This window comes from Oncorhynchus clarkii, chromosome 27 (assembly GCF_045791955.1).
Source record: "Oncorhynchus clarkii lewisi isolate Uvic-CL-2024 chromosome 27, UVic_Ocla_1.0, whole genome shotgun sequence".
Taxonomy (NCBI): domain Eukaryota; kingdom Metazoa; phylum Chordata; class Actinopteri; order Salmoniformes; family Salmonidae; genus Oncorhynchus; species Oncorhynchus clarkii.
The window spans coordinates 12,916,315-13,170,886 of NC_092173.1; the positions used below are offsets into that span (position 1 = coordinate 12,916,315).

Here is a 254,572-nt window from a genome sequence, read left to right on the forward strand (position 1 = left end):
TGTACGTTTTTGAATTGTCCTCATTATAGGTAACTTCACTTATTTTGTATTTTTTTTTAGAACCATTAATGTTCTGAGGGACATGGAATTGGACATAACATAACTGAGATATACAGTATAATTTGGTGCTTTTTAAAAAACATTTTTTTTACACATGTACAAGTGTGTATTTATACGTGTGAATTGGAAATGTTTTTTTTTTTTGCATATCCCTACTCTTCCTGAGACCCTCATAGAGTAGGGTCACGGCCAGGGAGATGGCTAGGGGACAGGCGGAGAGGTGTCTTGAATGTCACCTCCAGAGGAATTTGTTTTCCTTTCCTACCCCAGCAGGGTGAGTCTAACCTCTTCCCTTACGAAATAAAGATTGCATTCAGAGTGCCGTGGAACTGCAGTACACTGTTGTATAAATAGTTCAAGTGCAGTATAACTGCAGTATGCTGCAAATACTGTACAAAATTTACTGCAGTAATTTAGCAGTTCTAGTGCAGTATAACTAGTTATTCTGCAATTACTGTGTCCAGAATACCACAGACTGCAGTTACTACACTTTTACTGCACTTTCAAAACGGCAATCTTTTTATTGTAAGGTTTGGGGAAGTGGGTAGTGAGGCTTTGGAGATACAGCAAATAAGCATTGGTTCCACTGCTGTGCTACAGTTTCACCTGTAGCACACACTCAATGCTGCCTTAAGTTCTGCATCATTTGTTGCATAATGGAATGAGTTAGAAATGTCTTTGCCAAGTGATATCACTAAATGGCCAATAAATGGATCCCACTGAATAAATGTTTTTTTTCTTTTCTCTACAGTCCAAGTGTCCTTTGCAGTCAACTACAAAGAGAATTATTCACGACTTAAATCAGACTTATATTTAGTCTGTCCTGGGGCACCATTGAAAGTCTAATGTGCCAATAAGTCCTCATTAGATAGCTTATTGATAGGGCCTTGTCAGTGAAGGGATTGCACCACCATGACGGGTCAGAATCCCAGTTATATTGAGTCATGTATGGTTACATACAATACTGCCAGAACCAGTAACTCCATAACCTTCTCTACCTTTTATATTTTTTAAAGCATGCAAGCAGATAAGTTGGCTACAGTACCTGGCTCTCTCTGTGAGATGAGTAAAGTGTTTGAGCTGACAGATTTACTGGCCTGTGCGAAGACTCATTATGGAAATAGAGAGTTGGGACTCAGCGGAGGGCTGACGTGCTTTTCACGACCACCATGCGTTATATCGACCACACCGCATGGTCACACGCATGGTCACAGTGAAGAGGCGATTCCGGGATGCTGCGGAGTGATGGTTGCTGATAATGGGCCTATGTAAATATTCCATAAAAAAGTCAGCCGTTTCCAGCTACAATAGTCAATTACAACATTACCACATTACCACATTACAGTGTATTTCTGATCAATTTGATGTTATTTTAATGGAAAAAAAAAATCAAATCTTTTAAAAACAAGGACATATCTAACTGACCCCAAACTTTTGAACGGTAGTGTAGGTAGTAGTAGGGTACCATTTGGGACATAATCTAAAACTCCTGAGCTTTTACAGTTATGACGTTATAAGATCCTGATTGAGAGAATGGTATTTCATCAAGGTATTTGAAGATCATTAAGAGACTCATAACCGTTCTTTTATATTTATCATGCAAAGTTATTTAATTAGATTCTTGCAACTTGCTAAGGTTTTATTTCACCTTGAAGGTGTTTAGAACCATTCATAGGCAGAGTTTGGTGTAAGAGCAGGGTGAGATGTAATTCACATCAGAGGCAGTTCATGGTTGGGTGGAGAATGAACTGACCTCTGGGCTCACCTCTGAAGGTGATGAAGAGAAATAATAAGAGTCGCTGACATTACAGCTATAATGCCTGTCAAGTGTACAGGTCCCCTCGGGATCGCCATGGAAACTGGTTGCTTAGCAATTGAGAGTATTTGAAGAGAGGGTGTATAGTTTTGATTATTGCTCTGATTCCTTTTTTTGTACGATTTAAAATGTATTTTTTTAAACAATACAGTCGTGGCCAAATGTTTTGAGAATGACACAAATATTAATTTCCACAAAGTTTGCTGTGTCAGTGTCTTTATATATTTTTGTCAGATGCTACTATGGAATACTGAAGTATAATTACAAGCACTTCATAAATGTCAAAGGCTTTTATTGACAATTACATGAAGTTGATGCAAAGAGTCAATATTTGCAGTGTTGACCCTTCTTTTTCAAGACCTCTGCAATCCACCCTGGCATGCTGTCAATTAACTTCTGGGCCACATCCTGACTGATGGCAGCCCATTCTTGCATAATCAATGCTTGGAGTTTGACAGAATTTGTGGGTTTTTAGTTTGTCCACCCGCCTCTTGAGGATTGACCACACGTTTTCAATGGGATTAAGGTCTGGGGAGTTTCCTGGCCATGGACCCAAAATATCGATGTTTTGTTCCCCGAGCCACTTAGTTATCACTTTTGTCTTATGGCAAGGTGCTCCATCATGCTGGAAAAGGCATTGTTCGTCACCAAACTGTTCCTGGATGGTTGGGAGAAGTTGCTCTCGGAGGATATGTTCGTACCATTCTTTATTCATGGCTGTGTTCTTAGGCAAAATTGTGAGTGAGCCCACTCCCTTGGCTGAGAAGCAACCCCACACATGAATGGTCTCAGGATGCTTTACTGTTGGCATGACACAGGACTGATGGTAGTGCTCACCTTGTCTTCTCCGGACAAACTTTTTTCCGGATGTTCCAAACAATCGGAAAGGGGATTCATCAGAGAAAATGACTTTACCCCAGTCCTCAGCAGTCCAATCCCTGTACCTTTTGCAGAATATCAGTCTGTCCCTGAGGATTTTCCTGGAGAGAAGTGGCTTCTTTGCTGCCGTTCTTGACACCAGGCCATCCTCCAAAAGTCTTTGCCTCACTGTGCGTGCAGATGCACTCACACCTGCCTGCTGCCATTCCTGAGCTAGCTCTGTACTGGTGGTGCCCCGATCCCGCAGCGGAATTAACTTTAGGAGACGGTCCTGGCGCTTGCTGGACTTTCTTGGGCGCCCTGAAGCCTTCTTCACAACAATTGAACCGCTCTCCTTGAAGTTCTTAATGATCCGATAAATGGTTGATTTAGGTGCAATCTTCCTGGCAGCTATATCCTTGCCTGTGAAGCCCTTTTTGTGCAACGCAATGATGACGACACGTGTTTCCTTGCAGGTAACCATGGTTGACAGAGGAAGAACAATGATTCCAAGCACCACCCTCCTTTTGAAGCTTCCAGTCTGTTATTGGAACTCAATCAACATGACAGAGTGATCTCCAGCCTTGTCCTCGTCAATACTCACACCTGTGTTAACAAGAGAATCATTGACATGATGTCAGCTGGTCCTGCAATTAATTGCAATTCATTTGATCACTCTTCGTAACATTCTGGAGTATATGTAAATCATACAAACTGAGGCAGCAGACTTTGTGAAAATTAATATTTGTGTCATTCTCAAAACTTTTGGCCACGATTGTACAAAACATACACATACAAAAGACAACATACAGACGAACACAAACATCAACAGCGTCACACCTGCCCAGACCCACCTACTCTCACCCCTATCTCCAGTGCCTGCACTACTCTCCACCACGTCCTCAATTGCGTTTATCTCTATCGCCCATGGTCTTTCAATATTTAGATATTGAAGCATATGATTTTTCCATTGTCTTAACGAGGATTGGTTGATTTCAAGTTTTAAGTATACTTAAATTTCAAAGTAATTGACAGGAAGAGTATCGTCCAAACCATCGGGTATCTCACTGCACCCTCATATGACATGTCTTGAAATATGCAAACGGATTAGAAGTACATTTTCATTGTAATACTTCTGACAGCCAAGTTTCTATCTCCGCCCGTAAGTTTTGGACTTAATAGCATTTTCAGAATGCATGGATTATTGAGTCATTGTACCAAGATTTGTTCTTCTTAAGTTTTGGTTTTCAAAGAGCTTGTCAGTTGGATTATTGCTCTGATTCCAGTGTGGCAGATCTGTTCCCAGTTCCACTGTGGAATGTCTCTTATGTGGTGCAGCAAATACTCTGCATCATTCCAAATGTGAATTGTGACCAGCTTTATTTAGCTGAAACTCTGTGGTAAAACTAGCAGAAATTGCCATCTGTTTTCTATGAATGTGATGTGGAATAGCCCCCCCTCCAGCTCCAAGGAGGTCATGAATGATGAGTTTCCAACTAAGGTGTGTTTGTGTGCGTGCGTCCATGTCAAAATCAAATCAAACTTTATTTGCCACATGCGCCGAATACAACAAGTGTAGACTTTATGTGCTTCTGCATATATGTGCGCTGCTCTGTGTGTTTGTATGTGCGCGTGTGTGAGATAGGGAGGGAGAGAGAGAGAGAGAGACCTAGTGTGTCATCACCTGTCGTCACTATGAATCAGAGCTGGGGCGGTAGCTAGCCCCCTTCCTCAGTCTCCTCATCAGCCAGTCAGCTCTCTCGCTCAGTAGCAGTGCACACAGCCAATCTACAGCATCCCTACCAGCCTGCTTCTTACATTCACACACTCTCCATTCAGCTCCCTCATCAACACACCAAGATAGCAGAGCGACCAGCAGCTTACTCACTAAGCCAGAGCTAAGAGGAACAGAGAGCAAGAGACAAATAAGGGATAAACATACATAAGAGAATATGAGGATGCCTGTGCCCACGCAGCGCCCCCTGTACCTCCTCCTGCTTCTGCTGAGTGCCGGGGTTGAGGGTCTCTCCTCCCCCCTTGATCTGGAGCCACCTGTTCCAGAGGCTGCTGCCCCGGTTGAGGCTGACCCCACCCAGGCCACTCCCCTGCCTGACCCCTGCGAGGGACTGCCCTGTCTCAACGGAGGCGCCTGCTCGGCCCAGCCCTCCGACCCAGAGACAGAGGACACTCTGCCCAACACCTGGGCTTACAGCTGCACCTGCACCTCCGGCTCCACCGGACGCAACTGTGAGGTGAGCCCGACCCACCTACCTGTGTCTGTCTGTCTGTCTGTCTGTCTGTCTGATATTATCCTGCTTGATTCTATTACATTTAGAATGTGTTGATACCGGTATAACATAATGTGCACCTCTCTTTCTCTCTTCTCCCTTGGAGATGGTTTTTAATGGGAGCATGTGATGTGAGCTAGACATGAAGAGGAGTGCTGTGTTGCTGTGGCAACAGGAGTAGAGAGGAGTAGCGAAGTAGGAGACGGGAGTGCGTATGATAGGAAAAAGAGATGGATCAGTACAGCAGTACTGTGATTCACAGATGTTTATGGCGGTTCACACCAACCAAGCCTCACAGGCTGAGCAGAAGCATCATGTCGTACTACCAGCTAATATTGAGTTGTTCATAGCTGGAGGCAAGTGGTTCATCAGCCTGAGAACTGACGGTGTCAATGAAACACATTGAAATACAATCTTCAGTGTATTTGTATATGTGTGTGTGTGTATTTTTATTTGGGGGGGGGGGGGGGGCTTTACTAACCTTGTGAGGACAAGTGGGGGGACATTTCACTGTTACACACAGGGAGAAAGGCTATTTTAGATTTAGGGGTTAAGTTTAGGGTTAGGGTTAAGGTTATTTTAAGGGTTAGGAAAATAGGATTTTGAATGGGAATCAATCGTTTGGTCCCCACAAGGATAGTAAAACAAACATGTGTGTCTTAGGGTTGTGTGTGGCTACTGTGAATAAGCACTGTTGTGAGCGGAGTAGAACTTACCTACAACTATTGGCATTAATCGGGCCATTGATTCTATTATAGAGAACTGATATTTTTTATTTATCCATTATTTTACCAGGTAAGTTGACTGAGAACACGTTCTCATTTGCAGCAATGAACTGGGGTATAGGTACAGGGGAGTGGAGGGGGATGAATGAGCCAATTGTAAACTGGGGATTATTAGGTGACCGTGATGGTTTGAGGGCCAGATTGGGAATTTAGCCAGGACACCGGGGTTAACACTCCTACTCATACAATAAGTGCCATGGGATTTTTAATGACCTCAGAGAGTCAGGACACCTGTTTAACATCCCATCCGAAAGACAGCACCCTACACAGGGCATTGGGATATATATATTTTTAGACCAGATGAAAGAGTGCCTCCTACTGGCCCTCCAACACCACTTCCAGCAGCATCTGGTCTCATATCCAGGAACTGACCAGGACCAACCCTGCTTAGCTTCAGAAGCAAGCCAGCAGTGGTATGCAGGGTGGTATGCTGCTGTTATCAATGAATGTGCTCTCCTACGATTGATATGGCTGTTATTCATTAATCATGACCTATTTCTATGAACCCATGGCGTTTTGACCCTCATTGAATTTTGTGACAATTTCTAATGATTCCTTACATCAGCAAGAAAATAACTTTTACCAGTGATAGAGGTGATGCGCTTGAATAACTGACGCGTGTGATGAAACATGTCTAACTGTATGACCTGAATGGGTGGGATTGTTTCCTAAGGAAAAGGCCAATGTCCTTGCTTCACATACCACTGGTCATAATGACCTCAATAGCAGAATGTGTTTCGCATTTCAATCTTACCTAACCCAGTTCTTTGTAGGATACCTCAAGGGGATTCAGAGTTGACTCAACTATTCACTGCATGTAGCAAATACTGCTTGTTGTTATGAGGTAGATAGCAATAGGATTCAGTCTGTAAGGCCCTTGTCTGATTTATTCAGGTGTAAGAGAGTGCATCCACAAACAGAAGCCAGCGTCATTGTATCTCATAACCAAACTTCCAAGATGACTCTTTGCTGAGAACGTTGACAGCTACAAACCCGCAGGTGGCAGGTAGGCCTCCCACAATCACAGCCTGGTCACAGGCCAATCTACCTGAAGAAAAGGGGCAGTGTGTGAAGGTGAGTGTGCTGTCTGACTGGCTGTGTAAATTGAACCAATGGGGATGGAACCCAGGTTTCCCCTTTTCCAACCCAATGTCTTAACTGTTACGCTGAGAGGACGTCTTCAAGGTCCGTGGATGACAGTTGGGGTCTCAGGCCTGATTCCAAATGACTTCTACTACATTCAGGATAGACTTTGCACCACCACCAGCAGTGACAGAACAGCAGCGGCCTTCTTAATTGGACATTCAGCCAGGGACCTTATCACGGTCTCCTTGGCTGGCCTTGTTTCCTTCTCCTGGAATAGAAATGGTGAGGGCAGCAGCGGTAGTTTGGTACTGTCGCAACCACTCCGCTCCTCAGCACCACAGGTCCGCCACTGCCAGCCTATGAGAGAAACACTTTGGGGAGTAACTGATTCTTCTCTCCCCATCCCACTCAACCCCTCTTTCGCCATGGCAACTGGAGCAGCAGTCAATAGGGATTTGGTAAATGACCTGTTTTGTCGGACGGACAGCGGGACACACTGGCACACTGGCATTGTTCGATAGGGTTAGAGTCAGTTAACCATCATGTTTCATCCTGAGCTGGTTCAGATGGGAGCTGAGAGAAACCAGGAATATAATGAATCAGTGACATGCCTGGTTATCTAATCTAATGTGGGGAGGCAGGTTAGCCTAGTGGTTAGAGTGTTGGACTAGTAACCAAAAGGTTGCAAGATCAAGTCCCGAGCTAACAGGTAAAAATATGTTGTTCTGTCCCTGAACAAGGCAGTTAACCCACTGTTCCTAGGCCGTCATTGAAAATAAGAATTTGTTCTTAACTGACTTGCCTAGTTAAATAAAAGTTTTAAAAAGATATATACTTAGGCAGCCTTTTTCCAAACACCCACATAGTTATTTTCTGTTTAGTGTCTGTTACCTGGCAGAGCTGTTCACTTTCGGTTTGTTACTTTGTACGAGTGTTTTTTGATATCATGAACACTTTTCACACTGCGCTTTGGTCCACTCCTTCCGAAGACAGACGTTACATGCCAAGTTAAATGAAAAATATAATCGAATTAAACAAGTACCATTTTCACAAATCAAGCACAGAGGAGCTGTGCTGGGCTGGACAGGATATGCTGGAACCGTGCTGTAAAGGACAATGTGAAAAGAAGATATCCAAGCCATTATAGTACTGTTCAGGACTGCCATATAGTGTGAATCAAGCTTAGTTGTTTGTTTAGCTGAACATCTACCCATTCTAGTCTGATAGATGTGCTCTGCAATAAGTATGTGTGTCAGTGCCAGGGAGTCTGTAGAGTGTATCACCCTTTAAAGACAAGCCCACAAGCCCTTATTGGATTGTTCAGCCTTTCAGCATTATGAGACGGTGAATAGTGGATTGTTGAGCTGGGTTCACTTAATCTCATTTCTCTAGCATTTTGTGTTTACCATTACAAAGTATACCTCTCTATGAGGTCACTCACTTCCAATGATTCCTAGCGAGGATTTCGTTTGAGCTCTGCACTTTTCTGGAGATTGTGTGGAGGTTTATCATAATGGGTTTTCATTGTGGTGGAATGGAATGGAAACAGTTTGAACTGTTTCAAGTGGCAGGTGGCTCTATGTATTCAGAACCACTAGTTAAGGGAGCTGCGGATCACAGCTTTAAAGGAAAAATATTTTTCTGAATCTCGAGGTTGAGAGCAGTTTGTACACCCCTACACTCTTAGAAAAAAATTGTTCCAAAAGGGATCTTCGGCTGTCCCAATAGGGGAAACCTTTTTTGGTTCCTTTCCTCTGTAGAAAGGGTTTTGCATGAAAACAAAAAAGGGTTCTACCTGGAACCAAAAGGGTTATACATGGAACCCAAAAGGGTTCTTCAAAGGGTTTTCCTATGGGGACAGCCGAAGAACCCTTTTAGGTGGGGGTGGGGGGGGTCCCCCTCAGTACCCTCTGCTATGCACAGGCGGGGGCCCTGCAGAATACTAACATGTGGTATGCTAGGAGAAGGGACTGGCCCGTGGTGAGTGGTGGTGGTGATCTGCTTGTGTCTCTCAGAGTCTCTGGGTTGCTACAGAGCTACAGCTTTTGTTCCAGCATTTCAGTGCCATCCAGTTAAGGCTAGCTCAAGGCACAACGCCACACAGCCCTTTAGTCTCAGTCTGAGCTGCTTTCATATCCCCTGCTTGTTAGGGGAGCAGAAAGATAGAGGCCACAAGGAATATGGTAATACCCACACAGCTTTTTATCCGAACACTGCAGATTGAGTACTCATTACAGTATTTACATGATCATTACAATACCATAGAGAGACTGTGGCGCAGGGAGTTTACGGTGGTCTTTACCATCAGATCATAATGTTTGGATTAGAATTCATGTTGTTTTATTCCATTGCTGATAAGGCAGATAAGACTGCTTCCAGTCTGAGAGAGAATCAGCAGGTTGAACAGGAGATGGTCATGCTCACTCTCTCCCCCTGCTGGTCAACTGTGGTTTGTACGTGTGTGTGTGTGTGTTTCTGTGTGAGTGCATGTGTGTGTGTTTATTTGTGGTTGTCTGGTCTATGTGTGTGTCTGTGTGAGTGCATGTGTGTGTGTGTTTATTTGATGTTGTCTGGTGCGTGTATGTGTGCGTGTGTGTGCTTGTGTGTGCTTGTGTGTGCTTGTGTGTGTGTTTATTTGTGGTTGTGTGTGTGTGTGTGCTTGTGCTTGTGTGTAAAGGTTGGATGTGTGGAGAGTGCAAACAGTCTCTAAAGGTGTCAGTTCGGCTGGCACCTAGCCGAAGTCGGTTAAGCGAACCGAACAAGTGTGCTTGCAGAAAAAGCGGCAATAGTACTCTTTGTCCATTCTGAGACGCCATAGCCAGTATACACTTCCTCAAAATAGTCAGAATGAATCTAAGATAATTCAAGAAATGTGTCATTACTTTTGACGTTTTTGCCAAGGAGAACTTAGTCACACAATTTTAGATCTAACTAAGGTGTTTGGTGCAGTATTTCTCAATGAAAAAAAATGTGCATCATCTCTCATTGAATCACAACAAAGACTTTATTGAATAATCTCTACTGTTGATCAATCCCTGACGAAAGAGCGTAGACTTTGGCTGCTGACTTCAGCTATTGACTTCAGCTGGCCTGTAGAAAACAATGTGTATGCCCGAAGCCCTTACATAAGTCCAAAACAAACAAAAATGTCACAGTGTCGTCATAATATATGCACAAACTCTTCCAACCTGTTTCTGTTGGGAAGCATGCAGACACTTTAGGGGGATGAGCATGCATCTGTGGGGGGCCCCTCACCACTTGGAGTCTGCCCGTCAGGAAGTCCAGGATCTCGTTGTTGAGGGAGGGGTTCAGACCCAGGGCACTGAGCATAATGATGGTATTCCTCTTGTCTAGGATGGGGCAGAGTGCAGCGAAATTGCGATTGTGTTGTCCGTGGAACTCTTTAGGCGGTATGCAAATTGCAGTGCGTTCAGTATGTTAGGTAAGGTTGATGTATATAGTCGTAGTATCCCACCTTAACATTAGCAGCAGGGTGCATAAGTCCTACTGTCTGTAAGGCAGACTGACAGTTCTGGACTGAAACATCTCATTCTGCAGCCCTGCAGCACTGCAGACCATCTCACCCTGTCACTCACCCATTTGTCTTACAAGAAATAGAACAGCAACATGGACTATTCTAGACTACAGCACCCCTTGGGTATTCTACTCTCGTTGTCTCGTTCTTTAAGTTTTCTTCCTTGCATTTCTCCCTCTTGCCTTCTTTATCTGAGTTGTATCTCACGCTGAAGTATTGTATCCCCTCTTTTTTTCACTCAACCGGGTTTGTTTAGTTTGGCATATAGAAGCTCATATTTTAGTGAGTCATTTTCTATATACATCCTGGTAGCCTAGCGTATGGGCAGAACAGAATCAAATCAAATGTATTTATATAGCCCTTCGTACATCAGCTGATATCTCAAAGTGCTGTACAGAAACCCAGCCTAAAACCCCAAACAGCAAGCAATGCAGATGTAGAAGCACCGTGGCTAGGAAAAACTCCCTAGAAAGGCCAAAACCTAGGAAGAAACCTAGAGAGGAACCAGGCTATGAGGGGTGGCCTTTTGAACAGGTCAGGATTCCATAGGCAGAACAGTTGAAACTGGAGCAGCAGCACGGCCAGGTGGACTGGGGACAGCAAGGAGTCATCATGCCAGGTAGTCCTGAGGCATGGTCCTAGGGCTCAGGTCCTCTGAGAGAGAGAGAGAAAGAGAGAATTAGAGAGAGCATACTTAAATTCACACAGGACACCAGATAAGACAGGAGAAGTACTCCAGATATAACAAACTGACCCTAGCCCCCCGACACATAAAACTACTGCAGCATAAATACTGGAGGCTGAGACAGGAGGGGTCAGGAGACACTGTGGCCCCATCCGATGATACCCCCGGACAGGGCCAAACAGTAAGGATATAACCCCACCCACTTTGCCAAAGCACAGCCCCCACACCACTAGAGGGATATCTTCAACCACCAACTTACCATCCTGAGACAAGGCCGAGTATAGCCCACAAAGATCTCCGCCACGGTACAACCCAAGGGGGGGCGCCAACCTAGACAGGAAGATCACATCAGTGACTCAACACACTCAAGTGACGCACCCCTCCTAGGGACGGCATGAAAGAGCACCAGTAAGCTAGTGACTCAGCCCCTGTAATAGGGTTAGAGGCAGAGAATCCCAGTGGAAAGAGGGGAACCGGCCAGGCAGAGACAGCAAGGGCGGTTCGTTGCTCCAGAGCCTTTCCGTTCACCTTCACACTCCTGGGCCAGACTACACTCAATCATATGACTCACTGAAGAGATGAGTCTTCAGTAAAGACTTAAAGGTTGAGACCGAGTCTACGTCTCTCACATGGGTAGGCAGACCATTCCATCAAAATTGAGCTCTATAGGAGAAAGCCCTGCCTCCACCTGTTTGCTTAGAAATTCTAGGGACAATTAAGAGGCCTGCGTCTTGAGACCATAGCGTACGTGTAGGTATGTACGGCAGGACAAAATCAGAGAGATAGGTAGGAGCAAGCCCATGTAATGCTTTGTAGGTTAGCAGTAAAAGGAGGAGGCTACCACTGGAGTAATATGATCAAATCAGGGTCCAGAGTAACACCGAGGTCCTTCACAGTTTTATTTGAGACGACTGTACAACCATTAAGATTAATTTTCAGATTCAACAGAAGATCTCTTTGTTTCTTGGGACCTAGAACAAGCATCTCTGTTGTGTCCGAGTTTAAAAGTAGAAAGTTTGCAGCCATCCACTTCCTTATGTCTAAAACACAGGCTTCTAGCGAGGGCAATTTTGGGGCTTCAACATGTTTCATTGAAATGTACAGCTGTGTGTCATCCGCATAGCAGTGAAAGTTAACATTATGTTTTCGAATGACATCCCCAAGAGGTAAAATATATAGTGAAAACAATAGTGGTCCTAAAAAGGAACCTTGAGGAACACCAAAATTTACAGTTGATTTGTCAGAGGACAAACCATTCACAGAGACAAACTGATATCTTTCCGACAAATAAGATCTAAACCAGGCCAGAACTTGTCCGTGTAGACCAATTTGGGTTTCCAATCTCTCCAAAAGAATGTGGTGATCGATGGTATCAAAAGCAGCACTAAGGTCTAGGAGCACGAGGACAGATGCAGAGCCTCGGTCTGAAGACATTAAAAGGTAATTTACCACCTTCACAAGTGCAGTCTCAGTGCTATGATGGGGTCTAAAACCAGACTGAAGCATTTCGTATACATTGTTTGTCTTCAGGAAGGCAGTGAGTTGCTGCGCAACAGCTTTTTCGAACATTTTTGAGAGGAATGGAAGATTCAATATAGTTTTTTATATTTTCTGGGTCAAGGTTTGGCTTTTTCAAGAGAGGCTTTGTTACTGCCACTTTTAGTGAGTTTGGTACACATCCGGTGGATAGAGAGCCGTTTATTATGTTCAACATAGGAGGGCCAAGCACAGGAAGCAGCTCTTTCAGTAGTTTAGCTGGAATAGGGTCCAGTATGCAGCTTGAATAATACACATAAAAGGCCTATATCTACTAGTGGAAGGGTAGTCAAGAAGATATTTCAAGGATTTTTCACACTTGAGTACAAGTTCATAGATCGAGGAAAGCATAAACATTCAGATTTAGAAGAATTGTTATGTTATTAATGCTGGTTTCGAAGAACCTGAAAATATACAATATCATCAATGCAGTATCTGTCAGCGAATACGATGGATTAATTTTTTTAACCATCACCAATCATCAATAATCTCATATTCAGGGTGGTGTCCTCTTGATGTGATGTTTCCCATATTTCTCTGAAGAGAAGAGCACTCACTCGGCCAAATGCTAATTTCCACATCACACATCACCTTCCCTTTTGATCTTGATCTTTGATCTTGTGGCTGAGAGAGGTCTGTGCATATGGATGGGGTGATTATGGCCAAAATGGCCTTCATTGCCAACCTTAATAGGCTCTGTGGTGTTGAGCTACAATAAGCCGAATCCAACCTGGCAACCTCACAACCCATCCCAATATGACCTGGTTGCCAGACTATTATTCAATGACAAACGTTCGGAGAGTTGGCTAAAAGCTCCAGCTGATCTGGAACTCAAACACCAGCCTATCCTTTCTGATCTCATCCTCTATTGGTGCTGTTGTCAGGTCAATGTCAGTTCGGGTGAGGGATGGAGGAGGACTGAAGAGAAGATTACTCTTTTGTCTGTTGTCATAGGACACAGACATTTGTATTTTTGCTCTGTCCTAGATTGAGAAAGGCTCTTTTGCCAGTGTGTTTATGTTTCTGCTGTTTGTCTGTCCTAAGTTCTATTTATATCCTCTATGGCCCTAGGCTTTGCGTCACAAGGCTGGGGGTAAAAAACATACTGCTCTTACTCAGCAAGTATCCACCCTCCATCCACCATGGTCATTAGTATACATGCCTCCTAATAATCAGCAGTCATATTGTGGTTACCTATGTGTGTGTGTGTGCGTGTGTGCGTGTGCGTGTGCATGTGTGTGTGTGTGTGTGTATATGTATGTTTGAAGGATAAGGATGGAGATGTGGAAAGACTGATACCACCAGCGAGTGTGTGTCTTCATCATCTGTACTTTTGCCCTTCGTTCTTCCAGGGGAGGGTGTCTCTTAGCAACAGTGCAGCCAAATCCGCCTGCCGTCTCCACTGAGTTATAGTTTACACACACAGACACATAGACGGGCATCCAGACACACATACTGATCTAAGCCACAGACACAGTTTATTAGCGTAACAGCATTTAATGAGGCGGTGTGGGATGATACCCAGTATGTTCTGTGTGTTGGAGTAGTCTTGAACAGCTTGCTGGGTCCCTGAGACACTAAACGGGGGCTTAATCTAAAGGAGGCCTGTTGTTTTACCTCAGATAGCATGACTCCATCTGCAATGTCGATGGCAGACGATGACAGAGGCCCCCTGAGGAGACAGACAGACAGAAAGGCAGGCACGCAGACACACACTATATATATGCCATTTAGCAGACGCTTTAATCCAAAGTGACTTACTGTCGTGTGTGCATAAATTTTACATATGGGTGGCCCGGGGAATTGAATCCACAATCCTGACGTTGCTAATGCCATGCGTTATCAACTGAACCATACAGGACCACAAGGGCAAGCGGGTAGACAGATACCTTATAACAAGTGGAACGGCATTGTTGTTCAGTTGAAGTTATTTTTCTGATTGGTATGATCTAAAACTACACTTTGGTTCGTTTAACATATTTTCGATACATTTAGTAGAGAATCAAATAATGAATTTGACAGATGAACGTAATCTCTCTCAGAATAGTTGGAGGGGTGGCCTATTGTTTGTTCGTTTTGGCCACCAGTGACAGTGAATGTCATTCCAGGCAATTTGTTCTGCATTTTTTTTATTTTGTATGATTATATGTTCCTTGCCAGCACTGAATCTTAAATGATATCCGCGTAAGTACTGTGCTACTAAAGAACCTGGGAAGGTTTCCATTGTTGGGATAGTCACCATTTGGTTACAATTTTGTAACCAGTTAATATGAAAGTCTTATGTAAAGAAAGTGCAGTCATTACTTCATGTTATGGAACAAACTTAATATCTTGATTTACAGGAAATGTGTTTAATTGCTTGTAACCCAACTAAAGATATGTGTATAGATCACTTCCAAAGTGACACATCTACTTAGGTTGTGTGTATATACACTCTGGACAAAACATTAGGAACACCTGCTCTTTTCATGACATAGACTGACCAGGTGAATCCAGGTGAAACCTAAGATCCCTTCTTGATGTCACTTGTTAAATCCACTTCAATCAGTGTAGATGAAGGGGAGGAGACAGGTTAAAGAAGGATGTTCAAGCCTTGAGACAATTGAGACATGGATTGTTTATGTGTGCCATTCAGAGGGTGAATGGGCAAGACAAAAGGGGGGGGGGGGGGTGCAATGTTTTGTACACTCAGTTATGTCCCAAATGGAAGTCTATTCCCTTTATAGTGTGCACTTCTTTTGGCCAGAGCCCTATGGTCCTTGGTCAAAAGTAGTGCACTATATAGGGACTAGGGTGCCATTTGAGATGTATCCCGTCTCTAACTCAGCAACCTTGCATAGGCCACAAACTCCACTTCCACTCTCCTCTGTAAAGTAAATTAAGCATAGAAATGGCTTGAGGATGTTGGAAACCAAGCTTAGATAATCAGATAATAGAATCAGAGCCGCCTGCAGATCAATGTGATCTCCCACCTGGTTTTTAGCTTTTTATCAGGACTGGGAGAAGTAGTTGGCATTGAATCATACAGTATATTTGGTTTTAATTTTTTTAATTAAATGCAGGCAGACAGAGAGAGAGAGAAGTAGACAGACAGACAGACAGACAGACAGACAGACAGACAGACAGACAGACAGACAGACAGACAGACAGACAGACAGAGCCCCTAAGATAGACAAGAATACAGACAGGCAGGGCCCCTAAGACTGACAAGAATAGGAAGAGAAGTGTCTGTGTTCCCCTCCCAGTGGGTGTGTTGTTAGCCCAGGGCGCTAACCAGAGTGATTAGATAGCTTTAGCAGCTGGGTCTCTGTGCTGACTGGGGAGGGGGGCTAAAGAGCCCTGGGGAGGGTAGGGGATCTCTGTCTGAGTCCAGCGTCCCCTGCTGTATAGGAAGCCATCACTTTACACAAATTATGTATATAAAATGTATAAACATATATAAACCATATATAATACTGTATATACATTGCTCTACATACAGTGCCTTGCAAAAGTATTCATCCCCTTGGCGATTTTCATATTTTGTTGCATTACAACCTGTCATTTAAATGGATTTGGATTTGGATTTCATGTAATGGACATACACAAAATAGTCCAAGTTGGTGAAGTGAAATGAAAAAAATAACTAAAAAATAAAAACCTAAAAAGTGGTGTGTGCATATGTATTCCCCCCTTTGCTATGAAGCCCCTAAATGAGATCTGGTGCAACCAATTACCTTCAGAAGTCACATTATTAGTTAAATAAAGTCCACTTGTGTGCAATCTAGTGTCACATGATCTGTCACATGATCACAGTATATATACACCTGTTCTGAAATGCCCCAGAGTCTGCAACACCACTAAGCAAGGGGCACCACCAAGCAAGCGGCACCATGAAGACCAAGGAGCTCTCCAAACAGGTCAGGGACAAAGTTGTGGAGAAGTACAGATCAGGGTTGGGTTATAAAAAAATATCCGAAACTTTGAAAATCCCACGGAGCACCATTAAATCCATTATTAAAAATGGAAAGAATATGGCATCACAACAAACCTGCCAAGAGAGGGCCGCCCACCAAAACTCACGGACCAGGCAAGGAGGGCATTAATCAGAGAGGCAACAAAGAGACCCAAGATAACCCTGAAAGAGCTGCAAATCTCCACAGCGGAGATTGGAGTATCTTTCCATAGGACCACATTAAGCCACTCCACAGAGCTGGGCTTTACGGAAGAGTGGCCAGAAAAAAGCCATTGCTTAAAGAAAAAAACAAGCAAACACGTTTGGTGTTGGTCAAAAGGCATGTGGGAGACTTCCCAAACATATGGAAAAAGGTACTCTGGTCAGATGAGACTAAAATTGAGGTTTTTGGCCATCAAGGAAAACGCTATGTCTGGCGCAAACCCAACATCTCTCATCACCCCGAGAACACCATCCCCACAGTGAAGCATGGTGGTGGCAGCATCATGCTGTGGGGATGTTTTTCATCGGCAGGGACTGTGAAACTGGTCAGAATTGAAGGAATGATGGATGGAGCTGAAGAGATTTGAGACTGGGACGGAGGTTCACCTTCCAGCAGGACAATGATCTTAAGCATACTGCTAAAGCAACACTTGAGTGGTTTAAGGGGAAACATTTAAATGTCTTGGAATGGCCTAGTCAAAGCCCAGACCTCAATCCAATTGAGAATCTGTGGTATGACTTAAAGATTGCTGTACACCAGTGGAACCCATCCAACTTGAAGGAGCTGGAGCAGTTTTGCCTTGATGAATGGGCAAATATCCCATTGGCTAGATGTGCCAAGCTTATAGAGACATACCCCAAGAGACTTGCAGCTGTAATTGCTGTGAAAGGTGGATCTACAAAGTATTGACTTTTGGGGGGGGGGGGGGGGGGATGAATAGTTATGCACACTCAAGTTTACTGTGTTTCTTTTTTTTATTTTTCTTAATAAGTTTTCTTATTTCTTGTTTGTTTCACAGTAAAAAATATTTTGCATCTTCAAAGTGGAAGGCATGTTGTGTAAATTAAATGATACAACCCCCCCCCCCCCACCCCCCAAAAATATATATTTTAATTCCAGGTTGTAAGGCAACAAAATTTGAAAAATACCAAGGGGGTGATTACTTTCGCAAGCCACTGTACAGTACAGGGCTATCACAACATTCCTCACCAGGTGACATGAACAAGTAAAAACTCCAAGCCTTAAGTTTGAGATGTGTGGAGCATTCTTCCTTCCTTCCTGCATATCTCCACAGGATGGACAAAGCAATCATGATACTTTCCTATTATGAAGGAACTCATCAAACTCACCTAATGAATCTTACATCTTACATCACCAGTCACTTCCAGCCAGAAGGGGTATTTACATAGTCATCATCATTTCTAGAACCTACTATTTCCTTTTATTGTTGCCTGGCAACATGGTCATGACTTATAGTTGATGATTATTGTTAACAAAAACAGCTACAAAGCTATTGGATGTCATTTGAAGCTTTCAATGTCTAAAACCATCAAATACAGTGGTATATGAGACACCTTTTCTCCCTTAGGAGTCTGAAAAGATTTGGCAGGGGTACCCAGATCCTCAAAAAGATCCTCAAAAGGTTCTACAGCTGCACCATAGAGAGCATCCTGACCGGTTGCATCACCTCCTGATATGGAAACTGCCCTGCATCTGACCGTAAGGCACTACAGAGGGTAGTGCGTACGGCCCATCACTGGGGCCAAGCTTCCTGACATCCAGGACATACAGTTGAAGTCAGAAGTTTACATATACCTTAGCCAAATACATTTAAACTCAGTTTTTCACAATTCCTGACATTTAATCCTAGTAAAAATTCCCTGTCTTAGGTCAGTTAAGATCACAATTTTATTTTAAGAATGTGAAATGTCAGAATAATAGTAGAGAGAATGATTTATTTCAGCTTTTATTTCTTTCATCACATTCCCAGTGGGTCAGAAGTTTACGTACACTGTCATGACTCCAACCTAAGTGTATGTAAACTTCCGACTTCCACTGTATATACTAGGCGTTGTCAGAGGAAAGCCCAAAATATTTTCAAAACTCATAGACCGATGTCTCTGCTACCGCACGGCAAGTGGTACCGGAGCGCCAAGTCTAGGACCAAAAGTTTCCTTAACAGCTTCTACCCCCCCCCCCCCCCCCCCCCCCCCCCCTTTGTTTTTACACTGCTGCTCGCTGTTTATTATCTAGGCATAGTCACTTTACAAATTACCTTGACTATCCTGTACCCCCGCACATTGAGCTCCCTCAATATCTAACCGCTGCGTTCTTCTTACTGTAAGGGCTGCAAAGAAAAGAGAAACAATCATAATTTGCAGCACAAATTTGGTTTGACACAGGGAACAGAATGTTCGGGTTCTATGTTTCCATGACATCAAGCTGAGGCTTAACAGGGCTCTTTAGGGGTCTTTTTACTGACTGTCAGGCAGCAGGGAGGTGTAGGTATATAGGTCAGAGTGAACAGGCATCTCATATATCAATCACTATGGTGCATGAAATAGATCTTCACTCAGGCCAGCTGTGTTTGGCTCTCCTCCATGTGGCAGGGGAGCTCTGGGAGGGAGTGACTGGGCATGACTGTGTGTTGACTGTGTGTGGATGCTACATACTGATTAACTGTAATGAACAGGATACTGTTCCCATTCTCCCTCTCCCCCTCTCTCTCTATCTCTCTCTCTCTCTCTCTCTCTCTCTTTCTCACACACACACACAGTCGTGTACAGCTAACCTTGTGGCGACACACAATTCAGTCCCATTCAAAATCCTATTTTCCCTAACTCATACGCTTACCCTAACCTTAACCCAAAAACCTAACCTTTACCCTAACTCTAAACCTAACCCTAGCTCCTAACACTAACTCTAAAACTAACCCAGCTCCTAACCGTAATTCTAACACTAAAACAGCCAGGTAGATACCCGTGACGTCACGGTGCTATGCAATCCCCTGAGAAACACACCAGCCTCCTCCGCCTGGTATAAATAGAGCACTGCTGACAGCCCACCCCTAAACTCCTCCTCTCATATTTCTCTTCGTCTGCTCTCTCCCTCACTCCTCGCTTTCCCTTTGTCTCTCTCTTACACTGTTACCTCTCTCTCTCTCTCTCTCTCTCTCTCTCTCTCTCTCTCTCTCTCTCTCTCTCTCTCTCTCTCAATTCAATTCAAGGGCTTTATTGGCATGGGAAATATATGTTAACATTGCCAATGCAAGTGAAATAGATAATAGTGAAATAAATAATACAAATGAACAGTAAACACTCTCTCTATACTCTCTCTCGTTCTCTCTCTGTACTCTTACTTGCTGTCTACCTCTTTCATCCTGTCCAATCTCTCTTTCTCCTCTTTCATCATCTACCATCTCTCTTTCTCCTCTTTCATCCTCTTCCATCTCTCCTTCTCTCTTTCATCCTCTCCCGTCTCTCCTTCTCTCTTTCATCCTCTACCATCTATCTTTCTCCTCTTTCATCCTCTCCCGTCTCTCCCGTCTCTCTTTCATCCTCTCCCATCTCTCTTTCTCCTCTTTCATCCTCTCCCATCTCTCTTTCTCCTCTCCCGTCTCTCTTTCTCCTCTCCCGTCTCTCTTTCATCCTCTCCCATCTCTCTTTCTCCTCTCCCGTCTCTCTTTCTCCTCTTTCTCCTCTCCCGTCTCTCTTTCATCCTCTCCCATCTCTCTTTCTCCTCTTTCATCCTCTCCCATCTCTCTTTCTCCTCTCCCGTCTCTCTTTCTCCTCTTTCTCCTCTTTCATCCTCTCCCGTCTCTCTTTCTCCTCTTTCATCCTCTCCCATCTCTCTTTCTCCTCTTTCTCCTCCCCCTTCTCTCTTTCTCCTCTTTCTCCTTTCCCTTCTCTCTTTCTCCTATTTCTTCTCTTCCGTCTCTCTTTCTCCTCTTTCTCCTTTCCCTTCTCTCTTTCTCCTCTTTCTTCTCTTCCGTCTCTCTTTCTCCTCTTTCATCCTCTCCCGTCTCTCTTTCATCCTCTCCCTTCTCTCTTTCTCCTCTTTCACCTTTCCCTTCTCTCTTTCTCCTCTCCCGTCTCTCTTTCTCCTCTTTCATATTTAGGCAGCCATATTCTGTGGGTACTTTGTGGGTGATTGTTTCCGTGTCTGTTTCACCACACGTACTGTTTTGGTTTTTCACGTTTCGTTTATTGTTTTGTACTGTTTCGGTTTATTCATTAAAATCTACTATGGACACTTACCGCGCTGCATTTTGGTCCGATCCCTGCTACACCTCCTCTTCAGACGAAGAGGAGGAAATCAGCCGTGACACTTTCTCTCTTTCATCCTCTCCTGTCTCTCTTTCTCTCTTTCTTTCTTGCACTACCTTGCTCCCTTTCGCTCTCCTTCCCCATAGTTATACCTCTTGATCCTCTCTGTTGTCTGGTAATCTACATGTGGGTTGATTTGGAGGGATTGTGGCCTAATTTGTGGTGATCTATTGGAGGAGTAAGGGATCCTTACATAAGAATGTTTTACAGCATATGTGTGTTATTTATAATGGGGGTTGATTTATCATGCTCATGTCTTTCGGGTTGTGATGATGAAACTCTAGAGAGCGACAAATGAGGAAAGAGGGGAAGAGATAAAGTGAGGGGGGAAAAGAGGAGGGAAGAAGGGAGACAGGACACAAGGGCTGGTATTGATACAACAAGACAGGTGTGAGTTTCCCCCTGTGTTTGAAGGTGTTTGTGTGATTTCCATGGATCAGATTTTTAAGCGTGTCCTTTGATGCCACAGACCAGGGGGCTCTGGAGGAAGTGAGTGTGTGAGGGTGGGCCAACGCTTTCATGTGCAGAAATTACATTGATGGAACCTACAATCTATCTGGAATATTAAAGCTGATCTACCTCCCCTGAAGTTTTTCCTAATCGAGTCATGTGGCCGGGACAAACTCCTGGCCCTATGAATATTCAATATCCCCCCACTCTGATTGGGTCTGATGCAGCAGCCTTACAGTGTGGTAATTGGTCTTTGTCATCTCTCTGGGTGGGTTCTCTTTAGGATTTGAGATTCTATTTTGAAATGTTATTTTCTACTTGATCTCAGCTAAGTTCTCATAGTATATGACAGGTGTCAGTCTCTGTCAATCACCCGGACAAAGACAGACTCTGATGGAGTCTGAAATGATCATGCTTTGATCGCAGACGTCGAAAAGTCGTCTGCGATCGGAAGTCGACAGGAATCTTTGCCAAAAAGACTTGTTTCTCTTCTAGTTTGTTTGTTTTACCTTTATTTAACTAGGCAAGTCAGTTAAGAACAAATTCTTATTTTCAATGACGGCCTAGGAACAGTGGGTTAACTGCCTGTTCAGGGGCAGAACGACAGATTTGTACCTTGTCAGCTTGGGGGTTTGAACTTGCAACCTTCCGGTTACTCGTCCAACGCTCTAACCACTAGGCTACCCTGCTGCCCCGTAGTATTAACTCTGTCTATGTAAAGTGGAGCGGTTGTACATTACAATGATGATTGCTTTCACTAGAGAATGTATGTCTGAGATTCAGATGGGACATGATGTTGGCTGTGTCATGAAAGACATGAAAAGGGACTTGTGTGCCTGCTTGCGTGCATGTGTGCCTGCATGCATCATTAGTGGTATACTGACCTGTCGTATTTTACATCTATGCATCCTTTTGCTCCTTAAGGCTACGCTAATTATTTTGTTTACGTCCCCTTCAGGTATTTTGGGGTGTTGCATGCTATCAGATAATAGCTTCTCATGCTTTCGCCGAAAATCATTTTAAAAATCTGACTTGTTGGCTAGATTCACAACGAGTGTAGCTTTAATTCAATACCCTGCATGTGTGTTTTAATGAACGTTTGAGTTTTAATGAGTACATTTAGCATTTAGCGTAGCGCATTTGCATTTCCAGGTGTCTAGATGAGACGTCTGCGTCTCAAGTAGGAGCAAGAGGTTAAGAGTTACTGTCCATCGGAGACAAGACCCAGGTCTGTTGGTAGTGAGTGGTTTAACACTCCCTCCTCTATCTTCCACTTGACGTCTCTAATAACTCACATCTCCGGTCCTGTCTGGTCTGGTTTCGGGAACACTGAATCTAATAGAAGAAGCTGCTTGACCTCCAACTGGAATGTTCTGGAACGTTCTCCCAATGTTCCCTTCCAAAGTTCTCTATCACATTTGAGAATGTGTGACTAATGCGGTTCAAATCCAGGTCTCCTGCATGCCCACAAGAATGCTTTAGCCTGCTAAACCAAAGCCTAGGCCAAAAAAGACAAGCTGCAGAGGATATTATGTTGAACTGCATGATGGAAAACACTGAGGCTAACATACTGTACCCTATGAGGAAAGACATGTTGTTCTTCTGTTGTCCTACATATAGCTGTTGTGCACAGTGTACTGTAGCCTGTAGCCTGTACTGTAGCCTATACTGTACCCTGTACTGTAGCCTGTAGCCTGTAGTCTGTACTGTAGCCTGTAGCCTGTACAGTAGCCTGTATCCTGTACTGTAGCCTGTAGCCTGTACAGTAGTCTGTAGCCTGTAGCCTGCAGCCTGTACTGTAGCCTATGCTGTAGCCTGTACTGTAGCTTGTACTGTAGTCTGTACTCTAGCCTATACCGTAGCCTATACTGTAGCCTGTTCGGCTTTTTTTACCTGCGTCATGAGATGACACCATCCAGAAAGCATCTTTGTCCCCAGTGTGCTAGGTTTGCTTATGCTCCATCCCTTACAGTTTATTATTTATTTTTTCCCCTCTATATTTAATGGAATCCTGTTCATTCTCGGAGTCACTATCCCAATTCAAATCAAATCAAATTGTATTTGTCACATGCGCCTAATACAACAGGTGTTACAGTGAAATGCTTACTTACAAGCCCTTAACCAACAATGCAGTTTTAAGAAAATACCCCAAAAAAAGTAATAGATAAAAGTAACAAATAATTAAAGAGCAGCAATAAAATAACAATAGGAGGCTATATACAGGGGGTACCGGTACAGAGTCAATGTGCGGTGGCACCGGTGTTGAGGTAATTGAGGTAATATGTACATGTTAGAGGACTCTGGTGAATAGTACTGTAGATTGGTTCTATACAGTGGGATTTTTGTGATGAACGGCTGTGAGGGGGGTGCCCAACTGGAGACTCTCTCTAGCTTGGACTGTTACTCATTTATCCATGCCACACCATCACTCTTAGTTATATATTTAAGCAATAAGGTACAAGGGGGTGTGGTGTATGGGCAATATACCACGGCTAAGACGAGGAGTGCCTGGATACAGCCCTTAGCCGTGGAATATTGCCCATACACCACACCCACTTGTGCCTTATTGCTTAAATATATAACTCAGAGTGATGGTGTGGCATGGATAAATGAGTCCATATACCACAAACCCCTGAAGTGCCTTATTGCTTAAATATATAAGTCCTAATGATGGAGTGACATTTTTTGTAACCTTTATTTAACTGGGCAAGTCAGTTAAAAACAAATTCTTATTTTAAATGACGGCCTAGGAACAGTGGGTGAACTGCCTTGTTCAGGGGCAGAACGACAGTTTTTTACAGATTTTAATGCACAAGGACCTCTGCTCCGACAATTAATCCACACATAAAACGGCCAACCGAATCGTTTCTAGTCATCTCTCCGCCTTCCAGGCTTTGGTGATCGCATAGAAGAAGAATGACTTCTATTTTAGCCCTTGGAAACTAGGCGCTCGTTGGCGTGCGAATGCAGTGTGGGTACAATAATTGAATAACATAGATTCCTACATTTATTTTGCGAGCATGTTTAACTCTCATTACATGCTGACCAGACCGGACACGTCGCGTGCGCAAGCATCGCAAAATACATTTAGAAATCCATGTTATTCATGTCCATGTCTACGACGCCAAGGACTTAAATAGAACTCCTTTCTATTTCTGACACAGATCCCTCTGAATGTCCTACCTCTCCCATTTCCTCATTGGTTTATAGAAGCAGGTGCCAAACGTGCCATCTCCTCATTGGTTATACCCACGTGGGTGATTGAAAGACGAACTTTGTTGTCGGTTGTCGTGGTAATACAATGAAAGTTTAGATGCTAATCACTATATAAGTTCAAAGATGAAAAAGCCTGGAAGGAGGAGAGATGACTTGAAACGATTCAGCTGGCCGTTTTATGTGTAGATTAATTGTCAGAATAGAGGTCCTTGTGCATTTCAGGTAAAATAACAACTCAATGTTTATATCCCAGGACAAATTAGCTAGCAACAGCAAGCTAGCTAAATAGGACAAATTAGCTAGCAAGTGCAAGCTTTTCGACCTGTCCCCAAATTAATGTAATTGGTTCAGAGTTTGTTTTGATATTTTAACCTGCGTGTATGCACGATAGCGTACGATGGCGCACACGCGCAGTCGGTTTGGGTTCCTGATAATGGAATTTATATTTGATAATGGAATGTATATGTTTAAATTAATGATTAGAAAATTCCACCCTGAAACCAAATGAAATTGATTCGAATCATAAAACTATTCTTAATGATGTGTGTAGTTTTAGTCAGAATTAGGGTAAAACAATATATCTGTACAATATATCTTTATAGTATCTTAAACACAGACTGTCTGAGCAGAATTCGGTGCCGACCTGGCTATGAGAGATTTGGAGGAGGGCAGGGAGTGCTTCTCACGGTCTCCCTAATCTTTGTCGGCTGGGTAGTGATACAGTATGTGTGTAGGATACCTGCTGTTTGTGTGTGAAGGTATGTGCGTAAGGAGCCAGTATAAAATGGAAGGTTTTGTACAACGGACTGGGACGTCCTCGTGAATAAACATTTTGTCTATTGTAGCTGTGACTGTCTGTTTCATTCAACTATAATCTTACAAATTCTGGGTTGCAGACTGAGCAGTTTGATTGAAGTTCAGTTTATGAACATTGATAACATAATTCATGTAAAAGTTCCGAAAGACATGTCTGCGTGTCTGCATACAATCATGGATGTGTACATGCATATTCACATTAGATAAAGCCAAATATACAAAAAAATGTTATTTCAGTGCCTGTGATGTGTGGTTGTCCCACCTAGCTATCTTAAGATAAATGCACTAACTGTAAGTCGCTCTGGATAAGAGCGTCTGCTAAATAACTAACATGTAAATGTAATGCCTTGTCTTTTTCTGAAGAAACAACTATAACAATGTAACACTAGCTGTAACACAATGTAACACCACCTCATGTGAATATTCAGCCTACCCACATTTACATTTCTCATTTTCGTCATTTAGCAGAGCGACCAGGGTTGGGGAGTAACGTTACATGTTAAGGATGACAAAAAACTGTAACTGTAATCTGTTACTTTACCATCAACAATATTGTAATCAGGTTACAGATACTTTTGAAAAATTAGATGATTACTTCGAGGATTACTTTTAAATTCAGAAAGGATGTTTTTTAAAAACAATATTTGACAGTTCTCTGTTTTCTGAATGACATTCAAATCAGCATTGAAAAAAGGAGCAAGTTTATATTTGTTCAACGTCAGCGAGTCTGACCATAAATTAGAGACCCCTATCATGACACACCAAATGTGTTTGATGGATCGCGGGAAAAGAGCTGAAATAGGCTTTTGAGTCCAAGCTATGTGTTCCAATGGTGCGACAGCTGTCTGCCTCCAAAGACTATCGAACTTGAATAAACACTTGGAGGTAAGGATGACATTAGTGGTGATACGGATATCACTTATTATTAATATCTACATAGCGCATAGATGTGAATCACACTGCTGCTCTCTCATCTAGCTATTTGCGCCGTACGGATTGTGGTGGTTGTGGATGGCTGTTCACAAATCTAAATGTGTATTTGAACCCAATAATGGTTGAATCCAAGAAGTTTAAGCTGCCTATCAATCACTGTTTTTGAAACCAGTGGACAGCCAGTGAAAAATGCGCTCTTGTGACAGCTGCATAGTGCGGATCCCAGCCTGTGGAATACAATCAAATCAAATCAAATTTTATTTGTCACATCACATGGTTAGCAGATGTTAATGTGAGTGCAGCGAAATGCTTGTGCTTCTAGTTCCGACAATGCAGTAATATCCAACGAGTAATCTAACCTAACAATTTCACAACAGCTACCTTATACACACAAGTGTAAAGGGATGAAGAATATGTACATAAAGATATATGAATGAGTGATGGTACAGAACGGCATAGGCAAGATGCAGTGGATGGTATAGAGTACAGTATATACATATGAGATGAGTAATGTAGGGTATGTAAACATATAAAAGTGGCTTTGTTTAAAGTGGCTAGGGATACATTACATCAAGATGGCAAGATGCAGTAGATGGTGTAGAGTACAGTATATACATATGAGATGAGTAATGTAGGATATGTGAACATTATATGAAGTGGCATTGTTTAAAGTGGCTAGTGATACATTTATTACATACATTTTTCCATTATTAAAGTGGCTGGAGTTGAGTCAGTATGTTGGCAGCAGCCACTCAATGTTAGTGATGGCTGTTTAACAGTCTGATGGCCTCGAGATAGAAGCTGTTTTTCAGTCTCTCGGTCCCTGCTTTGATGCACCTGTACTGACCTTGCCTTCTGGCGTTGTGCAGACCTCACTACCCTCTGGAGAGCCTTACGATTATGGGCGGAGCAGTTGCCGTACCAGGCGGTGATACAGCCCGACAGGATGCTCTCGATTGTGGATCTGTAAAAGATTGTGAGTGTTTTTGGTGACAAGCCGAATTTCTTCAGCCTCCTGAGGTTGAAGAGGCGCTGCTGCGCCTTCTTCACCACGCTGTTTGTGTGTTTGGAACATTTCAGTTTGTCCGTGATGTGTACGCAGAGGAACTTAAAACTTTCTACCCTCTCCACTACTGTCCCGTCGATGTGGATAGGGGGGTGCTCCCTCTGCTGTTTCCTGAAGTCCATGATCATCTCCTTTGTTTTGTTGACTTGAGTGATTTTGAGGTTATTTTCCTGACATCACACTCCGAGGGCCCTCACCTCACCCTGTAGGCCGTCTCTTCGTTGTTGGTAATCAAGCCTACCACTTTAGTGTCGTCTGCAAACTTGATGATTGAGTTGGAGGCGTGCATGGCCACCCAGTCGTGGGTGAACAGGGAATACAGGAGAGGGCTGAGAACGCAACCTTGTGGGGCCCCAGTGTTGAGGATCAGCGGGGTGGAGATGTTGTTACCTACCCTCACCACCTGGGGGCGGCCCGTCAGGAAGTCCAGGACCCAGTTGCACAGGGCGGGGTCGAGACCCAGGGTCTTGAGCTTGATGACGAGTTTGGAGGGTACTATAGTCTTAAATGCTGAGCTGTAGTCGATGAACAGCATTCTCACATAGGTATTCCTCTTGTCCAGATAGGTTAGGGCAGTGTGATTGCGATTGCGTCGTCTGTGGACCTGTTGGGGCGGTAAGCAAATTGGAGTGGGTCTAGGGTGTCAGGTAGGGTGGAGGTGATATGGTCCTTGACGAGTCTCTCAAAGCACTTCATGATGACGGAAGTGAGTGCTAAGGGGGGTTGTCTTTTAGCTCAGTTACCTTAGCTTTCTTGGGAACAGGAATGTGGTGAGGCTTTTGGTGCTCAATTTAATTAATGCTCATAAAAATAAAAAAATCCATAGGCCTAATGGACACATGCTCAAATTCGCACACTGTTGATAGACTTAAATGAGCAATCTGTAGTTGCTGAACGCTAGAGGACTCTGGTGAATAGTACTGTAGATTGGTTCTATACAGTGGGATTTTTGTGATGAACGGCTGTGAGGGGGGTGCCCAACTGGAGACTCTCTCTAGCTTGGACTGTTACTCATTTATCCATGCCACACCATCACTCTTAGTTATATATTTAAGCAATAAGGTACAAGGGGGTGTGGTGTATGGGCAATATACCACGGCTAAGACGAGGAGTGCCTGGATACAGCCCTTAGCCGTGTAATATTGCCCATACACCACACCCACTTGTGCCTTATTGCTTAAATATATAACTCAGAGTGATGGTGTGGCATGGATAAATGAGTCCATATACCACAAACCCCTGAAGTGCCTTATTGCTTAAATATATAAGTCCTAATGATGGAGTGACATTTTTTGTAACCTTTATTTAACTGGGCAAGTCAGTTAAAAACAAATTCTTATTTTAAATGACGGCCTAGGAACAGTGGGTGAACTGCCTTGTTCAGGGGCAGAACGACAGTTTTTTACAGATTTTAATGCACAAGGACCTCTGCTCCGACAATTAATCCACACATAAAACGGCCAACCGAATCGTTTCTAGTCATCTCTCCGCCTTCCAGGCTTTGGTGATCGCATAGAAGAAGAATGACTTCTATTTTAGCCCTTGGAAACTAGGCGCTCGTTGGCGTGCGAATGCAGTGTGGGTACAATAATTGAATAACATAGATTCCTACATTTATTTTGCGAGCATGTTTAACTCTCATTACATGCTGACCAGACCGGACACGTCGCGTGCGCAAGCATCGCAAAATACATTTAGAAATCCATGTTATTCATGTCCATGTCTACGACGCCAAGGACTTAAATAGAACTCCTTTCTATTTCTGACACAGATCCCTCTGAATGTCCTACCTCTCCCATTTCCTCATTGGTTTATAGAAGCAGGTGCCAAACGTGCCATCTCCTCATTGGTTATACCCACGTGGGTGATTGAAAGACGAACTTTGTTGTCGGTTGTCGTGGTAATACAATGAAAGTTTAGATGCTAATCACTATATAAGTTCAAAGATGAAAAAGCCTGGAAGGAGGAGAGATGACTTGAAACGATTCAGCTGGCCGTTTTATGTGTAGATTAATTGTCAGAATAGAGGTCCTTGTGCATTTCAGGTAAAATAACAACTCAATGTTTATATCCCAGGACAAATTAGCTAGCAACAGCAAGCTAGCTAAATAGGACAAATTAGCTAGCAAGTGCAAGCTTTTCGACCTGTCCCCAAATTAATGTAATTGGTTCAGAGTTTGTTTTGATATTTTAACCTGCGTGTATGCACGATAGCGTACGATGGCGCACACGCGCAGTCGGTTTGGGTTCCTGATAATGGAATTTATATTTGATAATGGAATGTATATGTTTAAATTAATGATTAGAAAATTCCACCCTGAAACCAAATGAAATTGATTCGAATCATAAAACTATTCTTAATGATGTGTGTAGTTTTAGTCAGAATTAGGGTAAAACAATATATCTGTACAATATATCTTTATAGTATCTTAAACACAGACTGTCTGAGCAGAATTCGGTGCCGACCTGGCTATGAGAGATTTGGAGGAGGGCAGGGAGTGCTTCTCACGGTCTCCCTAATCTTTGTCGGCTGGGTAGTGATACAGTATGTGTGTAGGATACCTGCTGTTTGTGTGTGAAGGTATGTGCGTAAGGAGCCAGTATAAAATGGAAGGTTTTGTACAACGGACTGGGACGTCCTCGTGAATAAACATTTTGTCTATTGTAGCTGTGACTGTCTGTTTCATTCAACTATAATCTTACAAATTCTGGGTTGCAGACTGAGCAGTTTGATTGAAGTTCAGTTTATGAACATTGATAACATAATTCATGTAAAAGTTCCGAAAGACATGTCTGCGTGTCTGCATACAATCATGGATGTGTACATGCATATTCACATTAGATAAAGCCAAATATACAAAAAAATGTTATTTCAGTGCCTGTGATGTGTGGTTGTCCCACCTAGCTATCTTAAGATAAATGCACTAACTGTAAGTCGCTCTGGATAAGAGCGTCTGCTAAATAACTAACATGTAAATGTAATGCCTTGTCTTTTTCTGAAGAAACAACTATAACAATGTAACACTAGCTGTAACACAATGTAACACCACCTCATGTGAATATTCAGCCTACCCACATTTACATTTCTCATTTTCGTCATTTAGCAGAGCGACCAGGGTTGGGGAGTAACGTTACATGTTAAGGATGACAAAAAACTGTAACTGTAATCTGTTACTTTACCATCAACAATATTGTAATCAGGTTACAGATACTTTTGAAAAATTAGATGATTACTTCGAGGATTACTTTTAAATTCAGAAAGGATGTTTTTTAAAAACAATATTTGACAGTTCTCTGTTTTCTGAATGACATTCAAATCAGCATTGAAAAAAGGAGCAAGTTTATATTTGTTCAACGTCAGCGAGTCTGACCATAAATTAGAGACCCCTATCATGACACACCAAATGTGTTTGATGGATCGCGGGAAAAGAGCTGAAATAGGCTTTTGAGTCCAAGCTATGTGTTCCAATGGTGCGACAGCTGTCTGCCTCCAAAGACTATCGAACTTGAATAAACACTTGGAGGTAAGGATGACATTAGTGGTGATACGGATATCACTTATTATTAATATCTACATAGCGCATAGATGTGAATCACACTGCTGCTCTCTCATCTAGCTATTTGCGCCGTACGGATTGTGGTGGTTGTGGATGGCTGTTCACAAATCTAAATGTGTATTTGAACCCAATAATGGTTGAATCCAAGAAGTTTAAGCTGCCTATCAATCACTGTTTTTGAAACCAGTGGACAGCCAGTGAAAAATGCGCTCTTGTGACAGCTGCATAGTGCGGATCCCAGCCTGTGGAATACAATCAAATCAAATCAAATTTTATTTGTCACATCACATGGTTAGCAGATGTTAATGTGAGTGCAGCGAAATGCTTGTGCTTCTAGTTCCGACAATGCAGTAATATCCAACGAGTAATCTAACCTAACAATTTCACAACAGCTACCTTATACACACAAGTGTAAAGGGATGAAGAATATGTACATAAAGATATATGAATGAGTGATGGTACAGAACGGCATAGGCAAGATGCAGTGGATGGTATAGAGTACAGTATATACATATGAGATGAGTAATGTAGGGTATGTAAACATATAAAAGTGGCTTTGTTTAAAGTGGCTAGGGATACATTACATCAAGATGGCAAGATGCAGTAGATGGTGTAGAGTACAGTATATACATATGAGATGAGTAATGTAGGATATGTGAACATTATATGAAGTGGCATTGTTTAAAGTGGCTAGTGATACATTTATTACATACATTTTTCCATTATTAAAGTGGCTGGAGTTGAGTCAGTATGTTGGCAGCAGCCACTCAATGTTAGTGATGGCTGTTTAACAGTCTGATGGCCTCGAGATAGAAGCTGTTTTTCAGTCTCTCGGTCCCTGCTTTGATGCACCTGTACTGACCTTGCCTTCTGGCGTTGTGCAGACCTCACTACCCTCTGGAGAGCCTTACGATTATGGGCGGAGCAGTTGCCGTACCAGGCGGTGATACAGCCCGACAGGATGCTCTCGATTGTGGATCTGTAAAAGATTGTGAGTGTTTTTGGTGACAAGCCGAATTTCTTCAGCCTCCTGAGGTTGAAGAGGCGCTGCTGCGCCTTCTTCACCACGCTGTTTGTGTGTTTGGAACATTTCAGTTTGTCCGTGATGTGTACGCAGAGGAACTTAAAACTTTCTACCCTCTCCACTACTGTCCCGTCGATGTGGATAGGGGGGTGCTCCCTCTGCTGTTTCCTGAAGTCCATGATCATCTCCTTTGTTTTGTTGACTTGAGTGATTTTGAGGTTATTTTCCTGACATCACACTCCGAGGGCCCTCACCTCACCCTGTAGGCCGTCTCTTCGTTGTTGGTAATCAAGCCTACCACTTTAGTGTCGTCTGCAAACTTGATGATTGAGTTGGAGGCGTGCATGGCCACCCAGTCGTGGGTGAACAGGGAATACAGGAGAGGGCTGAGAACGCAACCTTGTGGGGCCCCAGTGTTGAGGATCAGCGGGGTGGAGATGTTGTTACCTACCCTCACCACCTGGGGGCGGCCCGTCAGGAAGTCCAGGACCCAGTTGCACAGGGCGGGGTCGAGACCCAGGGTCTTGAGCTTGATGACGAGTTTGGAGGGTACTATAGTCTTAAATGCTGAGCTGTAGTCGATGAACAGCATTCTCACATAGGTATTCCTCTTGTCCAGATAGGTTAGGGCAGTGTGATTGCGATTGCGTCGTCTGTGGACCTGTTGGGGCGGTAAGCAAATTGGAGTGGGTCTAGGGTGTCAGGTAGGGTGGAGGTGATATGGTCCTTGACGAGTCTCTCAAAGCACTTCATGATGACGGAAGTGAGTGCTAAGGGGGGTTGTCTTTTAGCTCAGTTACCTTAGCTTTCTTGGGAACAGGAATGTGGTGAGGCTTTTGGTGCTCAATTTAATTAATGCTCATAAAAATAAAAAAATCCATAGGCCTAATGGACACATGCTCAAATTCGCACACTGTTGATAGACTTAAATGAGCAATCTGTAGTTGCTATATCCATTTTTGGATTAAATTCTATGATAATTTATAAATGCCTCATGAGCTTAGTTCAACCATCACACCCATTGAGAACCCAAAATATAAGCTTTTTTTCTCCAATGTTTGTAAACATTATAAATGAAAACAAACACCTTATAGCCTCATTACATGGTTAAAACTATAATTTTGATATCATGGATGGTCAGTCTCGCATCCATAGCTCTGTCTATTAATCTGGTTGTGTGGTTACATGTCTCCAGACCCATCCCTCCGTTTTTTTACCAAAACAGAGGTGGGGCGGCCGTTTTGTTGTTGTTTCATCTGTGGATTTGCCATTTAAACAGCTGCATATGATGAAGTTATCAAAGTGTCACCAACAAAAAGGTAAACAATAGGCCTATAGCAAATGCAGCACATGGTATACCTTTTCTCGTAAATAGCACTTTTCAGCAGTGCTCAAAGCATGTCATTCCATGAGTGCAGAATTTATTTTTCAACTCGATCAACGTGCACAATTTATTTATTTATTTAACTAGACAAGTCAGTTAAGAACTTAAGAACAAATTCTTATTTACAATGAAAGCCTACCCCGGCCAAACCCTAATCCGGACGATGCTGGGCCAATTGTGTGCCGCCCTATGGGACTCCCAATCACGGCCGGTTGTGATACACCCTGGAGTCAAACCAAGGTCTGTAGTGACACCTCTAGCACTGAGATGCAGTGCCTTAGACCGCTGCACCACTTGGGAGGCGATCAGTCCTCCATGACAACAAAATCATAAACAACAGAGTTGGGCTGGCTAATAAGGCCTTATAGTTTTGGGGTTGTGCTCAGGTAAAACAATTTGGCTAATCTATACTTCCATATTTCCAAGTCCTATTCTTGAAGATCAAGGGGTATAACATTTATTGGAATGACTGGAATTCTGAAAGACTTTGGTTATTAATGTAAAGATATAATTTAATTGTATTATTATATGTAGTAGAAAGTGATGGGTTAGAAGAAGCCTACATAACCAACCCATAAAGTAAAAGTTAACATCCCATATATGGCCAGCTTATTAAACTTTAACATTGATTTATCCTGCAATAGATGTTGTTCAATTGGTAACATACATTTTTGTATTTTTCTAATGCCTCTTAAGGGGGAAGTAATCTAAAAGAAACAGAATGTAATCAGATTACATTACTGAGTTTGGGTAATCCAAAAGTTAAGTCACTGATTACAATTTTGGACAGGTAACTAGTAACTTTAATAGATTACATTTAGAAAGTAACCTACCCAACCCTGAGAGCCACTTACAGTAAATGTGAAGTATGGCAGCAGGAGGAAGCAAGATAGGGAAAATACTGGCATTACTTGGCATTTACTTCAAACTATTGTATAAGTAAGAGTTTTGACAAGTTATACTCTCCCAAGGAGTAAGATACCAACATTCAAAAGCAGTGATTGAGCATGTTTCAAAGTGGAACCAGGAGATCCATTTGGGGGAGAAAAACTCTCATTCTCAACAGCTGTTTGGAGACATTATAATTGCGTTTTTCCGACCGACCGCTTTACGGCTGATTGAACTATCAGAGAGACAGCCAACTAACTCTCGCTATCAGTGCCTCTGCAGGTGCACAGAAACAATAACATCTTCTCTGGCGTGGAAAATGTGTCTGTGTCCCTGAGGCGCTGTCTGATGAAACTTTTATGTGACAGTCTCATGTCTTTCTGGGTGTTTCTGAGTTATGCTAATAGATGCTAATGTCCTGGGCGCCCCCTCAACAGGAAGGTTGTCAGCAGTACCGGGAGCCATTCAGGAAAATCAAGCAGCGGTGCCTCAGAGATCAGACAATTTATCTGGGATTTGACGAGTAATTCCAGCGTGGCGTGATGGAGCCTGCAGTCTATCAAGGGTTGTCGTTCTTCGTGTCTTTGTCGTGTAGCTTAGTTGGTAGAGCATGGTGCATGCAATGCCAGAGTTGTGGGTTTGATTCACACAGGGGGCCAGTACGAAATAAAATGTATGCACTCACTACTATAAGTTGCTCTGGATAAGAGTGTCTACTATATGACAAAACATGAAATATGATCCTCAGATGTGTCTATGTACTCTTACTACTTTATTGTCTGTTTCTGTCTCATGTACTTTACACACACAGACACAATGTTTTTTTCATCAAGGCATATTGCTGTCAGGCTACCTAGATACTGTAGCTACGGCAACGCGGATATGTCGTTATAAAATGGATACAAAATCATTTGAGACATGAGAGACCATATTGGCTTCACAGATTGTCAGGTAATAACCATGTTCAAGACAGAATGCTCTTTGTATGAGAAAAACACAACTTTGCCGGTCCATGGTTGGGACATTGAGTTGTGTTTGTGTGTTTGCAAGCATGTCGTATTTGTCACTAAGGCATAGGCTTGCCTTACATCTTCCTAAACATCTTCCATCTTCCTTAGTGTGGTTCGTGTGCGGTTGAACCAGCTTGCCATTAAACCGCCCCCGCCGGCTGTCCCGCAGCCTCACCCACGGTACAGATGACTCAGCCATAAATATTGACTGCCTGATAAACTGGATGAATTGACCAGGCCCAATTATCAATCATTACAGGCCTGCTGATCCCACTGGCCAGTCCCACTGTTACACCTCTGTCCAATGAGGTGGCCCCATGGCAGTGGTGTAAAGTACTTAAGTGAAAAATACTTTAAAGTACTACTTAAATGTTTTTTTATGTATCTGTACTTTACTATTCATATTTTTGACTACTTTTACTTTTACTTTACTACATTCCTAAAGAAAATAATGTACTTTTTACTCCATACATTTTCCCTGACACCCAAAAGTACTTGTTACATTTTCAGTGCTTAACACTGGGCAGGACAGGAAAGTGGTCCAATTCACTCACTTATCAAGAGAATATCCTTGGTCATACCTACTGCCTCTGATTTGGAGGACTCACTAAACACAAATGCTTTGTTTGTAAATGTTGTCTGCGTGTTGAAGTGTGCCCCTAGCTATCCGTAAATTTAAAAAACAAGAAAATTGTGCCATCTGATTTTCATATTATAAGCAATTTGAAATAATTTATACTTTTACTTTTGATATTTAAGTATACTTTTAAAATTAGATTTACTTTTGATACTTAAGTATATTTAAAACCAAATACTTTTAGACTTTTACTCAAGTAGTATTTTTCTGAGTGACATTTACCTTTACTTTAGTCATTTTACTCAAGTATGACAATTGGGTACTTTTTCCACAACTGCCCCGTGGTGCTAGTCTCAGACCTGAAAAGATTTGGCCAGGTGTAGCATCAGGACTACCTGGGAGTTTTACCAATCCTGACTCCATCCATATATTGTACATTAAAACTTTATTATCGTTATACCCTACACACCATCACTTTCATTTATCTCTATGCCATCTATAATTCAGTATGCTTTACTGAATTAATAAATCCTCAGCCTGCGGTGAGAGTTGATATTGAGCTTGTTCATTTTGTTTGCCGTGGTAGTTCTGCTCGGAGACAGCTCTGTCTCATCTACTCCTAAGCAATTCCATAATAAATGGTGTGTACAGTGCCTTGCGAAAGTATTCGGCCCCCTTGAACTTTGCGACCTTTTGCCACATTTCAGGCTTCAAACATAAAGATATAAAACTGTATTTTTTTGTGAAGAATCAACAACAAGTGGGACACAATCATGAAGTGGAACGACATTTATTGGATATTTCAAACTTTTTTAACAAATCAAAAACTGAAAAATTGGACGTGCAAAATTATTCCACTTCATGATATGAAAATACAGTTTTATATCTTTATGTTTGAAGCCTGAACTGTGGCAAAAGGTCGCAAAGTTCAAGTGGGCTGAATACTTTCGCAAGGCACTGTATGTGTGTGTGTGTGAGGGGCTGAAGAATGGCCAGCAGCTCATCCCACTTCTTCCACCACCACTTCCCCCACCGCCTCAAATCTCTCTCTCTGTCTCTCTCTTTCTTTCTTTGTATCTCTCTCTCTGTCTCTCTGTCTCTCATGTACACAAGAATCTTCTTTCAATATTATTGATCCTTATTCGCTTCAGGACAATTAGCAAGTTGATCATTTTAACTTGTGAAGCAATACATTTTTGCTCTAAAATATCTTTAGATCTTTTTTGTTCGTGGCCCATGTGGGAATATAGTTACAGTGCTTGTTGCGTATGTTGGTTGTTATTGTTCTGTGCCTCTGTGAGCTAATAGACGTGCTAAATCACACCGTTAGCAGTAGTTGCCTATCAAGAGAAGTAGGCGAGCCAATTGCACCAACAGCTTTACCATTCATACACCCAGAGGAACTGATTCTATTATGTTGGGTGTTATATGATCATGTATGCTATATGTTGTCAGTTACGTAGGTGACAGAGTTTGTGACAGGTTTCACATGCTATGTTGGTATTGTGTTACGTGTGTGGAACCTTTAGCGATGTTAGCCTACAGTATATACTGTATCCAGAGTAGAGGTCGACCTATTATGATTTTTCAACGCCGATACCGATTACAATGAACACTTTTATTTTAACTTAATATAATACATAAATAAAATAAATTTAGTCTCAAATAAATAATGAAACATGTTCAATTTGGTTTAAATAATGCAAAAACACAGTGTTGGAGAAGAAAGTGAAAGTGCAATATGTGCCATGTAAAAAAGCTAACGTTAAAGTTCCTTGCTCAGAACATGAGAACTTATGAAAGCTGGTGGTTCAATATTCTCAGTTAAGAAGTTTTAGGTTGTAGTTATTATAGGAATTATAAGACTATTTCTCTCTATACGATTTGTATTTCATATACCTTTGACTATTGGATGTTCTAATAGGCACTTTAGTATTGCCAGCCTAATCTCGGGAGTTGATAGGCTTGAAGTCATAAACAGTGCTGTGCTTCAAGCATTGCTAAGAGCTGCTGGCAAACGCAGTAAAGTGCTGTTTGAATGAATGCTTACATGCCTGCTGCTGCCTACCACCACTCAGTCAGACTGCTCTATCAAATATCAAATCATATACTTAATTATAATATAATAAACACATAGAAATACGAGCCTTTGGTCATTAATATGGTCAAATCCGGAAAATGTATTTTCGCGCTAGCTGTGCCACCAGAGACTCTGGGTTCGCGCCCAGGCTCTGTCGCAGCCGGCCGCAACCGGGAGGTCCGTGGGGCGACGCACAATTGGCCTAGCGTCGTCCGGGTTAGGGAGGGTTTGGCTGGTAGGGTTATCCTTGTTTCATCGCGCACCAGCGACTCCTGTGGTGGGTCGGGCACAGTGCACGCTAACCAAGGTCGCCAGGTGCACGGTGTTTCCTCCGACACGTTGGTGTGGCTGGCTTCCGGGTTGGATGTGCGCTGTGTTAAGAAGCAGTGCGGCTTGGTTGGGTTGTGTATCGGAGGACGCATGACTTTCAACCTTCGTCTCTCCCGAGCCCGTACGGGAGTTGTAGCGATGAGACAAGATAGTAACTCATAATTGGATACCACGAAAAAGGGGGTAAAATTTATATTGTTAATATGTTTGTGTATTGATTTTAAGAAAGGCATTGATGTTTATGGTCAGGTACATTATTACAACGAATGCGCTTTTGTTAAATCATCACCCGTTTGGCAAAGTGTAAGTAGGCTGTGATTCAATGATAAATTAACAGGCACCGCATTGATTATATGCAATGCAGAACAAGCTAGTTACCCTAGTAATATCATCAACCATGTGTAGTTAACTAGTGATTATGTGAAGATTGATTGTTTTTTTATAAGATAAGTTTAATGCTAGCTAGCAACTTGGTCCTTTTGATGTTGCACTCACGTAGCAGGTGGTCAGCCTGGTCTCCTCGTGGATTGCAATGTAATCGTCCATAATCGGCATCCAAAAAGGCTGATTACCGATTGTTATGAAAACCTGAAATCAGACCTAATTAATTGGCTATGCCGATTAATTGGTCGACCTGTAATCCAGAGGGAGTGTGGTGCTAGCCGTCAGAGGCAGTTTTCCTAGTGTGTCTTGGTTGCGGTGGCTGGGTCTGTTGGCCGTGCTACAGCTGTGTGACCAGGTCAGCAGTCTCTCTGAGGGGTTGTGGAGTGGGCTGTTGGGCCACTGTGCGCCTCCAGTGTAGTGCTCTAAGTAGTTCTGATAGAGACTCATGAGAAAACACTTGAGAGAGTTTAGTGCTAATAAGATGTGAGTCAGTCTTAGGGAAAGCAGGGCTGTTAATAACGCTCTCACACAGTCTCACAAACAATCTCACACAATCACACACACACACACACTTGGGGATTCTACATGAGTATCATCAGCATGCTGTTCACACACTCTCAGACTTTTGTTCTGTTTCTTTTGCTAATGGGAACTGAGTCACACACACGTTTGAATGGTGTGGCTGCCTGAGGTGGCAGATATCTGGTGCTTCTGGAATTCTGTGGTGGGAAGAAAGATTTTAGACTCCTGTAAGAACCTGTCACGCCCTGGCCATAGAGAGGCTTTTTATTCTCTAATTTGGTTGGCCAGGGTGTGACTAGGGTGGGTGTTCTATGTTATTTTTTCTATGTTTTTGTTCTGTGTTTTGTATTTCTGGTTTTGGCCTGGTATGGTTCCCAATCAGAGGCAGCTGTCAATCGTTGTCTCTGATTGAGAACCATACTTAGGCAGCCTGTTTTCCCACTATGGGTTGTGGGTAGTTATTTTCTGTTTAGTGAGTTTTGCACGGAGCTGTTTCGATTGTCTTGTTTGTTCCTTGTTGTATTTAGTGTTCAGTTTATTAAAATAATGATGAACAATTACCACGCTGCATCTTGGTCCTCAACTTCCACCAACGGTGGTTACAGAACCATTCCTCAAACATAACAAAAGCAAGGGTCGTATTCATTGAAGGCACACTCAATGACAACTTTTTGCAACGGAAAACAAGAAGTGTTTATTTTTAGTTCAGATGTCTCTTCTTGTTTCAGTCCGTTTTCCATTAGGTGTATAATGAATATTACCAATGAGTCCTGGACTGGAGTCAACATGGCTTTTACATTTTTTTTAATTTCACCTTTATTTAACCAGGTAGGCCAGTTAAGAATACGTTCTTATTTACAACTGTGACCTGGCCAAGATAAAGCAAAGCAGTGCGACAAAAACAACACCACAGAGTTACACATAAACAAACGTACAGTCAATAACACAATAGAAACATTTAAACTCAGCAAAAAAAGAAACGTCCTCTCACTGTCAACTGCGTTTATTTTCAGCAAACTTACCATGTGTAAATACTTGTATGAACATAAGATTCAACAACTGAGACATAAACTGAACAAGTTCCACAGACATGTGACTAACATAAATGGAATAATGTGTCCCTGAACAAAGGGGGGGGGGGGGGGTCAAAATCAAAAGTATCTGGTGTGGCCACCAGCTGCATTAAGTACTGCAGTGCATCTCCTTATGGACTGCACCAGATTTGCCCGTTCTTGCTGTGAGATGTTACCCCAGTCTTCCACCAAGGCACCTGCAAGTTCCCAGACATTTCTGGGGGGAATGGCCCTAGCCCTCACCCTCCTATCCAACAGGTCCCAGACGTGCTCAATGGGATTGAGATCCGGGCTCTTCCCTGGCCATGACAGAACACTGACGTTCCTGTCTTGCAGCAAATCACGCACAGAACGAGCAGTATGGCTGGTGGCATTGTCATGCTGGAGGGTCATGTCAGGATGAGCCTGCAGGAAGGGTACCACATGAGGGAGGAGGATGTCTTCAATGACAACAAGCTCAGTCCCATGAGTCTGTGACACACCGCCCAAGACCATAACTGACCCTCCACCTCAATATCGATCCCGCTCCAGAGTACAGGCCTCGATCCTGCTCATTCCTTTTGACGATAAACGACAATACGACCATCACCCCCGGTGAGACAAAACTGTGACTTGTCAGTGAAGAGCACTTTTTGCCAGTCCTGTCTGGTCCAGCAACAGTGGGTTTGTGCCCATAGGTGATGTTGTTGCCGGTGATGTCTGGTGAGGACCTGCCTTACAACAGGCCTACAAGCCCTCAGCCCAGCCTCTTTCAGCCTATTGTGGACAGCCTGAGCACTGATGGAGGGATTGTGCGTTCCTGGTGTAACTCGGCAGTTGTTTCCATCCTGTACCTGTCCCGCAGGTGTGATGTTCGGATGTACCGATCCTGTGCAGGTGTTGTTACATGTGGTCTGCCACTGCGAGGACGATCAGCTGTCCGTTCTGTTTCCCTGTAGAGCTGTCTTAGGCGTCTCACAGTACGGACATTGCAATTTATGCCCTGGCCACATCTGCAGTCCTCATGCCTCCTTGCAGCATGCCTAAGGCACGTTCACACAGATGGGCAGGGACCCTGGGCATCTTTCTTTTGGTGTTTTTCAGAGTCAGTAGAAAGGCCTCTTTGGTGTCCTAAGTTTTTATAACTGTGACCTTAATTGCCTACCGTCTGTAAGCTGTTAGTGTCTTAACGACCGTTCCACAGGTGCATGTTCAGTCATTGTTTGTAGTTCATTGAACAAGCATGGGAAACAGTGTTTAAACCCTTTACAATGAACAGCTGTGAAGTTATTTGGATTTTTACTAATTATCTTTGAAAGACAGGGTCCTGAAAACGGGATGTTTCTTTTTGTGCTGAGTTTATGTACATTTATGTGCAAATGTAGAAGATTAGGGAAGTAAGGCAATAAATAGACCATAGAGGCGAAATAATTACAATTTAGCGTTAACACTGGCGTGATAGATGTGCAGATGATGATGTGCAAGTAGAGATATTGGGGTTCAAAAGAGCAAGAACAAAGATAACAGGATGCAAATTTCTGTTTGAAAAAGATAGCCTTCCAGGATACCCAGGCCAGGTAGATTTGAAAGGCCTGCTCACTGAAGTGTTTTAGGGAGCGTTTGACAGTGGTGAGGGGTGGTCGTTTGACCGCGGATCCATTACGGTTGCAGGCAATTAGGCAGTGATATCTGAGATCCTGGTTGAAGACAGCAGAGGTGTATTTGGTGGGCAAGTTTGTCAGGATGATATTTAAGAGGGTGCCCATGGTTACCGATTTAAGGGTTGTACCTGGTAGGCTCCTTGATAATTTGTGTGAGATTGAGGGCATCTAGCTTAGATTGTAGGATGGCCGGGGTGTTAAGCATATCCCAGTTTAGGTCACCTAACAGTATGAACTCTGAAGATATCAATTCACATTTGGTGTCCAGGGCACAGCTGGGGGTTGAGGGGGGTCTATAACAAGCTGCAACGTTGAGAGACTTGTTTCTGGAAAGGTGGATTTTTAGAAGTAGAAGGTCGAATTGTTTGTGCACAGACCTGGATAGTATAACAGAACTCTGCAGGATATCTCTGTGGTAGATTGCAACTCCGACCCCCTTTGGCAGATCTATCTTGTCAGGAAAAGGTTGTGGTTGGGGATGGACATTTCAGGATTTTGGTGGCCTTCCTAAGCCAGGATTCAGACACGGCTAGGACATCCAGGTTGACGGAGTGCGCTAAAGCAGTGAATAAAACAAACTTAGGGAGGAGGCTTCTGATGTTAACATGCATGAAATCAAGGCTTTTACGGTTACAGAAGTCAACAAATGAGAGCGCCTGGGGAATGGGAGTGGTGCTGGGGGCTGCAGGGCCTGCGTTAACCTCTACATCACCAGAGGAACAGAGGAGGAGTAGGATAAGAGTACGGCTAAAGGCTATAAGAACGGGTCCTTTAGTTTGTTCGGAACAGAGAGGAAAAGGAGCAGATTTCTGGGCGTGGAAGAATAGATTCAAGGCATAATGTACAGACAAGGGTATGGTAGGATTTGTGTACAGTGGAGGTAAACCTAGGCATTGAGAGACGATGAGAGAGGTTTTGTCTCTAGAGGCATCAGTTAAGCCAGGTGAGGTCACCACGTGTGTGGGGGTGGGACAAAAGGGCTATCTAAGGCATGTTGGGCAGGGCTGGGGGCTCTACAGTGAAATAAGACAATAATCCCTAACCGAAACAGCAATAGACAAGGCATATTAACATTAGGGAGAGGCATGTGTAGCCGAGTGATCATAGGGTCCAATGAGTAGCAATAGGTGAGCCAGGGAGCCGTTTCAGTCGTCGCTACTACACTAGGCGAGCTGGAGACATGGCGATTCAGGCGTCACAATGGAAGAGCTTGTTGAAATCACCTCGGACGATTACATCGGCAGACCAGTCACGATCGATTGGCGGGGCTCCGTGTTGGCAGTAAAGGGTCCAGGCCAATTCGCAAAAGAGGTATTGTAGCCCAAGAATTAGCTGGTGGACCATCTCGTGTAGCCGGGAGATGAGCCTAGCTCAAGGCTAACTGGTCCTTGCTTCGGGACAGAGACGTTAGCCAGGTGTAGCCACTCAGATTGCAGCTAGCTAGCTGCGATGATCCGGTGTAAAGGTTCAGAGCTTGCAATAGGAATCCGGAGATGTGGTAGAGAAAAAGCAGTCCGATATGCTCTGGGTTGATATTGCGCTGTGCAGACTGGCAGGTATTGAGCTGAGGCTGGCTGCTGGCCGGTGAAGACCGCTAGCAGTAGCTAACTGACTAGTAGCTAGATAGCTGGCTAGCTGCTGATGGGGGTTCCGCTTCTATATAAAAACAGCAGATCCGTACCACATTGGGTGAGGCGGGTTGCAGGAGAGTATATTCAGTCCGTAGATGGAAAGTGAGATGGATATATGTATGAAATATATACGAAAAAACCCCCAGAGGAAAACAATATTTACACGGGACAGGACAAGACAAAACACACATCCGACTGCTACGCCATCTTGGAACCTACTTAGCTTCACCTTCAAACACTTTTGTCAGAGTTTTTTTCTCTCTCTAAATATGGTGAATTATTAATGGGAGAAAGCAGCATGAAAGAGACTGCCAGGGTCCATTAAAGTAATGTGTGCGTGATAGTGACAAACCTTGTGCCTCTGGTTGCACATATGAGTTCAAACCCTAGGTTTGTTCGCAGAACATTTCTGATTACTTATGGATATAACCGGGAAGCCTGTTACCGGGAAGCCTGTTTATAACTGTGCATTAATGTATCATTTGTTGTGGCCTTTACAAGAACAATACAGCTAGCATGTGACGAGTGGACATATTTGCAACAGGCTTTCGCAAGTAGAGAGAGTGAAAAGCAAAGAAGACAAGAAAGAGGGAAAATAACATGAAGGAAGAAAGGAGAGACATGATAGGAGGGATGAAAATGAGTTTTGAGAGTTTGGGCTGGTAAACTGAGCTCTCTTATCTTAGACGCGGTGCAAATATAAAACTGCCATAGAACATTGCACTCTCTGCCACTCTTGGTTTTGCAGCCTAAGCAGGAAAAGTTGTAATAAACATCCAGGTGTTAATAATGGACAAGGGGAGAATCCTCTGAGCCAATGGTGATGGCCGTTACAGAATAGACACGAATAGACCCTTTAGCCTACGTTTCGATTGACACCCTATTCCCTATGTAGTGTACTACTTTTGACCAGAGTCCTGTGAAGTAGTGGTTGTAAAAGGTTGTCATTTCAGATGCAACCATAATATACAGTGGTTTATATACAACAAATATTGAGTCTGAAATGGACGTTTCGTTTCCCATGTCATCTATAGTCATTTTCCCTTTCCTCTTTGTGTTGTCAGTTTTTCACAGACCCCTGTGCCAACAGCCCATGTTTCCATGGCAACTGTAGCCGCAGTGGTGAGAGCGAGGAGTACACCTGCGAGTGCAGCGAGGGGTACGAGGGGGAGAAGTGTGAGCAGGGCACCTTGGACCTGCTGCCTGTCTCCAACTGGGATCCTGCCACACCCCCTGCCCCCGAACAGGCCACACCCGCCACACCCACAACCGCCACTCAGCCCTCCCAGCCAACAACAGTGTCCAGCACCACGCAGGCACCTCCGACGTTGCAACCGTGGCAACCTAAGGCTGGACAGAGACTCTTGGTGGTGCAGTGGGAGAAGGAACAGGTCAGAGATGAATGCTACCTGTACTCGATTAGTCCCAACAGTCCAGCTGACCAGCTAGCTAGGTTCAGAGTTCGTAGAACTTCTTTATTTGTCTTATAAAATAATGACATTTATCCACTTGCTGCCTCATGTGTGTATCTTTGTGTATTTCCATGTATGTGAGTGCCTGTGTGTATGTGTGTCTCTGTGTGTCCATGCATGCATATGTGTGTATGTGTGTGTGTTCCTGTTGCAGGTGACGGAGGGACTGCACTGTGTGAGTCCTGAGCTGTGTGAGCTGACCTCTGGAACTCTGACTCTCTCTCTAGAGGTGCCTGAGGAGACTGCCATCAAGTAAGAGCCCTGTATTGCATGTACTGGTACCTTCCTGTGTGTATGTGTATATGTGTGTGAGTGTGTGTTTGCATAGTGCTCTCCCTCCCTCCCCTATTTACCCTAACCTCTCCCTCTCTCCCCTGTTTATCCTAACCTCTCTCTCTCTCCCCTGTTATCCTATACTCTCCCCTCTCCCTATCTCCCCTGTTATCCTATACTCTCCCCTCTCCCTCCCTCCCTCCCCTATTTATTCTAACCTCTCCCCTCGCCCTCTCTCCCCTGTTTATCCTAACCTCTCCCCCTCTCCATCCCTCCCCTGTTTATCCTATCCCCTCTCCATCCCTCCCCTGTTTATCCTATCCTCTCCCTCTCCCCTGTTTATCCTATCCTCTCCCTCTCCCCTGTTTATCCTATCCTCTCTCCCTCTCCCCTCTTTATCCTAACCTCTCCTGTCCTAAATCCCCTGTTTATCCTATCCTCCCCCTCTTTCCCCTGTTTATTCCCTCCCTCCCCTGTTTAACCTAGCCTCTCCCTATCTCCCCTGTTTATCCTATCCTCTCTCCCTCTCCCCTGTTTATCCTATCCTCTCTCTCTCCCCTCTTTATCCTAACCTCTCCTGTCCTGAATCCCCTGTTTATCCTATCCTCTCCCTCTTTCCCCTGTTTATTCCCTCCCTCCCCTGTTTAACCTAGCCTCTCCCTATCTCCCCTGTTTATCCTATCCTCTCCATCTCCCCTGTTTATCCTGTCCTCTCTGTCTCTCCCCCATGTTTATTCTAACCTCTCCTGTCCTCCCTCCTTCGCTCCCCTGTTTATCCTAACCTCTCCCTCTCTCCCCTGTTTATCCTAACCTCTCCCTCTCTCCCAAGTGAACTATAGTTCTGCTTAAAATCCCACTGGAGACTGCACTACATCTGTCTTCCCTTGAGATCATTGTCTTATGATTATCGTCCTGTGTCATTTACATGGAACTTGCAGTCTTTCATTATTCAGTCACAACCCCGATGGTAGCAAATTACCTCCATTGTGTTGCCCAAGTATAGTGTCTGACTGCAATGTGTTCTGATTTAAGCAAGCATCATAAATGCCCTTTATTGGTCATTCAAAGTGGTCAATGCATAGTGTCTCTTTATAAATGAGAGTGGAGTGGAAACATAAGAGGTCTTTATCAGCATAACAGTCTCCACTCTTAGCTGTAGGCAAATATCGTTTTTGAATTGTGTTGGTGTGCTAATTACTGATAGTGCCTGCATGCATGCAAGCTCACACGCACACACACGCACACACACACACACACACACACACACACACACACACACACACACACACACACACACACACACACACACACACACACACACACACACACACACACACACACACACACACACACACACAGAAGGTGACATCCCTTTAGGAATACCAATGAGAAAGAGGCTGAATGGAAGATGGTAGAGAGATAGAGAGAGATTGTTTGTTAACTTATTTAAAATCTAATTGTATTCGTCACATACACCGTTTACAGCAGGTATAAAATGTGCTGTGAAATGCTTGTGTGCTCCCTCAACATTGCAGTACATTAATAAAAAAGTCCAATAAAAAATAACAAGTAGTGGGCCTCCCGAGTGGCGCAGCAGTCTAAAGCACTGCATCGCTTTAGACTGAGGCGTCACTACAGAACCGGGTTTGATCCCAGGCTGTGTCACATCCGGCTGTGACCGGGGAGTCCCATAGGGCGGCGCACAATAAGTCCAGCGTTGTCCGGGTTAGGGGAGGGTTTGGCTAGGGGGACTATAGTTGGCTCATCGCGCTCTAGCGACTCCTTGTGGTGGGCCAGATGCCTGCAGGCTGACTTCGGCCTATGCAGCCTGCCTTTGAAGCATCTCTTTGAGTAGCCTATTCCTTTTCAGTTCTTCCTGTGCCATCCACATTTCTGCATAGCCTAGTCAGTCGTCAAGTTAACATGACTAGCTAGCTAAACAATGTTGTTCGTTATCAAAACCCCAAATTGCAGCTCGCGTGTATTTAAAAAACGGCCCGCGACATGGGCACAAATCCGTGCCGGAAAAAAAATATATAGCTCTGGTAATATTGGGCATAGCTTTTACATGATTTTGGCTACAGACACATGGCCTTCAGCAATGTTAATGCGCAAGCATTGACTGTAGCTGTGTTTCGTGTTGTGTCCTGTGCTTAAAAGGGTCTGTTACGGAAACACATGCTCTTAAAAGTTTCCGTGTGGTGCAGAAATGGTGACGCGATTAACGGTGTAAAAAAAGTACGCCGATAAACATGTAGCGCATAAATGCATTATTAACTCGCTAACGTTGACGGCCCTAATTTAAAGACAGCTTAATTGCTTTAAACCAGTCGTCCAATTTTTTTTTATTACGAATTAATTTTAACGATCAATTTCTGACCATCTTTATCAGACAGAAAGATGTTGGTGTCATCAGCAAACAATATAAAATGTACACAATCAAAATTGTCATTAACATCAATAAAAAAGAAGAAGAAGCTATGGGCCAAGGATCAAACCTTGAGGAATCTCAACAGGGCACGTTGTTTGAGCTCCAAAACTGTGCTGTTCCACAAAACAGTTTCCTATTAACTAAGTAACTCCTAAACCAGTCCAGGTCTCTATTTCGAAAGCCATAAGTTTGTAATTTATGCAACAACAAAAAATGGTGCTCAATGCTATCAAATGCTTTTGAAAGGTCAATACTTACTTACTTACCTGTTTGTGTTTATTTATCTGTGAGTGACTCAGCCAGTGGGAGGAGTCTGGGAGTGTAGCTGGTCTTGTGTTGAGTTGGAGCGCGTCTGCTTTGCTGACACTGTCTGTCTGTGCAGAGAGACTCTCTTCCAGTAATTGGCCAAAAGTCAGACGAGTAATGGCCCTTGACCACAGCAGTCATAACTCTACTCCCTCGCCTTCAGAGCTGTACAGTCACCACAGTAAGCAGTATAGTACCCCCCACTGAGACAGACAGGACCAGGCATTACTCATGTCTACCATTCCATCCTATTAGCATGGTGGTTGTGTGTCTTATAAAATGTATACCGTGCCTTCAGAAGGTATTCATATCCCTTGACTTATTTGACATTTTGTTGTGTTCTCACGCATCTACACACAATACCCCATAATGAAAAAGTGAAAACAAAATGAAAACAAATGTATTGAAAATAAAATACAGAAATATCTAATTTACATTTAGTACCAGTCAAAAGTTTGGACAAACCTACTCATTCCAGGATCTCTTTATTTTTACTATTTTCTACAATATAGAATAATCAAAACTACCTACATCAAAACTATGAAATAACACATATGGAATCATGTAGTAACCTAAAAAGTGTTAAACAAATCAAAATATATTTTATATTTGAGATTCTTCAAAGTAGCCCAACTTTGCCTTGATTACAGCTTTGCACACTCTTGGCATTCTCTCAACCAGCTTCATGAGGTAGTCTCCTGGAATGCATTTCAATTAGCAGGTGTGCGTTGTTAAAAATGTGTGGAATTGATTTCCTTCTTAATGCGTTTGAGCCAATCAGTTGTGTCAAGAACAGCTCAAATAAGCAAAGAGAAACGACAGTCCACCATTACTTTAAGACATGAAAGTCAGTCAATCCAGAAATGTTCATAAACTTTGAAAGTTTCTTCAAGTGCAGTCGCAAAAACCATCAAGCACTATGAGGACCGCCACAGGAAAGGAAGACCCAGAGTTACCTCTGCTGTAGAGGATAAGTTCATTAGAGTTACCAGCCTCAGAAATTACAGCCCAAAGTTCAACAGACACATCTTAACATCAACTGTTCAGAGGAGACTGCGTGAATCAGGCCTTCATGGTCAGATTTCTGTAAAGAAACCACTACTAAAGGACACCATTTAGAAGAAGAGACTTGCTTGGGCCAAGAAACACGAGCAGTGGACATTCGACCGGTGGAAATATGTCCTTTGGTCTGATGAGTCCAAATTTGAGATTTTTGGTTCCAACCGCCGTGTCTTTGTGAGACGCAGATTAGGTGAACGGATGATCTCCGCATGTGTGGTTCCCACCAAGAAGCATGGTCAGAGGAGGTGTGATGGTGTGGGTGTGCTTTGCTGGTGACACTGTCTGTGATTTATTTAGAATTCAAGGCACACTTAACCAGCACGGATACCACAGCATTCTGCAGCGATAAGCCGTCCCATCTGGTTTGCACTTAGTGGGAATATCATTTATTTTTCAACAGGACAATGACCCAACACACCCCCAAGCTGCATCAGATAAGCTGGCCTCCACAATCACCCAACCTCAACCTAATTGAAATGGTTTGGGATGAGTTGGACCTCAGAGTGAATGAAAAGCAGCCAACAAGTGCTCAGCATATGTGGGAACTTCTTCAAGACTGTTGGAAAAGCATTCCAGGTGAAGCTGGTTGAGAGAATGCCAAGAGTGTGCAAAGCTGTCATCAAGGCAAAGGGTGCTCAATTTGGAGTGTCAAAGCAAAGGTTGTGAATACTTATATAAATCAGATATTTCTGTATTTAATTTGTAATACATTTAAAAAAAAACATGTTTTCACTTTGTCATTATGGTGAATTATGTGTGTTTTAATCAATTTGGAATTCTGTCTGTAACACAACTAAATGTGGAATAAATGAAGGGATATGAATACTTTCTGAATGCACTGTAGCAGGCTGGTAACTAAAGTGTCTGGTTTTGAGGACTCTCTCTCTCTCTCTCTCTCTCTCTCTCTCACTCCCTCCCCTCTCCCTTTCCCTTTAGGATCGTAGTGAATGTGAGTGGAGCGCCCGTCCTTTGGCGTGTTGGAGAGGATGGCTTCCAGCGTTCCTCCTTGGTGGAGGGGACCATCATGTGGTTCCAGCAGGCCTCAGATGGACTGGTGGTCCCTGACCACTCCCTCCCCCTTGGACACAACTACTTTCTCAGTAAGGCCCCTCCTCCATCTCAATTTACTTACTTGCGTAATCCTGTCTGTTCCTATGTGGAATTTCCCGCCACCTCAATACAACTGTTAAAAAGCATATGTAGGAATATAGATTACTTTATTCTGTCTGTCCATTTGGTGGTAAATGTGCAGGTGCTATAGTGCTATCACTTCCATTCTGCCAACCTGTCATTGGTGCCAACTGTATTTTGCGTTAGAGATGGCTATCTTCAACTCCAAGGGAATGAATCTTTGCATAGCACATATAGTGATAAAAGTGCATATTATACATATTCCTATTTAGAAGATACTTGTAGTTTATTGGTATAAGGTACCTTAAAGTCAGAGATATACGCCCCTGATCAAACAAGCCCATTGGGTAATTAGGATGGAATGGTATTCCATCATGTTTTCAATACTAACATTCACATTCTCTGCAGTGTTCTGAGTTGTCTGGATCAGTAATTTGCATGGAATGTCAATCAAGAGCACAATATCCATACAATCCATAAACAGTATGATAATGGCTCATTTGTATGGGGCTGGCGCACATAAACACTTGGCTCTGCAATTCAGGTTTGTTGTTTTTCTGCATATTTTATCGTTAAGCCTATTTTCAATGAGGAATGTTACAGTAACGTACGTCTGAAGGTTCGGTGGATTCCAGCAGGTGTGGCGTCGTAATTGGTGTCCTTCCCTTTAGTGAATCGTCTACTTGACCCCTGTGCGTGGTCTCCATACCAACACTGCTGTATTAGGTCTCATCCTGTCTGTCCACTGACCTTGAGCTGGCTGGAGACACTCCGCCTGAGATCCTGCGGCTCTGTCTGGGGAGTGAGGGAGGAGAGAGAGAATTAAAGAGAGAGAGAGAGAAAAGGAGAGAGAAAGAGTGAGAGTCGTTTTTCTGTCATCGTGTTTGGTTGTTTACCAGTCAAAGACCCTGGATAGTAAATTAGTCATGTCCTTGAGAGCAAGGCTGCTGTGGAGATATGTGTGTGTGCTTGTGTGCATCTCACATAATCTGTCTCACATGCGAAAACATGCAGTCAACACGAACAAATGCACACACACTCCCACTCGTGCACGCATGTACCACATGTTCGTACATCTGAGACAGCTAGTGTGAATGAAATAATGATGGTGGCAGAGTGGATTGTAAAAAAAAAAATATATATATATATGATTCAACTCACAATTGTAAGGCAACCAGCTGCAATAGGATTGTGAATTTGCTCACTCACAACAAAAAGTTTGTGTATGAGCATTTTGTTGAGCAAACTTAGTCATATTGCAGTTGGTTGCCTTACAATTGTGAGTTTAATCTTTTTTTACAGTGTGCGTGCATTTAGGCATTCTAATCTTTTTCCCCCATTAATTAGTCTTTTGACCAATCAGTTAAGCTCTGAAAAAGATCTGATGTGATTGGTCAAAAGACCAATTAGTGAAAAAAATATCTGCCTGTCTAAATGCAGTGTAAGTGTGTGTGTGCATGTAAGTGCTGCATCAGAGAGTAGTGACTTTGCATTTGTGAGTTTGTGTTGTGAGGAACAGATGTTATTGGGCTGACCTAACCAGAAAATGGTGAGGTGTTAGGGGACCAACTTTTATAGACGCCTGATTGGCTGCAGGGCTTTGCTGTGGCAATGACTCGTCCTGGCTTTGCTCACGCCTCATTGGCTCATAGCAGGCCCCTAATAACAGCTGTTAATCTTCACTTTGAGGCTATTTTAAAATAGAGGCTTCTGGTAGCAGTCTGCTGTGTGTCACATGACACATAAATAACAAAACAATAACTAATCTATTTTGGTTTTGATTCATATTTGCTAGCATGGCCTTTTCCTCTCCATTTCTCTAATAGTTAGTTGCCAGGAAATACATTTCTCTTTTTCAATGGAAGCTAGAGGTGTCTTATCTAGGCAATGATCCATAAGCAACCCCTCCTAGAACATTTGTCAAACACAAGGTGTTCTGGTCAATGTTACGTACGATGGTGTTAAGATAGCAAACTTGTGTAGAACCGGACACGTTTGACCAAAATCTTCTTTGCAAGGAACCATTACTTCTCTCTACACCTTATCTAAACACAATGCCTCTGTCCCTACATCCATGTTGACCTCCCCTACCTTTCTCTCTAGTTACATTGGCAATATTCAATATTGCTCACATTTAATCCGTCTTTTCATATTTATCAAGGTGAACCAGCTAGGACCTTAGGATAGAATAAATGTTTTTTGATTGATCTTGTTTTCTTCTCTCTCCCGTTGTAGGTGTGCTGCGCGTGGGCACCCCCCGTGGCTCGGAAGTCACCCTGCGTCTCAATCTGACAGTGAAGGCCAGCAGCTGTGTGGAGCCCGGCAGCCGCTTCAGCGACCCACAATGCTCTGGGAAGGGGAAGTGCATCACCCAGCCCTCTGTGGTAAGAGGTCAGGGGTCAAATATGTGATGTCACCTGTCCTTGGGTCGGTGATTCAATCCCTTGTCCTTGGGCTTGATCCTGTGAACACTATTTTAAAGCTTAACATGTCACTTTCAATATTCAGAAAACAGATTTCCCCCCTCATTATACTGGTAATTCAGCAGAATATTGTAATTCAGCAGTAATTCAGCAGAATATTGAAAGATTGCGACACTCTTGTCTCGATGATACACTATGCGGTAACATAGCAACAGGAGACTGGGTGGAGAAAAAGGATAAGCAAGACAGAATAAAGACCATACCTTATTGCCATGGGAACAGAGAAATATATAAATGTATTGTGGGATGGAGACAGAGTTCTTAATAATAAAGTCCTGCATCCCTACTGCTCCCTGGGGCTCCCCCGCTCCCTGGGTCCCTAGAGGCATTGCAGTTAGTAGAATAATCACTGCTGCAGAGAGGAGTAGACTGCAGCAGAGAGGAGTAGAGAGAGGAAATGGAGAGAAGAGAGGGAGAAAAAATAAGAAAGGGAGAAGAGAGGGGAGAGAGGAGACGTGTGTTAGACTGAGGGCCTGCTAGCTCTTTCCCTCCCGCCTACAGGTGCAGTGTTAGAGGGTGATTTAGCACACCACACTTTGGGGAGCTGGGAGGAAAAGGGCATCGGTGGGGTTTAGAGGACTAACAATAGAGAATCCCAGGGTTGTACATCTCAATTGAGCCGCATGGAGCCCCAGTAACCAGAACCATCCCAGTGATAGACAAAGTGTTGAGCATTATGTTCCACAATGTTATCTGACCACTCAGTCTCATCAGTTTTTCTTCTCATCACATGAACCCCTATACTAGTCACATATAGAGCCATGAGTTTATCCTGGTCAGGTCATGTGGTTGGGAGAAACTGGCACTAGTTTTGGTACCTTTAGTCAGTCAGTGTGTGACAGTGACCCCTCTGACCTCCAGAGCACCTTCTTCTGTGAGTGTGAGAATGGTTACTCTGGAATCTTCTGTGAGGAGTTTGATGCCTGCCACCTCAAGCCCTGCCAGAACTACGCCATCTGTAGTGACCTGAGGCAGGGGGACGAGGGCCGCAACTTCACTTGTATCTGCCCTCCAGGTAACTACTGTGTGTTTGTGTGTGTGTCTGTGTGTACATGCGTATGTGCGTGCATCGCAGGAGGCTGCTGAGGGGAGAACAGCTCATAGTAATGGCCAGAATGGAGCAAAGAGAATGGCATCAAACACCTGCAAGCCATGTGTTTGGTGTATTTGATGCCATTCCACCTATTCTGCTCCAGTCATTACCACAAGTCTGTTTTCCTCAATTAAGGCGCCACCAATCTCCTGAGGCCTGCGTGTGTGAGTGTCTCCAAATGAAATAGGGGACGCAGAGAAGAGTGCACCCTTTCAACTTGTCAATTAGATATATTTGGGGCCCGGACCAGTGAGGGCAGCTTTGAGCCACCTGAGAGGATAATTGCCTTGTTATAGAAGCAGAGGCTGGAGCTGTTGTTGATGGCCAGCCACATCTTATTAGAGAAGAGTGATTACAGGACTGTGGTGGTATGCCTGCCTGACAGACAGACTGAGGGCAGTGGGTTCTCACAGGCTCATCTAGAGCAATGTGGAGGCCGCACTACATGATTGATGGGTAGTAAGGTTGGGGGTAATTGGCTAGATGCAGGACTTGACTTGTTCTTGGAAGAGTGAGTGTTCTGTTTTGAATTGACCTGATGAGCTAATGAAGATGGACAGTCATGGGGAAGTGTGAGACATAGGGTGGCCTGTGTGTGTGTTGCGTACATTTGTTTTTCTGTGTGTGTTCTTGTTATAGCGATAGTTGGATGGTTTGCATGTCAGTGCGTAAGAGTTGCAGGTGTATGTTTGGCTCCTTCTGTGTGTGTTCAGGTTTAATGCTATGTGACACTGTGTTTCGTCTGTGTGCTCCAGGGTTCGAGGGTGGTCTTTGCCAGTTGCAGGTGGACCACTGCCTGTCTCAGCCCTGCAGGAACGGAGCTACCTGCTCCAGCAGCCTGGCTGGACCCAGGTGCTACTGCCCTGAGGGTAGGTACTTTATCATAACTCTGCCCTGAGGGTAGTAGGTACCACAGTACCAATAGCACAGCAATGCTCTGAGTGCAGACCATATATTGCCATAACATGTACAGATCCACAGCAATGAACAATAGCAAGGATGTACTGCACAACACCACATTGTTAAAAAAATAAAATAAATTCAGAGCCTCATTAGCTGGTTGTATATGTGTGTGTTGGACTGTCCTGTGTGTGTGTCTGAATATGTGTGTGAGGATATCCTAGTTCCGCTGCCGTTAGTTTCTGTGCCTACTCTGTGTTTATCTGTGCCAGACCGTTGCTTAATTTAAACCTTCCTCCACTAGTCTAATTAGTCCTCCTAGCCCTAACGACCGGCTCTCTGCCCCACATGGGAAATCTACGCCCGCTAAAACTAAATTCTGACAAACACAGTACTCCTAAATAAGGGCATGCCAATCCACGCTTTTTATAAATACGCACACACACACAGACACTGTCATGCGAAACCATTCCGGAATAATCCTCTTCAAACACATTAATAAAACAACAGAGGTATGAATGTAAAACCTGGTCCAAAAAATATGGTACACTTCAGGTACAATTCCCTGCGGTCACTGAGTTCTGATCCACAGTCTTGCTAACAACGCAACTCGGATTAAATTATTAATCTTACACTGTTGGACGAACTCCAACGCTGACCAGAATTTTTTTTATCCATCCACAGCAGTTTTTTTCCTTTGGTTGTTTTCACAGAAAGATCATGGTTGTGGTGCAACAATGGGGGTGGAAACTGCTTCAGCACTTGGTAATTAGTGCGACAAGGAGATGTGTGAGAGAGAGAGACTAAATATTGAACAGGCTCGTTAGGTAATCCTGCCATTTGAAGCCTTTCTACTGGGTTTCATGGCAATTAGCCCATCACATTCTCGAATGAACATGTGACTGCAGGTGACCGCAATCAGCCAGTGGAGGGTGAAGAGGAGGCACCTTGCCTCACCTCTACCTCTGTATATACACAAACACACTAGGAGTGGGAGCGGACAACTCCAGAATCCAAGCTGCAGACTCCTGTCCATCTGATTCCCATCCAGTCGTGAGAGACTGAGCAGGAGAGACGTCAAGAATGTGTTAGGGTTCACAGTTGTTTTCTGGCAGGTGGATGTGAGGGCAGCAGTATAGCGGAGTTGTATTCTACAAAGCAGGATTATGGAGTTAGCCAACTAACTTGTCTACATATTCTGATAACTTTTTATTTTGTAGAAAGATAAGCTTTAAATGGGCATGGTCTAATTGCATTGACAGACAAATAGACATATCTGTTATGTCAAGTTTAGCTTTTTAAATGAGCTATAAAATCAATAGTTTTTTCTGGTTGCTTATCAAGGTTAGCTGACTAACTAATTGATCCTGCTTTGTAGCATACCTCTTAGTACAGAGACGTTGTGAAGTGCTAAAGAGATGACCGACCTGGAATTATGGTGTGTTCATGAGGAAAACACACTCTTGTACTGTTGTTAATTTACCTCGACTGTCTCTCTTATTTATTTGGAGAAGAAATTACAAGTATCTTTACTCTAGATCCTCTCTTTAACTATCACTGTCTCCGGAGACGCATGCAGTGAAGAGCTTTAATGATCATTTGGTTTCGTTTGGCTGTGCATAAAGTGATGGATGACGACAATAGCAGAGGCAAGCATAGCAGAATCACGGCTTATGATCATCAAATTCCACTGCTGAAGGCAAACGGCAGGTGAGCAGGCCTGTAGTTTGTACTAGTAGTAGTTTGATAGCAGAGCAGTATCATAAACATGACAAGTTGGGTTATTAGGTGTCATGTCCATTCATGACCAATCATGTCAGATGACAGAGCGGCTTTGAGCCCTGGCCAAAAGTAGTGCACTTTATTAGGAAAGCAACAATATCTCATGGTTTTACCAATTTGACTTCAGATTGACTTTTATCCACGTTTCTCCAAATGTCACATCTTGAAAATAAGGGTTGGGGTAGGGTTAACACATTAACTTTAGGCATCCATTCTGAATGGTTGAGTTAAGGGTTAAGGTTTGGGATAGGGCTAAAACCAGACTGTAGAAAATGAGTGTCTACCACTGGGATCGACCGCGCAATCGGATTCAGAGTCATGGGATTGACGTCCTCAGGACATGGACAGACGTCCAATTTCAAAGTCAATCTTGAGCGATCTGCTCGATGATATATGGGTACCATTTCAGATACAGCCAGAGCCTCTTGAGGAGGTTGCTCCCAGCAGTCCTCCTAGCTCTTGGTCTGTCCTCTGAGGTCTCTCTCTCTCAGCTCTGGGACTGGCAATGTCTCCTGTGAGGAACAGGGCTGGAGGTGCTATATTTAGACTCCTAACTCTATTGGAGTACAGCTGCTCTGCTAAAGCTGCTCTCCTTTCATATCAGAGCTCCCCTGGGAATCTGGTTTAGTGAGCAGGCTTGGTAAAGTGTGTGTGTGTGGTGGAGAGGGGGGGTTCCTCTGTGTTTGTGTGTGCATGCATATGTGTGAATGCGTGCACTGTTGTGTGTGTCTTTATCATGCCTTCGGACCCATACCCCCTGTGTCATAGCGAATTATGAGCTTCGTCTTGGGGAGAGTTGTCAGCATGATCAGAGGTGGGGGGGGATTCTGCCATACCTGGGCCATGACAGTACATCTCAGTAAGACCAAAATAATTGTGTTCCGAAAAGGTCCAGTCGCCAGGACTCCAAATTCCAATGCATTTAAACTAAATTTTACAATTCCTGACATTTAATCCTAGTAAAAATTCCCTGTCTTGGGTCAATTAGGATCACCACTATATTTTAAATGGGAAATGTCAGAAAAATATGATTTATTTCAGCTTTTATTTCTTTCATCACATTCCCAGTGGGTCAGAAGTTTACATACACTCAATTAGTATTTGGTAGCATTGCCTTTAAATTGTTTAACTTGGGTCAAACGTTTTGGGTAGCCTTCCACAAGCTTCCCACAATAAGTTGGGTGAATTTTGGCTCATTGCTCCTGACAGAGCTGGTGTGGTCCCATGGTGTTTATATTTGCGTACCTTGTTTGTACAGATGAACGTGGTATTTTCAGGCGTTTAGAAATTGCTCCCAAGGATGAACCAGACTTGTGGAGGTCTACAATTATTTTTCAGAGGGCTTTCCTTTGATTTTCCCATGATGTCAAGCAAAGAGGCACTGAGTTTGAAGGTAGGCCTTGAAATACATCCACAGGTACACCTCCAATTGACTCAAATTGTGTCAATTAGCCTATCAGAAGCTTCTAAAGCCATGGCATAATTTTCTGGAATTTTCCAAGCTGTTTAAAGGCACAGTCAACTTAGTGTATGTAAACTTCTGACCCACTGGAATTGTGATACAGTGAAATAATCTGTCTGTAAACAATTGTTGGAAAAATGACTTGTGTCATGCACAAAGTAGATGTCCTGACCGACTTGCCAAAACTAGAGTTTGTTAAAGAAATTTGTGGAGTAGTTGAAAAACTAGTTTTAATGACTCCATCCTAAGTGTATGTAAACCTGCGACTTCAACTGTACACCTTGGCCTAAACATCAGCGCCACAGGCAACTTCCACAAAGATGTGAACGATCTGAGAGACAAGGCAAGAAGAGCCTTCTATGCCATCGAAAGGAGCATAAAAGTTGACATGCCAATTAGGATCTGGCTAAAAATACTTGAATCAGTTATAGAACCCATTGCCCTTTATGGTTGTGAGGTCTGGGGTCTGCTCACCAACCAAGAATTCACAAAATGGAACAAACACCAAATTGAGACTCTGCATGCAGAATTCTGCAAAAAAAATCCTCTGTGTACAACGTAAAACACCAAATAATGCATGCAGAGCAGAATTAGGCCGAACCTGCAGAAGAGTCTCCTAATCAAGCTGGTCCTGGGGCTCTGTTCACAAACAGAGCCCCAGGACATCAACACAATTAGACCCAACTATTATTGGAAAGAATTAACAAAAAAACTGAGCAAACTAGAATGCTATTTGGCCCTACATAGAGAGTACACAGTGGCATAATACCTGACCATTGTGACTGACCCAAACTTAAGGAAAGCTTTGACTATGTACAGACTCAGTGAGCGTAGCCTTGCTATTGAGAAAGGCTGCTGTAGGCTGACCTGGCTCTCAAGAGAAGACAGGCTATGTGCACACTGCCCACAAAATGAGGTGGAAACTGAGCTGTACTTCCTAACCTCCTGTCAAATGTATGACCATATTAGAGACACATATTTCCCTCAGATGACACGGATCCACAAAGAATTTGAAAACAAAACTGATTTAGATAAACTCCCATATCTACTAGGTGAAATAAGTGTGCCATCGCAAGATTTGTGACCTGTTGCCACAAGAAAAGGGCAACCAGTAAAGAACAAACAACATTGTAAATACAACCCATATTTATGTTTATTTTCCCATTTGTACTTTAACCATTTGCACATCGTAACAACACTGTATATATTCATAATATGACATTTGTAATGTCTATTCTTTTGGAACTTCTGTGAGTGTAATGTTTACTGTTCATTTGTATTGTTTATTTCACTTTTGTATATTCTCTACTTCACTTGCTTTGGCAATGTTAATATATGTCTCCCATGCCAATTAAGCCCCTTGAATAGAATTTAATTGAGAGATGGGATCCTGATGCTCAGACACTGAGCCAATCTCCCTGACAACAAGGCCCAAGGCAAATGCCACCATGCAGCAGGGTGTGAAAACTGTGCAGTGCAGACTTATCTTGCTACAGAGATAAAGGAATCGAGCTGTGATTTCCCTCCTTCCTATCTTCACATCCTCCTTTTTGGCACGTTTACCTCCATCTTTTCTATACCTCTTGTCATGTCACCTTTTCTACTACACCTGAGATGATGTGCAGTTGGGTGTCTATATGTCTGTGTGTAAACATATAGGGGTAGTGATCAAAGTCAAAACTCGACAATAACGTTTAATCATTAATTCCGACGGGCTACGGTTGAGGTTTGGGATAGGGTTAAAGTAGGAAAACATAACAATGAGTGCCTAGCAATGTGATTGAACCCACAATCCTCTGAGTTGTAGAACGCAGTTTAAAAGCCATGAACATTCAAAATCATGTTTTTCATGAAATTGGATGATATTTGAATAAAACCCAAATCAAAGTATGAAAAATGACTGTTTCTTCTACGTTGATGAGTTTTGATCATAATGTTACTGATCCCCTCCCCCATGTCAAACACTTGGATTCAGGTGACCCTAACTCTCATGTTAATACACCAATGGTAACATAATACTCTCTTACCTAGTTTAGATAAGTACTGCCTTGTACAACATTTGACTGTAGCGTGTCAGCAAATACAGTATAATTACATTTTTACACTTCATCCATGGTGAAGATACTTACAGTATATGTCTCCCCTTTCATCTGTGTCTGGTGTTAGCTAGTTACTGGCTAGCTAGGTCTTCATCTGTGTCTGGTGTTAGCTAGTTACTGGCTAGCTAGGACTTCATCTGTGTCTGGTGTTAGCTAGGTCTTCATCTGTGTCTGGTGTTAGCTAGTTACTGGCTAGCTAGGACTTCAGCCAGCACGGAACAAAAGAGCGGGAAGGGTCGTTCAAAACTCATGTTTCCATCCACAGTTTTTATACAAGTAAAGTCATACCATATGAAAGAAAATCATGACAGCTGTGATGGAAACAGGAAGTTTTGGTACAATTCTATAAATGGAGACAGATAATTTGTTTGGTTGACATGGTGGGATCTCTTTGTGTCTGTAAAATGAACTATGTGAGAAATGGTGGTGGAAATGCCTTTATGCGCAAATATAGATATAATAACCATCATATCGAAGCAGTGGTGATTTTAGCATGTAAATCTTGGTGGGGCAAAATGCATGCCAGCAAAGCCACAACACAACATGAATTGCACTATAATGGTGACAAGTGGTGCCCACAAACTGTTAGGTCCTACATAAAGCTGTCCCAACAACATAGCTTTCTTTCCAGCACCATATAGTGAATCCTTACCACTGCTGGCTATCAGCGGAGCCTTGTCTGGCAGCGAAACAGTTCATTCAGCCTTGTTTACTGCCTTTAAAAAAAAACAGCTTATATGGCTGACCATATCTCCCTGGCATATTACGTCATTTATGCAGCAGCATACAATACATTTTTGGACTCGCCTTGTTGTGCGAGGCAGTCCTTCGTTGGAAAATTGTCATCAAAGATTTACAGTTCCGAGTTGGATGACTGTTCAAAACGTATTTTCCCAGTCTGACTTCCCAGTTGATATGCTTGCGGTTAGCCACTGTCACCAATTCCTTCCAAACAACTCACTTTGCGATTTCCAACTTGTGTAATGTTTATGGTCGATGAGCACCGATACGTTTTATCTATAATTTCTCTTCATTTTTTCTCTTCATATGACAAAGATTAAAAAGGATTTTCCAGTTGATTGTCGTCTTGATTTATGATGATGACTGCTAGCTAAGATTTTGAAAGTAAGATGTTGACTTGATCAGTCCAATCAAAGCTACTGTAGATTTGATGTAATTTTATCTGTGGCCAATGGCCTTGAGCCTTCTTGGAAGGGCACTTCTAATGTAACTCGATGGCAGCACACAAAGGGCTCACATTCTTGATGTCTACCCTTATTAAAGGCGGGTGATGTATGAGTGACAGAACACTGAGCCAATCACGGTTCAATGCTGAGCCAATCACGGTACAATGCTCCTATTTTCTGCTGATCTGCCCCACCACCACAGAAAGCACTGAGCTAGGCTGTAACACCTGCATTTTGGAGCTGCTTGTTTGTACACGGCTTTATTAACTCAATTATGTGTGTGTGTGTGTAATATATATTTTTACATTGTTTGCAAACATTGTTTTCTTCAGCATGATAATGCGTTCTTTGTAATCCTCCGTGCATGCAATCTCTGCCTCCAATCCGTCCAATGGCGTTAACTCTCTGTGTCAAGTTTCTAACAGTTTGTCCTCTTGTAGGGAGGTCAGCTGGATTCGTTTTCCAATTGTTCCAACATGTATTAATGGCAAAATAACAGGCAAGCTCCCTCCCCCCCCAAAAAAAGACATAAAGACAAGCTCTTTCATGTGTTAAAAACAAATGAAAAAAATAAACATTATTATATATATATATATATATATAAAAACATTATATAATGTTTTTATTTTTTTCGCCGCTGTATTGAAGTAAACTTAGAGTCACGTGATGATATGGTCTGTGGTCCTCCCACTAAGACTCGGAATCCATGCAGTTTATTAGTCTACAGATGTTATTAGTTATGATGACAGGGTGGTGAAAGTGCATGGTGATCTTGATGCTCCTTTCCAATAAATATCGAGGATCTTATTCTGGTGACATGATGATCGCTGCTTGACTGCCATTTGACAAATACAAATATTTTCCTTCTTATCCATAATAATCTCATCATGTAGACTAGCCTACTGTACTCACACAGTCTACCTGCACTGTATCTGCGAGCTGTTGGCTAGAGCGCAGGTGCCCAGACCAGAGTAGGCACATTTGCTATTTAAAGCAACAGTTTTTCTGACAAAACTATCGGTAGAGTGGAAAACATATTGAACTGTAGATTTTGATCCGGTACATGAAAACCCAAGTGAAACATGTCTTTGTGTGTTCACTATGTCATCATACTGATTATTCTCTGCAACAAGTCTGTTGTGTGGAAGCACACCACTGGTAATTTTTACAAATATTCTCATGATAATTTGTCGCCAATTGGATGGAAACCTAGCTAGTGATGCAATTTTAGTTTGCCAAATGTAGTTTGAGTTAATTGCGTATCACCAAATTAGCTTGAGATGATTTTACTGCTCACTGCGTCCAAGTTTCTTGACATAGGCATTTCAAAGAGCTGTAAGTCAAGTCAAGGCAAGCTCATGAATATAAGCTCCCTGCCCACTCAGGGTGTCTTTTCAAACGTCCTGGTAGTTGGCCATGAGAGAGTCATTTTTCTAAAATTGTGAGCATTTCTATCCCCCAAAATATTGTGTGATATTTTAGTCACTCTAAAGTTTTTTTTTTACATGGGACCTTTTTCTTCGGGACCTTTAAGTCCTCTATCTCCATCCACAACGCGCTAGCAAGCCGTGAACCTGCTCGATTGTAACAGGCGCTCACGTTGCCCCTAGTGACTGGTATTGAATGTATCTCCCGACGTCCCGGGGACCTGGGCAAACGTCTAATTCTGCAGTCTACCTGGTTTGGCCTGGCTTTTCTACTCCCACTAGCCTTCTACACCCTGATGCTCTTATGAGAAAGACTGATCAGAAATTGAGGTCACCCTCAATCAAACCTCCACTTTGTCACACCTTCTGTAATTGCTGCCACAATCTCTGCCACTCTCAAGGTGCCCTCCTTGCCGCTTCCCTCCTCCCCTCTCTCCACCCTCCCCTCTGTCCTCCCTCCCTCCTCAGGAGAATGGTGTTTTTATCAGGATCATCACCATGGTAGCGCAGAGAGGAGACTGCATTATTGTGAAGAGACTGTGTGAGTGTGTGTGAGCATTTATGAGGGTGTTTGTGTCAGCCTATGTATGTGTGTTGGCCTGTGTGTGTTACACAGTCAATATAACCCAGGAGCATGTTGATTGTGTAAGTGTGTGTAGTTCATTGGGCTGATGAAGATATGGTCTGCTGATTCATTTACCTGATGCAGGGAGGACTCAGGATCACCCAGACTGATGGACATTATCTCACTGTCACCTTAGAGAGGGAGGAATAATCTGCTGGAGTCGCTGGGTTTCTGTGTGTGTCTCAGACAGATTATTTTCTTTCTTTCTCATAGATTATGCATGTATGAACTACACATGGACACATCCAGCCCAAAGCAGGAGGTTTAAAAAATACTAGTCGCCAAAGTACCGGAGCATGTCATTAAGTATGTGCTTGCTGGCTTGTGTTGAACAGTGCCTGTTTGTTTGTGGGTGGGAGACTGGGGACGGGTTTGTGTATGTGTGAAGACAAAACTACATCCCAGTGAGTCCACAGAGCCACCTCAACACCCACAATGGGGTCCTTCACACTCCCAGAACCCCACAGCATTCCTGCCACCAGACTAGATGCCACCCCCCCCTCCTCTCTCTCTCTCGCTCACTCTTTTTCTCCCTTCATCTCTCTCAGGGTATCAGGGCAGTATGTGTGAACAGAGGGTGGACCCATGTGCCTCCAGCCCCTGCCACAACAACGGGAGCTGCTTTCCCCAGGGTCCCGGCCTGGGCTTTGGCTGCAGCTGTGCCGCCGGCTTTACCGGCCCGACCTGTGCCCAGTTGGTGGACTTCTGTGCCCTCAACCCCTGTGCCCACGGGATTTGCCGCAGTGTGGGCACTAGCTTCAGGTGTCTGTGTGTCCCAGGTGAGCCATTCTGTGTCTGCGTGCGAGCGAGCGTGTGTTAGTATGGGGGGTAATCTGATCCACCTCCCATTACCCAAACTATAGATGAGCTGTAAAACTAGCTAACAGATTGATTCTCCCACAATACATATGATATTACAGTGAACCTGTCACATGTAACATACAGCATCTTAAATTAGCATTGTTGCTACTCGCTATTCCACAACCCATTCCCCAACCCACCCAGTGGTATCATTGATGCAGACACAGTGCCACTGGTTTTTATGGCTCCATGCTCAGATTAATGGTGTGGAATGATGACAAATCATTATCCCTTATTCAGCAATTACCCAGCTGTGTGACCAGACCTGGGTTCAAATACTATTTGAAATCATTTCAATTACTTTAGCTGGGCTTGATTGAGCGTGCCTGGTACAAGGGAACCAATAGAATAGTCGCAAAATTGCAAACCCCGCCCATTTGGCACTCCAGGCAGGCTTAAACAAATGGTAGTAATATTGGAAATATTTCAAATAGTATTTAAGCCCAGGTCTGGGTGTGACTGCAGGAGAACGACCCTATCAGTAGAAGAATCAACACAGTGTGACAGACTGCTGCTGCTCCTCCCTATCAGTCTGTCCTAGAGTCTTCTTTATATATCTTTCTGCTTTTCAGTTTTCATTTTGATGTAATTTGCCATCTTAGGTTGGATGGAGAGCGGAGTGAGAGACACTCTAAATTAGTAATAGCTTTTTTTTTTTTTTACAGAAACAACCCAATTCCACCATTTTAGATCACTTCACTTAAAATAGTTCCTTTGGGGATCACACTATCCATTCAGACTGTCCTCTGTAGCCAGATACTTCTCACTGTGTTCATACTCTTAGTATATTATTGTCTCATACCATTGCGTTATGTTATTTGTTCTCTCATTGAAACAACCTCAGATCTTGCATTGGTACAGTATATTCATTCCCATATATACTGTACAGTGCATTCGGAAGGTATTCAGACCCCTTCACTTTTTCCACATTTTGTTATGTTACAGCCTTATTCTAAAATTGATTACATCGTTTTTCCCCCCTCTATACACAATACCTCATAATGACAAGGCAAAAACTGATTTTTATTTAGTAAAAATAAAAAACTATTACATTTACATAAGTATTCAGACCCTTTGTTGAAGCACCTTTGGCAGCGATTACAGCCTTGAGTCTTCTTGGGTATGAAGCAACAAGCTTGGCACACCTGTACTTGGGGAGTTTCTCCCATTCTTCTCTGCAGATCCTCTCAAGCTCTGTCAGGTTGGATGGGGAGCGTCATTGCACAGCTATTTTCAGGTCTCTCCAGAGATGTTCGTTCAGGTCCAAGCTCTGGCCGGGCCACTCAAGGACATTCAGAGACTCCTGTGTTGTCTTAGCTGTGTGCTTAGGGTTGTTGTCTTGTTGGAAGGTGAACCTCGCCCAAGTCTGAGGTCCTGACCACTCTGGAGCAGATTTTCATCAAGGATCTCTTTGTACTTTGCTCCGTTCATCTTTGTCTCGATCCTGACTAGTCTCCCAGTCCCTGCCGCTGAAAAACATCCCCACAGCATGATACTGCCACCACCATGCTTTACCGTAGGGATGGTTCTACGTTTCCTCCAGATGTGAGGCTTGGCATTCAAACCAATGAGTTCAAGCTTGGTTTCATCAGACCAGAGAATCTTGTTTTTCATGGTCTGAAAGTCCTTAGGTGCCTTTTGGCAAACTCCAAGCGAGCTGTCATGTGCCTTTTGCAGAGGAGTGGCTTCTGTCTGGCATTCAGCCATAAAGGCCTGATTGGTGGAGTGCTGTGGAGATGGTTGGCCTTCTGGAAGGTTCTCCCATCTCCACAGAGGAACTCTGGAGCTCTGTCTGAGTGACCATCGGGTTCTTGGTCACATCCCTGACCAAGGCCCTTCTCCCCCGATTGCTCAGTTTGGCCGGGTAGCCAGCTCTAGGAAGAGTCTTGGTGGTTACATTTAAGAATGATGGACACTGTGTTCTTGGGGACCTTCAATGTGCCTTTCCAAATCATGTCCAATCAATTGAATTTACCACAGGTGGACTCCAATCAAGTTGTAGAAACATCTCAAGGATGATCAATGGAAACATACTGTTAGGGAGTGCGTAACTGGCGGCAGGGAAGTCAGGCGCAGGAGAGCAAAACTGGGTAATCAACGGAGCAGTTTTATTCATAAAATCACCGGAAACCAGAACAACAAACAAATGGGTACAAAACCCGTCGGGCACCAGAAAAAACGTGCACATGCACTTGGCTAGAAGTGATGGCTAGAAGACCGGAGATGCCGAGCACTGCCCGAACAAGGAGAGAAACCGACTTCGGTGGAAGTCGGGACAGATGCACCTGAGCTCAAGTCCCATAGCAAAGGTTCTGAATACTTATGTAAATAAGGTATTTTTGCTTTGCTAAAAATTCATTATCGGGTATTGTGTGTAGATTGGTGAAGATTTTGTAAAATTTAATACATTTTAGATTAAGACTGTAACGTTTCTAAATTTGGAAAAGGGAAGGGGTCTGAATACTTTCCAAATGCACAGACAGTATATTCACACAGTATATTCACACAGTATGTTCATACATAATATCACACAGTATGTTCATACATAATATCACACAGTATATTCACACAGTATTTTCACACAGTATGTTCACACATAATATCACACAGTATGTTCACACAGTATATTCCCACATGATATCACACAATACATTCCCACACGATATCACACAGCATATTCACACAGTATATTCACAGAGTATGTTCACACAGTATATTCACAGACAATATCACACAGTATATGTACACATAATATCACACAGTATGTTCCCAAATATCACACGGTATATTCACACATAATATCTCTTTTCACCTTTCACGCTAACCAATTCTCTGTTCTCCATTTCTCTTCATCTCTTTCTCTCTTTGGCTTTCTGTCCCTCTCTCTGTCCTCCTCTCTTCTCTCCATCTCTTCCTCACCTCATTTCCCTCTCCCTCTCCTCTGTCATCTGGTTGATTTTTATTAGGATCTCTTTTTATTAGGTGAGACAGTTGCTTTGCGCTTCCTTCCAGACCATTGTCTGTCTGCAACCATTGTTTGACTACACTAGTTGGGCAGATGCCATCCAATCACACATCTCCATTCAGACAGCCCCCCATCTAACGGGAATGATGTCATTGGTGATTTGCAATCAGACTCGTTTAAGGATATAATTGACCTTTTCTCCTGTTCATCAATATGCCAGCTGGTGTCTGTGTCCTCTATGAGGAGAGGAGGCTGTGAGGGATCTGATATATACTCTAGTGGATCCCAGGCTCCCTGTATCCCTATCAGGCAGAGCAGAGTCAGACTAGCCAGAGGATATGGGTCTGGGAGTCTGGGAAAGGCACTTGACATTTCACTGGATTTTTTATGAAAACCTCTGGCATTTATCAAGGCTTACTTTGTATGTAAATGTATCCTCTTATGGTGTACGACAAACACATGCACACACCAGCAGAAAGCCAGACACACACACACTCACGCATGCATTACACTTACTGACATGTCTATACTCAGTACGGTAGCTTCTGCTTGTAAGCTCTGAAGAATGTCCTACATCAACTTTGAGATTCTGTCAATCTCTGTGTTCTGACCTTGGGCTCATACTGCTTCTCTTTTATAGGGAAAAACACCAAGACCCACAGTTCTGTCCCAGTGCAAACCTGCCACCTAGTGGTAACTGGAGTGTACTGCATATAAGACATCACTAACAGTCACGGCTGAATCATGGCTATATCGACGTAACCATAGAATTGCATCTATAATTAATTTAATAAGATGTCTGTGGATGTAACATCCACAAGGTTTTGCTTGTTCCATCTAAGTGATCATCTCTATATATAAATAAAGGTACATTAAACCACTTTTAACTCCCCCTCATAAAAAAATGATGTGTGCTGAGGAGTCTATCACCCTGATCTTCTCGTTAGTGATATCTAAACATAATCATTACTTGAACTGTCATCTAATATTATGATCAAAGACAGTGTGACTTTATGTGTGTGTGTGGTGTGTCTCCCAGGGTACCATGGTCTGTACTGTGAGGAAGAATACAACGAGTGTTTGTCAGCCCCCTGCCAGAACTCTGCTACCTGCAGAGACCTCATCAACGCTTACGAATGTGCCTGCACTCCCCAGTATGAAGGTAGGGGTGTGTGTGTATTGATTTCAATCCAATGTGACTCAACGGGGACAGTTTTAAGTATGTTATCCTGGGGTGGGATTGTGTGATGATGCTGATGCTGCAATATGTATGCTAATTCGACGAGTTTATACAGCCTGTATTATGAATGTGCCCATATAAGTGATTATGTGTTGTCTACAGTATGTGTAGTAAATTGTGAGATAGTGTGGTGTTGGTGTAAACTGTCATGTTTAAAGCAGACCTGGATTCAAATACTATTTGTAATCATTTCAAATATTTATGCTGTCCTTTTAATGAGCTTGCCTGTTGCAATGAGCCAATACAAAAGTCCTAAAAGTGCAAACACAGCCCCCCTGGCACTCCAGACAGGCTAAAGCAAATGCTTAAAGTGTTTGAAATATTTCCAAAGGTATTTGAACCCAGGTCTGTAGAGAGTACTGTGTGTATGTGTGTCATTAATGGGTCATATGTGTGTGTCCCTGTGCAGGCAGACACTGTGAGATCTACAGGGATCCTTGTCTGAAGGCTCACTGTCAGAACGGAGGACACTGTGAGAGTGTGGGCCTCAACGCCACCTGTGTCTGCCCACCTGGTTACCTTGGTGAGCATTTCAACTCTGTGTGTGTGTTTTGTGTGCGTGTGAGTACACGTCTGTCACCCAGTCTATCATAGTAGGCCTTGGGGACACAGGTGGGAGTAGGCTGTTCTGACTAGGGAGCGCTCCACCTCTGAACCCTCTCAAAGTATACCTGTACCTGCTTTTCCAGTTAAACATAACTCCCCCCCGCCCACTATTGGTTATCTCAGGGGAGGACTGTGAGGTTGACATCAACGAGTGTGAGAGCAATCCCTGTCATCACGGAGGAACCTGCATCGACCAATCAAATGCATACACCTGCCACTGCCCCCAAGGCTGGGTAGGGGCCAGCTGTGAGATACGTAAGTACATTACCCAGAATCCCCTTGTTGTGGGAGTAAATGATGAAATATGATTACATGTACATGCCTTTCTTAGGTTATTCATAAGTCTGTCTGTTTCTCTCTCAGACTTGCAGTGGAAGACCACCCACCCCGAGGACACCCTGACCAACATGCCGCGTCACTCCCTCTACATCATCATCGGCGCCCTGTGCGTCGCCTTCGTCCTTATGCTCATCATCCTCATCGTGGGCATCTGCCGCATCAGCCGCATTGAGTACCAGGGCTCATCTCGCCATGCCTACCAGGAGTTCTACAACTGCCGCAGCATCGACAGCGAGTTCAGCAACGCCATCGCCTCCATCCGCCACGCCAGGTGAGACGGCACAAAGCTCTCTGAACAAGTCACACCTCAGGGTAGACTAGGCTTGCTTACTATGAGTATACAAGTGCCTCAACATTGTTAGTATTTAATGTATTAAATTGATTCAGCCATTAGAAACACCTCCTGTTTTAGCTTTGCTGTTAACCGGGAGATTAAGGCCCATTCAAGTTTTTAATGTCACATGCACAAGTACAGTGAAATGCCTTTCTTGAAAACTCAAAACCCAACAATGCAATACTCAATAACAATGTCATACATGAGACAAAGGCTCATTCCGGTAGATTTCAAGCTAATCTTGGAAGATTACCAGCACTAGGGTATAATCACCTGTAATACACTGTGGGTGAATGTGTAATGCCTCTCTTACAACACCATGTTTATATTACTCTGTTTGCAACATGCAACATCTCCTTTATAACCCTACAGTCACCTGTATTTAAGTCTTTACCCAGAAACTCTACACTTGAAACATTAGGAACTGTCTTGCATGTAGCTAGCTGTCCTACCTGAAGTGATGTTCCAAATATGTGTTTTCTTCCGCTCTCTCAGATTTGGGAAGAAGTCCCGGCCGGCAATGTACGACGCTGCACCCATCACCTACGAGGACTACAGCCCTGACGACAAGCCCCTGGTCACTCTGATCAAAACAAAAGATTTGTAGAAAACAAAGCGGCAACACACCCACCCACACACAGTATCACGCATCACCTGTTCACACACACAACTAACTACACATGTTCGGCCGTGCACCAATACACACAAATTCAGTTAATGCAAACCATTTAGTATTTCTTTAGATAAAAATGAACAAAATAAATGTAGTGGAGAAAAAACCCAAACAATAGTTATGTGGGAAATGTGTTGGAATATCCATAAAGCTACTGTAGCATAAGAGCGTACCTTTTTTAGTAGGTACTGGTAGATACTGCCATCTTGGTTGCTTCTTCTCTCCAGTAGAATGTGACTACATTACCCAGGATGCCATTTGGTTCCTAGAGGGGGTGGTTCCAGATGTCCCTCACCGACCCATGAGCTCAGTTTAAAGTGTAGATTCAGCAGAGGCTGTTGATAGGAGTTCTTACAGGTGTGGTAGAAATAGGTGCACTTGTCACAGTGCAGTACGATATATCTTTCTATATAAAACATCTACAGTAGGTTGCCTTACTTGGTGCATGGGTAGATTCAATGTTTTCTGCATAATTTTGAAACCCTCCGTATATTGTGGTTGATTTACTGTGTCTTTGCCAGGTTTATGGCAAAATCGTCACTTCCTTCAGGCAACAACGTCAGGGTAGAGGTAGAAGAGATGTACACTATGAAGGGAAGCTTTAGAACAGCATTTAAAAAAAACATTGGTTGTCATGTTTTTATTATTTACATGCAAGTTCTGTAAAAATAAAGGAAGAGTAATAATTGTGTTTTTTGCAGGAGTGGTCGGAGTAGCCAGTGGGCGGGTCTTGAGTGGATGACTGACAGGTGGGGTGAGCGGGTCTTGAGTGGATGATTGACAGGTGGGGGTCAGCTGGTGGGTCTGCTCCAGTAATATATGTGCTTCTGTGTCCCAGGTATAGGTGTCTCTCTCTCTCTCTCTCTCTCTCTCTCTCTCTCTCTGTCTGTGTGCGGTTGTGTTGTTCCACTCAGGGTCAACCCCTGGGTGCATTCGTTTGGGGCGCCGGATGGGCGGCACATTTTAGACCATTCCATTGGTTCTTTAGAAATCTCCGCCCACCCGGAGCACCGAGTGAGCTCTCCACTTGACTGATGTTTTGCCTACTAGGGTCGTCTTTTTTTTAAAGAGAAGAACCACATGAATATTATCTATGTTCAATGATGTAACAATAAAGGTTGAAGTGAACACAAACCCAGCTGGTGTCTCGTGTTTGTTCTTATTATGACACCAGAGGTCTATTTGTGTCTAGGAAAACAGTTGACTCACAGGGTTCTGTTGACTGAATGGAAATGTACTATGACAAGACTTGGTCATTGTAATACACGTGTATAAACATGAATTTAATATGTATAACCTCATTGACTCACTCATCCCGTCACGCCGGCTGGAGCATTTGGCAGCAACAAAGGATCTTCACTTCCTGTGGTCTTTGGCCGTCTTCTCCACTGTGCTCCAGCTCTACTGGTGTTGCTGGAGTTCAGCCTTCAGTCGTCATTGTTCTCCATGTTGTCACGGGCCTCCCTTTCTTCTGTCTGCCTTCTGGACTCTAATGGACAGCTAACCTTGGAATGGAATCAGTATTTCTTCTGTCCAACTCCAGCAGCATCTCTTGAGTATTGTGACCAAAACCTCAGCAATTAGATCTCAATACTCTTGAAATGGGAAAATAATACTGAAGTCGCAAAGGTGATTTATCACGACTTGACATGAGAAGTGGGTTTGGATAACCTCCAAAGCACAAGACTAAGTACTATTTTTGGACTAAACTAGTGCTTTGAAAACCAAATCAAATTTGTATCATATCAATATTGCGCATTTCACAACTCCTGAGAACCTAATCAATCTTAACAAATGAAGGAAAAACTCAAGTTTTGTAAGTACTGGTGTTATCTAGCATCAATCCACCAAAAGACATGCTAAATACAGGGACACTATAGGAACTCAACAACACTGGCCAGAATGAGGAGTGTCCATAAATGCAGTACCCACTACCATAGGAAAATGGGCAACATGTTTCCACCAATAGACAGTCCCTCCATGTCTCTCCATGCCCAGTTGCCCCAGACAACATGTCAGCAGTGGGAAATACCCATATAAGGAGTGTTGTTAGCCCTGTGTGCGGCCTTGGTGACCTCCTGCTTAATCCAGATGTTCCCAGAGTAAACATCTGTAAATACAGGCTGGCTGTGGCGTCATCTCGTCACTCACTGCGCCTACACACACACACACACACACACGTATTCACGCATGGACACACAAACACACAGAGCCACACGCATTCACACACAGACAGACAGACAGACAGACAGACAGACAGACAGACAGACAGACAGACAGACACAAACACACACACTTTGTGGAGCTGAGAGGAGCCAGTGGTTATTGATGAGGTTCACCCTACACTGAAGTCCGAGTGGGGAGCCTTTGTTGACCTCTACCCCTTTTCCCCTTTCCATGACCTCCAGGGTCACGGGGAACTGTTTGGCCTTCGTAGGGGTCCATTGGTAGGCACAACTCCTATAAACTGAGTCATGGCCAGTTCTGACGGAGCCACTTCACTGGAGCCAGAAGGCTGGAATGTGTCTGTTGTTAAAACAGGGTTTTTAGAAGTGCGCCATCAACCATCAAAACCATGACCATTTGGGCAAACAATAATGCCACACAGCAATTAGTAAACCAAGCAACACCGACCAAAATTGCTTGAAATAATGGCAATATTTTTTATGTGAGCCTTTCATATTCAGTCAATTTAATTATTTTGCGACATTCAAGCAGGAAAGTTTGTATGTCTGTAAAAAAGGGTTCTTTGGCCCCCTGTCCTGCCCTTCCTTGCGGCTGTCGCTACCGCCCCTTGCAGACCAGTCTCGGGAACTGCTCGCAGGCGAAAGCTTCATCAAGCTCCATTGGAATTCACTGTCTGTTTTCTCCAGATTGCAGAAGAGGAGAAGCAAGCGCCGAGAACAAGCAGATGTGAGCTGGACTACATAGAGAATAACCAGCAGCAGTAGTTACGGAAACCTTTGATTCTACTAAAATGTGGCAGCCAGCGACAGAGCGATTGCAGGTATGGTTGGATTAGTATTCCTGACCAGCGCATATTTATGGGATGTTTGTCTGTCTGATTTTTAACGGTATGAAAAACCATCGTGCATATTAACCTGGTGTCTGTGCTTTGATGTGTTTTTTTGTTTGTGTTTTTTTGCTCAGATGCAAAACACAAAGGCTTTCCTGGACGGTTTGTGTGTTTCAGTCTTCTCATTGCACACATTATTGTTTTATTACGCAGGTGGCCGCCTGCGCGATGGTGGGCTCGTTTTGCTTAATTCAAATACTCTCTCCCTTTCGTGTTGCCTTTTCCCTCTCCCGAGTAACCCCATTACCCAACTAGATCTAGGCTACGTTGTGTCGCGTTCATACATTCATACATGCCTAGGTTACAGTGTAAGATATATGTTTATCAGACACCTGGCCTTCTGTTTTTCATCATGATAAACCATTCCGAGAATTTGCTATATTGTGTAACATCTACTTGCTGCACCCAATGTCTGTCAAGCTGTTTTTTAGTTTGAGTAATGTTGCAGAGGTCATGGAACATCCTATAGCAGGGATCACCTTGAGCGGATGGTCAGGGTGCCAGAACATAATTACAAATCATTTGTAGACTGCAAATTGACTGCAAGAAGCCCAAACAGATCTAATATTTGACTGAAACATCATTTCAAAACTTGCTTACATTTGTATATACAATGACATATATCTCTATTATACAGGGGTGTAAAAAGTACCCAACTGTCATACTTGAGTAAAAGTAAATATACCTTCATAGAAAATGACTCAAGTGAGTCACCCAGCAAAATACTGCTTGAGTAAAAGTATAAAAGTATTTTGTTTTAAAGTAAATGGCACTGTTAAAATATACATAAGTATCAAAAGTAAAATTAAAAGTATGAATAATTTCAAATTCCTTACATAAAGTTATTGTTTTTTTAGCCAGGGGAACACTCCAACACTGAGACATAATTTACAGATAGCCAGAGGAACACTCCAACACTGAGACATCATTTACAGATAGCCAGGGTAACACTCCAACACTCAGACATAATTTACAGATAGCCAGCGGTACACTCCAACACTGAGACATAATTTACAGATAGCCAGGGGAACACTCCAACACTGAGACATCATTTACAGATAGCCAGGGGAACACTCCAACACTGAGACATCATTTGCAGACAGCCAGGGGAACACTCCAACACTGAGACATCATTTACAGATAGCCAGGGGTACACTCCAACACTGAGACATAATTTACAGATAGCCAGGGGAACACTCCAACACTGAGATATAATTTACAGATAGCCAGGGGTACACTCCAACACTGAGACATCATTTACAGACAGCCAGGAGTACACTCCAACACTGAGACATCATTTACAGACAGCCAGGGGAACACTCCAACACTGAGACATCATTTACAGATAGCCAGGGGTACACTCCAACACTGAGACATCATTTACAGATAGCCAGGGGAACACTCCAACACTGAGACATCATTTACAGATAGCCAGGGGTACACTCCAACACTGAGACATCATTTACAGATAGCCAGGGGAACACTCCAACACTCAGACATCATTTACAGATAGCCAGGGGTACACTCCAACACTCAGACATCATTTACAGATAGCCAGCGGTACACTCCAACACTGAGACATAATTTACAGATAGCCAGGGGAACACTCCAACACTGAGACATCATTTACAGACAGCCAGGGGTACACTCCAACACTCAAACATAATTTACAGATAGCCAGGGGAACACTCCAACACTGAGACATCATTTACAGACAGCCAGGAGTACACTCCAACACTCCAACATAATTTACAGATAGCCAGGGGTACACTCCAACACTCAGACATCATTTACAGATAGCCAGCAGTACACTCCAACACTGAGACATTTTTACAGATAGCGAGGGGAACACTCCAACACTGAGACATCATTTACAGATAGCCAGCAGTACACTCCAACACTGAGACATAATTTACAGATAGCCAGGGGAACACTCCAACACTGAGACATCATTTACAGACAGCCAGGGGTACACTCCAACACTGAGACATCCTTTACAGACAGACAGGGGTACACTCCAACACTGAGACATCATTTACAGATAGCCAGGAGAACACTCCAACACTCAGACATCATTTACAGATAGCCAGGGGTACACTCCAACACTCAGACATAATTTACAGATAGCCAGGGGAACAATCCAACACTGAGACATCATTTACAGATAGCCAGGGGTACACTCCAACACTGAGACATCATTTACAGACAGCCAGGAGTACACTCCAACACTGAGACATCATTTACAGACAGCCAGGGGAACACTCCAACACTGAGACATCATTTACAGATAGCCAGGGGTACACTCCAACACTGAGACATCATTTACAGATAGCCAGGGGAACACTCCAACACTGAGACATCATTTACAGATAGCCAGGGGTACACTCCAACACTGAGACATCATTTACAGATAGCCAGGGGAACACTCCAACACTCAGACATCATTTACAGATAGCCAGGGGTACACTCCAACACTCAGACATCATTTACAGATAGCCAGCGGTACACTCCAACACTGAGACATAATTTACAGATAGCCAGGGGAACACTCCAACACTGAGACATCATTTACAGACAGCCAGGGGTACACTCCAACACTCAAACATAATTTACAGATAGCCAGGTGGAACACTCCAACACTGAGACATCATTTACAGACAGCCAGGAGTACACTCCAACACTCAAACATAATTTACAGATAGCCAGGGGTACACTCCAACACTCAGACATCATTTACAGATAGCCAGCAGTACACTCCAACACTGAGACATTTTTACAGATAGCGAGGGGAACACTCCAACACTGAGACATCATTTACAGATAGCCAGCAGTACACTCCAACACTGAGACATAATTTACAGATAGCCAGGGGAACACTCCAACACTGAGACATCATTTACAGACAGCCAGGGGTACACTCCAACACTGAGACATCCTTTACAGACAGACAGGGGTACACTCCAACACTGAGACATCATTTACAGATAGCCTGGGGTACACTCCAACACTCAGACATCATTTACAGATAGCCAGGGGTACACTCCAAAACTCAGACATCATTTACAGATAGCCAGCGGTACACTCCAACACTGAGACATAATTTACAGACAGCCAGGGGAACACTCCAACACTGAGACATCATTTACAGATAGCCAGGGGTACACTCCAACACTGAGACATCATTTACAGATAGCCAGGGGAACACTCCAACACTGAGACATCATTTACAGATAGCCAGGGGTACACTCCAACACTGAGACATAATTTACAGATAGCCAGGGGAACACTCCAACACTCAGACATCATTTACAGATAGCCAGGGGTACACTCCAACACTCAGACATCATTTACAGATAGCCAGCGGTACACTCCAACACTGAGACATAATTTACAGATAGCCAGGGGAACACTCCAACACTGAGACATCATTTACAGACAGCCAGGGGTACACTCCAACACTGAGACATCATTTACAGACAGCCAGGAGTACACTCCAACACTCAAACATAATTTACAGATAGCCAGCAGTACACTCCAACACTGAGACATTTTTACAGATAGCGAGGGGAACACTCCAACACTGAGACATCATTTACAGATAGCCAGCAGTACACTCCAACACTGAGACATAATTTACAGATAGCCAGGGGAACACTCCAACACTGAGACATAATTTACAGACAGCCAGGGGTACACTCCAACACTGAGACATCCTTTACAGAGAGACAGGGGTACACTCCAACACTGAGACATCATTTACAGATAGCCTGGGGTACACTCCAACACTCAGACATAATTTACAGATAGCCAGGGGTACACTCCAAAACTCAGACATCATTTACAGATAGCCAGCGGTACACTCCAACACTCAGACATCATTTACACATAGCCAGGGACACACTCCAACACTCAGACATCATTTACAGATAGCCAGGGACACATTCCAACACTCAGACATAATTTACAGATAGCCAGGGACACAGTCCAACACTCAGACATCATTTACAGATAGCAGGGGTACAATTCCAAGTGAGTCCGCCAGATCAGAGGCAGTAGGGATGACCAGGGATGTTCTCTTGATAAGTCTGTGAATTGGACAATTTTCCTGTCCTGCTAAGCATTTAAAATGTAACAAGCACTTTTGGTTGTCAGGTAAAATGTATGGAGTAAAAAGTACATTATTTTCTTTAGGAATGTAGTAAAGTAAAAGTTGTCAAAAATATAAATAGTAAAGTAAAGTACAGATACCACCAAAAACTACTTAAGTAGTACTTTAAAGTATTTTTACTTAAGTATTTTACACCACTGTCTTTATGCGTGGGAATACTTTGGAACAGATTCCCCAAGTTAAAATCACTTGGACCTGATTTGGTGGTGTTTTTACAGGCTTTTATGTCCAACAATAAGAATACTAAATTAAAAACACTTTTTTGAGGGGGGGGGGGTTCAGAACTTGGGGGGCCAAATAAATAAATCACCCGCAGGCCATGTTCAGCCCGCAGGCTGCAAGTCGGGGGACTCTGCACCATAGTCTCACATAGCCACAATTAAATTACAGCAAACCGAGGTGTCATTAATCACTTAGCCTACAGTTCAAGTAATTAACACGGATTCTCTGACCTGTTTGGAAGTGGTGAAAAATTGTTAATGACACGTATTTTGATATCCAGGGGCGCGGGGCAAGCCGTTCATTGAGGCTGGCTTCACGTTTCCTGTAATGCTATCCAGATGTCGGGTCGACTACTTTGCCAAATGAACTTGCACAATCCCTCTCACAGTGCTTGCCCAGGCATCAAGATGATTGAATCTCATAGTAAACTTGGGTAAATAGTTTTAAGCGATGCTATCTACATATTTTACAACTGCACACCGTGAAATACTACTACACTAAGAGGTTTATTACATTGTAATTATTGAGTAATTACACCTTACACCAGCCACCAGACCAGAAAGGACCAATTTATTCCCATCACATGTTCTGATGTCCATAAGGACCTATACACATAACCTCTACTTCTGCACAATTATGTTTGTCTTCGTGAATGTACAGACTGTTAAAATCAATCATTCATTTTCATAGGGGCCTCCCAAGTGCTAACCCTCTTCATCTTTTGGTCACAGAATATTGGCGTAATGTGACCAAAGTGCCTATTTAAGCATGTCTCAAAAATATTTTTGGAGGCTTAGGTTGGTTTTCAGATTCAGTCTGGCATCCCCTGATCTGTTCATTAAAGCCTAGTGGTACTAACAACGTGGCCTGGCCTGCATGTGTTCTGGTGCTGATCTCCATACTCCATATGCTGGGTTGACTGATGGAGCCTGTCCCAGCTTACCGAGCATCGAGTGGCGGGCCTCAGCTTTCCATACCTCGGCCCTGTGATCAATCATGTCCCCAGGGAAAGTACTGAGATGACGTATGGTTCTGAGGGAGAGCCATTTATCACATGGTAATGGGGCTGTTCCAGCTCGCTGCCTAGCTGCATGCGCACTAATGCCCCTTGTCATGTGACCCTGTGCCCCTAACGATGCTTAGTTGTCGTTTAGTTCTGTATCTGAATGATATTAATAGACAGGGTAAGAATGAAGGTTCTGGTAAAAAAAGAGGCCCAGTTACAGAAGTTTCTCACCATTAAAGTGACAGACATTTCTGGTTCTCTCAGCGACTCACCACTGAACTGTTGCCATGGTGACGCTCAATGGCTCGCTGCTGCACTGATCAGTCGCTATAGCCCGTTTGTCATGTATCCTATACATCCGAGAATGTTGTATTTGGCTGTTTTGCTCATCATTACCATGGTATCCTCCTTCCTTTTCTTTCTTCTCACTTCTAATGCCATGGTAACGTGCAGTGTCTTGCTACAGGAAGAAGAGATATGGGCCAATGTTAGAGCAGACACCTTTTCAGGCTGGTATTAAGAATCTGCTGTATGTGTCAGATGGAGAGAGGGATGATGAAACATAAACAACATGACATTGTGTTTGTGTCAACAAAGTGGCCCCCGTGGTACCAACAGCTTTAAATGTCCCATATTAAGACATATTTTTGTCCAATGTCAGACTTCTGTGTTGCAACATAGGATGTATCATACATCATTGTCTACTTCCTCTTCTCTTCCCCCGTCCCCCCATTCCTCTCCTAACACATCCCCCTGAAGAATCAGTTTCAAGAGCCCCCTCTCTCCCTGGTATCGCTCAGCGATTTTCAACTGATTTCACAATGTGTGCTGTGCCGATCACACACACACACACACACACACACACACACGCACACACACACACACACACACACACACACACACACACACACACACACACACACACACACACACACACACACACACACACACACGCACACACACACTTTGCTCACAACCATCTCCCAATGTCTATACATACGTTCCTTTTACTCTGCACCTCTCACTGCCAACAGTGCTTTCATAGTTCTCATTTTGTACATTGACTACATTCCCATTTTATTTGACATGGGAAATTGGCTGAGCAGACATAATGTCTGGATCCTGACAGTGCAGAAATGTGTTCAGCTTCCGGGCCTGTTTGAGGTCACTCATGGTCAGAAGCACCACTAGGTCTGTCTGTTTGGGGCTCCTGTGGTCAGGGTTGGGTTGGTCAGGCCTTTGCTCTGCTGGAAGGAGGAAGTTGTGAGAAAAACAAGCTTCTCCATGTGGATTCAACAACAGTGCCTTCCGTAATTATTGGTACAGTGGCTCTATACTCCAAAACTTTGGATTTGAAGTGCAGACTGTCAGCTTTAATTTGAGGGTATAATCATCCATATCAGGTGAATTGTTTAGAAATTACAGAAGTTTTTGTACATACCAGGATCACGGATAATCCTGAAATTAATCATGAATAATGACGTAGTGAAAAAGTTGCAAACGCACAATAGTATACCCCCAAGACATGCTAACCTAATACAGAATTGGTGTGTCTGTAACTTTCTCACTCATAATTATTCACGATTCGTTCAGGATTATCCGTAATCATGGTAGCATCCACATTCATGTAGAAGTTTTTACAAACATATTCTATTCTTATTTACAATAAAGTGACTCCAAAATGACACAATACATTATTTACTATTCATTTCTATTGGGCACAAAATAATCTGAAACACAACCAAAACGAATAGCTATTGCATCCAACTAATTTATAGAGTCACAAGCTTGATGTAGTCATTTCTAAACAGTTCACACGATATGGACGAAAATACCCTCAAATTAAAACTGACAGTCTGTCTTTTAACTTCATAGTCATTGTTTGATTTCAAGTATAGAGCCAAAAGATGAACAAATAATTACAGAGGGCACTGTATCTATGGACAAAGGCTGACACTATTCCTGCCTTAAGGCCTTGGTCTCTTTTCTGAAGCCAAAAGCAAAGGCATCATCAGTTCACCACACTGCATTTGTGGAGAATACATTTAAGTTAAAGGGTCCAGTGGTTGTTACCCAAATTATACCACGACACTACCACAGCCCATTTCCAATCGACTGTTTAACTGTTGTTTTATAGGTGTCGTGGTTTATTTATTGTATTGAACACTGTGAATATAGCATGCGTATTGTGTCTCTCAGTCAGGGTAGTTAATGTGTTGTTTTTACTGTATCATTGTATATGCGGGGGCAGGTTAACTGTGGTTATTTACGTCAGAGAGTTGACAATGTTTTTACGGCCAGCCGGATGGGGTCTGTGGTTGGCTTCTGTCAATGTCCACCTCCCACAACACCATTGACCCACCAATTAGAGTGACGACAGCCCACCTCCCACAGAATCAAGCCACCAATCAGGGCGCAGGACCTCCCACAGTCCTCTCTGGATTTAGCCCTCTCAGATGCTTGTGAAACGTGGTGGTTCCACTCATAAACTGGTCCAGGATCAGAGGCGGAGGCCGTTGACACAGTCTGACAGGTCCAGGGTGATACGGCTGGCTCATACCATGCTAGGGGAGAGGGGTTCCACTTGTGGTTTGGGAGCTAACCACTGGATGGGCGTGGGTGGCTTCCTGACTACCTGTCCTCCGCTGCTCTAGCTGTGTTTTTAATGCCTTGGTCAGGCTGCAGATGGAGTAAATGTGTGTGTGTGTGTGTGTGTCGTAGTGAGTTGAGGGGCCAAGGCTGATGTTGGTTTATGTGAGTGTCTGGCCAGCCAGCCAGAATGAGAGAGAGAGAGATGGTCTGATAACAGTCTGAGACCAAGCTGAGATGGCCTACTGTCTCGCCCTAACGCCAACATACACCAGCCCAGCTCTCAAATATCTGTTTGTGTGCTCCACACTGCTCTTTCATCTTCAGACTGGGTGTGTGTCTATGTGTGCGTGTGTGCGTCTAGTGGAAAGTTTTGGGTTCAGTTCCATTAAATGCTACAGTGCATTCGGAAAGTATTCAGACCCCTTGACTTTTTCCACTTTTTGTTACGTTACAGCCTTCTTCTACAATGTATATTACAAAAAAATCCTTATCTACACACAATACCCCATAATATCAAAACAAAAACAGGTTATTAGAAATGTTTGCAAATTTATACATAAACTCTGCAAAAAAAGAAACGTCCCTTTTTCATGACCCTGTCTTTCAAAGATAATTAGTAAAAATCCAAATAACTTCACAGATCTTCATTGTAAAGGGTTTCAACACTGTTTCCAATGCTTGTTCAATGAACCAAAAACAATGAATGAACATGCACCTGTGGAACGGTCGTTAAGACACTAACAGCTTACACACGGTAGGCAATTAAGGTCACAGTTATGAAAACTTAGGATACTAAAGGGGCCTTTCTTTCTACTGACTCTGAAAAAAAAAAGATGCCCAGGGTCCCTGCTCATCTACGTGAACAAATGTGGCCAGGGCAATAAATTGTAATGTCCAGTACGGACATCCACCGTCGCTGGACAAGACAGGATTGGCAAAAAGTGCTCTTCACTGACGAGTCACGATTATGACAAGTTGCGGTTTTGTCTCACCAGAGATGGTCCGATTCACTTTTATCCATGAAAGGAATGAGCGTTACACCGAGGCCTGAACTCTGGAGTGGGATCGATTTGGAGGTGGAGGGTCCATCATGGTCTGGGGCGGTGTGTCCCAGCATCATCGGACTGGGCTTGTTGTCATTGCAGGAAATCTCAACGCTGTGCGTTACAGGGAAGGCATCCTCCTTCCTCATGTAGTACCCTTCCTGCAGGCTCATCCTGACATGACCCTCCAGCATGACAATGCCACCAGCCATACGGCTCGTTCTGTGCGTGATTTCCTGCAAGACAGGAATGTCAGTGTTCTGCCATTGCCAGCGAAGAGCCCGGATCTCAATCCCATTGAGCACGTCTGGGACCTGTTGGATCGGAGGGTGAGGGCTAGGGCCATTCCCCCCAAAATGTCCGGGAACCTGCAAGTGCCTTGGTGGGAGAGTGGTGTGACATCTCACAGCAAGAACTGGCAAATCTGGTGTGGTCCATGAGGAGGAGATGCACTGCAGTACTTAATGCAGCTGGTGGCCACACCAGATACAGACTGTTACTGTTGATTTTGACTCCCCCCTTTGTTCAGGGACACATTATTCTATTTCTGTTGGTCATATGTCTGTGGAACTTGTTCATTTGTTGAATCTTGTTATGGTCATACAAATATTTACACAATAAACACAGTTGACAGTGAGAGGATGTTACTTTTTCTTTAAAGTTTATATATATATATACAGTTGAAATCGGAAGTTTACATACACTTAGGTTGGAGTCATTTAAAACTCGTTTTTCAACCACTCCACAAATTTCTTGTTAACAAACTCTAGTTTGTTAACACAAAATCTACTTTGCGCATGACTGTCATGCCCTGACCTTAGTTATCTTTGTTTTCTTTATTATTTTGGTTAGATCAGGGTGTGACAAGGGTGGTTGGTTTAGTTTTTGTCCTGTCTAGGGTATTTGTATATCTATGGGGTTTTAGTATGTCTAGGTATATGTTGGTCTATGGTGGCCTGAATTGGTTCCCAATCAGAGACAGCTGTTTATCGTTGTCTCTGATTGGGGATCCTATTTAGGTTGCCATTTTCGATTTTGGTTTTGTGGGTTATTGTCTATGTGTAGTTGCCTGTCAGCACTCGTGTCGTATAGCAGTTAGTTTGTGTAATAAAAGAAGAATGCATTCTTATCACGCTGCACCTTGGTCTCCTCTTTATGACGAACGTGACAATGACACAAGTCATTTTTCAAACAATTGTTTACAGACAGATTAATTATATCACAATTCCAGTGGGTCAGAAGTTTACATACACTAAGCTGACTGTGCCAGCTTGGAAAATTCCAGAAAATGATGTCATGGCTTTAGAAGCTTCTGATAGGCTAATTGATATCATTTGAGTCAATTGGAGGTGTACCTGTGGATGTATTTCAAGGCCCTCTTCAAACTCAGTGCCTCTTTGCTTGACATCATGGGAAAATCAAAAGAAATCAGCCCAAAAAATTGTAGACCTCCACCAGTCTGTTTCATCCTTGGGAGCAATTTCCAAACGCCTGAAGGTACCACGTTCATCTGTACAAACAATAGTACGCAAGTATGAACACCATGGGACCACGCTGCCGTCATACCGCTCAGGAACGTGACATGTTCTGTCTCCTAGAGATGAATGTACTTTGGTGCGAAAAGTGCAAGTCAATCCCAGAACAACAGCAAAGGACCTTGTGAAGATGCTAGAGGAAACAGGTACAAAGGTATCTATATCCACAGTAAAACGAAAAGCCAGACTACGGTTTGCAACTACACATGGGGACAAAGATCGTACATTTTGGAGAAATATCCTCTGGTCTGATGAAACAAAAATATAACTGTTTGGCCATAATGACCATCGTTATGTTTGGAGGAAAAAGGGGGAGGCTTGCAAGCCGAAGAACACCATCCCAACCGTGAAGCACGGGTGTGGCAGCATCATATTGTAGGGGTGCTTTGCTGCAGGAGGGACTGATGCCCTTCACTAAATACATGGCATTATGAAGAAGGAAAATGATGTTGATATATTACAGCAACATCTCAAGACATTAGTCAGGAAGTGAAAGCTTGGTCACAAATGGGTCTTCCAAATGGACAATGACCCCAATCATACTTCCAAAGTTGTGGCAAAATGGTTTAAGGACAACAAAGTCAAGGTATTGGAGTGGTCATCACAAAGCCCTGACCTCAATCCTATAGAAAATTTGTTGGCAGAACTGAAAAAGCGTGTGCTAGCAAGGAGGCCTACAAACCTGACTCGGTTACACCAGCTGTCAGGAGGAATGGGCCAAAATTCACCCAGCTTATTGTGGGAAGCTTGTGGAAGGCTACCCGAGACTGTTGACCCAAGTTTAAACAATTTAAAGGCAATGCTACCAAATACCTATTGAGTGTATGTAAACTGCTGACCCGCTGCGAATGTGATAAAATAAATAAAAGCTGAAATAAATAATTCTCTCTACTATTATTCTGACATTTCACATTGTTAAAATAAAGTGTTGATCCTAACTGACCTAAGACAGGGAATATTTAATATGATTAAATGTCAGGAATTGTGACAAACTGAGTTTAAATGTATTTGGCTAAGGTGTATGTAAACTGACTTCAACTATATGTATATATATATATATATATATATATATATATATATATATATATAAATAGTAGAGTGCTTTTATATATATATATATAAATATATCTAAAAACATTTTACGTAAGTATTCAGACCCTTTACTCAGTACTCTGTTAAAGTACCAGAACAAAGTGATTACAGCCTTGTGTCCTTGGGTATAACGCTACAAGCTTGGCACACCTGTATTTGGGGAGTTTCTACCATTCTTCTCTGCAGATCCTCTCAAGCTCTGTCAGGTTGGAAGGGGAGCGTTGCTGCACAGCTATTTTCAGGTCTCTCCAGAGATGTTCAATCGGGTTCAAGTCCGGGCTCTGGATGGGCCACTCGAGGACATTCAGAGACCTGTCCCGAAGTCGCTCCTGCATTGTCTTGACTGTGTGCTTAGGGTCGTTGTCCTGTTGGAAGGTGAACCTTCGCCCCAATTTGAGGTCCTGAGCGCTCTGGAGCAGGTTTTCATCAAGGATCTCTCTGTACTTTGCTTCATTCATCTTTCCCTCAAACCTGACTAGTCTCCCAGTCCCTGCCACTGAATAACAGCCCCACAGCATGATACTGCCACCACCATGCTTCACCGTAGGGATGGTGCCAGGTTTCCTCCAGACGTGACAATTGGCATTCAGGCCAAAGAGTTCAATCTTGGTTTCATCAGACCAGAGAGTCTTTTTTTCTCATGGTCTGAGTTCTTTAGGTGGCTTTTGGCAAAAATCCAAGCGGGTTGTCATGTGCCTTTTACTGAGGAGTGGCTTCTGTCTGCCCGCTCTACCAGAAAGGCCTGATTGGTGGAGTGCTAAAGAGATTGTTGTCCTTCTGGAAGGTTCTCCCATCTCCACAGAGGAACTCTGGAGCTCGGGTTCTTGGTCACCTCCCTGACCACTGCCCTTCCACCCTGATTGCTCAGTTTGGCCGGGCGGCCATTTCTAGGAAGAGCCTTGGTTCGAAGCTTCTTCCATTTAAGGATGATGAAGGTCACTGTGTTCTTGGGGACCATCAATGCTTCAGACATTTTTTGGTACCCTTCCCCAGATCTGTACCTCTACATAATCCTGTCTCGGAGAACTACGGACAATTCCTTCAACCTCATGGCTTGAGATTTTCTCTGACATGCACTGTCAACTGTGGGACCTTATATAAACAGGTGTGTGCCTTTCCAAATCATGTCCAATCAATTGAATTTACCACAGGTGGACTCCAATCAAGTTGTAGAAACATCTCAAGGATGATCAATGTTAACAGGATGCACCTGCACTGTAAATAAGGTATTTCAGTTTTTAATTTGTAATACATTTACAAACATTTCTAATAACTTTTTTTTTTGCTTTGTCATTATCGGATATATCATGTAGATTGATGAGGAATAATAAGGCTGTAATGTAGCAAAATGTGGAAAATGTCAAGGGGTCTGAACACTTTCTGAATGCACTGTATATGTGGATCACAGGAGGTTGGTGGCACATTATTTGGGGAGGATGGGCTTGTGGTAATGGCTGGAGTGGAATAGGTGGAATGGTATCAAATACATCAAAGACATGGTTTGATACCATTCAATTTGCTCCATTCCAGCCATTATTATGAGCCGTCCTCCCCTCAGCAGCCTCCACTGATGTGGACGTTACAGACTAGTGTTTGCAATGGTATACATCAGTCAGTTTGTGTGTCGAATGAGGTGGTATGTGCAGTATGTATGTATGACTAGGCTTGGGCAGCATCCAGATTGACCTTCATACCGACCATATAACATCCTGGGATGTTCGGTAATACCGGCAAATATATATAGGTTCAGAACTTTTGTGAAATAGCACAGTTACAAATATAAATCAAACTGGATGGACATCAGAAATAGAGGAAGGACTAGAAACAAACAAAAAATAACTATTGTAAAATAGACTGTGTCTGTAAAATGTTAATAAGATGTATAAATTGAAGGTAAAAGCCGAAGTGTTAGTTTTCTCCAATTGGGGGATCGGCGGTAGGGTTTGCGGGGAATAATAATAAAGGTATATTCTTAAAAAAAGTGTGTATGTCTCTATAGGTATGTGTATGTATATATGTGTATATGTATGTATGCATGCGTGCGTGTATGGATATATATATTTACCCCCCCCCAAAAAAATTGGGTATTGGAAATTATGCAGACAATTACATTGATGGAAGCAACATTCTTTCCGCAATATTAAAGCTGATCCACCCCTTAAAAAAATAATAATACCGGCACTGAACAGAAGGGCCTCGATTTTAAAACCCCACTGAGCATCTGAGATCAGAAGCTTAGCAACGCTAACAAGTACATGTAAAATCTCAAAGAGAATGCTAACTAAATGCTAACGAGCGCATTGCGAACATTTTATACAGTCTCTGACCTAAACTATTTGCACGACAGACATCCCAGCTCATAAAGTTATAGAAGTTGTCTGCAAAAATGCTACTCACAGTTTGCTGCACGCACAAAACTAATTTTAAACAGCAAGGGTCTTGTTACCAAGCAAAGCTTGATTTAGCAAGAAGCTAAACAAACATTTAGTTGTGAATTCCATAATTTAACTCGATCACCTGGCACATGCTGCTCAACAGTGAGTGACTCACAAGGCTCCGGTCTCTCGTTTGTTGTGCGCTTGTAAACAAACACCATGTGACTGGGACTACCGGTAAACTTCATAATAAATAATTATGTGACAGGTGAAATGAAGAACGCAGTCTTCTTTATTTCCTAACGTATTGCACAAGTTGACTGCAGGTATTTACTTAAAAAGTAGCTACTACATTTCAAAGAAATAGTTTCAATAGTATTGACGACATTGGAAAACAATCCCGTGGCTGTTTCCAAATATCCCGGGAAGCGGTATATACGGTATTCCGCCCAAGCCTATGTATAACCCCTGGAATCAGTGTCTCTGCCGTGTCAGTGGGTTGTTGTACTGTGGCTTACGCTATGATTGACCTGAGAGCCTGCCGACTCCAGCAGAAAATCTCCCTGAGGGCTGGGAGTGTACCGTCCCATCTGTTACCTGTGAACTATAGACACATAATCACGCAGTCGACGCACACACACGGACGTGCACACACATGCTTGTGCATACAGACACATATCATAGTTGACACACGCACAAACACACACACACACACACACTCTCTAGAGGCAATCTAGGCCAATCTGAACACTGTTTAGTGTTTGTCAATTTACATTTTGTCAGTTTCTTTCTACATCAAAACATGTTTTGTTTTTTTACACTTAGGCAGCCCGGCCAAGGATTTCAATAGCAGAAAGATCCTGTACTGTGTCTCCTCTCATCTCCCACAGAGCTATAGAATCCTCCTCCTCTCACAGGCGAATGGTCACTTCTAAACGGTGTAAAATGTCTACTCCCCTCTATTTTCAAATGCTCTCTCCCAATCCATAACATTCAGCCAAAAGTTATTTGGGAAAAGTCACGTGCCTCGCTCACGCGTGAAATGTATACCAGTGTTTACAAGGAAAATGGGCTGTTACTGAGAATGTGGCGTACCTTTTAAAAACACATGTCTAAAGAAGCCAGTGAATGGGCTAGATGAGGACCAGACTGTACAGACAGAGCCTGCTGTGTCAGAGAGAGAGAGAGATAGATGGAGGGAGGGATGGGTAGAAAGAGAGAGAGAGAAGGAGAGAGAGTAGGGAGATGTAGAGAGAGAGGGAAATAGAGAGAGAGGGGGGAGAGAGAGAGTGGAGAGAGGTAGAAAAAGAGGGTAGGAGAGTGAGAGAGGGAGAGAGAGTAGAGACAGACAGACAGACAGACACAGAGAGAGAGAGAGAGAGAGATCAACCAGTATTTTGGATCAATGTCTATTCCTTGGTTCCAGAATCAGAAACTCCTCCTCCTCATCCCCAACCCAAATAGAATCAATAATATTTGTAACTCGATGCGGCTATTTTTTAATCCAGAGGAATAATAAAATAATGAAAATATTATGAATAGAAATCCAGTTTTATTCCGCACGGTGCCTTGAGAGACCCCCCCCCCCCCCCCCCCCCCCAATCCGGGCTGACCACAGGAATGTGGAGCACTGTCAGGAAGCCATAAAGTGCTGACGCGGAGGTCAGTGAGCGTTCACACACGTGGCTTTAGTTTCAAAACTGCTTCTCCTCTTCTTCTCTTTTAGTCTCTTCTTCTTTTCTCCTGTTTTTCTCTCCTCATCATCTTTCCTCCTTGTCTCGTCTCTGTCAGACCTCCTCTCCTCTCCTCTCCTCTCCTCTCCTCTCCTCTCCCACAAGTGGAGTTTGGGTTGTATGATGGAGATGTAGTGGGGTCTTTTAGGAGGATGAGCAGTAACTGTGGCACTTCCGGTGCTTGGTTTTAGATGGCCTGTCACAGTGGCTTTACTCTGGTTTGGGGTGACAGTCCCTCTTCTCCTGTTCTTCAGCTGAAATGTGGACAGCAGATGAGGGACCTTCTCGCTCTCTCTCTCTATATGTGAAGTGTCTGTCAGAACAGGAGATGAGAACCACGCCGCCTCGTCCCAAACTGGAATCTGGGGTTTTGTAAGGCCGACCAGAACCACATGTTTGCTCTGGTCTCCCACCTACAGAGCAGGGAATTGGATTGTGGAATTTCTGGGTTTCCTTGAAAAAGCCTAACAAAACCGAGCAGGCTAATTAAATCATGACTCGCGCAATTTCATCTGAATAGAAAGTACTAGGAATGTGAGAACTAAGAATGTTGTGGTTGGGTGGGTGGGTTGGATGGAAGGATGGATGGATGGGCATATTTAATTATTTTTTGATTGGTTGATTGATTGACCATGACTTTATGTCCCTCAGCACTTCCAGACGATGCTGAAGACCAAGCTGAACGTGCTGACACTGAGGAAGGAGCCGTTGCCCACGGTGATATTCCACGAACCGGAGGCCATCGAGTTGTGCTCTACCACCCCACTCATAAAGAAAAACACCCATAACGGCTACAAGGTACACACACACACACACACACACACACACACACACACACACACACACACACACACACACACACACACACACACACACACACACACACACACACACACACACACACACACACCACACGCACACACACACTGGTAAGAACAATGGGCTTGTGTTAGAACCGTAATCCTGGCACGTATCGTAGGTGTGTGTTATGGGCACGTGTCTTCTATCAGTGTTGTGTGTGTGTTTGCCTATCTGTGATAACTGTCTAATTTAGATCTTTATCCTGTGAGCTGCCTGCTTAAAGTCTATTCTCTGTGTTCAACCTAAAACAAACAGAAACAGGCCTGCAGGTTGAAAAAACACATTCTATTATTACAGACAATACTTCCCTGTGTGTGTGTGTGTGTGTGTGTGCGTGTGCGTGTGCGTGTGCGTGTGCGTGTGCGTGTGCATGCGTGCGTGCGTACGTGCCAGCAGGGGGAACCCAGGAGACTGGGGAAGGGGCGCAGGGTGTTATGTTGGTTGTAACTGAGGCAACTTCCAGTTCTGTGTGTATGCATTTGTGGGTGAGATGGTGGAAGATGTTTGGCAGGCTTGTTAAGGCTTTCACATCAGCTCATTTGGACAAGGCTTTGAATATAAATACACATCAATCCACTGGCTCACTTATGATCTAACTCATTCAATCACAACACACAGAACACAGACAGCCAAAAGACAACTTGACGTTTCACAATGGACAATGAAGCTCTATTCTATTTGAGTGACCAGCTATGCTATGTGCTAGTAGAAAGATTAAGAGGGGTGCAGATGGAGATCACATGACTGACTGATTAGAAGAGCAGACACTATTTAGTGCAGAGGTGCTGATCTCTGTCGGGACATAACTTGTTCCAGAACACCTGTGAAAATGTTCCGCTGAAACCCAACCAATCTCTGGCAGGACAGAAGAGAACAGTGGGGCTTTTGGTCTTTCGGTCTGGGGCTCAGCACAGCCAATGGGAAACTGACAGTCTCCATCCCAAATTGCACCCTGTTTATTATATATTGCACTGCTTTTGAGGCTTTGGTCAAAAGTAGTGCACTATAAAGGGAACAGGGTGCTATTTGGGACTCACATACTGACTGGGGTTTTGGTCTCTAGCTTGTGTTGCGGTGCCAGGCTAGCCTAGCCCTGGGTGTATGTGCATGCCTGTATTTTTTCCAGACATCTGTCCTCTGCTGAATTGTGAGGTTGAAGCTGATCAGTTGAAGCTCCTCAGTGGACCTCTCTATCCAGTGTGAACTAGTAACGTCTGAAATCTGCCTGTATACTACGTCTGTAGTATACACGCATGCATGCACACACACAGCCCCCCTTCCTTTTCCTCTCGCCTCAGACGTCGCTCCTTTCAAGGTAGCTGTGAGAGAGCTTGGTTTAGTTGCCATGGATACCACTACATCTATTTGTCGGAGAATGCCAGCTACAAAATATTTGTATTTTTTTTTTTACTTACTCACCCTGACTCTGTGCTTTTCCAAGGCTTTCAGTTTGAATAGGAAAGCAGAGGAGAGAAGAGGTGATTTCCACAGCTACAGAAGTAGGCTTTTTAGAGGGGCGGGGATTTTAATACTAACAGTTGCATTGGAGGTGTGTAAGTGTGTATGTGTATGCAGTCTGGTGCACGCTTGTCTGCTCACTATGTTTGTGCATATTTGGTTTCTTGTTTATTTCCAGATAGAGAGAAACAGTTAATAATATATCTTTTTTGAATCGATAGTTATATTTTTCAGTACTTTTATTTCCATGACTGATCAAAACTCATTTTCTCACGGCTCTCTCTTGTCCCTCTGCAGAAGACATATGGTGAGCAATTTGTTTGGAACATCAAAATAAAACCACAGTATCGAATTGCAATACATTTCGAATTGTGAGAATCGCAATACATATCATATTGACACCTAAGTATTGTGATAATATTGTATCGTGAGGTCCCTGGCAATTCCCAGCCCTAGCAACCACCCACCCATCTACCCACCCATCTACCCACCCACCCACCCACCCATCTACCCACCCACCCATCTACCCACCCACCCACCTACCCCAACCCAACCACTGCTGTCACCCTGCCAATGCTAACAGCTGCTGGGATGAAAAGCTATTTCTCACTGTTCCCCTCTCCTCCCCCAACCCACAGCTTCTTTCTAAAACCACAGTATCTTTCTAAAACCACAGTATCGAATTGCAATACATTTAGAATTGTGAGAATCGCAATACATATCATATTGACACCTAAGTATTGTGATAATATCGTATAGTGAGGTCCCTGGCAATTCCCAGCCCTAGCAACCACCCACCCACCCACCCACCCATCTACCCACCCACCTACCCCAACCCAACCACTGCTGTCACCCTGCCAATGCTAACGGCTGCTGGGATGAAAAGCTATTTCTCACTGTTCCCCTCTCCTCCCCCAACCCACAGCCTCTTTCTAACTGGAGACTCTCAGTGTGTTTGAAGGGATCAGTTTGAGCAAGATGAGGCACAAAATTGCTCATCTTGATCACATAGGCCTAGTTATTTTGGCCTGAGGTGATTTGTAGATCAGTCATTCTGCACAGACACTGCCCTGCTCTCTGCTCTCCCAACCCCAGAGCCTTGGATAGGAATAAACAATATGGAGAAACTTCATCCTAGCCTGTCATGGGCGCAAGGTGAAGTTAATACCATATTGCTCATACCTGTACAATCGTCTCAGATCTCAACAAGTGCCTAGGGTGGTACGGGGTTGATTTGGGATTGGGCCTCTCTTTGCCCTACCCTGCTCTCTCTACAACCCAGATCCCAATCTCTGCCATGGAGTCCATAGCTGTGGTCAACACGTTTTCCAACCACGTTCCAACCACTCCCTCGTCACTTAGTCAACACTGGTAGGAACCACCTTGACTCAGAGGAGCTGCAGAGGGGTATTAGTCTCTTACTTACCTTCAGAGAATCTAAGCTTTCACACTCTGTGTGTATGTGTGTGTGTGTGTGAGTGTGTGTATGTGTGTGTGCACTTTGTGGCTCTGAGATCTACTGCTCCTTCAGGTAATGAAGCAGGGAGAGGAAAAGGAAAGCTCCTTATTTCAGTGTGCTTCTGAAAAAAAGATGCTGCAGTTTGGGAGGGATCTGAGTTTTCCATTCGGTGTTCCCAGCTTTGAGACAGAACACTGACTAACCAAAGAACCATACAAGCACCCCCTGTGAGTGTGTGTGACTTGGATGTGATCCAGAAAGCGAGAGCTAATCGCCTGGCATATCCTTGATTATATAACGACATGGCTGCGGAGGGCAGCAGTGGCACAGTGTTTCCATGGAGACAAAGCTGAGGCCACGTGTGCTCTGAGGATCTGGGTACTCTGCTGCTCGCCATCTAAAAGCTTCAGCATCAGTGTTCACGCCACCGTTTCCGCTAGAATTATATTGCCCTCCCTCTCTCTACCTTGAGAACTTGTTTAAGTGGTGTTTTTGACGACTTTGGTTAAAGACGCCCTGGAAAACACTGGTTCCCAGTCGCAGTGTGGTCTCTCTGACAGGATGGCGTCTGTTACACCACCAGACCTTTCATCAGGCCCTCTTATCTACCCTCTACTTGTCTCAGCCTTACTGAACAGACAGTTGATCTTAAGACTTATTTTAAAAAACGACTTTTTCTAAACGTTTAGCATTCTCTCAGTGGCATATACTAATGGATGCCAAGGGAAGCCAAAAAAGTCATATATTTTGTTTGTGTTTCATCATTTTCCTTAAATTTGCAAGTGGCTGAATGTATCTCATGGGAGAAAGCATCCGAGCGAGCGAAACAGCACTCCTCTGTCTCTGTATGTGTAGCCCATGTATCTGATGCTGTCTGGCCAAAAAGAGTATGACATTGTTGCCGCCCGTAGCATTGAATTCAATAGCAACGGAAGCCAGCGAGCATTTGGCTAGCTACCTAGCTAAAATCTCCCCTTTCCTAAATAAGCCTTGGATATAGGGATTTGGACTTGTGGTTTTACTTAATTCTCCGTACTCACCAATGATTACAATGCTGATTCTGATCCAACCATGAATTAATACAGAGGATGGAAGTTCAATATGTAGCTAGATGTAGTAGGCTAATGTTAATTAGTTGGCTCGTTGCCAATGAAAGGAAGTCAGGTAGCATAGTCTTGGACAACAAAAACAAAACAAGTTTTCTCTATGGCGTTCCTCTACAAGTAGGTGAGGCAACATGTTTTTCTACTCGTGTGCGTGCGGGTGCACACACATACACCAATCAGTGCCACGGACAGCCACATGATATTTAGCTTACGTTGATTGGACTAGGCGTAAAATGGTTTGTTTTTGGTAAGTTGTCACTGTTTTAGACTAAGCGCAGGCAGCTCGTGTTTTCTTTCCGACATGGGGTAACTCACCGTGGTTCTAAATCAAATGTGGGAAACATTAACTTGCTTGGCTGTAGGTCATGCAACTGTTTGTCACATGTAATGTGCTTTGTGGACTTCACCGGACAGCTGTGCTTTCCGGTTATGTGATGAAACAAAGATGTGGTTAAATTTATTCTGCCATTGCGTGACTGTCGTCTTGTTGTCTCTGCCTTATATATCATTGTGGCGTATGAACGGGTTGTAGAGCAAACAACATAATTATCACAACACATAGGTTGTAATATGGCTTTTTTTCCCTCTGTGGTTTTACCCACGCACCACCACTACTGCATTCTCTTATTTGTTTTATGTTAACCTCCCTAGTTGGTCTTATTATGGTCTGTCAAGTGAAAGACGGATTACCCCTGCCCCTGTGAACTCATATCCCTTCAACCCAACAAACAACCAGATCTGCTTAGACCTCAAGGTTATACTTAGATGTATATATATACATTTGTAGAACGCTAAACAAAAATATAAACGCAACATGTAAAGTGTTGGTCCCATGTTTCATGAGCTGAAATAAAGATAAGAACCCAGGAATGTTCCATACGCACAAAAAGCTTATTTCTCTCCAATTTTGTGCACACATTGGTTTATGTCCCTGTTAGTGAGCCTTTCTCCTTTGCCAAGATAATCCATCCACCTGACACGTGTGGCATATCAAGAAACGGATTAAACAGCAGGATCATGACACAGGAGCACCTTGTGCTGGGCACCATAAAAGATCACTCTAAAATGTGCAGTTTTATCACACAACACTGCCACTGATGTATCAAGTTTTGCGGTACCGTAAAATTGGCATGCTGACAGCAGGAATGTCCATCAGAGCTGTTGCCAGATAATTTAATGTTTATTTCTCCACCATAAGCTGTCTCCATTGTCGTTTTAGAGAATTTGGCAGTACGTACAACCGGCCTCACAAACACACTATGTGTGTGGCGTTGTGTGGGCGAGCGGTTTGCTGACGTTAACGTTGTGGACAGGGTGCCCCATGGTGGTGGTGGGGTTATGGTATGGGCATAAGCTATGGAAAATGAACACAATTGCATTTTATCGATGGCAAATGGAGATACCGTGACGAGATCCTGAGGCCCATTGTCGTGCCATTCATCCGCCGCCATCACCTCATGTTTCAGCATGACAACGCTTGACAATGCACAACCCCATGTTGCAAGGATCTGTGCACACTCTATGGAAGCTGAAAATGTCCCAGTTCTTCCATGGCCTGCATACTCACCAGACATGTCACCCATTGAGCAAGTTTGGGATGCTCTGGATTGACGGGTACGACCGCGTGTTCCAGTTTGTGCCAATATCCAGGATCTTCGCACAGCCATTGAAGAGGAGTGGGAAAACATTTTACAGGCCACAATCAAGAGCCTGATGCAAAGGAGATGTGTCACGCTGCATGAGGCAAATGGTTATCACACCAGATACTGACTGGTTTTCTGTTCCACACCCCTACCCTTTTTTTAATGGTATCTGTGACCAGCATTTCTGTATTCTCAGTCATGTGAAATCCATATATTAGGGCCTAATGAATTTAATTAAATTGACTGATTTCCTTAAATGAACTGTAACTCGGTAAACTCTTTGAAAATGTTGCATGTTGTGTTTATATTTTTGTTCAGTGTACATTTGAATTGATTTAGTTTTGTGTAACGTTGGTCATTTTACTCTGACCAATTGGTTTCATGGACACAAGTTTGGAGTCTTTGGTTTGCTTGAGAGGATACTGGAATTCTGTTTGCAGACAGACCCAGGGAAGGGTAGGAGTATTATTGTCTGTTTTCAGTTGTTTTGGAGAACAGTGATTTCATAACCATCTGGGCCAGTCGGGAGCTGTGCACTATGTGTGACAGAATCCCTTGAGCTCTGGGAAATTCTTCTCTGGTCCCGGTCCTGTCCCGGTCCTGTCTCTGTATATTACATTAGCTTTATTTCACTGTGTGATTCTAAGAAAAAACACTCAAGCCAGATTTTCAAGCTTTGTAGTACATGTGGGTGTTTGACAGATAGGGAGAGAGTAAAAACAAGAGAGAAGCGAGTGTGAGAACATAGATCACGTGTCTGTCAGTGATGCTTTTGTCTCACTTTGTACTTTGTATTGTAATGTGTGTGAGATGATGTGTGTGTTACTGGTGTCTCTTTGTATTCTAATGTAAGTGTGTGAGATGGTGTGTGTGTGTGTGTGTGTGTGTGTGTTTGTGTGTGTGTGTGTGTGTGTGTGTGTTTGTGTAAGGCAGATGTCTGCTTTAAATTAACTACTTTCTCTTGACGCTGACAGTCTCAGCCAGGGCTTTCCTCAGATTGGTCCCTTTGATATCAAATTCACTCTGGTTTGCTTTGTGTGCCTGATTTAAAAGGATACTTATGGATTTTATCTACTTCCCCAGAGTCAGATGAACTTGTGGATACAATTTTCTTTTTATGTCTCAAGTATGAAGGAAGTTAGCATTGGCTGACGAAACTACTTCTATCTAGCATCAGTGCAATGATGAAGTCTATGGTATGCTAGCAGATACCATAGACTTCCAGCCATTGCGTTAACGCTAGTTAGAAACTTCCTTCAAACAAAGACATAAAAATGGTATCCACGAGTTCACCTGATTCTGTGGAATTAGATAAATGGCCTCATTGTCAAAATCCCAAAGTATCCCTTTAATAAACCAATAGAAAAGTCCCAAAACGTTCAAACCGGCCTATTTGGCACTCCAGGCAGACTCAAGCAAACGCTTAAAGTATCTGTGAACCCAAGTCTGTTTTTCCTCAACATCTCTCTTCCTGTCTCTGCTTTCATTTCACAACATCACTTAACTTAATTTTAGAGCAAAGCACTTCTGTATTTTCGTCTTCGAAAAGAACAATGAAAATATTGAATGGGAGAGTGGGGTATAAAAACAGGAGATGTTGAAGTGCGAGTACAGTACAACAAGCTGTCTTAGAGACAGATAGTGGATAGAATCTCACAGAAAACATCTGGTCTGGTGGCAGGAATGCTGTGGGGTTCTGGGAGTGTGAAGGACCCCATTGTGGGTGTTGAGGTGGCTCTGTGGTCTCACTGGGATGTAGCCTACAGCGTCTGTTTTGCCTACACACATACACAAACCCGTCCCCAGTCTCCCGCCCACAAACAAACACATACAAACAAACAGGTATTGTTCTTCAACACAAACCAGCAAGCACATTAAAGACATGCTCCGTTACTTTGGCGACTAGTAAGTATTTTTTAAACATCCTGCTTTGGGCTGGATGTGTCCATGTGTAGTTCATACATGCATAATCTATGAGCAGAATTACTGACCTCAATTAGCTAGCCACAAAATCCCTATTTTCAAAGCAATTGTTTTCTGAAAGCTGTGCGGCTCCATTTTCCCTACATTTATCACCCCCCTGTGGGCCAGCCCCCAGCAATTTGAGTTTCAGCCAATGAGCTTCAGCACCTCACCATTTGAGTGACAACTAGCAAGACGCACTCACAGTAGAGCGAGAGAGCAATGGTGTGGTGCACATTAGAGGTCGACCGATTAATCGGAATGGCCGATTAATTAGGGCCGATTTCAAGTTTTCATAACAATCGGAAATCTGTATTTTTGTGCGCCGATTTCCGATTTAAAAAAAAATATATATATATTTTTATACCTTTATTTAACTAGGCAAGTCAGTTAAGAACACATTCTTATTTTCAATGACGGCCTAGGAATGGTCGGTTAACTGCCTTGTTCAGGGGCAGAATGACAGATTTTCACTTTGTCAGCTCAGGGGATCCAATCTTGCAACCGTACAGTTAACTAGTCCAACGCTCTATCCATTCAACTCCACGAGTAGCCTGCCTGTTACGCGAATTCAGTAGAAGCCAAGGTAAATTGCTAGCTAGCATTAAACTTATCTTATAAAAAACAATCAATTGCGAACTAATTTCCCAGAATTTTACGTAATTATGACATAACATTGAAGGTTGTGCAATGTAACAAGAATATTTAGACATAGGGATGCCACCCGTTAGATAAAATACCGAACGGTTCCGTATTTCACTGAAATAATAAACGTTTTGTTTTCGAAATGATAGTTTCCAGACTCGACCATATTAATGACCAAAGGCTTGTATTTCTGTGTGTTATAATTAAGTCTGATTTGATAGAGCAGTCTGACTGAGCAGCAGCAGGCCCATAATCATTCATTCAAACAGCACTTTTGTGCGTTCTGCCAGCAGCTCTTCGCAAGCACAGCGTTGTTTATGACTTCAAGCCTATCAGCCTAATGGCTGGTGTAACCAATATGAAATGGCTATCTGGGTGTGCGCTAATACCGTTTCAAACGTCACTCGCTTTTAGATTTGGAGTAGTTATTCCCCTGTTGTCGATGTGTTCCTGGTTCGAGCCCAGGTAGGGAGGGGCGAGGAGGGGGACGGAAACTATACTGTTACACTGGCAATACCATAGTGCCTATAAGAACATCCAATAGTCAAAGGTATATGAAATACAAATGGTATAGAGAGAAATAGTCCTATAAATACTATATTAACTACAACCAAAAACCTCTTACCTTGGAATATTGAAGTCTCATGTTAAAAGGAACCACCAACTTTCATATGTTCTCATGTTCTGAGCAAGGAACTTAAACGTTAGATATTTTACATGGCCCATATTTTACATGGCACACATTTTTACATGGCACACATTTTACATGGCACACATTTTTACATGGCACACATTTTTATATGGCACACATTTTTACATGGCACACATTTTACATGGCACACATTTTTACATGGCACACATTTTTACATGGCACACATTTTTACATGGCACACATTTTACATGGCACACATTTTTACATGGCACACATTTTTACATGGCACATATTTTACATGGCACACATTTTTACATGGCACACATTTTTACATGTCACATATATTGCATATTGGCACATATTACTTTCTTCTCCAACACTTTGTTTTTGCATTATTTAAACCAAATTGAACATGTTTCATTATTTATTTGAGGCTAAATTGATTTTATTGATGTATTATATTAAGTTAAAAAAAAGTGTTAATTCAGTATTGTTGTAATTGTCATTATTACAAATAAAAAATAAAAAATTGTCCAATTAATCGGTATCGGCTTTTTTGGCCCACCAATAATCGGTATCGGAATCGGCATTGAAAAATCATAATCGGTCGACCTCTAGTGCACATATGTGCACATTTGTGATGCAAGTCCCAATTTTCAGGGACCACTTTTGGCTCGTGGAGCTACTTTCAGAACTACTGTCTAAAAAGTATACAAAAGCACCGGAGAATATCTTTAAACAAACTCCCACACTTTCACGTGCAGCTCTGTCCTCAGCCAGCTTTACTGGCCTGATTCAATAAGCAGAGAAGAATGTTAACAACTGCCTCAGGATTGCAGAATTCTCAAGGAGTTATTTGGTAGTAATGTTATGTTAGGGGAGGCCTACAGAGAGGGACCTCAGTAAAGACAATGGGCAAATACCAAATACCCTTCTATTCCTTAAATACAGTGCCTTCGGAAAGTATTCAGACTAGAAGTCGACCGATTATGAATTTTCAATACCGATACCAATTATTGGAGGACCAAAAATACAGATTAACCCTTTCACACGTACCATCACACGGGTGTGATCGTTTTACAGTGGTCCCTGAAGCGTAAGATCACACCCGTGTGATTAGAACAGTTTTGATGGCCAGTTTTGAATGACGCAATAATCAGCATTTGAGCTGGCCACACTTTTTTCAGAAACTATTTACACAAATACAGCCCTTACAAAGTTATGTCCAGAATGTGAGCAGTTTATTTTTGGATGCAATGTTTAGATATTCACAGAAGTATCTATAGCATAACACAATCATGCTAATCGGAAAACTGTAGGCTACATTTGTCCTAGCGCTAACTGAGGAAAGATTGACGCAACACAAGCGGTCATATTTTCTAACTCTCAGCTGACATAAACTACACTATGAATTAGCTAATAGCAATTACTATGTATAATTAATCACATCACGGGTGAGCTCACCATTGATCAAAATAATTGAGTAAAACACTCTGGAAATGGAAAGTAATCTGACGATTAGTTTCAGTGCACAGCCAACCTTTTTTTCCTCATAGAAACCAAAGATAATAAGAGAAGACAAGATTAGTTTGATCTGGTTATAGTATACATGTATGCTATACTACATAGTATACTATGTGCGCATTACATTCTATGAAAAAAATCAGAATGCATGATTTATCACCGGTAATTGAAAAACCTGAATAAAGTAGTAAATATATCAATAATACCACACAAAACATTTCCTGGTAGTGATTTATTGATACAAATGGCACGTGCCTGCAGTCAATAACGGTAGCCTCTCACTCCCACTCTGAGCCATTCAGTGTTGTTGTTTATGTATGTATGTCTTTCAAAAGGAGAAATTCTGGAGATTTAAAGAAATTCTGACACTGAGTCTGAAAGTCAGGAATCAGGTTCTGACAGTGACAGAGGACCCCTTGTCCACTGACAAAGTCCCAGTTCCATTTGAAGATGCTGGTGGTGATGGAGGCAGACCGACAGTGGATGAAGTACAGGAGTTCTGTGGTAGCTGGAAGGCTGCCAGCCATGCCACCCCTCCTGGCCCTGCTGTTTGTGTTGATGAGTCCCAGTCTGGAGTGCAACGCCCCTTGTCATTTCCATCTGAGGCAGAGTGCTTCAAGTTGTTTCTGACAGAGGAGCTGGTGGGAGACATAGTAGAGACCAATCGCTATGCCTTGGCGCTTACAGGAGAATATGAAATGCTAACAGCTGGCAGTAAAGTGCCATGACAAACGAGACGTCCATGTCCTCTCCACTGTCCATACAGCAACCATGTCGGGCCACAGGGAAGGTGGACCACCTGACGGGAGAGAGAAACAAACCAGACAGAGAAACATTGAACCAGACTGCGTGCTTGACTATAACCTCAAAATGGACATGGACGTCTCGTTTGTCATGGCCCTTTACTGCCAGCTGTTAGCATTTCATATTCTCCTGTAAGCGCCAAGGCATAGCGATTGGTCTGTGGATAAGGCTGACATGATAAACAGCTTTGTGGAATGCACTCAGAAAACGACCAAGTGGTATGAGATATTTTTCAAGGTAGCTTCAAAATACAGGGTAGCTTCAAAATACAACATGCCAATACTTCCGACGCATTTAGCATTTAGAAGAATGTAACTAACTACATTGAATATAACATCATAAAGGGTGAGTAACATGAGTAACGTTACCTCGCGTGTCCACGGTTATAAGGAATATACACAAATATATTATGCTCCATACACACAGTGAGCTACAGTAGAAACGGTATAACACGACACGCAAACTATTATTACGTAATAAGGCACTTACTTTGATAGAAACACAGTCTGGATTTGAAGATGGGTGTCTGTAGTGATGCCTCTAGCAGCGCTGTGTGTCAAACATTGCTAAGAGCTGCTGGCAAACGCAGTAACGTTTTAATGAATGCTTACAAGTCTGCTGCCGCCTACCACCTCTCAGTCAGACTGCTCTATCAAATATCAAGTCATATACTTAATTATAATATAATAAACACACAGAAATACGAGCCTTTGGTCATTAATATGGTTAAATCCGGAAACTATCATTTTGAAAACAAAATGTTTATTTTATATTTAACCAGGCAAGTCAGTTAAGAACAAATTTGTATTTTCAATGACGGCCTAGGAACAGTGGGTTAACTGCCTGTTCAAGGGCAGAACGACAGATTTGTACCTTGTCAGCTCAGGGATTTGAACTTGCAACCTTTCAGTTACAAGTCCACTGCTCTAACAACTACGCTACCCTGCCGCCCCAATTATTATTTCGGTGAAATACAGAACCGTTCTGTATTTTATTAAATGGGTTGCAACCTTAAATCTAAATATTGCTGTTACATTGTACAACCTTTAATGTTATGTCAAAACTATGTAAAATTCTGGCAAATTAGTTCACAACGAGCCAGGCGGCCCAAACTGTTGCATATACCCTGACTCTGCGTGCAATGAACGCAAGAGAAGTGACACAATTTTCCTAGTTAATATTGCCTGCTAACATTAATTTATTTTAACTAAATATGCAGGTTTTAAAAAATATACTTCTGTTGATTAATTTTAAGAAAGGCATTGATGTTTATGGTTAGGGACATTTGTGCAATGATTGTGCTTTTTTTGCGAATGCGGTTTTGTTAAATCATCCCCCGTTTGGCGAAGTAGGCTGTGATTCGATGATACATTAACAGGCAGCGCATTGATCATATGCAATGCAGGACAAGCTAGTTAACCTAGTAATATCATCAACCATGTGTAGTTAACTAGTGATTATGTGAAGATTGATAGTTTTCTATAAGATACATTTAATGCTAGCTAGCAACTTACCTTGGCTCCTTGCTGCACTCGTATAACAGGTGGTCAGCCTGCCACGTAGTTTCCTCGTGGAGTGCAATGTAACCGGCCATAATCAGCATCCAAAAATACCGATTACCGATTGTTATGAAAACTTGAAATCGGCCCTAATTAATCGGCCATTCCGATTAATCGGTCGACCTCTAATTCAGACCCCTTGACTTTTTCCACATTTTGTTAGGTTGCAGCCTTATACTAGAATATATATATTTTTTTTTACAAATATCATCAAATCTACTCACAATACCCACAATGACAAAGCAAAAACAGTTTTTAGAAATGTTTGCTAATTTATAAAAAAAAATGAAAAAAATGAAATATCACATGTACATAAGTATTCAGACCCTTTACTCAGTACTTTGTTGAAGCACCTTTGGCAGCAGCGATTACAGCCTTGAGTCTTCTTGGGTATGATGCTACAAGCTTTGCACACAGTATTAAGGGAGTTTCTCCCATTCTTCTCTGCAGATCCTCTCAAGGTCTGTCAGGTTGGATGGGGAGTGTCTCTGCACAGCTATTTTCAGGTCTCTCCAGAGATGTTCAATCGGGTTCAAGTCCAGGCTCTGGCTGGGCCACTGAAGGACATTCAGAGACTTTTCCCAAAGCCACTCCTGCATTGTCTTAGCTGTGTACTTATGGTTGTTGTCCTGTTGGAAGATGAACCTTCATCCCAGTCTGAGGTCCTGAGCACTCTGGAGTAGGTTTTCATCAAGGATCTCTTTGTACTTTGCTCTGTTCATCTTTGCCTCGATCCTGGATAGTCTCCCAGTCCCTGTCGCTGGAAAAACATCCCCACAGCATAATGCTGCCACCACCGTGCTTCATCGTTTCCTCTAGACGTGATGCTTGGCATTCAGGCCAAAGACTTGAATCTTGTTTCTCATGGTCTGGTCCCTCTACCATAAAGTCCTGATTGGTGGAGTGCTGCAGAGATGGTTGTCCTTCTGGAAGGTTCTCCCATCTCCACAGAGGAACCCTGGAGCTCTGTCAGAGTGGCTATCGGGTTCTTGGTCACCTCCCTTACCAAGACCCTTCTCCTCCATTGCTCAGTTTGGCCGGGCAGCCAGCTCTAGGAAGAGTCTTGGTGCTTTCAAACTTCTTTCATTTAAGAATGATGGAGGCCACTGTGTTTTTGGGGACCTTCAATGCAGCAGAAATGCTGTGCCTCGACACAATCCTGTCGCGTAGCTCTACTGACAATTCATTCGACCTCATGGCTTGGTTTTTGCTCTGACATGCTCTGTCAAATGTGGGACCTTATATAGACAGGTGTGTGCCTTTCCAAATATCCAATCAATTAAATTTACCACAGGTGGACTCCATTCAAGTTGTAGAAACATCTCAAGGCTGATCAATGGAAAAAGGATGCACCTGAGTTCAATTTCGAGTCTCATAGCAAAGGGTCTGAATACTTATGTGACTAAGGTATTTCAGTTTTTTATGTTTAATACATTTGCTAAAATTTCTAAAACCTTTTTCCACTTTGTCATTATGAGGTATTGTGAGTATATTGCTATCGTTTTAATATTTTGTTATCCATTTTAGAATAAGGTTGTAATGTAACAAAATGTGGAAAAAGTCAAGGGGTCTGAATACTTTCCGATGGCAATGTAACACATTGCTTTTGGCCATAGCTTCATGATTGTGTTCTGTAGGGAATTGGGAGACATTTTGGACACAGATACAACGCTAGTATCCCAAATAAGACCAGTACGACCCAGTACATTTTCAAAAACTACAATGCCAATACAGGTAAGGCTTTCTACTAGAGTAGCTAAACCAGGGCTGTCGTGGCGTGTTTTGATTTTATAGACATGGCTCCCTCTCTCTGTCAGTCACCGGAGGTTGGTCACACCTTAATTGGGGAGGACTGGCTCGTGATAATGGCTGGAGTGGAATAGGTGGAATGGTATCAAATACATCAAACACATGGTTTCCAGGTGTTTGAAGCCATTCCATTCGCTCCGTTCCAGTCATTATTATGAGCCGTCCTCCCCTCAGCAGCCTCCTGTGTTGTCAGTCCTCAGTATGGTATGTGAGTTAGCCTAGATTTGGAATGCATCCAGGGAAAAGTGCAGTGTGTTTATGAGAAGTGTTCCCAACACAAGTACCTGAACATCACAGACCGTTCCCAAAACTCCACTTCTCCAGCTGGACTTGTGTCCTTCACTCTTTCTCATCTTATCTCTTCTCATCTCCTCTGTTCTCCCCTCTGATACACACACCAGCTGTGCGTCTCCATTCAGTAAACAGTCTGGGAGAGAGAGGGAGAGCGGGAGATGCACAGAGGAGGGGGGAATGCAGCTGCTGGATGTGTCCCACACACACACACACACACACACACACACACACACACACACACACACACACACACACGGAGATAACCACCCCACCTCCATTCACTCGACCCACCTCCCTCTGACCCACCTCCTACCCCGCACCTACCCTCTGTCTGGGCCAGGAGGAGACTGGAAAGGAGAGGAGAGAAAGAGCCAGGATGTTCCTGTCAGTGTCTGTCTCCCTGTTGGGTTTAGGAAAGCTGATCTGCGGATGTTTGCTCTTGACCCCGTGGCCGCTCTCTCTCTCTCTCTCTTTCTCTCTCTCTCTCTCTCTCTCTCTCTCTCTCTCTCTCTCTCTCTCTCTCTCTCTCTCTCTCTCTCTCTCTCTCTCTCTCTCTCTCTCTCTCTCTCTCTCTTTCTCTCTCTCTCTCTCTCTCTCTCTCTCTCTATCTCTCTCTCTCTCTCTCTCTCTTTCTCCCTCTCTTTCTCTTTCTCCCTCTCTTTCTCTCTACCACCACCTCTTTTCTCCCTCTTTTGGTCCTTCTCACTTCTCGCTGGTCTCTACTATGTGTTGGTTACTCATAATGTGCTGTGTTCAGGTGATGAGTTAGGTCTTTTTCTGGTGATTCAACAGGAAGAAATGACAAAGATTATTTCACAGTCATGGTACAGCTTTGGCTTTTGTAAAGTGTGTGTGTGTGTGATCAACGTGCTTGTGTGTGTGTGTGTGTGTGTGCGTGTGTGTGGTGTGTGTGTGTGTGTGTGTGTGTGTGTGTGTGTGTGTGTGTGTGTGTGTGTGTGTGTGTGTGTGTGTGTGTGTGTGTGTGCATTCTTGTACGAGAGACCGGGTGAAAGATACTGAGTAAAAACAAGAAAAAAATGGATATGGAGAGAGGAAAAGAGAGTCTAGAGAGAGTGTGTAAGAGGGACAGAGAGAGAGAGTATCCTCCATAATCCCAGTGCTGGTAATTGTGGCCACATGTTTATCCACACAAGCTAATGTTTAACCATGTTCTCTCTCTCTCTCGCTCTGAATGTCTGTCTCACAGCACAACTCTCTGCAGGCCTAACCAACTACAGCAATGTCATGTGTCTTTAGCTAGCAGGAATCATATGTGTATTCAGTACCTATCAGGTCCTAACCTAACCACTGATACAGGGTCAGATATTATTTGAACCCCCTAAAGGTTAAGGTTAGGATTGGAGGTAGGGCAATGTGCTCTTAGATCTGAGCGCCTCTCCCCCTCTCCCCCAATCTGAGCACCTCTCGCCCTATCCCCCCATCTATTTCTTGTCCCACCTGACTCCCCTACCTTGTACAATGCAACCCCTGACTCTCCTACTCTACTATTCTGTACCCCTCCCTCGTCAGTCACCCACATGACTGCTGCCACACTATCGCTCCACATCTCCCTCCTCTCTTCACAGTCCCCTCTTCATATCCATGCTTTAACTCTGTTATAGGCACCAACCCACTGTTCCTGTGCCTCATAGCCTGCCTGTCTGCCTCTCTCTGTCTGTGAGTCTGCTCTGTCTGTATGCCTATCCTTGTGTCAGTCCGCCCGTCTGTATATGAGTGATCCTCTCTGGCTCTCTGGCATTCCTCTGCCTCGGGCCCTCAAGGCTTTGGCTTTCCCTGGTCTTTTTTCTGGTCCCTGTGTTCAGAATGTTCAGATGGAACCAATATGCTGCCTTCATCAGGATCAGTGCTTGGCACTGTTAGCAATTAGCTATGGAGGGAAGGCAGGAGGAGGGAGGGGAGGCTGGGCTGGGGGAAACACATGGGGAGAAATGAGAGGAATCTGTGCAGACTGTGAAGCTATGTAGAGCCCAGGCTGCATGATTTAGGCCCCCTGGCCACCAGTCAGACTGCGAGGCTGCAGCACACAAACGGGAACTGAGATGAGTTATCATCAGCTCGTCAAAGACGACACACACACACACACACACACAGAATCATGCAGACACTACAGTATACAACACACGCTATATGCATGCACGCACGCACGCACACACACACACATACACGCACACACGCACTCGCACACACACAAGTATGCACACACTATACGGCTCACGCTATATGCATGCACAAACACACACACACACACACACACACACACACACACACACAGACACACACACACACACACACAGATCATCATATCATTACACTTGAGGAGGTATCAATCCCTCTAGCAGACAGACTGACAAGCCCGGACCCCTTGTCTCTGACACCCCCGCTGGGTCGTCATTGAGACACACAGAGAGAGGATTGAGTTGTAAATCTGTGTGTGTATTAGTGTAAAAAGGTAGAGAATGCAGCCACTGTCTGTCTGTCCATCCGTTCGGCTTGGGCAGAATCCAGACTGTCATACCTTCACACAGACCTTGTACCATTCCGGGATATTCGGTAATAATGGCATTGAACACAAGGGCCACTATTTTCAAACCCCCCTAAGCCTCTGTAATCCAGAGGTTAGCAATGCTAACAAGAACTTGTAAAATCCCACAGAGAATGCTAACTAAATGCTAACAAGCGCATTGCGAACATTTTATACTGTCTCTGACTTAAACTATTTGCAGGACAGACATCCCAGCTCATAAAGTTATACAAGTAACTGAAAAATGCTGCTCAGAGTTTTCTGCGAGCACAAAACAAATATTAGCCAGCAAGGCTCTTGATCCAGGAGGGGATTATCTGCTGTTACTAAGCAAGGCTTGATTTTGGAAGAAGCTAACCACCTAGCTAGATATAGTAGCTACTAAATTAGTAAACCAAATGAACAACTGCAGAGCATTCAGCACATTTTAACTTAACTTCTTAATCGTTATAAGATATCTAGATATCTAGCAGGCAAACATTTATTTGTGAATTCCATACTTGAACTACATCAGCTGTCCCGTGCTGCACAACAGTAATTGACTCACAAGGCTCCGGTCTCTTGTCTCTTGTCATTGTGCACTTGTAAACAAACACCACGTGACTGGGGACTACCGGTAAACTTCATAATTAAAAATGATCTGTCAGGTGAAATGAGGAACGCAATCTTCTTTATCTCCTAATTTAATGTGCAAATTGACTGCAGGTTTTTAAAAGTAGCTACAAATATTCAAAAGTATAAAAAAACTAAAATAGTATTGACAGGATTGAAAAACCATCCCGTGGCTTTTTCCAAATACCCCGGTATACAGTACATATGGTATACCGCCAATGCCTACCGTCTGTCTGGCTTTCTTTCTGTCTGTCTATGGGGTCTATGAGGAGTTTCCGAGCCTCTCTCCTGAGAAGGAGTACATCAGGGTAGATTACTAACTGTCTGTATGATTAATAGATTAGACCCATGTGAAACCCCTACCCACCTGCTTTCTGGTGTTTGCCTGTGAGATTCTTTTGAGCACTGACGTGTGTGTGTTGATGTTGTATGTATGTGAGTGTGTGTGTGCATACGGGTGCATTCGTGTGTGTATCAAAGTATACAGGAAGGTATCTGACCCACCTTCAGGTGGGCTGAGCTTTCACACACACACACACACACACACACACACACACACACACACACACACACACACACACACACACACACACACACACACACACACACACACACACACACACAAACACACACACTGCTCTAACATTCCAGTTTCCCAGATGAGGACTGTCACCCCCCCATTATTTCATCCCTGTAAATCATCAGAGGAGAAAAAGAGAGGAAGCATTTCCTCCTGTTTTCAAACGTTTACACCAGACATGAACACAGACTGCTGTAAAGTTGTCATGGTGAGGCCACAAATGCACAGTGAGATTCTTTTCAGGAGTCAGTTTAAAATGACCTTTGTCTCTGACTGAAACATACACACACACACACTCCCCTCCATGCTGATACTATAGCCCTGGGACAAACCCACCTGTACAAACTTCACATACAGTACATACCTGTAACTGTTCTTATTTTAGCCTGGGTCTAGTCTATTGCTGCAGACAACTTGTCATTCTCTGGTATGACCACGACAAGGAAGTAGCCTTGAGCAGAAACAGACTGGCACCCAGGCTAATTTAATCTATATAAGATTATCAATCCCCAGTACCTCAATTCCTGTGTATAGTTGTCCCACTCTACAGAGTCTCTAAGGGTGTTTTCACACTTGGTTCCTTTCAGGCAATTTTTATTTGTTGCAGTGTGAAAACTCTAAAGGAGTGAATGCGAAGAGGACTCGGTCCACAAAATAGTTGAAGTGAACTGGCAAATAGTTGAGTCCTCTGTCATGCTATCCAGGTCTGTGCCCAAACAGTTTGAGCTTCTACTTTTAAAAATCCACCTTTCCAGTAATAAGTATCTCACTGTTGCCGCCTTTTATAGACCCCCCTCAGTCCCCAGCTGTGCCCTGGACACCATATGTGAATGAATTGCCCCCCATTTAACTGGGATATGCTTAGCCTACAATCTAAGCTAGATGCCCTCATGTCACACAAATTTTCAAGGAACCTACCAGGTACAACTCTAAATCCGTAAACACGGGCACCCTCATAGATATCATCCTGACCAACCTGCACTCTAAATACACCTCTGCTGTCTTCAACCAGGATCTCAGCGATCACTGCCTCATTGCCTGCGTCCGTAATGGGTCCGCAGTCAAACAACCACCCCTCATCACTGTCAAACGCTCCATAAAACACTTCAGCGAGCAGGCCTTTCTAATCGACCTGGCCCGCGTATCCTGGAAGGATATTAACCTCATTCCGTCAGTAGAGGATGCCTGGTTATTCTTTAAAAGTGCTTTCCTCACCCATCTTAAATACGCATGCCCCATTCAAAAAAAATTGAACTAAGAACAGATATAGCCCTTGGTTCACTCCAGACCTGACTGCTCTTGACCAACACAGAAACATCCTGTGGCGTACTACATTAGCATCGAATAGCCCCTGCAATATGCAACTTTTCAGGGAAGTTAGGAACCAATATACACAGTCAGTTAGGAAAGCAAAGGCTTCAAAAAGAAATTTGCATCCTCCAAAAAGTTCTGGGACACTGGAGTCCATGGAGAATAAGGTCACCTCCTCCTTATTCTTCTCCCAGCTGCCCTCTGCTAGGCTAGGAAACACTGTCACCGATGAATTTCAATAAGCATTTTTCTACGTCTGGCCATGCTTTCCACCTGGCTACCCCTACCCCGGTCAACAGCTCTGCACCTCCCACAGCAACTTCTCCAAGCCTCCCCATTTCTCATTCACCCATATCCAGATAGCTGATGTTCTAAAAGAGCTGCAAAATATGGACCCCTACAAATCAGCTGGGCTAGACAATCTGGACCCTCTCTTTCTAAAATTATCCGCCACAATTGTTTCAACCCCTATTACTAGTCTGTTCAACCTCTCTTTCGTATCGTCTGAGATCCCTAAAGATTGGAAAGCTGCTGCAGTCATCCCCCTCTTCACAGGGGGAGAGACTCTAGACCCAAACTGTTACAGACCTATACCTATAATACCCTGCCTTTCTAAAGTCTTCGAAAGCCAAGTTAACAAACAGATCACCGACCATTTCGAATCGCACCGTACTTTCTCCGCTATGCAATCTGGTTTCTGAGCGGGTCATGGGTGCACCTCAGCCACGCTCAAGGTCCTAAACAATATCATGACCGCCATCAATAAAATACAATAAAATGCAGCCATCTTCATCGACCTGGCCAAGGCTTTCGACTCTGTCAATCACCGCATTCAGATCGGCAGACTCAACAGCCTTGGTTTCTCAAATGACTGCCTCGCCTGGTTCAACAACTACTTTTAAGATAGAGTTTAGTGTGTCAAATCGGAGGGCCTGTTGTCCGGACCTTTGGCAGTCCTACCTACCTACCTACCTACCTACCTACCTACCTACCTACCTACCTACCTACCTACCTACCTACCTACCTACCTACCTACCCCTACCTACCTACCTACCTACCTAGCCCTTCCCATCCCTGCCCTTTTTCCCTTCAGTCGTATTAGAGCAAACATGTTTAGTCTGTGTGATATTACAAAGACCAAAGAGAATTGCTGTCAATGAGGGGCTTTGAGACCGATGAGTGAGACTGAGGAGTGAGGGACTTTTTGTGGAGCGCCAACCTCGGAGGAAGAGAGGCGGCCTCTGTTCCTCTGTAGCAACCCCAAACACCTCCCACACCGTGTATGTGTGTGTGCACACGTGTGTGAGCACGTGTGTGTATGCATGTGTGTTTGTGTGTATGCCCATGTGTGTGTGTTTATGCATACGCACGTGCATGCGTGTGGTGAGGTGTGTTAACTGGTCACCCAGTACAACCGGTATACCAGGAGCCTCTGGAATGGGCCAGTTGTCCCTGCTGACGCATAGCCACTCCCAGAGCTGCCAGAGCTGCCTGACACAGAGCAGAGTACGACCTTCCTGGCATGGGGACAGATGGGACGTTAGGTGACAGCGGGGACAGTGTGAGTGGGGATAATGTCAGAGAATTGAGTTGGACAGATAGATCTAACAGACACATATATTGGATTTGAATGCTAAGGTAGATTTCAATTATTACTTTTTAACATGCATTATTGGCATCAAGCCTTCATCCAAAGATTTGTGCAGTCTAATAGTAAGATGTCTATATATCCAGTACATAGGCCATCCACAGGCCATCCTTGCCAGCCCGCACTCAACTACTAAGTAGATAAAAAAATAAAGGAAACATTTAATAATTCCCTCAAAAGACCATAACAATTAATTATTGCTTGATTTATACTGTATTTCCACTGTGAATATCCTGGTGGGTGTATGTCAGTGGATGTCAGTTGGCTGAGAGCGGGGTGTCAGTGTGGTCGGTTGGCTAACCGCCTGGCAACTGGGGGTGCTCCAGAGGTTTTCACCATGATGAATCTGCTGGAGAAGCTTCGGGGGAGAAACGTGGCGGTTGCCCCCTGATGACAACCATGCCGCCTGATGCTTAGGTTGAGGCTGCTGCAGCTGGGTCGAGCGACCAGGATTCTCTCTGTACTCTCGTTTTCTCTCTCTGTTTCTGTTACTCACTCTCTCTTGCTTGCCTGTTTTCTCTTTTTTTCCTGCCCTCTCTGTCTCCCTCTCTCTCTGTTTCGCTTGCTCTGTCTCCCTCTCTCTCCGTCTCGCTTGCTCTGTCTCCCTCTCTCTCCGTCTCGCTTGCTCTGTCTCCCTCTCTCTCTGTCTCGCTTGCTCTGTCTCCCTCTCTCTCCATCTCGCTTGCTCTGTCTCCCTCTCTCTCCGTCTCGCTTGCTCTGTCTCCCTCTCTCTCCGTCTCGCTTGCTCTGTCTCCCTCTCTCTCCGTCTCGCTTGCTCTGTCTCCCTCTCTCTCCGTCTCGCTTGCTCTGTCTCCCTCTCTCTCCGTCTCGCTTGCTCTGTCTCCCTCTCTCTCTGTCTCGCTTGCTCTGTCTCCCTCTCTCTCCGTCTCGCTTGCTCTGTCTCCCTCTCGCTCCGTTTCGCTTGCTCTGTCTTTGTCTCGCTTACTCACTGGGTTGCTCTCTGTCCCCTTCTCTCTCTTTCGCTCTCTCTCTTGCTTGCTTTCTTGCCCCTTCTCTCTGTCCTTCCCCTTCTCTCCAAGTCTACAGAGTGGTTCAGTTGGTCATGTTGGTGGCAGACAGGACTGTGGATGTAAAGGGATCCTGGTCTGCCTTGGCTCTGGCTGTGGTTACTCTATTGGCTGGGCTCTCTGTGGTGTGATGTGGTGGGGATTAGTGTTTCCCACACCAGCCAGCCAGCCTGAAGACCGTCCTCTGTCCTCTGTTCTCCCAGGCTTCACCACTACAGGGTTTTAATAGTTTGTGGATGGAATGACTGGGACTGGGGAAAAAAGTGTGTAAATGGGAAGGAAGGAGAGAGGGCGGGAGGGATGGATAGATGGAGGGATGAAGGGTGAGAGGGAGAGAGAGACTGAGAGAGGGGACAGATATAGACCTTGTGGTCACAGACTAAACAAAACTTCCAGAGGGAAGAAAAAACGGCCAGACAAAAGTCACAAAAGTTATATTTTCTCCCCCCCCCTAGAGATGTACAATGCCTTCTGATGTCATATTTTATGCTTTTAAAGAAATACCCCAGCTATTTCTGAGCTTTTCCAGTTGAAAAACAATATCCTCATGTACAAATGCAATAATGTTCACACACTTAAGGGAAATAAAAAAAGACGTTCTGAGCAAAATTGCAAACTTCAAGAGTTGGACCATCAAGGGGTGGGTCTGATGTGCTTACTCTGATGTCACTGGCCTCCCCCTTGCTTGTGAGAACCATAGAGGTGCAAAAATAGAACAAAGAGGAAAGCCCCCCGCACACACTTGTGCCATATCATGTCATACCTGGACCACCTATGAACCTTTTGTTAAGTAAATCAGGTGATAAATGAGGTGGAAAGGAGATTGGTCTTTAACTTTTTCATTTTCTTCATGACCTGCTTGCTGATATTTAATACGTTACACACATAGCTGAGGAAGTGAGGGAATGGAGTCAGGAGGCCACATGGAGTGAACCCCAACCCCCTTCCATCGCTCGATGCCCCCATCCCTGTAAACCAATACTGAGAGGAGAAAGTCTGCAAGTGCTTTACTCCCACCAGGCACCTCCCCTGTGTATTTTTATTAAGTCATAAAGTGCACCATGTAGAGAGAGAGAGAGAGAGTGAAAGCCCTTTGAATTGAATGAAGCCCTTTGAATTGAATAAAGCCCTTTGAATTGAATTGAGAGAGAGCTCTCAAGTCAGCCATTGTGCCTGCTGGACCAAGGCCTGGGCTGGACCCGCTCCCACTGAGAAACTAGGCTGTGTTCAGTTCACCTTTCTCTAGCCCTCTGGTTTACACCTTTATATTCTCTGTCCTCGGCCTACCTCCCTTTATACTGTCCACCCTCCCTCAACACTTTATACTGTCCACCCTCCCTCAACACTTTATACTGTCCACCCTCCCTCCCTCAAGCCTTTATAATGTCCACCCTCCCTCAACACTTTATACTGTCCACCCTCCCTCAACACTTTATACTGTCCACCCTCCACCCTCCACCCTCCCTCAACCCTTTATACTGTCCACCCTCCCTCAACACTTTATACTGTCCACCCTCCCTCCCTCAAGCCTTTATACTGTCCCTTCTCCCTCCCTCAACACTTTATACTGTCCACCCTCCCTCCCTCAAGCCTTTATACTGTCCCTTCTCCCTCCCTCAAGCCTTTATACTGTCCCTTCTCCCTCCCTCAACCCTTTATACTGTCCACCCTCCCTCAACACTTTATACTGTCCACCCTCCCTCAACACTTTATACTGTCCACCCTCCCTCAACACTTTATACTGTCCACCCTCCCTCAACCCTTTATACTGTCCACCCTCCCTCAACACTTTATACTGTCCACCCTCCCTCCCTCAAGCCTTTATACTGTCCCTTCTCCCTCCCTCAACACTTTATACTGTCCACCCTCCCTCCCTCGAGCCTTTATACTGTCCACCCTCCCTCAAGCCTTTATACTGTCCACCCTCCCTCAACACTTTATACTGTCCACTCTCCCTCAACACTTTATACTGTCCACCCTCCCTCAACCCTTTATACTGTCCTCCCTCCCTCAACCCTTTATACTCTCCACCCTCCCTCCCTCAAGCATTTATACTGTCCCTTCTCCCTCCCTCAACACTTTATACTGTCCACCCTCCCTCCCTCGAGCCTTTATACTGTCCACCCTCCCTCCCTCAAGCCTTTATACTGTCCACCCTCCCTCAACACTTTATACTGTCCACCCTCCCTCAACACTTTATACTGTCCACCCTCCCTCAACACTTTATACTGTCCACCCTCCCTCAACCCTTTATACTGTCCACCCTCCCTCCCTCAAGCCTTTATACTGTCCACCCTCCCTCAACACTTTATACTGTCCACCCTCCCTCAAGCCTTTATACTGTCCACCCTCCCTCCCTCAAGCCTTTATACTGTCCACCCTCCCTCAACACTTTATACTGTCCACCCTCCCTCAACCCTTTATACTGTCCACCCTCCCTCCCTCAAGCCTTTATACTGTCCACCCTCCCTCAACACTTTATACTGTCCACCCTCCCTCAAGCCTTTATACTGTCCACCCTCCCTCAACACTTTATACTGTCCACCCTCCCTCAACACTTTATACTGTCCACCCTCCCTCCCTCAAGCCTTTATACTGTCCACCCTCCCTCAACACTTTATACTGTCCACCCTCCCTCAACCCTTTATACTGTCCACCCTCCCTCCCTCAAGCCTTTATACTGTCCCTTCTCCCTCCCTCAACACTTTATACTGTCCACCCTCCCTCAACACTTTATACTGTCCACCCTCCCTCAACACTTTATACTGTCCACCCTCCCTCAACACTTTATACTGTCCCTTCTCCCTCCCTCAACACTTTATACTGTCCACCCTCCCTCAACCCTTTATACTGTCCACCCTCCCTCAACACTTTATACTGTCCACCCTCCCTCAACCCTTTATACTGTCCACCCTCCCTCAAGTCTTTATACTATCCACCCTCCCTCCCTCAACACTTTATACTGTCCACCCTCCCTCCCTCAAGCCTTTATACGGTCCACCCTCCCTCAACACTTTATACTGTCCACCCTCCCTCCCTCAAGCCTTTATACTGTCCACCCTCCCTCCGTCAACACTTTATACTGTCCCTTCTCCCTCAACACTTTACACTGTCCCTTCTCCCTCCCTCAAGCCTTTATACTGTCCCTTCTCCCTCCCTCAACACTTTATACTGTCCACCCTCCCTCCATCAAGCCTTTATACTGTCCACCCTCCCTCAACACTTTATACTGTCCCCCCTCCCTCCCTCAAGCGTTTATACTGTCCACCCTCCCTCCCTCAACACTTTATACTGTCCCTTCTCCCTCCCTCAACACTTTACACTGTCCCTTCTCCCTCCCTCAACACTTTATACTGTCCCTTCTCCCTCCCTCAAGCCTTTATACTGTCCCTTCTCCCTCCCTCAACCCTTTATACTGTCCACCCTCCCTCCCTCAAGCCTTTATACTGTCCCTTCTCCCTCCCTCAACACTTTATACTGTCCACCCTCCCTCCCTCAAGCCTTTATACTGTCCCTTCTCCCTCCCTCAACACTTTATACTGTCCTCCCTCCCTCCCTCCCTCCCTCCCTCCCTCCCTCCCTCCCTCCCTCCCTCCCTCCCTCAAACCTTTATACCCTCCCCTCAACCCTCCCTCCTACCCTCAAACCTCTGACCCCTCAACCCTTTATACTGTCTCCCCCCTCCCTCCCTCCACACTTTACACTGTCCCTTCTCCCTCACTCAACACTTTATACTCTCCCTCCCTCCCTCAAACCATTATATACTGTCCCCTCTCCTTCCCTCCCCCCTCAACCCTTTATACTGTCCACCCTCCCTCAAGTCTTTATACTATCCACCTTCCCTCCCTCAACACTTTATACTGTCCACCCTCCCTCCCTCGAGCCTTTATACTGTCCACCCTCCCTCAACACTTTATACTGTCCACCCTCCCTCCCTCAAGCCTTTATACTGTCCGTTCTCCCTCCCTCAACACTTTATACTGTCCACCCTCCCTCCCTCAAGCCTTTATACGGTCCACCCTCCCTCAACACTTTATACTGTCCACCCTACGTCCCTCAAGCCTTTATACTGTCCACCCTCCCTCCGTCAACACTTTATACTGTCCCTTCTCCCTCAACACTTTACACTGTCCCTTCTCCCTCCCTCAAGCCTTTATACTGTCCCTTCTCCCTCCCTCAACACTTTATACTGTCCACCCTCCCTCCATCAAGCCTTTATACTGTCCACCCTCCCTCAACACTTTATACTGTCCCCCCTCCCTCCCTCAAGCGTTTATACTGTCCACCCTCCCTCCCTCAACACTTTATACTGTCCCTTCTCCCTCCCTCAACACTTTACACTGTCCCTTCTCCCTCCTTCAACACTTTATACTGTCCCTTCTCCCTCCCTCAAGCCTTTATACTGTCCCTTCTCCCTCCCTCAACACTTTAAACTGTCCCTTCTCCCTCCCTCAACACTTTATACTGTCCCTTCTCCCTCCCTCAAGCCTTTATACTGTCCCTTCTCCCTCCCTCAACCCTTTATACTGTCCACCCTCCCTCCCTCAAGCCTTTATACTGTCCCTTCTCCCTCCCTCAACACTTTATACTGTCCACCCTCCCTCCCTCAAGCCTTTATACTGTCCCTTCTCCCTCCCTCAACACTTTATACTGTCCTCCCTCCCTCCCTCCCTCCCGCCCTCCCTCCCTCCCTCCCTCCCTCCCTCCCTCCCTCCCTCCCTCCCTCCCTCCCTCCCTCCCTCCCTCAAACCTTTATACCCTCCCCTCAACCCTCCCTCCTACCCTCAAACCTCTGACCCCTCAACCCTTTATACTGTCTCCCCCCTCCCTCCCTCCACACTTTATACTGTCCCTTCTCCCTCACTCAACACTTTATACTCTCCCTCCCTCCCTCAAACCATTATATACTGTCCCCTCTCCTTCCCTCCCCCCTCAACCCTTTATACTGTCCCCTCTTCCTCCCCCCCTAAACCTTTTATTTCCTTCCCCTCTCCTTCCTTCCCTCCCTCCCTCAACCCTTTATACTGTCCCCTCTCCCTCCCTCTCTAAACCCTTTCTACTGTCCCTCACTCCCTCAAACCATTATACTGTCCCCTCTCCTACCCTCCCTCCCTTAACCCTCAAACCTCTGACCCCTCAACCCTTTATACTGTCTCCCCTCCCTCCCTCCCTCAACCCTTTATACTGTCCACCCTCCCTCCCTCAAGCCTTTATACTGTCCCTTCTCCCTCCCTCAACACTTTATACTGTCCACCCTCCCTCCATCAAGCCTTTATACTGTCCACCCTCCCTCAACACTTTATACTGTCCACCCTCCCTCCCTCAAGCCTTTATACTGTCCACCCTCCCACCCTCAACACTTTATACTGTCCCTTCTCCCTCCCTCAACACTTTACACTGTCCCTTCTCCCTCCCTCAAGCCTTTATACTGTCCCTTCTCCCTCCCTCAACCCTTTATACTGTCCACCCTCCCTCCCTCAAGCCTTTATACTGTCCCTTCTCCCTCCCTCAACACTTTATACTGTCCACCCTCCCTCCCTCAAGCCTTTATACTGTCCCTTCTCCCTCCCTCAACACTTTATACTGTCCACCCTCCCTCCCTCAAGCCTTTATACTGTCCCTTCTCCCTCCCTCAACACTTTATACTGTCCACCCTCCCTCCCTCAAGCCTTTATACTGTCCACCCTCCCTCAACACTTTATACTGTCCACCCTCCCTCCCTCAAGCCTTTATACTGTCCCTTCTCCCTCCCTCAACACTTTATACTGTCCACCCTCCCTCCCTCAAGCCTTTATACTGTCCCTTCTCCCTCCCTCAACACTTTACACTGTCCTCCCTCCCTTCCTCCCTCACTCAAACCTTTATACCCTCCCCTCAACCTTCCCTCCTACCCTCAAACCTCTGACCCCTCAACCCTTTATACTGTCTCCCCTCCCTCCCTCCCTCAACCCTTTGTACTGTCCCCCATCCCTCCCTCAACACTTTATACTGTCCCTTCTCCCTCATTCAACACTTTATACTGTCCCTCCCCCCCTCAACCCTTTATACTGTCCCCTCTCCCTCCCTCTCTAAACCCTTTCTACTGTCCCTCACTCCCTCAAACCATTATACTGTCCCCTCTCCTACCCTCCCTCCCTTAACCCTCAAACCTCTGACCCCTCAACCCTTTATACTGTCTCCCCTCCCTCCCTCCCTCAACCCTTTATACTGTCCACCCTCCCTCCCTCAAGCCTTTATACTGTCCCTTCTCCCTCCCTCAACACTTTATACTGTCCACCCTCCCTCCATCAAGCCTTTATACTGTCCACCCTCCCTCAACACTTTATACTGTCCACCCTCCCTCCCTCAAGCCTTTATACTGTCCACCCTCCCACCCTCAACACTTTATACTGTCCCTTCTCCCTCCCTCAACACTTTACACTGTCCCTTCTCCCTCCCTCAAGCCTTTATACTGTCCCTTCTCCCTCCCTCAACCCTTTATACTGTCCACCCTCCCTCCCTCAAGCCTTTATACTGTCCCTTCTCCCTCCCTCAACACTTTATACTGTCCACCCTCCCTCCCTCAAGCCTTTATACTGTCCCTTCTCCCTCCCTCAACACTTTATACTGTCCACCCTCCCTCCCTCAAGCCTTTATACTGTCCCTTCTCCCTCCCTCAACACTTTATACTGTCCACCCTCCCTCCCTCAAGCCTTTATACTGTCCACCCTCCCTCAACACTTTATACTGTCCACCCTCCCTCCCTCAAGCCTTTATACTGTCCCTTCTCCCTCCCTCAACACTTTATACTGTCCACCCTCCCTCCCTCAAGCCTTTATACTGTCCCTTCTCCCTCCCTCAACACTTTACACTGTCCTCCCTCCCTTCCTCCCTCACTCAAACCTTTATACCCTCCCCTCAACCTTCCCTCCTACCCTCAAACCTCTGACCCCACAACCCTTTATACTGTCTCCCCTCCCTCCCTCCCTCAACCCTTTGTACTGTCCCCCATCCCTCCCTCAACACTTTATACTGTCCCTTCTCCCTCATTCAACACTTTATACTGTCCCTCCCCCCCTCAACCCTTTATACTGTCCCTCATCCCTCCCTCTCTCCCTCAACACTTTATACTGTCCCCTCTCCTTCCTTCCCTCCCTCCCTCAACACGTTATACTGTCCCCTCTCCTTACATCCCTCCCTCCCTCAACACTTTATACTGTCCCCTCTCCTTCATCCCCTCCCTCCCTCAACACTTTATACTGTCCCCTCTCCTTCCCTCCCTCCCTCAACACTTTATACTGTCCCCCATCCCTCCCCCCTTCCCTCAACACTTTATACTGTCCACCCTCCCTCCCTCAAGCCTTTATACTGTCCACCCTCCCTCCGTCAACACTTTATACTGTCCCTTCTCCCTCAACACTTTACACTGTCCACCCTCCCTCCCTCAAGCCTTCATACTGTCCACCCTCCCTCCCTCAACACTTTATACTGTCCCTTCTCCCTCCCTCAACACTTTACACTGTCCCTTCTCCCTCCCTCAAGCCTTTATACTGTCCCTTCTCCCTCCCTCAACCCTTTATACTGTCCACCCTCCCTCCCTCAAGCCTTTATACTGTCCCTTCTCCCTCCTTCAACACTTTATACTGTCCACCCTCCCTCCCTCAAGCCTTTATACTGTCCCTTCTCCCTCCCTTAACACTTTATACTGTCCACCCTCCCTCCCTCAAGCCTTTATACTGTCCACCCTCCCTCAACACTTTATACTGTCCACCCTCCCTCCCTCAAGCCTTTATACTGTCCCTTCTCCCTCCCTCAACACTTTATACTGTCCACCCTCCCTCCCTCAAGCCTTTATACTGTCCCTTCTCCCTCCCTCAACATTTTATACTGTCCTCCCTCCCTCCCTCCCTCACTCAAACCTTTATACCCTCCCCTCAACCCTCCCTCCTACCCTCAAACCTCTGACCCCTCAACCCTTTATACTGTCTCCCCTCCCTCCCTCCCTCAACCCTTTGTACTGTCCCCCATCCCTCCCTCCCTCCCTCAACACTATATACTGTCCCCATCCCTCCCTCCCTCAACCCTTTATACTGTCCCCCATCCCTCCCTCCCTCCCTTCAACCCTTTATCCTGTCCCCCATCCCCCCCTCCCTCAACACTTTATACTGTCCCCCATCCCTCCCTCCCTCCCTCAACACTTTATACTGTCCCCCATCCCTCCCTCCCTCAACCCTTTATACTGTCCCCCATCCCTCCCTCCCTCCCTCAACCCTTTATACTGTCCCCCATCCCTCCCTCCCTCAACCCTTTATACTTTCCCCCATCCCCCCCTCCCTCCCTCAACACTTTATACTGTCCCCTCTCCTTCCCTCCCTCCCTCAACACTTTATACTGTCCCCCATCCCCCCCTCCCTCCCTCAACACTTTATACTGTCCCCCATCCCCCCTCCCTCCCTCCCTCCCTCAACCCTTTATACTGTCTCCCCTCCCTCCCTCCCTCAACCCTTTGTACTGTCCCCCATCCCTCCCTCAACACTTTATACTGTCACTTCTCCCTCATTCAACACTCTATACTGTCCCTCCCCCCCTCAACCCTTTATACTGTCCCTCATCCCTCCCTCTCTCCCTCAACACTTTATACTTTCCCCTCTCCTTCCTTCCCTCCCTCCCTCAACACGTTATACTGTCCCCTCTCCTTACATCCCTCCCTCAACACTTTATACTGTCCCCCATCCCTCCCTCCATCCCTCAACACTTTATACTGTCCCCTCTCCTTCCTTCCCTCCCTCCCTCAACACTTTATACTGTCCCCTCTCCTTCCCTCCCTCCCTCAACACTTTATACTGTCCCCCACCCCCCCCCCCTTCCCTCAACACTTTATACTGTCCCCTCTCCTTCCTTCCCTCCCTCCCTCAACACTTCATACTGTCCCCTCTCCTTCATCCCCTCCCTCCCTCAACCCTTTATACTGTCCCTTCTCCCTCCCTCCCTCAACACGTTATACTGTCCCCCATCCTTCTCTCCCTCCCTCAACACTTTATACTGTCCCCCATCCCTCCCTCCCTCCCTCAACACTTTATACAGTCCCCCATCCTTCTCTCCCTCCCTCAACACTTTATACTGTCCCCCATCCCTCCCTCCCTCAACACTTTATACTGTCCCCCATCCCTCCCTCCCTCCCTCAACACTGTATACTGTCCCCCATCCCTCCCTCCCTCAACCCTTTATACTGTCCCCCATCCCTCCCTCCCTCCCTCCTTCAACCCTTTATCCTGTCCCCCACCCCCCCCCCCTCCCTCAACACTTTATACTGTCCCCCATCCCTCCCTCCCTCCCTCAACACTTTATACTGTCCCCATCCCTCCCTCCCTCAACCCTTTATACTGTCCCCCATCCCTCCCTCCCTCCCTCAACCCTTTATACTGTCCCCCATCCCTCCCTCCCTCAACCCTTTATACTGTCCCCCATCCCCCCCTCCCTCCCTCAACACTTTATACTGTCCCCTCTCCTTCCCTCCCTCCCTCAACACTTTATACTGTCCCCCATCCCCCCCTCCCTCCCTCAACACTTTATACTGTCCCCCATCCCCCCTCCCTCCCTCCCTCAACACTTTATACTGTCCCCCATCCCCCCCTGCCTCCCTCAACACTTTATACTGTCCCCCATCCCCCCTTCCTCCCTCAACACTTTATACTGTCCCCCATCCTTCCCTCCCTCCCTCAACACTTTATACTGTCCCCCATCCCCCCCTCAACATTTTATACTGTTCCCTCTCCTTCCCTCCCTCCCTCAACCCTTTATACTGTCCCCTCTCCTTCCCTCCCTCCCTCAATCCTTTATACTATCCCCTCTCCCTGCCTCCCTCAACCCTTTATACTGCCCTCCCTCCCTCCATCAAACCTTTATACTGTCCCTCCCTCCCTCAATCCTTTATACTGTCCCCTCTCTTTCCGTCCCTCCCTCAACCCTTTATACTTCCCTCCCTCTCTCCCTCCCTTAACCCTTTATACTGTCCCCTTTCCTCGCTCCCACTCACCCACTTCTCTTTCTCTCTTCTCTCTCCCTCTCCCTCAAGAGTAGAGTACAGTGTAGTAGCCTCTCCCAGTATGTAGTGTGTCACTACTATGGTATTCTGTAGTGTTGGCTGGCTGCTGCAGCCGTAAGAAGACTCTCAGGTCTGGGAAAATAACACACACGTTCCTCAGCATGTCATACATGACATACAAAAAGACAAACCTCTCATCACGTCTGGAGACTTACAAATGGTGTCCCAATAGAAAACCATTGATTTGCAACTAGTACTCGGCTGAATGATTCTGAGTGTACATATTTGTTTCTTGTTGATTAGTATATAATATGCCATTTAGCAGACACTTATAGTACAGTGAATTCATAAGGGTACATTGCTTATAATATGTGTGTATGTGATCCCTACAGGAATTGAACCCATGACCTTAGCATTGATAATCCTACACTTTTACCAGTTGAGCCACATAGGCAGTCATAGTTTTGTACCACTAGATGCTGTCAGATGTTTAACAGCCTCTCTCTCTCTGCGTTCTCTCCACAGGTGACGTACCTGGGCAAGGTGACCATCTCAGGGACCCAGTTCCTGTCGGGCTGCACAGAGTCGTCAGTGGTGGGCCTGTGGAACCGCCGTGCGCTAGCCCAGGAAGAGCACCTCCCTGCCAACTCCCTCCTGGAGATCCGCCCCTTCCAGGTGCGACTGCACCACCTGGACGGGCGCGGTGAGGCCTCGGTCACCATGGACACGTACCAGGTGGCGCGCATCGCCTACTGTACGGCGGACCATTGCACGAGCCCCAATGTGTTCGCCTGGATCTACCGGGAGATCAACGACGACCTGACCTTCCAGATGGACTGCCACGCCGTGGAGTGTGAGAGCAAGCTGGAGGCCAAGAAGCTGGCCCACTCCATGATGGAAGCCTTCCGCAAGACCTTCCACAGTATGCGCAGCGATGGACGCATCCACAAGAGCGGCTCCTCGGACGAGTTCGCCACTGAGGACTCCGCTCCAGATGACTCCACCCCCGAGGAGGATGGCTGAGCACCAGGGTTGCCGTCCCCCTCCCCCGGTCGCAAGCCGTGAGGGGAGGTGCACAGGTGCAGCCGGAGCACTCTTTCTACTCTCTGTCTCTCTTACTCTACTCTGGTTTAAGGAAAAAACTCAAATTGACTGACGCACAGACCGCAAACGCCGACTAAAGAATGACGAGGACGTAGTTTTAAAAAGGGAAAAATAGGAGGACAAAGGAACCACAAGAGATGAAACATATGGGGAAGCCAAACTAAACTAGCACTGCCTCTTTGGATAAATAGATCCTCAAACATCTGGATAGCCATTGAAGCGCATGATCTGCCCATTAGAGATGAGTGAAAAATGGTTATAAGACATTCCCAATCGACGCTGCTGTCTGTCCGTCCGTCTGTCTGTCTGCAATGTGCAGAGAGACTCTGCCTCTTTACCCCGCCGCGCGCCCCTTACTCACCCCTTCCCGCCCAATCAAAAGCCCCTATCACTTCCTAGGAATCCCAGATCACTGCCTCATGTTCTGACTTTAAAACAACAGCACTATGGAGTTACGAGTTATGCCTGTAGCACTGTTAAATGTGGGATATAAAGAGAAAGCCTTGACTCTAATATATGTGTGGAAGGTTGCCGGGAGGTGGGAGGTCTTGACATATTTATTAAGCCACAAGAGCGTCATCTCTTATCGATCACATTTTGATTCCTTTTTTGGAAGCATACCAAAAGTGAGTCTTTTAGCTGTGTCTTGTCTCTTGATTTTGTGCCTCACTTCTAACATACCAAGGCTGGTCTCTGTCCCGCAATCCCAAACGTGTGCATGTGTGTGTGTGTGTGTGTGTGTGTAGTCGTGCATGTGTGTGTGTGTGTGATCTAAGAAAAAGGATTGTCAGGAGAGAGAGCATGACCGATAATGGGCTAGTAATCCAACTAGAAGTGTAAAACCTGTCACAGCCTTTGTGGCATCCATTTTGGGAAGCTCTGCAGGGCTTTTTAAATTTAAACAAGAATATGACCATTTGACACATTTTTTTGTTTTGTTTTGTATGAAAAGGGAAAGTAAATGTGACAGTCACAGAAACCGATGTTCTAGGACCCCAAAAATAGCCGTCCATAAAGAATACCTGAAGCCTCTTGGCCTGTGCTGAATGTATTATAGGTATGTTGTGCTGCAAGCTCCTTACACCTTTTAGTTACTTTGTTGTTTTAGTACATTTCTTCTACATAGTTTTATCTGGATTAGGTGCAGTTGGCTAGGGCAGTTTTCTGTACAGACACCTTAAGGGAACAATTATGTCTCGTGGGCTGGGTGCGTGTTGAGTCCATGAACAGACACACACAGTTCAGTTTCCCTGTGCTGTCGAAGGGTACGAGCGACCATTCTGGGGCAACTGGAAGCCTCCACGACACAAGAGCTCCACCCCTCCCACCCCTTTTTCTAACAAGACTCTTTTGAATGGACTGGTACTCACAGTGGGTGGGTCATGTATTTTTTCTGTTGTGACTGAAGCAGATTTTATTAAGATGGCTCTGGTCAGTACATACATATATAAATATATACATTGTATTTGAAACTCATTCAATAAGCTTATGTAAATACAAAAAAAAAAAATATCTGTTTCCAAATATTACAGCAGTAAATGTTGATAGCTATTTTAAATAAACAACGGGAACATCAAAGACAGCACCAATGTTTTAAAGTAAATTGTGAATATGTATGTGTTACATAGAACTGGCTGTTGAGAGGGTGTGTGAGCCCGGGACACAGGGCTTGAAATGCCAGGATGACAGGAGGAGGGAATGTTTATAAAGCTGTAGATTACTGTGTCATGTCTTGTCTGAAGGCTCAGACGTGCTTTAAATGTCTGGAAATGTTACCATAAGTGTTTTCTATACAGAATTTGCAAAGATAAAGAAGGCATCACATATAAACTATTTACCAAGACTGACTGAATTTGAGGAAGTCTCTTTTTTGTTACAAAAACTTTCATGTTGATTCAGGTTGGCTGTGATGCTTTGCCTCCATATCAAATGTTTCTCAACAGTACTAGGAATCGGGTGAATTTCAAGGGCTGTTTATGTATTAGGTTTGTGTACACAAACAGTATTACAGCCAGAGGTTTGCTCCAGTCCTAGCAATAATTGTATTTGTCTCCATTTCTTACGCAAAGCTCTTCTCAACCACAAGCCATGTGTGGCAGCCATTTTGGTGCCCACATCGGTCTCAAGCTATTCCCATAACTCGGGTGCTTATACCGTTGGCTATCATCACAGAGCTTCTAAACCCAGAGGTGCAACATCGCAAGAGAGAAGTGAAAAAGTCATTGAGAGAAGTGAAAAATGATTTCTTAGTTGTTAAGGCACAACCTTGTGAAAGTGACAAACTGACACGTTTTAATTTTCGTAAAAAACCAATTGGCATTGAAGGAGTGCCTTTTATTTGACGGCCTGCACATACGTAGTTCGGCATGAGACGACCGTTAGACCCGATGACGTGTTTCTGCCCAACATCGCCATGACATCACCTACAAGCATGATCAGGGATTTCTATTGGAGAAGCAGTTTCTGTGCCTATCTTCATACTGTACTGTCTTTGCTATCATTTTGCTGCTCAGAAACTGCAGAGAATCGAGAGCAAAATGGATGCTGGAAACAGTGTATATGACTGCTGAATGGGAGCACTGCCTCCTTCTGGAAGGTAGAGGAACACCTTCCTCACTTTCCCAGTCAGATAAAAGAGCGTACAGTAACACACATTAAGAATATATTTGGATAACTTGTGTTATGAGTTCATTATATACAGTGGGGTAAAAAAGTATTTAGTCAGCCACCAATTGTGCAAGTTCTCCCACTTAAAAAGATGAGAGAGGCCTGTAATTTTCATCATAGGTACACTTCAACGATGACAGACAAAATGATTTAAAAAATCCAGAAAATCACATTGTAGGATTTTTAATGAATTTATTTGCAAATGATGGTGGAAAATAAGTATTTGGTCACCTACAAACAAGCAAGATTTCTGGCTCTCACAGACCTGTAACTTCTTCTTTAAGAGGCTCCTCTGTCCTCCACTCGTTACCTGTATTAATGGCACCTGTTTGAACTTGTTATCAGTATAAAAGACACCTGTCCACAACCTCAAATAGTCACACTCCAAACTCCACTATGGCCAAGACCAAAGAGCTGTCAAAGGACACCAGAAACAAAATTGTAGACCTGCACCAGGCTGGGAAGACTGAATCTGCAATAGGTAAGCAGCTTGGTTTGAAGAAATCAACTGTGGGAGCAATTATTAGGAAATGGAAGACATACAAGACCACTGATAATCTCCCTCGATCTGGGGCTCCACGCAAGATCTCACCCCGTGGGGTCAAAATGATAACAAGAATGGTGAGCAAAAATCCCAGAACCACACGGGGACCTAGTGACACGGGGACCTAGTGAATGACCTGCAGAGAGCTGGAACCAAAGTAACACAGCCTATCATCAGTAACACACTACGCCGCCAGGGACTCAAACTGCAGTGCCAGACGTGTCCCCCTGCTTAAGCCAGTACATGTCTGAAGTTTGCTAGAGAGCATTTGGATGATCCAGAAGAAGATTGGGAGAATGTCATATGGTCAGATGAAACCAAAATATAACTTTTTGGTAAAACCTCAACTCGTCGCGTTTGGAGGACAAAGAATTCTGAGTTGCATCCAAAGAACACCATACCTACTGTGAAGCATGGGCGTGGAAACATCATGCTTTGGGGTGTTTTTCTGCAAAGGGACCAGGACGACTGATCCTTGTAAAGGAAAGAATGAGAGGCCTTGTATCGTGAGATTTTGAGTGAAAACCTCCTTCCATCAGCAAGGGCATTGAAGATGAAACGTGGCTAGGTCTTTCAGCATGACAATGATCCCAAACACGTGTTGCCCAGCAACTGCCCCAAAACATCACTGCTCTAGAGGAGATCTGAATGGAGGAATGGGCCAAAATACCAGCAACAGTGTGTGAAAACCTTGTGAAGACTTACAGAAAACATTTGACCTCTGTCATTGCCAACAAAGGGTATATAACAAAGTATTGAGATAAACTTTTGTTATTGACCAAATACTTATTTTCCACCATCATTTGCAAATAAATTAATAAAAAATTCTACAATGTGATTTTCTGGATTTTTTTTCTAATTTTGTCTGTCATAGTTGAAGTGTACCTATGATGAAAATTACAGGCCTCTCTCATATTTTTAAGTGGGAGAACTTGCACAATTGGTGGCTGACTAAATACTTTTTTTTGCCCCACTGTATGATAAGTGTGCAGAATGACCATTTCTGGCCCTGTATCACAACTCCCAAATTGACTAATTCTTAAGGATCTGTCTGCCTCTGTCTGTTCGTCTCCATACACTTAAAGTACATAGTCAGAGTATGCTTCTCTGTCTCTGTGTCACTTTCTGTCTTGGTTGAGGAGCCAGCTTGAACCTTTCAAGTTGCTCCACCATTTTGTCTCTGAGATCTGTTGAGTGTTCTCCTGTGCTCCAGTATTCCTCAATGTTTGACCTAGTTCTGGGAGTATAGTGCGTCAGTGCCGGGGGCCCGCGGGGCCCAGAATGAGGCCACCCCTGCCGGGGCCTGCCTGCTTCCTCCAACGTCAGCCATACAATACCACTCTGTTCCTCCTCCAGCTGGCTGGTGTCCGCCGGGTCCACACACCGCCTAGCTACCCGCCCAGCGCCGGCATGCTTGAGGTCCGGTCCTGGGGAACACTCTGCCAGCACACAGCTCTCTGATCTGCTCCCCCCTTTCTCTGTTCCCCTCTCCCTCGCTACTCATTCTCATTTCTCTCTCTCTCTTTCTCATATCTCCATCATTTCACTGAACATCTGGAGTTACAGGCTAGGTGAGTGAGGAGTTACTCACTCAGTCACTCACTTTTTCCCAAAGCAGGGGGCCTGGGTCTCATGAAGAGAGCGAGGAGGAGTGTAGTGTTTGTATGCAGAGAAATACATCACCCACTACACTAAAGGAAATGGCCATACCTCCATATTGTCAGGGTCTGAGCACTGGCCTACCTCCCTGCTACACATGTTCAGTTCACTCTCTGCCCTCAGGTATAAAGGCTGTAACTCAGCCCACAGATATAGGTGATTCCTGTGTGTACAGTATGTGCAGTAAGTGACTTGGGACGGTTGTGAATGTCTGCTCTAAAACAGATTATGCAGATATCTGAGTCAATACAATGGTTACATTTGAGGTGGGAATTGTGAGGAGCAGATCACACTCCAATGTGCACTTTACATTTTTAACCTGGATTCATTAGGAGTGGACTGTAAATAGTTGTGAGGACTCATTTTGACATTGCATGTGCTCTATATAACTTTTGCCCTCCATGACATTCACTAATACCAACTGTCTGTGTAAAACTCTGATCACTTTGAAGTGGAGATTTTGTTTAATGGATATATACACTGAGTTCACAAAATATTAAGAACACCTTCCTAATATTGAGTTGCACCACCTGCTTTTGCCCTCACAACAGTCTAAATGCTTCGGGACGTTCCACAGGGATACTGGCCCAAGTTGATTCCAATGCTTCCCACAGTTGTGTGAAGTTGCCTGGATGTCCTTTGGGTTGTGGACCATTCTTGATACACACGGGAAACTGTTGAACGTGAAAAACCCAGCAGGGTTGCAGTTCTTGACACAAACCGGTGCGCCTGGCACCTACTACCATACCCCGTTCAAAGACACTTAAATATTTTGTCTTTTTTTTTGTCTTCCCATCCTCAATTGTTTGTGTGCTGCCCTATGGGACTCCCAATCACGGCCGGATTATCAGCTATGAAGGTAAGACCCAGACGCAGACAACGTCGAAATAACAATGGTTTAATAATCCAGCAGGTGCAGGCAATAGACAGGTCAAGGCAGGCAGGGGTCAGGGTAGGCAGAGGTCAATAATCCAGAGGTTGGGCCAAGGTACAGGTCAGCAGGGTCAGGGGCAGGCAGGCGGGCTCAGAGTCAGGACAGGCAAGGGTTAAAACCAGGAGGGTGAGATAAAGAGAGACAGAAAAGCAGGAGCTGAGACACAAAAACGCTGGTTGACTTGACAAACAAGACAAACAAGATAATAGGCGACAATCGCAAAGACAGATGAGAGAATGAGAAAGGAAGGTAAATTTAGTAAACCTGATGTCTTTTCCAGAACAGAGGGGACTAAAAGGTCCCTGTCTGATTTACAAAACGTTTCAGTCATGTCCAAACTCATCCCTACTCATCCCTCACGTCTGATTGGCTCATAAACCATTCAGGTGATTTAGATCCCGACCATAAGGAAAGATGGAGTTTCTGAGTGGAGGAGGCCGGTTCTATCACAACCATAAGACCCCAGATTCTCTCATCCCTGGAAGTTAATCCAGGATTTCCGGCACACCACTATCCCACTGAACCTACATTTCCAAGTCCTATTTCATTGTGCGTTCAGAACACAGGAAATGTCTGAGAATCTCATCCATGAAAAATAGGAGCTCAGAGCAGAGCATGCTACGGGAATGATTGATCCCAGAAGTGTGTGTGTGTGTGTGTGTGTGTGTTAACCCCAGGAGAGAATCAACCAAGAAGAATGCAATGCATTACTCTCAGGGCGATTCAAAGTATCGATGTTCTTTGAGATTCACACAGATTCCTGCCTGCCCACACGGGCATCTTGCTCACAGATGCCTTGGGAAGATTTGGGCAACACTGCAGCACACAACATACACACATCCTGCTGACTGGGCCACAAGCACCGCCTGGAAAGAGAACAGCAGACAAACAAGCAAAGCAAAGCAGACACATGTACGCAAAAAAACACAAATGTGCACACACATACATATATACACTCACACACAGACCGATTCATAGTATACACAAATATACACAAACCTCCCACACACTCAAAACACACCCAGTCAATGAAAATGCCCTTTAGCAAATGTTTAATGTTTTACTGTATGTTGTGTTTCAGAACATTATACTTAAGGCTTGTTGACCAATGTACCTCATTAAAAACCTTTATTTATTTTGATGACAAGTTGGTGGTGCTGTATTGAGGTTGATTATGATTTTTATGGATGTGCAGTTACACTGGTAGTAGAATCTATGCGTTGGCAGTGGGCTTCAGGATTCAACTGATATCATCTTACATCCATTTCTATTTCTATGGAAAATGTGTCAATTGACAAAACATAAGTCTATTGTACACCACTTGGTGTCATCAGAGTCAAGCTCTTGGAAAGGCACGGTAAACTTGTCCTCAATGTTACCGACTGAGGATGACAGGCGAACACAAGGACTGTAGGTTTTCTCTATCTTATCATACACCTTATACAATGTGGTTAGAACATTGCAGTGAGTAATTCCAATTTGTGGACATTAATTTCCATTTACTGCAATAGATCTGCCTCTGTTCCCACTGGAGTCACTAATTGGATGCTACTGCACATTCATTTCCTCAAGAGGGCACTGTAGTTTTCCAAATGAACAGTCTTCAAATGCTAGGATGGTGCAGATGTGTTGTTTAAAAAAATAACACCATGGTGTTATCGGCTTGTGTATGTACAAAGTGAAAGATTATCTTGTTTGGAAATGTCTGTGTTGGGACATGTCTGTGTTGGGAGCAGTAACCAAAGGTTGAGGACTTTGTGTTCCGATTCCACATCTTTCTATTGGTTCTGCATGATTGTTCATGAACATACAACAGAGTAGCAAGGTAGCAGTAGCAGAGATGTCTCACTCACTCCTTTTCTGGTTCATATACAGTCAATGAACTAAGCAGATGCATTGGTGCCTATGGGAGAGACATCTCTTGAGCAGGCCTAAACTGTGACCATTTAAAAAAAATGGTAAACAGCCTGAGTGGGACTTCTTTATTTATCGACCATCTTTAGCAGGAGCTTTATCCTCAGTGATCTTCTGGGAGAAGATCCATGGATCCCAGATGGTTTCCTCCTCTCACCACAGATGGACCGCTGCACATGATACCCACTTCCTCTCTGCTTACCTCATGTCAAAATAAAAGTTAGCGCTTGTTTGTTCACATATGGTGCACGTTCAGGCCTTTTATTTTGACACAAGGAAAGGAGAGAGGAAGTGTGTCTACAACAGACCCACAATTGGAAAGTGTTTGTTTAAAGTAATGATGGACTGTCATTTCTCTTTACTTATTGGATCTGTTTTTGCCATAATATGGACTTGATCTTTTACCAAATAGGGCTATCTTCTGTATACCACCCCTACATTGTCACAACACAAATGCTCAAATGCATTAAGAAGGAAAGAAATTCTACAAATTAACTTAAAAGAACGCACACCTGTTAATTTAAATGCATTCCAGGTGACTACTTCATGAAGCTGGTTGAGAGAATGCCAAGAGTGTGCAACGCTGTCATCAAGGCAAAGGGTGGCCACTTTGAAGAATCTCAAATATAAAATATATTTTGATTTGTTTAACACTTTTTTGGTTACAACATGATTCCTTCCATATGTGTTATTTCCTAGTGTTGATGTCTTCACTATTATTCTACAATGTAGAAAATAGTAAAAATAATGAAAAACCCTTGAATGAGTAGGTGTGTCCAAACTTTTGACTGATACTGTATGTATACTGAACAAAAACAACATGAAACACAACATGTAAAGTTTTGGACTTATGAGCTGAAATAAAATATCCCAGAAATGTTACATATGCACAAAAAGCTTATTTCTCTCAAATGTTGTGCACAACTTAATCTATCCAATTGACATGTGTGGCATGTCAATATACTGATTAAACAGCATGAACATTACACAGGTGCACCTTGAACTGGAAGCAATAAAAGGCCACTCTAAAATGTGCAGTTTTGCCAACACAATGCCACAGTTGTCTCAAGTTTTGAGGGATAGTGCAATTGGATTGCTGAATGCAGGAATGTCCAACAGAGCTTTTGCCAGATAATTGAATGTTAATTTCTATAACATAAGCCGCCTCCAACGTTGTTTTAGAGAATTTGGCAGTATATCCAACTGGCCTCACAACCGCAGACCACGTGTAACCACGCCAGCCAGGACCTCCACATCTGGCTTCTTCACCTGCGGGATCGTCTGGTGGGGGGGCCTAGCTCCCCAGTGGGTGGGCCTATGCCCTCCCAGGTCCACCCATGGCTGCATCTTGCCCAGTCATGAGAAATCCATAGATTAGGGTATCAGATAATCTGATTGTGTCTGGTTTGGGCTCCAGTCAGTCAGTCATCTCCAAATCATCACCTGGTAGGCCTTCCTTTTGTTATAAAGTAGTCGTTTAACAAAACCAGTCTCAGCCAGGCAAGGTCATACAGTCAACAAGCCCTAGTCCAGGCAGGTTGAGTGCACACACCACAGTAATATACTTTGCTAGGGACCAGCTCAGAACACAGGCCAGCTTCTCAGCATCCTAAAGAAGACCAATTGAAGTCGGGTGTGTTCAATTACGCTTAGCCCTACTTGACGACGGCTTCCAAGGGAAATGAATTGAACCAGCAAGCAGGAACATTTACAAGCTCCTTTGCTCTAACATTTCACATGGGCATTTTAGCCAGAGAAGGGCGATCGGCAGATAATATGTGAGCCAGTTTGGTTTGATCATGGCTAGAGCACAGGGCTGGAGGTTTTGAGATGGAGTCAGACCCTCAGAGCCAACAGTAGTACAGCAGAGCAGTGGAACCCATATGGTGTAGACTCAATCTGTTCCCTACTGGTCTCAGATAGGGTCTTATCAGAACATCAACGATTGAAGGGCTGTGTTTGTCCATCCATCGCTGACCCCAGAGCCTTAATCCCAGACAGTAGCTCTGTGGACGAAAAATAACTGGAAATGGCCCGTGATTCATCTGTGATAGGATCTCGCTCCCTAATCCGTAGTTTTCAGATGCTTAGCCCCCTACCTTTATCAATAAATTCACTTCAAACATTCAACCTCCAGCTGCGTACCCCCTCTAGCACCAGGGTCAGCGCATTCTCAAATGTTGTTTTTGCCATCATTGTAAGCCTGCCACATACACACCACACGATACATTTATTAAACATAAGAATGAGTGTGAGTTTTTGTCATAACCCGGCTCGTGGGAAGTGACAAAGAGCTCTTAAAGGACCAGGGCACAAATCATTTAATAATAATCAATCATTTTGCTCTTTATTTAACTATCTTACATATAAAACCTTTTTTTTTTCATCGAAAATTGTGAATAACTCAGCACAGGTCAATGAGAAGGGTGTGCTTGAAAGGATGCACATAACTCTGCAATGTTGGGTTGTATTGGAGAGAGTCTCAGTCTTAAATCATTTTCCACACAGTCTGTGCCTGTATTTAGTTTTCATGCTAGTGAGGGCCGAGAATCCACTCTCACATAGGTACGTGGTTGCAAAGTGCATCAGTGTCTTAGCGCGATTTGCCAAGGCAGGATACTCTGCACGCAGCCCTATCCAGAAATCTGGCAGTGTGCTCTGATTAAATTACATTTTCACAGAAACGCTTGTTGCAATTTCGATGAGGCTCTCTTGTTCAGATATCGGTAAATTAACTGGAGGCAGGGCATGAAAGGGATAACAAATCCAGTTGTTTGTGTCATCCGTTTCGGGAAAGTACCTGCGTAATTGCACACCCAACTCACTCAGGGTCTTCGCTATATCACCTTTGACATTGTCCGTAAGCTTGAATTCATTTGCACACAAAAATCATACAATGATGGAAATACCTGTGTGTTGTCCTTGTTAATGCAGACAGAGAAGAGCTTCTTAATCTTAGCTTAAATTTTGTCCCGCACATTAAATATAGTTGTGGAGAATCCCTGTAATCCTAGATTCAGATCATTCAGGCGAGAAAAAACATCACCCAGACAGGCCAGTCGTGTGAGAAACTCGTCATCATGCAAGCGGTCAAACAAGTGAAAATTATGGTCAGTAAAGAAATCTTTAAGCTTGTCTCTCAATAAAAAAAAATTAAAAAATGTGTCAATACTTTGCCCCTTGATAACCAGCCCACTTCTGTATGTTGTAAAAGCATTACATGGTCACTGCCCATCTCATTGCATTGCGCAGAAAATACACGAGAGTTCAGGGGCATTGCTTTAACAAATTTAACAATTTTCACTGTAGTGTCCAAAACATATTTCAAGCTGTCAGGCATTCCCTTGGCAGCAAGAGCCTCTTGGTGGATGCTTCAGTGTACTCAAGTGGTGTCGGGAGCAACTGCTTGGACGCCAGTTACCACTCCGCTATGTCTCCCAGTCGTGGCTTTTGCGCCATCAGTACAGATACCAACATGAGCAGCAGCTACGTTTGGCTACATACGGACCGTTAGTGGAATTCCCGCGAGAGAGTAACGGTTAATGTGATTGGATGTTAATTATTTGACTAGGCTACCTGTATTTGACATTGTGTTGTTATTGCGCTGAACCCTAGATGGTTTCATTTGATTTTTTTTACAGTGAAATGAGGCTACTCAGGCGAGAAAAACACCTCATCCAAAATGTGTAGCACCATTGGAAAATATAAATGGACTGTTTGAAAATGTGAAGAAGAAAAAAATGTAACAAAATAAATAATAAATATTTACCCATTTATTTTTGAATCACATTGTTTTCTGCCGTACCCCCAATGGATTTGCACGTACCTCAGTTTGCGTTCCCCAGTTTGGGAATACTTGGTCTAGAGGAAAGAGCTCTAGATTTATCCTTAGAAGATATTTTAGTGTTATGTCCTGTTTATGCTTTTAGTTTAGTCAACAGCTGGGAAGAGTTTGTATAGCCTTCCCCCAATACGGAAAAACATTTATGTCAATATATTTAATGTCACCTCAAATGTATTTCAAAAACATGTAGATACATTTACATCTTTGCTAAAATGCATGGAATATCTGACAATATTCCAAAAATGCATGGCTAAGCCATCTAGTCTACAGGTTAGGCAAAGTGGTTCCTAATTCAGCTTCTTAATCACTCTAAGGTCAATGTCTTCGCCCCCGCTGAAATTGAGTTAGCATAATACAAAAATCCCCATACAAATCCTTCAATTTAAGCTGGAGATTAATATTTTTTGTTGTTGCATTGGATGGGTCTACCGCATCTGCCTATGTCCTCTATGAACGTTTGAACATCTTGAAGAACGATCTGGCCTTAATGGCCACGTACTCTTATAATCTCCACCAGGCACAGCTAGAAGAGGACTGGGCAACCCTCAGAGCATGGTTCCTCTCTAGGTCTCTTCCTAGGTTCGTAACTTTCTAGGGAGTTTTTCCTAGCCACCGTGCTTCTACATACATCTGCATTGCTTGCTGTTTGGGGTTTTAGGCTGGGTTTCTGTATAAGCACTTTGTGACATCTGCTGATGTAAAAAGGGCTTTATAAATACATTTGATTGATGGATTGATATGTCGCACTTCCGCATCTGCGGTGAAAGGTGACAGAGCCAGAGCAGTGTTTGTCAGAACATGAGACATCCCGAAAATCGGTCTTCTCACAAAATCTTCTATAGCGTTCAAATGGTTTGGCCTACACACTAATATGACCTCTCTATGGACAGATGAGTCTCTCATGAGTCAGAGTCTATGTTTTGCTCTAGGATACCCACAGGACTTGTCTGAAGGTCCCTCGGTAACAGTTGGAAAAATGAATAGAAGTATATATGGAGACTGTTTAGTACCAATTTTTTTTTTATCCCAGACCCAACAAGGTGAAAAATATGTTATCAATCAATCAATCAATCAATCAAATGTATTTATAAAGTCCTTTTTACATCAGCCGATGCCACAAAATGCTATACAGAAACCCAGCCTAAAACCCCAAACAGCAAGCAATGCAGATGTAGAAGCACAGTGGCTAGGAAAAACTCCCTAGAAAGGCAGGAAACTAGGAAGAAATCTAGATAAGAATCAGGCTTTGAGAGGTACATGGCCAAGATGTTCAAACGTTCCTAGATGACCAGCAGGGTCAAATAATAATAATCACAGTGGTTGTAGAGGGTGCAACAGGTCAGCACCTCAGGAGTAATGTCAGTTGGCTTTTCATAGCCGAGCATTCAGAGTTCCAGACAGCAGGTGCGGTAGAGAAGGCAGAACAGTTGAAACTTGAGCAGCAGCACGACCAGGTGGACTGTGGACAGCAAGGAGTCATCAGGCCAGGTAGTCCTGAGGCATGGTTCCAGGGCTCAGGTCCTCCGGGAGTGGAGAGAGAGAGAATTAGAAGGAGCATACTTAAATTCACACAGGACACCGGATAAGACAGGAGAATTACACCAGATATAACAGACTGACCCTAGCCCCCCGGCACATAGACTATTGCAGCATAGATACTGGAGGGGTTGGGAGATACATTGCGGCCCCGTCTGACGATACCCCTGGACAGGGCCAACCAGGCAGGATGTGACCCCACCCACTTTGCCAAAGCACAGCCCCCACACCACTAGAGGGATATCCGCAAACCTCCAACTTACTACCCTGAAACAAGGCTGAGTATAACCCACGGCACGAACCTGAGGGGGCACCAACCCGGAAAGGAAGATCACATCAGTGACTCAACCCACTCAAGTGACACACTCCTTCTAGAGACGACATGGAAGAGCACTAGTAAGCCCTTGAGCAAAGCTCTTAACCCTAATTGCTCCTGTATGTCGCTATGAATAAGAGTGTCTACTAACATGTAAACATGTATGTATGGGCTAATAGCAGTAAGGGCAAATTGTTTTTTATCAAATCATTTTTTAGTATATTTTTTAGATACTACAAGGGGTCTTACAATTCTAAATCAAATAGCAACATGATCCTTGGTATGACCTTCTTAAAACAATTCCATATTGCTTGATAGACCCCAGTTTATTTATTTAACCTTTAATTAACGTATTGATCAATAGAGATCCTTTTTTTGTCCAACAAGGCTTAAAAAGGTGATATAATTTATATTGTGATTTACTTGATTTCAGCTAATTTTAACATTCTGTCATAAAGAGCACATGTTCAACTTCCTAAAAACACGTTTTCCCATCTCAAGAGGTAAGAACATGTCTAGAGTAAGTGCCTCTCTTCAGCTCTTCATTGTTGTAGTTTAATAACATTTAAATGGTATGCTTTTGGTATGTGTCAAGCACAATAAAAATGCATTTTGATTAAACATATTATAGCGAAGGCAGTTGGAGGCGTGGCTTTGTCATTGAGACGGATTGTCGTGCCAGTAGCAGACCGGAAGATACGCGGACAGTAATGACCATTGGGCCAGTAGCTTCTTATTCGAATCCCTGTGCCTACTTGGTGAAAAATCTGTTCCCATACCCTTGAGTAATGCATTTCACCCTAATTGCTAAAGTCGTGTGCTAAATGATTTAAACATGAATGTGTTCTGTGATTAAAGGTCAAGCATGTATACTGCCAATTATGCATTATTAAAGGAGACTGACATAACTGAATATGATACTAAAGTGTCATTGTTAAGACAGTCACCGCTTTGTTACAAATTGATTTGCCAAAATGTTTTTATTTACCATACATTTAAAAATATATTTCTTAAAAATATATTTCAATGCATGATGGAATATATTTTACAAAACATTTCCTAATACATTTACAAATATATTGACCTAAATATAATCTACAATAACTGTAATGTGCAGTATTTCAGAAAGTATTTTGGAATGGATTAAATACATTTCCCTATGCATTTAACATATATTGTGATATATATATATATGATATACATTCAGACCCCCTCACTTTTTCCACATGTTGTTATATTACAGCCTTATTCTAAAATGTAATAAATAAATAAAATGTCCTCATTAATCTACACACAATAACCCATAATGACAAAGCAAAAACAGGTTTTTAGAAATCTGAGCAAATGTATTAAAACTAAAAAACAGACAGACCTTAGTTACATAAACGTTTTCAGACCTTTTGGTATGAGACTCGAAATTGAGCTCAGGTGCACCCTGTTTCCATTGATCATCCTTGAGATGTTTCTACAATTTGATTGGAGTCCACCTGTGGTAAATTCAACTGATTGGACATGATTTGATTTGGAGACCTGAAAATAGTTGTGCAGAAACACTCCCCATCCAACCTGACAGACCTTGAGAGGATCTGCAGAGAAGAATGGGAGAAACTCCCTTAATACAGGTGTGAAAAGCTTGAAGACTCAAGGCAGTATTCACTGCCAAAGGTGATTCAACAAAGTACTGAGCAAAGGGTCAGAATTTTTGCTTTGTTAATATGGGGTATTGCATGTAGATTGTTGAACAATTGATTATTATTATTATTATTTTTAATCCAATTTAGAATTAGGCTGTAACGTAACAAAAAGTGAAGGGGTGTGAATACTTTCCGAATGCATTGTGCATATATACTTTAATATATGTTGGAATGTATTAAATACATACATTTAAAAAACAAAATACATTTGGACAATTTTAAATATTTAACATGTATCCTATAAAAAAAAATATTTGCAATGTATTTTTTCCCCCATATGGGTTGATGTAAAGAACGCCACTGTCAACCACTCATCTCAGGTGGCAGAACCGGCCCCAAACAACCTGCATATGTAAACTATAAGGGAGACTATGGAAGGAGCCCAAGGAGCCCACTGAGAATTGGGTAATATTTGGTAGATAATGAGATTTCGCCCACTCTAAAAGACAGCCAAAAGTTTGTTGAATTCCATATGTGTTATCACTATGCTTTCAACTATCTAAAACAATAACCAAATTCTAGTGGAAAATCTATGTTTGATTTTTGGTTTAGATGTCTGCTAAATGTCTTACTGTGCTTTCAATCATTTAAAAGCACAACAAAGTTCAAATGGGAATACAATGTCAGATATTTTGTTTATTTATTCAACTTAATGCGTTATCACTGTGCTTCATCCAATACCACAACCAAATGACCTGGATTGCAGTTGAGATGACATTAAATCAAATCAAATCAAAAATCAAAGATGACATTAAAGTACATGGTGCAAGTATATATAGGTCTAAATGGCATGATTAATGATACATGATTGATAAAGGATGGTTCAATTCTGTTGAACCTACCCATTGCAATGATTTCAATAGCAAAGGTGAATCTATTAATAAGTGATGATTTTTCAATCATTCTCACAATAGCAATAGTCATTGACTAATATCAAAGCTAAGCAGGCCTGGGCTTGGTTAAAACTTTGGATTGGAGACCGAAGGGATAGCTGTAGATCAGGGATGGACAAATTTGATGGGCGTGGGAGCCTAAAAAAATCTGAACTCATCATGATGGGCCGTCGTTGCTTGTGGGTCTGAGTATCCACACTGCGAGCAAAACATTTTAGTGGCCCACTCTTGAAAGCAAAGATTAATTTTGTGCAATTGCACACATTTTGCCATGGGGTCTAAAGAAAACGTTGCAGTTTTAAAGGAAGTTTGCTACAATTATACACATTTTGCCATGGGGCAAAGAGACGATTTTGCAATTTTATAACTCATTTCACGCAATTCTACTCATTTTGTAGTTGGGCTGAGAGTAAAATGAGCTGTTTTACAGCGAATTTCCTGCCTTTCTACACATTTTGCCATAGGGTGGAGGGAAATGTTTGTAGTTTTTAATATCATGTCTGAGTGAGACTGACTAACAAAATCAGTGGGGGCCCGCCCCCCGGCTGGTAATTCGACCATGATAACAATTTTAGATAGCTGGCCGCTAAACTAACTGTGCTGCTCAGCCTATTGTAGTTTTCTTATAGTGGATATTACGTTAAAGATCTGACGTTTCAAAGGTACAAATTCAACATATTTTATACAAGGTTTGTCTATGTTGAAAATTGGTTACCATTGTGACATAATCCTGTGGTTGAAATTTTACCCTCAAAGCAGCAGTTTATGTTGACGACTTAAGTCAAATCTAATGTTTTTTTCCACATAGATTCCACTTCGCAATACGTTGACAAATTACGTTAAAACAACATTGATTTGACCAGTTTGTGCCCAGTGGGAGGAAACAAACCTTTGAGGGTAAGATGGAAAGGAAGTGGGAAAAAAGAGCCATTTGGGTATACAAATAGCTGTACATGAGAAAAGAATGAAAGATGAAAGCAAGAATGAAAGACTACACTTAATTGATATTTGACTCTTTTCATGTCAGAGTTCACTGGAGTCAGTCTTAACGAGTTTAAATCAATGTCACTCCATCTTCAATGGGAACTTGATTAGAATCCAGATGGAGCAGTGAGTCATAGCTGGATCTTATTGAGTGGCCTTGTGTTGATGGATGATGCGACATCCTGAACCTAGCGTGGGATGATGATGACAGAAGATCCATAATTATGATACGACGACAGAATGTTTGTTTAAAAATATTTTAATGTGTTCCTTAAAGCAAGCTGGTTGTTGGCACAGTGTGGCACTTTAACATAATGTATGCTGTCCTGTCAACACGTGTCCCCTCCTATATGTTGCTTAATTTTCTTGCTCACTCAATGACAGTTGATATTGTGCTCTTTGTTGTTATACGCTGTAATGTGCTGCTTTGCACCACTGCAAATGTTGTTTTCTCTAAGCACAGTTGTGTTAGTACTTGAGGAACACAGGAGTGAAATAATTTGGTTATTATATTTAACATGGCTAAGCAGAATATTGATTCATCTCATTGGTTGAATCACATGCATGTACAGGAGGACAGGAATAGAAAGATGGGGAGACAGGTTGTGTCCTGACAGAATGCCAATTATTTGTATCTTTGCGTGTCAAGGAGTGTGTGTGTGTGTGTGTGTGTGTGTGTGTGTCCACAGAAGACAGCTCACACGTCACATTTCAACCCAGCACCACTCTCAGGACTGGAACACACACACAAACACAAACACACACCCACATACACGCATGCACTATACATGACAAAGATAGACTCACATATGGTACATCTACACATAAACAGTACACTCTTGGAAAAAAGGGTTCCAAAAGGTTTCTTCAGCTGTCCCCATAGGAGAAAACTTTTGGTTCCAGGTAGAACCCTCTGTGGAAAGGGCTCTACAACGACCGCTTAAGGGACCGCTAAAGGATAATATCTGGAATCAAAAGGCTTCTTCAAAGAATGATCCTATGTCGACAGCCAAATAACTATTTTAGGTTCTAGATAGCACCTTTTTTCTAAGAGGTTAGGTACTCCCCATACAAACTTATATGGATTCCACACACAGCATAGACTACATGGTTGTTACCATCACATCAAGCAGTAAATCATACACATAATAGTACATGCATACCATACGCCTACAGTACTGTATATAGTGCCACAATTGAGTTCTATTTTCTGAGTATTTTCCATAAAGAATGCTGTTAGAATCCTGAATAGGATCTGGGTGGCACTTTTATGAGTTGGGTGTGTTGAATAAGTTATTCAGACAGACAGTGTGGCTGTTTAACGAGTTGATGTCCTTGGAATTGTCTTCCCATGACACAGCTTCCATTTCAATGCATTTATAAATCACCAAAGGAACCTATTCTTTGGGGGATAATGTTGACAAGAACAGACAATAAGGCACTTGAACAAAATTTACTTTCTCATATATAATAATGTGTTTTTCTGTGGATAATTTAAGACATACAAGACAAATCTCTCATCATACAGCAAAGTCCTTTGCATCTTCAGTGATAATGAGGTTGTAGTAGAAGGGTGATGCCACTAAAGCAGCAAGCAAGTACTGCCCCAACAGGCCGTAGCTTCACATATTGTGTGCTGCTTAGACACACTAACTGCTAGCTAAGGACCATAGCGTCCTATACTGTATGCTAAGACACGCTAACTGCTAGTTAAAGACCATAGCTTCCCATACTGTATGCTAAGACACGCTAACTCCTAGTTAAAGACCATAGCTTCCCATACTGCATGCTAAGACACGCTAACGGCTAGCTAATGCTGCATTCATGACCAGGTTGGAAATCGTATATACCAGTTGGACACATTCATGTGCTTTGAACTTGTTAAAAACCGCTGATAGGCTAATGTCCCCAACAACTATTAACTAAAAGTACAGCTTGTAAACAAATGACAGTGTTAAAAAACATATTTGAATATTGCTTTTTATAAATAATGTTTTGTTGTTACATTTAACTGCTTAAAATGTTGTTATCGAGGGCATTTCCATAGTAGGTCACGTCAGAGGTCAGAATGTAGGAGAAGTCGGAGCTATGATAGATACATTTCCCCACTAGCCATTTCGAGTTGGAGGGGAGTTCAAGTGGATTTTCCCCAGTCGTATGTGGAAAATACCACCTTCCCACATGTTTATGACTGCAGTATGCATGCCATATCTTCCTATCTAATGTTTGCTAAGTCACATTAACTGCTAGCTAAAGAACATAGCATACATACTCAATGCCAAGACATGCTGACTGTTTCCAGAACGACTATAGCATCTGCTAAGACATGCTAAACAGGAGGTCATTCTTCCCTGTGACATCAAACCATGCATCTAAACATCTGACCTTCAGCTTTACTGACCCCCAGCTCAGATCTGACCCGAGGTTCCCTTACACGTGTGGAAACCTCATGTCTTCATTCTTATTAGCCCTACTGATCCTCCGGTTCTGACTTTTTGCTCTGATTACAACAGAATTCCCTCTCAGCAGTCTGACATTTCTCTCTGTAACCTCTGTGTTCATTGCTAACCGCCTGGGAGCCAAACAAACAGAGCATGAAGTTCACAGCTCCGCCGAACAGCTTGGCTGGGATTCCACTGACCGTCCGACTGGCAAGATCGCTCAGACACCCACATCCACTGATCTCTGTCTCTGTCTCTCTCTCTCTCTCTTTATATATATATATACAGTGGGGCTAAGAAGTATTTAGTCAGCCACCAATTGTGCAAGTTCTCCCACTTAAAAAGATGAGAGAGGCCTGTAATTTTCATCATAGGTACACTTCAACTATGACAGACAAAATGAGGAACAAAATCCAGAAAATCACATTGTAGGATTTTTAATGAATTTATTTGCAAATTATGGTGGAAAATAAGTATTTGGTCACCTACAAACAAGCAAGATTTCTGGCTCTCACAGACCTGTAACTTCTTCTTTAAGAGGCTCCTCTGTCCTCCACTCGTTACCTGTATTAATGGCACCTGTTTTAACTTGTTATCAGTATAAAATACACCTGTCCACAACCTCAAACAGTCACACTCCAAACTCCACTATGGCCAAGACCAAAGAGCTGTCAAAGGACACCAGAAACAAAATTGTAGACCTGCACCAGGCTGGGAAGACTGAATCTGCAATAGGTAAGCAGCTTGGTTTGAAGAAATCAACTGTGGGAGCAATTATTAGGAAATGGAAGACATACAAGACCACTGATAATCTCCCTCGATCTGGGGCTCCACGCAAGATCTCACTCTGTGGGGTCAAAATGATCACAAGAACGGTGAGCAAAAATTCCAGAACCACACGGGGGGACCTAGTGAATGACCTGCAGAGAGCTGGGACCAAAGTAACAAAGCATACCATCAGTAACACACTACGCTGCCAGGGACTCAAATCCTGCAGTGCCAGACGTGTCCCCCTGCTTAGGCCAGTACATGTCCAGGCCCGTCTGAAGTTTGCTAGAGAGCATTTGGATGATCCAGAAGAAGATTGGGAGAATGTCATATGGTCAGATGAAACCAAACTAGAACTTTTTGGTAAAAACTCAACTCGTCGTGTTCGGGGGACAAAGAATGCTGAGTTGCATCCAAAGAACACCATACATACTGTGAAGCATGGGGGTGGAAACATCATGCTTTGGGGCTGTTTTTCTGCGAAGGGACCAGGACGACTGATCCGTGTAAAGGAAAGAATGAATGGGGCCATGTATCGTTAGATTTTGAGTGAAAACCTCCTTCCATCAGCAAGGGCATTGAAGATGAAATGTGGCTGGGTCTTTCAGCATGACAATGATCCCAAACACACCGCCCGGGCAACGAAGGAGTGGCATCGTAAGAAGCATTTCAAGGTCCTGGAGTGGCCTAGCCAGTCTTCAGATCTCAACCCCATAGAAAATCTTTGGAGGGAGTTGCATTAAGGAGAAGTTTATCTATAATCGTATGTATAACACTTGTATCTTAGAACAATGTTTATGATGAGTATTTCTGTAATTTGATGTGGCTCTCTGCACTTTCACCAGATGTTTATTTGAGACAATGCATTTCTGAACACAACGCACCAATTTCAAATTAGGTTTTTGGACATAAAGATGAACTTTATCGAACAAAACACACATTTATTGTCTAACATGGAGTCCTGGAAGTGCCATCCGGTGAAGATCATCAAAGGTTAGTGATTAATTTTCACGCTATTTCTGTCTTTTGTGACACCTCTCCTTCTTTGGAAAATGGCTGTATGGTTTTCTATGACTAGGAGCTGACCTAACATAATCGCAAGGTGTGCTTTCACCGTAAAACCTTTTTGAAATCAGACACTGTGGCTGGATTAACAAGAAGTTTATCTTTAAAATGGTGTGTAATACTTGTCTGTTTGAGGAATTTTAATTATGTGATTTCTGTTGTTTGAATTTGGCCCCCTGCAATTTCACTGGCTGTTGGCGAGGTGGGACGCACATATCCCAGGGAGGTTAAAGAAAAAAATAAGCAAACACGTTTGGTGTTGGAATGTGGGAGACTCCACAAACATATGGAAGAAGCTACTCTGGTCAGATGAGACAAAAAATGTTGGTTTTGGCCATCAAAGAAAATGCTATGTCTGGCGCAAACCCAACATCTCTCATCAACCCGAGAATACCATCCCCACAGTGAATAGTTATGCACTCTCAAGTTTTCTGTTTTTTTGTCTTATTAGTTGTTTGTTTCACAATAAAGAATATTTTGCATCTTGAAAGTTTTAGGCATGTTGTGTAAATCAAATGATACAACCCCCCCAAAAATCTATTTTTATTCCAGGTTGTAAGGCAACAAAATAGGAAAAATGCCAAAGGGATGAATACTTTTCCAAGCCACTGTAGAGCTTCGAGACAGGATTGTGTCTAGGCACAGATCTGGGGAAGAGTACCAAAACATTCTGCAATATTGAAGGTCCCCAAGAACACATTGGCCCCCATCATTCTTAAATGGAAGAAGTTTGTAACCACCAACAGTCTTTCTAGAGCTGGCCTCCCGGACAAACTGTGCAATCGATAGAGAAGGGCCTTGGTCAGGGAGGTGGGAGACTCGTCAGAATCAAGGGAAAGATGAACGGAGCAAAGTACTGAGAAATCCTTGATGAAAATCTGCTCCATAGCGTTCATGACCTCAGACTGGGGTGAAGGTTCACCTTCCAACAGGACAATGCCCCTAAGCACACTGCCAAGACAACACAGAAGTGGCTTTGGGACAAGTCTCGGAATGTCCTTGAGTGGCCCAACCAGAGCCCAGACTTGAACCCGATCGAACATCTCTGGAGAGACCTGAAAATAGCTGTGCAGCAACACTTCCAATCCAACCTGACAGACCTTGAGAAGATCTGCAGAGAAGAATGGGAGAAACTCCCTTAATACAGGTGTGCAATGCTTGTAGTGTCATACCAAAGAAGACTCAAGGCTGTAATCACTGTCAAAGGTGCTTCAAGATACTGAGTAAAGCGTCTGAATACTTATGTATATGTGATATTTAAGTTTTTTATTTGTAATACATTTTCAAAAATTTCTAAACCTGTTTTTTCTTTGTAATTATGTGGTATTTTGTGTAGATTGTTGAAAAAAACAAAAAAAGAATTGAATATTAGAATGTGGAAAAAGTGAAGGGGTCTGATACTTTCTGAATGCACTGTGTGCATATATATATCTTTAATACATTCCGTAATATATGTCAGAATGTATTTAAAATGTATTATATACATTAGAAAAACAAAATACATTTGGACAATTTTAAATATTTAACATGTATCTTAAAAATGTATTTTTTCCCCACATATGGTTTGATATGAAGAACGCCACTGTCAACCACTCATCTCAGGTGGCAGAACCGGCACGAAACAACCTGCATATGTAAACTATAAGGGAGACTATGGAAGGAGCCCACTGGGAACACCACGTCATTTCAATGTGGAGAATTGGGTAATATTTGGTAGATAATGAGATTACAACCTTTTTTCGCCCACTCTAAAAGACAGCCAAAAGTTTGTTGAATTCCATATGTGTTATCACTATGCTTTCAACTATCTAAAACAATAACCAAATTCTAGTGGAAAATCTATGTTTGATTTTTGGTTTAGATGTCTGCTAAATGTCTTTCAACCATTTAAAAGCACAACAAAGTTCAAATGGGAATACATTGTCAGATATTTTGTTTATTTATTCAACTTAATGCGTTATCACTGTGCTTCATCCAATACCACAACCAAATGACCTGGATTGCAGTTGAGATTAAATCAAATCAAATCAAAAATCAAAGATGACATTAAAGTACATGGTGCAAGTGATAAATGCCATTTGAGATTATGTGCAGATTATTACAGCAATTGTGAACATTTCCACAGACCTGCGACCCTGAACATGCACGCATTCTATGATTACATTAAGGAAGACATTTATTTTTTCATTACTGTCAAAGTGGCCATTAGGCTATTTACTGTCTTACAAAAGTGATATTGAATATCAACATTTAAAGGAGATATATCTCCTGCTTGGATAGTTCCATCTGAGTCACTTGCTCAATCCTATTCTTTAACTTTTATTTTTGGTTGAGATGGAGACTTGAATCCAACATACCATTTGGTAACTTGTCTACAAGTTAATAGGCTATTTACCGTATTGGAAAAGTCATATTAAATTGTGTTTGGTTGTAAGCGCAACCAAATATCAACATGAAGGCTATGTATCTTCTGCTTAGATAGCTCCATCTGTGCCACTGAGTCTGGGTTTAATTCCAGTTTGTCTACAAATTAATAATTGATATAGTGGATTCAAGTCTCCATCTCAACCAAAAATCTAATTTAAAGAAAATGACTAAATCAAATCAAACTTCAAATGCACTTTGAATAGTTTGATTTGAATTAATCCCATCCTTTACCTTAGATATTTGGTTGAGATGGAGACGTGAAGCCAATACATTTATTAATAACTTGTTGATTCCATTTGAAATCAACCAAAGCTTGAAGCCCTAGGCTTATATGTATCGTCTATTTTTTGTTGAATCTTGGGCTGAATTTAAACAATAGCTTTTGATGACTTCCCAAATGCTATAAAGGTCTAAATAGTATCATTGATGATACATGATTGATAAAGGATGGTTACATTTCATTTGCTCTGTTGAACCTACCCATTGCAATGACTTCGATAGCAGAAGTTAATATATTAAGTGATGATTTCTCAAAAATCATTCTCATGATAGCACATTGGTAATAGTCAGTGACAAGTATCAAAGCTAAGCAGGGCTTGGTTAAAACTTTGGATTGGAGACCGGAGGGATAGCTGTAGATCAGGGATGGACAAATTTGATGGGCGTGGGAGCCTTAAAAAAATCTGAACTCATCATGAGGGGCCACAGTTGCTTGTGGGTCTGAGTACCCACATTGCGAGCAAAACATTTTAGTGGCCCCCCTTTTGACATTTTAGAGTTAATTTTATGCAATTGCACAGATTTTGCAATGGAATATAAAGAAAAGCAGTTTTAAAGGAAGTTTGCTGTAATTATACACATTTTGCCATGGGGCAGAGAGAAGATTTTGCAATTTTATAACTCATTTCATGCAATTCTACTCATTTTGCAATTGGGCTGAGAATAAAATGAGCTATTTTACAGCTAATTTCCTGCCTTTCTACACGTTTTGCAATAGGGTGGAGGGAAATGTTTGTAGTTTTTAATATCATGTCTGAGTGAGACTGACTAACCAAATAAATGTGCGGCCCCCCGGACAGAAATTCGACCATGATAACAATTTTAGATAGTTTAGCGGCCAGCTAACTTGGCAATCTAAAATGTTTTGCTGACATTGGCTAATTGACTATCAGTGACTGTCATAACAAGAGAAAAACTGAATTGATCCGAGGCCCAGTTGCCCATCCCTCCTGTACATAGATCAACTCTCCAGTAGGAGGTGCTGCCCAGCCTATTGTTGTTTCTTATAATGGATGTTACGATAAAGATCTAACGTTTCAAAGGTACAAATTCAAAATATTTTATAAGGTTTGTCTATATTGAAAATTGGTTACCATCGTGACATAATCCTGTGGTTGAAATTTTACCGTCAAAAGCAACAGTTTACGTTGATGACAAGTCAAATCTAATGTATATTCCATAAACAGTGGCTTGCGAAATTATTCACCCCCTTGGCATTTTTCCTATTTTGTTGCCTTACAACCGGGAATTAAAATGGATTTTTGGGGGGGATTGTATCATGCCTTCCACTTTGAAGATGCAAAATATTTTTTCTTGTGAAACAAACAAGAAATAAGACAAAAAAACTGAACATGAGCGTGCATAACTATTCATCCCCCAAAGTCAATACTTTGTAAATCCACCTTTCGCAGCAATTACAGCTGCAAGCCTCTTTGGGTATGTCTCTATAAGCTTGGCACATCTAGCCACTGGGATTTTTTTCCCATTCATCAAGGCAAAACTGCTCCAGCTCCTTCAAGTTGGATGGGTTCCGCTGGTGTACAGCAATTTTTAAGTCATACCACAGTCTCAATTGGATTGAGGTCTGGGCTTTTACTAGGCCATTCCAAGGCATTTAGATGTTTCCCCTTAAACCACTCAAGTGTTGCTTTAGCAGTATGCTTAGGGTCATTGTCCCGCTGGAAGGTGAACCTCCGTCCCAGTCTCAAATTTATTGAAGACTGAAACAGGTTTCCTTCAAGAATTTCCCTGTATTTAGCGCCATCCATCATTCCTACAATTTTGACCAGTTTCTCAGTCCTTGTCGGTGAAAAAAATACCCACAGATTGATGCTGCACCACCACGCTTCACTGTAGGGATGGTGTTCTCGGTGTGATGAGAGGTGTTGGGTTTGCGCCAGACATAGCGTTTTCCTTGATGGCCAAAACCCTCAAATTTAGTCTAATCTGACCAGACTACCTTCTTCCATGTGTTTGGGGAGTCTCCCACAAGGCCCCAGAGGCCCCAGAGTCTGCAACACCACTAAGCAAGGAGCACCACCAAGCAAGCGGCACCATGAAGACCAAGGAGCTCTCCAAACAGGTCAGGGACAAAGTTGTGAAGAAGTACAGATCAGGGTTGGGAATTATAAAAAAATATCCGAAACTTTGAACATCCCACAGAGCACCATTAAATCCATTATTAAAAATGGAAAGAATATGGCACCAAAGCAAACTTGCCAGAGAGGGCCGCCCACCAAAAATCACAGGCCAGGCAAGGAGGGCATTAATCAGAGAAGCAACAAAGAGAAGAGAGGCAACATCTCCACAGCGGAGATTGGAGATTGGAGTGTCTGTCCATAGGACCACATTAAGCCGTGCACTCCACAAAGCTGGACTTTACGGAAGAGTGGCCAGAAAAAAAGCCATTTGGTGTTGGCCCGAAGGCATGTGGGAGACTCCCCAAACACATGGAAGAAGGTAGTCTGGTCAGATTAGACTAAATTTGAGGGTTTTGGCCATCAAGGAAAACGCTATGTCTGGCGCAAACCCAACACCTCTCATCACACCGAGAACACCATCCCTACAGTGAAGCGTGGTGGTGCAGCATCAATCTGTGGGTATTTTTTTCACCGACAAGGACTGAGAAACTGGTCAAAATTGTAGGAATGATGGATGGCGCTAAATACAGGGAAATTCTTGAAGGAAACCTGTTTCAGTCTTCAATAAATTTGAGACTGGGACGGAGGTTCACCTTCCAGCGGGACAATGACCCTAAGCATACTGTTAAAGCAACACTTGAGTGGTTTAAGGGGAAACATCTAAATGCCTTGGAATGGCCTAGTAAAAGCCCAGACCTCAATCCAATTGAGACTGTGGTATGACTTAAAAATTGCTGTACACCAGCGGAACCCATCCAACTTGAAGGAGCTGGAGCAGTTTTGCCTTGATGAATGGGAAAAAAATCCCAGTGGCTAGATGTGCCAAGCTTATAGAGACATACCCAAAGAGGCTTGCAGCTGTAATTGCTGCGAAAGGTGGATTTACAAAGTATTGACTTTGGGGGATGAATAGTTATGCACGCTCATGTTCAGTTTTTTTGTCTTATTTCTTGTTTGTTTCACAAGAAAAAATATTTTGCATCTTCAAAGTGGAAGGCATGATACAATCCCCCCCAAAAATCCATTTTAATTCCCGGTTGTAAGGCAACAAAATAGGAAAAATGCCAAGGGGGTGAATAATTTCGCAAGCCACTGTTTATGGAATATACATTAGATTTGACTTGTCATCAACGTAAACTGTTGCTTTTGACGGTAAAATTTCAACCACAGGATTATGTCACGATGGTAACCAATTTTCAATATAGACAAACCTTATAAAATATTTTGAATTTGTACCTTTGAAACGTTAGATCTTTATCGTAACATCCATTATAAGAAACAACAATAGGCTGGACACCACCTCCTACTGGAGAGTTGATCTATGTACAGGAGGGATGGCCAACTGGGCCTCGGATCAATTCAGTTTTTCTCTTGTTATGACAGTCACTGATAGTCAATTAGCCAATGTCAGCAAAACATTTTAGATTGCCAAGTTAGCTGGCCGCTAAACTATCTAAAATTGTTATCATGGTCAAATTTCTGTCCGGGGGGCCGCACATTTATTTGGTTAGTCAGTCTCACTCAGACATGATATTAAAAACTACAAACATTTCCCTCCACCCTATGGCAAAACGTGTAGAAAGGCAGGAAATTAGCTGTAAAATAGCTCATTTTATTCTCAGCCCAATTGCAAAATGAGTAGAATTGCATGAAATGAGTTATAAAATTGCAAAATCTTCTCTCTGCCCCATGGCAAAATGTGTATAATTACAGCAAACTTCCTTTAAAACTGCTTTTCTTTATATTCCATTGCAAAATCTGTGCAATTGCAAAAAATTAACTCTAAAATGTCATAAGGGGGGCCACTAAAATGGCTGGGATTCCACTGACCGTCCGACTGGCAAGATCGCTCAGACACCCACATCCACTGATCTCTGTCTCTGTCTCTGTCTCTGTCTCTGTCTCTGTCTCTGTCTCTGTCTCTGTCTCTGTCTCTGTCTCTGTCTCTCTCTCTCTCTCTCTCTCTCTCTCTCTCTCTGTCTCTCACTCATATATACCTGTATACAGTGCATTCGAATAGTATTAAGCCCCTTTGACTTTTCCCACATTTCGTTACATTACTGCCTTATTCTAAAATTGATTTAAAAAAAAAATCTTATCAATTTACACACAATACCCCATAATGACAAAGCGATTGTGTCTAGGCACATATATGGGGAAGGGTACCAAAACATTTCTCCATTATTGAAGGTCCTTTGAAGGTCATTGAAGGTCCCCAAGAATTACAGTGGCCTCAATCATTCTTAAATGGAAGAAGTTTGGAATCACCAACACTCTTCCTAGAGCTGGCCGCCTGGACCAACTGAGAATTGCTTTGGTCAGAGACGTGACCAAGAACCCGATGGTCACTCTAAGAGAGCTCCAGAGTTCCTCTGTGGAGGTGGGAGAACCTTCCAGAAGGACAACCATCTTTGCAGCACTCCACCAATCAGGCCTTTATGGTAGAGTGGGCAGAAGGAAGCCACTCCTCAGTAAAAGACACATGATTGCCCGCTTGGAGTTTGACAAAAGGACTCAGACCATGAGAAACAAAATTCTCTGGTCTGATGAAACCAAGATTGAACTCTTTGGCCTGAATGCCAAGCGTCAAGACTGGAGAAAATCTGGCACCATCCCTATGGTGAAGCATGGTGGTGGCAGCGTCATGCTGTGGGGATATTTTTCAGCGGCAGGGACTGGGAGACTAGTCAGGATCGAGGGAAAGATGAATGGAGCAAAGTACAGAGAGATCCTTGATGAAAACATGCTCCAGAAGGTCCAGGACCTAAGACTGGGGCGAATGTTCATCTTCAACTGGACAATGATCCTAAGCACACAGCCAAGACAATTTAGGAGTGGCTTCAGTACAAGTCTCTGAGTGGCCCAGCCAGAGCCCGGACTTGAACCTGATTGAACATCTCTGGAGAGACCTGAAAATAGCTGTGCAGCGACACTCCCCGTCCACCCTGACAGAGCTTGAGAAGATCTGCAGAGAAGAATGCTTCAACAAAGTACTGAGTAATGGGTCTGAATACTTATGTAAATGTGACATTTCCAATTCGCATAATATTCTAAAAACCTGTTTCGGCTTTGTCATTATGCGGTATTGTGTGTACGGTATTGTGTAAAAAACGATTTAATTGATTTTAGAATAAGGCTGCAACGTAACAAAATGTGGAAAATGTCAAGCGGTCTGAATTCTAACCGAATACACTGTATATACAGTACCAGTCAAAAGTTTGGACACACCTACTCATTCAAGGGTTTTTCTTCATTTTTACTACTTTCTACATTGTAGAATAATAGTGAAGACATCAAAACTATGAAATAACACATATGGAATCATGTAGTAACCAAAAAAGTGTTAAACAAATCAAAATATATTTGACATTCTTCAAAGTATCCAGCTTTTGCATTGATGACAGCGTTGCACACACTTGCCATTCTCTCAACCAGCTTCATCAGGAAGTCACCTGAAATGCATTTCAATTAACAGGTGTGCCTTGTTCAAAGTTCATTTGTGGAATTTCTGTCCTTCTTAATTTGTTATGTTGTGACAAGGTAAGGGTGGTATACAGAGTTCAAGTCCATCTTATGGCAAGAACAGCTCAAATAAGCAAAGAGAAACGACAGTGAGATAGGCCTGGCAGCAGGTTGTTAGCCAGCCTGCCTGCTTAGTGGAGTCTGTTACTAGCACAGTCAGTGTAGTCAGCTCAGCCATCCCCATTGAGGCCATGTCTGTGCCTCAACATAGGTTGGGCAAACTAAATGGCGGTGTTCGCCTTAGCAATCTCACTGGAATAAAGACCTCCATTCCTGTCATTATTGAAAGAGATTGTGATACCTAACATCTCAAAATAGGGCTACTTAATGTTAGATCTCTCACATCCAAGGCAGTTATAGTCAATGAACTAATCACTGATCATAATCTTGATGTGATTGGCTTGACTGAAACATGGCTTAAGGCTGATGAATTTACTATGTCGAATGAGGCCTCACCTCCTGGTTACACTAGTGACCATATCCCCTGCGCTTCCCGCAAAGGCGGAGGTGTCGATAACATTTACTATAGCAAATTTCAATTTACAAAAACCCCCAATGTTTTTGTCTATTGAGCTTCTAGTCATGAAATCTATGCAGCCTACTCAATCCCTTTTTATACCTACTGTTTACACGCCTCCTTGGCCATATACTGCATTCCTCACTGAGTTCCCTGAATTCCTATCGTACCTTGTAGTCATGGCAGATAATATTCACATTTTTGGTGACTTTAATATTCACATGGAAAAGACCACAGACCCACTCCAAAAACCCATCGACTCAGTGTGTTTTGTCCAACATGTCTCTGGACCTAGTCACTGCCACAGTCATACTCTGGACCTAGTTTTGTCTCGTGGAATAAATGTTGTGGATCTTAATATTTTCCCTCATAATCATGGACTATTGGACCACCATTTAATTACATTTGCAATCGCAACAAATAATCTGCTCAGACCCCTACCAAGGCACAACCCAAAGATGCCCTTCCAGACTCCCTCCGCCTACCCAAGGATGTCAGAGTACAAAAAACAGTTAACCACCTAACTGAGGAACTCAATTTAACCTTGCGCAATACCCTAGATGCAGTTGCACCCCTAAAAACAAAAAACATTTGTCATAAGAAACTAGCTCCCTGGTATACAGAAAATACCCGAGCTCTGAAGCAAGCTTCCAGAAAATTGGAACGGAAATGGCGCCACACCAAACTGGAAGTCTTCCGACTAGCTTGGAAAGACAGTACCGTGCAGTATCGAAGGGCCCTCACTGCTGCTTGATCCTCCTATTTTCCAACTTAATTGAGGAAAATAAAAACAATCCAAAATACATGTTTGATGCTATCGCAAAGATAACTAAAAAGCAGCAATCCCCAAGAAAGGATGGCTTTCACTTCAGCAGTGATAAATTCATTAACTTCTTTGACGAAAAGATCATGATCATTAGAAAGCAAATTATGAACTCCTCTTTAAATCTGCATATTCCTCCAAAGCTCAGTTGTCCTGAGTATGCACAACTCTTAAGTACTATATCTCTTAACACATTGATGAAAATAATCATGGCCTCTAAACCTTCAAGCTGCATACTGGACCCTATTCCAACTAAACTACTGAAAGAGCTGCTTCCTGTGCTTGACCCTCCTATGTTGAACATAATAAATAGCTCTCTATCCACCGGATGTGTACCAAACTCACTAAACATGGCAGTTATGAAGCCTCTCTTGAAAAAGCCAAACCTTGACCCAGAAAATATAAAAAAATATCGGACTATATCGAATCTCCCATCCTCTCAAAATGTTTAGAAAAAGCTGTTGTGCAGCTCACTGCCTTCCTGAAGACAAACAATGTGTATGAAATGTTTCAGTCTGGTTTTAGACCCCATCATAACACTGATTGCACTTGTGAAGGTGGTAAATTACTTTTAATGGCGTCAGACCGAGGCACTGCATCTGTCCTCGTGCTCTTATACCTTAGTGCTGCTTTTGATACCATCAATCACCACATTCATTTGGTGAAATTGGTCTACATGGACAAGTTATCTGTCGGAAAGATATCAGTTTGTCTCGGTGAATGGTTTGACCTCTGACAAATCAACTGTACATTTCGGTGTTCCTCAAGGCTCCGTTTTAAGGCCACGATTGTTTTCACTATATATTTTACCTCTTGGTGATGTCATTCGGAAACATAATGTTAACCTTCACTGTTATGCGGTTGCCACACAGCTGTACATTTCGAAGAAACATGGTGAAGCCCCTCTTCTGTTGAATCTGACAATTAATGTTGATGGTTGTACAGACGTCTCAAATAAAACTGAAGGACCTCGGTGTTACTCTGGACCCTGATCTCTCTTTTGACGATCATATCAAGACTGTTTTAAGGACAGCTTTTTTCCATCTACGTAACATTGCAAAAATCAGAAACTTTCTGTCCAAAAACAATGCAGAAAAATTCATCCATGCTTTTGTCACTTCTAGGTTAGACTACTGCAATGCTCTACTTTCCGGCTACCTGGATAAAGCACTAAATAAACTTCAGTTTGTGCTAAACTCGGCTGCTAGAATCTTGACAAGAACCCAAAAATTACTCCAGTGCTAGCCTCTCTACACTGGCTTCCTGTCAAGGCAAGGGCTGATTTCAAGGTTTTACTGCTAACCTAGAAAGCATTTACATGGGCTTGCTCTTACCTATCTTTCCGATTTGGTCCTGCCGTACATACCTACACGTACGCTACTGTCACAAGATGCAGGCCTCCTTACTGTTCCTAGAATTTCTAAGCAAACAGCTGGAGATAGTGCTTTCTCCTATTGAGCTCCATTTTTATGGAATGGTCTGCATACCCATTTGAGTGATGCAGACTCAGTCTCAACCTTTAAGTCTTTATTGAAGACTCATCTCTTCAGTAGGTCCTATGATTGAGTATAGTCTGGCACAGGAGTGTGAAGGTAAACGGAAAGGCACTGGAGCAACAAACCGCCCTTGCTGTCTCTCTCTACTGGGATTCTCTGCCTCTAACCCTGTTACAGAGGCTGAGTCACTGGCTTACTGGTGCTCTTCCATGCCGTCACTGGGAGGGGTGCGTCACTTGAGTGGGTTGAGTCACTGGCATGATTTTCCTGTCCGGGTTGGCGCACCCCCTTGGGTTGTGCTGTGGCGGGGATCTTTGTGGGCTATACTCGGCCTTGTCTCAGTTGGTGGTTGAAGATATCACTCTAGTGGTGTGGGGGCTGTGCTTTGGCAAAGTGGGTGGGGTTACATCCTGCCTGTTTGGCCCTGTCTGGGGGTATCAGCGGATGGGGTTACAGTGTCTCCCGACCCCTCCTGTCTCAGCCTCCAGTATTTATGCTGCAGTAGTTTGTGTCGGGGGGCTAGGGTCAGTCTGTTATATCTGGAGTATTTCTCCTGTCTTATCCAGTGTCCTTTGTGAATTTAAGTATGCTCTCTCTAATTCTCTCTCTCTATCTCTTTTTTTCTTTCTCTCTTGAAGGACCTGAGCCCTAGGACCATGCCTCAGGACTATTATTTGACCCTGCTGGTCATCTATGAACATTTGAACATCTTGGTCATGTTCTGTTATAATCTCCACCCGGCACAGCCAGAAGAGGACTGGCCACCCCTTATAGCCTGGTTCCTCTCTAGGTTTCTTCCTAGGTTCTGGCCTTTCTAGGGAGTTTTTCCTAGCCACCGTGCTTCTACACCTGCATTTTTTGCTGTTTGGGGTTTTCGGCTGGGTTTCTGTACAGCACTTTGTGACATCAGCTGTAAGAAGGGCTTTATAAATAAATTTGATTGATTGACAGTCCATCATTACTTTCAGACATGAAATCAGTCAATCAGTCATGAAATCTTCAATTGCAGTCACAAAAACCATCAAGCGCTATAATGAAGGTCATGAGGACCATCACAGGAAAGGAAGACCCAGAGTTACCTCTGCTGCAGAGGATAAGTTCATTAGAGTTAACTGCACCTCAAATAAATGCTTCACAGAGTTCAAGTAACAGACATATCTCAACATAAACTGTTCAGCGGAGACTTAGTGAATCAAGCCTTCATGGTCAAATTGCTGCAAAGAAACCACTACTGAAGGACACCAATAATAAGAAGAGACTTGCTTGTGCCAAGAAACACGAGCAATGGACATTACACTGGTGGAAATCTGTCCTTCGGTCTGATGAGTCCAAATTGGAGATTTTTGGTTCGGGATGAGTTGGACTGCAGAGTGAAGGAAAAGCAGCCAACAAGTGGTCAGCATATGTGGGAACTCATTCAAAATTGTTCGAAAAGAATTCCTCAATAATCTAAAATATAAAACATTTTGATTTGTTTAACACATTTTTAGTTACTACATGACTCCATGTGTTTTACTTCATAGTTTTGATGTCTTCACTATTATTCTACAATGCAGAACATAGTAAAAGTAAAGAAAAACCCTTGAATGAGTAGGTATGTTCAAACTTTGACTGGTACTGTATATAGTGTATTTACTGTGTATCTTTTTTCTCTCTCTCTCTGTATCTCTAAGGCTTCAGGGAATACTTTTTCATTTGATTTATTAGAATCCCCCATTAGCCGACGCTACTGGCAACAGCTAGTCTCACTGGGGTCCGACATATAATGAAAATGACATTACAGAAAAAAGACTTCACAATTTACATACATTTAAAAACATGAACATATAGTGTTTGTGTGCATCTATCAGTTATGCGTAAGCGTCAGTACATACACACAACAAGTAGGTCACATGGGGGAGAGGCATTGTGCCGTGAGGTGTTGCTTTATTTTTGGAGATAACTGTTCACTTGTAATATATAAGATGGAAGGGAGTTCAATGAACTCATGGCTCTGTATAATACTGTACATTTCCTTGAATTTGATCTGAACCTGGGGACTGTGAAAAGACACCTGGTGGCATGTCTGGTAGGGTAAGTGTGTGTGTCAGTGCTGTGTGTAAGTTGACTATGCAAACAATTTAGAATTTCCAACACATTAATGTTTCTTATAAAAACAAGAAATTACACATTTGGTCTTTCCTCAACTCCTAGCAAAGAGTGACCGGAGTGCTTGGTATTAATATTAGCACTCTGAGTACAATGAAGAGCAAGACGTGCTGCTCTGTTCTGGACCAGCTGCAGCTTAATTAGGTCTTTCTTTGCAGCACTTGACCATATGACTGGACAATAATCAAGATAAGATAAAACTAGAGCCTGCATGACTTGTTTTGTGAAGTGTGGTGTCAAAAAATCACAGCATCTCTGTATTACAGACAGACCTATCCCTATCTTTACAACCATTGAATCTATATGTTTTGACCATGACAATCTAAGGAAACACCAAGTAATTTATTCTCTTCTACTTGTTCAATAGCCACACCATGCATTACCAGATTCAGCTGAGGTCTAGAACTTGGTAAATGATTTGTACCAAATACAATGCTCTTAGTTTTTTTACTGGCCACCCATTCCAAAACAGACTGCAACTTTTTGTTAAAAGGGTTTCAGTGACTTCATTAACTGTGGTTTCTGATGCATATATGGTTGAATCATCAGCATACATGGACATACACACTTTGAACCAGTTATGCATTAGGGGGCTATTAACATTTTTGGATGAAAAACGTTCCCGTTTTAAACAAGATATTTTGTCACGAAAAGATGCTTGACTATGCATATAATTGACAGCTTTGCCGTGTTTCTGTCGATATTATGGAGTTAATTTTGAAAAAAGTTTGGCGTTGTAATGGTAGTATTTTCCGGCGATTTCTCAGCTATTTCGCCTAGAAAAATAATATTTTTGGAAAAAAGGAACATTTACTATCTAACTGGGAGTCTCCTGAGTGAAAGCATCCGAAGTTCTTCAAAGGTAAATGATTTAATTTGGTTGCTTTTCTTATTTTCGTGAAAATGTTGCCTGCTGCCAGCAGAGCCTAGCATAGCATTATGCCATGATAAACTTACACAAATGCTTGTCTAGCGTTGGCTGTAACGCATATTTTGAAAATATGAGATGACAGTGTTGTTAACAAAAGGCTAAGCTTGTGTTTGAATATTTATTTATTTCATTTCAATTGCGATTTTCATGAATAGGAAAAGTTACTAGGGGTATTTATGTCCGCTGCGTTATGCTAATTCGTTTGAGGCTATGATTACGATCCCGGATCCGGGATTGCTCGTCGCAAGAGGTTTTAATGCCAGTGGCAGGTTATTGGTAAAAAAGAAAGAAAAAGAGTAGAGGGCCTAGAGAGCTGCCCTGCGGTACACCACACTTTGTTTGACATTAGAGAAGCTTTCATTAAAGAAAAGCCTCTGAGTTCTATTAGATAGCTAACCGATCGCTGCAGCTGTACATAGTCCATCTGTAAATAGCCCACCCAATCTACCTACCTCATCTCCGTACTGTTTTTGCACACCAGTATCTCTACTTGCACATCATCATCTGCTCATTTATCACTCCAGTGTTAATCTGCTAAATTGTAATTATTTGCTCATATGGCCTATTTATTGCCTACCTCTCATGCCTTTTGCACACAATGTATATAGACTTTATTTTTTCTACTGTGTCATTGACTTGTTTATTGTGTTATTGGCTTGTTTATTGTTTACTCCATGTGTAACTCTGTGTTGTTGTCTGTGTCACACTGCTTTGCTTTATCTTTGCCAGGTCGCAGTTGCAAATGAGAACTTGTTCTCAACTAGCCTACCTGGTTAAATAAAGTTTAAATAAAAAAATTAAACAAAAAATAGATAGCTCTGAATCCACAATATGGCCATAACACATATGTTTTCTCAATAACAGGATTATGGTCAACAATATCAAAGGCTGCAATGAAATCTAATAGTATCTCTCCCACAATCTTCTTATAATCAATTTATTTCAAACAATCATCAGGCATTTGTGTCAGTGCAGTAAATGTTGAGTGCTCTTGTCTATAAGCATGCTGAAAGTCTGTTTTTGTTTGCGGAGAAGTAGTATTGTACTTACATGGAAAGCAATAGATATAGATTGTCAATGCCAGGAGGTTGATCTTTATTGATCGATAACAATAATTTTTCCATCTCTCCCACACTAACTTTACAAAAATCAAACTTCTTCTTCTTTCATTATTATTATTATTTTTATACATGAGTACGATGGCTCATTGTTCATTGTTGGCATTTCCTGCCTAAATTTGCCCACTTTGCCAAAATAATTAAAATAATCAGCAACATGAAATGGTTTTGTGATGAGTAAGCCATCTTAAATGAATGAAGGAGTTGAATTTGTCTTTCGGCCCATAATTTAATTTAAAGTGCTCCAAAGTTTTTTTCCATCATTCTTTATATCAGTGATCTTGGCTTCATAATACAGTTTCTTCTTCTTTTACTGAGTTTAGTCTCATCATTTCTCAATTTGCAGTAAGTCAGCCAGTCAGATGTGCAGACAGACTTACTAGCCACTCCTTTTGCCCCATCTCTTTCAGACAGTTTTAAAATTCCTCATCAATCCATGGAGCCTTAACAGTTCTAACAGTCAGTTTCTTAACAGGTGCATGTTTATCAAAAATTGTAAGAATCAATTTCATAAATTCATCAAGTGCAGCATCTGGATGCTCCTTATTTATCACATCAGACCAACAAATACTTTTAAAATATTCCACATAAGAGTCTCATGGAAAATCTTTTGTACAGTATGATATACACTTAGACACTATTTTAGGCCCAGCTTTTGGAACTTTGGCCCTCCTGGATATAGCCACTATATTTTGAACGAAGGATAAAGAGAACAAATATTTTGATGATGAAGGGAAAACAACATGCTGCATGGATGGTTTGAAATGTGTAACCTTTCATTCTCAAAGGGTGGTACATAAACAGCAAGAATGTGTTGTTCAAGTGTTCAAACCAATAGTCGATTGTAAAACAGAACAATTCATTGCAGAATCTGGGTAAATGTTTTTCATACCTTGCGAACTCTAAAACAAAAAAGAGTAGTCTTTTCACATAGAAAACATGAAAATGACATCGTCTCTGAGGAAATTGTGCCCCCTGGTGGAGAGTTGTGTAACCTATGTTGTGGTTATGGAGGAGTTCTGTGTACAGAACCAGACTGGCCCATAGCTCTGCTCCTATCCTCTCAGCGTTCAGGCTTCAGCCCGAAGCCTCTGCTCCAATTATCTCAGTGGGCTGTGCTGGCTGACAGGGACCGTACCTTCTGGCTGTCTCTCTCTGCTCCTTTCCCCTTCACTGGGACAGCTCCACCTCCGGCCAAGACGCGCACGTCCACACTAATCAGCGCAAAAGAGTTCAAAATCAACACTTTCAGAATAATCAGCTAAATATAGCCCAGAGTTACATCAATGCCTCACACGCCTGCCACCCTGAACAAGAGAGGAATTAATGTTCTTTTGTTGTTGTTGATTTTATTGGGATCCCCATTAGTCGAAGTCAATGGCAACAGATAGTCTTCCTGATAGTCTTTCTGACACATAACGAAAGGGACATTGTTGACAAAAATACATTACAGACTTACTGCATATACTGTATATGTGCATCAACTAGGTGTGAAAATAGCTCTATATAATACTGTGCATTGCCTTTAATTCATTCTGAATTTGGGGACTGTGAAGAGGGAAATGAAAAGGGGATACCTAGTCAGTTGCACAACTGAAAACATTCCACCGAAATGTATGTTCTGCATTTAACCAAACCCCTCTGAATCCGAGAGGTGCGGGGGGCTGCCTTAATCGATGTCATTGGAGCCCGGGGAGCAGTTGTTGTTGAAGGTTAACTGCCTTGCTCAAGAGCAGAACAGCAGATCTTTCCACCTTGCCGGCTCAGGGATTCAAACCAGCAACCTTTTGGTTACCGGCCCAACGCTCTTAACCTGATTGGCTACCTGCATCCCCCAGAGACCTCTCGTGGCATGTCTGTTGGGGTAAGTATGTCTCTCAGAGCTATATGTAAGTTGATTATACAGACAATTTGGAATTTTCAACACAATAATATATTTTTTTAAATTATTAATGCACTCAATGTCAGAGAGACTGACATGCGTACTGTGTACATTGACGGGCAAGATGTGTTGCACTGTTCTGGGCCAGCTGCAGCTTTTCTAGGTCCTTCTTTGCAGCACTTCCTTCTTTCTCATCAGTGCTGGTGTCAGAAGTCACCAGCTCATCTCTGTAAGGAAATGTTGGTGTAAAACCCCCACATCTATGGGCTCAGTGAGAAACAGCCTAGACTGGAGAGAGAAGAGAGTAGATATAGAACTGACCCTTACACCCAGGCTTATGTCCTCTGTACAAGGAGGGAGATGACATAGGGGAGGTTTAAAGCAGGTTTAGCTAAAGACCTGTCCAGACCTAAAAAATGTAATAAGCTCTAGTAGCTCGACTAAGATCAAACAGACAGGGAGAGACTGGGAGCTCTGCGGAGAATCTCTAGGGAGAACTGGGGTTGGCAGGCCCCAGGTTGGGGAGATGGTATGAGATAGTGTCAAAGCGTGCAGCACCATAGAGTACAGGCCTATAGGGAAGACAGACAATCATTTCACACCCAAGCAGCACAGCTATTGCGATCTGACAGGCCTACTTGTCCACACAAAGACAAAGACAACCTTGAGGGTTGAGCCAGGGGCGTAACTTTCACTGGGGACGGGGACATGTCCACCCCATATTCTGAAATTGCATTTTTGTCCTCCCCCAGTTTTTCATTGGAATGTGGTACAAAACGAGCTGCGGTGTGCTTTAGGACCATGCGGACGACTTTGAGCAGTCGTGTCATGTTGTGTCTTGTCTCTGTCCTTTCCCTTCACCCTGTCTCCCTCTGCTGGTCGTTGTTAGGTTACCTTTTCTCCCCCGCTTTCTCCCAGCTGTTCCTTGTCTCCTCTAACTACCCATTCACCCCGTTTCCCACCTGTTCCCTTTTTCCCTCTGATTAGGTCCCTATATCTCTCTCTGTTTCTGTTCCTGTCCTTGTCGGATTCTTGTTTGTGTTTCATGCCTGAGCCAGACTATCGTCATGTTTGCTGTAACCTTGTCCTGTCCTGTCGGAATCTGCCGGTCTATCTGAGCCTACCTATGTTTGGTTATTAAAGAAGCTCTGTTTAAGTTAGTTCGCTTTTGGGTCCTCATTCACTCACCATAACAGAAAAATCCGACCAAGAATGGACCCAGCGACTTCGGATCCTCTCCACTCAGCCGTCGGAATCCAGGGAGCGATGCTAGGCAGACACGAGCAGGAAGTGTCTGCTGCTCGACATGCCGTTGAGACCCTGGCCACCCAAGTCTCCAACCTCACAGAACAGGTTCACCATCTCCGCCTCGATCCACCGGCCACTTCCAGGGCTTTCGAATCTCCGGAGCCCAGAATCAATAACCCGCCGTGTTACTCTGGGGAGCCCACTGAATGCCGCTCGTTCCTCACCCAGTGTGATATTGTGTTTTCTCTCCAGCCCAACACTTACTCCAGGAGCACTGCTCGTGTCGCCTACGTCATATCTCTCCTTATTGGACGGGCTCGTGAGTGGGGCACGGCAATCTGGGAGGCAAGGGCTGAGTGTACTAACCAGTATCAGGACTTTAAGGAGGAGATGATACGGGTTTTTGATCGATCTGTTTTTGGGGAGGAGGCTTCCAGGGCCCTGTCTTCCCTATGTCAAGGTAATCGATCCATAACAGACTACTCTATTGAGTTTCGCACTCTTGCTGCCTCCAGTGGCTGGAACGAGCCGGCTTTGCTCGCTCGTTTTCTGGAGGGTCTCCGCGCAGAGGTAAAGGATGAGATTCTCTCCCGGGAGGTCCCTTCCAGCGTGGATTCCCTGATTGAACTCGCTATTCGCATTGAGCGACGGGTTGATCTGCGTCACCGAGCTCGTGGAAAGGAGCTCGCGTTCTCCGTTGCCCCCCTCTCCGCATCACTACCATCTTCCTCTGCCGGCTCGGGAGCTGAGCCTCCGCTGTTCTCATCTCAGTTCGCCAAGTCCAGCGTCCCCTCCGCTCAGGCTTTTGTCCAACGTTGCGAGCGCACCTGGAAGAGGGTCAGGTCTGCACTTTGCCGTTATAGGACGCAGACTGTGAGGGCTGCTAATAAGCGTAGAACTAAGAGTCCTAGATATTGTCGCGGTCAGAGAGTTTGGCTCTCCACTCAGAACCTTCCCCTTAAGACGGCTTCTCGCAAGTTGACCCCGCGGTTCATTGGTCCGTTCCGTATTTCTCGGGTCATTAATCCTGTCGCAGTTCGACTTCTTCTTCCGCGATACCTTCGTCGCGTCCACCCGGTCTTCCATGTCTCCTGTATTAAGCCCGTTCTTCGCGCCCCCGCTCGTCTTCCCCCCCCCCCCCCCCCCATCCTTGTCGAGGGCGCACCCATCTACAGGGTCCGCAGGATTTTGGACATGCGTCCTCGGGGCCGTGGTCACCAGTACCTTGTCGATTGGGAGGGGTACGGTCCTGAGGAGAGGAGTTGGGTTCCCTCTCGGGACGTGCTGGACCGTGCGCTGATCGAGGATTTCCTCCGTTGCCGCCAGGTTTCCTCCTCGAGTGCGCCAGGAGGCGCTCGGTGAGTGGGGGGGTACTGTCATGTTGTGTCTTGTCTCTGTCCTTTCCCTTCACCCTGTCTCCCTCTGCTGGTCGTTGTTAGGTTACCTTTTCTCCCCCGCTTTCTCCCAGCTGTTCCTTGTCTCCTCTAACTACCCATTCACCCCGTTTCCCACCTGTTCCCTTTTTCCCTCTGATTAGGTCCCTATATCTCTCTCTGTTTCTGTTCCTGTCCTTGTCGGATTCTTGTTTGTGTTTCATGCCTGAGCCAGACTATCGTCATGTTTGCTGTAACCTTGTCCTGTCCTGTCGGAATCTGCCGGTCTATCTGAGCCTACCTATGTTTGGTTATTAAAGAAGCTCTGTTTAAGTTAGTTCGCTTTTGGGTCCTCATTCACTCACCATAACAAGTCGGGCAGGCTGTTTGGAGTGTTTATAGTACTGGGGGATAGAAAATTGTATTGTCTACTGGTAATGTGTAGAGGGTGTAGTGACATGTTTTGGGGATTTAGAGATACAATATCTATCTATTATTTTGAGTGCGAGACTGTGAACAAAAGTATTTAATATATTATATAGATCAATACAAGCAAAACATATATATAGTATAATGTTTGTCCCTCAGTTTTATGTCATTGGTGTTACTGCCTTGAACATCACAGTTTAATTATAAAACGTGATTTAAAGCGCCTTTCAAAAAACCTAAGGACACTGTACAGCAAGAGAGTAACAAACTAAACTAGGATAAAATTCTATATAATAACAATAAATAAAAGCTACTTAATTTAAGCTAGATCTGAGCAAGGGCTGAACTAAATTGAGGGGAAAGACAGACTGAACAGGCCAAGCATTCTCTCAAGTGGCAAACTGTTATCGGGGGAGGGGTCTGTATTAATACAATTATAAGCTAATCACACCCTTCATTATGTCGTACATTTCTGGATTCAATTGATAATTTGGTGTGTCTATAAATCCAAATTGTCACTTGGTGTTAGTCAATTTAAATGAAGGGAAATAACATTGTGAGCAAAATGATGAATCACATCACTTTAGTAAATTATTTCTAACGGGTTGATGACCTTGGATTTGAGCATTTTTTGCCTCCATTTCAGAAAATGACTAATTTACCTAAAATGTATCATTGGTGTTACCATCATTGGTGTTACCATCATTTGTGTTACTACTTCTACTGGTGGCACAATGTAATCATAATGGAACAAATTATTCAAAGCCATGAAGATACCATATTAGTGGATTTAGATTGGGAAGATGTATCCAAATATATAGATTTTTGTATATATATGTATATATATATATATATATATATGTGTGTGTGTGTGTGTGTGTGTATATATATATATATATATATATATATATATATATATATATATATATATATATATATATATATATATATATATATATATATATATATACAGATTTTTTTGTATGTGTATATATATATATATACAAAAATCTCGACAAATGTCCAAATGCTACCTTAATTCAAGGATGACTGAATCAAGGAGAGACTAGCTGGACTAGTTTTGGTTTTCTGTTGCACAATGTTTTGCAATGGTGTGCCCTAATTAATACATATGCTCTTTTACCCTGGAGGGAAAAACACAGAGAGAGACCTGCTGTGTGGTTAGCTGCTGTGGGTAGAACACATTTGACCCCTTTTAATATTTAATTTTCCATTAACCAGTTGAGCTGACAGCCGTTTTGCACTGTTTCGCTGTGACTTTAGTCATCAATCTAGCAAGAGGGCAATTTTTATTAATTTAGTAGTGTGTGTGTGTCCTAAAAAGCTATGACCTTCGGCTTTCACCTGGAATTGTTTATGCCCGAGAAAAAAACATTTTCAACCCATATGATCTAGTACACAATGAAAGTATACTAAAACACAAATATGATAATATGATACCAAAATAATAATGTGAATGAGTAAACCTTTTCATGCTTTATAATATGTCCATATATAGTTATAGTCTACCCAAAATATTTCAACTTATTTATTACTTACCGAACATATCATGACATTAGTGATAGTCAACATCTGTTACATTTTTTGAATGTCTAAATCAACATTTATGCCATTTAAACATTGTGCATCCCTTCTATAGACAAGGGGAGAATGGCTAAATAAAAGGCTCAATTTTACCATTCTGGACATATGCAATGTTCCTGCCTGTATGCCTGTATGGAAGTCAAACAGTCTGAATCCTGGCTTAGGAAGGCCACCAAAAAAAATATTATAATAATTCTGAAATTTCCATCACCAACTGCAACATTTTCCGCCAAGATAGAACTGTGAAAGGGGGCGGATTTGCAATCTACTGCAAAGATAGCCTGACAGAACTCTGCAGGCTATCCAGGTCTGTGCCCAAACAGTTTGAGCTTCTACTTTTCAAAATCCACCTTTCCAGAAACAAGTCTCTCACTGTTGCCGCTTATTATAGACCCCCTCAGTCCCCAGCTGTGCCCTGGACACCATATGTGAACTGACTGCCCCCCATTTATCTTCAGAGTTTGTACTGTTAGGTGACCTTAACTGGGATATGCTTAACACCCCAGCCGTCCTACAATCTCAGCTAGACGCCCTCAAACTCACAAAAATTATCAAGGAACCTACCAGGTACAATCCAAAATCCGTAAACATGGACACCCTCATAGATATCATCCTGACCAACCTGCCGTCTAAATACACCTCTGTGGTCTTCAACCTGGATCTCAGCGATCACTGACTCATTGCCTGCGTCCGTAATGGATCCGCGGTCAAACGACCATCCCTCATCACTATCAAATGCTCCCTAAAACACTTCAGCAAGCACGTCTTTCTAATCGACCTGGCCCGGGAATCTTGGAAGGATATTGACCTCATTCCGTCAGTAGAGGATGCCTGGTAATTCTTTAAAAGTGCTGTCCTCACCATCTTAAATAAGCATGCCCCATTCAAAAGATTTAGAATTAAGAAAAGATATAGCCCTTGGTTCACTCCAGACTTGACTACCCTTGACCAGCACAAAAACATCCTGTGGCGTACTGCATTAGCATCGAATAGCCCCCGCGATATGCAACTTTTCGGGGAAGTTAGGAACCAATATACACAGTCAGTTAGGAAAGCAAAGGCTAGCTTTTTCAAACAGAAATTTGCATTCTGTAGCACAAACTCCAAAAAGTTCTGGGACACTGTAAAGTCCATGGAGAATAAGAGCACCTTCTCCCAGCTGCCAACCACACTGAGGCTAGGAAACACAGTCACCACCGATAAATCTACGATAAGCATTTTTCTACGGCTGGCCATGCTTTCCACCTGGCTACCCCTACCCCGGCAAACAGCTCTGCACCCCCTGCAGCAACTTTTTGTGAAGAATCAACAACAAGTGGGACACAATCATGAAGTGGAACGACATTTATTGGATATTTCAAACAGCTGTAAGTCGCTTGGGGTATGTCTCTATCAGTTTTGCATATCGAGAGACTGACATTTTTTCCCATTCCTCCTTGCAAAACAGCTCGAGCTCAGTGAGGTTGGATGGAGAGCATTTGTGAACAGCAGTTTTCAGTTCTTTCCACAGATTCTCGATTGGATTCAGGTCTGGACTTTGACTTGGCCATTCTAACACCTGGAGATGTTTATTTTTGAACCATTCCATTGTAGATTTTGCTTTATGTTTTGGATCATTGTCTTGTTGGAAGACAAATCTCCGTCCCAGTCTCAGGTCTTTTGCAGACTCCATCAGGTTTTCTTCCAGAATGGTCCTGTATTTGGCTCCATCCATCTTCCCATCAATTTTAACCATCTTCCCTGTCCCTGCTGAAGAAAAGCAGGCCCAAACCATGATGCTGCCACCACCATGTTTGACAGTGGGGATGGTGTGTTCAGGGTGTTGAGCTGTTTTGCTTTTACGCCAAACATAACGTTTTGCATTGTTGCCAAAAAGTTCAATTTTGGTTTCATCTGACCAGAGCACCTTCTTCCACATGTTTGGTGTGTCTCCCAGGTGGCTTGTGGAAAACTTTAACCGACACTTTTTATGGATATCTTTAAGAAATGGCTTTCTTCTTGCCACTTCCATAAAGGCCAGATTTGTGCAATATACGACTGATTGTTGTCCTATGGACAGAGTCTCCCACCTCAGCTGTAGATCTCTGCAGTTCATCCAGAGTGATCATGGGCCTCTTGGCTGCATCTCTGATCAGTCTTCTCCTTGTATGAGCTGAAAGTTTAGAGGGACGGCCAGGTCTTGGTAGATTTGCAGTGGTCTGATACTCCTTCCATTTCAATATTATCGCTTGCACAGTGCTCCTTGGGATGTTTAAAGCTTGGGAAAACTTTTTGTATCCAAATCCGGCTTTAAACTTCTTCACAACAGTATCTCGGACCTGCCTGGTGTGTTCCTTGTTCTTCATGATGCTCTCTGCGCTTTTAACGGACCTCTGAGACTATCACAGTGCAGGTGCATTTATACGGAGACTTGATTACACATAGGTGGATTGTATTTATCATCATTAGTCATTTAGGTCAACATTGGATCATTCAGAGATCCTCACTGAACTTCTGGAGAGAGTTTGCTGCACTGAAAGTAAAGGGGCTGAATAATTTTGCACGCCCAATTGTTCAGTTTTTGATTTGTTAAAAAAGTTTGAAATATCCAATAAATGTCGTTCCACTTCATGATTGTGTCCCACTTGTTGTTGATTCTTCACAAAAAAATACAGTTTTATATCTTTATGTTTGAAGCCTGAAATGTGGCAAAAGGTCGCAAAGTTCAAGGGGGGCGAATACTTTCGCAAGGCATTGTATCAATGATGTCGCTCTTGCTGCTGGTGATTCTCTGATCCACCTCTACGCAGACGACACCATTCCGTATACTTATGGCCCTTCTTTGGACACTAAAAACCTCCAGACGAGCTTCAATGCCATACAACACTCCTTCTGCCCGCCCGTCTAGCATCACTACTCTGGACGGTTCTGACTTAGAATATGTGGACAACTACAAATACCTAGGTGTCTCATCAGACTGTAAACTCTCCTTCCAGATTCACATTAAGCATCTCCAATCCAAATTTAAATCTAGAATCAGGTTCCTTTTTCTGCTGCCAATGACTGGAACGAATTGCAAAAATCACTGGAGCTGGAGTCTTATATCTCCCTCACTAACTTTAAGCATCAGCTGTCAGAGGAGCTTACTGATCACTGCACCTGTACACAGCCCATCTGTGATTAGCCCAACCAACGACATCATCCCCATATTGTTATTTATTTTTGCTCTTTTGCACCCCAGTATCTTTACTTGCACATCATCATCTGCACATCTATCACTCTAGTGTTAATGCTAAATTGTAATTATTTCGCCACTATGGCCTATTTATTGCCTTACCTCCCTAATCTTACTACATTTGCACACACTGTATATAGCTTTTTCTATGGTGTTATTGACTGTACGTTTGTTTATCCCATGTGTAACTCTGTGTTGTTGTTTTTGTGTCACTGCTTTGCTTTATCTTGGACAGGTCGCAGTTGTAAATGAGAACTTGTTCTCAACTGGTCTACCTGGTCAACCTCTTTGGGCTAGGGGGCAGTATTTTGACGTCCGGATGAAAAGCGTGCCCAAAGTAAACTGCCTGTCACTCAAGCCCAGAAGCTAGGATATGCATATAATTGGTAGATTTGGATAGAAAACTGTTCAAATAATGTATGTGAGTATAACAGAACTGATATGGCAGGCGAAACCCCGAGGACAAACCATCCCCCCCAAAAATGATTTCAGTCTACCACTGTTTTCAATGGCTGTCATGTTTATTATTGTGCGAAATCCTCCCAGATTGCAGTTCCTAGGGCTTCCACTAGATGTCAACAGTCTTTAGAAAGAGTTTCAGGCTTGTTTTTGGGTAAATGAGCTAGAATTGGCTCCCATTTAAGTGGCTCCCATTTTGGCTGTAGTGTTTTCATGCGCGGGAATGAGAGCTCGTACTTTGTTGTTTATCTCCGGTAAAGACAATAACGATTCTCTGTCTTAAATTTTATCGTTTATTTACATATTAGGGTACTTGAGGTTTGATTATAAACGTTGTTTGACTTGTTTGGAGAAGTTTACTGGTAACGTTTGGGATTAATTTTGTATGCATTTTGAAGGAGGTAAACCGGTGGATTATTGAATGAAGCGCGCCAGCTAAACTGAGTTTTTGGGGACATAAAGAAGGACTTTATCGAACAAAAGGACCATTTGTGAGGTAGCTGGGACCTTTTGGAGTGCCAACAGAAGAAGATCTTCAAAGGTAAGTCATTTATTATATCGCTATTTCTGACTTTCGTGGCGCACCTGCCTGGTTTATTTAACGTTCCGCTAGCGACCCACCTCGACAACAGAGTGCGCAATTCAAATTACAGAAATATAAATATTTAACATTCATGAAAATACAAGTGTCCTACATAATTTAAAATCTTAACTTCTTGCTAATCCAGCCGCTTTGTCAGATTTCAAAAAGGCTTTACGGCAAAAGCATACCATGCGATTATCTGAGGACAGCGCCCCACACACAAAAGTATTAAAAACATTTTCCAAACCAGCACAGGGGTCACAAAAGTCAGAAATAGCGATAAAATACATCACCTACCTTTGAAGATCTTCTTCTGTTTGCAATCCCAAGGGTCCCAGCTACACATCAAATGGTGCACAGTCTGCACTTGGGTCTTACCTGAAACCTGATACTAAATGTGTGAAGACAAACAAGCATGTTTGAAATCACAAATCTGATTCTATGTTGCTATTTGTTCTATTGCAAAGCTGTCATCAAGGCAAATGGTGGCTACTGTCATGACGTTGGCCTCTTTGGGTATAGCAAGCCCATCCCCCTCTCCCTGCCTGCCCCTTTCCTCCTTCAACTAGGTTGTCACAACTTGCGAAGCTCATGGGAGACGGTGTGGCCACATTACCATAACGCTGTTTATATAATAGCCTCAGATATGAGGTTTACATCTAATTGTTGTATAAGATGAATGAGTGAGTATGATACTGTTTGTATAATTGTGTAATATGATTTTGGACTGTTTAATGAAGAAAAATACAATTCCCTTTTGATTTGAAGTAAATCAGAGGACCGCCCCTGAGCCCAGTTAGGGTCAGACATCCTGTGACAGCCCTCTTCGGCCCATCCGAATAAAACCCCCACTCGGGTTTTCGATCGGCAGACTGAACTTACCTCAGTTACGAGGTGGCTAAAGGTTGCAGACCATGTTTTTTTCCATTAGGAGGGGGACAAAGGTTGTAGACCATTGCTGAATATTTTAACCATGCCACGTGGTTAAACTCTTAGACTATCGATACCGACAGAATAAGAACAAGTCTTTGATATTAATTACTAGTCTGCATCTAGGAATTCGGTATCATTGAACGCGAAGAACGACAACCGCCGAAACATCCATTCTATAACTCTGAACAATCCCCTCTAACCACAACCGAGAGAGAGAGCGGGAGAGAGACGGACAATTCTTCAAAAGAAATGAACTTTTCACCAGTGATCAAGACGACACACTGAGCGTAAATATATACAGTATATTGATTGCAATTGTTCCCGACTGAGTGAGCGTTCATGTGCAAAGGATTAGCATTTCAATTGTTATAATTATCACTCTGTAGTGACTTCTTAGTCGACCCCCACTTCCAATTTTGTCTAACAAGCAGCCATGCCGGTTTAGCCCACTAGGGCACATTCTCCTATCATTTCATGTAACCACATTTACCTTGTTTGTTTGTTTGTTTATGCATTTCTGTGAAATACTTAGTTAGTAAAAAATAAATGATTTCAGACAATTGATGTATGGATGACTCATAGTGAAGACTGGGTTCGTGCAGATAACCAACAATTTACGACGTTTGGAATGAGACTAACGTGAGGTAAAGTAAATAATTCATTAATTTGAAGACTAATTGATCAGATAAAATATCTGAAAAGTTATTTTAGGAAATTATAACTTTGTAATCTGAATATTTTTCCTTGGTGCCCCGACTTCCTAGTAATTACGGTTACATGATTAATCAGTCTAATCTCGTAATAACTAATTACAGAGAATCTTTGATAAAAACTGTCAGTCTTCAGTTAATGATAGTAAAGACACGACACTACTTTGAGGAATCTAAAATCTAAAATAGATTTTGATTTGTTTAACCCTTTTTTGGTTACTACATGATTCCATATGTGTTATTTCATAGTTCTGATGTCTTCACTATTATTCTACAATGTAGAAAATAGTACAAATAAAGAAAAACTCTTGAATGAGCAGGTGTTCTAAAACTTTTGACTGGTAGTGTACATATTACCTCAATTACGTTGACACCGGTGCCCCCTCACATCGACTCTGTACCGGTACCCTCTGTATATAGCCTTGCTATTGTTATTTTACTGCTTTTTACTGCTTATTTGTTACTTTTATGTCTTATCCTTATTTATTTGAGGTATTTATTTTTAATTTTTTAATTTTTTAAACTGCATTGTTGGTTATGGCTTGTAAGTAAGCATTTCACTCTAAGGTTGTATTTGGTGCATGTGACAAATACAATTTGATTTGATGTGAATTAAGCCAGCGAGCCAGCTAACAGCAAACAAGGTTAGTTACTGTAGCTAACTGCATGGTAATGCACACAATAAGGATGTCACTTTTCCCCATTAAGCAGCGAGTCGGAGTCAGAGGCCGAGTCTTCTCTGGTCTCTACTCCTCCCGTTACGGGGTCTGAGACGCCGAAGCTTCCCACCATTAGCTGTGACAAATTGAAAACTCTAGTCATTGGTGACTCCATTACCCGCAGTATTAGACTTAAAACGAATCATCCAGCGATCATACACTGTTGACCAGGGGGCAGGGCTACCGACGTTAAGGCTAATCTGAAGATGGTGCTGGCTAAAGCTAAAACTAGCGAGTGTAGAGAGTATAGAGATATTGTTATCCACGTCGGCACCAACGATGTTAGGATGAAACAGTCAGAGATCACCAAGCGCAACATAGCTTCTGCGTGTAAATCAGCTAGAAAGATGTGTCGGCATCGAGTAATTGTCTCTGGCCCCCTCCCAGTTAGGGGGAGTGATGAGCTCTACAGCAGAGGCTCAGAACTCAATCGCTGGTTGAAAACTGTTTTCTGCCCCTCCCAAAAGATAGAATTTGTAGATAATTGGCCCTCTTTCTGGGACTCACCCACAAACAGGACCAAGCCTGGCCTGCTGAGGAGTGACGGACTCCATCCTAGCTGTAGGGGTGCTCTCATCTTATCTACCAACATAGACAGGGCTCTAACTCCTCTAGCTCCACAATGAAATAGGGTGCAGGCCAGGCAGCAGGCTGTTAGCCAGCCTGCCAGCATAGTGGAGTCTGCCACTAGCACAGTCAGTGTAGTCAGCTCAGCTATCACCATTGAGACCGTGTCTGTGCCTTGACCTAGGTTGGGCAAAACTAAACATGGCGGTGTTCGCCTTAGCAATCTCACTAGGATAAAGACAACGTCCATTCCTGTCATTATTGAAAGAGATCATGATACCTCACATCTCAAAATAGGGCTACTTAATGTTAGATCCCTTACTTCAAAGGCAATTATAGTCAATGAACTAATCACTGATCATAATCTTGATGTGATTGGCCTGACTGAAACATGGCTTAAGCCTGATGAATTTACTGTGTTAAATGAGGCCTCACCTCCTGGCTACACTAGTGACCATATCCACCGTGCATCCCACAAAGGCGGAGGTGTTGCTAACATTTACGATAGCAAATTTCAATTTACAAAAAAAAAATGACGTTTTCGTCTTTTGAGCTTCTAGTCATGAAATCTATGCAGCCTACTCAATCACTTTTTATAGCTACTGTTTACAGACCTCCTGGGCCATATACAGCATTCCTCACTGAGTTCCCTGAATTCCTATCGGACCTTGTAGTCATAGCAGATAATATTCTAATCTTTGGTGACTTTAATATTCACATGGAAAAGTCCACAGACCCACTCCAAAAGGCTTTCGGAGCCATCATCGACTCAGTGGGTTTTGTCCAACATGTCTCTGGACCCACTCACTGTCACAGTCATACTCTGGACCTAGTTTTGTCCCATGGAATAAATGTTGTGGATCTTAATGTTTTTCCTCATAATCCTGGACTATCGGACCACCATTTTATTACGTTTGCAATTGCAACAAATAATCTGCTCAGACCCCAACCAAGGACCATCAAAAGTCGTGCTATAAATTCACAGACAACACAAATATTCCTTGATGTCCTTCCAGATTCCCTCTGTCTACCCAAGGACGCCAGAGGACAAAAATCAGTTAACCACTTAACTGAGGAACTCAATTTAACCTTGCGCAATACCCTAGATGCAGTTGCCCCCCTAAAAACTAAAAACATTTCTCATAAGAAACTAGCTCCCTGATACACAAAAAATACCCGAGCTCTGAAGCAAGCTTCCAGAAAATTGGAACGCCACACCAAACTGGAAGTCTTCCGACTAGCTTGGAAAGACAGTACCGTGCAGTACCGAAGAGCCCTTACTGCTGCTCGATCATCCTATTTTTCTAACTTAATTGAGAAAAATAAGAACAATCCGAAATTCCTTTTTGATACTGTCGCAAAGCTAACTAAAAAGCAGCATTCCCCAAGAGAGGATGACTTTCACTTTAGCAGTGAAAAATTAATGAACTTCTTTGAGGAAAAGATTATGTTTATTAGAAAGCAAATTACGGACTCCTCTTTAAATCTGCGTATTCCTTCAAAGCTCGGTTGTCCTGAGTCTGCACAACTCTGCCAGGATCAAGAGAGACGCTCAAGTGTTTTAGTACTATATCTCTTGACACAATGATGAAAATAATCATGGCCTCTAAACCTTCAAGCTGCATACTGGACCCTATTCCAACTAAACTACTGAAAGAGCTGCTTCCTGTGCTTGGCCCTCCTATGTTGAACATAATAAACGGCTCTCTATCCACCGGATGTGTACCAAACTCACTAAAAGTGGCAGTAATAAAGCCTCTCTTGAAAAAGCCAAACCTTGACCCAGAAAATATAAAAAAACTATCGGCCTATATCGAATCTTCCATTCCTCTCAAACATTTTTGAAAAGGCTGTTGCGCAGCAACTCACTGCCTTCCTGAAGACAAACAATGTATACGAAATGCTTCAGTCTGGTTTTAGACCCCATCATAGCACTGAGACGGCACTGTCTCTGCCTGGCCGGTTCCCCTCTTTCCACTGGGATTCTCTGCCTCTAACCCTGTTACAGGGGCTGAGTCACTGGCTTACTGGGGCTCTCTCATGCCGTCCCTGGAAGGGGTGCGTCACCTGAGTGGGTTGATTCACTGATGTGGTCATCCTGTCTGGGTTGGCGCCCCCCCTTGGGTTGTGCTATGGCGGAGATCTTTGTGGGCTATACTCAGCCTTGTCTCATGATGGTAAGTTGGTGGTTGTAGATATCCCTCTAGTGGTGTTGGGGCTGTGCTTTGGCAAAGTGGGTGGGGTTATATCCTTCCTGTTTGGCCCTGTCCGGGGGTGTCCTCGGATGGGGCCACAGTGTCTCCTGACCCCTCCTGTCTCAGCCTCCAGTATTTATGCTGCAGTAGTTTATGTGTCGGGGGGCTAGGGTCAGTTTGTTATATATGGAGTAATTCTCCTGTTCCAATCGGTGTCCTGTGTGAATCTAAGTGTGCGTTCTCTAATTCTCTCCTTCTCTCTTTCTTTCTCTCTCTCGGAGGACCTGAACCCTAGGACCATGCCCCAGGACTACCTGACACGATGACTCCTTGCTGTCCCCAGTCCACCTGGCCGTGCTGCTGCTCCAGTTTCAACTGTTCTGCCTTATTATTATTCGACCATGCTGGTCATTTATGAACATTTGAACATCTTGGCCATGTTCTGTTATAATTTCCACCCGGCACAGCCAGAAGAGGACTGGCCACCCCACATAGCCTGGTTCCTCTCTAGGTTTCTTCCTAGATTTTGGCCTTTCTAGGGAGTTTTTCCTAGCCACCGTGCTTCTACACCTGCATTGCTTGCTGTTTGGGGTTTTAGGCTGGGTTTCTGTACAGCACTTTGAGATATCAGCTGATGTACGAAGGGCTATATAAATACATTTGATTTGATTTGATTTGCAGGAAGATTGTGTACACTAAGCATAAACCAGTATTAAAAATGTTCAAATGTTTTAACATAAATATTCGTTTTTTTGCAGTTTTAAGGGTAGGAACATGCTCTTTATCACATTTGGTTATCAAAATCATCTTAACTAACACAAATGTTTAGGTTAATATTCAGCCTAATTAATGTAGACCCAGTGAACAATGATATAATGTGGTAAATGTGTTGTGTTATATATGGGCATTATAACCGCCACCTTGAGAGATGGTGAACAGTGCAGGGGTCCTGTGAATACCAGGAACTAATTAATCAAACATTTACGCATCGTATTGTTATAAATAAACTTGAATGGTAAAACACAAAAAAAGTAACACGTTCATACGTTTCAGTCACACCTTCAAGTAACAAAATAATATATATAGTAATCACACATTCACACATTCAACGATTAATTTATGGCATTTATCACCACTCATAACACACGCACGCACGCACGCAACACACACACGCACGCACGCAACACACACACACACACACACACACACGCACGCACGCAAAAACACACAAAAACACACACACACATGTGTGTGCATGAGTACGAGTGTCAGTGTCCATTTGTGAGTGACTTTGTCCGGAGCACATTCCATGACTGGCCTGGCTCCAAGCTGCATCTTATCAACTGCTGTCCAGAAAGTCGTTGGACTGACTGATGGATGACACCTGACACATGCTGCTCAAACCTGGGAGATGAATGACCACAATTATGGCCCAGACCTTTCCATCACTCTCTTTCTCTGTGTTTTTAGAGTGTCTCTCTCTCTCCACTTCTCACACTCCATTTACCCCAACTTTAGCTCTTTCTTTCTGTCTTTTCTCTATTCTGTCTTTCCGCCTTCTCTTTCGGTCAGTTTTTTGGGTCTCTATCCCTTTCTCCCAATTTGTGTATTTTTCTCTCTCTCCTGTCCCTTCTCTCTCGCTCTCTCTACTTCTCACACTCAATTTACCCAAATTGTATCTCTTTCTTTCACTCTCTCGCTCTCCTCTGCTTTCCCTGTTTTTATTCTTGCCACTACTATGATATTCCCCATGTACTCCTCTGATTCTCTCTCCTTTTTAAACCCCTCCTCTTCCCCTTACCTCTTCAGGTCTGGCTATACCATCCATCTAATCCTGTATTTTACCTCATAACCTGTAGGTAACAGACAGAAAAAGGAATGTTTAGAGGTCGTGGCATGTTCTGCTTTGCTCTGTGCTGACCTCTGTGGTGGACTTTTGTATTCACACATCTGCCCAAAGGTCACCTCAGCCCCCCTCTCTCTCTCTCTCTCTCTCTCTCTCTCTCTCTCTCTCTCTCCCTCTCTCTCTCTCTCTCTCTCTCTGTCTCTCTCTCTCTCTCTCTCTCTCTCTCTGTCTCTCTCTCTCTCTCTCTCTCTCTCTCTCTCTCTCTCTCTCTCTCTCTCTTTCTGTTTAAACCCTCAGACAGGGACAGGTGTCTAATATGCTCAGGACAGAAAAGACTGGTGGCACAACTGGAATTTGATGGTTATTTTGATACATTTATTTTCTGAAACTGACACGGGTGTTGATGAGCTGCTGTATGGCTTGTTATGTCTTATGAAATATAAATGGAGGACATAACAAGGTACTATGTCCATAGTAAACAAACAAAGTGTTGTTTTACTGTAATTCCTGTAGTTTGTACCGCAGTGTCTGTGTGTGTGCACGTGTGCCTACATGTGCGTGCATGCTTGAGTGAAACTACAGTCCTCCTACCATGCCAGGGTCCCTCGTTGCTCACTGCTCAGTGCAGTTATGGATTTTGACAGGGGGCAGGGGCCACCCTACCTGTCCCTGTCCTCTCTGGTTAGCTGATCCTACCTGTGATCCTAGCTGATCCTACTCCAGTGTTTCCCATGGTCTACAAGCTCCCAGAGGCTACTGTGTCATCGACAATTCCAGTTAAAGAGCTTCCTACAGGGAGTCCTGCTTTACCCCCTAATCCATTTAGGCGTCATTGTGCGTGTTGCTTGCTTGCTTCTCGCTAGGCACAGACATAAGTTCAACGTCTAGTTGAGTTGTCAACTAACATGAATTCAATGTGAAATAAAAAATACATGTCATTGGATTTGGGTTTTACGTTGTGTCAAAATCCCACGTTCTTACGTTGGAGACTTTTCTCAACTCAAATCAGTTTTACAAGTTGATTCAACGTCATCACATGAGAAATATTTTGGGGGGGGTCTGTTTTTGCCGGGTAGGTTGTGTGTATATGTTTGCGTGAGTTAATTAAAACAATAAATTCCTCTCTTTGAACTTGGAGTTTGAACTTGGAGTTAGCAATGATTGTCAATCATCATGACATGCATTTGAACTATTCAATTTGTATGTGTTCTTTTTTTATGTTTATCTGTAATAGTGTGTTGAGCACAAAATAACATGTTCAATTGACTGATTTACTGTTTGTTGTTTGTGGGTGCATGTATGTTTGTGTGTGTGTGTGTGTGTGTGTGTGTGTGTGTGTGTGCAGTGTAGCATTAGTTTGTTATTCTCGACCTACTCCTTGCTGCCTAGCACCCGCTCCATCTCTCCAACTCAGTAGGGATTAGGCAGAGCCACTGCCACATTAAGACGTACACACACACAGCCTGGGGAAATACACCAATCTCTCACACATACAAGCACATACACACACACATAACCACTTCAACCTACTACTCTGTGGAGAGAAGTAGGGGTTTATAAAGGGGGAAGGGAGAGAGAGACAGAGAGAGAGAGAGAGAGAGCGAGAGGGAGTAGGAGAGACACACAGTCAGCACAGAGACAGATAGTACATCCACTACTTTACTCCACCTAAGGGGATGTGATCGAACCACTGCATCTGGTGAGTGCACTACCATCTCTCTTTGCTGTTGAAGTTGTCTGAGTGTGCTGTAAACATCAGTTTGTGTGTGTGTGTGTGTGTGTGTGTACATAATGCTGCAGTGATTGCATTATGTCCGCAATACTTACATTGCATTCAGCCTGGCTGTATTGTACTGTATGTAATGCACTGAATGGTGTCATGCTATTGTACTAGCCTGTTAGCAGCGTGACCATGGTGCAGTACACAGAGTCTTATGGCGAGACGTAGCGCTGTGCTAATGCCAAGCTGCTGACTCAATGCTATATGCATCGACATTCGTCACACAGTGGAGTGGGATGAAAACCTGCTCTGGGACAGAGCCAGATGCTCCTTACCTCCATCAATGCAGGGTTAGGATGCCATACTCACCACCACGCCCAAGATCAACAACTGGAACAACTGGAACAGCAAAGGCCTCATCTAATTACATGTCTGGAAAATGATTCCCAGAACACAGGCAGATCACAGGAAGATATTTGTATACAGTAAGAGGGATAATGTTTTGTGTTCCACTTAAGGGTCATAGTGATATGGTTTAAGAGATTGCTATTGTCTTTTGCAGAGTGCTTAAAAGTGGCAATGATATTTCTAGCCATACAGGTGTTATTTCAGTGTTGACATGATGGTGCTAATATTGAGAGAGAGATTGGCGGTGATAGACTGCTGGTCCTTGTTTTCACTCACCGACTGAGCTCGTACTGGCTCGTTGCATCACTAAAGCAATAGTGCAGGGTTGTGCAGAGTTGCAGACCACTGAGAATGTGAGTGTACAACTGGATATGTGTGTTTGTGTTATGAAATTAGATCGGGATTTTACAGTTCAGTTCTTTTTATCAATTTAGTTCAAAAAAGACCACCAACATTTGCGATCTACATTGAACCAAATGAGAAATCACATCACACAGATAATGTTGTTTACATCACAAGCTGTAGTATGATGTCACACATAGCAAATAAACACAGGAGCCCAACTAGGTCCTCCTAACACGAAGTGGATTAGCTGTAAGACACATTATCACCCTTTTGGTTCAGAGGGAAAGACGTGGAGGATGTGACAATACTAATAGTGTATAGGCGGATGTTATTGACACTCCAAAATAGAACACAATTCCCTATATAATGCACTACTTTGAGCCAGCTAGGGTGCCATTTCAAATGAACCTAGAGTGAAAAGACACACCTCTACATCAACCACAGAGCAAGAAAGCAATCAATCAAAATAGAATGGTAGTGAATGAGTCCCTATCTCTCCACAGAATAACGACACACCCTACACCTACCATCAGCAGTCAGACTTGGCACTGATGGGACTCTGAGCCTGTTGCCACAGCGAAGCAGGGAAGAAAGGAATAAAGGAGAAAGCTTTCCTCTTCAGTAATACTAGCTACCATTCTCCATGACACATCTTAAGCAGAGAGCTGGAGGTATTTTAATTGGAGTCTCCAAAGGCCATGGTTACAGCTTGTTCACTTCACTTTGCCAATATAGCTCTTGTGATCTTTATCCAAGGGAACAGATTGTTTAATTTACTGCATGGCTCGATGCTGCTTTCGCTAGACTCAGAAGTAGGCCTGAGCACGCACACACACACACACACACACACACACACACACACACACACACACACACACACACACACACACACACACACACACACACACACTAAGTGTACAGGAACACCTGTGAACACCAAGTGAATCCAGGTGAAATCCAGGTGAAAGCTATGATCCCTTAGACAGGTTAAAAATATGGATTTTTAAGTCTTGAGACACTTGAGAAATGGATTGTGTACGTGTATCATTCGGAGGGTGAAATGGCAAGACAAAAGATTTAAGTGCCTTTAAATGGGGTATGGTAGTAGGTGCCAGGTGCACCGGTTTGTGTCACGAAATGCAACGCTGCTGGATTTTTCACACTCAACTGTTTCCCCGTGTGTATCAAAAATGGTCCACCATCCAAAGGACATCCAGCACACCTGTGGGAAGCACTGTAGTCAACATGGGCCAGCATTCCTGTGGAAGCCTGGGTTGATAAAAAAAAGATATATAAATCTCAATAAAAATAACATTCATTAAAGATAATGCCGACAAGAAAAATGAAACAATAACAATAAAATAAAATACAATTCTTGCCACGTGCAAACACACACATGCGACATTACCCCCCCCCACCCTCCCAAAAAACCGAGGCCAAATCAGGAAGTTCAGTCCCCCTCTAAATACGTTTTTGTGTGTTTCTGTTTTTGTTTTGAGGGCATCGATTTTTTTGTCACAGGAGAAAAACACGTTTCAAATGTAATCTTTAAAGGTCAAAAAAGGTATTGGGAGCTCACATAAACAACTGTCTCAATTTCAACTCCAACAACAACAACGTAATCCTCTCAGAGTGAAGGTGCTGGCAGTGAGAGAGTGGACTCTCTTGGTCTACTGCACGGGCTCAGACTGCCCTGCTCCTTCTAGGCTCTTTCTCTCTCTCTGGACCCCAGGAGTGAGGTCTCCTAAAAACCAGGGAAACTTAGCCAAACATGTTCATCTGTACAATCACCACCAACACCACCAAACCAGACAGCACAGTCTCAGGCTTCATGCAGCTTCCCGCTCCATATTTGTGTTTGTGAGTGTGTGTGTGGCTCCGCTCAGACAGTTACGCATTAATAATAAACCCAGGAATATGGGATCAATAATCTAGTTTAGAGTCTGTTAGTAGACAGACACCTCAGGGGAGGTTATAGACCAGAGAGACAGACAGGCTGAGTCTGGGTTAGGACAATAGAATTATAACAATAGTGTTAATGTATGGGTATACAGTGATGTTGGAAGTTTACATACACATAGATCGTCATTATTTTCAACCACTCCACAAATGTATTTTTAACAAACTATAGTTTTGGCAAGTCGGTTACTACTTTCTACTTTGTGCATGACACAAGTAATTTTTCTAACAATTGTTTACAGACAGATTATTTCACTTACAATTCACTGTATCACAATTCCAGTGGGTCAGAAGTTACATACACTAAATTGACTGTGCCTTTAAACAGCTTGGAAAATTCCAGAAAATTATGCCATAGCTTTAGAAGCTTCTGATAGGCTAGTTGACATAATTTGAGTCAATTGGAAGTGTACCTGTAGATGTATTTCAAGGCCTATCTTCAAGCTCAGTGCCTCTTTGCTTGACATCATGGGAAAATCAAAAGAAATCAGCCAAGACCTCAGAAAAAAAAGTTTGGTTCATCCTTGGGAGCAATTTCCAAATGCCTGAATTTACCACGTTCATCTGTACAAACAATAGTACGCAAGTATAATCACCATGGGAGCACACAGCCGTCATACCGCTCAGGAAGGAGATGCGTTCTGTCTTCTAGAGATAAACGTATTTTGGTGCAAAAAGTGCAAATCAATCCCAGAACAACAGCAAAGGACCTTGTGAAAATGCTGGATGAAAGAGGAACAAAAGCATCTATGTCCACAGTAAAATGAGTCCTATATCGACATAACCTGAAAGGACGCTCAGCACGGAAGAAGCCACTGCTCCAAAACCGCCATAAAAAAGCCAGACTACGGTTTTCAACTGCACATGGGGACAAAGATCGAACTTTCTGGAGAAAAGTCCTCTGGTCTGATGAAACAAAAAACTGTTTGGCCATTGTGACCATCGTCATGTTTGGAGGAAAAAGAGGGAGGCTTGCAAGCCGAAGAACATCATCCCAACCGTGAAGCACGGGGGTAGCAGCATCATGTTGTGGGGGTGCTTTCCTGCAGGAGGGACTGGTGCACTTCACAAAATAGAAGGCATTATGAGGATGGAAAATTCTGTGGATAAATTGAAGCAGCATCATAAGATATCAGTCAGAAAGTTAAAGCTTGATCGCAAATGGGTCTTCCAAATGGACAATGACCCCAAGCATACTTCCAAAGTTGTGGCAAAGTCAAGGTATTGGAGTGGCCATCACAAAGCCCTTACCTCAATCCTATAGAACACTTGTGGGCAGAACTGAAAAAGCGTGTGCGAGCAAGGAGGCCTACAAACCTGACTCAGTTACACAAGCACTGTCAGGAGGAATGGGACAAAATTCACCCAACTTATTGTGGGAAGCTTGTGGAAGTCTACCCAAAACGTTTGACCCAAGTTAAACAATTTAAAGGCAATGCTACCAATTACTAATTGAGTGTATGTAAACTTCTGACCCACTGGGAATGTGATGAAAGAAATAAAAGCTACTGAGTTTAAATGTATTTGGCTAAGGTGTATATAAACTTCTGACCCACTGGGAATGTGATGAAAGAAATAAAAGCTACTGAGTTTAAATGTATTTGGCTAAGGTGTATATAAACTTCTGACCCACTGGGAATGTGATGAAAGAAATAAAAGCTACTGAGTTTAAATGTATTTGGCTAAGGTGTATGTAAACTTCTGACTTCAACTGCAAATATTTCAATATTATAAATATTTGCCCTCACAGGTGGCACCATTTGTAAATCACTGGTGCCTCCAGTGTGGCGATTTTTAACAAAATATTTAAGACAGATACGCTAGTGCTAAATGCTATATACCAGGGTGACAGACAGGTTAATTCTGGGTTAGGGCAGACAGTTCATAAAATGCTATGATGACCCTCTGATGACCCTCTACAAACCAGCTTGGGTAGAGACGACTGGATGCGACCGGCTCGGTTAACTCAGTTAAAAAATTTTCCTTGAAAAAGCAGAGAGTAGGTGATGGGGGAGAGGAAACAGAGGAAGTGAAGGACACTATGTGAGCCGTTGGAGGATGAGGCGATCACTATGGCTACAGTAAATGAAGGATATTTTTCAAAAACAGCCCAGCGACCAACCGTCTTATGTTATAGCGCTGATTTGTGCACTACTGTCCCTCTCCCATCTCTTACACACAAGTCGCCTTAATCACTCATTAATTTACATTCGCAATCACACAACTCACACACACACCGCTATAGCTTACAATCATTCAGTCACACTCACCTTTCCACTCTGTCAACCACAGCACCTTTTTCGCCTGTTATCCACAGGGAGTCCTAATGACAGAGTGGAATAATAACTACTCAGTACAATAACAAAAAAGGCTAATTACTGAGCAGGGCACTAGCCAATGTACTGGTAATATAATAACAGGGACAAGCAGTAGTGGAGGAAGCTAATAATAGTAAAGTAACAATCAGAAGGTGGATCTCCTCGTCCTCCCCATTCCCTCCTCCTCCTCTTCATCCTCCTCCGTATTTTCCTCCTCCTTCTCCTCCTTCATCCTCCTCTTCTTCCTCCTTCTCCCCTGATCTTTTGTTCTCTATGGTAGGATTCTCATGGTTCTCATTGTTTAGTAAAGTAGAGGGCTGAGGAGGACGCCAGTCCAGATGGAACCCATATCTTCTATGCAATCATGTACGCATGCATGTACATACGTACATACGTATATGCTCACACTCACACAAATGCAACACACACTGGATGGCAAGAGACACTCCGACAGTTCAGGCTCTCTGAAAAAGAGAGGTCATAAAGTATCAAGTCAATTTTAAATATGCTAGTAACTTTCAATGGCACTTCCTTCTTGGTCTTGGGAACCAACATTGCGACACAGGGCTTTCTGCCAACCTTGCACTAACACACCTGTTTGAACTAATTCGGTGCAATTTGGTATAGCCTACGTGCCAGTCTGTTTCGACTCTCTTGCCAACTCCTTATGGAATTGTCATGCCAATCACGTCATGTTTTGGTTTGGCTTGACCGCCATGGAGTTGCCAAGAGCACAAACAGATGTGGGATCATGCAGGCTAGTAATTTGGTGCTTGATGATGTGTGTAGTTGAACAAAAAGTCTACGCGGTCTATGGGTTGCCAGCAACTGGATTGAAGACTACTGTTCTAACACCATGGCATCAGAGAGGCAAAACATCCCCTGTCTCCTCTTTGTTCCCCTTCTGTGCCAACGCAGCACCCCTCACCATCCACAGGCTGTACAGGAACCCTGTCTATTTCCTGAGGGTGTGGTTATGGTAAACTCCGAGTCTACAGTATGGTACTCCAGTGAGTGTAACCCCGCCTAACCCCCTATCCCTCCATGTGCACGGTCGCCTAGTAACAGCAGTTGAGGGGGGGGGGGGGGGGGGGGTCAGAGGTGAAAGAGCTCCCTTGCATGACCATCAGTCAGAGAATGGGAGCAGTGGAGAGGGAGGTGTTTGTGTGTACATGCGTATGTGCACTGTGGTTGGAAGCTGTCAGTAGTAACTTTGTGTGTCCCCTAGGAACTTGGCAGCTGACATTATCTGGGGGTTGACCGGGAGACACTTCTTTAAAAACATGACTGTGCTCCAGGACAGTGTTTGGCAGGTAGGGATGCTAATGAATGCCTGTCCCTCCACCTCAGACTTTAATTGTGTTTAGATGATGTCACTCAGAGGTCTGAGGGCCTTGCGGCTGCTAGAGATCAACACAACAATGGAGGCAACAACAGCACGCACGCACACGCACGCACGCACGCACGCACGCACGCACGCACGCACACACACACACACACACACACACACACACACACACACACACACACACACACACACAATATTGTCTTCTCCACATCCAAAACATTGTCAAACTACAATGAAGGAATGTTCAACCTGTCCAGTAGGACATGACTGATGCTCTAGTGGAACAGGAGGGTGAGCGGTTGTGTTGTTTGCTTTTCCCTAATGTCCTCCTAGGCTACTTCTCTTTGATAAGTGATGCAAGGGCTCTGTTGCTTTTTCTCTCTCTATCTCTCCCTCTCTCTCTGTCTCTCTCCCTCCCTCTGACCTCTCTCTCTCTCTTACACCGGCACTCTGGAGGTGACAGGAGGCATGTTGACACGACAAAGTATGTCAGAGGGAGGGGAGAGAGGGAGAAAAAGGGAGAAACTGAGAGAGTAGAAAGAAAGACAGAGAAGAGATGGGGGGTTGAGAATGAAAGACAGAGAGAAAGACAGAGTTGCTGTAGTAATCCTGTTAGTCAGAGGGAGAAGCAGGGTTTGCTGTTGTGCTTCGGTTTTAACAGGTTTTCCTCATTTGTGTTAAAAGACGCTGCAACACGCTTTAGATTTCATGTAATTGAATACTCCACCATCTGAGCTACCCTGGCTCGGCTGAACACGTGTTAGCTGGCTAATCCTCTCCCGAGAATGTCTGTACTGTTATGATAGCCCAGTACATATGTCCCAAAATGGCATGCCATTCCCTATATGGTGCACTATTTTGACCAGAGCCCTAGTGCATTATGTAGGGAATAGGGTGCCCCTTTGTGCACAGACCCTGTTCTGTTCACACGGAGACACTTTTTGTCTGGTTGTTGTGATGAGGAGACGGTGATATTTAATGAACTCACTGAACCCAGACACATTGGGTGTAATAATTGCTGGGCCAATCATAGACACTCTCGCCTAAGAAGGTGCATTTTATCCACCCACATAGTTCTATTGTTGTGGTGTGATGGAACGTTTGTGAATCCCATTCCTCTGAAAATGATCATTTTCCAGGGTTGGCAATTCTCACATAGAAGAGGAAGCCTACATTTTTATTTTACCTATATTTAACTAGGCAAGTCAGTTAAGAACAAATTCTTATTTTCAATGACGGTGGGTTAACTGCCTGTTCAGGGGCAGAACGACAGATTTGTACCTTGTCAGCTCGGGGATTTGAACTTGCAACCTTCTGGTTAGTCCAACGCTCTAACCACTAGGCTACCCTGCCGCCGCCCCCTACCTGAAAGTGGATGTACAATAAACAACGTGTGTTTATATGGTCTGTGTGAAAGTTCATATTTAGGATCACGTGTGTTCAGTACGTTAAAGTGTGTGACACAGATACAGGCAGTGTGAAGCAGGACTTGGACACCATAGTAGGAGACATGTGGTGAGAGTGGCCTTGTCATGGCTGGCTATACAGGCCCCTTGGTCCCCTCTCTCATCAACCAGCTCCAGATTATCACTCTCCATATAATCTCTGTATTATCTTCCTTTAAAGAAGAACACTGGACTGGACAGGCAGAACCAGAGCAGGTCTGACTGTAGCACACTGGGATTAACTTAATTTGTAATATGGGAGATGAACACACACACGGAAGCAGGGAGGAGCGTACGCACACACACACATACAGTATCCTAGAGTTTCACAGATTAGTGGACTAAAGATGCATGGGCTTTTTACCACACGGACGTGATACATTTGGAACACTTTGTTCTTTCTTCTCTCTCTCTCTCTCTCTCTCTCTCTCTCTCGCTCTCTCTCTAATCCTCTCCCATTCCAAATGCAAGAATGGAATTGGTTTATTAATCTTGTTCTATGGCAGCGATTCCCAAAATCGTTCCGAGGCCCCCCCCTGGGTGCATGTTGTGTTTTTTGCCCTAGCACTACACAGTTGATTCAAATAACCAACTCGCCATCACGCTTTAATTATTTGAATCAGCTGTGTGGTGCTACAGCAAAAACCAAAATGTGCACCCCTTGGGGGCCCCAGGACCAAGTTTGGGAAATGCTATTCTATGGAGTGTGTGTTGTCTCCTCACAATTGGCTGCGCCCAGTCAGATAGTGTGAAAGGTCAGGACCCTAAACTGACACCACAATGCTCATGGGCCACGTACAGCAGGAGAACAATGTGGAATATTCCAGATAGAAATGTCACAGAGTTGGTATGAACTCCTAATTTCACGTCAGAGAGCCATGTTGGTTCTTCATAACCTATTTTACAGATGTAGGACCTTAACTTGAGCCATTTTTGTAGGGGTTGATCCATTTTTCTTAAGGGGAAATCAAGTGGAAATTACAAACTTCAGAAGCCTTTTAAAACCTCAAATACACTACAGGTTTTTACATTACCTGCATTGCAGGAAACTTCTCCTGCAACAGTGATATCGAAAATGGTGATCTTGCCACCCCTCATAGCCTGGCCACCCCTCATAGCCTGGCCACCCCTCATAGCCTGGCCACCCCTCATAGCCAGGCCACCTCTCATAGCCTGGCCACCCCTCATAGCCTGGCCACCCCTCATAGCCTGGCCACCCCTCATAGCCTGGCCACCCCTCATAGCCAGGCCACCTCTCATAGCCTGGCCACCCCTCATAGCCTGGCCACCCCTCATAGCCTGGCCACCCCACATAGCCTGACCACCCCACATAGCCTGACCACCCCTCATAGCCTGGTTCCTCTCTAGATTTCTTCCTAGGTTCTGGCCTTTCTAGGGAGGTTTTCCTAGCCACCGTGCTTCTACACGTGCATTGCTTGCTGTTTGGGGTTTTAGGCTGGGTTTCTGTACAGCACTTTGTGACATCAGCTGATGTAAGAAGGGCTTTATAAATAAATTAGAATGATTGATTTGATCTGACTATTTCACAATGTTTTGTCCTGAAGAATGTACCCTGAATCTGTCCCATTCTGACCACTCTCACTCAGGCTATTGAATGAGGCTATTGAAGGAAGTCGACCACTTTTGTCAAAGAAAAATTCCCCTGCTCGGGAGCAAGGCAACACAACCCTGCTATATTTACCTAATGGTACCTGTGTCTCAAATTAAGTATGGACTCGAACAGCTTTCCAGACCCTTTCCATGCCACCTGAACCTGAATAGATGAATAAGAATGAAGGAGGATCGGCATTGGCTAATTAACTCAGTCTATGCGTGCATGAAAAGCAGACTCTCTTAATTTAGTCATTTGGTTGTCCGCAGGGACGCTGTTAGTACTGCTCATGTTGTCCTATCCTTACAGGAACAAGTTGGTGCATCATTTGTAGGTATATGGACACACAAACGTTTATACACACATTTTTGTAAGCCCTTTTCACTACTTACTTGTGTACAGTTTATATTTTTACCACAGGAGGCTGGTGATGGGAGAACGGCTCATAATAATGGCCGGAACGGGGCAAATGGAATGGCATCAAACACATGGTTTCCATGTATTTGATACCATTCCATTCCACCATTCCACCTTTACCATCAAATAAAATAAAATAGTATTAGTCACATGCGCCGAATACAACAGGTGTAGATTTTACAGTGAAATGCTTACTTACGAGCCCCTAACCAACAATGCAGATAAAAAATATGAATAACAATAATAAGTAAAAGTAACACGTAATTAAAGAGCAGCAGTAAAATAACAATAGCGAGACTAGGGGGGTCCTGGTACATAATCAATTGTGCGGGGGCACCGGTTAGTTGAGGTAATATGTACATGTAGGTAGAGTTATTAAAGTGACTATGCATAGATGATAACAACAGAGAGTAGCAGCGGTGTAAAATAATGGGGGGGGGGGGGGGGGGGGGGGCAATGCAAATAGTCTGGGTAGCCATTTGATTAGGTGTTCAGGAGTCTTATGGCTTTATGGCTGTTTAGAAGCCTCTTGGTTGACATGTTTAAAGGTCTTACTCACATCGGCTGTGGAGAGCGTGATCACACAGTCTTCTGGAACAGCTGGTGCTCTCATGCATGTTTCAGTGCCATTTGCCTCGAAGCGAGCATAGAAGTAGTTTAGCTTGTCTGGTAGGCTCGTGTCACTGGACAGCTCTCGGCTGTGCTTCCCTTTGTAGTCTGTAATGGTTTGCAAGCCCTGCCACATCCGACGAGCGTCAGAGCCGGTTTAGTATGATTCAATCTTAGTTCTGTATTGACGCTTCGTCGGAGGGCATAGCTGGATTTCTTATAAGCTTCCGGGTTAGAGTCCCACTCCTTGAAAGCGGCAGCTCCATGGCTTCTGGTTGGGGTATGTTCATACAGTCACTGTGGGGACGACATCATCGATGCACTTATTGATGAAGCCAATGACTGATGTGGTGTACTCCTCAATGCCATCGGAGGAATCCCGGAGCATATTCCAGTCTGTGCTAGAAAAATAGTCCGGTAGCTTAGCATCTGCATCATCTGACCCCTTTTTTTATTGATCTAGTCACTGGTGCTTCCTGCTTTCATTGTTGCTTGTAAGCAGGAATCAGGAGGATAGAATTATGGTCAGATTTGCCAAATGGAGGGTGAGGGAGAGCTTTGTATGCATCTCTGTGTGTGGAGTAAAGGTGGTCCAGAGTTTTTTTTCCTCAGGTTGCACATTTAACATGCTGATAGGATTTAAGTTTCCCTGCATTAAAGTCCCTAGCTACTAGGAGCGCCGCCTCTGGGTTATGCATTTTCTTGTTTGCTTATGGCGGAATACAGCTCATTCAATGCTATCTGAGTGCCAGCCTCTGACCGTGGTGGTATGTAAACAGCTACGAAAAATACAGATGGAAACTCTCTAGGAAGATAGTGTGGTCTACAGCTTATCATGAGATACTCTACCTCAGGCGAGCAATAGTTCGAGACTTCCTTAGATATCGTGCACCAGCTGTTATTTATAAAAATACATAGCCCGGCGCCCCTTGTCTTACCAGACGCCACTGTTCTATCCTGCCAGTGCAGTGTATAACCAGCCAGCTGTATGTTGATAGTGTCGTCGTTCAGCCACGACTCTGTGAAGCATAAGATATTACAGTTTTGAATGTCCCGTTGGTAGTTTAATCTTGCGCCTAGGTCATCTATTTTATTCTACAAAGATTGCACGTTTGCTATCAGAATGGAAGGAAGTGGGGGTTTATTCCATCGCCTACGAATTCTCAGAAGGCAACCCGCCCTTTGGCCCCTTTTTCTCCGCCTCCTCTTCACGCAAATCACGGGCCTGTTCTCGAGAAAGCAGTATATTGTTCAAGTCGGGCTCGTCAGACTAGTTATAGGAAAAAAAAGGATTCTGCCAGTCCATGGTGAGTAATCGCAGTCCTGATGTCTAGATGTCCAGATGTTGTTTTCGGTTATAAGAGACGGTAGCGGCAACATTATAAACAAAATAAGTTACAAAAAACGCACACCTCGTCTGGACACCTTTGAATCAAAATGCCTCCGCTGCATACTGGGCATAACATGGCACTACTACATCCCGAACTCCACAAGTCGACCCCTTGTCTCCTCCCTGGAGACAAGGGGTCGACTGTTTGCTGACCTGGTTAGATCAAACTCATCTCTGGAGCCTGCCCTTATCCTCAAGGAGCCATTCCCTAACTGGCCACACCCAAGAGGCAGACCAAGAGCCAGGTGGTCTGACCAGTTGGAGGATGACCTTCTCAACCTGGGACTCAACACGACATAAGCCTGGGACCTGGCCCAGAATAGGACATCATGGAGATCCATATGTTGAGGTGCTATGCTCCAAGGAGAACGAAGATGAGTGATTGACACTATTGAACCTGTAAAATCATTTACATTTCGGTCATTTCTCTGCTGCTTAAGATCATATTGCAGTTCACAAAACATAACATAACAGCTCAACATGTATAAGACATGCATGGCACATTTTTACATTTGACCCTTCAGTCACTTAGCAGACGCTCTTATCCAGAGCGACTTACAGTAGTGATGGCATACATTTTCATAGTGGTCCACCGTGGGAATCCAACCCACAATCCTGCTGTTGCAAACGCCATACTCTACCAACTGAGACACATGGTACCTCAGCTGCTATTACTGAGCTGCACAGCCTACACCAGACACAGAGGCCATGGCACCCTATTTCCTGCATAGTGCACTACCCTATGGGCCCTGGTCAAAAGTAGTTGTTGAATGCTCTGTGCAGCTATGTCTGTCTGTCTGTCTGTCTACTCAGGTGTTATGTGTGTTTACTGATGCGTCACTTGTGTGATGTCTCCAATGGTATCCAAATTATTTCTGTGTCACAAACAGATCTTTTTCTAATCTGTTCCTTTGTCTGTTTTCTACACTCAGGAGTGGCACACGCAAGCACACACACACGCACACGCACGCACACGCACACACACACACACACACACACGTAGTTGAGGAGAACTTGGTGTTGAATAATAACAAACTCATATGTGAATAAATGCTATAGTTCATAAACTTACAGTGATGAATCTAGCCAGCTTGCAAGTCTTCACATTAACACTCAGATACTATAATTACATTCGTTCTAAGATAACTTTATGTGATTATTTAGAGGGTTATAGGACTTATGAACTGTTTATAGCGGTTATAGGCCAAGCTTTAATTTATCAAGTATATTTTAGCCAGAGATGTGAGGTTGGAACCAGTGCATAATCTAATGTAATGTGCTTTGTGTAGATAACATTCACCAATGCAAAATAGTGAATAGTCAATCAAAGTGAATGGTCAAAGTGAATAGTCAAACAAAATGAGGAATGCATTTACTCAAATCTTGCTTGCTAACAAGGTTTCAAACATAAAAAGATACGCAGTAACCTATTAATCTAAAAACTATGGCATGCTGCTTATACCAGGAGTAACTCCCATCATCTAATTAACAACCCTTTGTTTGGCCAAAACAAGAAACAAAAGGCATGAAAACACCACACGCATTCTTGAATCTAATTATCACAGCTCTTATTTTTCTTGTTTTCTCCTGGTGTTTATCTACAAAGCGCTCATGCAGAAACTTCTTATGTATCTATCATCATTTTCAATTGAGACTTACAAATGACCAAACCCGGTCTCAGGCTTGAATAACACTGGAGGCCCCTTCGGTCTCCACGGAGTTGGGTAAAGCTGATTTTTTTTGTGCCCTTTACGTGGAACAACTTACAGAGCTCTCTGAAATGAGATGTTCTGGTCCCCCTGAGTTGATTATTTGAATCAGCTGTGTAGTGCTAGGACAACAACCAAAACGTGCACCCCTTGGGGTCCGGAGAACCGAGTTTGGAAAACCCTGCTCTATGTTGATAAATGTGTCTGTTTTAATATGTTTTGTAAATTGCATATTTTATGTGTTTGATTTATGTAGGGCTCATCTGGCTCATCTGTAAAATAGACCCGAGTCTCAGTATGACTTATCTGTCTAAAAGAAGGTTAAATGAATACAGATTTTTTAGCAAAATCTGAGTCGCTCCCTCTTTGGACTGACCGCCGTCCATCGAACAGATTATCAAAGTAACTCTGTTAAAATAAATCCATAGCACTTACAGTACAATAAAACATATACAAATTCACAGCTCTTTATGAACTCTTGAAACAAACCAAACATGACAATTTAATTCACATAGTAAAAAATTAAATTGTTAATTCAAGTTTGCATCTGCCTTCACACGGTGTCCATGCTCTCAGGATCTGTGGGAATGTCCCACCCCAGGGAAAACCATGGATAAAGTGTGTTTGACTCTTGTGATAGCCAACAGATGGTCAGCCATCCGGATAATGTCATAAATCGTGATTGAGTCATCACGCTGGGCCTCAGCGCCTGCAATTCGCTAGATGTGAGTATCATCTCCTCTCATTTTCAACCACGCACACACGTACGCACGCACACACACACACACACGCACATGCACACGCACACGCACACACACAGACACACACACACACACACACACACACACACACACACACACAAACACTTACTTCCAGGCTACCACACTAACACTCCTCATTAGTCATTGTAGTTGCTCCTCGACAGAAGTGGTCAAAGGTGGACCTAAGGCCTCAATCTCCTGCTGCCCATCAGATTATTCAGAATCAGTGCTTACACCTCAGAAATGGAAGGATTCAATTTGACACACTTTTCCTCTCCTTTCAAACGTTTAGAGTCTCGGAAGTCCCAGTCCAAGAGCAAAAGCACTCCAGTAGGTCTGGGGATCATGTCAGATTTTCTTGGCCACTTCTTAAGGGCGGAAAAACAATTCACCGATCAAATCACAAGTGTAGGTGCGTGGCGCTTAATATGTGGGCAGGAATTGTGCTGGTGAAAAATAACTCCCTCTGGATGGATTTTTGTCTCTCCTCTCTGCCTAACCGATGCTGGTGTTGTCAGCAGACGTGTGTGCTGGAACATTGTTTACATTGTCGGAGGCAACCCGTCTGCCTAGGGACACTAGAATTTTCTCATTCACACAGCATTCACACAGAATTAGCAGGTGTGCATCTGTACGTGTGAGAAAAGGTGCGATAATGTACCTGTGTGTGTTGTTATCAACAGGGAGAAAAAGCCTTTCCTCAAGTACACACAAACACAAGACTAAAGAAACCCTTCACACTTCTCTTTCACAGGACAAGGAGGACATGAGAGAAAATGGTTTGGGGTGTGAAAATAGTGCTTCTCAGATGTTCTGCTATACACTTGCCTCCTCGCCGTGGGGGAGAGAAGCATCCAAAATATCCCTCCCTCCCTTTATTTCGCTCTCCTCTTCCTCTCTCATCTTCTCTCTCTCGCTTTTCCATCGCTCTCAGTGTGAGCGTATATATATACAAGTGCCAGGTTAGGAATGAGTGCAGAGTGAAAAATGTATGTTGGTCTATCCTCCCATGAATTCGTCCATCCATCCAACCAACAGAGAGTGAGTTGGCTCACTGAATAGCAACGTCATGTCCTATTCCTGATACATTTGAACAAAAGCCATCCTAAACGGTGCTGTAGAACACGGCCATTAATTGGATGCTTCAGCCTCGTTAGTGACAACACACAAAATGGATTCAAGGAAAGGTCCATCAAGTAACTCTAGAGTCTCGTTAGTAATTTGGTCGGGGGAACATTACAAGGATGTTTTGGTTGTTGTTATGGTCAAAAGGGGAGAGAGGGAAATAGAGAATGAGATTAATAAAGAGAGAGTGAGAGAGAGAGAGAGAGAGAGAGAGAGAGAGAGAGAGAGAGAGAGAGAGAGAGAGAGAGAGAGACACCAGGAGAGAGAGAGAGATGGACGGAGAGAGAAAGACCCAGAGACAGAGAGAGGCCATATAACAAGGAACATTCGAGTGAACTCTTGTCGTCTGACTGTGGCTCTGTTCGTGTTACTAAACCTCCAGTGCAGAAGCACAGGCAGAAGCACAGGCAGAAGCACATGCAGCACGTGTCTCTGGTCATTAACATGCACGGAGTCTCCGCACATCACTGAAAGGCCAGAGAGAGACTGCAATTTCATTTCCCCGAGAAGAAGTCATCGTCGTCGTCATCCTCCCCACTCTCCGAGGAGTTCATTTAAAATGCCCTCCAACCACGACTTAGCCTCAATTGCGTTTGAAGGAAACGGACGTGTTAGAGAGTGAAAATGTAGAGAAAATGTTTCTGTCTGGACACGGCAACGTTTGGAACGTGAAATGTCACGAAGACACGATTCCTCGGCCCCATCCATGTGCTCTCAGTCTAAGGACCTCACAACAACCACAGTCACAGCCTGGGTGATTCCCTATGAGGAGAATAGAGAAGGAGAGACCGGTTGAAAACCGAGCCTGTAGCTTCTGATGAAGATCAGTGAAATGACGGAGATACAGTATGATTCTGCTGGATAATGTGGGCGCCGACACAATAGAGAGAGCCTGTGTAATCAATGAATAGTAAATATTACACAAGTTCCAAAAGAATAAAGACATTTCAAATGTCATATTATGTCTATATAAAGTGTTGTAGCAATGTGCAAATAGTTCAAGTACTATTTTTGGCAACAGGTCACACATTTTGCTGCTGTGATTGCACACTGTGGAATTTCACCCAATAGGTGTGGGAGTTATCATAATTTGATTTGTTTTCTAATTCTTTGTGGGTCTGTGTAATCTGAGGGAAATATGTGTCTCTAATATGGTCATACATTTGGAAGGAGGTTAGGGAGTGCAGCTCAGTTTCCACCTCATTTTCTGGGCAGTGTGCACATAGCCTGTCTTCTCTTGAGAGCCAGGTCTGCCTACGACATCCTTTCTCAATAGCAAGGCTATGCTCTCTGAGTCTGTACATGGTCATCAGTCACATTGGTCAGGTATTCTGCCACTGTGTACTCTCTGTTTAGGGCCAAATAGCATTCTAGTTTGTTCAGTTTTTTGTTAATTCTCTCCAATGTATCAAGTAATTATCCTTTTGATTTTTCATGATTTGGTTGGGTCTAATTGTGTTGCTGTTCTGGGTCTCTGTGGGGTGTGTTTGTGTTTGTGAAAAGAGCACCAGGACAAGCTTGCTTAGGGGACTCTTCTCCAGGTTAATCTCTCTGTAGGTGATGGCTTTGTTATGGAAGGTTTGGGAATCGCTTCCTTTTAGGTTGTTGTAGAATTTAACGGCTCTTTTCTGGATTTTGATAATTAGCGGATATCGGCCTAATTGTGCTCTGCATGCATTATTTGGTGTTTTACGTTGTTCCCAGAGGATATTTTTGCTGATTTCTCCATGCAGAGTCTCAATTTGGTGTTTGTCCCATTTTGTGAATTCTTGGTTGGTGAGCGGAGTCCAGAACTCACAGCCATAAAGGGCAATGGGTTCTATAAATGATTCAAGTATTTTTAGCCAGTATGTACATTTTTTGGTTCCTTTTGATGGCATAGAAGGCCCTTCTTGCCTTGTCTCTCAGATCATTCACAGCTTTGTGGAAGTTACCTGTGGCGCTGATGTTTAGGCCGAGATATGCATCGTTTTTTGTGTGCTCTAGGGCAACGGTGTCTAGATGAAATTTGTATTTGTGGTCCTGGCAACTGGAACTTTTTTGGAACATTATTATTTTTGTCTTACTGAGATTTACTGTCAGGGCCCAGGTCTGTCAGGGCCCAGGTCTGTCAGGGCCCAGGTCTGTCAGGGCCCAGGTCTGTCAGGGCCCAGGTATGACAGAATCTGTGCAGAAGATCTAGGTGCTGCTGTAGGCCCTCCTTGGTTGGGGACAGAAACACCAGATCATCAGCAAACAGCAGACATTTGACTTCAGATTCTAGTAGGGTGAGTCCAGGTTCTGCAGATTGTTCCAGTGCCCTCGTCAATTCGTTGATATATGTGTTGAAGAGGGTGGGGCTTAAGCTGCATCCCTGTCTCAGCCCACGGCCCTGTGGAAAGAAATATGTGTGTTTTTTGCCAATTTTATCCGCACACTTTTTGTTTGTGTACATGGATTTTATAATGTCGTATGTTTTTCCCCCAACACCACTTTCCATCAATTTGTATAGCAGACCCTCATGCCTGCCAAATTGAGTCAAAAGCTTTTTTGAAGTCAACAAAGCACGAGAAGACTTCGCCTTGGCTTTCTTCATTTGCTTGTCAATCAGGGTGTGCAGGGTGAATACGTGGACTGTCGTATTGTCATTTGGTAAAAAGCGAATTTGACATTTGCTCAGTCAGTTGTTTTCGCTGAGGAAATGTGAAGTCTGCTGTTAATGATAATGCAGAGGATTTGGAAATGGTTGCTCTCCCCCTCTAGGATGGAGAAGCTGACATTGTTAAAGCATCTCTCGCTCACGCTCTTTCTCGCTCTCTCTTTAACTGCCTAAAATAGGGCCAATAGAGAAGAAAAACAGTGATTGAGAGAAAACACCTATTTTGCCCTCTCTGTGTCTTTGCTTTGCAGGAGATGAATGTTTGTTAATCAGTGCTCTGTAGTAGGGCATTATTTAGTCATTTAGGATCATGAATTGACTACAGGGGCATCAAAGGACTTTTAAAAACTTTATAGTTTCCCTTAAGTGTCTTTCTGTTACATACTTTTGATTAGAATCTCTGGTTCTCTGGTCCTGGTCCTGGGCCTGTCGTAACAACTCACCTCTGATTAGGAGCGCTGATCTAGGACCTGTCCATATGATCCAATTTTCTATGTTCTAAAAGACTAAACTTACTAGTCTGCTGCTATACCAAACCCCAGGTGTGTGTTCTGTCCAGCATCGTGCTTCACGTTTTTCCTCATGTCTTTGGTCTATGAATAGGGAAAGGGGGATACCTAGTCAGTTGTCCAACTGAATGTATTCAAATGAAATGTGCCTTGTGCATTTTATTTTTTTAAATTTATTTTACCTTTATTTAACTAGGCAAGTCAGTTAAGAACAAATTCTTATTTTCAATGATGGCCTAGGAAAGTGGGTTAACTGCCTGTTCAGATTTGTACCTAGTCAGCTCAGGGGTTTGAACTTGCAACCTTCAGGTTACTAGTGCCCCATTCAACCCAACCCTTCTGAATCAGAGAGGTGTGGGGGGCTGCCTTAATCAACATCCACGTCTTTGGCGTCCGGGGAACAGTTCCTTGCTCAGTGGCAGAACAACCGATTTTTACCTTGTCAGCTCGGGGATTCAATCCAGCAACCTTCCGGTTACTGGCCCAACGCTCTAACAACTAGGCTAGGCTACCTGCCACCCCTATAACTCCCAAGAGAAAAAATTACTGCCTGTCACAACAGGGAGACGTTCTACGAATGGACCCTTATTTTCCACATATTACAGAGAAGATCTTTTAGTGGAAGAGAGTGGGTAGAGGAAGAAATTGAGTCTGTGAGCGTGCCATATGCATGTACGTATAAATGTGTACCTTTAGGTGGGTGTGTGTGTGCGCGTTCGTGCCTCTATACTTGTGTGTGTGTTGCCATTGTGTTTCTATTTGGCCATGCAATGCTGTGCGGTGGTAACAACAGACCCTTTCAGTGAAAGGTCAGAAAGACAGCACTCTTTTCCCCCTGAAGAGCGGCCGTCTGGCTCAGGAGAAAACAGCAGAAAACAAACCCTCCTACCATGGTGACTCACTGGCTGTTAAAAGGAGATTATGTTTCTCCTTTTCCTCTCCTCTCTCCACCTTCCCTCCTCTTCTCCCGGTCTGGTCGGCAGGTAAGGAAATCTCCTCTCTCACCACCGACAGCCATTGTCTGGAGTGGCCAGACCCATTTGGCCTGACAGGAATTAGATTTATTTGAGTGGCTGTGTTGGGTAGATGGGGGGATTAACAGAAGTGGGCAGAGTTATGTGTGTCAGGTATAGAGAGGGAAGAGGGAGCGATTGAGAGACAGTTAATAACAGGAGCAGCCTACCACTGTCCGACTGGGGGAAATCAAGTAAATAGTTCCACAATATTTCAGCCTATGGTTGTGCTGAGGCCCTCAGGAGTGAAAGAATTGATATGAAAATATAATGCAGCTAGCTGGCTGGGCCAACAGCTCTTTCATCCATCCTCTCCCCACAGACGGAGACCACGAACACACAATTAAAGACAATCCTGGACACTGTTTACATCTCATCTCACACATCTCACACTGGCTAACACTGAGGGGGATAAAAATATACTAACTGGGAGAGAGAACAAACAATATGATAAAGACATACTGTACGTCCTTGGGTAGGTTTGACACACACACGAGCGCCCACACACACACACACACACACGCACACGTACACACACAGGGTTGAGATAATAATAGTGTAGAGGTGAAGGACTACAGGAAAAGTTAGAAGGAAATGAAGAGGTGCTGATTGAGAGGGAGATGGCGCAGATCTGGCACAGCAAGAGAGGAGAGAAAAACCAGAGAAAAACACTAGCAGATGGAAAAAGAGGCTTTACCTGATTTTCACCTCTTTTCTCCTGGGAACGAGAAACCTTTTGTGTTAAGTGCTAGTGCGCACACACACACACACACACACACACACACACACACACACACACACACACACACACACACACACACACACACACACACACACACACACACACACCCACACCCACACACACACACACACACACACACACACACAGAGAACCCCCATTGTTTGTCTTATCCTCCTCAGTGCTTACAGCAGCACAGCCATTCACATTCTCTCCCCCTCTCCCTTTTCCAGTTAAGGGTCTAAAACACAAATTACTCTCCTTATTGGAATTGTTCACTAATTGAACAGCTCTTAGTGACAAATGACAGAGTGGTGAATCTTGGGAAATAGGCCTGTCAAAGAGCATCAGCTTCAGGGTCTGTGTCAAAGTCTCTAACGATCTCTGAATGTGTGTGTGTGCGAGTGCGTGCGTGCGTGTGCGTGTGTGTGTGTGTGTGTGTGTGTGTGTGTGTGTGTGTGTGTGTGTGTGTGTGTGTGTGTGTGTGTGTGTGTGTGTGTGTGTGTGTGTGTGTGCGTCAGTATCAGTCTGTCTGTCTCATTGTATCTCTGTCTTTCCCAGTCTGTGGGTCTCATTGTATCTCAGTCATTCCCAGTCTGTGGGTCTCATTGTATCTCAGTCATTCCAAGTCTGTGGGTCTCATTGTATCTCAGTCCTTCCCAGTCTGTGCGTCTCATTGTATCTCAGTCATTCCCAGTCTGTGGGTCTCATTGTATCTCAGTCATTCCCAGTCTGTGGGTCTCATTGTATCTCAGTCATACCCAGTCTGTGGGTCTCATTACTGTCTTATCTCAGTGTTTTGGCTCTCGGTTTACATCTCAAAGTGCATCTCTGATTACGTAGTTTATTTCCAACAGGTTGTGTCTAATCTATGACTGTCAATTTCTGCTTATTCCCAAAATAAGAGTTTATACAGTACTATACCGATCAAAAATATAAACGCAACATTCAACGATTTCAAAGATTTCAAAGATTTTACTGAGTTACAGTTCATATAAGGACATCAGTCAACTTAAATAAATTCTTTAGGCCCTAATCTATGGATTTCACATGACTGTGCAGGGGCTTAGCCGTGAGTGGGCTTGGGAGAACACAGGCCCACCTCCTTGGGAACCAGGCACACCCACTGGGGAGCCAAGCCTAGCCAATCAGAATGTGCTTTTCCCCACAAAAGGGCTTTATTACAGACAGAAATACTCCTCAGTTTCATCAGCTGTCCGGGTGGCTGGTCTCAGACAATCCTGCTGGTGAAGAAGTCAGATATGGGGGTGCTGGGCTGGCATGGTTACACGTTGTCTGCGGATGTGAGGCCGGTTGAACGTACTGCCAAATTCTCTGAAATGACAGTCTAGTGGCGGCTTATGGTGGAAATTCCTGCAGTCAGCATGTCAACTGTTGTGTAACAAAACTGCACATTTTAGAGCTGCCTTTTATTGTACTCAGCACAAGGTGCACATGTGTAATAACTATGCTGATTAATCAGCTTCTTGATATGCTACACCTGTCAGGTGGATGGATTATCTTGGCAAGGGAGAGATACTCACTAACAGGGATGTTAACAAATTTGTGCACAACATTTTAGAGAAATAAGCTTTTTGTTTTCATGGAACATTTATGGAATCTTTTATTTCAGCTCATGGAACATGGGACCAACACTTTACATGCTGCTTCATATCTTTGTTCAGTATATTTTGATGTCTTACTGACCCAATATTTCAGGTGTATTTCATTATTATGTTATTAATTATATGACTTATAATATATCATTGTATTATTCTTACATACAGTCTGTGATTTCATTGGTGTTCTGTCCATCAGTGTGTCTGATTGTGTTTTAGGAGTTTGGATATGGATAGGGCTGGGAGGTACGTTTTGACAGGCAAACTCTCTGGATAAATCAAGTACAAAGTAATTAACTTCTTTCAACCCACCCATTTTCGTTTTCTCATTAAGGAAAAAAATCTAAACCTGCACTGTAGTCTTCAATCATGCTTTGTTTTCTTCTTAAATAGTAATTAGTTCATATTGAACAGCTTGTAGTGGCAAACAACAGGGGTTCACCTTGTCTTCAGCTGGGGGGCAGGATGGATAGACATATTCTCTCTCTCCCTCTCTATCTCCCTCTTTGCACTACTGTGAGGACTAATGAGCAGGAACAGATAAAAAGTAGACGACGAAACCCAAACAGAGCTGTACTGAGGGGATGATACCATCCAGAGAGGGAAAAGATATGAGAGGAAACAGAAACAAAGAGAGAATACTGTATAAAGAATGTACAGTGCATTCTGAAAGTATTCAGACCCCTTCCCTTTTTGCACATTTTGTTACGTTAAAGCCATATTCTAAAATGGATTATATACTTTTTCTACTCATCAATCTACACACAATACCCCGTAATGACAAAGGGAAAAAACAGTTTAAAAAAAAATGTATTACAAATAAAAGACAAATAAAAGAGAATCGAAATTGAGTTCAGGTGCATCCTGTTTCTTTTGATCATTATTGAGATGGTCCAACAGTTGACAATGCATGTCAAAGCAAAAACCAAGCCATGAGGTTGAAGGAATTGTCCGCAGAGCTCCGAGACAGGATTGTCGAGGCACAGATCTGGGAAAGGGAACCAAAAAAATGTCTGCAGCATTGAAGGTCCCCAAGAACACAGTGGCCTCCATCATTCTAAAATGGAATAAGTTTGGAACCACCAAGACTCTTCATAGAGCTGGCTGCCTGGCCGAACTGAGCAATCGGGGGAGAAGGGCCTTGGTCAGGGAGGTGATCAAGAGCCCAATGGTCACTCTAACAGAGCTCCAGAGTTCCTCTGTGGAGATGAGAGAGCCTTCCAGAAGGACATCTCTCCAGCACTCTACCAATCAGGCCTTTATGGTAGAGCGGTCAGACCGAAGCCACTCCTCAATTAAAGGTACATGACAGCCCACTTGAAGTTTGACAAAAGGCACCTAAAGGACTCAAAGACCATGAGAAACAAGATTCTCTGGTCTGATGAAACCAATCTGGTCTGATGAATGCCAAGTGTGATGTCTGGAGGAAACTTGGCACCATCCCTACGGTGAAGCATGGTGGTGGCAGCATCATGCTGTGGGGATGTTTTTCAGCGGCAGGGACTGGGAGATTAGTCAGGATCGAGGGAAAGATGAACAGAGCAAAGTACAGAGAGATCCTTGATGAAAACCTGCTCCAGAGCCCTCAGGACCTCAGACTGGGGTGAAGATTCGCTTTCCAAAAGGACAATGGCACTAAGCACATAGCCAAGACAATGCAGGAGTGGCTTCAGGACAAGTCTCTGAATGTCCTTGAGTGGCCCAGACCATCGCTGGCAAAGGTGCTTTAACAAACTAGTGAGTAAAGGGTCTGAATACTTGTAAAATGTCATGTCAGTTTTTTTTGCTTTGTGATTATGGGGTATTGTGTTAAGGTTGATGAGGGAAAAAAGAAATTCAATTAATTTTAGAATAAGGCTGTAACTTAACAAAATGTGGAAAAAGTCAAGGGGTCTGAATACTTTCCAAATGCACTTGATCTGTTCAGAAAATGCAGCATTAATTGCCTTGTGTGCTGGATTTGAAGCAGACAAATGAATTATGCCTTTTGGACTAGCTAGTATGGGATCAGCACTGTCTGCAGATGCTGTATCCATGAATGTTGATTCTGAGTGAATGTCTAGTACTCCGAGGCATAACAACAGAACATGACTGTGCTGCAGGCCATGTTCTGGCTCACTAATACATATACAAATTGCTACATTCAAAATGAAAAAATAAAAATGTTCACACACACACACACACACTAAAAACATTTATTTAACTCCTGCTCCTACCCCAACCTCCTCTCCTGTCCACCCCGACACACACAATTACAAACATACAATCATGTGAGGCACATCATCACATGTACACGGCAAATAGGTCTCTCTCTCTCTCCCTTCCCTCCCTCCTTCTCCAGCTGTTACGGACTGTTTCTGTTCCTCCTCCCTCAGGCTCACAAACGTACAGAGAGAAGAGGGGTGGGGGGGCATTAGACTCGCATGACGAGACTCAGCGTACCATAAAGAGGCAGCTTCCTGCCGAGCACAAACAATGCACCCTGGCTTTCTCTGGCAATTTGTTCCACCAACTAAATGCAGCCTGAATGCACGATTGATGAGTCAGTCCGAAACAATTTGTATTTATATTTTCTCCCCACCACACATTTTTCTGTGTCACATCTCCCAATGGAATAGGTCAGCCCAAGGAGAGAGCTGTATCTGCCGTATCGTACGCCACTGCAAAGTTTGACGTGTTTTCAGGCCACCTGAAGCGAGACCGATTCAAGACTAAGACCCGAAAAATGCGAGTCTAATTCAATTGACTGTAATTTGATCAAATCACCACCATAATAAGAGTACAAAATGTCCAGTATTTCAGTGTTCATATTTCAGTACATATGGATTCTTTAGACATTCAGAACAGTAAAAAAAATCCATGGTGAGGTAAAATAGAGCCACTCTACAAATTATTACTAACCCATACACAGTGGGGAAGAATGAGGGCCTTCTACGCCAGGGTTTTATTTGGCTCCACAAGATTTCTGAGGGGGGGACATAAGTGTATATTCACTACATAACCAAACGTATGTAGACACCTGCTCGTTGAACATCTCATTTCAAAATCATGGGCATAAATATGGAGTTGGTCCCCCCCTTCGCTGTTATAATAGTCTCCACTCTTTTGAGAAGGCTTTCCACTAGATCTTGGAACATTGCTGCGGGGGCTTGCTTCCATTCATACACTAGAGCATTAGTGAGGTTGGGCACTGATGTTGGGCGATTAGGCCTGGCTCGCAGCCGGCGTTCTAATTCATCCCAAAGGTGTTCGATGAGGTTGAGGTCAGGGTTCTGTGCAGGCCAGTCAAGTTCTTCCACACCGATCTTGACAAATCTTTTCTATATGGGCCTCGCTTTGTGCACGGGAGCATTGTCATGCTGAAACAGGAAAGGGCCTTTCCCAAACTGTTGCCATAAAGTTGGAAGCACAGAATAATCTAGAATGTCATTGTATGCTGTAGCGTTACGATTTCTCTTCACTGGAACTAAGAGGCCTAGCCCGAACCATAAAACAAAGCCCCAGACCATTATTCCTCCTCCACTAAACTTTACAGCTGGCACTAAGCATTTGGTCTGGTAGCGTTCTCCTGGCATCCGCCAAACCCAAATTCTTCTGTTGGACTGCCAGATGGTGAAGTGTGATTCATCACTCCAGAGAACATGTTTCCACTGCTCCAGAGTCCAATAGCGTTGAGCATTACACCACTCCAGCTTTTCCGACGAACTGGTATTGTGCTGACATTGCTTCTAGAGGCAGTTTGGAACTCGGTAGTGAGTGTTGCAACCGAGGACAGACTATTTTTACGGCTGCACGCTTTAGCACTCTGCTCCCCCGTTCTGTGAGCGTGTGTGGCCTATCACTTCAAAGCTGAGCGGTTGTTGCTCCTAGACGTTTCCACTTCACAATAACACCACTTACAGTTGACCGGGGCAGCTCTAGCCAGGCAGAAATTTGACAAACTGTCTTGTTGGAAAGGTGGCATCCTGTGACAGTGCCAAGTTGAAAGTCACTGAGCTTTTCAGTAAGGCCATTCTACTGTCAATCTTTGTCTATGGAGATTGCATGGCTGTGTGCTCGATTTTATACGTCTGTCAGAAACAGGTGTGGTTGAAATAGCCGAATCCACTAAATTGAATGGGTGTCCACATACTTTTGTATATACAGTGTATTTGGCCTGGCGAAGCGGTTTTATGCGCTTATTGAATTGAAGCTGATAATTGAGTGTTTTACTCTGCTGATCTCCGCTGGAGAAATTAGGAGTCCTCACTCTCTGAAACCTAGGAGCCCTCACTGTCCGAGACCGAGTAAAGACCAAATACAAATGTATCTGAATAAAGAGACAAGACTGAGACACTCAAAATGTGGTCTTGAGACCAGAATCGAGACCTGTTTTATGGATTCCAGTGTACATTTCGCCGCATAGTTTGCCTGGTACGTTTGTCCTTTGTTAATGATCATTAATCAAAACATTCATTTGTTTGTGGGAATTACATTTCTGAAGTGTCTCGCATCTTCCCCAATCTCAAAATAGAGCAGTGTGTAAATGTTTTGCTAGCCAGTTAAGTGTGGGTACGATCGTGTGCAAGCATGAATCAGCTGGGGTAGAGAGGATGTGCAGTAGCAATTAACATAATTAATGCACAATGAATACATAGATTGATCGATGCCAGTCAGTTGGCTGCTGTGGATAAATCTTTATTGGATAAGTGCTTATTCTCACTCTTAGTAACATGATGCACAATGCAGCTGTAAAATCGGTCTCAAGCTAGGTCATAGATGATTGACAGGTAGAAATGGGTGACCTGGGCGAGAGAAAGTGAGAGGGTGCGGAAGAGGGAGAGAGAGGGATGATAGAGAGATAGTGAATGGTATAGCGAGTGGGGGAGAGAGTGAAAGAGAGAGAAGAAGAGAGAGGGTGACAAGGTGAACGATTCCACGTATAATTCACATTACTGCAGGTGTTGCCTCGTGATTTTGATACACATTCTCTAATAGGCTGAATCCACTGGGAACACATAACATAAAACATGTCCTGTCTTATTACCTGTTAATGTAATACAGGCCTACACAAAGAATGAAGAGTCATATGTTCACAGCTTGCACTGAAGATTTCACAAACAAAGCCTGTGTCCTCATTCTACCTTGCCTCCCTAGCTAATACGCACGGACACACACACTAAATGCAATTATCGGAGTGCATAATATACATACTAATCCATCGGGCCATCAATCACAAGGCGGAGCCTGGCAGATATGTCTAATTGCATTATGAACAGAAGGATTCTTTTACATTTGAGTTTTTTAGCAGATGCTTTTATCCAGAGCAACTTAGAGGAGAAATTAAGGTTAAGAATCAAGGCACAAGGCGAGACCCAAATGCAGAGACAGGAGGCAGAAGGTTGGAGTCTTACAATGTTTATTAATCCAAAGGTGTAGGCAAGAGAATGGTCGTGGACAGGCAAAAGGTCAAAACCAGATCAGAGTCCAGGAGGTACAGAGTGGCAGACAGGCTCGTGGTCAGGGCAGGCAGAATGGTCAGGCAGGCGAGTACAAAGTCCAGAAACAGTCAAGGGTCAAAACCGGGAGGACTTGAAAAAGGAGAATGCAAAAAGCAGGAAATGGGAAAAACGATGGTTGACTTGAAAACATACAAGACAAACTGGCACAGAGAGACAGGAAACACAGGGATAAATACACTGTGGAAAATAAGCGACACCAGGAGGGGGTGGAGACAATCACAAGGACAGGTGAAACAGATTGGGGCGTGACATTAAGTGCCTTACTCTGCAGATGTTTTATCTATTCGGACCTGGGAATCGAACCAGCAACATTTTGGTTGCTAGCCTAAACACTCTAAACAGTGGAGTATGCATAGTCACTTTAATAACTCTACCTACATGTACACTACCAGTCAGAAGTTATAGAACACCTATTCGTTCAAGTGTTATTCTTAATTTTTTACTATTTTCTACATTGTAGAATAACAGTAGAGATATCAAATCTATGAAATAACACATATGGAATCATGTAGTAACCAAAAAAGTGTTAAACACATCAAAATATATTACATTTTTTAGATTCCTCAAAGTAGCCACCCTTTGCTTTGATGACTGCTTTGCACACTATTGGCATTCTCTCAATGAGCTTCACCTGGAATGCTTTTTCCAATAGTCTTGAAGGAGTACCCATATATGCTGAGCACTTGTTGGCTGCTTTTCCTTCACTCTGCGTCCAACTCATCACAAACCATCTGAATTGGGTTGAGGACGGGAGAATGTGGAGGCCAGGTCATCTGATGCAGCACTCCATCACTCTCCTTCTTGGTCAACTAGACCTTACTCAGCCTGGAGGTGTGCTTTGGGTCATTGTCCTGTTGAAAAATGAATGATTGTCCCACTAAGCGCAAACCAGATGGAATGGCTTATCACTGCAGAATGCTGTGGTAGCTGTGCTGGTTAAGTGTTCCTTGAATTCTAAATAAATCACAGACAGTGTCACCAGCAAAGCACCCCCACACCATCATACCTCCTCCTCCATGCTTCACAGTGGGAACCACACATGTGGAGATCAGCCGTTCACCTAATCTGCGTCTCACAAAGACACGGTGGTTGGAACCAAAAATCTCAAATTTTGACTCGTCAGACCAAAGGGCAGATTTCCACCGGTCTATTGTCAATTGCTCATGTTTCTTGGCCCAAGCAAGTGTTCCTTTCCTGTGGCGGTCCTCATGAGAGCCAGTTTCAACATAGCGTTGATGTTTCATGCAACTGCACTTGAAGACATTTTCTGCATTGAAGTAATGATGAACTGTCATTTCTCCTTGCTTATTTGAGCTGTTCTTGCCATAATATGGACTTGGTCTTTTACTAAATAGGGCTATGTTCTGTATACCAACCCTACCTTGTCATAACATAGCTGATTGGCACAAACGCATTAAGAAGAAAAGAAATTCCACAAATTAGGCACACCGGTTAAATGAAATATATTCCAGGTGACTACCTCGTGAAGCTGGTTGAGAGAATGCCAAGAGTGTGCAAAGCTGTCATTAAGGCAAAGTGTGGTTACTTTGAAGAATCTCAAATCTCAAATATATTTTCATTTGTTTAACACTTCTTTGGTTATGATTCCATATGTGTTATTTCATAGTTTTGATGCCTTCACTATTATTCTACAATGTAGAAAATAGTACAAATACAGAAAAACCTATGAATAAGTAGGTGTGTCAAAACTTTTGACTGATAAAATATTTGATGAAACATTGAAATTGGCCTAACTGATATTGGCATTGAATGACAGATTCATACATGGAAAAACAGATAGTTCCCCTCAAAAAAACGAAAGGAAGTTTGCTTTGAAGTGTCTGTCCTATATCTGAGAGATATAGAAAATATCAGAAAACATTTTTTTGGGGGGACACATACTTAATCCCTTTTTTTGGCACTAAACTACTTCCATATTATACTTCTGAATACTGGGCTACTTCAGACGACATGTATGCGTTCCTGAGAGACTCACCATTCCATAGAGGGCTCATAATAGTTTATAGGCTAAACCGTTCGTCCAGATTTTCAGGATGTCTCATTGTCTGAAAAACACAGCAGTAGCTCTGGCACTTTTCACTACAGATGCGGAAGGCTGACATTGACGGATTCAGTGGATTGAGACGGATCCGGTGGATTGAGACGGATCCGGTGGATTGAGACGGAACCCATAGTAAAAAATATCTGATTGACTATGTAGCTTAAACAGATGGATTTGTATAGTTTTCAAATGTATGCTAGTTAGATTTCCGCGGGGGAGCGGAAATGGGCTCTAGAAAGTGTTTAAACTGCTATTTACAAACTAGGATCAATTTAGACACTATTTATTGTTGAACTATTTATGGTTTTGTCTGGTTAATAGCCTACACATTTGAATTAAATCCAACTTGAGAGACTCCCCTGGTCTTCTGAAATCCTCCTGAGACATTATGTATTACATGTCTATTGTGTTGCACACCATTAGAACTTACTCTTGAATGATACATGCCAAGATATACCAGAGATAAGGGACTGTTGATATTGCAACCACACAACCTAAACACTGAAGAAAATCATAAAATCTTTTTTTGTTTGAGCCCTGAAGAAGTGTTGTCCGCTAAAGATGATCTGTTTGTATCTGCCAATTTATTGACTGTCCAATATCCAGACGACCTGTCCCAGAGCTTCCTACAGTATACAGTTAATGTCCTTCCATGATGTGTTGAGGCAGGCAATTAAGGGGAACGCGAGAGGCTCAATTAAAGATGTTGCAGAATTGCTGTATTTGAAGCACCACTCCCTTCTGCCCAGTTTCCCTGATGTTGCTACAGCAATCAAGCTATTTTTAACCATCCCTGCAACTGTTGCTTCCATGGAGAGATCATTTTCTAAACTAAAACTCATATAGAAGCACCTAAGAATGAAGCATTAGGCTCTCGGTCTGATATGCGCTTTTGAACACCTGAGTAAGCTTTACTCATTGCGCTGGCGCTGTGGTAGCCTTGACCACGGCATTTGCTCAACAATATCCCCTTACCTTCAATCAGTTCAATTATTTTTCAAGGCCTGAGGCACTTTGATCAGTTACATTTTTACAGCACAATAAATAAATATATACCTATCACCCTAGTACATATGGAAATTAAAAAGATCTATGAATGACTTTTTGGAGGGTTACAGTCAAAATTATTTATATCTAAAAAATAAATAAAAAAAACATTTATGACAGGCGCATGTGCCCCCAGGGCTCGTGGGCCCCAGCCCGCTGGCTTGTCTGGTACACCATTGGCTCTGAAACTTTTCTGACGGGAACAATAGCTCTTTGATTTTCCATTAGCTGCACTTTCCAACTCACATAACAGGTATTGAACGACCTCTTAGAGGAGAATAGTTCTTTCTCTCTCTCTCTCGCTTTCCGTTTTTTTTCTCTCCTTCTTTTCTTTTTCTATACCCCCTCTCTCTTTCTTCCGCTCTCCTGTAATTTGTGCCACCCATTACATCAGTTAATTCTGTGTAAAAATAGATTTGATCTGTATTGACCTTAGTCTAGTCCTGTCTTTTCTCAGAAAATTCACTTTTTGTTCTCACCCAAACACACACATGAACACATGAACACACGAACACACGCATGCACACACACACACACACACACACACACACACACACACGCACGCGCGCACACACACTACAGCGCCGCATACACATGTACACCCACAGCATGCAAACGTCGACATGTTTCCCATTCTTTGATTAAACACTAGCACAAGCGTTCTCTAAAGGTATATATAATCCATTCAGAATGGCAGGCTATCATCAATAGAGATCCAATCTACTCCCGACCAGAGAGGAGTAGCCTCTTAGCCTTCTATACAGCTTCTCTCTACAGGTATGTCTGGTATCCCGGGAGACAGGACTGTATCACACCCTCCAATCACCACCCAGTAGAAGATAAAGGTGTATTGATTTGTGGCTAATGCAAATGTATGGACAAGGCAGTCGTGATCAGATTAACCTGAGAGATCACCCCTTGCAGAGCTTTCAGCACCGCTGCCACAGACAAACTGCCAATGTGATGGCTATTCCTGGATGCAGACAAAAAGGCATGAAGCACCATGATTATAGGTCACTGACCCGCACCTGTGTGAGTGTGAGTGTGTGTGTGTGTGTGTGTGTGTGTGTGTGTGTGTGTATTTGTGATTGCGTTGGTACGTGCTTGTGTGTGTTGCTGCTGATCTGAGTGTCCACCATCCTTCCTCTTCAGATCAATCTGTTCAGCACGGGTTGAGAAAACAGATAGAGAGATCAGATCTATAGCATTTACTTCTAAGGTTATTTTTCATCAGACTTGACCTGTACACGAGTTGATGGTTTATCTATGTCCTGGGAGAACACATAAACTGAACATCTATTGTTTTTCTAGGGCAAATAGTGGCTAAGTTAAAACACTATATTATAGGTGTTCTTTATTTATGCCCACGCAAAGCCATAACAGCTATATAACACATTCAAACAGTCGTAAGCTGTCATAAGTAATTTTAAATAGTTGAGTAACGAGTAACGGCATAAGTAATGAGTAACGGCATAAGATGTTGTAAAACTCGTTATAACAAGTGTTATCCTGCAGTCATATGCTATAATATCAACTATTAAAAATAACTGATGTTACATAGTCTGCATGACAACTTATGTCATATGTTTTTTTACATGTTACATAAGTGTCTACATACCAGATGTTATAACAGGACATCGTATAATTTACCAAAGTCTGTGTCACGTTATTACATTGAATGGAATGATGAGCGTCATGATCATGTCATATGCCGTTAAAGCGTACACAGACAACTTAAGTAAAGTTACATTAATTTGAGGTGTTATAAAAAAGTTATGAATGTACAGTACTTAATACCACAGAGTTGAGATTATCCCAAAACCATTCAAGGATCTCCAAGAAACATTGGCAAATTGAAGCACAGATGTATTTTAGGATTATTATTTTTTTTAGACAAGACAACAAATTGCTGTGCTGTACAAATATAACAAATATACATTATTATTATTATAACAATTTTCCAAAAAAGCACATTTTTATTTAACTAAATGAAAGCAAATGCAACTTTACAACAAAATTCATCACAACAGGATTTGTGAAAGCTGTGAAAAAAGGAAGATGTGCAGGCTACAGTAACAATGCTAATTGCTAATGAGTCAGATAACTAGAGTAGCTAGCTAGCTAAGTAGTTAATGTTGTAATTGCATTTGCAACATTTAGTCAGCCCACCGAGTGCTGGTGCTAGCTTGCTAACTTCACTAGCTACAGGTGTAAAAACTTTCCCTGTAGCACATTAACATCCTCTTTCACTTAAACTTTGAGCGCAATTGCCTTTTCATCTATTTAATTCTTACTAGGTAATGTTATAGTCATAGCTTCTAGACAGCTTCTGTAGTGCTAAAATCCTGCAAATGAGTTACATCTGGTTCCTTCAGCCATTCTTATAGGGGAAATGAATGGGGTTTTGGGATACAAAACGCTGAACATACAGTAAGGTCTGAGGTTAACACAGGCTTAGGAGATCTTATATGTTTTGTTCTTTAAGATAAAAGTCACTTAACGTGACCTGTATGAATTATGAAGGCTTTATGTGCTTGTTTTGATAACATAAATGCTTCAAAATCCACAAAAAGTGACGTTAGCTGATGAACAGTATCTCATAGAACAAAACATGTAAAAATCTCCCAAGCCTGTATATACCACAGACCTTATTTTTTGGAATTTATACAAAACTCCTCTAAAAAAAAAACATTTATTTACCCATAGGCTTTGGCCAACTAGCCATGGCGGAGTTCACTACCAAATATGGTAGTGAGAGGAAGCCCAGTGGTTGGCAGTGGGAGAAGATGGAACAAGATGGATTTGGGCCGACATTCTGCTAATTTTCTCATCATTGAAACGTTTGATCTCATTACAGTTTTAATTTCCCGAAACTAAAATCTCTTACGAACAGAGTGGGCTACTGTAAGTTTTGTAGAGTTTTTCTTTTAAAATAGCGCGTTTAGGAGTGCAAAGGTGAGTTATTATTGCAGGTGCGCACTTCACATAGTTGGTGTTCCCTAACGGAAATATGCAAATGTTGCTAGAACGTGCCAATAAAATCTTGCTAGCTCGTGCTTGGCACCTCCATTCTTGTTCTGCCCACTATATCTCATTTGTTCACATTTGAAACGACGGGCTATGGTCTATCTTGGTTTATTTATACAAATCTTTTGTCAATGATACTGTTAATAGAGTGATGAGGAGAAGCTCTACGGAACCTTTGTATCCAGAAATAATTCATTGTAGTCATTATTGCTCTGTAGAGTTGCTATTTTCTTGAGGTTTCTTGTTTCAATTAACTCATGACATTACTCATTATACTAATAAAATCTGTATTTTTTATTTCTGTATTTTTTTCCCCCTTTTTCTCCCCAAATTTGTGATATCCAATTGGTAGTTACAGTTTTGTAATAACGCTGCAACTCCCTTACGGACTCCGGAGACTCGAAAGGTCAAGAGCCATGCGTCCTCCAAACACGACCCTGCCAAGGCGCACTGCTTCTTGACACACTGTTCACGTAACCCGGAAGCCAGCCGCACCAATGGGTTGGAGGAAACACCGTCCAGATGGCGACCGAAGTCAGTTTTCAGGCACCAGGCCCTCCACAAGGAGTCACTAGAGCATGATGGGACAAGGAAATCCCAGCCAGCCAAACCCTCCCCTAACCCGCACGATGCTGGGCCAATTGTGTGCCGGCTCATGGGTCTCCCGGTCATGGCCTGCTGTGACCGGCCGTTACCGATGCAGTGCCTTAGGCTGCTGCGCCACTTGGGAGGCCCAATAAAGTCCTTTTTAATCAACAAATACGATAGTCAGTTTAAAAGATGTTAAGGGTACAAGACTATGTACATATCTGGCTGTGTTGGCAAAATCACTACATATCCTATCAAGCCAAGCGGGGAGAGGCTGCCCGTTATCACATTTCCAAGACCAGTCAGAAATGTCCAGCTAACCCTACGCCAATGACGCCGGTGGATCTCAAAACTGAACTTGGATCCACAGTTAATGATAGATGGTTCCTCACACTGAAAATAGTCTTTGGGCCAGGAGAAACTGTAATCCATGGTTCAGTTTTCTTTAACAGCCACTACAAACTTCAGCTAACTTTAGCCACCACAAGCTAACAATTAATGGAAGTGGTGGGGGCATGTGAGCTTATTAGTTTGTAGCATTTGAGCTACAAACTATTAAGTCACCACCATCGAAAGATGAGAGAGGATTCAGTGTGGCCATCTATTCTGATTTCAGAGCCCTCTCAACTGAGTGTGCCAGAGCGCAGAATAACTGATGAATTTACAAACATTCAACACCTGTTGAATATGGCCGGTGTCAGTAAACGTCGGCAAAAAAGTCAGCAGCACAGTTACAGTCACCAACGCTCTGGATAACAGGAAAACAGCATAACCAGGTCTGCTAGGGCGAGTAAAATGGTCAGAGTTTGGGTGCGGGCTAAAGTTTAAGAGGGTGTGAACGATGCTGAATGGGTGTAGACAGTTCAGCTCTCCAGTAGGTACCAAAACATTCAATGGCCATTTTCTCAAAAGTGAGGTTATACGTTTATTTAACTTTCAAAGCAGAATTACTTTCCCATTGTTCCTCAAATGCAGTGAATGATATACCATTGTGTACCTCTGTGGCTTTTATCCAGTGTAAAAAACACAATTTCAAATGTTGCTACATAAGACCGAATCAAGGCTATTGGTCACATATGGTGTATTTTGTCAGGATGTACCAGCTAACAGAAACATGCTAATGTAGGGATGTCTCGTGGCGCGCATATGAATTATGATAATGTGTGAGCGAGGTGGAAGTTTTATCCATAGTTTCTGCTTTCGGCTTCTGTGTTTAAAAGGTGTTCGATAATGAGGTGCATACATAGAGAATGATAGAGGCCTCTAGTGGTCAAATGGCCACATTTATCATAACTCAAGGCGAGACCCAGATGCAGACAAAGGAGGCAGATGGTTGGAGTCTTAGATGTTTAATAATCCAAAAAGGAGAAGGCAGGAGAATGGTCGTGGACAGGCAAAAGTTCAAAACCAGATCAGAGTCCAGGAGGTACAGAGTGGCAGACAGGCTCGAGGTCAAGGCAGGCAGAATGGTCAGGCAGGCGAGTACAGAGTCCAGAAACAGGAAGGGGTCAAAACCGGGAGGACTAGAAAAAGGAGAAATAGCAAAAGCAGGAAACGGGAAAAAACGTTGGTTGCCTGGCAATACAAGACAAACTGGCACAGAGAGACAAGAAACACAGGGATAAATACACTGGGGAAAACAAGCGATACCTGGAGGGGGTGGAGACAATCACAAGGACAGGTGAAACAGATCAGGGTGTGACAATATTAGCATCGGCAGCGGCATTGAGGGCTCCCACCATTTTAATATGGTCAAATAGGTGGGACTTGTTGGAGTAATCAGGAGGGATCAGCCAATCCTGAAGAAAATGCACTACTTTAAAATGGAGGTAGCCTAAAAAACGTCGCCCATGCTGTCACAAATGGCACAGACACAAAACATGAGTCCTATATCTATCTCTATAGTTGAATTTTAGTCTCACTTCTTCCAATTTCAGCTATATGATTTGCTAGCACAAGAGCTCTAAATAACTTTTCATTGGATCTACAAAATGTCCATGAGGTTTCAACTACATGATTCACTGACACAAATATACAGTTTGCAGATCCAATGAAAAGTTATTTAGAATCATATCGATGAAATCGGAAGAAGGGAGATAACAACGGAGACACATGAGAAGTACATGGCAAACCAACAGCAACAAACATGGATATATGAACGTTAGTTAGATTGCATTAAACAATGTGTATTAAGATGAATAAGCAATTCCGTTTAACGTGTATGTGAAAGAGAATGCACTGTGTGATGTGTTGCAAAGTCAGCTTTATAATTCAGGATTCCTCCTGTAGCTAACAAGCTAGCTAGCTAACTAACTTACTGGAGCTAGCATTAGCTCTACCTACTTAGCTAGCAAGCTGTGCATCGATGGGGGCACATTGGGGCTGCTCGTGCTCATGCCCTATGGGTGAATGAATGGCTAGCTAGCAAGTGGTAATACTGTCAAATTACTGTCAAACAAAACACTTTGTTTGGGCTGTATAGTGCAGGGCTCTCCGACTCTGTTCCCAGAGAGCTACATGTTACAATTACTTAGTGGGATAGCTAGCTACCTGACTAACTACCCATTTATGGCATTTGTACTGTAGCCTGCAAAACCTTCTTTTTTTCACAGCTGTCACAAATCCTGTTGTGCTCCAGACCAGTTTATTGTAGTAAAAAAAAAAAAAATATCCTAAATACATCTGTGCTCACACATGTCGATGTTTCTTGGAAACCCCTGAATGGTTTTGTGATATTCTCAACTCATCCTGTGGCATTAATCAAATTCATAACTGTTTTATAACACCTCAAACTAATGCCATTTAAGGTGTCCGTGCACAATCTATAATGGCATATGACATGGTTATGACACCCATCATTCCAAATAATAATGTGACACTGAGTTTGGTAAATTATATAACGCCCTGTTATAACATCTGGTATGCGGACACTTATGTAATAACATACGACATAAGTTCAAATCAAATGTATTTGTCACATGCTTCGTAAACAACAGGTGTAGACTAATGGGGACATGCTTACTTATGGACTCTTCCCAACAATGCAGAAAAATAGAAAAATAATAACACAAGGAATGACTAATGATAACTTGACTATATACACAGGGTACCAGTACCGAGTTGATGTGCAGGGATAAGAGGTAATTGAGGTAGATATGTACATATAGGTAGGGGTATAGTGACAAGGCAACGGGATAGATAATAAACACTATCAGCAGCGTATGTGATGAGTAAAAAGAGTTAGTGTGTCACTCTCTGACCTCAGATATCTCTGTTTTCTATATATTTTGGTTAGGTCAGGGTGTGACTAGGGTGTGTACTCTAGGTTTTTGTATGCCTAGGGGTTTTGTATGTCTAGGGTTTTGTATGTCTAGGGGTTTTGTCTGTCTATGTTGGCCTGATATGGTTCCCAATCAGAGACAGCTGTTTATCGTTGTCTAAGATTGGGGATCATATTTAGGCAGGCCTTTTTCCCACTTTCTGGTGTGGGATCTTGTCTATGTGTAGTTACCTGTCAGCATTATATTGTATAGCTTCACGTTTTGTTTGTTCGATTGTTCGGTGTTCATTCTTTTAATAAAGAGAATGTACGCATACCACCCTGCGCCTTGGTCTCCTTCATACGACGAACGTGACACAGTGCAAAAAGGTTCAACGCTAGATAGTCCGGGTAGCTATTTGGTGAACTATTTAGCAGTCTTATGGCTTGGGGGTAAAAGCTGTTCAGGGCCCTGTTGGTTCTAGACATGGTCCTGTCGTTTCCAGTGTCCTGTTTGTTTCCGACTGTTGGTTCCAGTGTCCTGTTGATTCCAGGGTCTTGTTGGTACCAGAACAGTCTATGACTTGGTCTTAGACCATTTTTGTGGACTTCCTCTGACACCGCCTAGTATGGAGGTCCTGGATGGCAGGGAGCTCGGGCCTCAGTGATGTACTGGACCGTATGCACTACCCTCTGTAGCGCCTTGCGGTCGGATGCCAAGCAATTGCCATACCTAGCGGTGATGCAGCCAGTCAAGATGCTCTCAATGGTGCAGCTTTAGAACTTTTTGAGGATAAGAGGGCCCATGCCAAATATTTTCAGCCATTCGAGAAGGAGTTGTCATGCCTTTTCATGACTGTATCGGTGTATGTGGAACATGCTAATTCTTTAGAAATGTGGACACCAAGAAACTTGAAGCTCTCGACCCACTCCACTACAGCCCCAACGATGTGGATGGGGCGTGCTTGGCCCTCCGTTTCCTGTAGTCGATGATCAGCTCCTTTGTCTTACTGACATTGAGGGAGAGTTGTCATGCATACAGTGTAATAGCAGTTGTTATTAAAAGTTGACATTAAGAAGACAACAGGATGAATAGTCGTATAACATCCAAACTAGTTTTATAGAATCTGATGCCATTACTCATAACTATTTAAAACTACTCATGAGAAATGTTATAATGTGCTATATAGCTGTTGTAAAGTTGTAAAGCATTACCGATTATTGCACTAGTTTAGATCATTGGAAAATTACAGCATTTGTATAATCTGGCTTGTTGGTGAAATGCAACTGTTTGATTAAGCAATAAGGCCCGAGGAGGTGTGGTATATGGCCAATATACCATGGCTAAGGGCTGTTCTTAAGCACAACGCAACGCGGAGTGCCTGGACACAGCCCTTAGCCGTGGTATATTGGCCATATACCACAAACCCCTGAGGCCATTATAAACTGGTTACCGACGTAATTAGAGCAGTAATGTTTTGTCATACCCGTGGTATACGGTCTGATATACCACAGCTGTCAGCCAATCAGCATTCAGGGCTCAAACCACCTAGTTTATATTAGCATTATACAAGTCCATGGTCAAATAAGTCATTAGCAGTGATAGAATTCTGCCCAAAATGCTCATCTGTTACCTTGTTACTGTAATGTCAGTGTTGTAAACACTAGTGCCTGATATATGGCTCCAGGGCAGGCATATCTCCCTCAGCAATGGCTACCACAATTATCACCTAGAGATAAACTGCTCCAAATTATATCCTGTTTCTCTCTCCTTCGCTTTCTCTTTCTTATTTCTCTCTCTCACTCTCTCTCCTTCTCTCTCTCTATCTCTTTCAGATCTATTCTCTCCCTCTCTTATTTTATGTCCTCTCTTTCTCCCCGTCTCTCTCTCTCTCTTTCTCTCTCTCTTTCTCTGTCTGTCTCTGTCTCTGTCTGTCTCTGTCTCTCTCTGTCTCTCTCTCTCTCTCTCTCTCTCTCTCTCACACACACACAAATTTCACTCTCATTGTTCCCTTCTCTCCCTTTTTTCTCTCTTTTGTCCTCTTTCTCCCCTTCCCTTCCTCCCCTCCCTCCATGTGTGTCTCTGTGTCTTACAGTCATGTTTACCCTGGTCTTAGATCTGTCTTTGAGGTTCAGTCTCCGGTCAGTCTCCTCCTGTTGTCACACGGCTAAGAGGAGAAGCAGATGCTGTCTAATGAATGTTGACAGAGCAGAAAATGTATCAGGTCCAATCGTTAGGTTTGTGACCCTGAGCTGGGCTTCTTAAACACCCAACCTGGGTTCAAATACTATTTGAAATCTTTAAAATACTTTCAGCATTTAATCTAGCCTGCGAGGAATGCCAGATTGGCTGGGTTTTCTATTTTTGGGACTATTCTATTGGTTCATAAAACCAGGCAAGCTCAGATAAAGTATTTGAAATCATTGCAAATAGTATTTGAAACCAGGTCTGATAAACACATCTTTGTAACAGTGCTCATTGAAACTGAAGGCGAGAGGATGAAAATATACAATATATAGTTCAATAGCTCAGAATTACATCCAAGAGATAAGATTTGCCCATCAATGACCCTTGAAAACCTCAAAGTACATGACGCCTCATCTGGCTCTGTGATATGGGTCTGTAGCACTTTTCTGCTACTAACTGTCACTGAAATGACTAGTGGATAAACTAAAGCCTAAGTGTGTGTGTGTGGTCTGCTCAGGCCCCTGACGTCTCCTTGCTGTGTGTTTAATGAGGGATGTGACGCTTCTGAAGTCTTAATTCAACTCTCCTGCTCCCCTGTGCCTTCCCCGCGTTTACTGGGGCCTTAATGCCCACACGCTCACACACTTTCAGAAGTGTTTATCCATTTTTTTATTTGATGTTTTGCCAATTTGCATTCCTTTTAGTGCTAATTCATTGGAGACTTGAGTAAAAAACCCTTGTTTTGTTTTTAATTCACACATAAAGCCCACATATACATGGAGCGAAAGTAATGTCTGCACTCATCCTATCTATCTACTACAGCCATTATCACGCTGTCACCAGCCCCCTCCTGCTTTCCAGTGAGCAGAGGAGTGAAGAGAAAGAGGATAGTATGAGCATGGAGGAAAAAAGAAGAGAGGGGACTGAGCGTACAGGCAGAGAGGAAATTATAGGCTATGACGGCCATGTGTGTGACTATAATATGAGTATGTGTGTGTCTGTGAGAGTGTGTATGCATAGACGTACATGTTTATATGTGTAATGCTGTGTTTTGTGTATGACTTAGAGACAATAGAGCTACTGTGTAATGTGTGGGGTGTCCCGTCCAAAGAGAGACAGCGTGAGTCAGAGCAGCAGTGCTTTGAAGACCGGTTGCAGACACGCCGTGTGATGGTGAGACTCAGCAATTAAGGCTCTCCTTAACGAACCTTAACGAGGTCTGGGCCGTGCCCCTGCTGACGAGCTTGTTAAAGCAGCACACACGTGGGCGAGCAGCTAGATAATGAGCAAAATACATGTAATCAATTAATCTCTTTGACTAAGAATAGATGAAGATAAGAAGTGGCCTTAGATCAGAAAGTGTTGAGAATGGAAGTGCTAATACTAATGCTAAGCTAATCCTCTCCCTGGCTTAATAAGAATGGATGCTAATATATGCTAATGCTAATCTTCTCTCAGGGATAAAACTAGCTTGGTACTGTATTGTAATCTGTCATCGTCAGGGGAGTAGGGGTAGAAAAAGCACCTGGCAATGGAGGATGGGTTTCTCTATTTTCTACCCAGACAATGATGAAAAAGCTCATTTTGAAAGACAGACGGTATTATGTCTTATGCTTTATTCATAATACACATAGCCACACAGGCGAGCACTCCGCACTCCATATCTCTTGATCGATTTCTGTTTCAAGATGAGCTACCTGCGGTGTGAGTGTTGGGTCTACTCTTTCTTGCTCTCTTTACAATGCCCTCCCCTGCTTTCACTCTAAGTGCTAACTGTTTTAGACTTTGAACATAGTTTGTTGCCAGACATACCGTACAGGCATGTTTTCCTTTTTCCTGTGCATTTACCAGTTCAGTGTCTGTATCATGTCTGTGAAGTCGAATGTCCACTCCAGAGAAGAATCCATTTTTAATGCTCACTGTTAAAGGTCAGCGATAATATACACCACTGCATCTCTGAATTCATTTAATGGATCAATGGATGTCTATGCCGTAAAGCAACCTCCTTCACATTATGCTCATAAGATACAAAAACAAAGGTTCAGTAAAATCTCACCAGTGAGTGAAGCCAACAGACCCAGGTTCAAATACTATTTTAAATATTGAAATACTTTGAGCGTTTGTTTGAGCTTGACTGGAGTAGCAGATGGGCAGGGTTTGGGACTTCCCTAATGGTTCCATTGCAACAGGCAAGCTCAATAAAGCACAGCTAAACTATTTTAAATTATTTCTAATATTATCTGAACCCAGGTCAGCAGGCACATACAATACACCTTAGCCAAGTACATTTAAACTCAGTTTTTCACAATTCCTGACATTAAATCCTAGTAAAAATTCCCTGTCTTATGTCAGTTAGGATCACCACTTTATCTTGAGAATGTGAAATGTCAGAATAATAATAGAGAGAATTATTTATTTCAGCTTTTCTTTCTTTCATCAAATTCCCAGTGGGTCAGAAGTTTACATACACTCAATTAGAATTTGCTAGCATAAATTGTTTAACTTGGGTCAAAAGTTTCAGGTAGCTTCCCACAATAAGTTGGGTGAATTGTGGCCCATTCCTCCTGACAGAGCGAGCCTAACTGAGTCAGGTTTGTAGGCCTCCTTGCTCGTACACGCTTTTTCAGTTCTGACCACACATTATCTATAGGAATGAGGTCAGGGCTTTGTGATGGCCACTCCAATACCTTGACTTTGTTGTCCTTAAGCCATTTTGCCACAACTTTGGAAGTATGCTTGGGGTCATTGTACATTTGGAAGACCCATTTGCGACCAAGCTTTAACTTCCTGACGGATATCTTGAGCTATTGCTTCAATATATCCACATAATTTTCCTCCCTCATAGTGCCATCTATTTTGTGAAGTGCACCAGTCCCTCCTGCAGCAAAGCACCCCCACAACATGATTCTGCCACCCCGTGCTTCACAGTTGGTGTTGGTGGATGGTGTTCTTTGGCTTGCAACTCTCCCCCCTTTTCCTCCAAACATAACGATGTTCATTATGGCCAAACAGTTCTATTTTTGTTTCATCAGACCAGAGGACATTTCTCCAAAAAGTATGATCTTTGTCCCCATGTGCAATTGCAAGCCATAGTCTGGCTTTTTTATGGCGGTTTTGGAGCAGTGGCTTCTTCCTTGCTGAGCGGACTTTCAGGTTATATTGATATAGGACTTGTTTTACTATGAATATAGATACTTTTGTACCTGTTTCTTCCAACATCTCACAAGGTCCTTTGCTGTTGTTCTGGGATTGATTTGCACTTTTCGCACCAAAGTACGTTCATCTCTAGGAGACAGAACATTTCTCCTTCCTGAGCGGTATGATGACTGTGTGGTCCCATGGTGTTTATACTTGCATGCTATTGTTTGTACAGATGAACGTGGTACCTTCAGGCGTTTGGAAATTGCTCCCAAGGATGAATCAGACTTGTGGAGGTCTACAATTGTTTTTCTGAGGTCTTGACTGATTTCTTTTGATTTTCCCATGATGTCATGCAAAGAGGCACTGAGTTTGAAGGTAGGCCTTGAAATACATCCACAGGTACACCTTTAATTGACTCAAATGATGTCAATTAGCCTATCAGAAGCTTCTAAAGCATGACATCATTTTCTGGACATTTCCAAGCTGTTTAAAGGCTCAATCAACGTAGTGTATGTAAACTTCTGACCCACTGGAATTGTGATACAGTGAATTATAAGTGAAATAATCTGTCTGTAAACAATTGTTGGAAAAATGACTTGTGACATGCACAAAGTAGATGTCCTAACCAACTTGCCAAAACTATAGTTTGTTAACAAGACATTTGTGGAGTGGTTAAAAAACGAGTTTTAATGACTCCAACCTAAGTGTATCTGAACTTCCGACTTCAACTGTACCTCAGCTCTATAAGCCTATGTGTGCAACCTATCTGTCTGACCTGACTGACACGTAGGTGGAAGGAACTCATCATCAGAATGGTCGGCGAGAGCACTTAGTGCAGAGAGGGAGAGAAATAGACACTAGAGGAGTGGAGAGAGAGAGATGGATGGATGGATGGAGAGAGGGGTGCAATGGTTTACTGTTCCCAGCTTCTTCTCCCACTGGGATAGACTGGCTGGATTATTAATGGAACGACTGGGAATAATTGATCTGTAGTATTACAGGAAGCCATGGCAGGCTGCCAGACACACACACACACACACACACACACACACACACACACACACACACACACACACACACACACACACACACACACACTCCCCACATGAAAAAAATACTACAGTTTACTATAGAATACCATAGCACTTACTATAGCATTCTATAGACTTCTGTAGTAAGCTGTAGTATACTGTGAATACTATACTCCAAACTGTATTCCACGATCATGTGTAGAACTTACTATATCATTTAGTAGTATACTTTAAAATACTATACTACACTACTGTACTATCCCTCGGTCATGTGGTCCTTACTATACAACAGAGATGGGTAACTCCAGTCCTCAGAGGACGGAGTGGCGTCACACCTTTTCCCCCATCCCTAGCAAACACAGCTGATTAAACTAACTGAAGATCATGGTTAGTTTACTATTGGAGTCAGGTGTGTTAGCTGGGGCAAAAGGGTGACACGAATCAGGCCCCGAGGACTGTAGTTGTCCATCCATGCTATAGAATGCTCTAGTTAGTATATCCACACTGTAGTATCAATCGATCGTGTAGTGCTTAATATAGAATTTTGTAGTATACTGTAGAATAATGTACTCCACACTGTAGTATCCCTCAATATACTACAGTGTTATGCGCCAAAAAAACATTGTAGTAAAATCTATCATCATTTTTTTAACTACACCACAGTTATGTCCGCAAAGACTCTACAGTAAATATTACAGTATACTATAGTCATGTCTGCAAAACACTACAGTAAATAATTCAGGAGATAAATATAGTAATGCTACAGTATTTATACCTTAGCATACTATAGTATTTTTTCATGTGGGTCTCACACTCACTCATACACACAGACACACACACACACACACACACACACACACACACACACACACACACACACACACACACACACACCAGTGGAGGCTGGTGACTTGAACAATTGAGAAGGATGGGAGACCCACGGTATGGTTGCGGAACTAGGGGCGATGAAAACCCTGTCAAACTGCAGCTACTTTATATTTGTTGATATTAATTATATTTAGACTAGATTATGAGGGGGTTTCCTCTACCCAGACACATAGACAACAACTGATAGACAATAGAACTCACATGGCTGATCAGATGGAAATATAGTCTTGTTTTCATTCCATATAGCATGTCAGATTTCTGATGTTTAGGTGTAGCCTAGGCTGCGGTAACATTTAGTTTTTGCTTGTGCCTGTCCAGAGTGATTATGTGTTATCATCTTTGCTAAATAAGTACAGGAGGCAAATGCAAAGTCTATAATTCTGAATTGTTTTCGACATCCCAGAAAAGATGTTCAGCATGTAAAACATTGTAACATGCAATTACAGGCGGCTTAATGATAGGCTCCTGTCTACAGCAGCGGTGGATGTCACCGGTCTTCTAGCCATCACAGATCCACCTTTCATTTTCCATTTGTTTGTCTTGTCTTCCCACACACCTGGTTTCAATTCCATCATTACATGTTGTGTATTTAACCCGCATGTCCTTATCCGTGCTTGTGCACGTTATGCTGGTGTGCAACGGGTTTTGTACCTATTGTATTGTTTATTCTGTTTACAGTGATTTTATTATTAAAATACGCTTTTGTAACACAGTTTTCGCTCTCCTGCGCCTGACTTCTCTGCAGCCAGTAAGCACCCCTTACAGAATTCTGGATCAAACCTATGGAGTCAGCATTAGCAAGTACTCAGGGTAAAGGGGTGGAGTAGCACCGACATGGACTGCTGGGAGATACAGGGAGTTCTTCCAGCTCCTCCACCAGCACAACCGGGGGCCCCACTACGCGCCCCTCCTTCTCCTGGTCCCAGTGGGATTTGTCTCTCCCTTCCCCAGGAATACGATGGGACGGCTGCGAACTATCAGGGGTTCCTGTTGCAGCTGGACTTATACCAGGCAACCGTCCACCCGGCTCCTTCGGGCCATGAAAGGGTGTCCTCCCTCGTCTCGTGCCTCACTTGGAAAGCCCTGGAGTGGGCCAATGCCGTGTGGAGAGAGGGAGATGCGGCATTGGACCAGTTTGAGGAGTTCAGGGTGAACGCCTCTTCCATCTGAGGCAGGGGACGAGGACTGCCCAGAAGTTCACCCTGGAGTTTCGGACCCTGGCTGCCGGCGCGGGATGGAACGACAGGACCCTCATCGACCATTATCGCTGCAGTCTGAGCGAGGACGTCCGTCGGGAGTTGGCTTGCAGAGACACCACCCTCACGTTCGACCAGCTGGTGGACCTGTCCATCCGGCAGGATAACTTGCTGGCTACATGCAGATGTTCAGATTGGGGTCTGTTGGTTCCATCTCCCCGCATCCCCTCTCCAATACCCATGGAGCTGGGAGGGGCGGTACGCAGGGAGACAGGAGGGGGTTCCAGGTCGTGCATCATCTGTGGCCGCAGTGGTCACACTGCCGGTCGGTGCCGGGTTGGTTCCCCAGGGTATCGAGGCAGCAGGCAGGGCACTCATGCGTTACCCCAGGTGAGCCGGCACCATTCTCAACCAGAGCCCTCTGTTGCACATATGTTTGTGTATGTCACTTTTCCTGAGTTTTCCCCCGCATTCCCAGCATAAGGCGCTCGTCGATTCAGGCGCGGCTGGGAATTTTATAGCTAGATCATTAGCCCATAGTTTAAGGATCCCCATTGTTCCCGTGGCTATGCCCTTCCCCGTTAACGCCTTAGATAGTCAACAATTAGGCTCAGGGTTGATCAGGGAGGTCACCGCGCCTCTGGGCAAGGTGACACAGGGGGGGGGGGGGGTCACAAGGAGAGAATTAGCCTCTTCCTTATTGACTCTCCTGCGTTTCCCGTGGTGCTAGGCCTACCCTGGTTAGCTTGTCAGGGCTGTTTCTTGGCCATAGAGGGCTCTCACGGGATGATCACAAGAGTGCTTGAGGATGTTTAGGGGTTTCCGTTGGTGCTACTACGGTGGAAAGTCCAGACCAGGTCTCCACCATGCGCATTCCCCCTGAATATGCCGATTTGGCTCTTGCCTTCTCCAAAAGGAAGGCGACTCAATTACCACCACATCGACGGGGCGATTGTGCGATAAATATCCTGGAAGACGCTTCACTTCCCTGGAGTCACGTGTATCCCCTCTCACAGGCGGAGACTGAAGCTATGGAAACATATGTCTCCGCATCCCTGCGTCAGGGGTACATTTGGTCCTACACTTCACCCGCCTTCTCGAGTTTCTTTTTTGTGAAGAAGGAGGAGGAAGGAATGTGCCAGTGTATTGACTATCGGGGTCTGAACCAGATCACGGTGAGGTATAGTTACCCGCTACCGCTCATAGCCACAGCGATTGAGTCAATGCACGGGGCGTGCTTCTTCACCAAACTAGATCTCAGGAACGCTTACAACTTGGTGGGTATCCGGGAGGGAGACGAGTGGAAGACGGCTTTCAGTACCACCTCAGGGCACTATGAGTACTTTGTCATGCCGTATGGGTTGATGAATGCGCCATCAGTCTTCCAAGCCTTTGTAGATGAGATTTTCAGGGACCTGCACGGGCAGGGTGTAGTGGTGTATATTGATGACATTCTGATATACTCCGCTACAAGCGCCGAGCATGTGTCCCTGGTGCGCAGGGTGCTTGGTCGCCTGTTGGAGCATGACCTGTACGTCAAGGCTGAGAAATGCCTGTTCTTCCAACAGTCCGTCTCTTTCCTAGGGCATCGCATTTCCACCTCAGGGGTGGAAATGGAGAGTGACCGCATTTCAGCCGTGCGTAATTGGCCGAATCCCACCACGGTAAAGGAGGTGCAGCGGTTCTTAGGGTTTGCCAACTACTACCGGAGGTTTATCCAGGGTTTTGGTCACGTAGCGGCTCCCATTACCTCACTGCTGTAGGGGGGCCCGGTACGTTTGCAATGGTCAGCTGAGGCGGACAGGGCTTTTAGTCACCTGAGGGCTCTGTTTACCTCGGCCCCCGTGCTGGCCCATCTGGATCCCTCTTTGGCGTTCATAGTGGAGGTTGACACGTCCGAGGCTGGGATAGGAGCTGTGCCACCGAAGCCCCCTGTGCCTTCTTCTCGAAGAAGCTCAGCCCGGCGGAGCAAAACTATGACGTGGGGGACCGGGAGCTGTTGGCTGTCGTCAAGGCCTTGAAGGCGTGGAGACATTGGCTTGAGGGGGCTAGGCACCATTTTCTCATCTGGACTGATCTCCGCAATTTGGAGTACATCCAGGCAGCGAGGAGACTGAACCCTCGCCAGGCAAGGTGGGCCATGTTTTTCACCCGTTTTGTGTTTACCCTTTCCTATAGACCAGGCTCCCAGAACCTTAAGGCAGACGCATTGTCCCGGCTGTATGACACAGAGGAGCGGCCCATGGATCCCGCTCCCATACTCCCCGCCTCCTGCCTGGTGTCACCGGTAGTGTGGGAGCTGGACGCAGACATTGAGCAGGCATTATGTGCGAAGCCCGTTCCTGTCCAGTGTCCCGCTGTGTGTCTGTACGTCCTGTCTGCTGTTCGTGACCGGTTGATCTATTGTCATCCTGGGATCGGTTGGACAGTGCGCTGTTTGAGCGGGAAGTACTGGTGGCCTACCTTGGCTAAGGAAGTGAGCATTTATGTTTCCTCCTGCTCGGTGTGCGCCCAGTGTACGGCTACTAGGCACTTGCCCAGAGGGAAGCAACACCCTTTACCCGTTCCACAACGGTCTTGGTCTCCCGTCGGTGGATTTTCTTACCGATCTTCCCCCCTCTCACAGGGTAACACCACGATCCTGGTCGCTGTGGATCGGTTCTCTAAGTCTAGTCGTCTCCTCCCTATGCCCGGTCTCCCTATAGCCTTACAGACTGCAGAGGCCTTTTTTACGCACGTCTTCCGGCACTACGTGGTGCCTGAGGATATAGTGTCTGATCGAGGTTCCCGATTCACGTCTAGGGTATGGAAGGCATTCATGGAACGTCTGGGAGTCTCGATCAGCCTTTCTTCAGGGTTTCACCCCGAGAGTAATGGGCAGGTGGAGAGAGTGAACCAGGATGTGGGCAGGTTTATGCGGTCCTATTGCCAGGATCGGCCGGGGGAGTGGGTGGCGTTCGTGCCCTGGGCCGAGATGGCACAGCCACTCCTCAACTAACCTCTCTCCATTCCAGTGCCTTCCAGTGCGTACTAGGCTACCAGCCGGTTCTTGCGCCTTGGCATCAGAGTCAGACCTAGGCTCCTGCGGTGGGCGACTGGTTCAGGCACGCAGAGGAGACATGGGAGGCTGCCCATGTTCTCCTTCAGCGGGCCGCGCTGCACCAAAAAGAGAACGCAGACAGTCACCGCAGTGAGGCCACGGTGTTCGCACGGGGGGACTGGGTCTGGCTCTCGACCCGAAACCTGCCCCTCCGCCTGCCCTGCCGGAAGCTGGGTCGGCGGTTTGTGGGGCCATTTAATGTCCTGAGGAGAGTGAACAAGGTTTGTTATAGGTTACAGCTTCCCCCAGATTACCGTATTAACCCCTCATTCCATTTGTCTCTCCTCAGGCCGGTGGTGGCTGGTCCGCTCCAGGAGTCTGAGGTGCGGGAGGTTCCTCTGCCCCCTCTGGACATCGAGGGGGCCCCGGAGTACTCCGTTCAATCCATACAGGATATGAGGCGTCTGGCGAAGGGCCTTCATATCTCGTGGAGTGGGAGGGGTACGGTCCGGAGAAAAGGTGCTGGGTTCCGGTCGAGGACGTGTTTGACCCTTCAATGCTGCAGGAGTTCCACCGTCTTCGTCCGGATCGCCCTGCGCCTCGTCCTCCGGGTCATCCCCGAGGCCGGTGTTCGTGCGCTGCTGGAGCCACGCGCCAGGGGGGGGGGGGGGGGTACTGTCAAGACTTCGGTCCCTCTTTTTGTTCGGACGGCGGTCGACGTCACCGGTCTTCTAGCAATCGCCGATCCACTTTTCATTTTTAATTTGTTTTGTCTTGTCTTCCCACACACCTGGTTTCAATTTCATCATTACATGTTGTGTATTTAACCCTCTGTTTTCCCCCCATGTCCTTGTCTGGAAGTGTTTGTTCTCTTTGTTCTCTGATCCTACATCTATGATTGGATGGACAACATGTCAGTTCATACTGCAAAAGCTTTGATTGGTTGGAGTACGTACCCTGGAAGTGGTCATAATTACAATGTATGTCTATGGAAAGGAGTGAGGCCTACCAGCCTCCTATGTTTTGTATTGAAGTCAATGTAGCCAGAGGACTGAAGATAGCTGTCCTCCGGCTACACCATGGTGCTAGCCCAGAGAGTGCTATTGAAGTTAGTGTAGACATTCATTTCAAAACAGCGTATTTTAACAAATTATTTGTTGACATAAATTTAGAAATAGTTTTATCTAAAAAGGATAACTTTTTTAATGTTTCCCCTTCCTCCTCTGAAGAGCCTCCACTGACACACACGCTCACTCATACATGCACGTTTGCACGCCTGCACATAAGCACATACGCATACAATTTATATACATGTCGACTCTCACTAACACTACTGTATACTGTAGCTACTCACATGCACTCTGCATAAACTAATGCAGATAAGTGGAGGTCACACATATACAGTACTTAACTGTCTCACACGCTGATACTGCTATAACACATACACACACACACATAAAGCAATCAAACACATCCACGCCCATTGCAGACCTCATTTCAGACCCTGTATGTACATAATTTAGCACCTCTAAAAATAGCCCTGTGCTCTAAATAATGCACAGGCAGCCGTCCACTGGACCAAAACGAACAGACCAGACAGCAGGAAGAGGAGAAGAAGAGGAGGACAGGAAACCAGGTTTTTTTTTTATTTCACCCTTATTTAACAGGTAAGCTAGTTGAGAACAAGTTCTCATTTACAACTGCAACCTGGCCAAGATAAAGTAAAGCAGTGCGACATAAACAACAGAGTTACACATGGAATAAACAAGTGTACAGTCAATAACACAACAGAAAAAAACATCTATATACAGTGTGTGCAAGTGGTATGAGGAGGTAAGGCAATAAATAGGCCACAGTAGCAAAGTAATTACAATTTAGCAGATTAGCACTGGAGTGATAGATGTGCAGATGATGAGAAGCCCCACAGGTCCTCTCTAACTTCCGACCTTTACATGACCTTTTAGACTACCTCTTCATGTCTACAGACACATGTACTCAACCACCTTATAGGGGAGACCAGCAGTAAGTACATCCTGTAGCTCTTATACCATAGTCTATTCAGTCATATATAAACTTGGATATTATCATACACAATAATATTCTATATTGTAGAAATGCATGTGCATTGTAGCACACACTCACCTTAAAATATTCTTATTGCTACTGTTAAAGTCATGCTTACACACACGTTGGATGTTGTCCGTCACACAGATGATCAGTCTCCCCATCACATGCACTTGTGCTGGAAAATATACGCACGCGCGCGCACACACACACACACGTGTTTACTCTCCTTGTGGGGACCAAACAATTGATTCCCATTCAAAATCCTACTTTCACTAACCCTAACCCTAACCCTAATCCTAACCCTTAACCTAATCATGAACCTAACTGTAACCCTAACCTTAACCCCAAACCCTCAATTATTTTCAAGAGATTATTACCAAGAGACTAAGAGGGTTCTTCAGCTGTCCTCATGGGAAAACCGTTTGAAGAATCTTATTTGGTTCCAGGTAGAACCCTTTTGGTGTAACGGTTTTCTAGGTGTGAAGGAGAGTCGGACCAAAATGCAGCGTGTAGATTGCGATCCATGTTTCTTCAACAAACGAAACACGAATCTAAACACTACTACAAAACAATAAACGTAACGAAAACCGAAACAGCCTATACTAGTGTAAACTAACACAGAATAAGGACATCAAGACACTAAGGACAATCACCCACGACAAACTCAAAGAATATGGCTGTCTAAATATGGTTCCCAATCAGAGACAACAATAAACACCTGCCTCTGATTGAGAACCACTTCAGACAGCCATAGACTTAACTAGAACACCCCACTAGCTACAATCCCCATACATACACACCACATACAAAAACCCATGCCACACCCTGGCCTGACCAAATAAATAAAGATAAACACAAAATACTTTGACCAGGGCGTGACAGAACCCCCCCCCCCCCCCCCCTAAGGTGCGGACTCCCGAACGCACCTCAAAACAATAGGGAGGGTCCGGGTGGGCGTCTGTCCATGGTGGCGGCTCCGGCGCGGGACGTGGACCCCACTCCATCAATGTCTTAGTCCCTTCTCCTCGCGTCCTTGGATAGTCCACCCTCGCCGCCGACCATGGCCTAGTAGTCCTCACCCAGAACCCCACTGGACTGAGGAGCAGATCGGGACTGAGGGGCAGCTCGGGACTGAGGCAGCTCGGGACTGAGGGGAAGCTCAGGAGTGAGAGGAAGCTCAGGAGTGAGAGGAAGCTCAGGAGTGAGAGGAAGCTCAGGCAGGTTGATGAATCTACCAGATCCTGGCTGGCTGGTGGTTTCAGCAGATCCTGGCTGACTGGCAGATCCTGGCTGACTGGCAGATCCTGGCTGACTGGCAGATCTGGCGGATTCTGGCCGACTGGCGGATCCTGGCCGACTGGCGGATCCTGGCCGACTGGCGGATCCTGGCAGATCCCGGCTGACTGGCAGTTCTGGCAGATCCCGGCTGACTGGCGGATCTGGAAGAGTCTGGTTGACTGGCAGATCTGGAAGAGTCTGGTTGACTGGCAGATCTGGAAGAGCCTGGCTGACTGGCAGATCTGGAAGAGCCTGGCTGACTGGCAGATCTGGAAGAGCCTGGCTGACTGGCAGATCTGGAAGAGTCTGGCTGGCTGGCAGATCTGGAAGAGTCTGGCTGGCTGGCAGATCTGGAAGAGTCTGGCTGACTGGCAGATCTGGAAGAGTCTGGCTGACTGGCAGATCTGGAAGAGTCTGGTTGACTGGCAGATCTGGAAGAGTCTGGCTGACTGGCAGATCTGGAAGAGTCTGGCTGACTGGCAGATCTGGAAGAGTCTGGTAGACTGGCAGATCGGGAAGAGTCTGGTTGACTGGCAGCTCTGGCTGCTCCATGCTGACTGGCTGCTCCATGCTGACTGGCAGCTCTGGCTGCTCCATGCTGACTGGCAGCTCTGGCTGCTCCATGCAGACTGGCTGCTCTGGCTGCTCCATGCTGACTGGCGGCCCTGGCTGCTCCATGCTGACTGGCGGCCCTGGCTGCTCCATGCTGACTGGCGGCCCTGGCTGCTCCATGCTGACTGGCGGCCCTGGCTGCTCCATGCTGACTGGCGGCTCTGGCTGCTCCATGCTGACTGGCGGCTCTGGCGGCTCCATGCTGACTGGCAGCTCTGGCGGCTCCATGCAGACTGGCAGCTCTGGCGGCTCCATGCAGATTGGCAGCTCTGGCGGCATCCTGCAGACTGGCAGCTCTGGCGGCTCCTTGCAGACTGGCAGCTCTGGCAGCTCCTTGCAGACTGGCAGCTCCTTGCAGACTGGCAGCTCCTTGCAGACTGGCAGCTCCTTGCAGACTGGCAGTTCTGAACAGGCGGGAGACTCCGGCAGCGCTGTAGTGGCGGAAAGCTCTGGCAGCGCTAAACAGGCGGGAGACTCCGACAGCGCTGGAGAGGAGGAAGGCTCCGGCAGCGCTGGACAGGCGAGGCGCACTGTAGGCCTGATGCGTGGTGCTGGCACTGGTGGTACTGGGCCGAGGACACGCACAGGAAGCCTGGTGCGGGGAGCTGCTACCGGAGGGCTGGGGTGTGGAGGTGGTACTGGAAAGACCGGACCGTGCAGGCGCACTGGAGCTCTTGAGCACCGAGCTTGCCCAACCTTACCTGGTTGAATGCTCACGGTCGCCCTGCCAGTGCGGCGAGGTGGAATAGCCCGCACTGGGCTATGCAGGCGAACCGGAGACACCGAGCGCAAGGCTGGTGCCATGTAAGCCGGCTCAAGGAGACGCACTGGGGACCAGCTGCGTAGAGCCGGCTTCATGGCACTTGGCTCGATGCTCACTCTAGCCCGGCCGATACGCGGAGCTGGAATGTACCGCACCGGGCTATGCACCCGCACTGGAGACACCGTGCGCACCACAGCATAACACGGTGCCTGCCCGGTCTCTCTAGCCCCCCGGTAAGCACAGGGAGTTTGCGCAGGTCTCCTACCTGGCGTAGCCATACTCCCTGTTAGCCCCCCCCCCCCCCCCCCCCCCCCCCCCCCCCCAAGACATTTTTGGGGCTGCCTCTCGGGCTTCCTTGCCAGCCGTGTTCCCTCATATCGCCGGCTCCTCTCTCCGGCTGCCTCTGCTCTCCTAAGTGCCTCCACCTGTTTCCATGGAAGGCGAGCCCTTCCCGCCAGGATCTCCTCCCATGTGTAGCAACCCTTGCCATCCAATATATCGTCCCATGTCCAAACCTCATTGCGCCGCTGTTGCTGCCTTTGTTGCTTCTCCTGTGGCTCCTGCCTGTTGACACGCTGCTTGGTCCGTTTGTGGTGGGTGATTCTGTAACGGTTTTCTAGGTGTGAAGGAGAGTCGGACCAAAATGCAGCGTGTAGATTGCGATCCATGTTTCTTCAACAAACGAAACACGAATCTAAATACAAACACTACAAAACAATAAACGTAACGAAAACCGAAACAGCCTATACTAGTGTAAACTAACACAGAATAAGGACATCAAGACACTAAGGAACCACTTCAGACAGCCATAGACTTAACTAGAACACCCCACTAGCTACAATCCCCATACATACACACCACATACAAAAACCCATGCCACACCCTGGCCTGACCAAATAAATAAAGATAAACACAAAATACTTCGACCAGGGCGTGACATTTGGGTTCCATGTACATGGAACCTAATCAGGTTTTAACTGGAACCAAAAAGGGTTCTACCTGGAGCCAAAAATATCTTATTGGGACAGCCGAAGAACCCTTTTGGAACCCTTTTTTCTAAGAGTGAAGTATCAACAAGAGCTTTCTACAAAATAGCAACATTAGCACAGATAGCTTGGAATCTAGACAATAAGCAATATGCAGGGATATGCATTGTCAAACAATACTGCTGCCACCTTCTGGTTTGGAGTAACAAAGCTGAGTGGCTGACCATTTCCAAGTTCCTTGTGGTGTGAACACAAAAGAGATTGACAGTCAGCAGTCAGCAGGCAAATGTTTGACAATCCTCCCGGTGTGTCTGAGCTTTTACCCTGATAGTAAACCTAACCCCAAACCTAACCTCTAAGCCCAATAGCCTTTTTTCCTGGGGATGGACCCAATTATCTGCACACGCACGCAGGCACGCACGCACGCACACACACACACACACACACACACACACACACACACACACACACACACACACACACACACACACACAAACGTGAAGATGTTGCAGTTTCAAACTTAATATTTGGCCAGGAGGTGGAGGGGACATTTTGCAGTTTTAAAGCTAATTTCCTTCAATTCTACTAATTTTGCCATGACTTATGACATGTTCATATGATATCTGAGTGAGAGGGACTAACAAAATCAATGGAGTGCCCGGTCTGTGATTTGGTGATGATTATTACAAAGTTTAGTTAGCTAGGTGAGATAGTCTAGCTAGCTATCTAAAAAATGTTAGCTGATATGTGACTGGCATAACAAGCGTAAAACTGCTGATGCACTACCAAATTTCGAAATTGTACTTTGTTGTACCCCCCCACCAACACACACATACGCTCAGTGTTCTGTGTCATTAGAAAGAACAGACACGTGGCTGGTTCTCTAGTCTGTCTCTGTCGCATTAGTGATGAGGCTACAGACTGGAACTTGTCTGAGATAATTCACTTAGCATAATGATGGCTGGGATGAGCTCCATTAAGGCCCACCGTGTAGATGAGCTATTGTATACAGTATGTAGCCTCTCCTATGGGCCATTATCTCCTGGTGATGCAAGCATACAGTATAGTGGGCCATTATGGGCTCAATATGGGATCTTTGCCTCCACTCATTCAGCCATACAATGTCTTTGTCCCCAATGGCACCACATTCCCTTTATAGTGCACAACTCTTGACCAGGGCCCATAGGACTTCAGTCAAAAGTAGTGCACTATATAAGGAATAGGGTGCCATTGGGATGCAGGCACTGGTTCTCTAACAGAACAGGCTCTGTAACTTGGCTACACATGACATGTTATGGAAATGTGTTGCACAGGTGTCAATGACAATACCACAGGCTTTGTGTTAGCTTATAGTGCACCTGATATTTACCTGTGCTTGCCTTTGCCTCAATTAGTTGTTCACAACTGACTCTCTAAAGTCATGTTACTGATACCAGGGCTTGGATAAACACTCCCCTATGTATTTATTTGGATAGTGAAGCTAAAACCTTTAATTTGGCTTTATATACCTCTCCCTTCCCCTCTCCTCTTCCTTCTGCTCTCCTCTCCTCTCCTCCTCTCCATTCCCCTCTCATCTCCTCACCTCCTTTCCTTTCCCCTCCCTTCTCCTCTCCTCCTCTCCCTTCCCCTCTCCTCCTCTCCCTTCCACTCTCCTCTTCTTCCTTCCCCTCTCCTCTCCTCTCCTCTCCTCTCCTCTCCTCTCCTCTCCTCTCCTCTCCTCTCCTCTCCTCTCCTCTCATCTCCTCTCATCTCCTCTCCTCTCCTCTCCTCTCCTCTCCTCTCCTCTCCCACCTGTCTAATGGATGCATCTCTTCTCTGTCTCAACTGTTACCTCAGGTGAGGCCCAGTGGGTTGGTCTGTTCTATATAGAGGTTACTCAGACAGAGAAACACAGTGCTAAAGTACAGCTTGGTCTCTCTCTCTCTCTCTCTCTCTCTCTCTCTCTCTCTCTCTCTCTCTCTCTCTCTCTCTCTCTCGTGAATATTACTCTAAAGGTCAGTAGCCCACGGAGTGAAAATCCATTTGCATCCAGTGAAAGGGCAGGCTGGTGTGAAGGGCGTTGGAGCTGGGCTGAGAGGGGACTGTTTCATAAGCCAAAGGAGGCCCGCTGGTGCTCTGTGTGTGCTTAAGTGTCAATCGGAGAAACACACACGCAGGCACACAAGCAAGTAGATACAAAAACAAGCATGCATGTACAGTATGTAGACACGCAGAAACCCACACACGCGCACACAAACTTACACCATTGACACAACAATCTTTACTCCTCTACTGCGAAGAAGATCTTACATAACTGCCCTATACATGTATATCTCAGCCTGATCATGTGCAGTCACGGTCCAATCCCCTTCATCCTCTTTCGCCTTCTGAACTGTTTTCACACCTTGGGTCAACATATAACCCTCCAGACAGGAAACAAGTGCAACATGCTACGTAGATAAAAGGCCACTGAGGCCAGTGAACAGCAAAATACTTTTAACCTGGCGCCCTTAGTTACTCCAATAGAAGAGCATGGTAGATGGTAGCAGCACTCTCACTCCATGGGCCATCTGGATCTATGGCAAGACGCTGAGCATCTCTGAAATGTTTATGACGTTTGCATCGTCTATAGATCTATTGGGGCAGTAAGCAAATTGGAGTAGTTCTAGGGCAGGGGTTCCCAACCAGTCGATCACGATCTACTGGTCGATCGCGGAGTGCTTGCAAATCGATCGTGAGATTTTTATTTATATATATATAAATATATAGAGATATACAGTGCCTTGCGAAAGTATTCGGCCCCCTTGAACTTTGCGACCTTTTGCCACATTTCAGGCTTCAAACATAAAGATATAGAACTGTATTTTTTTGTGAAGAATCAACAACAAGTGGGACACAATCATGAAGTGGAATGACATTTATTGGATATTTCAAACTTTTTTAACAAATCAAAAACTGAAAAATTGGGCGTGCAAAATTATTCAGCCCCCTTAAGTTAATACTTTGTAGCGCCACCTTTTGCTGCGATTACACAGTAAGTCACAGCTGTAAGTCACAGTTTTGCACATCGAGAGACTGAAATTTTTTCCCATTCCTCCTTGCAAAACAGCTAGAGCTCAGTGAGGTTGGATGGAGAGCATTTGTGAACAGCAGTTTTCAGTTCTTTCCACAGATTCTCGATTGGATTCAGGTCTGGACTTTGACTTGGCCATTCTAACACCTGGATATGTTTATTTTTGAACCATTCCATTGTAGATTTTGCTTTATGTTTTGGATCATTGTCTTGTTGGAAGACAAATCTCCGTCCCAGTCTCAGGTCTTTTGCAGACTCCATCAGGTTTTCTTCCAGAATGGTCCTGTATTTGGCTCCATCCATTTTCCCATCAATTTTAACTATCTTCCCTGTCCCTGCTGAAGAAAAGCAGGCCCAAACCATGATGCTGCCACCACCATGTTTGACAGTGTGGATGGTGTGTTCAGGGTGATGAGCTGTGTTGCTTTTACGCCAAACATAACGTTTTGCATTGTTGCCAAAAAGTTCAATTTTGGTTTCATCTGACCAGAGCACCTTCTTCCACATGTTTGGTGTGTCTCCCAGGTGGCTTGTGGCAAACTTTAAACTTTTTATGGATATCTTTAAGAAATGGCTTTCTTCTTGCCACTCTTCCATAAAGGCCAGATTTGTGCAATATACGACTGATTGTTGTCCTATGGACAGAGTCTCCCACCTCAGCTGTAGATCTCTGCAGTTCATCCAGAGTGATCATGGGCCTCTTGGCTGCATCTCTGATCAGTCTTTTCCTTGCATGAGCTGAAAGTTTAGAGGGACGGCCAGGTCTTGGTAGATTTGCAGTTGTCTGATACTCCGTCCATTTCAATATTATTGCTTGCACAGTGCTCCTTGGGATGTTTAAAGCTTGGGAAATCTTTTTGTATCCAGATCCGGCTTTAAACTTCTTCACAACAGTATCTCGGGCCTGCCTGGTGTGTTCCTTGTTCTTCATGATGCTCTCTGCGCTTTTGACGGACCTCTGAGACTATCACAGTGCAGGTGCATTTATACGGAGACTTGATTACACACAGGTGGATTGTATTTATCATCATTAGTCATTTAGGTCAACATTGGATCATTCAGAGATCCTCACTGAACTTCTGGAGAGAGTTTGCTGCACTGAAAGTAAAGGGGCTGAATAATTTTGCATGCCCAATTTTTCAGTTTTTGATTTGTTAAAAAAGTTTGAAATATCCAATAAATGTCGTTCCAATTCATGATTGTGTCCCACTTGTTGTTGATTCTTCACAAAAACATACAGTTTTATATCTTTATGTTTGAAGCCTGAAATGTGGCAAAAGGTCGCAAAGTTCAAGGGGGCCGAATACTTTCGCAAGGCACTGTATGTGTTTTTTTAATGATTATACATCTACGAAAATTCTGCCACACAAATCAATGCCTATAATCGACAGTCTTCCATTCACAGCAAATATGACCAGTCCCTGCCCACTTATTGACGTATGCCTAGTCAGCACGGCCAGATGCCGCCCGCCAACTCCAGGTCGATGTCACGGTGATGCCAGGCAGGTAGCTAGCTAGCTAACTTTGTAGCCAGATTCGTTCTTAAGTTGTGTGGTCAACAGCAGCAATAATGAGTGATGGGAAGGATACAAAAATGAACAGAAAACGTATAATTTCCACAAGGAATGGGAGGAGGATTATTTTTTCGTCATGTCAAACTCCAAATGTGTGTGCCTCACCTGCCATGATAGCATCGCTATCCCAAAGAAAGGTAACATAGAACGACATCTTAAAACCACCCACAAAACCCAGGAAAGAGATTTCCAGCAGACTGAATAATGAAGAAGTGGCAGCTCAGCAGTCAGTTTTCACAAGGCCTCTGACCAAAGGGAAGCAACCATAGCATCTTATCATGTGAGTCGCGTTCTTGCTAAGCATGAAAAGTCAGTTATGCATTTTCATCAAAATGGTATTTGACAACATGAGTACAAAGGAGGAACCTACTCACCATTTTGCCACTGAAAGGACATACATGGGGCGAAGATATTTGTCAAGCTTTTACTTTTGTTTGCTATCAAATTCCAACTGCTCTTTTGTAAACTTGTCTTCACTACTACCGATGGGCACCCGCTGTGGTAGGACGCATTAGTGGGTTCGTTGCATTCTGCAAACAAGATAATTATTTCCAGGACTTTCTTAATTATCACTGCGTAATTCATCAGCAAGCTTTGTGCAGGAAGATATTAAACATGAAAGAGGTGATGGATGTTACGATGAAGATTGTAACATCGCAAGAAGCCTACAGCCGAGGCTATTTCACGCTCACTTAGAAGAGACTGAAGCGGAGCACGGATGTGCTGTGGCTGAGCCGAGAGAAATGTTCAGGGAGATTGAGTGAGTTGTTGCCTGAAATCAAGGAGCTTCTCAAGGTCTCCAAACATGCAGAATATGCACAGCTAGAGGACACACAGTGCCTCCTAGATTTAGCTTTTCATACTGACCTAACTTACATGCTTAATGAACTGAATGTAGAGCTGCAAGGAAAAGGCAAACGTGTAATCAACATGACCAGCTCTGTGAACACTTTTAATGCAAACTACAACTGCTCACAAGAAAGCTGCAACGTAAGGACCTGCACTTCTTTCAACACATGCATTCAGAACCTGAACGTCAGGGCAAGGATACAGCACAGCTTGACAGTGCACCTTAAGTGGACAGTCGTTTCACAGACTTTGCATCACTTGAGCCTATTGCCACTTATATGTGCTTACTGTTTGGCACAGGCATAAATGTGGAAGTCATTGCCTCCAAAATGGGATCACTTTTCAGGTGGACACAACTATAGCAGAAACTGAAAATCTCACCTTTCAAAATGACATTCAGCTGAAATCCAGGGCAACCACTGAGATGAAGGAAGAGTGCTGGGAGCTACTGTAGAGGATAAGTATCCCAACATAAAAAGCTGTGCTCTCAACTTATCAGCCCTTTTTGGATCAGCCTACCTCTGTGAGTCTGCATTTTCTCACATGTAGATAATAAAGCCAAAGTACAGATCTACTATGACTGATGACCACCTTGTGTCCTGCATCAGACTTGCAACAAGCTGCTACAGCCTTGACTATGAAAAACTACTTGCCTCCACCCAATGCCAAAAGTCACACTAAGGTAGGAAATGAAATTACTTGCACTTATTTGTGGAAAACATGTTATTGGTCCACATATTTGGGTGTCACAGCGGCAGGGCCATACTCAGCGGTGTGCTGCGTTTCATACATTTTGTTAGTTGGTTTAGATTTAGAGACTGGTAGATCTCATCAGGCTGGCAAACGAAAAAGTAGATCTCACGTCAAAGAAGGTTGGGCACACCTGATCTAGAGTGTCAGGTAAGGTAGAGGTGATGTGATCCTTAACTAGCCTCTCAAAGCACTTTGTCACCTTAACAATACTTCCACAGGTCTTAGCTTAATGTTAGTAGTTGTAAAACTAACATTAGCTCTGCACCGGAGACATTTATGTCATGTTGGTTCTGTGTTAGCCCACTGTAGAGAGATGTTGATGTAACGTTAGTCCACTGTAAGTAGGCATTAATGTAATGGTAGCCCACTGTAAGAAGACATTAATGTAAGTTTGCCCAGAGCCAGCAGGAGCAGCTGGAGCAAAGCTAAGCCTGTCCTTCCCCACTGTGAGTGTGGGATGAGAGAGAGGGAGGCAGAATGTGAGAGAGGGAGAAGATGGATGGGGGTAGAAAGATAAAAAGAGAGAAAAAAACAACAGAATGATCATTGTGTGAGTCGGTGCAAGGGTTTTTTGTGTTATCTGTTGCAATCTCTTCTCCAATATTCTTCATTCTTCACACAAAGCCTGCGGGAGTGTACCACACCAACACAATGCAATAGCTAAATGATCAGATCTAGACCACCTGAGTTCCAGACTTTAGTGCTCTCATTGCTTCAGGTCAATCATGTGCCTGCTTTAATATTCTCACGGCGAGTTAGAAATGTAATTTACCGAAGGATGCCAGCAAGCACCTAGGCTACTGCACATACACACACATGAGAAACTGGAAACACTAATTTTGTTATTTTAACTAAAGCATAATCAATCTTTGTTAAACATAAATACAGAACTTGTTTTTGCATGGTTTCCACGACTCATCATTTAAATTGATGAGGCCGACAGACATGGCAACTCTGCTTTAAACTCCTGAGCAACTTGGTAGTAAGCACAGAATATTTTTTGTGTTATTACATACAGCCGGAAATAACTTTTGGATATCAGAGTGGCGCTAACTCACCAGCATTATGACCTTAAATACAACTTTCCCGAATTGGATCCTTTGTTTGTACCCCCCAGGGCAATTGAACTCATGTCAGAGGCTGCTCCAAGACGCCGCCGGCGGAGAAGAGGTATTCGGAGTGGACTTATAGTCTGACTCAGGAGGTGTGCACACCACCCACCGCTTCCGAGCATATTACTTTCTAATGTTCAGTCTCTGGACAATAAAGCATATGAGTTCAGGGCGAGGATCTCCTTCCAGAGAGACATCAGGGACTATAACATACTCTGTTTCACGGAATTATGGCTTTCTCGGGATATACTGTCCCTGTCCATATAGCCAGCTGGGTTCTCAGTAAATCGTGCAGACATGAAAAAAAAACATTCCGGGAAGAAGAAGGGCGTGGTGTGTGTTTCATGATTAACTACTCATGGTGTGATTGTGACAACATACAGAAACTCAAGTCCTTTTGATCATCCAACCTAGAATATATCACAATTAAATGCCAAACGTATTACCTCCCAAGAGAATTCTCTTCGGTTATAGTCACAGCCATGTACAGTATATTCCTCCTCAAGCCAATACCACGACGGCCCTTTGGGAACTACACTGGACTGGCAAACTGGAAACCACATATCTTGAGGTCGCATTTATTGTAGGTGGGGATTTTAACAAAGCAAATTTGAGGAAAACGCTACTGAAATTCTATCAACACATTGACTGTAGTACTTGCTCTGGTAAAACTGCTACTCCCCCTTTCAAAATGCCTACAAGGCCCTTCCCTGCTCTCCCTTCGGCAAATCGAATTACGACTCCATTTTGCTCCTCCCTTCCCCTAGGCATAAACTCAAACAGGAAGTACCCATGCTAATGTCTATTAAACACTGGTCTGACCAATAGGAATCCATGCTTCAAGATTGTTTTGATCACTTGGACTATGATATGTCCCGGATAGCCTCTGAGAATAACATTGACGTATACATGGACACGGTGACTGAGTTCATCAGGAAGTGTATAGGGGATATTGTTCCCACTGTGACTATTAAAACCTATCCAAACCAGAAACTATGGATAGATGGCAGCATTCGCGTAAAATTGAAAGCACGAACCACCACATTTAACCATGGCAAGGTGGATGGGAATATGGTTGAATACAAACAGTGTAGTTATTCCCTCCATAATGCAATAAAACAGGCATAACGTCAGTACAGAGACAAAGTGGAGTCGCAATTCAACGGCTCTGACACGAGATGTATGTGGCAGGGTCTACTGACAATCACGGATTACAAAGAGAAAACCAGCCACGTTGCGGACTCCGACGTATTGCTGCCAGACAAGCTAAACACCTTTTTTTGCCCCCTCCCAAGGACTGTGGGCTCTCGTTCTTCATGGCCGACGTGAGTAAGACATTTAAGCGTGTCAACCCTTGAAAGGCTACCGGGCAGACAGCATCCCTAGTCACGTGCTCAGAACATGCGCAGACCAGCTGGCTGGAGTGTTTACAGACATATTCAATCTCTCCCGATTCCAGTCTGCTGTTCCGACAAGATGTGCACTATTGTTCCTGCACCCAAGAAAGCAAAGGTAACTGAACTAAATAACTACCGCCCCGTAGCACTCACTTCTGTCATCATGAAGTGCTTTGAGAGGCTAGTTAAGGATCATATCAGTTCTACCTTACCTGACACCCTAGACCCACTTCAATTTGCTTACCACCCCAATAGATCCACAGACGATCCAAATGCCATCGCACTGCACACTGCCATATCCCATCTGGACGAGAGGAAAACCTACATAAGAATGCTGTTCATTGACTACAGCTCAGCCTTCAACACCATAGCACCCTCCAAGCTCATCATTAAGGTCAGGGCCCTGGGTCTGAACCCCGCCCTGAACAACCCCGCCCCCAGTTGGTGAAGGTAGGAAACAACACATCAACTTCGCTGATCCTCAACACAGGAGCTCCACAAGGATACATTCTCAGCCTCCTACTATACTCCCTTTTCACCCATGACTGCGTGGCCATGGACACCTCCAACTGAATCGTAAAGTTGGCAGATGACACAACAGCAGTAGGCCTGATTACCAACAATGACGAGACAGCCTACAGGGAGGAGGTGAGGGCCCTGGCGGAGTGGTGCTAGGAAAATAACCTCTCCCTCAACGTCAACAAAACGAAGGAGCTGATCGTGGACTTCAGGAAACAGCAGAGACAGCACGCCCCTATCCACATCGACACACTCCTCGGCGTACACATCACTGACAAGCTGAAATGGTCAACCCACACAGACAGTGTGGCGAAGAAGGCACAACAGTGCCTTTTCAACCTCAGGAGGCTGAAGAAATTCGTCTTGACCACTAAGACACTCACAACAGTGCCTTTTCAACCTCAGGAGGCTGAAGAAATTCGTCTTGACCACTAAGACACTCACAAACTTTTATAGATGCCAAATTGAGAGCATCTTGTTGGGCTGTATCCCCGCCTGGTACGGAAACAACACCGCACCTAACCGCAGGGCTCTCCAGAGGGTGCTACGGTCTGCCCAACGCATCCCAGGGGGTCGAACTGCCTGCCCTCCAGGACAGCTACAGCACCTGATGTCACATGAAGGCCAAAAAGATCATCAAGGACATCAACCACCCAAGCCACATCCTGTTCACCCCTCTATCATCCAGAAGATGAGGTCAGTACAGGTGCATCAGAGCTGGGACCATCACCAGCCAGCTACCATCCAGTTACTCAACCCTGCACCTTAAAGGCTGCTGCCCTTTACACATAGACAAGGAATCACTGGACACTTTAACTTTGGAACACTAGTCACTTAAATAATGTTTACATACTGCTTTACTCATCTCATATGTACATAGTGTATTCTATTATACTATAGTTTAGTCAATGCCACTCCGACATTGCTCAACCTAATATTTAGATATTCTTAATTCCACTCTTTAACTTTTAGATGTGTGTGTATTGTTGTGTATTGTTACGTATTACTGCACTGTTGGAGCTAGGAACACAAACAATTCACTACACCCGCAATAACATCTGCTAAAAATGCATGTGACCAATAACGTTTGATTTGATTTTTAACAACTAGGGCCGCTACTTCTTGTCCCGGAATCCCGCTTAACTGACAGGTTAAAGTCTGCTTGAAAGAGCCGCTAACCCAGCTAAGCTGCTAACGTTAGCCATCATGCTAACAAAGTTAGTCCCAGTTGAGTTTTCCAATGGACGCCCATTTTGTCTGGAGAAGTAAATGAACGGTTCCAGCGTTGTAGGAGCTGTATCTACTTTCGGGACAAACTCTATCACTCAGAGTTCCAATGCGGCAATTGTTTGCTTGCCGAGGATTATAGGCTTGAGATGGCTTCATTCGCCAGGGGACCCATCTACTGCCTCTCATTCCCCATCTGATAGCGGAGTCAAAATAACACAGCAACAGGGGCATGGCAATGATGGTCGCATGTCACGAGCCGTGGACTTGGGAGCAGCTAAATGGGATCCATAATAAATACAAATACAAATACACACACATTTTTGCTTTTGTGTCAGTATATTGACGTTTAGACTGAGAGAAGGGTTGTACACACATACACGTGTGCCCGCAAGCACAGAGAGAAGGGCCAAACTGTCCATCTGCAGACAATGGTTCTCACACAGTGCTCTCACAGTTGATGCGCACACACACACTCACACACACACACACACACATACACACACACACACACACACACACACACACACACACACACACACACACACACACACACATAGACACACACACACAAAAACAAACAAAGGAACTGACGGGTGTTCTTTAGTGGTGTTGATAAATACCACAAAGCCAGACCGCAGACACACCAGCCCAGATCTGATTCCTAAAGAAAAGTACACAGTCCTTCATGGGCAGCCAGACACATAATTTAGAATATCTTTCATTAATACACGCACAGAGCATGTCAGAAGTCCACTGCATATAGGAGAGAAGGAAGGAGGGAGAGAGAGTGAGGAGAAGGAGGAGTGTAGTGGTTATATGAAGATAATGAGACTGACAGGATAGACAAGCTTCCTGCATCATGAGGAAAATCATCTTAAGTCCAAACCGTCAACACACAGACTGCCAGTCTGCCACAAACACTTTCCATCTTGAAGGACGGCCATGACAGTTATGGCTCTGTTGATATTGTTGATGTTGCTGGTGTTGAGTTACAGGCTCTGTCTCTTACACTCTCTCTCTCTCCTTCTCACATCTTCCTTTCACTCTCCTGCTGAGGGGAGACAGAGCATACGGCAAAGAAAACATTGCATGGGCAGAGGCTGATATGTTTGACTGACATCCCGAGAGCTTGTTGGTCCATATTTAGGGTAGGAATTCAATAAGGGAAACAGATATGCGCAGATGTATTTTATTCAAATAAACCTTCATTTAACCAGGTCAGTCTAATTGAGATTAAACATCTATTACAATATAAACATTTCCAAAATAGCAGCAGTGATGTAAAGTACTTAAGTAGAAATACTTCAGTCGTCTTCATCAACCTGGCCAAGGATTTCGACTCTGTCAATCACCGCATTCTTATCGGCAGACTCAACAGCCTTGGCTTCTCAAGTGATTGCCTTGCCTGGTTCACCAACTACTTCTCAGTTAGAGTTCAGTATGTCAAATCGGAGGGCCTGTTGTCCGGACCTCTGGCAGTCTCTATGGGGGTGCCACAGGGTTCAATTCTCGGGCCGAATCTTTTATCTGTATATATCAATGATGTTTCCCTTGCTGCTGGTGATTCTCTGATCCACCTCTATGCAGACGACACCATTCTGTATACATCTGGCCCTTCTTTGGACACTGTGCTAACAAACCTCCAAACGAGCTTCAATGCCATAAAACACTCCTCACGAGGCGTCCAACAGCTTTTAAATGCAAGTAAAACTAAGTGAATGCTCTTTAATCGATTGCTGCCCACACCCTCCCACCCGACTAGCATCACTACCCTGGACGGTTCTGACTGTAAACTCTCCTTCCAGACTTACATTAAGCATCTCCAATCCACAATTAAATATAGAATCAGTTTCCTATTTCGCAACAAAGCCTCCTTCACTCATGCTGCCAAACATACCCTCGTAAAACTGACTATCCTGCCGATCCTTGACTTTGGCGATGTCATTTACAAAATAGCCTCCAACACTCTACTCAGCAAATTGGATGTACTGTAGTCTATCACAGTGCCATCCGTTTTGTCACCAAAGTCACATATACTACCCACCACTGCGACCTGTATGCTCTCGTTGGCTGGCCCTCACTACATATTTGTCGCCAAACCCACTGGCTCCAGGTCATCTATAAGCCTATGCCAGTTAAAGCCCCACCTTATCTCAGCTCACTGGTCACCATAGCACACGCTCCAGCAGGTATATTTCATTGGTCACCCCCAAAGCCAACACTTACTTTGGCCACCTTTCCTTCCAGTTCTCTGCTGCCAATGACTGGAACGAATTGCAAAAATCACTGAAGCTGGAGACTCATATCTCCCTCAACTTTAAGCACCAGCTGTCAGAGGAGCTTACCAATCACTGTACCTGTACACAGCCAATCTGTAAATAGCACACCCAACTACCTCATCCCCATATTGTTACTTATCCTCTTGCTCTTTTGCACCCCAGTATTTCTACTTGCACATCCTCATCTGCACATCTATCACTCCAGTGTTAATGCTAAATTGTAATTATTTCGCCTCCGAGGCTTATTTATTTTTTATATTGCGTTATTGACTGTACGTTTGTTTATGTGTAACTCTGTGTTGTTGTTTTTGTCACACTGCTTTGCTTTATCTTGGCCAGGTCGCAGTTGTAAATGAGAACTTGTTCTCAACTGGCCTACCTGGTTGAATAAAGGTGAAATAAATACAAATAAAAATACTAGTAGGTTTTTGTGGCATCTGTAATTTATTATTTATATTTTGACAACTTGTACTTTTACACCCCTACATTCCTAAAGAAAACAATATAGTTTTTACTCCAACATTTTCCTTGACACCCAAAAGTACTTGAATGTTTAGCAAGACAGGATAATGGACTAATTCACGCACTTATCAAGAGAACATCCTTGGTCATTCCTACTGCCTCTGATCGGGCAGACACACTAAACACAAATGCTTTGTAAATTATGTGTTTTGCAGTGTGCCCCTGGCTATCTGTGAATAAAAAAAACAAGAAAATCGGGCCGATAGGTTTGCTTTATGGGAAGTTTCATGATAATTGTACCCAATGATATCATTAGTGTGCATCGTGTGATTTTAACCAATTATGAGTAGGCATTACCTACTAATTGCCTACAATAGTCTACAAATTAGTTGACGATGTCATTGGAAAAACTTATCTTCCTCTATATTTTTTACTACAAAACATAGAAACGCACCATTTTCACATATGTTGATGTTGGAGTGGTGCTGGAATATGAAGTCGAATTATTTTGCAATGTCCCTTTAATATAAGGTATTTGAAATTATGTATACTTTTTACTTTTACAAATGATGGAATTTGCTGTAGAAGAATGGTGTCGCACCCCTCCAATAGATTTCCAGACACTTGTAGAATCTATGCCAACGCGGATTGAAGCAGTTCTGGCTCGTGGTGGCACAACGCCCTATTAAAACACTTTATGTTGGTGTTTCCTTTATTTTGGCAGTTTCCTGTACTAAATGCCAGAAATAATGCTGTGTGCTGGGAGGTGACTAATAGAAAATATTGAGTGTCGTAAGTCACATGTCAAATTATTGAAAATACAACAAGAGCATAACTGTACACTGAGCAACATGAGCCTCCCATTGAGTTGGGCTGCTTACGCTCAGGTTTAATTGAAAACAAAGGTTTGTCCAGTGTAGCAGGTGTAGCAGGCCTGTTCATGTTTAGTGTTACCCATAGATCTTGGTTGGATTCCAAGGTATTGCATACGTATACGTTGCATTATATACATTTCATCCTTGTGCCACGGGCCAAACAACCCTGTGTGTATTATTCTTAGTCATACATCAGTAAGTCTAGTTTCACCTTGAACCTCTCCTTAGTCCACAACCCTGCACCCGCAGAGCAGTAGGTTACCAGAGCATAGAAAGGACAGGATCCCTGGACCATGGTGATTGTGATGGGAGGGAAATGTCAGTGCGTCTGCCTCTGTGTCCTCCTGTCTGTCCCCTGAGGCCGGCGGAAGGAGCAACTCAGTTAGATAGAGATCTGAGATCAAGCCCAGCTCAGTTCAGCCATGGCTGGCTCAGTTAAGCTCAGTTCACCTCAGCTCCAGCCTCACCCCTAGCCCCAGACCCAGACCAAGCCCCAGCCCTGGTCTTCCAACCCAGCGACCCCGCCTCCCCCTTCTGTCCCTCTCTCCCTCCCTCTCATCACTCTCTCCCTCCTCCAGTCTCAGTGTCTGTGTTGTGTTGCTCTATAACTACAACCTCCATGCCTGAGCAGCAGCAGCAAATCAGCTTTAAGGCCTAAGCTGGGGATCATTACATTTCACATTTACATTTTAGTCATTTAGAAGACACTCTTATCCAGAGCAACTTACAATTAGTGCATTCATCTTAAGATAGCTAGGTGGGACAACTACATATCACAGTCCTAGCAAGCACATTTGTACCTCAATAAAGTACTTATCAGCAAAGTGAATGTTGAGTAGGAAAAGACAAGTGCAGGTATTTAAAAAAATGTGATCATCCCAAAAATACAGTGGGAATTACAGCACACTAGGTCATGTTATAACGACACTACAACACTACAACCCCCCCCCCACCCCCACACAATTTTACACTGCTGCTGCTCTCTGGTTACTATCTATGCATAGTCACTTTAACTCTACCTACATGTACAGATTACCTCAATTACCTCAACTAACCATTGACTCTGTACCGGTAACCCCTGTATATAGCCTCGCTACTGTTATTTTACTGCTGCTCTTTAATTATTTGTTATTTGTTCTTTTTAACTTATCTATTTTTTACTTAACATTTATTCTTCTTAAAACTGCATTTTTGGTTAAGGGCTTGTAAGTAAGCATTTCACTGTAAGGTCAGTCAAAACAGAAAATGTGTGTCAGTGTCTCTTGTGAAAACAGTGAACAACTTGTGAACATTTCTGAATTATAAAATATATATATATACCTGTTGTATTCGGCGCATGTGACAAATACATTTTGATTTGATTTAACAAAGGGTACTTCTCCCCCCATACCTTGGTTCCCTTGCTTATGATGTAGTTCTGTGCTTACTTTTGAGAGTCTTGTGATCGTTTAGATTTGCATTAATTTGCATAAAATAACATGGGTTTCAATAAGCTTCTCTAGATCTATCAATCCTTCCTTGTTCATTCATCTATCCATATATCCATCTATCTATTTATCCATCTATCCATCCATCTATCCATCTATCCATCTATCCATTCATCCATCCAACTATCGCTAATTCATCCATCTATCCAACCAACCTTATTTATCCATCCAACCTTTCAGCTGAAGCAAGCCCACACATTTTCTGTGGAATAGACAGTAGGTGTTGGCAGGCCTGGAGCTGTCCATGGTAACTGATCATGGCTATTGCCAAGCAGAACCCTGGAACTGTACTGTGGGTTCCTATAGAGTGGTAGCCAGATAGTGGAAGTAGAGAGTGCAGTATGGAGACATTTTTAGAATTAACTTGGCGGGATTGTGACACTGTATCTGCCTCTGCTGCTTCTGTTGATCTGTAATTGAGCTTGCCCAAATAACAGGGCAGCATGTCTTTCTGTCTTTCTGTCTTTCTGTGTGGGTGGTGTAAATGGGTTACAGTCAGTCAGTACGAATAAAATAATTTTGTTCAGCAGATAAATATGTACATAATGGAGAATTCAGCCAGCAGACTGTTAGATGTTCTTATGAACAGAGAAGTGAATAAGCTGGAAACAGAAACAGAGAGGAACAGAAACATAGAGGAAGAGAGGAACAGAAACAGAGAGGAAGAGAGGAACAGAAACAGAGAGGAACAGAAACATAGAGGAAGCGAGGAACAGAAACAGAGGAAGAGAGGAACAGAAACAGAGGAAGAGAGGAACAGAAACAGAGAGGAAGAGAGGAACAGAAACAGAGAGGAAAAGAGGAACAGAAACAGAGGAAGAGAGGAACAGAAACAGAGAGGAAGAGAGAAACAGAAACAGAGAGGAAGAGAGGAACAGAAACAGAGAGGAAGAGAGGAACAGAAACAGAGAGGAACAGAAACATAGAGGAAGAGAGGAACAGAAACAGAGAGGAACAGAAACATAGAGGAAGAGAGGAACAGAAACAGAAGAAGAGAGGAACAGAAACAGAGAGGAACAGAAACAGAGAGGAACAGAAACAGAGAGGAACAGAAACAGAGAGGAAGAGAGGAACAGAAACAGAGAGGAAGAGAGGAACAGAAACAGAAAGGAAGAGAGGAACAGAAACAGAGAGGAAGAGAGGAACAGAAACAGAGGAAGAGAGGAACAGAAACAGAGAGGAACAGACACATAGAGGAAGAGAGGAACAGAAACAGAGGAAGAGAGGAACAGAAACAGAGAGGAAGAGAGGAACAGAAACAGAGGAAGAGAGGAACAGAAACAGAGAGGAAGAGAGGAACAGAAACAGAGAGGAAGAGAGGAACAGAAACAGAGCGGAAGAGAGGAACAGAAACAGAGAGGAAGAGAGGAACAGAAACATAGAGGAAGAGAGGAACAGAAACAGAGAGGAAGAGAGGAACAGAAACAGAGAGGAAGAGAGGAACAGAAACAGAGAGGAACAGAAACATAGAGGAAGAGAGGAACAGAAACAGAGAGGAACAGAAACATAGAGGAAGAGAGGAACAGAAACAGAGAGGAAGAGAGGAACAGAAACAGAGAGGAAGAGAGGAACAGAAACAGAGAGGAAGAGAGGAACAGAAACAGAGAGGAAGAGAGGAACAGAAACATAGAGGAAGAGAGGAACAGAAACAGAGAGGAAGAGAGGAACAGAAACAGAGAGGAAGAGAGGAACAGAAACAGAGAGGAAGAGAGGAACAGAAACAGAGAGGAAGAGAGAAACAGAAACAGAGAGGAAGAGAGGAACAGAAACAGAGAGGAAGAGAGGAACAGAAACAGAGAGGAAGAGAGGAACAGAAACAGAGAGGAAGAGAGGAACAGAAACAGAGAGGAAGAGAGGAACAGAAACAGAGAGGAAGAGAGGAACAGAAACAGAAAGGAAGAGAGGAACAGAAACAGAGAGGAAGAGAGGAACAGAAACAGAGAGGAACAGAAACATAGAGGAAGAGAGGAACAGAAACAGAGAGGAAGAGAGGAACAGAAACAGAAAGGAAGAGAGGAACAGAAACAGAGAGGAAGAGAGGAACAGAAACAGACAGGAAGAGAGGAACAGAAACAGAGGAAGAGAGGAACAGAAACAGAGAGGAAGAGAGGAACAGAAACAGAGAGGAAGAGAGGAACAGAAACAGAGAGGAACAGAAACAGAGAGGAAGAGAGGAACAGAAACAGAGAGAAACAGAAACATAGAGGAAGAGAGGAACAGAAACAGAGAGGAAGAGAGGAACAGAAACAGAGAGGAAGAGAGGAACAGAAACAGAAAGGAAGAGAGGAACAGAAACAGAGGAAGAGAGGAACAGAAACAGAGAGGAAGAGAGGAACAGAAACAGAGAGGAAGAGAGGAACAGAAACAGAGAGGAACAGAAACAGAGAGGAAGAGAGGAACAGAAACAGAGAGGAAGAGAGGAACAGAAACAGAGAGGAAGAGAGGAACAGAAACAGAGAGGAACAGAAACATAGAGGAAGAGAGGAACAGAAACAGAGAGGAACAGAAACATAGAGGAAGAGAGGAACAGAAACAGAGGAAGAGAGGAACAGAAACAGAGAGGAACAGAAACAGAGAGGAACAGAAACAGAGAGGAACAGAAACAGAGAGGAAGAGAGGAACAGAAACAGAAAGGAACAGAAACAGAGGAAGAGAGGAACAGAAACAGAGAGGAACAGAAACAGAGAGGAACAGAAACAGAGAGGAACAGAAACAGAGAGGAAGAGAGGAACAGAAACAGAGAGGAAGAGAGGAACAGAAACAGAAAGGAAGAGAGGAACAGAAACAGAGAGGAAGAGAGGAACAGAAACAGAGGAAGAGAGGAACAGAAAGAGAGGAACAGAAACATAGAGGAAGAGAGGAACAGAAACAGAGGAAGAGAGGAACAGAAACAAAGAGGAAGAGAGGAACAGAAACAGAGGAAGAGAGGAACAGAAACAGAGAGGAAGAGAGGAACAGAAACAGAGAGGAAGAGAGGAACAGAAACAGAGCGGAAGAGAGGAACAGAAACAGAGAGGAAGAGAGGAACAGAAACATAGAGGAAGAGAGGAACAGAAACAGAGAGGAAGAGAGGAACAGAAACAGAGAGGAAGAGAGGAACAGAAACAGAGAGGAACAGAAACATAGAGGAAGAGAGGAACAGAAACAGAGAGGAACAGAAACATAGAGGAAGAGAGGAACAGAAACAGAGAGGAAGAGAGGAACAGAAACAGAGAGGAAGAGAGGAACAGAAACAGAGAGGAAGAGAGGAACAGAAACAGAGAGGAAGAGAGGAACAGAAACATAGAGGAAGAGAGGAACAGAAACAGAGAGGAAGAGAGGAACAGAAACAGAGAGGAAGAGAGGAACAGAAACAGAGAGGAAGAAAGCAACAGAAACAGAGAGGAAGAGAGGAACAGAAACAGAGAGGAAGAGAGGAACAGAAACAGAGAGGAAGAGAGGAACAGAAACAGAGAGGAAGAGAGGAACAGAAACAGAGAGGAAGAGAGGAACAGAAACAGAGAGGAAGAGAGGAACAGAAACAGAGAGGAAGAGAGGAACAGAAACAGAAAGGAAGAGAGGAACAGAAACAGAGAGGAAGAGAGGAACAGAAACAGAGAGGAACAGAAACATAGAGGAAGAGAGGAACAGAAACAGAGAGGAAGAGAGGAACAGAAACAGAAAGGAAGAGAGGAACAGAAACAGAGCGGAAGAGAGGAACAGAAACAGAAAGGAAGAGAGGAACAGAAACAGAGGAAGAGAGGAACAGAAACAGAGAGGAAGAGAGGAACAGAAACAGAGAGGAAGAGAGGAACAGAAACAGAGAGGAACAGAAACAGAGAGGAAGAGAGGAACAGAAACAGAGAGGAACAGAAACATAGAGGAAGAGAGGAACAGAAACAGAGAGGAACAGAAACATAGAGGAAGAGAGGAACAGAAACAGAGGAAGAGAGGAACAGAAACAGAGAGGAAGAGAGGAACAGAAACATAGAGGAAGAGAGGAACAGAAACAGAGAGGAAGAGAGGAACAGAAACAGAGAGGAAGAGAGGAACAGAAACAGAGAGGAAGAGAGGAACAGAAACAGAGCGGAAGAGAGGAACAGAAACATAGAGGAAGAGAGGAACAGAAACAGAGAGGAAGAGAGGAACAGAAACAGAGAGGAACAGAAACATAGAGGAAGAGAGGAACAGAAACAGAGGAAGAGAGGAACAGAAACAGAGAGGAAGAGAGGAACATAAACAGAGAGGAAGAGAGGAACAGAAGCATAGAGGAAGAGAGGAACAGAAACAGAGAGGAAGAGAGGAACAGAAACAGAGAGGAACAGAAACATAGAGGAAGAGAGGAACAGAAACAGAAAGGAACAGAAACATAGAGGAAGAGAGGAACAGAAACAGAAAGGAAGAGAGGAACAGAAACAGAGAGGAAGAGAGGAACAGAAACAGAGAGGAAGAGAGGAACAGAAACAGAGAGGAAGAGAGGAACAGAAACAGAGGAAGAGAGGAACAGAAAC

General features: G+C 43.7%; 3 protein-coding genes across 4 annotated transcripts in view; all 3 read left to right on the plus strand.

The window, feature by feature from the left end:
• The first annotated feature begins 4,516 nt into the window (after positions 1–4,516).
• LOC139385599 (delta and Notch-like epidermal growth factor-related receptor) lies at positions 4,517–71,367 on the plus strand. Its single transcript, XM_071130803.1, has 13 exons — positions 4,517–4,986; positions 44,558–44,884; positions 45,120–45,217; positions 49,974–50,137; positions 52,404–52,552; positions 53,513–53,666; positions 54,500–54,613; positions 63,775–64,005; positions 68,092–68,214; positions 68,702–68,815; positions 69,022–69,153; positions 69,262–69,508; positions 70,067–71,367. The coding sequence occupies exons 1-13, from the start codon at positions 4,687–4,689 to the stop codon at positions 70,176–70,178; spliced, it is 2,265 nt and encodes a 754-aa protein (XP_070986904.1). The 5' UTR covers positions 4,517–4,686; the 3' UTR covers positions 70,179–71,367.
• A 1,673-nt stretch (positions 71,368–73,040) lies between these two features.
• On the plus strand, positions 73,041–125,558 carry LOC139386269 (PTB-containing, cubilin and LRP1-interacting protein-like). 2 transcript variants are annotated; one of them, XR_011629025.1, is made up of 4 exons: positions 73,041–73,251; positions 89,738–89,884; positions 123,133–124,152; positions 124,597–125,558. XR_011629025.1 is itself a non-coding variant. In XM_071131766.1 (3 exons), exons 1-3 carry the CDS (start codon positions 73,222–73,224, stop codon positions 123,628–123,630), a joined length of 675 nt encoding a protein of 224 aa, XP_070987867.1. In that variant the 5' UTR covers positions 73,041–73,221; the 3' UTR covers positions 123,631–125,558. The 2 variants fall into 2 exon arrangements, 1 of the variants encoding a protein (XP_070987867.1); XM_071131766.1 differs by having other exon boundaries at positions 123,133–125,558.
• A 54,187-nt stretch (positions 125,559–179,745) lies between these two features.
• LOC139386198 (A-kinase anchor protein SPHKAP-like) overlaps positions 179,746–254,572 on the plus strand; it is a 164,951-nt gene continuing 90,124 nt past the window's right edge. Inside the window, exon 1 of the mRNA XM_071131671.1 lies at positions 179,746–179,834. The gene's annotated coding sequence lies outside the window, so the exon portion shown is untranslated. The remainder of the gene's footprint in view (positions 179,835–254,572) is intronic.

What these genes read in the sequence shown, in the direction of transcription:
- LOC139386269 (XM_071131766.1), top strand. Translation starts at nt 73,222, where the DNA reads ATGTGGCAGCCAGCGACAGAGCGATTGCAG. An exon ending in CAGCGACAGAGCGATTGCAG is followed by an intron (nt 73,252 to 89,737) that starts GTATGGTTGGAT and finishes TATGTCCCTCAG; the next exon opens with CACTTCCAGACGATGCTGAA. An exon ending in ACACCCATAACGGCTACAAG is followed by an intron (nt 89,885 to 123,132) that starts GTACACACACAC and finishes TTCTCTCCACAG; the next exon opens with GTGACGTACCTGGGCAAGGT.
- LOC139385599 (XM_071130803.1), top strand. Translation starts at nt 4,687, where the DNA reads ATGAGGATGCCTGTGCCCACGCAGCGCCCCCTGTACCTCCTCCTGCTT. An exon ending in TGCAGTGGGAGAAGGAACAG is followed by an intron (nt 44,885 to 45,119) that starts GTCAGAGATGAA and finishes TTCCTGTTGCAG; the next exon opens with GTGACGGAGGGACTGCACTG. An exon ending in GCCTCCATCCGCCACGCCAG is followed by an intron (nt 69,509 to 70,066) that starts GTGAGACGGCAC and finishes CCGCTCTCTCAG; the next exon opens with ATTTGGGAAGAAGTCCCGGC.